Source organism: Scomber japonicus, chromosome 5 (assembly GCF_027409825.1).
Source record: "Scomber japonicus isolate fScoJap1 chromosome 5, fScoJap1.pri, whole genome shotgun sequence".
NCBI lineage: Eukaryota > Metazoa > Chordata > Actinopteri > Scombriformes > Scombridae > Scomber > Scomber japonicus.
The window spans coordinates 12484028-12717679 of NC_070582.1; the positions used below are offsets into that span (position 1 = coordinate 12484028).

General features: G+C 40.8%; 6 protein-coding genes across 6 annotated transcripts; 2 read left to right on the plus strand and 4 right to left on the minus strand.

The window, feature by feature from the left end:
* Positions 1 to 13735: 13735 nt before the first annotated feature.
* si:dkey-29p10.4 (tripartite motif-containing protein 14) lies at positions 13736 to 19342 on the minus strand. The gene is made up of 7 exons (XM_053319089.1): positions 19080 to 19342; positions 16772 to 17730; positions 16559 to 16654; positions 15697 to 15945; positions 15576 to 15598; positions 15310 to 15464; positions 13736 to 15144 (listed from the first exon to the last, which is right to left on the minus strand). Exons 1-7 carry the CDS (start codon positions 19336 to 19338, stop codon positions 14600 to 14602), a joined length of 2286 nt encoding a protein of 761 aa, XP_053175064.1. The 5' UTR covers positions 19339 to 19342; the 3' UTR covers positions 13736 to 14599.
* A 4333-nt stretch (positions 19343 to 23675) lies between these two features.
* On the minus strand, positions 23676 to 52713 carry LOC128359372 (LHFPL tetraspan subfamily member 3 protein-like). Its single transcript, XM_053319865.1, has 5 exons — positions 52287 to 52713; positions 27127 to 27371; positions 25078 to 25106; positions 23942 to 24018; positions 23676 to 23839 (listed from the first exon to the last, which is right to left on the minus strand). Exons 1-5 carry the CDS (start codon positions 52711 to 52713, stop codon positions 23676 to 23678), a joined length of 942 nt encoding a protein of 313 aa, XP_053175840.1.
* Positions 52714 to 81365: 28652 nt separating this feature from the next.
* On the plus strand, positions 81366 to 177547 carry reln (reelin). Its single transcript, XM_053319240.1, has 64 exons — positions 81366 to 81870; positions 101035 to 101142; positions 118634 to 118772; positions 131365 to 131435; positions 138772 to 138804; positions 138926 to 139004; positions 139156 to 139252; positions 140851 to 140902; positions 142105 to 142213; positions 142539 to 142779; positions 142917 to 143062; positions 145168 to 145319; positions 145488 to 145603; positions 146196 to 146404; positions 147846 to 147974; positions 148076 to 148185; positions 148368 to 148434; positions 148706 to 148939; positions 150186 to 150347; positions 151097 to 151333; positions 152307 to 152499; positions 153299 to 153411; positions 155370 to 155507; positions 155656 to 155842; positions 156637 to 156842; positions 156968 to 157139; positions 157404 to 157610; positions 157737 to 157972; positions 158137 to 158294; positions 158401 to 158608; positions 158714 to 158790; positions 159335 to 159493; positions 159580 to 159774; positions 160775 to 161048; positions 161164 to 161304; positions 161419 to 161596; positions 161709 to 161793; positions 161905 to 162087; positions 162347 to 162515; positions 162669 to 162774; positions 163201 to 163427; positions 163559 to 163782; positions 164067 to 164217; positions 164344 to 164602; positions 164852 to 165101; positions 165418 to 165586; positions 165793 to 165933; positions 166247 to 166424; positions 167238 to 167431; positions 167600 to 167850; positions 167984 to 168138; positions 168313 to 168527; positions 168740 to 168917; positions 169036 to 169211; positions 169291 to 169397; positions 169477 to 169719; positions 169833 to 170008; positions 170099 to 170172; positions 170408 to 170569; positions 170851 to 171008; positions 171294 to 171513; positions 171681 to 171878; positions 172294 to 172392; positions 176182 to 177547. The coding sequence occupies exons 1-64, from the start codon at positions 81618 to 81620 to the stop codon at positions 176276 to 176278; spliced, it is 10431 nt and encodes a 3476-aa protein (XP_053175215.1). The 5' UTR covers positions 81366 to 81617; the 3' UTR covers positions 176279 to 177547.
* A 1727-nt stretch (positions 177548 to 179274) lies between these two features.
* On the minus strand, positions 179275 to 179649 carry bncr (bouncer). The gene has a single exon (XM_053319866.1). It carries the CDS (start codon positions 179647 to 179649, stop codon positions 179275 to 179277), a length of 375 nt encoding a protein of 124 aa, XP_053175841.1.
* A 4300-nt stretch (positions 179650 to 183949) lies between these two features.
* Positions 183950 to 195372, plus strand: pik3c2g (phosphatidylinositol-4-phosphate 3-kinase catalytic subunit type 2 gamma). The gene is made up of 32 exons (XM_053319867.1): positions 183950 to 184078; positions 184203 to 184282; positions 184616 to 184773; positions 184940 to 185054; positions 185182 to 185293; positions 185695 to 185765; positions 185886 to 185949; positions 186124 to 186249; positions 186518 to 186548; positions 186969 to 187152; positions 187292 to 187414; positions 187740 to 187868; positions 188571 to 188685; positions 188780 to 188913; positions 189043 to 189231; positions 189329 to 189422; positions 189854 to 189948; positions 190221 to 190401; positions 190511 to 190618; positions 190709 to 190805; positions 190998 to 191123; positions 191240 to 191376; positions 191464 to 191633; positions 191804 to 191960; positions 192067 to 192176; positions 192316 to 192484; positions 193326 to 193444; positions 193574 to 193670; positions 193783 to 193846; positions 194055 to 194134; positions 194265 to 194390; positions 195220 to 195372. The coding sequence occupies exons 1-32, from the start codon at positions 183950 to 183952 to the stop codon at positions 195370 to 195372; spliced, it is 3843 nt and encodes a 1280-aa protein (XP_053175842.1).
* Positions 195373 to 196896: 1524 nt separating this feature from the next.
* LOC128358690 (1-phosphatidylinositol 4,5-bisphosphate phosphodiesterase zeta-1-like) lies at positions 196897 to 213563 on the minus strand. Its single transcript, XM_053319044.1, has 11 exons — positions 213374 to 213563; positions 211652 to 211853; positions 208953 to 209097; positions 208485 to 208637; positions 206585 to 206755; positions 205020 to 205152; positions 203720 to 203836; positions 202020 to 202189; positions 199536 to 199662; positions 197230 to 197379; positions 196897 to 196979 (listed from the first exon to the last, which is right to left on the minus strand). Exons 1-11 carry the CDS (start codon positions 213561 to 213563, stop codon positions 196897 to 196899), a joined length of 1641 nt encoding a protein of 546 aa, XP_053175019.1.
* Positions 213564 to 233652: the final 20089 nt, after the last annotated feature.

The following is a 233652-nucleotide window of genomic DNA, read 5'->3' on the forward strand; positions in this document are numbered from 1 at the left end:
AAAGTCTGAGTAGAATAGAAAGAAAATGAATTTTAAAGAAATCTATCTCGTATTATGGTAATCATGTGGTCTAAAAAAACAGTCCAAAAATCTTATCCTCTTAATCCTTCCTTGTTGCAAAAGCACAGGATTTGCTGTTATAAGCGCAAGATTGTGATATTTGTTTAATTTCAAGAAATTGATTATTTAGGCCTGTTGCCAGCAGGCTCAGGAAAACTGAGACCAGTAGTCACATCACAACAGGAAGACTGTTGGAAATCAATGAGGACAGCAACTTCCTGGAAAAGGGCAAGAACCTGCCGATACTGTCAACAGCCAATAATGCCAGATAAGAAGGATGTGTTGAAGCAAACACTGTAAAACAGGAAGAGGGGAGGTGATTTCTGAGGAGGGATGAACTTGTTTGAATAAATGTATGAAATATACTGAAAAACATTGGCCAAAATGGCTGTTATCCATAATGTTTACTGTGTCAAGACATGAGTATAAATGTCTTGGTGGCCGCAATCACTGTCACATATTGACATAAAGTTGGGGGTTGGAGATGAGCATGACAGCTGTGTCTGTGGTTTGGCTGTTTATTTATCACTTTGAATCGCTACAGCTCAACAGTTGCTCAAAAGTGGAAAGAGGCAAAGGTCAAGTATTGGTTAAATGCAGCCTGGAGCTGTCGTTGCTCTCCCCACTGCAGTCTATCTGCATGCAGACCAATTGACCAGGCCTCCACCAGAATGAACAAATGCACAGTTAATCATTTCCATGGCTCATCCTTTACTTTGTGTTTAATAATTATTTTCTCTATGCGATCCTGGAGAGAATCAGCGAAGCCACTGATCCAATAAAAATCGGGACACAAAATGAATTACCTTTCCAGTGAATGGCCTTGTTAGTGACCAAGCAGTGAGGTTATGAGGAGACAGGAATGTAGATTAGGAATAAGGTTTTATTTACCCCAAAAAATTCCAAACTCTTACAAAACCAAGACAAACTTAATAACTAGGCCTAGGCCTGACCCAACATAATGACATAAGGTAACACATATATACTGGCTTGGCCAAACCATATGACACACAAGGGATAAACAAAATGGGTGCCAGCTACAACTAAGGAAAACTAACTAACCCGCCCCCTCCCCCCCCCCCCCCACCCGCCTTTTGCTTGACCAGGAAGAGTCCTACCCCAACCACGCTAACTGAAAGGCAAAGAAATTATTAATATAACAACATTGTGCAGAAACCTACATTGTTCAAATGTGTGCACTCCACTCAAACAATGTAAGGCTCAAAGTAAATCAATCAAACAAACTGTGTAGTATCAAACTGTGTAATGTTAATTGTTTGATATGGTTGCCTGCAAATTAAACTGACCTGTGTAGATGATCAAACTAAGGTGGAGAGTGAGTTGGGTGGATATTATCCTGTGTGGCTATGGCTATCACAAACCTCCACAAAAAGTTAATAATAAGAGACAAGATAATAGAGTTAAAGTGAAATCTTCACCCTACATTAACACAGAGATTGAATAATGTTCCAAAAAATAATTAACCAAATAGAAATGGTCTCAACTCGTGCTTTGGTACATTGTGCTGCTACGTGGGATTAAACTAAATATTTAGCACCTATAAGCTGCTCTTCTAATGAGAACAATGGCTTTCCTTCTTTCAAATATAATTAAATTTCCTCTTTGCTCCAGCCAAGAGCTATTTTGAGAACCTGCCTCTTATTTGTTCCTAGCAGGAGAAAATGATTAACCCAAACATAAGCTGGATTCAGATATGAAGGCATTTTTCCTCCCATACTTTATAAGTTGATGTATGACACATACTGTAAATGTTTCACCTGCTGAACGATGTCCCAGGGATGTTAGAGATGAAATTTAAAAAAACATATAGACAGATATAAGCATTAATATAAGTTTCCAAGAGGTCATATGCAGAAGAAATGCTAATAGCTTCATTAAAAACTGATGAATTCTAATTATTCTACTTTCAAATTAAATGAGGTGCTGACTGTGTCATCAGCTGACTGGAAGCACAAACAAGACCACCCTGTTGTATTTGAACCTTTAAAACCAATTAATGCAAGAGTAATTGATCAAAACCGTTATTGTAACACACACATCTAGCCTGGCGTATACCACAGATGATAAAAAATTCAGGACGGTACAATATTTCCCTCAGGATCAACACTCACTTGACCCTCATGATGTGATACTATCAGAATATTTTCCTTGACAGTATCACTAAACAATATCAATATCAAAAAAGGCAATACTTTTTTAAACCTATACTCTTATTTACTTAAAATATGATGAAAAGATCAGTTTTTCAGCTATAAGACAAAAATGTGTACACCAAAACACAGAGACTCTGATGTCTTTTCTTTCTTCTAACCACACTAGCATAATAATCATGAGCATAATCATAATAAAAATAATGCCCAAAAGGACAAATCCAGTCCCCATTTTAATAAATAGCAAATCACTTTGATCATTGACTAAATTAATTTTAATGACACCATTAAGTAAACAAATTAATTTTTTCAACCGTAGTTTATATTTAGTGCCAAATTAACACCCGTTACCATGACATGCTGCACCACAATGGATATTGGCCTTTTTTTTGGTGAGCACACACAGTATGAATTTAATATCAGACAGCTATTAAATATCCAAAAAATAAAAAAGCACAAAGACAAAATGTGTGCAGGAAGGGAGGAAAATACTGTGATACTGAGTGTTAGGATGGCTGTGTAGAGATAGGACTTTAAAAGCAGGACACTTGAGGCAGACCAACCAGGTGTTTATTTCACCCACACTAAACACATTCAACAATTCTACATATAAAATACTGTGGAAACCAGGCAGCATGCGGTCCTGAAAGCAGCAGTGTTCGATGGAAACTGGCAGCCTTATATAGCCTGCCACAGGAAACGACTTCAATCCCTACCAGTGTACACAACAAATACATAAAAATATATTTATACTGAACTACTGCCAAATATTCTGCATTATCTTAATATATGTTACACATTACATAGAACCATAGAAAATCTGAACAGCAGATTAAAGTAACACCCCCAAACTGATTACAATATGGAGTCTCTCAAAACCTTCAAATTGGTGCTCAGATATCCGGGTACCCTTTTTTGCCCTAACACCCTGGAGAGAAGACGCAACAGCTGTGTCCCAATTCAGGGTCCACATCTTTCAAAGACTGCATTGGAAACCTAATGTGCCACAGCAGTGAGACAGAGACTGTCTCATTTCCAAGGCTCATCCAAAAGTGGCCGAGAAATGTGACCTTCTTATCTTGAATTTGGAGGATCCTGGGTATGGATCCTTCATGGCCCAACCTATCCCAGAATGCATTTTGGAAGATGGCAGAGGTTTTGAGCCAGGCTAGGCTGTTGTAATTTTCACTGTAGGACTCTTTATGTCTCTTTATGAAGTTTTAATATTTTTCAGGTGACCATTTTTTTTCTTTGTGAGATGTGAGGAGCTGCTGGCCAGGAAAGAGTTTGTTATCTCCACTGCTAACAGCTTAGCCTGAAATACTGTATATGATCTGATGAACTGATCTGTGCAGCTCTTTGGTGATTTATCACTGGATTTAATGTCTCTGCAGCATTTTGACATGCGATATAATTCCTTTTAAGATAAATATTGGTCTCAGGTTAAATCCAACAATTGCAGCTGCTATATTAGTTACACATTAGGAATGTAAAGCATGGCTTCTTATTTTTACTGGACAGAACAACAGTCCTGTCTGTGGTACTGAATAAGTACAGATATTGCCACATTTCACTAAATATTAATATATTAAAATGAACAGATCAGTCCATATTAAATGTTGTTTTATTTTATTAAACTATGCAACAGCTTGACATTTTATTATAGCTTCATTACAGACTGAATAACATAATGTACTGCATTTCTTGTCATCAAGGTTTTTTTGTGAGGAAACCTATTAGTGGAGCTTTAAATTGAGATTATTTTATTAGTTTTGCTGAAGATGAGTCGGTACTGTCAGCAGGAACGCTGCTGTTCCAGTTGCAGAATAATCGTACTGCATCCTCTTGTCCTCAGAAGCAATTTAAGAGAAAAAGAGAGAGGTTGAGCTTCTTCAGCTCATGAAGGAAAACACAGGGCTGCAGAGAGGCAGAGCAGAACACAGGAGAGCAGAGAGAGAATAGACAAGCTCCTCTCTCTACTCAAGAGATAAGCTGAACAATGAAAAATATTGAATGAAGGAATTAAAATAATTGTTAAATACATTTATTATTTCAATTATTTTTAACAATTTACAACATAAATAAAGTACATATTTTCAGAAAGAGACAAGAATAAGTACAGACAAAACACTACTTCAAAATGTTATTTTGACAAAAAGAAATCTCACAACAAAAAATTCTAGGGCATTTTTTTTCCTACAAAACATTTTAAACAAATGGGAATCATAGCTGTACAATTGTTTTACTTATTAAAAACAGTCATGGTCATGGTGTACTGCTACCTCCTCCAGGGCAGGTTATCAACTGCAGCTGTCAAGGTTGCTAGGCAACAGGAGCAGCGCTTCGTGACCTGAGGGTAAGGGCGGGAACAGCTGGTGATCGAAGGCTGTCAGAAGTCAATAGTACTGAGTCAGTATTCCCGACTTCCAATCAAAATATATCCCAATACGCCTGCTCGGGAAAACGACTACAGCAGCTGATTTAACAGATTAGCACACTTTAAAATAGATGGGAGGAGCAGGCTAGGACCACATGCTCACAAAGACAAGTCAACTGAATATAAATGGAATCTACAAAGTAGCACGTTTCACAACACAAACATTATATGAAGTAAAATTTGATTTAAAAAAAAAAGGTTCTTCTTACTGTGTGTACTACCATATGTGCTGTGATGTCAGGTGTGTTTCTGTTGGCGAACTCAGGCTAGATGAAACGTTTTTTAACCTGGAAGTCTGACTTTAATGACGATTCCATTGCACTTCTCCATGACGGAGGTATTTGTTTCTGAGTACAGTGGATTGTAGAACCATGCTCGGCTTGGCCTTCTTCGAAAGATGTGGCACCTGAATTAGGACACAGCGGATGAGTGACCTAATCACACGCATTTTACGTTATATTTTTGCACAATTAAGTTACAACAGTTAACCATGCATTCATTTCATCATCATTTTGGCAAAGGTCAAACAAAATTAGCACATTGAGGTAATCAAACTTGCCAAACTGAGTGTGTTTCTTTCCTTCACAGGGTTTGCCACCATTCAGTCAGTCCCAGCTGAGAGGCAGTCCCAGCTGAGAGGCATCTACAATGTCTACAAAACACACATCGTTAATACAGCAAAAAGTTTCAATAAAAAAAGACTTGAAGTTTGTGCCTCATTTCATTTACTAATTATGTATACAAATGCATAGTACAAATCTATGAAATGCTCTACAAGATACGAATAATGAAAGGGACCTTCATTTCACTTAGTAATGTGAAAGTATTTCAATTGCAAACTGGTATTGTGTTAATTTGTCACACTCCTAGATATCAGAGACAATCACTTTGATGCTGGATAATAATTCTACACTGATTCATCTATTGAGAAACTGCTTGAACTGCTTGAACTAAGTATGCAGTAAAATGTGAAAAATATATTAGAAAGTCCCGCCTGCTGCCAATGATAAAAGAGTTGGATTTAAAGTTCTTGGGCTAAATCTCTGGCAAGCTGAGAGATTAGAGGCAAGGCTGTGAGTGGGTCAACAGGGATGTCTTTGTCAGAGTTCACACCTCAGCAAACACAACACAGCCTGCAGGCCCAGGAAAAAGTGGAGGAAGGAAAATGAATCAAAGAAGCAATTTTCTTTGCACCACGTATACATAGGAACTATTTATCTCAAGTTTAACAAATATATGACAATGGACCTGCAGAACAGCTTTTTGATTCTGTGCTAGAAAAGATTGCTCCCTCCATAAATGACTTGAGTAAAAGTTTGTATTGCTTCAGCTCAAAAAGTAAATAAACTCAAATTCCAGCTCATAAAGAGCAGGTGAGGCAGAAGATCCTTTAAGTCTGCATCAGGTTGTTTCGTGCCCCGATATCTAGTGAAGAGGGGCTTAGACAACCTCTGCTCATCAAAGAGGTTCTCACATAAAGGCACACATTGATTTGTCCCACATCCTGCTGACAGAGCGACTGATGCACTGATGAGAAGAGAGAGGACTCAGAGTACTCTATCTTACTTTCCCCTCCAAGAGGAGCTTGGTAAAATGAGACCCAGCTGACACTTTTGAAGTCTGTGTCCTGTGTGGTGAAAATATGACAGCTCTCCAGGGATAAGGAAGGACAGCCGACTTCTCTTACACTTCACTGTGCTCCCTCCAGCCCTTTATCAGTGGATCAGGAGGTGTTCTCCTTTCAAGCCACTAAAAGCTGAAGGCAAAGTCAGTGTGATCAGGTCCTACAAAGTGTCACTGCAGTTATTTCAGGCCAGTGCTGAAATCAACGTCACTTGTCCAAACTATATTTGGGAAAAGAAATCTTAGATCGTTCCCCAGTTTTCAAGGAAAATTATACAAAAAGAAAATACTTTACAGTATTTTAGCCATGCTGACAACACAACACAGCTATAAGGATAACAATTTGATGGTTGTTTAGTTGGTCCAACAACAAACTGATCTATTTGATGGACTGCCATGAAATTTAGCACAAACATTCATGCCCCCCTCAGGATCAGTTGTACAACTTCTGATGATCTCTCAACAAGATCCGGCGCCATCATCAGGTCATAATTTTATGAATTTTTGGTTCATAGTGATTACATTCCCATAAACCTCAGCTGGACTTAGTGTTTAGGGCTAAATACCAAATTAAGATTTTATATATTACCTTGAGCCGGAAAAAAGGTTATTCTTATTGGACCAGTCTTTTATCCAGCTCTTATAATACACCCATGTGCTGTACTATGTAACAAAAAGTCCATAGGCTATGGTAAGTTGCACTAATTTTTTCTGTTTAATTGGGAGTTTGTATTTCATTGTCAGACACCAGACATTTGGGTGTACAGTATGAAGCAAATTTCCAGCACCTATACTGGGAGATAGAAGACTATTCTGTATTACATCCCCACATTATGAGTTAGGTTGTTAAGGTGAGCGTTTAGTTTGATAAGTGCACTGTGAAGTACATTATTTTTACATAAAATCCCCTATCTAATGCATTGTTCAGGTACTCATGGCATTTCAATGGACCAAACTTTGTGGCAAACTCCGCCTACAGATCCATCTAACCTGGCTGGGGAGAAAAACTACTCGATATGTCTGCAAAACTAGAATGACTGAAATCCAGGAGTATCATTGGTGTAGAGTTTGATGTAGCTACACTAGTCAGGGCATACTTATACTTTGGAGAGCATCCAGTGGAGTGATTTTTAGTCATGCTCAAGTGAAATAAGGAGGCAAATGATAGACAGCAATGAAGGGAAATATGCTCTCAGTGTATTCAGGTGTGACCAGCCAGCTGCCCCTGGGAGACATGAACGTTATTCACATTTCACCATGAGACTGAATTTGAGCCGTGAATAAATCGCTCAAGTCAGCAAAGGCTCTGAGGAAATAAATGACAGTGTGAGAGTAAGAGAGAGAACGACAGAACTGCGGGAATTCATAATGGGCAAAAAGAGAGTTCGAGTAAAAGGGAGAGAAATCATGAGGGCAGTGAATATATTATTTTAATGAGAAGCTTTCATTTCACAGATTTGGGGCACATCAAAAAAGAGCACAGAATATATTTTAAGATTTTTCTCATACAATAAAAATGTATGATGCCAAAAAGTGGCCTGCTCATTACACAGACAGCGAAAACACCCCATACAATAATAATTTACAGCTTTTGAGACAGTTGGACCAAAGATGCACGACTGCAAAATGTACATTTATATTATTTGTGTTCATAAAAACAGCAATAACATCATGAATTATACCAAATATTTCCATCCAGGACCTCAAACAGCAAAATACCAATTACCCTGAAAACCATGAAGCCCCCCATCTCTATCTGCGGTACAAAACGTTTCAGACAGCTGAAAACAGGCCCAGGAGGGTGGCAGGGGGGAAATGAGAATGGTGGATGATTATGCTGAGGATGCAACACTTTTTCAACTAAAAAAGCCTGATTGCATTGGGCAGGGCTGATGGGTTGTTACATTTCCCAGTCAACATGGTGCTGTGTGGAAATGCCAAGTGTTTTCTCATTGACAATAGTTAAGCGTCCGTGTATGTGCTTGGGGGCAAGAACTCTCCTGGCTGACATTTGGATGGCTTAAGGGGAAAGCAAATGTGATGACACATCCCTCATAGTCCCTTTTAAGAGTTAGAAGTGTTCATGTTGTAGATGCATGTTAATTGCCTTGATATTTCATTCATCACCAACAGTGTAATTGCCTGCACAGTGACGCAGATACTTGCACTGATCCTGCTAAATGGATCATAACTCTTTATGTTCTTCCTCTTGGCACTCCTAAAAAATTATTAAACCAAAGAAATGCAAAATAACCTGCACATACCAGACTGTGGTTATAAGTATCTGTAATGTCTATTGAATGCCAGTTATTTCTCTTTGGAAACGATAGCTTGTTGTCTCTCACAGGAGATGCATCTTGTCACATTAGCCAGTAGTTTGATTTTCACTCATTAATGCTTTATGATTTTTTGTAAAATGGGGCTTTTTGCCTTAAAGGATGTGCTTTTTTCCCTCTCTGTTGTGACACCTATTCAAGGTCAAAATTAAACTTTTTTTCTAATACAGAAAATGTCCTTCCATGATCTAAATATACAGTACAGTATATATGTGGTTTGTGTGCAGGCATACTATATAATGAGGGTTACAGGGGTGCACAGAAATACTTGACTCTAGCATTTTAACAGTCATGTGATCAGTAGTCAATACTGAACTAGTAAGACAGGGGAGGTACACTGTTAACACTCACAGACATGATTAAGCTTACACAATTTATGCACACACAGCAACACTGTGTCCTTGGCTGTCACATTAATGGCTTATCAATAGTTCTTCAGCAGGGACACATTTGTTTGCACATCCACAAGTATCTGTGGTCAGCTGTGGTCTTAGCCTGAATATCAGCACAATGGAAAAAAGACAAAACATTCAACCATCACTGCAATGCATTGAAGTTTAAAGATTCAAAACCCAAGAAAGCTCTGGTTTCTCTTGTGATTGCTGGATGAGCAACCTGCAACCTGAACAAGATATAATGTAAGAGGTGGAAAGCAAAGAGATCAAGATGTCCCAGATGTCTGGAAAATTATGATGCAGGATGATTATAGTTGAGAACTGGGTGCAGTTAATCTCTGGAAATACTGTTTGATTGAATCCGACAAAGAGAAGGAGCCAAAAAGTTTAGAAATAGGAACAGTTGGTTTGAAATTAAATCTAGGATTCTAAGACTTACTGGCTACTTAATTAACTGTATCTCATTTTCCCTCATGAAATAAACCCAACACATTTGACACTCAAATCAAAAGTGCAAATACTAGTTGTTGTATATCTTCTTAGCATAACATAGAGGTTTAAAACACAGGCAGTTATTAAGGGGAGGAACATAAGAGATGATAGAGAGAAACCACAAGGAAGTAAAACTAGATTTTGTTACTGTACTCATACATGTAAACCTATGACTGGAACAGTAAAAGGGCATCATGTAAGCATGAAAAGCATCTTAGACATAGTACAGAACATTTCATTTTTGATGCCAAAATTATTATAATAGGTCAACTGCAGATTGACTTTGAAAAGAGGTGGAAGATTTGAGTAGACTGTGTTTTAAAGAATGAGTTTGAAAATGAGACTGATAGGGTGCAGAATTTGCTGCTTTATTGTAAAATGGAAATGCAACATTTTACTTAGTTTAATTTTAATAGACTTGCATTGAAGCTTACACTGGTGCATGCTCTGTAAGTTAGAAATTATCCCACTACAGGCAGCAGGTCTGAATAACTGAAGCATTGAATCTCAGCCACCTCTTGAGGCTCTGTCTGCCACTGACCCTGCAGTCTGACCTTCCTGTTGAGGGACCAAGTGAAAATAGCAGTAGGACAGACAAATAAATAAGTAATGCTGAACACACTGCAGACATTCTGAAAGATGACAGATAAGTGGGTACAGTATGTGGGATAAAGGAGGAGGAGGAGGAGGAGGAGGCAGAGACAGACAGGCACCATCGCTTACAGCAGAGAGTGATGAAATAGACGCTGCAGCTATTTTCTACTAAACTTAGTGCTGACATGTTAATGGTTGAAAGGCAACACCATATAATAACAAGTCTGGATAGGCACAAACAGGTATGAGAGGTATAATTATCATTCTACTGTGAATGATGCAGTAGAGATGCTTCATTTTCTACAGAATACATACTTTGTGCAAGCTTTTATAAATTGTACATTTCCACAGTAAACTGTAATTACATGAGAGTGGACAGCCACACAGACAAATGTGATGCTTGGTTTTCATCAAACTAAATTTCATCAATTCAGCCCCTGTATGAGGGACATAGAGAGATAGACTTGCTCATGAAAGTCATGAGGCGTTTTTCTTTAGAACAGCCAAGAGTAAATTGATTTGCCCGGGGAAAGGTGAAGGAAAAGAATAGGCCTGTCACTCAACAATAGGCCCATCACTTATTCTGTGTCAGATTTCAGCGGACCGTGCCAAGCCTGGCAGGTGACTGGGTCACACACATGAGACTCCCCCCTCACCTGAGCTCACCAGCTGTTGCCATGTCAACAGAGGATATGGCCACAAGGCATGACAGGTGTGTGTGTATGTATAGATTGTGCCAACTGCTGGTAACACTGGTGCTGCGTTGATCCTATGTTGTTCCACAGAATAATATTTCACTATTAAAAAAACACAAGAGGAATTTAAATTCCTGTGAATCAACTGAACACAATCTGTGAAAACAATGAAAATGTAAATCTATGATTTTAGCACCTGTCCTTGTGGGCTTAAAAGGCAAAATACACTATTTAAACTGTGTTTATTGAAGAAATATGCCACCCATATACAACATTATGAATCTTTTAGGTGTTTTTAATCATGTTTGGAAAACAATTATAGGTATATGAGTATACGCTATATCAAGCTTTGGTTAAACAGACAGTACTTATTAGATTGATGCAATCAGTTTGCACAGGACTTGTTGAGCATAAAAAAGGATAAAATAACAGCAGACTTATTCTTTGATAGAATATTGCTTTTGTAAGAACAAAGTTTCATGTGCAAATTTTAGGACATCATTACCAAACTGTTTAGAGAAAAAGCCTAGCAACTGCATATAAAAGATGATAGTAGCAGTAAAAATGTGTGTTATGCATGAGCAGATACATCCACAGTACGCTCCCAGTTGTCCTCTCTGGAGGAAGATGCTTTCCTGTTATACGCCTTCTAATGAGTACAAGCCCAAATTAGCATATACCCAATTACGTCATAGCTCAGGTTCCAGGTGCCATTCATCAGCTAGTACAGTACATTGTGGGGTCAGTTGAAATAATTTATAGAATGTAGAGATATAGAAAATATATAGAAAGTAAATACTTGGAATGAACATGCTGTTGGGGTTGATACTAATACGTCTATTTCTATGTTAGCTGAAATCTCTATACTATAAATGTAACATTTTACACCCTGAGTGGTCTTATCGTGACTATTCGGCTGGTTTCACTGATCTCGATCCAGAAGGTAAAGGTTGACCCCGGGCAGATTTTCCCATGGAAGAATGCAAATTGGATTGGCTGCTGTTCCCAGCCCAGGAGCAACAGCAGTCTGTGATGTGTAGTCACTCTTTAATCTCACAAAAGACTGAGATAGCTTTTATGTTCAGGGGCCTACAGTACATCAAATAGCAACATACTGTATATTGAAAAAGGAAAGTGAGCTTGAAATTTCTTGACCTCTGAACCCAAGCTCAACAGCAAATCAAGAAAAGCAAGAACAGAAGATGAGTGACATTTTTCGGCATTAAGGAGACAGTTAAAAAGGAAGGCTTGCTGCCTACCATCTGTTTGAAAATCTCTGACCTTGGTAATTTCATGCCAACACACTTTCTTTCTTGACAATGATGATGAGAGGTAAAAGCATGTTATCAAAGGAAGAGCACTGGCTGGGAAAGCTTTGCAAATGAGAGGCACTTTGACCCACTTACTGTACTGCTTCACTGTCAATCGACTGGAGAAGAAAGTAATTTCCTTCCAGAACAACATGAGATGAACATGAGACTGCTCTCCATAGTTGAATAAATCTAGACTCCTTTTAATAACGCATTATTTGTAAAAGTATATAGCACCCTCCTTTTCCTGCCTTATTCCTAATCCCTAATCCCTACTTGACGTCATGTTATTTGCCTTTGAGAATACCCGAAATGTACTATCACTGTAATTCAGGTAGCTTTTCGGCTACAAGGAAAGGCCACATACTTTGGGTAATTTATCACTGTACACTGCCATACCACTGACATGGCAATTTAGGGGATTTCATTCTCTATATATCCCTCTGAGACACAAATACCAGAGTGCATTTAACCACAGCTGCCAGAAGTGGCAAGGAATACCTCGTTATGTAAGGACATTTTGACACTTTGGCGGTTATCTTCAGGATAGAGGGGACTCATGGGATCACTAATGAAGACCTTGCCTCTTGATTTAGCGATGCCCCATTAGTAGCCAATAAAACTGTCTAGTTTTCCATATGTCATCGGATACATTTTTATTCCTTAATAACTATCTTAGCATATTGTCCCCTGCCAACATACTATACACCCTCAGCTCATTTAATTTAACAGTTACATGTCTGGAAAAGCTTGTAAGAGCTGGGCTGATTTTGAGAGACCACTAAGATGGACAGGGAGAAGAGAATTTAATCATCCTTACTGTTAAAGCTCCTCCTCTTTATGTCTGTCTTGCATGCTGCCTTCAGGTGTCAGCTGGGGGAGAGAGCAGAAGAAAGCAAAACCCAAAGAGGCTCTATTGGATCACGTGGCTGCAAGTGTGAAATTGTTGCCATGGTTCAGTGGCGCACCTGCAAGGATTCAAGTTACTTATGTGTTTGAAACTGGGCCAAATGAAAGTCAGTCAGAAGAGGAAATAGACATTTTGGAGACAAATTGGTTATTAAACTAGGGGGAAAAAATATTGCAGGTGGTGATTAGACGTAGCTCCTTACAAAGCTCTATTCCCCTGAGCTCTCTTCAACAAGCTTTCATCCAGTCCTTTCAATTATTGTACACTCACCACTGTAGATGCTGAGGATTTTAAGCTAGCCAATTAGCCAACAAGTTTGGATCAACCTAGATCCATGGCCAGCTGTCCCCGAGCCACTGGCATGCTACTACTACTCTACCAATCATCCAGAAGGAGTTTATGTAAACACCACTTTGATCCCCATCGATGACGTCAAGCGCACAGACCCTTCAAGTCAAACTAAATGAGCCTCAGAGTTTGCAAAGAGGGCAACTTGGTAACAGTGGTGATCTGTACCTATTAAGGGGTTGATGGCATTTGTTGTCAGTCATGCTCACATGCAGTAGGGGTGGGAGTTCAAAGTTAGCACACAAATTGTCACGTGCTGAGGGGGAAAACACACTACCCACCCACTCACACACATCTGTCTCTGTGGAAATGAAAATGGGATGTATTAAGGAAAACAGTAATGCAACTCTTTCCATATTTCTTTTGAAAGTTTGGTATTTTATTGCTATAGAAAGACAATGGCTCAACACAGCAAGAATGAGATGTCAAAGATGATATGGAGTAAATCTTAAACATTTTTATAACATTAAAAATTACAGTATTTCCTAAACCAATGTTTTATTGATCAACAGTGCTAACTTACCTCCTATGTGAAAACCTGCTCATTTGACTAAATCTAAAATTAAAAGCATACAGAGTAGGGCTGGGCGATTAATTGAATTTTAATCGCGATATCAATTTTGGCCTTCCACGGTTATAAAAACGTAATAATCGACATAAAGCGATTATTGTTCCGCGCGGCGCACCTGTGACATAAATCCAACGCCCCCGTCTTTCCCAGCAAGTTCTGTGTCCCGCCCCTTATGTTAGACCCGCTGGAGGAACGGTGTGTTTCTGCGCGGATCTGGGAGATTTAAAGTGACAGAAAGGCCTTTGGTTGACAAGAAGAAAGGTAGGTGCTCTCAAGTTTCATGAAAAGTTTGGCGTGAGATCACACAGCTATCAGGATTTTTGCCATAATCGTCCAGCCCTAATACAGAGGTTAAAATTCTTATATAAAACAGCTGAGAGAAATGTGGAGTGTTCAATGCACAGTGAACAGCATTTAGGCATGGTACAAGTCCAGTGCTATAAAATGATATAAAATCACATTTAAGGTTTGTTGCAAAATTAAAGCTTTATACTGTAAATAGCACATCACAGAACTGTAATCCCCGAGAATTTTTCAAACTGACACATTTTAGATGAAGGAATGATTTTCACATATTTAAAAAAGGCACAGCGCTTTAGTATTCTTATTTTTAGTATTATATATTTTCAGCGACACTTATATTCACTATTCTGTGGATTACAACTGGAACAGATCACAGATGGCCAGCTGTGTTTTAGACACTGACAAGGCTGGGTAAAGCGGCTCAGTAAACCTGTGCTTGTAGGAATGCATCAAAGCTAGAGTGCCCTCTGGTGTCACACTAAAGAATGATAAAACACCCTCCTCGAAGTCGAGGAGCATTCCGACCCTTTGCAGCCTGTCTGCATCCACGGCAACCGCCACCTTGTTATGTAGAGCCTCCACCTTCCGTCTGTCACAGGTCAGGCACCAGGAGTACGAGTTGAAGCCCAGGCGAGAGTTGTCCTTTTGGCCCTTCCTCTCTATCTGACCCTCACACAGCCCCACTTTCCAGCGGCCCTCATCCACAGACACGCTCGCCTCCCAATACCAGCGACCCCCCTCTAGGGCACGGGAGGCTAGGACCTGTGGAAAGGAGCTGAATCGAGCCTCCTGCTCTGTGTAGGTCTGCTGGGCCTCGCTGTAGGTCACCCTCCTGTTGTTTTCAGACAGCTGCAGCTTGGGATGGGCTGTATCTGCATCCAAGACGGGGATGGTACCATCTGTGCAAATGAAATTTTGAAAAGAATTTAAATAGGAAGATTAAGACTAATTGAATATGCCACCTTTGGGCCTTCAGATTGCATTTACTTATTCTGTATAATTAGCTGTGATTAATGAGTGAGTAGAAAATAAACAGGTGTTGCTATGAAAACTGTTTGCCTTACAGAGCAGCCTGTAGAGGTCTCTGTCTTTACTCGTCGAAGTGATGACGACTGTGTCCAGCCGTTTCTCGGTCCACATCTGCAGAAATTTCAGCCGGGCTTGATCCACTTCCTCTGGCGCTTCCAACTGATCCAAACAACTTCCCATGTCCCCAGCCCTGAAGAACAGGAGCAGAGTGAGAGGAGAGCAGAAGGCATATATGTGTGTGTGTGTTCAGTAAATCAACACTTTCCATACAACTAGGTACAATTTTAAAAGGATCACTTACAGTTGGGCTACCTTGCTGTATTCCTGTCATGTGAGAAGGAGAAAAAAAGCAAAAATGTTGTGTTAGCTTTCATAAGGCAACCATATGTATTATACTTTACCAACCAATCATCCATCCTCACCATAATGAAGGCCTGGTCTTGGATGTGTTTTTCACCCTTGGCATCAGCCAGCCCCTCCAGGGTGTGCAGGCCTTGCTGGATGGATTGCAAGGAGCTCTGGAGTTGGCGGAGTTTCTCCTCCAGCCCTCCTAAAACCTTGCTCTCCTCCTTTGTCACACACTGAAGAGCTGTTTGCTCCTCCTGCTCCAGGGCCTCCCTGATAGCTCCATACTGCTGCTGCACCCCTGCTCGAGCCTCGCTTAAAGCCACCTGGTGATGGAGGAGGGATTTGTACACACAGACACAATGTCAATTAATATCATGTAATGTGATGCTTGTGATTCTTAAAAAGATGTTCTCATTGATGAGAGAAGACTCTGATGTCCAATCACTGCTCTACCACACAAGTAAGAGAATAAATTAAAACATCTGAGTTTTTATATTGTGTTTCTCAAGCTATATTAACGTCAACAGTGCTTGTACATTTTATCAATCTGCAATCTGTGTAAACAATGCATGTGTAACCATATCTTCAGCTCAAAATAAAATTCAATCAACACAGCTGATATTGGGCTTTAAAAAAAAAATGTATTTAACTTGTCTCAAATTTCAGAATTACTTGAAAGGGAAGACAAGTCTTCCTCCTGCATCAAACAGTGTGAATGATACACATAACTGCGGAAAGGTTTAATCACTTGTAGTTGATTTGTATACCAACAAAACTGAAATCTCAATGCAATGCTGCAGCTCCATGTATTCTCTAACTTTTTTGGTCAAAATATCCAGAATCTGCACATCTGTCACATATAACACATCTTGTGATCCTAAGCAATAAACTCAAACATATATGATTTAGTGAGAATTACATTTTTAAGATTCTTACTGTGGAAGTCTCTTTTTGCTGAGTGAGTTCAGTCATCGTTGTCTTAACTTGCAGTTCAGTCTCCTGCAGTTGTTTGATTTCCTCCTTCAGATTACCCTAAGAAAATATGTACACATTTAAAAAAAAAAAAAAAAAAAAAGCACATATATCTAAAGTTAAACCAACATTACTGTGTGTCTACAACATGTATGGTGCTGTAGAGTCAATGTTTACCCTGAGCTCTCTCTCTGCCTCTCTGATGCTGATGCAGACATGGTTGCGATGGGAACCTATGACTGTACACACAGTGCACACACACAGTGCACACTGCCTGCAGTAGATACGGTTCATCTCATGGTGCTCCTGGCATTTCCAGAGAGAAATGTCCTCCATGGGAGGAACCAGGGTGTGACTCTGAAACACAGGGGAGTCCAAGTGGGGACGCAGATGCTCTGCACACATGGAGGCCCCGCACACCAGACAGGTCTTCACAGCAGACTGATATACTGTTTTAGGGCAATAATGGCAGGGCACAGGCCTGGGTTTTTTGCTTTCTAGCTTTGCAAAGATGCCAATATGGCTTGGAGATCCTGAAGCAGCTCCAGGTTGTTTGGTTAGAGGTGACTTGCTGACATGGGGCGCAGGGGACTTATCTTTTCCTGGAGTTGAGACCCCTGGAAATGAATCAGAGTTGGTGGGTGAGGCAGGTTTTTGTGGCGATGCACGAATTCCTGTCATTTGTATGTCTTTCTTGGGTGTTGCAAGAAGAGGCGCATCACATATATCTACTTCATCAGAGCTATCAGAGTTATCCAGTGTGACGACTTCTACTGATGTATGCGGGCTCTGCTGGGTTGACATTTCTTGTGGCACATCACTTGCAGGTACTGCATTGCTCTCGGAGTTGTCACTGGAGGACGGGCCGTCACCACTTTCAGACTGTGTAGATTTTCGGGTCACTTCTGTCTTAGCTGCCTCCACACCACTCCACTGCATAGGTTCCTGTGACAAGGAAGTGGTGGGAGTCTCAGCATCACTTGGCCTCTCCGAAGCAGATACCTTACTTGACCGTTTTGTGTCAGGTTCTTCTGGTACAGGTGTGCTGGCCTTCCTCTTCCCGAGTAGTCGGCTGGTGAGTGAGGGCCTCCTCAGTGTCGAGTCAGATCTGTTCTGTTCATTGTTACTGGATGTGCCTAAAATTAAAAGAATACAAACAAAGCAAATTGGCCAAAGGCAAAGAAGACATAGCAAATTTTCCAGCAATACTTCAAATAAACATCTGCAAACTGGCTTTGAACCAGCACACCTTCACTCAACTTGAAGGAGATCCACTTTCAGCAATTATTCAGTTAAGATCAATAAAGAACACTGTCATTGCTCTACTACAGCAGGCACATACTTGATGGGGATAGGGATGCGCCCTACAATGTTTTGTCTCCCCAAACCAATACCTCAACACATCAACCAATAACAAATACATTTTTAAGTAAGGTAACATGAGTAACACTGTAGGTTCTTCTACATGCTTGGAGACGGGAGGGGGATGGTGAGGGATAGCTATTTAGTTCCTCACCAGTAAATCCAACAAACTGGCCATTTAAAGTCGCTGCTTGCATTGCTGGTAAGCCTTTTACAGACAGTGTTTTATTGTGAACAATAGCCCACAACCCAAAAATATTCAGATTACTATCAGAGAAGAGTTAAGAAACAAAAAAACACTCTGGAATAGTGGAAACTAAGAAACTGGAACAAGAGAATTTGACTCCAAATATGAATTGGCTATCAAAATAGATGGCGAATGATTTTCTGTCGATGACCAATCAACTAATCATAGCAGCAGCTCTAAAGTTGTGAGATGAGCCTTCAAATAAAATGCATTATTATTATTATTGTAAGTTAGACCTTTAACCTCACTGCCAAAGAAAAAGAGAAGACAGACTTTGGCCTCAAGAATGACACATTGACCCCTGACACTATAGTATAAAGACGGTTCAATAACATGATAAAAATAATGAAACATGTGATTTCAATTCCTGTTGGGTGAACACTTAAGAGAAGTTAGTTTGTTAGTGTCTGGATTAGCAAACGTTACTAATTTAGTTACCAACCAACGTTACTAAGGTTACGTAAGTAGCTGCAACTACCGTAATAACGCTGTACACAAATTAAGTGCAAGTCCGTTTTTTTAAATTTAGTACTCATTATCACATGTGTTACGGGCACCATTAGCCTTCATTAGCTAAAATTCACTCGTGTATTTGAGTTCGTCACAAAGTTGCACGTTGACGTCTCCACTGTTATGTCGAAATTTGTTCCCCCCCGTATTAAAAGTGTGTTTATCAATAGCAACCTACAGTCTATGATAGCAACACATCCACGGTTGGAGTTAGGGTTATGGTTACGGTTAAACTGGTTGGGGTTAAGGTAAGCATTGGTTAAGGTTAAGCACCTCAGAAGAAGACTGGTTGGGGTTATGGAGAGAAGGGGGGACACATATCTCAACATAACACCGGTGACTACACACCGAAGGTTGGCCTTTTACCGTCAACTGCAGCGCTGCGAGGCTGAGCCCGTCGACTGGGGGTTGGCGGCGGCCGTATCAAACTGCGATCAAACGGAAGTGTCTGGTACACTGTTTTACACCTCCACTCCGGACACTTGTACGGCCCGTTTGGAGTAATGCTCCACAGGTCTCCGATGCATCGTTGGCAGAACCGGTGTTTACACTTAAGGACGACGGGGTCCCGGGTCAGCTCGTTGCACAACGGGCAGTTCGTCGGAGTGTCCAGCACTGCACCCATCTTGTTTTGGTGGATGTTTTGGGCGAGTGTGTTTCGTTTCGTGTTTCCGCAATGACAGTAGCAGAGGCGGAGCTAAATGTTTGAATCCCGCTCGTCCTTCTTCCTCTTCTTTTGTTTAATTGGTGGATTACAAACCAATGTTAGAACTGCATGCCGCCACCTATTGTATCGGATAATATAACATCATGACTTTGAATAACAAAAACTAAAAAAAACAGGAGCGTTACTAGCGTTACTAGCAGGTTACTAGAGATTTATGGAGAACACGGAAGTGGACGTCGGGGTACACAAAAGCACTCATGTTCCACTTAACTGGAGGATTATCATGTCAGACAGAGATTTTGTGTAATTGTGTAACACATAACTAATTAACGTTTAACTCAACACATATATCTTATTACTATATAATTAACCCTGTTACATTAGTAAGGGGTTTAATATGACTTAAATATTCATCCACTTACACAAACTTTTTTTCATTTATTCTTAATGAGGATAAGGAAATGACATTTTTACAAATATGAAAGAAATCAAAATCCAGTCCCCAGTCAGACAATAGTCAAAAATGTGCATAAAATGGCAGTATACATGGCAGTTTACATGCTGGGTTGTCCTTCAATTTTCAACTTGCTGACTTCACTTCACAGTGTAGCATGGATTAGATTGGCCCAGTTAGTAGATTTCTATGGTGGAAAGAAAAGTTATCATGAAAGGCTGATGTTGATGTGTGAACCGCCTAAACTAAATAATTAAGGATAGATTATGCAAAAGATGAGTAGTAGGCCTGTGCCATAAAATTCAGTATTCATTTTAACTGAAAGCTTAACTCATATCTACAGGATGAGGAATTGAGGAATATGAAATTACATTATGATTAACACATTATGACCTTTACGCTGACATTAAATGAATGCATATGAGCTATATTTTCTATTAATTCACATTGATATTAATAAGAAACTTCCTGTTTCCACTCAAAAATTTCACATCATGCTGACAGTACACCACCTCAGGGTGTCACTAAGAAAATGTCAGGAAATTTTGATGCATAATTCCCAAAATGAAAGTCCTCTAAAATTTATATATATATGTTATATTTTCTATTAAATCATATTGATATGAATAGGAAACTTACATTTCCCACTCAACAATTTCCCTTCAAATTGACTATTTTGAAATAGTTGTCACAGTTGTGTGTTTTTTAAAATTACATACTATTTTCTGTCTTCAGCCACATTATTGTTAAATGTGGTTGAAAAGACAGAAAATAGTTTTTGGCTTAAGAAGTAAAATTATTCTTTTGTCAGACCTTTGATGCTCCAATTCCCTTCCTGTATCTTCCACCCTGAGGTCTTCCTCATTCTACAAACTCCCTACAAATATCAGCACACTGATGTGAATAGTAAGATGTAGGTGGATTTGAGTCCAAACTTTTGACTTGTACTGCACAGTTTTGACCCAAACATAAGAAAAAAAAAATCAGTTCAACTTTAAATGATCAACATTATGCTGGGTGGTCCCTTCTAGGGTTTTATATAATTATACATTACATCAGTGGATAATTATTATTTATGTGTTAAAAATGTAAGCAGCAATTTCATGTGGCTGGTTGAGGTGGAGCTAATTTGAACTATTTTTAAGACCCTGTGCACATGATCCGCCCCCACGGGTGTTTTTTAGCCTGATTAGACTCTTTTTCTCAGGACTATGTAGATATCTGCATACTGGGGTTTCTTTACATTTCTCTAACTCTATTACAGAATGGCACTGTCTACTACAACTACTATCAAATTAATCTTTTTTGATTTTCAGTTTCGAACATGTTAGTAAAGCAGAATCTCCCAATTCAACTTCTTCCTAAAATATTCTACATCACTCATCACTCTATTATGGATTTGCACTACTATACATTTACTAATACTGATTTTAAAGAGAATAGCACAAATGTCGCTACCATTAATAGTCGATAACCAACAATTCATTTAATAATGCATTCTCAATTGAAAAAACTGCAGTCATTTTATGTACTTACTCACTGTGTTGCAATGAAATGTTGAAACTGAAATCAAGTTATTCCTAAACTCATCCCCTGGATACCTAAAATGACTCCCATAGAAAGAAAGAACCACACACATCAAATCAACCACAAACCAGTCTTGGAGAGTATCATGTGCTGATGTGAAAGTCTGAGTGCTTAGAGTGCCGTGAGTCAAAATGATGACTTTGAAACAACATCCTTTTTTATGTAGCCAACCTCAGCTGCAAAGAAATTGGTTGTTTTTTGGCTTTTTTAAGTATCAGAAGGGGTCAATGTGAGCTGGAAGTGGTATTTTCTTATTTTCCTTCATTTTTCTCCTCTACATTCTTTTTGGTAGTCTAGACATGTGACTTGGATAACAAGGCTATTGTTACTTGTGAGTGAGAGGTTAATCTCTCCTAATCTTGTAGACATTTTGTCTCTCAAAGAAACTGTATTGTATTGCCTATAGTGACATAGGCTATGTATAGCTATATAGTGAATTATACAACTCTTGTATACTACTAACTAGTCTTCCTCACAAGGCCCATCATTGTAAATTCAGTAAAAAAAACTTTAAGATTGTGGAAACATCTGGTATGTAGCAGTGTGTTATGCCTCTCTCTCTCTCTCCCCCTTTGTGTCTTTCTCTCTGATTGGGTTTCATTTATTTGATTTCATTTGCATTTATGATTTACACCCTAACTCTTAATTTAAAAAAAAAAATAATACAAATTTTGAGTGCTTGACTGTATCATCCAGCTGTGTTTCCATACAAGAAAACAGGTTTTCTTGTGTGTTTCTTTCTGTGGTTTTACATTAAGATTGCTTGCATCCAAAATTACATCCTTTCACTCAAACTTCAACTCTTTACTCCAACTGGAGAAGTCAGACATCACCAAATGATAGATACTGTATTCTATCCTCAAATATCTGCACCTAACTTAAAATGTACTCATCATTAAGGTAAACAGACTTTGCATATTGTACTTGAGTATATACTATCTCTGAATTACTCTCATTGAATTGGACATATAATGACAAATTCATTGTTGGAGACAGTGATAAGGTTTTTTTTGACATTTGATTCTTGAAAATGACCTTTAAATGAACAAAAAACACAGTAAAACAGTATTTTACAGTGAAAACCTTTATTAAGTGTTCATATATTTTTAAATGAATCTCTTAAATTGCTGTAAGTTAACCCCTTTTCTCCATATTCGCTAATTGTTTGGTATCTATATAATATCTATTTACACAAGAACATATCCACAGGTGAGGCTGGGACAGGCCTTAAATTGATTTCCTCTCGTCACTTTTCATGATACACCAATCCTTCATCATGTTACCCTGTACATCCCAACAAAAGAAGAAGGGAGAGAGAGAAAGGGAGTCAAAGATAAAGAGAAACAGAAATATAGTAGAGAGCTGGAGACAAAGACAGAAACAGACAGATTTAGATACACAACAGGACAATTGTGTGTGTGTGTGTGTGTGTGAGAGGCTGGCATGTCGGTTTACTAGCCCAACAAACTATTGCACACGGACACATTCATACATGCATGCGCTCACACTCACTCATGTATACTTACAGACCTCCCTACACGCACATACAGAAGCACACTCACACAGCAGCTACAAGTCCTGCAGCACACAGTCCTTTAATAGCCCCCATCACAGTGTAGATACCACAGACTATAAAATCTTAGAATCCCTCTGAAACTGAAGCGCTGTGCAAAGTTAGCTAGCAGGGCATTGAATGGATTTAGTTAAAATTCCTAGAACATCTTTAATATTCACTGTACATACTTTGTAATACAAGTTCTTTTGTTTTGGATGATAATATTATTATAAAACAGTCTTAAATATCTTTTTCTAGTAAATTAGGAGGAACAAAGGGGCATATGAGCAGAAGAAGAAACTTAAACTTTCATTTCATTGTCAAACCATACGTACATATGAAACACAACAGATTTACATCAACCTGATATTATTTGAAAATGAGAATTTTTTTCTTCTTTTCACAAATAAAACATGACACACATTCTGACGGTGGTACACACAGCTAAGTGTTAACATAGTTTAATACTTTTAATTACAGAATTTGTTGGTATATGCATGTTTATGTTTGTTTTACAGAGAAATGTATGAGCTGGTGTGTGTGTGTATGTATGTATGTATGTATGTATGTGTGTGTGTGTGTGTGTGTGTGTGTGTGTGTGTATTTGTTATGTATTTGTTATGTATGTGAGTTTGTCTGTGTGTGTTTATGTAAGAGTGAGTGTATTTTTGTCTGTGCTCGTACTGCAGGTGTAAATTTTCAACCCTGTGCCTTCTCAGATAGGTAGTGGGGTAGTCCATACTTCTCATATAGATAACAGTCTCTGCCCCTGCCATGGTCTATGCAATGCTGTGCTAGGGTTAGCTCTGGGATGAATGTGCAGTGGGCTCCGTCTAGTGTTGGGGTAGGGTGACGTATAGGAACTGCAAGCAGATTGGATGGCATCAAACGTAGTTACAATGGGTTTTTGGCAGGTAGATGTAAAAGGCAGGCTGGCTGATTCCACAGTATTCTCCTCCACAGACCTGGACTGCCTCCCTCCTTTAAGCTGATGTTGAGGGACTGGTACTTTATGACAACGGACATATGGAAACTCAGGAACCTGAGAGAGAGAAAAAGAAAGAGATGGTATGTTTGTGTAACACAGTAAGACCAAGACCATGATCCTTCCCTCCCCTAAATGTACACTTGCTGAAGGCAGTGGTGGAAAGTAACTAAGTTCATCTACTCAAGTACAATTTTAAGGTAGGCCACTTTTATTTCCATTTCATGCTACCTTACAATATTGTACTTATTACTCAGAAACATACACTTCACAGCTATAATTGTTAATTACATTTCTGAACAAAATATGTTATAAATAAACAAAAACAAACCATGAGCTTACCTTTGTGTAAGCCCAAAGAGGTTTCATCTCACAGATGAGTCTTTGTAGGGGACTGACCCTAAACTTGACCAGTAAAATCCTAATTATACACTGTTGCATCTGTATGAACACTTAATTTATATGATATTTAATAATATATCACCCACAGGGGCCATTTTTATGCAGATTTTTACTTTTTATGATTAAAGAACATTTTGCTGATAATACTGCTGTACTTTTGCTTAATAAGGAATTTGAATGCAAGATTTTTACTTCTTATTTTGTTGTATTGGTATGTTTTATACTGCATTATAGAGTAAAATATTGTAGGCTATTTTTTCCTCCAATTCATATACTTGACAGCTATTTACTATACACAGAACCTGTAATAATCTATTTTAAAAATGACATTGTTATGTTTTAATACTTTAAATTAATTTTATCGCTAACACTTTTTTTCCATTAAGAAGGATTTTAAATACAAGACTGTCACTTGTAATAGTATTTCAACATTGTATAGTACTACTAGTTTTACTTAAGATGATTTAAATAATTCTTCCACTGCTGACTGAAGGGAGGAATAGTCTAAATTGTTTATGTTATGAAAATGTATAACCAGAGGATATTACCACTGTCGTATAATGCCAGTGGAGACAAATGACATTTCATGGCTTTCAAATATTAAAGACCAATCACATTGTGCTTATGTAATGAGAGGTGGCTCTTTGTCATATGTTGAGCCACATCTGCAGCATATGCATGTTTTATAACATGTAAGCATTTGACCTTACTTACCTATAAATTTGGTTAGGCGTTGCCTCCCTCTGAAAAACAGAAACACAGAGAAAAACATTAAAAAATGATACGACACAGCTCTCAAGGTCATGCTATTAATAGACCCCCATGTTCACACATTGCCAAATACATGCACCCCTCACATTGACTGCTTGTATTACACAAAAGCACCAGTAGATGGCACCAGGGATGAGCTAATTGATAAAAGGCTATAGAGCTGCAATACATTATGCAGACATGATAGATTCTACACAGCCATGTAAGTAATGGTACATCATCGAGCTGCACAGTAAGGCTGTTTATTGACTGTTAATCCCACTGCTACTGATAATCCCATTCAAGTTTTCTCCTCTATGACATTGTCTTTAGATCTTTCATCCCTTCTCTTTCTCTTGTCTTTTGAAGGTCGCCGGGGTTTGGGATTGTAAAATAAAAACAGCCTGCATCTTATCTGAGAGTTGTATCTCAGTAACTCTGTAAAGGATATTACCAGCTACTTCCACAGATAATTAAACATGGCATCATCATGATAACATAGGTTATGTGTATTTAGATGACAGCAAACTAAGGTAGACGTTAGATGTTGTTTGTAAATCTCTCTCTTTCCCTGTCATTGCTTTTCCCTCTTCTCTTTACAGGACTGTTGGTTGTGCATGCCTGTCTGGTTTCATTACAGCTAACACTACATGAACATGCTAATCCCATTTCCCACTGGGAGACATACCTGGACCCAGGCCTTGTCATAGTGTCTCACAATGTAGACCTGCGATAGTGAATTTTAGAGTGTGGCCCATTTCCATGATTAAATAATGACATCCACTGTGTGTATGGCATCAGGTCTGAAGGCAGTAGTTAGTCTGTTGGTTTTTTCACCAGGTTTGGTTTGGGTTAATTTGGTTCAGTATCACTTGGACTCATTTTGACTTTGTTATGTAGTAAATTCATAACGATTCCCTTCCAGATGAGACCATGATCATGGATGTAATCAAAAGGGTCAGTTTGAGGCTTGTGGACTTGCACTATTATGTTTGCTGGTGTTTTAGCACATTCAGCCCATTATCCACTAACAGCTCTACGCAGGTCCATTGGCTATGTTCAAGGTCCATTGTCCTAAATTTAGTTTTTATAGAGGGAGCATCAAAAGCTTGTTACATTAAAATGTTGGCTTTTATTTGTTATAAATACAAGTAAGTGTACTGAGCGTGATAATTTTATGCATTCAGCACCAATTACACTATGGGCCTGATTTACTAAAGGTTTGCATGTGTAAACGTGTGCAAAGTTGACATCACTCGCAAAAGATGTGCAAGCTGATCTACTAACGCAGCGCACTGAGACTTGTTTTTGTTATAAGTCAATATATTTGTTTACCTCTTCCACCAGAACCTTATCACATTTCATTTTGCTCTTGCGGGCTGTCTACTCGTCCAAACTCTCCATTCAGACACACAAAACCCTCATTTAAATACTGCTGTCACCCTGTTGCACCTTTTTTCATTTACAGTCATTCTTAGTAGATCACCCGCAAAACGCACGCAAACGAAACGCACAATCTATTGCGCAATTTAGTACCCATTATTTGGGATCTTAGTAAATCAGGCCCTATGTGTTTGCAAGATCAGTGTATGCTTTATCACCACCGTAATGATTTTCTATTTTAAGTCTATTCTTTAAGTATTCCCATTTAGTTTTAGTGTATGTTTCTGCCAGCCCAACTATAGCAGAAATTGCGCACTTTTACCGTTAGCTAAACGGAAAAGCTGACCAATTCTACATCAATAACTTAACTTTATAATAATTTATAACAATACATTTATAACAATACATTTATAACGATAGAAAATTTACATGGAACATGGAAACCCAAATTTGGTGGTAGATTAAAGAAGCTCCTGTTTTCTTAAGTGAGACATTACATCCCAACATGGTCCTGCAGTGCTACTTTGAAGCTGACTCTGACTTCCAGCATGATTTGCAGGCGAAGAGCAGATTTCTCAAAGGAGATCAATAAAATATCACATCTTTATTCGATTAGATAATACATCTCACACTCTCACCCTTGCTCTCAGCCAGGAGCTCTTCTGTCATAAGCCCGTCCTGCCGGTTGCCCAGGACGAAGGCCAAGAAGGAGAGGATGAGTGCATCCAGGATGCCCATAATAGCCAAGATGTAGGCCCAGCGCATGGAACAGGCCCCAAGGCTGTATTTGTCCGTTTTCTCACCGCACATCCGCCGGACCTCATCGCTGTCCCAGCCATCAGGATAGATCATACAACCCAGCACCAAACAGACACCTGGTGGGAGGCAGAGAGGAGTAGAACGAGTGAAAGAAGAAAGTAAAGGACAAAAGAGGTGGCAACATCATTGTGGAGGATCAATGAAGAGAGGAGATGAAGGAGGAGAGGAGAAGAGAAGGTAACGGAGGGAAAGGAGTCAAAAAGCATGAGCAGAACAAAAATGAGTTTGGGGGAACAGTGCCGTGTAATAAATGAGGTCATAGATAATGAGACGAGATGATGATATGATTTTGTGAAGAAATGAAAGATAAAGAAAAGGAAACACAGGTTTCAAGTGCTTTTAAAAGTCTACACCTTTCTTATTCTCTTCTATAGAGATTTAGTGTGTTTTCTTTTGCATTTACCACATGGATTTTCATTCGATCCCTTAGGCGGCAAATAAGTGTCTAGACACAATGTGTGCCAGGGGAAGTGCAGTAAAACTGTCAGTAAACAACCACAGCAGGGTAACAGAACGAGTGTAGAGTGTATATACTATGGTGATAATATGAAATGTCATCCAGGATTTCCTTACAATCACATAGTTTAACTTGTTTTGATACACATAAGCTTCCTCGTCTTCTTTCCCTCTTGGATTTTAAGTAGTGGTAATATTAGATTTTTACTTGCAGCTTCTCACTCTCAGATTTCGCCCAGAAGATAAAATCTCTCCTATCTTCGATTTAGATCTCTCTCATCTTCACTTTGAAAGAGAATATTCACTGAGGTGTTGCTGCAGCAGAACAGCACACGAAAAGTGAGAGACTTGTGCACAGTGTTGCAGCCTTTTCTCCCTCTTTAGAATTTAACTAACCACTCCTCATTCTCAGTCTTTGCCCACGGGGATAAAATCTCTCTCATCTACAATTTGGATGAGGCTCTCCTTTGAGTTGATGCTGCAGCAGAGCAGCAGGAGACCTGGAAAAAGAAGCTGACTGCACAATTATCCAGAGTGCATTGCACATTAATAATAAAACATATTCTCCACTTCTTTATACCCAAAACACTTGCTCACAATGTTTCCTCCCCCAGTGTTTGTTTATTTGTGTATTGGGGTTTATGGATGAATGAGGCTGCTGCTGCTTTGGAACATTACTGTAGCTTGTTAAATGTGATGTGCGTTTTTTAAAGACTTGTTTGTTGCTTTTATTGATACACCTTTTAAACAGAAATACATTTACATTATCTATATTATCATAAATTAACATTTGTTCTTAATTTGTAGCTCCTCTCCCTTCTCAACTGTTTTACAATACAGTATGCTCTCTTCTCATGTGCATACACAAGCTACCCACATGTGTACACACACACACACACACACACACACACACACACACACACACACACACACACACACACACTGCAGTGTGTTACAGTAATGCTGCAGTCTTTAATAGTACTGAAAGACATCAGGGGGTGTTAAAAGATGTTTCAGTGAGAGAAATTAAGTGTGAGGGAAATTACAGAGCAATATACTGTATGCTGCAGACAAACTGCATGTCTAACTGCAGATCATCAACTAGACTCCTCCTCTACCTTGCCCCTATGGCTCTAACTGTCATAACAAATTCATATGCACACAGCGGTTCAGAGAGCAAAGACTCAGGTACTTGCTCTGATTCAGGTGGACAGCTGGCAGAACTGCAGCCTCACCAAGATGCATTAACATGCCATTTTTTCAGCACAGAATGAAGTCCTTTATATATCTTAATAGGTATGTAAAGCAACTAAAGGTGATTAAAACAACAAGCAGTCACCAGTGTTACACAGTGAACTGTACCCACTGCTGTACTACACCCCTGTTTTACGAACAAAACATGAAGTTTGTGCCTTTTACTGAATCCAGATAGCATAACTGCATCAGGTGACGAGCTCTTTTCATTTCAGTGAGATTCAATACGATCTTCACAGGCTGTGATAGGGCCTCCATAAGACCTGTGTCACTCAGCCCATCCAGATAATACCTACTGTACAGCATCACAGCGGGCCAGACATCCTCTAGACTCTAGTACATGATTTGTCTCCTGAGTGTGTGTCACAGAGGCCTTCATGTGTATTGTGACCAGTGTGAAAATACACTGTTATGAATGAAAAAGCACAACAGACTGTGGGTTGTATCTGGTAAAAGACCACTGTCACCTGCATTACATGAAACCTAACGTCCACAATGTGTAGACAAAAACTGCCAATCCACCGAGATAACAAATCTCCACTGAGCCTTTCACTCATACGCTGTAAAAGAAGCAGTGGCTGCAGAGCAGATCCTGACATTACAATAGAGATACACAAATATTGAAGTAAATCATGATCATGACACCTTTTAATCTTTTCTGCAAAGTTATTCAGGGCAAACCAAACTGTCTTTTTTTGGCTTCAGTGCATAAAAAAGACAGTCCTCATGGTTCCCAGAGTATCTAGCGACTTTTTTCTGTTATGTTCAGCAATAAAAGCTGTTTGACAAACAGTTAAAATGCATCCACTTGACCGCAGATAACAACAATGCAGAGGAAAAGCTGCCTCTACACCAAAGCTATCTTAAAAATATAGCTGCCAATTGTCTATATTTTTCTTATTGTCAACACATCTCATATGCAGAGTCAAATCAGTAATGAAGTGATCTCACTTAAAAATATTGTGTGTTTATCCAAAGCCTCAAATATCTGCTGCTGTTGTTCAAAATATACAGTATACACTATATTTAAATATAGCTAGTCATATCCTTTAAATGTGAGGCTCTTCTGCTCAAATAGTGTTTGAAGACCACAATATCTGCAAGCAATAGCAAAAATAATAGCTAGCTAGCTCAGTAAGGATAAAGGCTTGCTTTCTCAGCAGTAAGGATCCTGCTGTGCTTCAGCATGAGCATGTAGTCTAATTGGGTGAAAATGACTTATTGAGCTGTTTATTGGTCCAGTCTGGAGAAAGCATAGACAGAACAAACAGAAATGTGAAAGGAGATGTCTATCCTGAGATGGTGATCTTTGGCTGTTTGGGGAAGTTTGGTGAATTGGTGTGTATATACTGTATCTTTTTCTCCTTGGAACAACAATAACTTGCTAACAACTGTGTTTCTCTTCACAGCATAAATATATATTGTGGGGGTTTATGTAACAGTATTCACTAAACAGAGGGATTGTCAAGGAAGACCAAATAATATTTGGTATACTGTGAATCAATGCACATTACTATTCTCTCTCCCTCTTACTACAAAGGTAACATAAGCTTTTTCAGATCCTCCTGGGTGTCTGCTGCATACCTTTGGCTTGATTCAGTGCCATTGTGACTTTTACGTTGAGGCTCAGGAGGAGAGGGAAGAGGCACACAGAGCTCTGGTGCAAGTGAAGGAGTAAAAAACTAATGGTGCAGGAAGAAGATGAATAAAGACTATGCTGATAGCATCATGGGAGAGAGACCAAAGGAGAACAAGAGCTAAAATTTCTGTCACAGTCACAACTAAATGCTATCTACATCACTATCCAACGCCTGCGTCTGCAGAGGAACATCTCCGAGGGACGCACTGGCCAGGCTTATACCAACAGAGGGTGTCACATATGTCACTCCTGTTTCCAGAAACAGCATGTGGAAAGAAGAGAAGCACATGTCCCTTTCATAAAGTATAACAGTAAGCCCGAAGTCAACGACTCCATAAGCAGACAGCACAGCCCAGAAGCCCTATTCCTGCAAAGCACTGCATCTGCTTACATAATGAGGAGCTTAATCAAAATTCACAGAGGAAAAAAACCCAAAAACTATAGCACCAAAACAGTCCATATCAGTAATACCAGAGGAAGAAAAAAAAGGGTTTATTTGAGTTTGTTCCACTTTCAGAAGAATTAAAAAAAAACAACTTTAATATCATATTGTGTGAACTGAGTGGCATGTGTATCTAAGCTTTAAACACGTATATATGGAGATTTTAAATACTTGAATATTACGTTAAATTATATGAGAAATATGATATATACATTTCATTAGGGACATACTCTAGATCTAGAGCAACAACTGACATGCACACAGATGCAAAATGTACTACAAGATTTTGAGGAAAAAATTTGTTGCTGTTTTGCCACAGATAACTTGCCAAACAGGACAATGAGTCCTCATATAAAGATATTTTCAGCAAAGCTACAATTCAATTTAATATCAAAAGATATCTAAGAAAAATCTAATTTTTATGTCAAACTTCCAGAGTTTGAGCTTCTTTTTACAAAAAAATCATTATTACTACGTTATTCAAAAGAGTCTTAAGTAAATGTCAACATCGTCAGTAGCGTATAATCAATGCAAACAAACACCTCTAAGTTGTTGTCTGAAAATTGTTACACATAATTTTGGAAAATGTTGGAAATCAGGAGCTGAAATTGAAGTAGAAGAAGTAAGTTGAGTGGAAAGTGAACACAACAAAAGGGTATATCACAAAACCAGACAATAACTGAACAAATTCTTCATTTTCATAGTGAGGACTTGAATTTGGTTGCATATGTCTGTGCATGTCTTCTATAACTACGTATTATAGTATTAAAAAAATCTCTCGGTATCTTCTGGCTTCAGCCCTTACATTGCCCTGAAAGAGAAATTCATGCTGCAGTAGTAAATGGCGTGCTCAATATCCCTGCCACAGAAATAGCAGCACACCTGACAGAATGCAGCTGTCAGTCGGAGTGGAGATATGAACTGACGGCATTATCCCACCCTTTTAGCTTTGCCCTTCTCTCCATCTCTTTACTGCTCTGTGGAGCAGCAGACAGGTGCAGAGGGAGGAGAGACAGATGATGAGGCAGGGCGACCCAGGGACACACACAGAAAGAGAGGGAGAGAGAGACAGAGCGAGAGAGCGAGAGAGAGATGGTGAGAGACAGAGTCCATGTAGGGTGCCGTGCTCCAGCCCTGTGTGTGGCCGCCAGCAAGCACCAAGCACCGTACTAACGTCATGAGCACTGGCTACCATATGCTGGAGCCCCTTGGCGGAGCTATTCTCAGCATTTCCTTGTTTCTGCCTTTTCCACACACACACATACACACCTTTCTGTTTGTCTGTGTCTCACCCTGGGAACGCTGGCATCATACGATAGGAAAACTGGACTGAGAAATTCTTGTTGGCAAACAGCGGCTTATGTAAGAGGCTGTAGGTAGGGCAGATTAAGTTCAAACAGCGCTACAGGAGAGTCTGAGGGCCGACTGGCAGATGGCACAGAACGGTATGATGGCAGAAGATTTGTTAGGAGCACATTGGCTCATTTTCCAGAAGTGACTAGTAAATCCCAGCGACGCTGATAGAGTCCCACTGACTCTTATTAACTCTGCGTGTCATTTGCAAATAGCGTAGGTGACTGGAGGTCGACTGTGACCTCCAAGGCAGCAGCTAGATTAGATTTGGTGAGATTCCATGTATTTGGTTTGCAGACACAGAAAAGTATTTGAAAAACTATGGAAATTAAAGTACCTCCATGTAGTGTTTGGCTCATGTTTTAACATTGCCAATGCTGTTTGTATGTCTAAGTGTGTTTTTAGTGTTTCACCATGTCATTGATTGCACTGGGTGGCAGATGGTAATACACGGTTGTGTGTGTTTCATGCTCTTTCCGTCACTTAAACATCTGCAGCACATCCAAGCAGCCATGAAAAAAGGGATTCACATTTTTTCAGCTCCCACAGTCCTTTGTGCATCCCATTTTCTCCAGCTATCTGTTTAAATGGCTGTGACAAACTGAATTATGCATGCACGCATCCTAAACTGTTGTATCTCGTACTGCATATGGATCCAGGTCTATTACACACGCACAAGCACACACACACACACACACACACACACACACACACACATACACACACAGACATATATACTTGTAAACCCATTTGTGTACTATTGTCACAGTGGATTATGTGCAAAACATCATTTGTCACCTCTAATAGTGACACATCTTGGTGCTGATAAATAAAAGGTAGTGTTTACTAAACTGACAGCCTGTCTGGTGAACGAGCCCGTGGCTGGCAAAGTGGCATTTTTGGTGAAAAACTAAAAATCATCTCAAAAAAGGAAACCAGCACACACGTTCAGGGAACAGCTTTTAGTGTTTATCCCAGTGGGGCTTCCTATGAATATGCATAGGTAGGCTTGCTTTAACAGCTAATGTTACACTCCCACAGGTAAAACAGTGACCTGAATGTGGGCAAAATCATACCACTTCAGTTCAAAGTGTTATGATCATTTCTCCTCATAGAGTGTTTGTAGTCTTTCTTATAGAAAGCAACTGATGGGAAACCCACTTAACACAAAAAATGAGATAGAAAAAGACAGTAACATTATTACTCACATCCAAACAGATCATATTAACTGGTGATTGTTCTTCATTGGCTTGTAATGTGATCTACTACCCCTTAAGACATGGTTCATTCCTGATGCTTGTTGTCTACGTTGCTGTTCTCAGCATAAGCTCCAGGCAGAGTGAGACTCCTGCCGGTGCTGAGACACTTGTGTGACAGTGAGTCTGGGTGATTCACGTTGCTGAGACCAGAGACAAGCAGCCCGAGGCTGAACACCACATTGTGAGAGGGAGGTGTGAGTGGTAGCAACAGCCTAAAGTTTAAACAGCCACTCAGGTGGTTTTTGGTGTATTTTTATGGTTTATACAGGATAGGTTCACAATAATTCAAGTCTGTCTTAAAACAACAGTCAGATGCCCATATGAATATTGAAGCATTTTGCTCACTTTAGTCAGTCCTTCTGTTCATAACAACTATTAGAAGATCCCTTCCTAATGAGCTTACAATGTAAATGATGGGGTGACAAAATCCACAGTCTTCCTTTTGAGAAACAATGTATTCAAAAGTCTTAAAAAAATATGAGGCTTAAGCCATTTGAGTAAGTCAAATAAAGTGGATATTTTCCACAATTCTATTCTTCATACTTAAAAATTCACTCTTTTTTGTCTCAGCGGACAGTGTTTTCCTGTTCAACTGCAGTGGAAGGATTTAAAAAAAAAAAAAGTGGACTGCTGATCCATCATATTAACTTCAGATACATTTTTGCATAGAAGGAGGCATGTGATTTTGTCCCCCATAACTTACATTTAAAGTTCATAATAAGGGTCTCTTAACAGTCAGTATGAACATGGGGGAATGATTGGCAAGAAAAACACCAATGTTGTATGACAGACTTAAAAAATGTTAATCTATCCTTCAACAACAAACTACATATATTTTACATTTCCATTTTCCAAAGCATACTGAATATTAAAGACATATCATACTGGTATTCATTTATAGCATTTGTTGGGTGGAGAGTTTAGTCCAAAGTGGGCTATCTTATGACTGATAGGTATTGCTATGAACACCTCTATTTCATCTGTTTCAAGTACACAGGACATCCTTTTTGTTCACAGTGTACACAGCTACTGTTGAGGACTCCTTGAACAAGTCCTTTCAACTACTCCTGCAGAAGTGCTCAGTATTTTTTCCCTACTCATCTGCTCTCACAAGCTACAGGCCTGGTTAAAGGCACAATCAGTGTTTCAGAGGTTTATTCAAATATACAAGTTTCACACACTGGTAGAAAATCTGCATTGTGTGCTTCCTGAATGATCTGAATTGCACACATATGGATTTGTTTTTGTTTAGCAACATAAATTATATAAAAGATTAGTTTTTGTCTGCAAATAGTTGATGTATTAAATGTCGATCAATTTAAGAGTGAATACAGGTTCCTCTGGTCTGAAGTTTGGTGATGGAGCTGTGTCCATTTTGTTAACACTTAGATCCCTGATTGTAACTTTGAGTAAGGGTTAGTTGGTAGTAGTTAAATGGCCAATTATCCATTTAGGAAAAGACATATTCAAAACATATTTAATATAGTCGGTGAGGAATAGCTTGGAAATAGTTTCCATTGCAACATTTTGTTAGAATTGACTGAATATTAATTGAGTAGTAAAAGGTAAATGGACATTTTATACACATTGATGTAGCTGACATGCACAGTGCTGACCTCGCCATTATGAACAATTTGCTTCAAGACACTTTGACAAGTGGACAGCCGAAGCTGGGGATTGAACCACAGACCATAATTAACAGATGACCTGCACTACCTCTGGTGTGTTTGTCGCCCCTGAATAGCCTTTCAGAAAACACTGACCTGTAGCCTTCACATTAGATGTGACACACAGTGGTATACTTTTTCTGCGATTCAATGAGATTATCTTCCACCATCCAAAAGGATTTCAGTTCATAATTTCAGCCAGGGAAAATCTGACTTCTTTCATCTTTACTCTGCCTCCAAGGGAGCCTGTCATCAACGCGCTTCGCTCTCTCTTCTCATCTTCCATTTTGCATTTTGCAGCAGGACTCCACAAGTCCACAAGTCCAGACTGCATTTTTGCACCTCTCAGAAGATGCTATTAGAAATCTATGTTGGTTTCCATAATCAAGTAATCTGGATAGCCTGGTCTGTGATTGGCGAACCTCATGTAATTCTTATAACTCCATACTAAAGAAAACAATGGTTTCCGCTTCACCTACAGAGCAATTTCTGAGAAATGTATGTGGTTAAATCAGGGCTAGATTGAGACTGATTAATCCAATCTTTCCCATGGCTAGTCCAGACTCTAATGAAGTGTGGGCAGCATAAACCCCCTCTTCACACTTGACAATTAAGACTTTTATCTGGCTCCAAAGATCAGTGAATGAGGAGCAAGAAAAGTGGCCTAAGACTATGGCAATGATATGCCATAATTGCATCCAGATAAATGGTGCAATTAAGAGTGCATGATCTATATAGTGTGACTAAGTGGAGCGTGAAAAGGTCACCACTGCTTCAAGGTTTATGGAGTGGAAAAAGAAGAAAGAAATAAGGTTATAAATATGGTGAGAGTGCTGTTATAGAAAACATTTACTGTGTTACTTAATAATGGGAAATACACAGGATTTAGAGTTTCATAGTTCAACACAGTAAGGCAGGAGATGAAAATACTTTTAGACAGCTGGTTGGACACAAATCTAACGCAGTTCTTTGAAAAAAAAGTGTCAAGGATTGAGTGGAAAGTGGAGCATGAGAAAACTTTTAAAACTGACTCCAACTATCTCCCCTGGAAGACGAGGAACATGCTTCTCGAGATGAGCTGTCTAAAGTCCAAATCTATTTCTGCTTCAGTTGCTGGCAAAACTTGTGGTTGCTAGAGGGGAGCAAGGAGCTTCCAGGCATCTTCTGTATCCCGCTCTGTCAACATCTTAAGCAATTTTCTGCAAAACGAGCACAGAAGACCCACAGCCTACCTATCAATTCCATTCAAAGGATTAGAAGGAGCAAATGGTTTATTTCATCAACTCGTCTCTGTTCTGTGCCAGGACAAGTCTTGCAAAAACTTTTTAACCATCTTGCAATCCTGCAGATTATCTTCCCACAAGAGTGCATTGAATATTATAGTGCACCTCTAGGCAGCAGGAAGCACTCTGACTTATACAACAGGGAATAAAACTCAAGTAGAATTAAATCTTTAGAAATAAAATTGCAACTGGAGCTTCCAAACGAGGCTGATGTGTGAATCCATCAGCCTGATAAGGAGACATCTCTACCTAAAAAGGAGAGGATGAAAAGGAAAGGCTACACAGAATAACTGCGAAATGTCTCCAGCACCACCCACACACTAATATCCATAATCATTCAATGAACCAGTCAATTAATTAAACAAGCAAGTGATATATTAATAACTATTAAATAACTATACATTCATTCATTTAATTAACCAATCAAATTATTATGTGTCTATATTTGCCAGTGAGGACAACTGAGATACATTAAACATGCTTAAACTTATTTGTTAAATATAAAATATTTATCTATCTATCTGGGGACACACTGACATTCACTCATCGTCTCCTTAGAGTAAATGTTCAGTAACTTGTCATCTTTTTTTATTTTTTTACCATTATTCTTTCTACTTTGGCCAAATGCTGTATAGTCAGATATTCAGAGTGTGTGCTCTGACTCTTAATGTCCACATAGACCATCTTGTGCATCTCATTAATACACACTGTCTGAATTTGGTATTAAAAGGGAGAGCGGGCTGTGGATGCCTACAGGTGAAGCAGGGACATATAGAAGGACACAATGTGCCCTGTAATTATCAAGTAGCTACACTCAAGTGATATAAGGTTGAAAGAAGTAAGCTGTGTGCCTCTATAATAGATGTAGCACTTCAGGTTACAGCAGAGTTGGGGATGCGGACGTGGGTGGAGGGAGGGAGGGGGAGAAGGATCGAGGGAGGAGCGCAGCGTAAACCGCAGTGAGCAGAGCAGGAGGGAGTTCAGGCTGGGGTGGAGGGCTTATGTAACAGGTCCAGATGCGGGCTGTACCTCCACAGAGGATAAAGATTGGCAAGGGCAATGGGGGATCAAAAGAGACCTTTGAATTCTCCTGGAAATAACTGACAGGACCAGCAGTCCAGGGACGACAGAGGCAAACAGCCATGGCTTAACTGTTGACTGTGTTCTCTCAGTCGATAGTTAACAGTGGGAGGATTCACCCAGGACAGACCGAGGAGCTGCAGCAGAGCACCGACCTAAACAAATATTATACTAATTTAAAAATGCAAAATGTCATAATCTCTGCCTCCAGCCACTAATTTCTAAATGAATAGTGCTTAAAGGCAAACCCTAACTTCAGCTACTGCAGCTGACTGAAATCATTTGTATAATTTAAATTATGTGTGTCGCAAATGCAGTAGTTGAAGAAGTACTCAAATGATATATAAAATAGTCCTGCGTTGAAAATGGTAATTTTAACTTTATTAACATATTAGCAACTAAAAGTACTAACTTTTACTTGACAAAAGTAAAAGTTATATTAGTATTATATTGCTGTAATTTAAAAATGTATTGATTTTTTGTGTTTTGTGTTTATAAATGTGTAGATAATGTTAAGCACTTTCTAAACAATGTTTTTAATAAGTGCTATATAAATAAAGATATGATTATTATGATGGTTATTATTATTACATATTATATGATACATTTGGTCAAGATGTAGCTAATTTGAACTACTCAATACAGTATATGGTCAGGTAGTCTAATCTACAGCAATGCATTTATAATTTATATGTATAGTATGTAAAATCTTAATATGAACTATTCCTGTTACAGAAATGCAGTGGAATAAATAGTAAATTGCCCTCAATTGAAATATAGTGGTATATTAGTAGCATAAAATGAAAATAAAGTATAAGTACCTTACTAAGGGGCAGTTTCCAGAAGCTGGCCAATCAGAACAGAGGGGGATCATGAAGAGACACAAGCTAAAACAGCCAGTTTCAGACAGAGGCTGAACTGAGGGGCAGCTTGAAGGGTCAGTTGAAGATAAATAAGGACGTATATTTATTTAACTGTAAATCATTAAGATATAGAATCACAGATTATAAATACAGACTTGGAAATGTGCATTATATGTCCCCTTTAAAATTGTACTCAACATCATACACAAACATGTGTACTCCTCAGATCACTGTCACTACAGCCTGAAAAGTTTTTCCAAGGGTCACAGTGTCCTTGTTGTCCCACCTCATCCCTCTGTGGAATAAATCAGCAGCCTCCCCCGCCCGAGCCCTGGTCTGAGCCTGGCCGCTTCTGAGATCACAAGGATTAACTCTGACAAATCTATAGTCCACATCCTGCAGGGCCATAGTGACACTAAACACAGGGGAGCCATGATGATGACTTGGCTGGCATTTAGAGTGTCTATTCTACTGCACGACACCCAAACTCACAAAGAGCGGGCTAATTAATCAGCATTGATCTGTTCAGTTTGGACTGGTGTCCAAAAACATGACTTCAGGGGTCGCAAATGAAAGCAGCTGCTCTGCATTCAGATAAGCACTAAATCAAGTGAAAGGTGTTACAAAACTACCACACGACCATGGCTATAGCATGCAATTACAGAAAAAAATGTGTACAGTACATTAATGTAAATTAGTACAGAGGATGTATAAATATCCTCCAGTCCACCATCATCAGGACCGTGAGCAGCATATATGATGAATCCCCAATGCCTTTCGCTGCATATAATGAGGTGGTTCAACTGGCTGTGTGTGTGTGTGTGTGTGTGTGTGTGTGTGTGTTTCTTAATTATAAAAATGCAGGAGAGAGAATGCAGAGGTGATTTGAAAGCACATTACCTGTTTGGACATGAGGAAAATGGGTAAGAAAGCTAGATGAATTGCTTCTTGGTGTGTGATTGCGTATGAAATAAGGTATGATGGCAGGGGCAGGTTAAAAGACGCAAATCGAAAAGGAGTGACAGGAGAGTCACAGTGATGAGTTTCTACTTTCGAGATCTTCCCCGTCTCACCTTTTGAATGTTGAGCTGTGTGCTGTGAAGGCGGCATGCATCCAGTTGATTTGATTGAAAAAGGTTGTGGGTCAGCACATTCAGTTTCATTGCTCCTCTAAAAAGACCCAGTGAGAATACAGATGTGCGATGCAATTATCCCAAACCACTTGCCATCACCTCTCTTTACCACCTGACTGTCACATTCAAATACCCAAGACAGCCAGTGTGGCTCTCAGTCAGACTCTGAACCTATTTAGGATTTGTGAAGAACTCTGTAGGGGACATATCCTCATCTTTGTCTGTTTTGTTACTTAACCACACAATAGCCCAGTCTCTTATTCTTTCATAGACATACACACATAAGCACACTCATTGGTGTTTAATCATTAAAAGGGCTAATGTACCTGCCTGTAATATACATACATTACAGAGATCTGACCCAGTAGATTTCTGACTTGGTGTGCTGTAAAAAGACATTACTCCTTGCTCTCTATGTAGCTGCACCAGCACAACTGACTGGATATGTCAAACTGTTTCTAATGTGATGATAATAAGTTGCAGCCCCCAAACTGTCACAGGCTGCTTTAAAATAACAAAAAGGCCCAAGGTAACATTGTCCTCCTGTCATAGGCTGTGGTTTCAACGTGCCGGTGTCGGACTTGTGAAGGTTTAAGGTTATTCTACTGCACACTCATGCAACTGGACCAGTTCAGGCAGCACGGACTATGCAGAGATGAGGTGCATACTCATAAATGTTATTTGACTGGATGAGCCTCAAGCTATTTAGTCATCAGATTGGTGGCAAAATTTGAAGGTTGGTAAGGCTCAAGAGTAAAAATTCCTTTATTACTTTTACATCTAGTGACAAATAGAAACTTCCAAAAGACACTCTCAATCAGTCACTGGTTTATTTTACATTATTCCCCTTGCCTTCCTAAATTATAAGTGAACTCTGTATATGTTCTAGAAAGCCAAGTATTAAAAGGTATTAAAAGCCTCAAATTATTCAAATTACTTGATGATAAGCAGCTCTTCAGAATGATTAACATGCTAAAATGACACATGAAGGACAATTATTGAAACTAACACTCAGAGAGCAAAACCTCAACTCAAATCTCCAAAACTCTGCTCTAAATAACTCTAATATTTTCTGCTTTGCACCCAATTTGCAATTCAACATGGCACTTTTTGCAACACACAGTTCTCTACATAAAGAAAATCTGACATAAAGTCACTTGTTTGCCATTTCAAAACACTGCCATTCAAAATACTGCACCAATGGACCAACTGACCAATGCACGTGCCAAACACCTACAGTAACCATTTAGTTGTTGATTGCTCAATCAGGATGTAAGCACCATAAAAAGACCACAGGCTTAGGGACCACCATATTGTTGTTTTGCTGTAAAACAACAGTAAAAGCTAAGACAGCAGGGAGAGGAAGACGTAAAGGGAGGATGAGAGAGAGAGGGGGAGGAAGAGTGAGAGGTAGGAGGAGAGCTGGAGGGGGAAGATGAGGATGAGAACAAGAAAAAGATGGGGAGGAAAACAACTTTCTGATGAAATCCGGGTAGCATTAGTTGATCATGTTATCAACCATAGACAGAAAGTCCAGCCCAACTTGAGCCGATTTAATGTTGCCTCTGTCATACGGACATTTAGACTTGAGCACAGGTACCACATTTTCATTCACTCTACATAATTAAGGGCTCCCTGAATCATACTATATGTACACATCAATTCTTTTGTGATCCCTATTAACTTCATGAATGGTTGCCATATCATACACTCTATAGCTGTTCAAGAATCCTTACTGTGGAGAAAACAAAATCCTTCTTTAGACTACACTGACCAATTACTATATATTTGTTTTTTATAAAGGACTAAGAGACAATGACGTAATGGTGGACGGGTTTGAATGTTCAATGAGGCACAGGAAGCAGCTGTAATCAACTTGCTTTAGGCAAATAATGCAATTACTGTATATTCCAAGAGATTTAAAAGAGATATAAAGCCGCCACATCATAAAGGAGGACACCATTTTTAACATTTGGCAAGTCAGCCTGTGCACATTGGCCCATATTCTCCATTGAAACCAAGTGCCCAAGAAGCAGCTTTACAGGGTGCCTTTTGAGAGAAATTCTGAAAGAATAAAAGATCTGAGACATGAATATGTGCATGTAAGTACAAGATTGACTACAGTATACTACATACAGTACAGCATTTATTCCCAGGGTGCTGGACTACACCAAACTGATTTTTTTCCTTTGGTTTTCAGACACCACTGGGAATGGATGCTGAAGTAATCCCACATGAGTTTATTTTTATTGTAGGTGTTCCTGGACGATGTGGCAGCAACATCATGCTGTGTGCCGCCATCACACATAATGATGTTCTTCAATGCCATGCCAACCTTGGTACATACAACACTGCCCACATACTCACATACACTGCCTGGCCAAAAAAAAAAGTCGCCACCTAAAAAAAAGGTCACACACTAATATTTCATTGGACCGCCTTTAGCTTTTATTACGGCACGCATTCGCTGTGGCATTGTTTCAATAAGCTTCTGCAATGTCGCAAGATTTATTTCTGTCCAGTGTTGCATTCATTTTTCACCAAGATCTTGTATTGCTGAAGGGAGAGTTGAACTGCACAAAGCCTTCTCCAGCACATCCCAAAGATTCTCAATGGAGTGAAGGTCTGGACCCTGTGGTGGCCAATCCATGTGTGAAAATGATGTCTCATGCTCCCTGAACCACTCTTTCGCCCGATGAATCCTGGCATTGTCATCTTGGAATATGCCCATGCATGCCCGTATTAAACATAGCCCTGAGTTCCACTGTTGTTTTTCTACAATTTAAATTTCACCAAAAGTTTCACCAAAATTAAAGGTTTGGTGAAATCAAATCATAGAAAAACAACAGTAGAACTCAGGGCTATGTTTAATAGTGAAAGTGAGAGCATTTCCACACGCACAATGCAAAGGGAACTCAAGCGATTGGGACTGAACAGCTGTGTAGCCTTAAGAAAACCACTCATCAGTGAGGCTAACCAGAAAAAAAGGCTTCAATTTGCTAGGGAGCATAAAGATTGGACTCTGGAGCAATGGAAGAAGGTCATGTGGTCTGATGAGTCCAGATTTACGCTGTTCCAGAGTGATGGGTGCATCAGGGTAAGAAGAGAGGCAGATGAATTGATGCACCCATCATGCCTAGTACCTACTGTACAAGCCTGTGGGGGCAGTGCTATGATCTGGGGTTGCTGCAGTTGGTCAGGTCTAGGTTCAGCAACATTATGTGCCCAAAGAATGAGGTCAGCTGACTACCTGAATATACTGAATGACCAGGTTATTCCATCAATGGATTTTTTCTGCCCTGATGGCACAGGCATATTCCAAGATGACAATGCCATGATTCATCGGCTCAAATTGTGAAAGAGTGGTTAAGGGAGCATGAGACATCATTTTCACACATGGCTTGTCCACCACAGAGTCCAGACCTTAACCCCATTGAGAGTCTTTGGGATGTGCTGGAGAAGGATTTGCGCAGGGGTCCGACTCTCCCTTCAGCAATACAAGGTCTTGGTGAAAAATGAATGCAACACTGGACGGAAATAAATCTTGTGACATTGCAGAAGCTCATCGAAACAATGCCACAGCGAATGCGTGCCGTAATCAAAGCTAAAGGCGGTCCAACGAAATATTAGAGTGTGTGACCTTTTTTTTTTAAGGTGGTGACTTTTTTTTTGGCCAGGCAGTGTACTTTAGACAGACTGTACAACATTTTGATACCTGCGGACCATATGGATGACGCAGAGCAGCACAGATATAGTATAGGACAATGTCAGCTTCCATTGTGCAGCCCTGTTCCAAAACTGGTTTGTTGACCACCCACAATTTCTTATTCAATACCTTCCACCGATCTCTCCATTTCTCAATCCAATTGAAGAGTTCTTTTCAGCATGGTGGGGGAAGGTGTGTGACCATCATCCCTTTGTTCGCATGCCTCCTCTGCAGGCAATGGAAGAGGCATGTGATGGTATTGATGTGGGTGCTCTCCAGGGCAGGATACAACACTTACGGCGCTTCTTCTCTTGATGTTTAGTCAGGGAAGATATTGCCTGTGATGTTGATGAGATGCTGTGGCCAGACCCAGCCAGGTGGCGAGATACAGTATTGTATTCTGTGTTTTTTTGTTTATTTTTCTTCTTCAAAATGTATTTTCTGTTTACTGTATTTGATAAAAAGCACATTTTTTATTCAACTCCAATGTATACTGTATGTGCTGTGCATATGTTGCACTGATTTGTTGTGGAGAAACATAAAAAGATTTTGTTTCAACGGTATATGTGTTCCTGCAAATATTTCTATAGACTATAACAATCTCTCTGCAAAATTATCTACAGTACATATAGAACTAATATGACAAAGCTCACAAAAGATGAAAGTGCTTTTGATTGAGCACTGCTTCATTTTGCAGAACTGTGAATTGGCTTTGTAAATTGTGTTGTGAAGTATTTTGAGAAAATGAGCCCCGTTTTAAAAAATGTCTATTAGCGATTGTCTGTACGCAAATTAGCTAACCTGACTCTAGCTCTTTTTTTGGTCACTTGGGGGCAGCATCACAAGATGTAAGTGCAACACTGACATATTCTCACCTTATGAATTTAATATTGTAAAGTTATTATCAAACAGTTGTAGAGCTGCAAGTGATGATTATTTTCATTATTGATTAATCGGTCAATCATTTTCTCAATTAATCATCTAGTCTATAAAATGTCAGATCATTGAAAAATTACCACCAACAGTCTGAACCACAAAGATATTTGACTTAAAACAGCAAATCTTTGAAACTCAAATATCTTTGATCTCACTCTGAGCAAAAAAAATTCACTCTCATTTTAGCTTTGTTTTTGGTGTGAATGCATTCCTGAGGGAGATATCTCACTCTTTCACTTCTAAATACTCCAATATATTTACGTCTATCTGTCTGCATGCTGTTTAGTGCTGAACAGGTAGCGCACAGTGTTTTTTATCAGGGTTTATGGACTGTACACGGTTTCCTGCTATGACTGGAAATTACGTTAATGAGATGCTGTAATGTTCTCGAGAGCTAAGAGGACCTGCAGCATTGGGTGATATAAATCAGTGGGTTCGACATTTTAACATTATACAAAGTCAGTGGATCCATTGTTGATATACAAATATTGATTTGAGCAGCTGTAAGTAATAATTCTGAAGCATTCTGTCAAAACTCAATCACACAAGAAGTCTTTCAAAGCACTTCCACAAAGTCAAAGCAAATTGAAATGAACTGAACTATGGAACATTGCCCTGGCGTTGGCGGAGCAGTGCAACGTTAACTTAAATCTTCTGGGTAAACACAGTGTAGGTACAGCTATAATGTTTTAAAAAACAGGTTCACTCAGCTGAACTGTATGCTACATGGAGTTAAGATGTAGGAGGTCATTCAAGGATGAATTCCAATAAAAAGTCAGTTGAAGATAAAAAAACAACCTTTCAGTCTGCTGAAGGTTAATATATACTGAGTTTGTTTTTGTGTGCGGTCAAATAGTTTTTTGTTTACTACTTTGGGATCAAGGCAATTACAGCACTTCATCAAACTGAGGTCAATCGTTTTGTGCGTTTTTCTTTTTTTTTAAAAGATTTTTTCTGGCATAGACGCCCTTATTTAGCAGCAGACAGACAGAAAACATGGGGGAGAGACGGGGGTGTGACATGCAGCAAAGGACCTCCGGCCAGGATTCAAACTGGGGGCTCTACAACCACTCGACCACCTGCGCGCTGTTTTGTGCATTTTAATAAAAATGTTGTTAATTTATATGCTAATTCTTACAACAATATAATGTTGTTGGCATTGGCAACTTAAAGAAGTTGTTGGTCAACAAATAAACAAGTTTATCTACTCCTGGGTTCACAAAGAATGTGCATCTATTATATCTACCAAATACACACACACACACACACACACACACACACACACACACACAAACAAACAAACAACAGAATCAGCCTAGAGTTGAGCATGGATCAGCTTTAAAAGCCTGATATGTATACAGACAAAAGTGTTCATTTGCAGCATTAACTCTGAAGAGCTGAAGCACACAGGTCTGGTCCTACTACAGAGAAAAGTGCAGATCTATGACAGCTGCTCTCATGCTGAGCTCGACCCCTTTCCACCTCTGCATTCAACTAGGCTTTAATGCTCCTTTCGAAACAAGCTTCTCAATAGAACTAATGGACTATGGGAGATTGAGCCAGTCAGAAGGATGCAGATAATCATACATAAAGAGAAAGAGAGGTGACCTAAAGTAGCTCTGTTATCTGATTAGTTTTCTATCTTCCTCTCTACTTTCTACCTTCAGACCTTGTGCTGCTTCCTCGCACGTTATCCCCAAGTCATTTTTTTTTCTCTTCACTGTCATCTCTGTTTCTCCTTTGTCTTCTCACTCTCCTTTCTCACCTCTTCCAGACAATAAAGGTTGAACGTTTTGATGTGCTGATCCCTCTTTCTGGAAGGGTATGTCTGATCTTTATCCATCTTTATCTAAGTTGTTTTGTTTTCTTGAAGGCTCTATCAGCTGTGGAGGCATACTAGTACACAGACAGACAGACAGACAGAGACACACAGACACAGACACAGACACAGACACACACACGTTCAATAAAAAGAATGTAGCAGTGACAACAGAAATAAAAAGATCTGGCTAACTATATAATTCCCAAAAAAGTGAAACTATCTGAATGTATGATGAAATAAAGCATCAAATCTTCATACCATTGACAAATCATGCAAGCATATCTATGTTACAACATACTGACAACTCAGGAAGGGTTTACGATATCTGAGTTGGTCATCTGTGTTTACAAATACTATGCATTACTACATATCTACTTATTTTTTCAGGCTACTTCCTTTATTTGATTGTTTAGAGACAGGAAATGTAGGGAGAGACAGAGGGATATGACATGCAACGCAGGTCCTCAGCTTGCAGTCAAACCATGGACTTTGCAGTTATGTGATATGCATTTTAACTGTGAGACCATTATTACCTTGTGAGGCAGCTGGATTTGTGAGATCACACGGATCCAGTCAGCAATGTGAATCCAGCTGCCTCGTGAGGTAAGATAGTGATAGACGGTGATGGACAGATGGTTCATCCAATCACCTGCCAATTATTCTTTTTAAAGTGCCTGCCCTTTTCCAAACAGTTTCCATGGATGACTGCTCAAATGGTTCTGTGTAACAAACCATCTGGCATGTCAGGTTAAGGCCATCAGGGTGCACCATTAAATTAATTTTTAAAAATTGCTTTTAATGTAATGACTGATGTGACGAGTGTATATTTTTTGTATCACCTAGTCGGATACATCAGAGCTTTCAGAAAAATCCCAGCTTCTCAGTTATAATTAAGACTTGAATGATGACGTGAATGTTATTTACAAGCCAGAAACTCATAATTACATTCTCAATTCTCCAAAACTCCAATATGACATGAATGCAGCATAAGTACAGAAATGACAGTCAAGAATAGCTTATTAAGAGAAATGTTCAATTTGTTTGAATTTGCTTCAGTTTGTCATCAAAAGAAGACACACAAATGCTACAGAAAGTAAAGACTTGTGTCTAAAACGTTATTTTGCACATCAAAGCAGAAACAGAGGCTGTTCCCCAATGCTATTTTGTCATTTTGCTTGAATTCTTAAGAAAATCATTTTGCATTCAGGAAAATCTAAATCCAGACAACCAAGCCCACTCTGACATAACTGGCCATATAATAAAATAAACAAAAAAGAGGGGAAAATAGAAATCTGACGCTGAGTAAATACAGCTCTTTGAAAACTGTCATGTCAGTGTTTCCAAATAGGCCACCTTCTATCTGTGCAATTGTTATGCTGACTTTAAAAAGCTTACGTCTTGCTTATTCACAGGTGACTCATGACTCACTTCTGTTTTTGAGGAGAAACAATCACATGAAATATGAAAAAAGGCAGACAGCTGACATAAGTACGCAGAGCAGGTATAAAACTGTGAAGTAATTATCACTGACCTCACAGTCGTTTTAGTTAATTAGTTACAGACCCTTGAAGAACTGCTGTGATAAGACTGAGAGAGGGTGTAAAGTTGTGACGGAGGAAGAAGGGAAGAAAAGAAGGGAGAAAGAAATGAACAGCACATACTGTACTTAAGGTTGTGGACAGAAAAGAGAGGGGGAAAGTAAGGTCAGAATGAGCAAGGGAAATGAGTTGAGATGCACAGATGGGTGAAATTGTGTGAAGGTAACAGAAAGAGATAAGTTAGGGGGGGCTTGTGCAGTATCTATCTGGCTGTGTTCAGCTCAGTAAGGGGGAAAAAAACACACTTACAGTACTACAGTAAATCTGCATGGCATGGACTTGAGCAGATGCACAGACAGAAATAGCTCCAGTGAGGAAAGCAAAAGAAGGATACGAGTCCATCTAGGCCAGGATGGATGCAGGAGCACTCAACTTAGTTTGGCTCTGGTGGACATTTTAAGAGCTCTGATGTTTCCTGGTGGTTTGCTTTCTCATTACACACTCAACGTTTTTTTACCTGGACTTCAAAGAACACTCTCTTCCTGGAGATGGCTAGAGATATGTGTTTGTGCTATCACTTGCGAACCGATTCACTGGAGAGCAGCTCTGTCGAACAGTGCGAATTTGTTATATGCTGCAAATGCACACAACCTTCTGACCTTAGCCCAATGGGATTTGTGAAAGCTGCTGCAACAGTGGCGTTCAGTATATCACTTAAATTACACATTCTTAGCCAACACTGTATGACCTTCATATTGATTTAGTGCATCTAAATTACCATTTTACTCAATGATGTATGGTACAGTACTGTTTTAGGCAGTTTTTTTTCATACCTATCATACTGTGTAGCATCCAGTTGAAATACAAAAGTCAAGAAAAAACTGAAAAATGTGGCCTCACATAGAAAATAACGAGGCCCGTAATAATGATTTCTAAAGCAGAGAGAAAGATCAGTGCCACGGAGCAGAGAGCAGTGCTGTGAATACTGACTGTGTCCTTGGATCAGGCATGGGCGACAACAAGCTATGACTGAGCCGATATGTAAATTTCAATTTCAGTTTGATTCATTGGCATGAGATGTGAGTAGAGCAGAGAAATTTCTATCATCCCCCCACTGGACCAATTAATTCAGCAGCTAACAGTTAAAGAACATAAAGAATATTAAGATTAAGTACTAAAACATACAGCTAAAGGATCATAAAAAACATTTAGATTAAGTCTTATAACATATACAGCTAAAGGAACATACAGTTTCAGTAGCTAGTATCAGACATAACAGTAACAAACACAATATCATGGTTAATCCATCCTACTCCACACACCCTCCAATTACAAATTCAAACTTCAGATAGCCTCTGTGACAAAAGAGCGACCACATCTATTCCTGCTGCATCTAAGCATCCTATACCCACACCCAGAGGGAAGGAGGGGAAACTCAGAATAAAGGGGGTGTTGAGGACCCTGAAGAATATCCTGAGCTTTCCTATGACCCTTTTCTAATAAACAAGACAGAGGTCATTCAGATCACAGCCGTTGATTTTAGAGCTCAGGTTTAGCTTTGCGAACCAGCAAATAAAGGTAAAAGGTAATACAAGATGAGAAATAAAAGAAGTGATTTGTCCAAATTAAAACTGGTAAGCAAATACTGGTGACCTTTGTTTAAGATTCATGTTAAGCTCAAAGCTGAGTTTGTCATCCACATCCAATTTAGAAAGGAATTGTCCCTCCACTATAAGAACTTGTTAACAATTAAAAAACAAGCAAGTTTCATCGTCTTTGAGAAGACTCACCATTACAGGGTCATCTTCAAACAATAGGAGTGAGGGTACGTAGCCTTGTGGAGAACCAGCAGAAGACTTAAGAATACCAGAGAGAGCCCCATTTACTTTCACCCTATAGAACGGTCATGTAAAAAGCTCATAAGCCAGCCCACAGTATTAAAATTCATAACAAAGTTACTCATAAGTCTATGTGCAAGAATGTCGGGCTGAACGTAATTGAAGGCAGAAGAAAAGTCAATAAAAAGCAAACAAGTATAGTTTTGACTGCCTTCGAGGTGTTTCTCAATTAAGTTAAGGAGGGTAATGATGGCATCCTCTATCCCCCTTAACATTTATCTTTGGTCATACTGGACCTTGTTTCTTACAATCATCTGAAAAGCCTTTATAGACAGAGAAGTAAAGGACACAAGATGATTATCATTCAGTGATTTGGGAGTCGTAACCTTGGCCACTGGCACTATAATAGAGTCTGTCTGAAGAAATGAACACTGTCATGGTTTTTGAGTAGCCTGTCCCCAATGCCATCGGAGTCAGGACATAGTTTGCATGAGAGATTTCAGCATTTTCTCTTCATTGATGATAATACTGTTCTGAGGGGGCTCTAGTATCATCCCTAAAAGCCTAATGTCCATTTTTAAAATCATGCTCATCAAAACGTAAGTAAAAAGGATTCAGTTCATCGGCCAGCACTCCATCAGGTTTGTCAGATGAAACAGCTTTCCTCTCCATCCCCACCACTTGATCCCCTCCCATGCAAAACGGGAGTTACCCTTGCCAAGTTCCTTCTCTATTTTGTCTTTATATATTTCAGCTTAGCTTTACTTATTTCCTTTTCCACATTTTTTTTCTGCCTCTGCTCTTTGGGTGACATACCTCTTACAAAAAGGAGATCTTTTTTGATTCGAAACAGATCTGACAGATTTATTATCCAAAGCCCGTTGTTAGGTAACACTACACAATTTAAGAGGGAAAGCATTTTCTTCACAGAAGGTCATATAAGCAGTAACAGTCTCAGTCAATTTATCTAGGTGACTGCAGAGTAGGGGGAAAAAAACATTTTCATTGCCAAGCATTTGGATGCAGGGAACAAGAAACAAAGAGCTTCTCACTCCCTTTCTCTTTCTCTTGAACGCACATTCTGGTCTGCCATATATTACAATAATATAAATGATTTGTTCCTCCCAATCAAAACATCAGCTGACAGTAAGGGGCCCACTACAGATGCCAGTGGGCCACCTGTCCTCCACAGGGCTGGTAAATGAAGGCAGCGTGAGTTTAACCTTCAGCTAAGAGTAATGAAGTTTGACAGTGCTAAGCAGCCACACTTGCTCATTAGGCATCCCTTTGCCAGCTTGTCGTGGTCAGGGTCTCTCCTCTTGGCTTTCTCTTTCATCTCTTAGATGCAGAAGCACAAAGCCCAGCGGTCTCCTCATTAGAAAGGCTTATTGCGTTAATTCAGCCCAACATAACACACTGTGCTGGACTTGTTCCAAATAATCCCCCTCACTTGTGTTTGTTGCAAACAGGAAGCTGCCTGCTTCGACCACTGTTACAGCTGCGCAGACCAATGTTTGGCAATGTTTAGACCCCTTTCGGATGATGGAGGCCTCCACTCACACTGGGTGACAGTAGCCCACAGTTACAGTGACAAAATGCTGCCAGCATCTGAACCATTGACCTCTACGACATTTTAACACCCTCAACAACCCCAACTCTGGCACACACGCACGCAATCGCACACACACACATACCTGTTGGCTGATCACACAGTTACTAATTTGCGTGAACAAGAATCAATCAATACAATGCTATAATACCGGGGTATACATGTTATTAAGTGAATATTTTATGTGGTCACTCAGCATGATAAAAATCAAATTAAACTTCTAAATTCAACATCTGTTACCATTTTTAAATCAATTTTAAAGTATTAAACAAAAATCCCGCTTTGTGTTATCTAAATGTCACTGTACCTTCATTTTGACCATTAATAAAAACAGTCATGCGCTTTTCAGAGGTGTGAGCTGCATACATGTGCATGTGATGTGTATGTAATTTATTCGGAAAAGATCTATCATCGTAGAAAAGGAAGCATAGCTGGGTCAGCTTTAATTAGCATAACTCAAGAGTCCAAATTTATACAAAAAACATCTAAAACACATCTAAAATACAGAATTGGAGATTTTGCTATTAAATTGATTGACAGGTATTTTGATACACATGAACACAAGACAAAATCTCATCAAGGTGTCTTCAGTCGCCAAAGGTGTGTTCACATCAGTCATTTTTTTGTGAATATTACAGGATCATAGCTCATTTTTGAAAAATGATAAGCTGTCAAACTGCACCTGTAACTTGCAGTCAGAAAGTAACTGATTGGGCCTGAAGTCATGCATGCCATTGCAACACTTCAGCTCCATGGACAGCACTGTCGGTTTAGCAGTGTTGGCTGACAGCTCCTGGGGAGATTCTGGATGCTGTCTGCTTATCTGCCTCTTGGCAGCTCACACTGACAACTAATTCATTTAATCAAAAGATCAATCAAATTCAAATCCATCTCAGTGTTTTGGAGTTCAAAGGTGTACAAACTTATCATGTCAAGGGCACCAAACAGCCCCATATCATTTCTGATTTAGAAAATAATAGTGTGCACTCTCTTCTACTCATTTTGTGAACGAAGTAGCAATAAACTATCCTTAATGTTGCATTCTTCCAAGGCCCCCCTCCAGCCCCTGCACCCCACTTTGACAAGCACTCACCTGACAACGCTTGCATCCAGCCACAGATCTTGTACACGGTGGAGGTGCTGAGGAGAAAGAAGAGACTGAAGCAGCCGATGCAGGTGACAACCAGCATCATGGACATCCCAACGAAGAAGGAGGCGGCCTTGAATGCAGTGGAGGGGATAGCGGCGAACTCGGTAAAGCTACCCTGGCAGGCCAGCTCTCTGGCGATCCCGTCTCCGACGCAAAAGTGGAAAAGGCCGAAGTAGCCGGCCTGCGGCGTATCCACGCCATCGCCAATCCAATAGGGCTGTGAGAAGATGGTCACGTTAACAATGCCGAACAGGATAGTGAAGATGGCCCATAAAAGTCCGATAACACGGGAGTTGCGGACGTAATTGGTCTGGTACAATTTCGCAGCTTCTGCAGATGGTAGCATTGATGCGGCAGTTCCAGGTATCATTGTATGCAATACCGAAGACTAAATGAATGTTGCGATCTATCCGAGCACAAAGCGAGGACTAAACATCTAGCACATAAACGGTAGCCTATATTTCCTCACAAAATCTTCCATCAACAAAAAACGTGAAACAGGCGGAACGGAGAGTCTATGCCTGTGCAGCTGCAACACAGCAACATCTGTCAGGCGCGATCAACTCATGACGTCGCATCCTAAAGCCAGGCGGTGAACCAAGTGAGGAGCTAAAGCAAAGAGTGTCTGAACCCTGGATGTGAACGACAACTCTGGGAACACTCAACGATTAACAGCAGGAGAAACAGGCTGCCTCCCCACTTGCTCCGTCTATCCGTCAGCTGTGCACATCGCTGCCTCACTGTGTCGTTCACCGATGCCCTTGGAGATCCGCGGGAAAAAAAAAAAACCCAACAACCTCGGACTGAAAATATGTATTATTCACACTGTACCCAGCTACACAGCATGTGACGCGCAGTGATCCGTAGCAGCCAAAATACAGAGAGCCTATAACAAACAGGCTGTGTTGTGTATTTGAAGGGGTTGCATCCAATAGCGTGTTACAGGCCTGTACTTACGAATTAATGCAGCCTACCATAAGAGCCATTCAGAAAATATGACAGCACCCCTCAGGATCGTTTAAACGGGGATTTATTCTCCGGTTTATGACAGCATCGCCGGTCAGCCGGTGATGCTGGGAGTCAGGGAGAGGGAGGGGCGCAGACGGGAGACGCAGAGGCAGCCTGTGATGTGCGTGTATCCGTGCAAACAGTGACACACACACTTCTGGCTAACGCTGCGTCAACATCCACTGGACCGACCATCCAGTGCGATTTTACATAATCTAAATAAAAGGGTTATTATTATTTTTTAAATGGCCTATCCGCATAAATCTGGTGCGAGTCCTGCATGTCACTGTTACCTTCCCTGTTAAAGACACAGCCAGCCCTGCTCGGCTTCATGAAGTGAGCTGCTTTGCTGCCAGGTTATGTAACACTTCATGAAACTGCACGACGCCCCGAAGAAGCGTATAAATACACAGCAAGCACTATAAGCACTGAACATTGTCTAAGGCATGAAATGTCATATGGTTTCAGGGAGTCATTACTCTCTTTTTTTTCTCAAGGGAAATAAATCATCTTATGATGCAAATGATGCAGTTTCTGCTACATTTTGCAATTGTGTATTTTTGACATGCACTTACAAGAACCCAGCCCACACACCAAAATGGAGAAAAGGCACTTGTCAGAAAAGAACATAACTTCTTCTGTAAAGCATTGCAAACGGAAAATTGCTTTCCCATGCTCAACAAAAACAATCTTATACAAAAATACCTGAAGTCAAATAAAGGAAATCAGCAGAGATTAGGGCATTGTATTAAACAATATTGCCCTTTAAATCATCATCATAATAGGCAATGAACATAATCTTGACTGTATCTTTGGGATCAACTGAATCACACTACAAACAAAGCTTATTCTAAAACTACCCATTTCTATAGCTTATGTTACCTGAGCATAACTGTAAACGTAGAGACTGCTCCTCTTGTAACAACCCAAAACCTTGAAGATTTTTTGTTTATGACTTATTGTGACTTTAGAGGAATTGCATTTTTTCACACTACATTACCAGAGAGTAATGATGACAATTTCCTGCCTTTTAAATCATCATGCAGGCCCTTTCCTGTGTCAGCTGCTTTGTCTGAATGTTTTATCAGTGATGGTTACTCTGCATAATGTCGATTTGTCATGGATTAGTGTTTTGAGGATTTATTTTAAGAGTTCAGTGATGACTTTTGAAGAAACAGATTGATTAGAGTCTGTAAAGAAGATGCAGTAGTCTGGTAGTATCTGTGAAATCAGTTTCCTATATTTGTTTTAAAAATTATTAAAAAAGAAAAAAAAAGAAAAGCAAAACTATGTACAACAATCTGGTGTGGTGCATATTATTCAACAACTCTGAAGACATATTTTGGGGGGAAAACAATCTGAACAGTTGATACATATTGTCACATTACATATAAACACAAATTTATGAAGATCAACCTTCATGCAACAGATGTATGACTGTAATCCAGACCTCTGAGTGGATGCCACAGTCATTTAATATCAATTCATCATACTGATTGAGGAATATTTTGGTTAATATCAGATGAAAAAGTAATCTATGAAAGTAGTTCATAGTTTAAAAAAAATCAGTTTTAATAAGAAGTTGGTATAAAACTGCATTAATATATGAGATAACAGACAGGAAGAAGAGGCTTTGACCTGTCAGTTTGAAAATGAGTTTTCTTTCTTTTTTAAGACATAATGACAGATTACACCATCAGTGTTTTAATTACACCTGTGCAATCTGCAATCTGATATGACAACTATGTAATCTTGTGTTGCAGCTGGACACACAGTGATGCAACCTGGGTTCACTGGGTGTTTTGGTATCTTTCAACAACCAGACACTTTCACTCAGGCGACTGAGCTGGGGTTGATCAAGCCCAGGCTTTTTTCCAGGTAGCACTACCCCATCCACAGCCCTCCTTTCCTGATTAACAGCCCTGATGCAACTTCTTCTGCCTCTGTGGCCAAGTTGATGGCCCATCGCCGTAGGCCCTGCTTGCCACCTGTTGCTTTGGCAATCGTCCACTAGATCAATATACTTTGCCCTCTTCCTCTCGTTAGCCTCCTCAATGTAGTCCTCCTTGGGAACAGTGAGCTCCGCACAATGTCTGGCTTTAGTATTGTTGTGGCAAAAGTTTCTGGGAACTTCATTTGCTAATTAAACTTGGTGCAAGTTATGTTCAGTTTTGTTGACCCAATTAGTGACTGCATTATATTTAGAAGTGTTTCTAATAGTGTAGCCTACTGTATGTAAATAGGGTTGGACAATACATTGGATGAATGTTTAAACAATTCTTCTTTCTCTTTCTTTGCACAGGAATGGCTCTGATTATGTCTAGATTTATCCAGTGGGGGTTAGGACTGGATAGGGCTGGGTATCGTTTAAAAATTACTATAACGGTATCAATCCAAGTCCCCTTACAGTGATACTGATACCAACTGAGTACTTCATTTGATACCCATCATGTGACTAGAGGCATTACAATGCATAAAAGGCCACCACTCCTCCACATCTAAATGATTTGATTTTCACATAAACTTTTTAAACAAATTTTGAACGTCTTCAAATTATTAATATGTATTAATCAAAGAAACTTGTGTTGATTGGCTGTGAGCAAGTTCATACAAATAGTCATATTTTCTAGCTTTGGGTACAAAAAGGATCGATTGAAGGTATTGTTTCACGGGAGATGAGACTACTTCGTATCGATTCATTTCAGTCGAAACCATAAAAGGTGTTGAGTACCGATACCCAGCCCTAGGACTGGAGGGTCCAAATAATGTGTTATGGGCTCTTACCCACTGTGGTGTGAAGGGCACCCTCTACTGTACATGACAGAGCTTCAAGTTCAGACCTTAACAAAGTCCTCAAGAAGGCTACAGGCAATACAGCACAACCTCTATTCAAGGATCTATACTGTATGTCACAATTATTAAACAATTCACAATAAATAATCAGTTTTTATTGCCAATTAGTGAACGGGTTGTAATAGAACTTTAAAAAAGTAACAATGCAACAGCCTGCAGCCCAGGGCCAGAGGGGGTTACAGCCCCTATTCTATTTTTTAAAAGAAAATTCTGGTTGAAGTCGCATTTTCAACCAGCTGCAGACTGAAACTGAATGAGTTTATAATAATTGTGATTAAGAGTGTGTTTCAGTTGACATTTCAGTGGAGTCAGTGTTACTGAGTGAAAGTAATGAACAATTAATGTAATATTTTTTGTTTTATTTTTGATTTGATGTCTTATTGTTATTTATTCATGTCTAAGTGCATTCTTTTTGGAACATGGTTAATACGGACCAAATAAATCACTGCTACTACTACTACTGTTTGCAGTAATCATACAATGCAATACAATTAAATTCTGCACCTTAACCATCCAAACATAATTGACCCTTACTTTGGGTGCTCTGGCCTTGGCACCGGATGTTGTCAACTCCTAGATTGCCCCTGCTGTGGTCCATGCATCCAATACTGTGGACAGAGATCTGTGCAGGATATTTCGTGAGCGCAAACCCTCTCTCCTGACAGCATCCACCACAACAAATACCTGTTACTCAAAGAGGGAAACACCTGCAAATATTAGCTCTCCAGCTAATGAGACAACTAGCTAACTCTGTCAACCATCTATCATTTCACAACAAAACACCTGCAAGGACAAGTCGCGCACTCCCGGGCACACACACACACAGCTAAAGCAACATTTCCCAACAAAGTAGCAAAAAACAAGCCCCAGAGTGATGGCATAACACAGTTTACCTCTTTTGTTTTTTCTTTTGGTAGTCCAAAGTTGGTAATGAGCACATGTTTCACTACAGCACAGTAGCTGCTCTGCTGGGGCAGTAGTGAGCTGACTGGCTGGAGAGGGAGACAGGGTTACAGGTGAAGCGCAGGTGTGGAAACATCCGGGTTATTTCACCTGCTCTGTTTTGGATTTAAATAACTTAAAATTGGGAGAAAGAAACCAAAATGTGTATTTTTCAGTACAAAACAGTCGCTGCTTGCGCTGAGATATTAGCATTGAGCTATTAATTTAGCACTGCTAAATAGTAAAACCGCAGCTCCAACTTGGTTGAAGAGTCAAATCAGAGGTAAGTGTTAAAAGTATGTTTTAAAGTTTTAGCTATTGGTTAGTACCCTGGCTTAAATGTCTTCACCAACAGGTCTCAAATGTCATGTCATATAACTGTTTCATTATTGTTAAAAAGGTTTTTATTTAAGTTAAAAAGAGAAAAAAAGGCTATATACATAAATGATTGCATTGTGGGTTAGCAAATATTCACCACAGACATTTAAACTTGTTACAGGTGGTAATTTATAACATTAGTATTATTATTGTACAATATGTAATTTTGTCCAAATAACACTGTACACCTCCAAGTACAATGTAGGTAGTTTGCTATTAACACCACAAACTAGTGCCTCAAACATGACCAGAGTTGAAAACTAACTTCACTGACAGCTAAGACCTCTCAAAGGTAGCCTATTACCAAGCATTGTCTTATGTCTATGGATTTTGATTTGAAGTGTTCATGACTGTTATTTTTCTCTAAGTTGAGCCCCATAAAAACAGAAAGACAGTAGATATTTTTATTTAACCTCGTAAAGCTTTTTTGTTTTTAGCTTGGAAGTGACTTAGTTTTAGAAAGGGGGGGGGGGGGTTGTAGGACTAGAAAAGTTATACTTCATCCTACATCCTTTCGAACATTGGATTGTTAAAAGCCAATTCAGCAACAGTCTAGTATCCAGTGAGGCATTACAAGGAGCGTACCTGAAGCTGGATACTTCGACCTGCAGGCATTTGATGCTTTGCTCTTTACCTGTTTCCTCAAGCTCATCTTTCCTTCTCCCAGCAGAGTTAATTATAGTGTATGTTTTCTAATAAAAATAATAACGATAATTTGCTTAATATGGAAATCTATTATTATTTCTGTGGCAACACCAAGTGGACAAGCTCCTTTGTTTCTGCTTGAAGATGCTGTTTTAATACTGATGTGACATTAAATAAGAAGCAGAAGTAATCAAATGTTTCCATCCTATCCACAGCCTTAAAAACAACCTACTGTACATCACATTTACTAAGGGTACAGTTATGATTTTGGGGTACTTTTCATTTTTATCTTAATACTTAAAAGACCGGTTTTAAGCAATACTTTTTTTTACACAGAATTTTCTTGTAAACACAATTTGAAAGTCTTTCATATCTTGCACAGTAAAACCTCTTTGGCTTACAGAAGTTGTAATACTTCATCTGACCAGCAAGGATCAGTATAGGCTAACATTAGACTGTGCTACAGGCAGGCAAGTGAAGAGGGTCTAAAGATGACTCACACTTGCATCAGAGCTTTCAAATCATATTCATTGCTGCTGTAAATGTTCAGTTGTGTCATATTATGTGATAGTTTTTAAGTCTAGCTTGCTGTTGTACAAAAAATGCTTTGGAAGATGATTTATGATGTCACTAATCTCTGGTAATCTATCGCCTGATGCCTCTGAGTGTTGTGGCCTAGATACAAAGGCCGTGCCTCTCATGCTCTGTACCCTCTGGACCAAACCCCTCACTAAGCCTGCTGCTGTGTGGAAAGATATCAGAACATAAGGAAAAACAGAATAAAGAAACTATTTGGGAGCCAGCTTTCAGTCCTCTTCTGCATGATGAGGACCAGCAGCGCTGTGCAGTTAATAATAGCATAACCAAATTAAGTTATTACTATGAAGTCACTATTTGTTTGTCGTGCCACAGGATGTCCACTGAGTCAGTCTCACCTGCTGTTTGGCTGATGAGAAAAGTATTTGTTCAGTTGAATTAGATTATTTCAGGACGGGGATAAGAAAAGACACAAATGGCAGTGGACTGCGACAAGCCAGAGAGACAAGAAAGGATGCAGAGTGAGTTATGACAATGAGTTGGTCAGTGTTTGCCAGAAAAAAAAAAGGGAGGGGGGGCGGATTTTAGAGGCTATGCTGGGACAGACGAGGAAACAGTGCCTGTGAGAGTTGAAGGGAAAGAATGGTTGGTAGAGGATGAGAGAGATTTGCCTCCATGAATTTTGGGATGAAAGATAGGCCTGTGAGTGGGTGAATGCCAAAGAGAGAAAGCCTGGGTGTGCTGAGATAAGCGCGGGTTGTTGGGAGGTTGTTGTTTTTTTCATGGCACACTGTGTGTATGTGTCCGGGTGTGTGTATGTGTGCTTCTGTTAATGGTTGTCTTTGTATGTGCACATAATGATTGTGACCAGTTGTTGAGTAGTGGATTGGGACTGCACACAGTCCTTTTTGAAATGTTGACCCTTGATGGCGCCACTCTCGATAAGTGTCTCCCTCCCCTCTCTCCCTTAGTCTGCTGCTCTGTCTGTTTCCCAGATGCATCTCTTCAATCAGAATTGAGCAACTTTTAAAGTTTTCCTACTGTTGTTTACTTTTTACTTTCTTTAAAAAAAGAATTTTGCCTCTTATCATCTTTGTGCTGGGAATAGTGCCCATTTATGATATCTTGCTACCGTGTTGCAATCACCACTGAAATGCCCACTCCGCCGCAGAAACACAGTGCTAAGACTAACTTTGTGCTCTGTGTTGGTTGATAGCAGAACTGTGTGGGTTTGACCATCTGTTGATTTGTATTTGATTCATTTGGACGAGATAAAATCATCTTCGCTGTGCTGTACAGGCATTTACAACTGAACCAAATTTGTTGAACTACTGACCTCAGTGATTAAAACTGCAACAATTAGTTTAATAATCAATTGCCAACAATTTTTCTAATCAATTAAGTATTTGGAGTATTTTTTTAAATATAAGAATGCCAAAATCTTCTGGTCGCTGCTTCTTAAATATGAATATTTTCTAGTTTCTTTAGTCTTTTATGATAGTAAACTGAATATTTTTGGGTTGTGGACTTTTATCAGGACAAAACAAGACATTTGAGGCCACACATCTTGGGCCTTTTCTGTCCCTTGATTAATCTATTATCCACCTATTTATTTCAACTCTATTTCAGCTACCAGAAGTGTTGCTGACTGTCTAATTGGTTACATGTAGAGCTAAATCAATCAGCTGACTTTCTGGTCCAAACCATTTAACTGGTCATACTGTATTTTTATCAGTAATTCAAACACAAACTGTTATCTCTGCGTTTCTTGTTGTGAAGATAAATGTGAAAATGTATCTACATAAAGAATTTGATCAAATCAACACACCACTTCAAATCAAATTTACAATCAAATGTCATTATTATTATTATTATTATTATTATTATTATTTGTAACTCAGAGATCTGAAGACAATAACTGGTGAAATCTGGCAAATATACAAAGTGGTGATGGGTTTTTTCTCATTTATTTGAGCCTTTTAGTAATTAAAACATCTCTATGACTAAAACCATTCATTGAAATTCTTTGGCAAATCGTTGCCCTCTGTGCTTTGTTTTTCTTTTTTTTTATCCCCTCAACATCAAAATTGTCTTGTGGTGTTGTTGAAGTTAAGTCACCAACAGCCTGCTGAGTGCCGACTCATGGCCTCAGCGCCTGAAAGGGCTGGTTGGACTGCGAGGAAGTTTCCGGACTTTTTATACCCCAGTTGAAACTCAGACTCGTCTATTGTAGAGGTGACCCCCACTGTGTCGCACAAACACTCCCTCGCAGACTGTTTACCATCACAATGCTGACACTGGCACTTTCCCTCGCTGTCAGGAGGGCTCATATTTATGTATTTTCATTGTAATTACATGGCAGTGTTTTTATATTTCCAAAATGCCCTTGTTTTCCCCCACTGGCGCTTTTCATCCACAACCGCAGATCAAACTGAGCTACTGCCAACACTTTGCTTCCCTAGAGCCTCTGAGAATAAAACCCACCAGTAAACAAAAGATAAAACACCCAAATGAAAGCTGGAGAGGGAGCAAAATCAACACAATGAGAGGGGTTGTTGAATAGTGGCAAGAGTACTGTGTTGTCTGATGCTGGCTGGTGTTGGAATTTGTTGATTGTAGAGGGGGAATGTGTATGGAGATATGTCTCTTAGTGTTTGTGAGTGTTTAGGCCAACTTTAGGAGAATTATCTGCAATGTTTTGAAAGCCTGAACTGACAAATAGTATAGTTAGCATCTCTTTGACAGTGAAAAAAAGTTTCTAGTAAACACTTGGCATTTGTTGTCGAAGTTAGAAATCCAACTCAGAACATATAGAACAAGTATTTTGTAAATTAACTCTCATTTTGGTGCACTCATTAGTGAGATTAACGATATTAGCAAGATGTAGAGTAAATGTTGATGTTGGTTTGTTCATATCATATCATGACATGTACCAGTGTAGAGCGTGTTGACGGCTCTATAATCTTCACCACAGCCTTCTGGGATTTTTTTGGCAGGATGGGAAGTCCGGTCTGTCTCTGCTTTCCCTTTTCTGACGCTCTACTGTCTCCCTCTGATTGACATGTTTACATCACTCTCATTAGACTGATAACACCCTGCGCCATACTAATGAGCCTTGTAACGTTGTGTGTGTGTGTGTGTGTGTGTGTGTGTGTGTGTGTGTGTGTGTGTGTGTGTGTGTGTGTGTGTGTGTGTGTGTGTGTGTCAGTGAGCATTTTGGATGTGGTGAACATGGGAATATTAAATGCTAGTCTGAAGACCCCTGTTATGAAAAAAGGACTAGTGAACAATGGTGTTGAGGTGAAGTTAATCACTTCTTTACTGGTCCTGGCTAATCAGTGTAAAGTCAGGACACATCTTTTATGAAACATATGCAATTCACACTGACCTGTTTTTTTTAAATTGCTTTCCCCTCAGGACTTGACGTCATAATGATGGGGTGAGAGCTTTCAAGTGGCACAGAAATTCAGCATCATGTGACAAATGATGTTCTCTATGGAGATATTTTCTACAGTTTTCTTTAAATCCAAACCTAAAATTTTTTTTAGTAAGCCTTTTTTAATGTCTGAGAAAGTGAAATGATATTTTAGGGAGTCACCCATTTCCTTCAAAACCATGTGCATTTCTCATGATATACCACTAGATGGCATCCTGAGAGAGGCTTTGGTCACCCCAGCGGCACTATTTTCTTGGCATTGTATAAGAGGGATGTTATTAAATTATGCTTATTTCCTCATAAATACATTTTATATATTGCTAAAGCATCCTTATATGTTTGATGCACTTGAGGCCTTTTTTTGATAGTTTAATGTATAAGTCTAATATTGTTTCGCCTCCTGCGGAGCATTTTTTCTTTTTCTTTAAATGTACAAAAAAACTGAGAGCTGTTAGTCTGCCGCTCATGCAACCATGTTGATGTCTTGAGATGTTTTACATATTTGAGTTGTTCAGATGTCTGGCTCTTAATCCCACTGGCATATTTACCTTCTGAAAGATAAGACAATTGGAGGCAGTACTCAATATTGTTTTCTTCCTTGTAAATTAAATTATGGGAAACAACTTTTAGGGTTTATCAGTTCTCTATTCATCATCTTGCATGCTGTAGTTAAGTATCTCTGTCCTTCACTTGTTAATACTGTCCAACAAGGCTCTCACAATAGCTGTATTCAGTCTACAGGAATGTTAAAAATGGGGGATTTTTTGACTAGTTTAACATTTTTCTGTGACAAACAGGCTCTTGAGCAATGAATGTTCTTTTATAGTGACAAATATATGACCTGTGACAATAAGGTGATGAGAGTCCTGTTTGTGTGTGTGTGTGTGTGTGTGTGTGTGTGTGTGTATGTGTATGTGTGTGTGTTTGTGTGTGAGAGAGAGAGAGTGTGTGTGCGCGTGTGTGCGTGCGTGCATGCGTATTGAATGTTTGGAGTTGTGACTGAGACGGGCCAGGCAGCGTTTGCTGTGCGTGACTGAGTAAGAGCAGAGCACCAGAAGCTGCCAGCTGTGTATACCCATGGACAAAGGCTGCAAGTGGAAGAGAACTGTTTTACCACACTAGGTCAGATCACCTTCTACATACTTCGACACTCCTTCTTCCTCTCCCTGCCTATCAAAACCACTGTTCAGCAACTCTTTTGTCACTCCATCTGTCTCCATCCATTGTGCTCTGTCCATCCATACATCATCCACTCCATCCTCCTTCTCACTCCGTCTCTCTCTCACCCCTCAGCTCAATCGCACCACAGTGGCTCTCTTTTCTTAGCAAACCTTTCTCTCATCCATTATTGAGACTTGTTTTTTTTCCTTGAGTCTCAGAATAAAGAAGGGGAACGGATCTTTTGAATTTTTAATGCCCCACATGAAAAATGTATCATCAGTCATTTCTCAACGATACGAACTGGTAAACTTTTAGCAGGACACAACACGCCAAGTCACGAGATGATGCGAGACAGAAACAGGAAAGGGGGACAAAAGCCTTGTGGGAGGACAAAAATGAGAGTCAAAGGTGACAAAGAGATGTGAACACAACAGTGACCTCAACCATACACACATCCACACCTCAGACAAAACCAGAAAATATGGAAGATAGTAAAATTTTAGGGCAGAATGAGAATCAGGTTGATACAGAGGTTTACTGGAGAGAACACAGTTTTATCTCAAGCATGAGGAGATGTTCACATTCAGAATAGCTGGATTTTTTTAATTCCAAAGGTTTTGGTGGACACTTTTGTATTGTCTGTAAGGAGTTTGTAAAGCAAAAACATTAGAACTCAGTGCTCTATCTCCCCTCCAGTCATCTAAGCCACCACCCATTTCACCTGAGCCATAGAGCGTGCTCCCCAGCTCTTCACAAAGCTTCCATGTCAAGGTCAACACAGTGAAATGGTAACAACCTATGCCAAGAAACATGAAGTCTCGTCCACATATTCCTGTCTATGATGGGATTTATCACGGCTTCAGCAACCGGCAACACATCTACTGAGACAGGAGACAGACAAAAGCAGGTGGAGAGTGGGAGTGCGCATGCCATGAGTAGGAAAGAGAAGTGAAAGTAAAGGGTGTGTATGTTTGTATGTTGCAGGCTTTCATGTGTCTCTCTTTTTTGCACTCTTTGATGTTTCATACAAGCAGCTATAGAAGATGATTTATGGCCTGAAAGGAGGCAGAAAATTATGGAACATATTTCCACAATGACTGCTTGCCATGCATCAGCTCAGCTGCTACTGTGTGTAAGACAAGAGACGAGTTACATGAGGCAAGGAAAGTAGAATTCAGCTAATGCATTTTATGGCTACAGTGCAACAAGCTTTCTGCAGAATATACCATACCACTGTGTATGCGACAGGCTGATCTGCCCTCATCTAGGTATCCACATCGTAAATCTGAATCTGAAAAAGCCTCAGTACCTTCCCCCTTCATCTCCTTCCATACATACATCTCAGAGCACAAGGTGGGGGAAGAGGCTGAAAAGGACCAGTAGCCCGAGGGGGTCGTATATTCATGCCATAAGCCTGGAGCATGTCATCTATATTTATACACTCATTTAGTTGTTTGTGTCTGCAGATTGGCCACAGCTTGTAGTAGCTCATAAATACTTCTTGAGCAAATTGATGTAATGTATGGTGCCCCAATGTCTCTCCTTTAAGACCTTGCACAATCTCAAATGGGAGGTTAATGCCTACATATTTAAATTAATTAATGTATGGATCAATGTATGACTGAATTAATGTGTGTTCAGTCACTACTTCAGTAGTCATGTGTAGCACATTAATACAGTTGAAGTCCCTCTTAGGGAATTGTCTAGATAGCCTAGATGATGAAATTGTGCTACTTTTCATATCTGTATTTTTGTTGATATCAAGGTATATTCATGGCAGTTGATAGGGAGCTGTTGTTAGTTAGCTCTATAACATTGGTTGTTGTTATCTCGCTTGCAGTTTCTAGTACCCTTGGCTAGCTTATCACTGACTGCCATCCGTCAGTGGGAGCGAGGTAGTCTAGAGGACAGGGACAGGGAGGGGCCCACTGCTCCAGTTTCATGAGTCAAATTGACGGCAGGAGGATGTTTCTGCCACAGGCCTTGGCTGGTTATGACAGTCAGAAGGATCCATTAAGGGACCTGCCCTCATCTGTATCACTGCTTCTATGTTAACCCCATTTAGCCAGAGGTAGTGTTCTCACAAACATCCGCAGCAGTGAAGGACATCAGGAATGTGGTTTACACGATGGTTTACAAGGCACCTGAGTGGACCAACAATGATCAATCAAGACAGCAAAGTGGCAAAGCAATCACTGGTGTCTTTGAGCTACACCAGCAGGTTACTTTACCCTCTCAATAATTCACCAGGCTTTTGAAGTGATTTCTTCTCTACATAGCCAAGAAACTGCATAGTAAATTTCTGTGGAAAAAAGTAATTCTTGCTGAATGTAATATTTTACAGTGTGTGTAGAAAGCAGGTGTTTCATATGTGGGTTTCATCTGTACATGCACAATATGCAAAATGTTTAGCCCACGGCAATGGACAGAAATAGAACCAACAGCCTGGCAATGAACTGTCAAGAGACAAGGAGCAAGAGGTTCAAATGAGGAGGAGGAACAGTATAGGCCCAGCTAATGAAAGAGGGACTGAACCACTGAAATTCCTCCATAACAACAGGAGGGAAACCAGAGAGAGTCCATAATCATATCTGACAAAGGTGAATGTCTTCTGTCTTCATTTATACGCTATTCATTTCTTCTCTGATGGCAATGAAGTTCTAATAAGGGATTGATTTTTTTTAGGGAGAGGGCAGTTATAAGGGTGACCCTCTGACCCCATTGCTCATTTTAGGTATGGCAGGAGATGGTCCTCATCCCTGAGAATCGATGTAGCACACCTTATAACCACCCTAGGCTGATTTCAGAGGCCCAAATGTGTCATCAATGTGTCAACAAGCATACGTCTTCGCCAGAGGCGACAGGACGTCCCCCACCCCTTGGATGAGAGGGCGGAGAGTGGCATTTCCCCCAATTCTGTGAAATGGTGCAGAAAACAGGAGAAAGAGGGACACGCCCCACAGTGTCTATCAATCCTGAGTCTGCAGCACTGACCTCCTGTGAAACTTCATCTAGCTGCCCTCATCTATCTGTCAGTGAATAGGAAAGGAGGTAAAAGAGGAGGGGGTGGTATTGGAGCCAGCAGCCAATCTCCCCTCCCTTCTCAGATGCATAATTCAGTGTTTCTCTCACAACAGCCTGCGCTTCGAAGGGCTGAGCTCCCCCAGCCATGCGGCCGGCAGTCTGCTTATATGAAAGAAGCTCAGAACCCGCTCTGTTGTTCCTTCAGGCTTTCTGGCTCTACACACTCTCAGTCATACTTGTATGATTTATTCAGCTTGTTCATCCATGGCGTGAGACTCGGACCCCAATGGACGAGTTGGGAAACATTTTTGTCCTTGTCAGGATCACGCCGCAAAACTTGGCACAGGAAGTGTGTCGGCATCACTGTGGGTTGTCAGAGTGACACTGGAGTAGCTTAACCTCCCACTGGTGGTTAGTTTTACTGTTCCTTCTGAGAGGCCCACCACTGTGCCAGTGTACAGCAACCCTGCCTTGGCCTCAATAAGCAACCAAGGAAAGAAGAGGACAAGAGCACAGGGTGACTCTTCCTGTGCCTCCAAATATAGTCCAATGGCATCAGTCATTTGATTTGATTGAAAATAATGTACCTACACTTGTTTATATTTCATTGTTTCTTCTGTGTGTAACAGCCTGCACCTCATCCAAATATCTAGTCATGATAAGTTGGAATTGATGTCATCATTCATATTCCCACAAAAAAATGTCCCCCCATATGAGGGAGTTTGAGAGTTTAGTGGTTTGTCGTAGGGGGAAAAAGGCAAGCTGTTTAGTTAGACCTCCAGCAGAGGTATAGCATTGGCTGAGACCCAAAACTCCACATAGAGAGCCTCCTCACAGAGCCACTGGACTACTTTTTTAACTCCCTCAAGGAGTATATTATTGAAACCTGGCACCACAGTAAATACTGTTGTCTGGTACCAGAATACAGCGACTATAAGTAGAAAAGTTGCAAAATGCCACTGTGATTTTCTCGGACAAGGTTCAAGAGTTGCTGTATATTTGTTTCTTTTAGCACTGTACACACATTTACAGGTGAAGCAGAAAGGCAGGTCCATTAAATGATGTAATTTCTATTAGATTTCTAAAACATGAAAGTTTTGATGTGACTAAATTGAAAATGGGCTAAATAATCTGGGTGGAAGACCAGATTTTATCTGCTTCCGTAATTTGCCAATCCCTCTTCTAGTGTCTTTATTGACCTTTGGCATCTCATTATATATTGGTTCCCCTTGTGTATATGAGGTTTTATTTCTAGTTCTGCAGGGTCTTGCTGATTAATATATGAGCATAATATTTCACTCTCTTATCTCTCCTAAAACAAAATGCTCTCTCCACTTGACTGCTTCTATAATCTGTTTATGTTTTGCCTCAGAGGCAGAAGATGATGGTGATTTTTTAATTGCTGCTGGGCTCTCCCCGACCTCACTGCCAATGTGTTGCTCCAGGTCAAACATCCTACTGTGACGTCAAATGTAATGAGATGGCATAATGGCTTGTTAAATAGCTTGGCGGAAATGATGGCGAGCAGAGGGGTGGTGGTGGTGGTGGTGGTGGTGGGCGGGGGTTGAGCCTAGCCTGGCCCTGTGACAGCCCTGCTCAGGCTCATGACCATAATCCATCAGCTTCTACTGCTGATGAGATCCCCTTTTCTAATTCATGATTGGAATTGCCATTTAACTACATGAAAAGTTTTCACACAGGCCCAAGTGAATGCATTTGATCTCACACATTGTTGTGTGAACATTTCATATCCCACCCTTATCTCTCTGTCTGTGGTGCTCTCTTGATCTTCTCTCTAATAGAGAAGAGCGTAGCCTCGGGAGCAGGTTAATTATAGAGGAGCTCATTACTCATGTTTAATTATTGCAACTAGATTTTTAGCTGATCAAAATGTTTCCTCCACTCCTCTTTTTGTGGCGCAGAATTACTCCCATTGTCTGTTTTACCTATTCAGTGTTTGATTTTACTTTAGCTGAATATTATTAATCCCCAAAGATTTGTTGGGCCCTACAAAGCATGTCAAGTAAATGTTTTATTCAGATTATTATGGATAAGGTCTTGGTTCAAATGGACATTTAAAAATCCTGACAATTTACAAATGTACCTGGAGAAATTGCAGGTTATTCAAAAGTTTTTGCTCTGTATACACTGTCACTGAGCTGCCAGTGTAGGACTTGGTCATTAGCTGGCAGTCATTAGCAACTTGTTTAATTGAACTCATTTACAGGCTGTGCTAATCTTCTGAGGTGACCTTGATTTTGCGTCTGGGTAATGTTTATGCCAGTGCAGCAGAGTGTGTCTCTCTCTGTATGCCATTATGAGCACAAAATGCAGTTAGGCCCATGTTTGGCCATAAAAGTCTGCACTTCATTAGTCATAATTACCTTTGCTGTTGCCCAGAGAGGTGATGAGTTTCTGCGCTCTTACTAGACTGATGCCAGGAGAGCAAAACTCATCAGCAGAGGTGCTGAAGGAGTGCAGTGCTAAAATCTCAATTCTCATCTCTTCTTCTTTTTCATTCCTCTCTTTTTTCTTTTTAATTGCTCACTGTATATCAGCCGACCCTCTGCCGGTGCGGAGAGAGGTTGTAAATCTGGGGCACTCGTGCAGGACAAGTAGAAAATGCTTGTTGGAGGAGAGGAGTGAGGGTGGGGGGTGTGAGGGGTGTTTGTGTGTGTGTGTGTGTGTGTGTGTGTGTGTCGGGGGGGGGCTTGTTGGAGTGATAGATTAATGAGGCATGGCCTTGTCTGTGTGGGGAGTGTGGTTGTCTATATGGGGGGTATATCTATGTATGTGCATGTATCATTGTGTATCATATGGCACCCATGCTTTCCCTCCTCCTCCTGTCTGTGGTCTCTAACTGTTATTTGGATGGTTGCCTCTGACTTTGACAGTATCTTCTCTTCATTTTAATTGACTGTTTTATATACATTAGAGCAGATATAGTGAGCTTGAGTCTACCATCATAAACATGTTTAATGAATGACCAACAAAAACCTGAGTGAAGATGAGTAATTTCATCATGCTCTACACTACAAAGCCAGCCATATATTGACACAGTGACCGCCACACATGGGATGGACTTTTTTGTTTAGTTACTAGAAACAAACATAGTACAGTGACACAGAGGGAGGAATACATTTTTCTTCTCTCCAGGTCCAGTGAGTTGAAAGGGAGCACTTCCCTCAGGGCATGAGCTAGAGACTAACCATGTGATGGGAGAAGAGAAGAAGAAACGGATAAAGGAGAGAGTAGGAGAGAGACAGAGTGAGTAACAGTGGATGAGCGTAGGAGAGAAAGCTTGGAGAGGGCGATGATTGAGAAAAGGGCAACCACAGAGAAAATAGATTAGTCGAGAAACTGCAGCAACAACACTTGCAGTAGTATGGAATGCCAGAGGAGGAAAGCAAATTTATGGAAAGCAGTTTTAGATTCAAAAAAAGATAAGACACTGCTCCCTCTGTGTTACACGAGTAGAAGAAGATTGTTTCTCTTAGATGTAGGGTTGGTCCGAGCAGGGTGGTGAACATACAAAGAGCATAAGCCTGTGATTGGCAGACACATTTGTGATGGAGACAGACAAAGACCGAAAGCTCCATGAGCACAGTCAATAGCCATTTAGAGGAGACGAAGTGAGAGATGACAGCTGAGCAGAAGGGTGTGAAGAGAGGAGGATGAATGAATGAGGGAAATGCTGGGAGGATGGGGAAAAGTGAGTGGGGGAGGTCCTATTGTATATTGTGGTAGGATGGGACCGTCTTGTGACCTTTGACCTGTAATTGGATCAATGAGTGTGTGGAGCACTGTGCTGAAGGACCTACAGTGAAGGATTCAGTGGGCCATTTTATTTTGTGTGAAGGTGTGGCTGTGTGTCCACATACATTCATGATAATGTGTATCTGCACCTCACTGTTAATTACAGTCTCCAGCCATCATGATGACGGTGGAGCAGGTGTGCATGAGGCTCTCTTCTCTTTGTCATTGGTACACTATAGTGAAAAAGCCATTGTCCTTGGTTTTTATGATTGACCGTGCAAGTGCACAGTGTCCTTTTTTTATTGAAAGCTAGTCAGGAACCAAATTCCACTGAAAATGTTCCTCTCTCTCTGCCATCATCTGTTTTTCCTGTTCAGTTTTTTTTCTCCTGAGTGGTAAAATCATTATAAATTCACCACTGTGATGATAGAAATGCATGCATGCATACAATGTGTGTGTGTGTGTGTGTGTGTGTGTGTGTGTGTGTGTGTGTGTGTGTGTGTGTGTGTGTGTGTGTGTGTGTGTGCATGTGTGTTGTATTTGCATTTTCTAGGTTTCACTATATTATCCCTTAAAATCAACTGGCTGTCTGTGTGTGTGTATTTGTGTCTGTGCATTTGTTTGACTTGTTGAGCCCCTCCACGTGACACCACCAGCCCCTGGTCCACTGACCCATATAATTAAGGCCAAATGAAGGCCACATTATCATCTGTATCATCTGTCTCTGTTGGTCCCCAGTAAGGTTTCCCCTACTTGTCCGCACTGCTTTTCTGTCTGTCATTGGTGATTTTGTTTAAGAGATATTGTGATATGTTTGACCAAATCCGTTCCAGCCCAGGGCAGGATGTTCATCCATCTGTGTGTGGTTTTCATGCCAAAGCAGCCACGATCCGTTGTCTCACCAGCATCCACAGCCACAGAATCCACATGCCCACAGCCACTACTAATCTCTGACTGTTTACACAGCGCAGCACAATATGGATTCTGCCACAACTCGGCTTAAATGAAGTGGTGGGTGCCTCGCTGTGGTCTTTGGTCTGGAATTCTTAAACTCCCATGATATCCATACCTTTCTCTAATTGGCATCATCTTTCCAGCCTCAAAGTCCAGCATAATGAACTGTGGAAAATAATATGGAGCCAGTTGAATTTGTTATAGGAGATTCACAGAAACACATACAGTGGTCTGACAATCCTGCTCTCTCTGCAGGTTGACTGTCAGGTGTCTGATGTGGTTTGGTACAGCCAGAATTCATGCAGGGAATAAAGAGCGCAGAAAACACAGTCAGTGCATTGCTCCTGGTCCATGTCTCTGGAGGCCAACAATAGGTGGGATTGAAGGAGCTGAAGAGATAGATGCTGGGCAGCCAGTCTTTGTGCTTTTCCAGAATGAAACCTTGATCAGGGATATGGGGAGGAGGAGAAGGAGGAGAAGGAGGAGAGCAGGGAGGAGGAGGAGGAGGAATGGGCTCCAAGAGGGGGTGTGAAGCTACTGGTTTAAAATGAGATTTTCACTTATTTATTTATTTTGCTGAACTCATAGCTCAAGGCTGTCTGCTTGCTTTTTGTTGTATGTTCTGTGGCCTCAGTGCCCCCTTCCCCTCCTCCCTCCTTCCTCTGTGTTTTTAATGTGAGTGTATCTGAAAGTGCAAATATATATGTGTGTGTGTGTGTGTGTGTGTGTGTGTGTGTGTGTGTGTGTGTGTGTGTGTGTGTGTGTGTGTGTGTGTGTGTGTGTGTGTGCATTTGCATGTGCATGTGCATGTGTATGTGCATGTATGGACATTTATACCTCTGTTACCACTGCCTGTGTTTTTTTGTGTATGTGTGTGTGTTATGACTGTGCGAGTGACTTTGTGTGTATTTCAACAATGTGTAAGAGTGTGTGTGAGCATTTTGTCGCTGCTATCACTGCATGTGTGCACCCTCAGTCTGGTATGAAGTGAGAGTCTGAGCTGGTGTCGAGGGATGAATGGTATCTTTTGGGATAGATCTGTTTTTATTATGTGTGTGCCAGACATGCTGTGCATCTATTGCACACACAAGACAAGCAACCTCTCCCTGGCTGTTGCTGAGCACAATGCCTGAAAACAGCTCAGATTATGCAGGATGCAGCGGAGGGAGAACAAGAGCTGTTTTTTCGTACTTTTTTTTTTTTTTTTTTTTTTACAAGTTCACGGATATTTGCACCAACCACACTAAAATCAATATTGTATCTATTAGGCTATAAGACTTTATATGTGGGGGAGAAAGGTTTTTGTGAGTGTGCGTGTTGGATTTCAGATGTTAGAACATTTAGCTATCATTTATCTCATTGATTTTAAGCCACACTCATAGCTTCTCTTCTCCTTTATGCAGAAAGAGTAACAGAAGGGATTTGGAGCTAGAATGCTGAAAAGTTCATGTCAGTAGATCAGCTCATTGATCGCTTTCACGCAGGAAATTAGTCCTGTGTGAGTTGAGAAAATAAAAATACATGGATGCACCTCTGAACAATAAGATGTTTTCAGTAATTATTTCTGCTCGCTCTGCTCTTAATACCACCCAGATACTGCTTTTCCTGTTTTTCTTGACTCTGCTGTGTCCCACATAACTTCTGCCTCCTGTCCCTCCTAATTGCTTGCATGCTGGATGTTAGGGTGGGGAAATGGCTGTCTGTGGTGTCAAACCATTCAGCACTCACTCCGTCTATCTCTGTCACAATGTGGCCATGTGTCTGTCATCTCCCATGTCTCATATTCCTCAGCTTGTTCTTTCACAGCTCCGTTACCATGACTGCAGGATGAGAAAGAGAGGGGGGGTGCCGCAATGACAGTGAACTGGGAGCTGAACTGAAAACGTAGAGTTTAGAGAACAGATTTTGTGTCTAGCAAATGCAAAGAAGTACGAGGCCACCCGTCTGTGGATGCAGGCAGCCCTGGGCGACGCACTTTGCCATGCTCAGAACTCAGAGAGAACTGTGACTCACAGCTATTGAAAAATGTATCACACTTAAATTGTGCCAGGCCATGTGCTTCACCATTGAAACGCACAGACGCATACAGACACACATCTGCTGTTGCTGCAGACAATGATGCTTGCTCAAGCTCCAGTATTTGACTGCTTTTTAAAGGAAAATTCATAGGTTCACCAACGTGGAATAAAGTGTAGCTCAAAAGGCAGACAGAGGCAAGAACAGCCATCAGGACAGCGAGGTGCACCTGCACTCTTTTAACCTCTACTTATTCCTGTGTGTGTAGTCAGTGGAACAGAGTCCCTGGTATAAATGTTAAAAAAGCACTTATTTCTGTCTGGGAAGGAAGACAGCCTGGGAGGAATATATCTATTTGATATGCATCAATGGATGTTAATAAAAGTCTGATTTGCTACTGCTATTTTCAAATTTTGAAATTTGCTCTCAGAGGATATGGAAATGAATGAGTCCTAAAACTTGCCTTATGAACAATGCCTTATGCCTTATGAAACAAAACTGTTGTTGAATTTTGATTGGTCACAACAGGTGCTACCCCAATTTTTTTGAGGGATAAAAGGCTCATGTCCTGCTTAGTGGCAAGCTAGCTTGAGTTGGTATCTGACTCAACAAATGATCTGAACACTCTGCTGGACTCAGATCATTGTGAGCCCCCTCTCTCAAAGTAAAAGTTGTATTCAGTGCCATTAGGATCTCTGTTTTGTTTTACTTTTTATTTGTTAGGTAAATTGTCAGGAACATTGCACAGGTTTTCTAGCTTATAAACTAGCTAAACAGTACAACTCCACAATGCATTTAATCAACGGACATACACGTTATAAATATAACATGTTTTCTCAGTTCTTTGGTGACATTGTTGCTATATTAGGGATTGAAATAACATCTGCATTTTTTGAGGGGGGGTGTCTGTGTCAGGGTTTTACGTAGTTAGTTTACATTTAGATAAGATCTATAGCTTTTAAATAATGGCCGGCTGCTAAATGTGACCTTAAACTGGGAAGCAAAAACAACACACCCTCTCTTTTATGCACATTAGCTCTGTTCTTTTGAATTCTCAGACACTCCTACACTGTCATTATTTAATTTTGTCTGTAAGGTTTTCCAAAAGCAGAGATTTCACTAAGACAAGCTTTTACTCATCAAGTTTGCACTCAGACAGTTTATACTAGGTTGTCCAAACAACAGATTTGAGTCTGGTAGTCAGTCGTTAATGTGAGGGAGCATGAGGGCAGTATGTTGGAAATGTTGATCCTACTGTTTTCAAAGGATGATACTCCATTTGGTCAACATGACAGCTTTATTGGTCAAGGTGTCAGTATAGCCTCTTCCAGAGACTCACAGCCTAATCCTGGAGGTATGGGAGAAAGGACAGAGGCATCTCATCACCCAGAGGGGCTCATGCTTAGCAGCTCTGGATTACAAGTGGCAAGAAGGTGAAAAATGTGTGTATAAAAACATCTGATGCCTAAATTTGAAAGCTGAAGAATGACCTGGTTATTTGAAAAGAACAGCGTAGTAATGTTCTATAAACCAATCACTTTGTCATGTGAATGTTTTTAGGAACTGTTAAGTGTAATTAGGCCACTTGTTCAAACTGCAATCATAAATCACTCACCCAATTACTGCAGAATTATATTACAACTCATAATTAACTATAATCATTGTTCCACCAGTTGCACCAAACAAGTTTGAATACATTGGAAAATTAAGTTTAATTTTTACAAAACATCAGGTGGTTCTTCACAGGTTGACAAATTGCACCTGTGCTACGGATCCAGTATTTTTCTTACCATAAATCAATATGGATCCATTTGTAGAAGAAATGAGTAGAAATACACTCATTAACATATATTATAAATTGATAACCGGTGCCATTCACCAAGTAAAAATTACCATTTTGTTTCTGTATTTCTGGAGACAAAAGATATTTATTTCTTGGCGTGGTGGCAATTATTTTCTTCTGCGTCACAAGTGCACATGGAAAAAGATCCTCCCATGTGTTTTGTTTCAAACCGAGGCAAGGTTACACCATGTGTGGACATCTGTGTTGGTGTGTGTTTACCAGCACAGATGTCTACACATGGTGTAACCTTGCAAACAATAACTTTAAACTACATCTCACTTTTCTTGGGTTCTGTTGTGTGAAGTCAAACCTTATATTTACAGTTAGAAAGTCTCAAAAACAACTGTTGGGTCATTTTTGCTGTAAAAAGAAGTATGTCAAGTGACTGTAACTAATCCAACACATACAGTAAAAACTATGTCTGTGTCATTTATGGTCATAGACTCATTGTTTGAGTGTCTCTGTGTGCCCTCTGTTGTTCCTCCTTATGTGCTGGCTCAGCAAAAGTCACAATGTGTGCGACTGCAGCCCTCCCTCTGTGACAGGGCATTGAGTTTTTGGGGTGATCCTGGCTGGTTTTATTTACACGCTGAGCAATGCACCCCTCCTTTTACGTCTTTCAAGGGGGGGACAAGCCTTTCATGGGACTAATTGGAGTGTGCAAGCCATCACAGCTGAAGTGCTCCCGCAGGGCCTCTCTTTCTCTTTTCTCTCTTTCCTTGCCTTCTCCCCTCCTCCAACACCCAGGCTTTTATTATCATTTGCCATATCGAGTAAACAACCTGTTAGTGTAAATTAGGGTCCAGTGAGTGATGAAGCGACACATCCAACCCCTCCTGCCTCTTCTGCCTCTGCTTAGCCTTCTCTAACTTGCCGTCAGACTCTTTCCATCCCTTTGAGCTCTTTCCTCTTTTGTGCCCCCACCCTCTGTTCTGCCTTGTTGAGCACGCAGCCTTTTCAAAGACAGTGGTAGTGATGGTGGTGATGGTGTGTGTGTGTGGATGCAGGGGGTCTGAAATGAAGATTGAAGCAGACAAAAAAGCCCTGGCGCAACCTTGAGGTGGAAATTAATAATGATAAAAATAATTACTGCCCCACTCCCCTCGCCCACTCCTCCCCGACCTAGTTTCCATAATGGAGAACGATAGCCCCCAGTCGAACACTATGTGTGTGTGTGTTTAAGTAAGTATTGGTGTGTGTGTGTGTGTGTGTGAGTGTGAGTGCACGTAGGGGAAGGGGCTGCAGAACGGCCATGGTGTAATAGGGATGGATGTAGGACAGGACCTACATGAAGAAAACACAGTGGCCATCAGGAACAGGAATGTGAGTTGCTGTTAATAAAGACGGCTACAGGTAGAACAGATGGCTATCCTGGCACGCTCTACCTGCTTCTCATCTGTGCATCAGAAACACTTTTGCCGGTGCTCATTCTATGTTAGAGCACTGGGATGTTGCTCGTGAAGTCAAGGTTCCTCATTTTGTGTGTGTGTGTGTGTGTGTTTGAGCAGCGTGACTGTGTGTATTCAGCAGGGAAGTGTGGAACAGACGGTGAACACTGTGCTGTGACCGATCTCTGCTAGCAGCTCCGGTCAGAGAAGGCTGCAGAAGGTCACACACACGTGCTCATGCACATATGTGCACACATTTTGAAATCATGAACTATGACACAATTCCCTCCTTTGGTGACCTATAGACAGCACATTTTTCCAATTATATGATTATGGTTGTTGGCAAGTGACACAGACTTCCATTCATTCTAATCTAATGCCACAGTATGTCCCTGTTCAGATGCAGGCTTTTAGTTTGAGGGCAGTAACATTAAATGCTATTTGTAAACCTGACACTAACAGACTGAGGCCATGTTCAAATAGAAAATACTGTTGCCATGGGTAAAAAAACAACTATGGGCTACAGCGTATTCTAACTGACAGATGATGGTCAACTGCACCATGGCAAAAGTTGATCCAGGATCAGATCTTTTTCCTCTGCAAAGCTGGTGAATGACGAGGCTTTGGCACAGGGCTTTTTTTGGGCTTAAGGCGGTCTGCATAAGTGGGGCTGATTAAAAATAATGAGCTGCGTGGGTTGTCTGTGTACCAGTCATGTAAACTATTGATATAATTTACTCTATCTACTGTATCGCACCTTTAAATAACAGATCACCCAGTGTTATCTGGAGACCCAGCGGTCTCATTAATTGGGCAAACAGCTTTTGGACAATAGTCTGAGTCAGGGCCGGCCCAAGCCTCCATGGAGCCCTAAGCATAATTTGATTTTGGGGCCCTCTATTACTGCCAATAATAATGGTTATTGATCATTCACACACCTACTATAAACGTATTCTACTTATTCTACTCTGTCATTACAAATACACTTGTAAAACTAAATGTGAGAACTTTTTGTTGTAGTTAGATTGTAATCCACAGTGATTAATGCCATGGAAGCAGACACCAGATTTGCAAATTTACAGAAAAATCTTTCAATTAATATTTGGCTCTGAGGGGAAATACTGGCTCCAATATAATTATAAAAATAACATAATAAAAGAGCGAAATGTCTGCCTTTCACTATTATAGTGAATAATTTATTGTATTTTATTTTTAATATTACATATGCAGCAGAAATTATAATTAAGCATGAACCTTGTTTCTTTTCTATTTCTATATTATGAAAGCAGCTTAACACATATTCTGTTAAACAACAGACTGCATTTAAAGATAAACGTTTGCTCACTTTTAGTATCCTGTTGAATGAAATGACCACTCACTTCATTATTTGGGTTATTAACCAGCCAGGATAATAAAAAAATAAATAATTAAAGAGGCCACATTTGATTACCTTTGGAGGAAAACATTATACGGAGCAGATGTTATTAAAAATATTGTTAGACATTGAGCCCGTCCAAAAGTTCTTCTCCTTGACCTCCTCTGGCCTATATTCATGCTTTTTTTGTTTTTTTGCAGCCACTGAAACAAGTCCCTCTGGTTGAATCAGCTTCATACATATCTGCTGATTCATTGGATCACTGTACTTTCCAGGCCTCCTCCTTGATGGCTTCGTCCATTGCTGTTGTTCACCAGCAGGTTCTTCTATTGCCACTGTACAAGGCAGCAAATGCCTTTTGGCCACAGCTCTAAGCAACCCCCTCAGCAACAGAGCCGTACACACGGTCCTTTTAGATTCCATATTCCCAGTTTACCTCTAAGGAAATTTCCCAGATTAGCTTGAAGGCAGTACTCTCAGTCTCTGGGCCAAACTCCAGCATAGTGGTGTTCAGCTTGGTGCTGAAGCTGAGGTGTCAATATCAGTGAAGAACTGCTGAAATCAAATCAGGATATTATTGGACAGGGGAAGGAATACTTAAAGAAACTCCTTAATGTGGCTGACTCGCCCATGTTGAGGACACAGAGGTGAAGGATGGTGGGAAAACTTTGTCCATAGCAAAGGTCACTGAGGTTGTTCAAAAGCACTGCAGTGTCAAGGGGGCATTATGAGTGTGCTGCTGCAGCCCCACACTCACACACATAAATTTAAATTTGCTACCCCAAAGTTAATGTCCCATTTGACTGCATCAAAGATGTGTCTCAGGTGAGCACTTGTGATTGGATTTTACCTCCCCATTCACATTTGATTTGTCCACTTATTTCTCACATGTTAAAGTAAATAGGTGCAGTATATTTTTCAGTATAGGCTCCAGGCTGTAGCTACAGCATAGCAACATTTATAGAGTGAATGCTATCGAAGCTACACATAAAGACTTTCCACCTTAAGCTCTTTAAAAAAGTCTTACCAGTGAAATAGTTCAGTAAGATTAATTAAAAATGCTTAATTAAGCCAATGAGGAGCTGGAGGATGGCTGTGAGCTGGTTGTGAGAAACAGCAGAAGAAGACTGAGATAACCCCTGACCCCCCCCTCTCCAGTCTCAGCAGACTGGTCCACCTGGCTGAACCCGCAGAACAACAGAGAGGACACACACTGCTTCTGAAAAGTTACTGCCTTTAGTGAGACCATACGCTGTTTCTGACTGTAATTTCATTTTTATCAGTGTTCTCACAGTGCTTTAGTGTCCACGCTTAACATGGTTTTAAATTGGCATACTGAGACAAACACATTAAATCACAACACACCTGTTCCTCGTGACCTCATGACTTTATTTAGCCTTCTGATGTTGTGGTGTCCCATGGGCAACAGAAGCAGCTGGGCTCTGGTCACAGTTTTACCATGAGAAAAAGAATCGCTTTCTTTTTGAGCAACTGCAATGACATAGCTCGTTTTTTTTAAGGCTTTGGGAGAATGTTGTTCATTACTGTGTCCGTGACTGAAAACACACCCTGTATTTGTGAAGTAAAAAAACAAAACAGATTCGAACACATGATCTCATCAGGCATAAATTATACTCTATGGAGAATGAATTGTGAAAGAGTAAAGATGACAAAGAAAGTATTGAGTATGAGTTTATGTAAGAAAGGAGTATCTTTCAGACCAGACAGAGTAGAGTGTGAAGGTCAATTCTGCTTTAAAACTTTGACCATTATTCTTCTAAATCAGTCTAGAAGTGACTGTATGTGGGGCTTTAAGCATCTAACTCTTGGCTCTATGACTTTGCCTTTATCATGTGGCCTGTCTGCAAGTAAAATCTGAAAATATTTGGCTGACCATAATAGAGACCCCAAAGTGAGTGAAATTTCCCAAAGTTGCAAAACATTTGCAATCTTTCATTGATCATCTTTCTTTGATGTCTTGACTGCAGTGTGACTAAACATGCTCACTGGAGCTTGTCTGGGAGCAGCAGCTGAACTGGCAGGTGAATTACTCCACATGAGCCAAAAAACCTTTCTTGATACCGAACTGAAAAGAACAAAAAATGGACAAAGCTACAGTTTATGGTTTGTCTGTGTGTGTTTACTTTTAAGTATGATTTCACATACATTTTTGCCTCTGTGTGTGTGTGTGTGTGTGTGCGTCTGTGTGTGTGTGTGTGTGTGTGTGTGTGTGTGTGTGTGTGCGTGTGTGCGTGTGTGTGTGTGTGTGTGTGTGTGTGTGTGTGATCCAGGGTTTAGACTGTGAAAGCATCTGGCCATAGCGGCCTGGCTGTGTGCTCCTGCTGTGGGTCAGTCAGGCTATTTGGACATGAAACGGCTGTGAGTGTGTATGCAGCTTTCTGGCTTGGGAGTGTTTATGTCTGTAATAGGCACTTAACCACACAAACCCAGCAGGCAGCTAAAGAGAAACGCTGGAGGAGACGCTCAGTGGTGTTAACAGCAAGTTCTTTAAGTAACCCCTTTACCGTGATAATTTATTTAATGTGGTTTTTCTCTTTGGCCTTGTACCATACAGTGGATTGTATAGCCACTGGGAGCATTTGTATGTTTGTGATGCACTTGGAAAATTAATCTTTTTGTATCCACAAGGTCTGCTGAGAGTTGGAGAGGAGGGAGAGAGCATGGTGTATCACTTACACAGAGAGCAAGTGATAGATGAGCAGGGAAAAAGACAAATAAAGGGTGTGTGTGGTGCAAATTTATGTTTTTGTGTTTATTCCAGGATGAAAAAGAGGAAAGAGCGATGGGTGTACACGTGTATGGGGTGTTAGAGAAATACTTATCCATCATTTGGTGAGCTGGAGCAGATACTAGCGGGGGAGAAAAAGAGGCATTATGGCTGGTGTCAGGGCTGTAGTGGTGGGTTAATCTAGAGCAGGGAGGCGGCGCACACTGCTCTGACAGGGGGAAAAAAGTTGGAGAATCCTGTGGAAAAGGAGATTCTGATGGAAAACCCATGAAAAAAGCAACAGAAGGGAAAAAGAAAAACAAATCCGAGCGCTGCTAAAGAAGGGAGTAGAGTGAGAGAGGTACAGGGTTGGAAAAAGAGGGAGAGGGAGATCGAAAGAGGGGAGGGGGACTAAGTGGGAGAAGGGAAGGAGAGGGAGGTGAAGAGAGCGGAAGAGGGAGGGAGAAAGGAGGTGTGATAATGGGTGGGAAAGGAGGAGACAGTCTGGTGGATGGGCAAAAAGACAAAGGAAAGAGAGAGGAGAGTGAAAGGGATCTGTCAGAGGGCTGGTTAGGGATGAAGAAACTAACAAATGCATAGAGATAAAACAGCCAAGGTCTCAAGGGAGGGATACAAGAGTGCAATGTGGAGTAATACAGTGGTTTAGTGAGAGGTAAAGAGAAGGAGAGAAGACAGGGGGGAGGAAGAGATTAAGGAAAAAGGCAGAGTGATAGACTGACAGAGAAGAGGGAGGAGAGAAGAGCTGGATGAGAGAGAGGAGGGAGGCCGTCTCATAGAGCGCTTACAGCACGCGTGGAGCTGGTGTTAGAGCGAAAGAGAGACAGAGAGAGGGAGGGAGGGAGGGAGGGTGGGAGGAGAGAGGGAAACAGAGGGAGGGGGTGAGGTATTTAAACGCCGGAGCAGGACAGCACAAGCGAAGCTCTGAACTCCCCGGGAGTGAAGGTAGGACAGGGAGAGGAAGCAGATGAACAGAGCTCTACAGTTTTCCTGACGACCAAGCCCCACACACTCACACAGCATATTGCACAATACAACAACACACACAGACACACACTCTCACGCACACGCACTTTTGGACTTTCGACTCATCTGTGGACTCCAAAAGTGGTCCTCTGGAACTCTACCTGTGCCCCTCTTCGCTCCCACTCATCACTCTCCTCACCTCTTCACCCACCTCCACTCCCTCAGTCCCTCGCTTGGTGAGGGCAGATGGCCATGGCGCGGGCCTCTCTCGGGGGTGCCTTAGGCTGTGCCCTGCTGGCCCTAGTCTTGGGGAGCAGCAGCGTGGATTTCGGGGCGCCCCCTGCGAGCTTCTACCCCCGTTTCAATCCCTTCTTCTTCCTGTGCACCCACCACGGGGAGCTGGAGGGAACCGGGGTAACAGAAGGTGGGGGAGAGGTGCTACTCACCCTCCAAATTATGGGCAACCCCACCGCCTACACCCCTGGACAGGAGTACCAAGGTGAGCACACCTTCCATGGTGTCCACTTTTTCTTTTCTTTTTTTTGCTGCATGTTGAAGAGAGTGTCACCTATTGTTTCAGCTGTCTTCTGTTAATGTCTGTACTGAATCATATAAAAAGGAATGTTTTCAATTGATCTGATTGTGAATTTCACTGGCTGCAAAAACATAATGCATTTTGTATTATTTAAAAATAGTTTTTAAAATTTGAAGTCAAAGTTAATGAACTTCACTTTGATGAATATGCATTGCCCAATTGTGTTAAAATTCTGCTATGCATAAGATACATTACACATTAAAGATATTTTAAAACTGCTAAACCAACAATAAGATCAAGAATGATACGCGCAGTGTGTACATTTTCTTGCAGGTGTTTTTACACATGTATTGCTGTGGCGTGTGTGCATATGGGAGTGTGCAGTTTGTGTGGGGTGACTGTTGTTGGAAACCAGCATTTATGTAACTGTAATAAGTAGTGTTGCTGAGTGGGACTCCTGTTCAGTGCAATGAGCAGCTTTGGTGTTTTACTGAGCTGTGATCCTGATGCTCCATGTGTAGGTGGCTTCTCTACAGGACTAACAGTGAGACCCTTCCAAATGAATGACAGAGAGTGCAAAAACTGCAAGTGGGAATGGACAAATGGAGCAACACAAAAAGAGAAGCTCTGACTTATAGAAATAAAGGTTCACAAATCAATAAAGCGTGCTTAGAGTGTGAGAGGAGACAGTTCATGTCCGCTTTCCCACACTGTTGCGTTGGCACCTGGTTCTGGAAAAATGATTCCCTTCGACCGCACAAACTGTATCATCATTGCTCAGTCACTCACTCTCACCACTTACTTAACACCGGGGACAGTGACCCGCACAGGCCAGCGCAGACCGTCTAAGGTCACATTCCCATGCAACTATCCTCTAATCAAAAAGTTGGATGGACACATATGTTATGTACATTACTGATGGTATCTCACTTCCCAACTATATACACATTTTGTTTATATTGGCTATATCTTTTTTTATATCTGGTTTGTGTTGTATTTCACCTAATTTGATATGACAAACAGTGGATTTATTAAACTGTTCTTGTGCTGTTAACAACTGCATTCCATTATCACGGCAAATAAACATCTTTAATTCAAAGGGGATCTGTTCAGCGGAGTTTGTGTATAGGAAGAACAGGATATGAGAAGGCCAGAAAAACAGAGCAGGAAAGGAGAGGAGTCTGGAAGAAGCAGTATTATCCTCGGTCTGAAAATAACAGCCCGGATCAACCATTCAGTCAACCACCTTTTAACTGGGGCCGGGCTTGTAGGGAGAGAGCGGGTGGGGAGAGATTTGAATAACTAGCTGGTGGATGGGAGGGATAGAGCGCACGGAGAGGTTTAAATAATTAGCATTAGAAATGTGGTGGACTGGGAGGAGGGAGAGATTTAAATAGGGCCATGGCTAGGATCGGATGGAGTAGGGGAAGATTTAAATGACGATGAGAGGATTTAGCAGATAAGATACCAGCAGCAGGGCTTGCACGGAAAAATGACCGGGTTCCAAGCTGCTCACTTTTTTTTTCCGTCCCATGTTTTGGCACATGATGGCAGCTCATTGTTAAATTTCTGGGGTTTTGACTGAGTGTGCAGGGGGATGGAAGGATAAATGGCAAGTGAACAAGTGAAACGTGGCTGGCTGTATGCTTAGTTGTGCAATCAGGAGCAATCCCTGTCTCTGTTTCTCTTTTCCCCCCTGTCTCTCTCTCATCCTCTCAAACCTTGATGGTTACATCTATCCTTACATGTTACTACAGGCTACATGCTGCGTACAGGTGTTAGATTGAAGCTGGACTTGTATCTGCAGGCTCTGATGAAAACACAATAAGAGAAAAAGATAGAAAAGGAAAAAACAGGAAATTGAATCTATTGATGATGTGGTGGAAATGGTAAAGGAAGTGCCTTTTTTAAAATTCCTGGGAAGGAGCTTTTGTATTTTAGCATGCTTCATTTATTTGGTTGGTTCTGAATTGTTTTCGCTCATTGTTTTATGCATTCTCTGGGCCTTAGTTTTGGATTACATTTGGTTTAATCTTCTAAAAGCAACGTGTGATCTAACCACTGAAAGAGCTGCATGTGGAAATGGTGGGCGGAAGGCATTAGAGATGCTGGCTGTGTGGTTGTTGAAGGGCTGTAGAAAAGAGAACTGAAGAAAGAGCGCAAAGGAGAGAGGTTGTTAATAGAGGGAGGGAAAATTTGAAAAGGAAAACAGGGAGATGACCTCTTCTAAAAGAGACAGTAAGCAAGTCTCTCAAAGAAACACCGTAGCATTTGGTGTCAATCAAGAGGAACATGTCTCTGTGTTTGTCGTACAGTAATTGGGTTTCTGACCTGACCTCACTTGCTTCTCTGTTGCTTTTGAGTGATAAGACCATGCGTGGGCAGTGTACTCTATGAGTGTGTGTGTATGTATGCTGTAGACAAGATTACTGTGTTTAGCTATCAGAATGAAATGACCAAGAGAGGTTACGTTGCTCTGCGTGTGAAATGTTTGAGAGGGTGGGTGTATTGGCAGGGTCGCAGTGGACAAAATGGAAACAGAAATACTGTAGAGACATTCTGAACTGCTAGGAAACAGGAAAAAAGATAAATGAAAAGGGGTTTTTTTTAGATTTGTGTCCTTGCATTCAGACTTTAGGGTCAATCCTTGTATCAGACAGATGGAAACCAAGTGTCACTCACACACACACTCACTTACTGCCCACATACAGTCTTATCTTTCAAAAGAGCGAGAGAGAAAGAGGTAAAAATGAAGTAAGGTCATACTGGGATTTGAGCCTTGTCCTCCAAATAATCAAAATACCCTTTTGAAACACTTTTGCCACACTCTTTTTTATTTTGTCTCTGACCTCTTTTAACACTGCTGTGAGAGTATGACATGTTCTCCATACAGCAACCACATGTTTACAAGAAGCAACATCATAATACAAAACCCAGAACCCTATTTCTAAACCTGCCGTTTTTCATTCCTGTTGTCTCTTGTCCCTCTGCTTTTTGAAATGTTACATGTTCGTTTTTACAGATGAATTGGTAACATGGCACTGAGAGAACAGGAAGAGGTGAAATTCCTCAAAACTATATATTGGATAACTTATATTGGAAAACTTACCCACAAATCATGAGTAGCGGCATCGTTGTACTGTGTCATGCAGTACGATTAGAAGTCACTATTGAAAAGATTGCATTGGGAACTTTATAGCAGTTCGGTGTCCTCTGCAAGTCAGTAGAGAATAGCCATAAAAATGAAAGTGCTTGAGCAGAAATGGGGCCAGTGAGATTGATTGAGTTCCTTTTTGTATGTCAAGGAATTTGGGCTATTTTTTTCTTCTGTCGATTGCATCCAGATTTGTAATGATGTGTGTACACATCTAATGAAAGCTACGGTTGTGTTTATAATGTCAGCAGTTTCAAAATCAGGGCATGTCTATTTGTATAGAACACAGTGGCGTGTTAATTAGTCTGTCAATTTTATGTTTATGCTGTTTCAAAAATCTGGAGTAAGTGGTTTTACTCACCAGTGTGTGTATTTGCATATAATGCACAGTGTTTGTGCATCTTTTTATATGCAAGGTTATTTGTGTCTGTAAGGCCCTGACTGTGAGGCATTGACATGAGGCATCCAGGTAGGCAGCGTGGCTCTCACTCTCACCATAGTCATTGTTTCTATACACTATAACAGTATTCAGTGGGATCAGCAGTGTCTCTCTCTACCACAGGACCACAAAAGACAAAGAGGAGAAAAACAGCGGTGCAAGTGAAAGCAACAGAGTAAAACAAGAGAGCTCTTCAGACAACTAGTTGACTGTACAGGCTGAAATGCCCACTGCAAATCTGTCAATGCCCGCTACAGCAGTCGCTCTTTCTATGGACCTTTTCATGTGCAAATGATTGAAGAGGCCCAAGAAACAATCAACATTTCAAGGAGATTTGGATGTTGCCACTAAATGACATTCTTAATGGGAACTTGGAGATAAATTCATCCCCACAAAATGCCATCAGCTCTTCCCATGATAACCTATCAGATTAGATATTGTGAATTACTTCAGCAGCTCTCCTACCAACCACCAGAAACAACTCAGCGTGCTTTGCAATGGGAAAGAGGCCATTATCTATCTGCAAAGTTGATTACTTGTCGTGGTTGGGGGAGTTCTTCAGGGAGTGTGCTGTTGAATGATGTCTCTAGAACAACAAGCCAGTCATGTTGAAGTGAAGGTCACGGATATAAGGCTTCGGTAAGGCTGTGGAAAAGCAGTTATTATCTTACCGTACACCAGGTCATATCAGTAGAGCAACAGGGAGACGTCATGGAAACACCCATGTTTAAGTCTTCACCAGGAGGCGCTGACAGTTGTCTTTGTCTTTAGATTGAATGCCAAAATGGCATCAATCTGCTGTGACATCAGCAGCCCGTCGGATATCATCATCACCCTCTGCAGCACTTAACCTCTGAGGGGACTTGTTAAAGGTCTGCTTTCTGACCTCTGACCACTTCTTGTCAGTGCTGCATTTCTTGGAGCTCTGTTCCTGCGGATTGATTAGATTTGGCTGGTGTCCCCACTCTTCCCCACCGCCAGTCTAGTGCTCCTTACATCTCTGTTCAGCTTAACTGTAGCATTTTATATATCTATTCAAGAGATCAGGAAAACTCTTAGTATTTATTGCGGTACAGCAAGAATTGGTCAGTGAACCAAAAAAAGACTGGCCTAGTTTTCATGTAGACATCCAGTTTAGGGGAACAGGGACCCTGGAAAGGAGGTAAGAGGGAGGAAAGAGCAGAGGGGATAGGGGCTAATGGTTTAATAGGGCTCTCCTGTGAGCAAAGGAAAAACAACATGCGGATAGCACTAGCGCTTTCAAGTGGACCAAACCCGTGCATTCATTAGCTTCGCAGCTCTTCAGCCATTCTGCCTCCTGCTGCTTTGTCTGAATAGGTCACTTCACTGAGTAGAGAGAAGTGTGTCAAGTGTATTACTGTTTGTATGAGCTTGCTGGGTGTGTTTGGGTGTTCTGTCTTTGTGGACATTGAATGATGAACCATTTAAAGAGCATTGTACTCACTGAGATATGCCAGTTTCCTTTATATGATCGAGCAGATGGGCGAGAAATGAGAATGGATATTCATTGGGAATCTTCCCTTTGTCACACATGCATGCTTGGCCATGCACACAGCACTCAGCTCTTAGTGGGTGATCCATCATGACATAGAGACAGGTCAGATGTTCCACTGGCTAAACACAAATGTCCTGATCATCAGGCTATTACAATTCTTTGTGTCAATGTTACAACAGGATATGACATAATAGCATGAATATGAGTATTTTCCTCCTGTCTAGGTGCTAAATGGCTGTGTCAAGTTGTTTTCACAGGAACATGCTCTAGCTATTATAACATACTGTTCAAACCTGCAACAATGAAATGATGCTGCACCTAACTGGTAATGACAGACATACTTTCTCTGTATCTACCTTCATATTTGCTCATAAAGAGGCAGTGAGTTGCATCAGCTCTGGAGTATTTGAAGCCGTGATAGTTGAGGTGGCTCAGATGGCACCTATATGCCACATTTCAGGAAAATTGATTTACTTGACCAGAGCACGGAGAATCACCTCAGATAACAATGACATTGTTAGCCTTTGCCAGGCTGGTGCCAAAATGATTCCAGCCTGATGCCAGGTGTGGTGGAAAGAGCGTAAATGAAGGTATTGAGTAGATCCCTGCCAGGCATAGGCGTGTGCCTGCACCAGTCTCATCGAGACAAACAGCACAGAGCTTTTATATTTTTTATTTTCAATTTCCTCAACGGATTCATTTTCCAGCCAAAACAAGAAAGCTCTTAACAGGCAAATCTGAGTTGTGTTTTCAGTAACTTTCACGAGTGGGCAGATGAGTGTGTGTGAGTATTTTCAGGATGTTGGAGTGTGTACTGGCCTGTTGGGGGTTTGCCTGATTTGGAGTGCCTCTCTGTTGATAATACAAGCTGGGATATGCAGATGCTAGGCTCCTGCTGTCCTAGTATGTACTTGCATGCTGTGTTTCCCTTGTGTCCCTTTCTGGTGTCTGGAGGTTTAAGTTTTAGACAGCATAAGCACCAATATAAATTCCACTCCTGGCGCAACTTAAGCAACACATAAACCACCCGAAATATGGTGACATTATGAGTTTTTCCATGCCCAAAGCACAAATGACTTGGTAGAATTCTTGCTGGTTACGTTCTCATTTTTCTGTTGTTGCAAAAGATTAAGTTTCATGAGAAATTCTGTGTTTCGGACACTGTGTATACAGTATATATGTCTGTATGGTAAACCCTAGTGAGAAACAGAGCACCAGCTCACAGAGCCCACACAACATCTTCTAGACCCTGAGGGTGTTAGATGAATCTCAACCACACTATTTACTGCCTAGATTTTCCAAAAGAAAACACAGGGGACGCACCCTCCACCAGTCTATTTAATTATTTTTTACTGGCACATTACAGCTCCCCCTTTTCTCCTTTCCTTTGCTTCTTTGATGTCTACTTCCAACTGACAAACAGGTTGTAAACATAATTACAAAGTTTTTTTCTTCCCAAATACCCAATGCTCAAATGCCAGGTCTGCATATGTCATTAAGCACTCCATGTGTCTATGCAAACTCATGCTAATGTCCCCATCCCAATCTACCTCATAACAATGGGCCAGTGTTCATTCTCCTTAAGGAGTACCAAGTGGCTCTAAGCCGGATTTTGAAAAGTGATGGATCCTTCTTAAATCTTTCCTCCCTCCTCCCCATCCTTCGTGCTGGACGTGTTGTTCTCATGGGGTGGTTTCCCAGCCGCTGTTGATTGGCGTGTCGGCTTTGCCGATGGCCTCTTCCTTGTAGAGAATGGAGCTCCTGTTGGGGGATTGTGTACCTCCTCCTCCTTCTTCTCCTCCTCTTGCTCTGGATCCTCCTCCTGGCGCCTTCATTGAGAGAGCTGTAATCCCTGCTTGGGGGGCAGTGTGTCGTCTGTGCTGATAGCATTCAGCGGACCTTGTAGCGCTCCAGTGGACCCACTACAGAGGAGGCGGCATGGTGCAACTGGCTGGGTGCTGGGCACACGGCGCGTGGCACAGGCGGATTAGCCACAGCCCTACCCCCCATCCAGCGACAGCCTCCTTCAAACAGCCAGGCCACTCTGCCTAAGAGAGACATGGCAGGCTGGCAGAGGCAGATTACACAGCCCCTGCCCATACACAGGCCCACACATATTTCTGCCGAAAATTACAGCATGGGTGAGGGGGTTGGTGTTTACAATGCCCCTGAAAATACCTCATTCCCCTAATGCTCTGTTGTGAAATCCCACTTATCAAATGATATACCTCCAGCTCCCACAGATCTGTGTCATCAGTTAGCTCTGAATCAGGATCAGAACATCCACAGAGATTGTCCCAGTAGACTACGATGAAGATAAGTGTATTCATCTTGCTTTTAGGGTTTCACTTCTGAAAGCCAAGCTTACCTTTGCTTGTAAGTAACCCAAGATCATCATCACTCTTTGTTAAATTCAGTCAATGGTCATATAAAAAACATTTTAAAAAACATGATTCCCTTTTGAAATGGGATATCAATGAAATAATGACATATTTTTTAAAGATAAAATAAATGTCTGCTTCTACCGAAGAGCACCCAGTGGAACAGCATGTCTTATACCTCAGTGAATCAGGTGTTTGATTGTACCTTTCTTGTCAGCTAGTCTGTGTGACTTGCAACTAAAATTCAGAATGAGAGGTCTAGCCTGTAGAATAAGTGAGATATCACCTTCCAGCTCAACTGTACTCTAAGGAGACTGTCTCCATGCAATGTAAAGCACAGTGTGCCACTCTGTGTCCTTGGCTGTACTTTCAATACACTTTCTGTCACTTTAGTGATCTTTTTCATAGGGACTAAGCTCTTGATCACATATCAGCATTTACCTCTGCTCCCTCTTGTAATGACATTCATGTTTATGTATTCCAATCTTTGTCATATATCAGTGATATCGCTAAGATACATTGTTTTAAGATGAGAGACACGTATAAAAACACTAAATATTAGCCGTATATCTGTATACTCAACCTTTTTTTAGAAGCATCCGTGCCAGTTGAAAGAGCTTTAGAGTCACAATATGAGCAGATATGATTTACAAGGAACAAAAGGCCATTAACACTAATTAGAGTATTTTAGAAAAATTGCAGTATAGTATAGTATAGTATAGTATAGTATAGTATAGTATAGTATAGTATAGTATAGTAAAGTATCTGTCAAAGTGCAGGGAATTATGTTGGCAGTTGCAGGTGACTGCAAAATTTGAAAATATAGTGATGGATATGTTTACACTGCAATGATCAAATTTAAATTTAAAATTAGTTCTTAGTCACAAATAGGTAGAGGTTAAGACAGAAAAGAGGTAGAGATGTAAAATGGGAGATGGAGGGGGCATGACAGTGTTAATTACAGCAATGAGTGCATTCTTAGCAAGCTGAGTTGGTGTGATTAAGACTAGATGTCAAGGGAAACGCTCCCCATGATCCACTGCCTGTAGAGACCATCTAGTCTTTCATTACTGCAACCAGCTTGTTAATTAGAAATCAATCTTTCCCCTCTGCTCTATGCAGCCCCCCTCCACACCACCCTGCCACTCTCCCCTCACCCAAACATTCATTCCCAAAAGCTATGGAGGCACATTGGACTTTGACTAATGTCAGTACTTTTTCACTTAGCTGGCTATGATCTGTAATTTTCACGCCAAGAAAAAGCAGGGAGCGGAGAGAAAAATAGTGAGGCACAATATCCTCACTTCCTTTCCAGCTCCCAGGACGTCTTGAGTTCTTTAAAGATTTTGCCAAACTCTAGGATTGTTTGAAGAATGAGAACTGAATTAAAATGTACTAGCTGTACAAAACTTACCATGTTATGTTTCAGCTACATCTGTGTGCAGTTGTGTATTTTTAAGATCAGTGAGAGACCTGAAGATATTTACTGTGGAAAAGTGAATTAGAGCAAATGTCTCGGCCCATGGTGCATTTATTTTAAGTTCACCCATTTACATATGTTCAATTGTTTTGATTTCATTATATAATAATACGGACAAGATGGTTTATTAACCCATGTTTTATAATGACGTAATGTATGTAATGTTCAAATCTTCTGAATGCAAAAAAAGTAAAAAAATCAGTTGAAAAAAAACTTTTTCTAGATAAAAACAAGTACCAAGTACTCCAATGGGAAAAAAATCTGTTTAGCAAGAGAAAGAGGGGAAAGAAGGTGTGAAAGAGATACTGAGGAAATGTAAAGTGAACCTATGTGTGATGTGGCAGTTCCATTAATCATAATAGAGATAATGTATCTGTGATAGTGGCGACTTAGTTGAGACTGTTGTCAGATTGGAGTGTGGAGGCAGCTGTGATCTTGCAAAAGCATGATGTGTCCAGATGTTTCAGGGCAGAAGTCATTCAAAACCGGGTACAGATGTTACTTTGTTACAGGCACAGGTGGATGGGCTCATTGTGACCTGATTTTGTGGATCAGCTTTTGTGTGCTCATCTCCAGTTTTTTGGTGATTACTGACTATAATAAAATGATCAATTTTACAGTACTAACACTAATAACAATTGATGTCCAACATTCAGTGAGCAGCATCTCTTACATTTACAAAGCTCAGTTGATACTCTGATAAAAACTGCAGTTTGAAATGTCAGCCCGTGAGGATGACTAAAAGACTAAGACCTGATGCTAACTTATTACTTATTCTCTTTCATCTTATAAGCCTTAGCGGGCCTGGAATATGCAGTGTTAGAAATACAGGCAAGGAATTCAGCAAAAAGCAGCATCAGGGATGTGTTGTGGAAATATTGTTTTAAAAAAAAAAGTAGTTTATGTAAATAAAGGATTTACCCTTTTGTCTTTCTTGGAAATAATTCAGTAGAGGCACTATGAGCTATTTAAATAAAACATGATATAAGTGACTCCAAGACATTTATTAAGTTTGAACTATTCACCTCCTTGTATGTGATGAGAAGTATTGCAAAAATCGCCTGGCTGCTTCTACTAGAATAATGGTGGACCAGTGCAGGTGGGCAGGGTTTCAAGATTTGTTCTCCTGCAGACGTCAATATTAATCAGTGGTTTTGGCCACTTGACTCTGTGTTAAATAACCAATAAGCATTATATTAAAACCAATAAAACATGAAACAGTTCTAAAGATGGACAATTAGATCATTTTAGAAGAGTGGTATTGATGTCTAAACTGAGAGAAGGAATGCACTTTTATTGCATCTTTGTGAGACTCACAATGCACCTTGTGTTTACAGAGGCAGTGAGCAAAGTTGTTTCAGTTTTCATTTGTAATGGACTTCAGTAGGCAGAACATCTTTCTTTTACAAAATTCTTCACACAGCCACAACATTTTTTGCATCTGAAAATGTGCAACACCATGAATGCCTTTGAGGAAAAAACTGTCTGAAAGTTGTGTGCCATTATGACAGCCTGCTTTCCACCCTGTCCTCCAGAGTGACAGTTACAAACAGCAATAAACACTTTTTCCCTATGACTGCACTTTGAGTATATGCCAGCTTTAACTCAAAGTCAAATATTGGCCAGATTTCCGCCCCAAATGACTTCTTAGCATTACCAATAGGCTGCAAGCCTGTAGTGCTTCTGTTACTGTAGCACTAGAATTCCGTACTTGAGAGATGTGTAACTAAATAATTGTTCTGCTGTGACTGATCTGTAGTGTTACATTAAAAACCTGCTTTCTTCAATTCACAATGATGTGGGTATTAAATAGTTGTTAATATGACCTTATTCATTATACTGTAGGTGGGTCTGAAAGGAAAGATTACCCCTTCTGTTGACATTAGCCTCTGTCCTCCTCTTCCTTGTCAAAAAGCTCAAGGCCTTGCTTTGACAGATGCCTTCCGGTCATGGTTCACTCAGCTGTGAGGCAGTATCAGCTGGGGGTGATGGAGGTGCTTAGAGGTGGGGGACAGACCAGCTGTGGGGAAGGATGGGGGTCAATTGGGCTATGTTGCATGATGTCCCTGAGAGGGACATAGCAGGCCAGACCCTCAGGGTGGAGAGAGGAGCACTGAGGTTATTATAGGCTGTGTTTGACAGCTTGGCCCTCATTACCTCCTTCCTGTTTCCTATCAGGGCAGCTCCCGATGGACTAGGTGAGATGGAAAGGGAGTTATGCAACTGTGATGGTCTGTGTCCAGTGTCTGCATTCTGTCTGTGTACTTTCACAGCTGGCTTAAAAGTTGGTTCTGTCTATGTTTATGTTTATTTTTGAGTGTGTGTTTGTATGTTTCTGTGCAAATTGGTTACGATGTGATGATGAGGTGTCCTTTTTACACAATATATAGATGGTTGTGTGTAGTGTCATTGAGCTTGCCAAAGATTCTTTCCTTTAAATATTTTGGGTTATAGTGTGTGTTCGTGGCTGTGTGTTTCTGACGTGTGTACAGAGTTGTGGTTTGAGTCTTACCCCAGTTTTGTAGGCTGACTGAGCTGACTTAATGTTTTCATGCATTCCTCACATATTCTCTCGGGAAAGAAAAGCTGTACGCAGTGGCAACCTTCCTCTGCAACCTGCACAAGTTTACATGAAGATAGTTTTTTTTTTTTATTGGTTCATTGCTCTCATGTTTAACACCTTGGCTTTTGGTAGTGTTTTATCTGGTAAGTGATGGAAGATGCTATGCTTGTCAGGGCTGGGTGGCTAAAGCCTTTTTTCTGTCTGCAGAACACATGGTGTTGATCATAAGGACAGCTCACTCTCCAATCCTGGCAGTCACCATGCGACAGAGGGAAAGAATCATGGTGTTTCTGAACCCTATTATGATATAACCCTTTACAGCAACCGCTAATGATGCATCGTTTGCTTAATAATATTGCCTTTAATGTTTTGTAAAATCAAATGCTTTTAGGTTGCTTTTCATTAGTAATTGTGTAGGATAGTGTTGCTTACTGCTTCAGGTCTCAGAGGTTTTGTTATCTAGTTGTCATTTGGTCTCACATCTATAATTCTTTCTTACTATTTCTTCTCTCATCCTATAAAGATTTCATTAACATTGATGAAGACAAAGTCCAGATAACAGAACTGTAGCTTATCAAAACCCATTTGGAGTCTCACAGCATAGATCAGTACTTAGATGGGATCTGGGGGTGTTTGATTCCTCTGTACAATGAACCAATGAATAATGTTGAAAGCCCAGTGAGATGATTTGCTATCATAGCCAATCTCAGGTTAAGAGAATGGCCTTTGAGTTGTCACAGTGTGATGTGCTTCCTCTGAACATGCAATGTTCACTTAGAAACAATGAAAAAAAAAATTCTGTCATGGCTGATTTTGTCTTGTTGATTAGTGGATATGCCTTCTCAGTGGGGTTATAGCTTCCTTGTGAGTCTAATGTCTTTTGGCTCTTAAGAATTAAAAATGTGTATAGTATGTAGTATATTTTATACAAATTAATATGATTTGCAGAATAATTGCACATTTTTGTAAATTACGCTCTCCCAGAAATGCTCTGGAGCTCTTTATACAGAATAACATACACACCTTTGCTTGCTCGTGTTCAAGCATGTGACACACAGACTCATATGAATGTAAACAGACATACACACACATATATTGCACTGTATGAGGGCAGCACAATGAAGTGTGATTTTGTGGCAGATTATGTGTGAGGAACAGGATGCTTGCGACAGAACTGCCTCTTCACTCCTGTTTTTCTCCACGGCTGTTGCAGGGGTGAAGCCAAGTTATAGGGAGGCAGGAAAGCTTTAACTCTCCTCCTTAAATAGAGTAGAACCTCAACCGAGGGAATGGCCTGCAAAGGCAGATTATAATCCCCGGCAGCAATCATAGAACAACCTGTGAATTGGGTTTTATGGGATAAATTGCTTTCCCTCATCCCAGTGCAGAAAATGTTGGAGATGTTGTGGTTAAGCAGACCTGTAGAAGCTCAGTGGCTGATGGGTTGTCTGTGATCTAGTGTTTCACAGCAGCAGATGGCAGTGCCAGCAGGCCAGGATGGTGCCAGAAGGTTACGCAATGGAATGATGCCTCTTAGACCTGACTGGAACACCGCATGACACATATATGTGCAGAAACACACTTCCCACACAATCTTCTGAAGCTGTAGAGAAACATACTTACACAATTTAATTGATCTGCATCTTCATGAACTTTAAAGAACTAGCTGTTCCCTCTCCTTATCAGAAGAAATTGAAGCCGTTTCCTTTGTGGTGCCACGCACAGGTGACTGACAGTTCAAGCCATTTCAGGAAGCTCTGGGTGAAAGTGGCACCCCAACATTGGCATGGCCATGGAAGCAGATGGAATTATAGCTTCCCCATGGTCTGGTCTCCATTTCCTGATCCTCTCTGGGGCATGCGTGTGTCTGCCAGTGGGATATGGGTCAGATGGTTAGCTATCTTTATCCAGATTGCTGCCAGGATAACCTCCATTCATTTGGAAACTAAAAGGCCATCCTCTTGGTTCACTTGGGGGGGGGGTCTCTTTTACAGTATCTCCTTTGTTGTGTCATTGGTTTTATATGAATTGTGTTTCTATGTGGCTTGTACTACCTGATGATTTGATAATGCGGCAATACAGACTATAATATTTTCTGTCTATGGTATCAGTGAATGCTACTAAATCAGATCCTGTCAGAACCACCTTGTGTAGCCATGTCTTTTCAGCCTTGAATGCTCTCAAGGCTAGTGTGGTGAAGACTGGGGAGTGTATTTGTACACAAAGAGCAGAAAGGTGCTGTTCAGGCCACGCGGGCTAGGTTGGGACATAAATCAGGTCTTCTTTCAGAGCTCCCAGACTTCCTGTCCAGCTCCAGTCTAATTTCTCTCTATGATGTTTTCTAAGAATGAGCTCATGTCACCAAGCCTTGCCAACCACAGTCCTGCACATGCTTTGCTACACCAAAAGGAGACATTATTATTGCTTTTAGGATGCCACTGGGCCCAGTTTTTCAGTTCCTATAATGATTGCTGACCCAGCAAACAAAGTGCCATTCACAGTATAGAATTTCCAACACTTTGGTCTCTTTTTCATCATTTATTAGACCTTTTTTTTTTTTGAGAAAGTCGGAAAATGATCGAGAAATAACAACTTCTCCCTCAATGCCTGTACTATAAAAAAACCACCAGAAAAGCTAGATTTTCTGTCTGCTGTTAGTACATTCATTCAACTAAATAGCACACTTCTTTGGGATGAGTGTAAATCTCTATCCATATATCTTACATAATTTGAAACATTTATTTGCTGTCTTCCTCTAGTACTCTGTCCATTGTTTAGGTTGTTTTTGCAGCACTCAGGATATGGTGATGCTCTCAGGTAATATCAGTAACTAGTGCAAACCTGTTGCTCTTGATTCCCTGGTACACAGAAGAAGTCTGGGACAATTCTTGCTGAAATATTAATCAAGAAAATTCAACCCAAGACTAAACACAACCGTGTTGTGCACATGGATAAGCTTAGATGGAAAATTGGCGTTGCACTTTACAAGAAATTATTTATGATCTCATTTTTACTAATTAGTCATCTTTGTGTGTGTGTGTGTATGTGTGTATGTGTGTTTGTGTGTGCGCTTGCTTGCCTGGGCTTGTGTGGAGATCTGTGTGCTATGTGTGTCCGTGTGGGCTCTGAGAGACCTGTCAACATACAGTATTGAGTTTGTGAATGTGTATTTTGTTGGATTGTGTTGTGTGCTGGTACTTTGTGCCTTAACATTACTCCTGGCGGATCCAGAGAAGGGAAGGAAGCCCCAGGCCCATCAATAGTTGAGCAGGAGCACGGTTGTGTGTCTGTAATGAGGCATACCACATCGCATCATCAATATTACATGCTGGCTTAGGGCCAAGGGATGTGCTCTGTGGTGTGTTAAGTATAAAGTAATGTGTGTGTGTGTGTTTGTGTTTGTGTTTGTGTGTGTGTGTGTGTGTGTGTGTGTGCGTTATGCATACAGTGTAATGAGTGTTTTGTAAGACTTAAGTGCACTTGCAGCTGTAGACTTGTCCAAGAGCATGTAAAGATCCTGATGAGGAGGTGAAGCAGGATGAAGGGATCAACAGCATGGTGCTTCTTCGTCAGGAGCCAAACCACACCTGACTGCTAGTGAGACCTCTGGCTCCATAACATATTGTGAACAGCTGCAACCTTCACATTGTTACCCACTCTAACCCCCGCAACCCTAACCTGCCAATCTGAATTGACATTACAAACATACAGTACTGTAATATTCTTCTACAGAATAACTGGAATTTGAACTGGAAAGTATGCGTATGCTCTGAATTTGTGAACCAGAGATAAACCAGAGAAACCTGCGTCATACCAGAGCACTTCAATTCAGAGACATTTAAAGTGCTTTTTATTGGGATCAAAAGCTTCTCGTCATTTGGAAATGGCCTGTAATGCAGTTTTATGTAGCTTTATCTAAAAATTATTTTCACCTTTTCACCTTTCACCACATTTTGTAGTAAAGCAATTAAGGCTTGTCTTTCATTTCACATGTGTTTAGTGGAACAGGCACACTCCTGTTTTAGTCAATTCAGCTATGCAGTGGTTGGTGTTTCACAACCTAACCTGCCGCATTTTTACAAGCTTGAAGTCTTTTTTCTTTCATTATATGCACGTAACTACAGTGATTGTGTACTGAGCTCTGAGTGCTGCCAAACTGCAAGTGACCCATGCTCAACACCATGCTTGAATACATCCTGTATACACTGATGGAGGACTAAAGCTGCAGCCGTTGCTTTAATGTGCTGCTATCGCTATTCAGCCAATGTAGACATTGTAGTTGTTTTTAGGCCTTATGGCATAGAAACCTTAACATTCAGTACAGATGTTTGGATGAACTGAGATAACCTAACACCTGGTCTGTTTATACATAAAGAAATTACACACATGCTCATACACACAGAACATGCTAATGTTTTGGATGAGAATGTTGGTAATAGTTCACCCCCATTCCCGCCTCATGGCTTTTCATCCCCTTGGCCAAGTGAACAGTACTCAGAAATGAAGTATGGACAAGAATGTTAAAGGCTACCATCAAAGGCCGCCAGCCTACTCCTTTAGATCTGTGTGTGTGTGTGTGTGTGTGTGTGTGTGTGTGTGTGTATATAAAGTACCCCCACAGGTGATTGGATCTGATCTTATCTCATCTCATCTGATTGGCTCATCCGTCTGGTGCGTTCCACAAGCAAGTGAGAGAGGAATGTTAGAGGCCTGTCTAAATAATTTAGATCTTGCATTTGTATTGATCAGGTAGCGCTGCTCTCCGCGGGCCATCTCTCCATCCCTCTTCGCCCCACGTTCTTGTTTTTTTTTTCTTCGATTGTAACCTTGTGCCCCTAGCTTTGCTTCCCCTCCGCTCTTTCTCCCCCTCACCTCTACATCAAACAGAGTGCAGGTACTGCTGCCAGGGAGCAGAAAATTCATGAGAAGGGAGTAGATGGGGAAAGTGCAAGAGAGAGAGAGCTCTTTTTTTAACTATGATTCCTCAAATGGGAGTGAGGCTGAGGGAGAGAGGGTGGAAGAAAGGTGTAAGCAGTGGATAAAGAGAGAAATAGCACGTTGGAGGCATAAAAAATCTTTTGTGTGTGGGTGTGTGTGTGTGTGTATGTGTGTGTATGTGTGTAGCACATATGCAAGTGTCTGTGGAGAGTAATGGAGTGTGTGTAACCTTGGTGATGCAGGTCAGTGGAAATGTAGAAATGAGCGTATTGTGTGTACGGAGGCTGGTGAAGCCCGGTCCAACTTGCATTAAAGCCAGTCCATTACTCCATTAAATACTTCAGCATGCTACGGCCTTGGATCAATACAACATAATGTAAACACTGATAACGTGTCTCACCACACTGTGGAATGGATTTGTTGAATAGGTAATGTATTCTGGGAAGCAAAAATAGCACAAAAAGATGAGCACATGTATGCACAGTATGAACATAATAATTGCTTGTTTGAATGAGAAGGCCTTTTCCTTGTATTCTGTGGGTATTGTGGTGTTAGAGGTGCACCGAGCAACATGGATTGAATATGATAATGCTTCTGTTACCAAGCAAAATATCTGTCTTCCTCACAATATGGCTTCTCGTACACACTGTACGTATTGGTAGAATTTAGCAGTGCTTAAGGCTGACAAAGTGACAGGAAAGAGAATAAACAGTATTTAGTTTTACCTTTCACACCATTGTTAGAGCATACAAAAGAAAATGATTCATATTTTTTTATTTTATATAACTGGGTCCTGTAGTAGAAAATGTTATATAGTCCAAATAGAGAGTTTTTGACCATATAAATGGGGCTCTGTTTTTTTGAAAAAAATGTAAGTTACAAAAGTTAAGCATATAGTTTTAGTTGATGCATGTTTTCATCAACTAAAGCCTCTTTACCCTGTTACCATGTTTAATTACTCAGCAAACGGCTGAAGCAATGAAACGAAACTACCGAGTTTTATTGAAGCAGTTCAGCCTTAAGTGGGCATTTAAAAAAAAAAGAAGAAATAGACCAAGCAACATTAACTAGTATAAACATGCAGAAGATATAGTCATTTACTAGGAATGTTCATTTGTTATTGTGTCATACTGTTGAGTGCAGGGCCTGTGAAATGCAGCGTTAGTAATTTAGCTGGATTCTTAAGAAAACCCACAACAGGAGAAGAGAGGAGGAAATGTCTGGATATAATAAGAGAGAGTTGTGGGATGAATTATTGAGGCTTTGATATGGAGCAGAGCAGAGGGGAGGGGAGAGATGTGCTGGACTATGCTCTTAAGACAGGGTGTAGCACATGCAGTGTACACATACACACACACACATTAAGACAGGCACACAAATGCGGGGCGCCTAGTGTAAATACGTGTTAATGGAGTCACACAGACAGACAGACAGACAGACAGACAGGCAGGCAGGGAGATTGGGCCACACAGGAGTCTGCTCTGCCCAGGATTCCCACATCGAAACAGACCAAGCCCAGAAGAATAAACGCTCCAAGACCAAATTGACAGGTTGCTATTGTTACTAAAAACACACCAACATCTCCTTTTCCCCTGCAGTTTCTCCCAAAAGCAGGAGGATTCCAGGGTCAGGAAATAACAATGCCTCCATCTTTCCCCACTGCAAAGATTTTTATTCCTCCGTGTGCAAAAAAGTGTAGTTTTTGGGAGTTTGTTCTCCTTTGAGCCGCAGACTCTTCCCCTGTGCTCTGATCTGTCTGGCTGGAAGCAGTCCAGTGGCTGAGCTATTTTTTCCAGTGATGCAGCCGGCTCTGTGGTCCCGTCACTCAGGGCCTTTGTTTACCGGGTGGATCAATAGTTAACTTGCTGCTGGATAAGCTGTAGATCTGTACAGCAGGATAATAGACCTCTGGCAGTTATCTGCTCCCTGCTGTTTGTGATGACCTGTAATGAATCGAGGGTTAGCGAGGCTATCAGGGATACAGCCAATTTACTCATCAGTCTTTTCTAATATGCTTGTCAATAGGGACAGGCTTTGATTAAAGCACTGTTGATTTGTTTGGGATGAGAAAGACAGTGAGGTGATGCTTCTCTTTTCTTGTCCGATTACTGTAGAAGTGACTCAAGCCCGTGGGGCATGCAGGATCTTTAATTGTGCTTGTGTGTGTACAGTACGTGTGTGTGTGTGTGTGTGCATGTGTGTGTGTTGCTTTGCTTTTGCTTTAACACCTGCTTGCACATCTGCATGCTCTCCTCTCTTCCTGCAGGGCATTTGGTCTCATTGGCGTCCCAGTTAATGGTCACTTTACATCTACACTTGTTAACACCTGAGCTCTGTGCTCATTAGTAGCAGGAACTCGAGTGTGGTGTCTACACACATGTACATCACACCAGCTAATTATCTTTGTACCCTGCAAAAGAAGTGAGAGTTAGCTGCGGTAAGCTCTGACACCTAATCAAGTGATAAATTGCAGTTTATGTTCCAGTCTTTTTGTAAGTTATCAATAAACTAATAAGGCTCAGTAAAGGGAAGAGAGAAAGCATCTTATTTGTTTTAATTATTTTGTTTTGGTTGGGTGCTTTGTGACTTGAACACCTGGATAAGGAAATGCAGTAACAAATTGAGAGTAACACATTTTCTTTTTCCTCTCTCTTCAGTAACCATCTCTACGAGTGTATCCTTTGATGGTCTACTTGTGACTGGCCTCTACACCTCTACACCAGTCCAGTCTGCTCCAATCCCTGCTCCAGCTGCCTTTGGCTTTGGTAAGTCCTCAAGAGATACTACTTAAGGCGGTTTAGTGTGGCCTGCTCAGTCATGCTCCCAGTGCCAATATAAGCTCTTCAAATGCTCAACTTAGCTTTGCCTTTTAGCACAAACAAACCCTCAGATACTTTCAATCGTATCTTAGCGCTGGGACTATGGAATTTCAGAGTGTGCACGGCCCAGTTCACTGATCCACATCCGTTCCCAGAATGAGTACAAGACCACTTCCCCACTCCTGTTGTGACAGGCCATGATGGATGAGGAGTGGGGATGATGTGAACATGGATTTTGTCCATATGGATTTTAATTGATGTTTGAGAGAAGAAAAACACAAGACTGAATATGAGATGAAGAATGGACAAAGCAGAAGTGTGTGATGAAAAGTGTGTGAGTCCTTTGAAAACAAAACTAAATTATAAAGGAAAACATATCAATGATCATCAGGATAATGAGGGGTTAGGTTGAATTACATCTTGCATTTGGGTTTCCCCTAAAGTTCAACAGTCATGTTATCTTGTTTAATAATTGGTTTCGAAAACTTGTTTGCAAGCTGGGGACTACTATTCTTTATTGTTGTTTGTAATTTCCTAAATATTACCTAAAGTCAGTTAATTTACAGTGTTCATTTACAGTGTACTCATCTTACATACATCTTACAATCTTTTTTTTTTAATTTCATATACTGCATACATATGAAGTATATATTTGAATTTGGTTTAAAAATGTTTAGACTAGTGTAGACTAATTACAGTCAAGAGGCAACGGAATTAAAGTTAAGTGTGACCCATTTATGGGCACACAATGAGGATTTTTAGACTCAGATGAAGTGTGTGCGGATGGAGTCCCTGTGTGCAAGGGTGGGGGCTCTCTAGGGGCAATGGACCAGCCATAAAGAACTCCTTAGAGAACAGGGCTACTGGCCCAGAACTATTGCCCAGTGGGCTCACTTATCCTGACTAACTCCACTGTTCTTGAGATGCTGACTTCACCCCAGCCAGGGCAGCGCTTCACTCTTGGCAGCACTGTTTACTGGGGAGGCATCCAAGCACGGATTGCGTCACCTTTGCTTCACTCTCATTAATTTGAAAAGTTTTAAGAGAAGGGCTACACAGGCTGATAGGCAGCAGCTTGTTGAACTGTGAGTTTCGGCATGGTGTGTTTGAATAAGTCTGTAAATCCTTCCGTTACAGTATGTGTAATGTGCTAAGCAGTGAAGTCAAAATGTTATGAGTATAACTTCTGTTTCCTGAAGGGGAGGAACGAGGGCACAACACATACAGTATGAGATATCATGCCCCTGAGTGGTGTGAAGTATGACCAGGTGGTTGACGCTTCACCAACTGGTAGCCCAAACTTGTGGGTAGTAGTATCGCAGCAGTATTGCAGTCTTGCGAGCGCTAACTGTCTGCAAAAGTTTCACGTCACATCTGGGGATGATGCTGTGCAGAGCTTCTTTCTGCCTCTTCCTCAACTTTGCCTGAATAGCATTGAGCGACTGCCTAAACAAGCCTACAGCAGACCCTGGCTTGTCCAAATAAACAGCCCTATCCCTGTAACATCTCTGCGCCACCACTGTAGATACCATCCATCTGCCCATGGAGAGCAGTGCACAGTGGGACACCTGGAGAATATAATCCATGGTAATTCAGGCTTGGTTGAGAAAAGGTGCCATCAGACTGTTGAGGACATCTGTGTCCCAAGCTCTGCTAGACACGGGGACATACATGGTGACAGAGCGCAGCACACCAGCAGTGCCTGCCCATGCTCAGTAAATCTTCTCCAGCTGAGATGGGCAGAACCTGCAGTGCTCGGATGGGAAGGCTGTGGGGCCGCCCACACCACGGTTGTGGGATGGGGCCAGATGAACTGCCAGGGATGGCTGCATAGGCAGAGGGTTGACAAAAGTAGCTTTTCCAGGTTCCATCCAGATCCAAATACTGTCCATAGCAAGGTGCCATGACGCAAGTATTTCTGAGCCAGTTTCTCAGCTGCACAGTGGTACAGTGAGAACGATGTCATCCTGGCCGACTAATGCAGCGTACTGGCCTGATGATAAAGCCTCCTGTTCATTCTCTGACAAACCTTGTATATGCAAGTCAATATCCAGCACGTCATCGTCATCATGGCAAGCAGCTAGCTTGGGCTGCAGCTAGCTAGCACTCTCAGCTCAAATTCTGCTAACCCCTCAACATACTCCATGTGGTCAGCCCAGTTAGGGGCGGGACATGCCTACTGCTGGTCTTTTTTCGTGCAAAGACAACCGTACCCATGAGGACACGGGTGGACAGAAGACTTTTTCGCTACTGGGACATCAAGCACATAGATAAAACGCACACAGGACTAGCGCTCTGTGGGTAGCCCAGTGACTAACAGCAACAGGGGCTTTTAAGCTAATTTCAAGATGCCAATAGCCCACTGAAGACACAGAGCTAACTGGCTGTAGCTAGCTAGGTTCTTAGTGGGGTGAATAACAGGATTTGAAGGACGTCATCACACTGTGTACTGATGTCATCACACTGTGTACTGATGTCATCACACTGTGTACTGTTGTCACACAGGCATCCACTTTCACAACAGATGAGCTGCTTCTTGAGTCAGGCCATGCTGGGCTGTGATATCCCATACTATGTGTCGTAGCAAGTGAATCGACTGAAAGGGAACATACAGGTTTCAGAGTGCTACTAACCTACTCAGTCAGTCCTCAACTAAAGAGGTCTCTGCACTTTGTCTCTCTGTTCTGATTCTCCTGCATCCTCTGCCAATGAGGGTTTTCAGAAATCATTAAACCATACACAGAATCAATGTAAAAAGCAAAACAGAAGGATGATTTATCACAGTCACTGTAGTCTTCCTTATAGTGCTCATGGTGTGACAGCTGTCTAATTCAGAATTATATTTTTCCTTTACTTCAATCATCTGCACAATTATTAAGAAGATGGGAATTTCATGTGACACCTTGTGGCAGCAGCCTGACTGGTCTGCAGATTACAGCCCACGGCAGGTTGTCACCTCTGGAAAGAGAACGTTCTTTAGCCTTGGGGTGACCTGAAGAGGGATGCTTCCAGCAAGAGAGAGCTTCATCAATGAGCTCATAGAAACCTGGTGACACCACGGTGCACAACAGAGTCAGTGTTTGAACAAAACGCTTTGAAGATAATGCAGTGGAACAATAATAGAATGAGATACTGCTTGATGTGTATTGTTGTTGTGACAAATATAAAGGGATCTGAGAGGACAAGAAGGTCATACAACTCCGCAAGGGAGCTTTACGAGCCTTGTGGTTTTTAGTTTAGAGCGTCTGAGAAAGGGTGTGGCTCTAATCCCCCTCAATGAAGGCATGTAGGGGACACTGATACACACAGATGGCAACATGCACACATTCACACACACATATAGAATGCAATAAAGAAAATACCTACCCATTCTCATTCAAATGCACATACACATACTCCAGCTGTGTACAGCTGTTAGAGCGGTGGCTGGTTGGGGGAACATGTGGTTGACAGATGTATCAGTGCAGGAACCAACATCAACTCCAGGAAAAGTGAAACCTCATGGCACCGCCACCACCGGGGATATTTTTTAAGATTTAAAATCACCAGATTAAGTTAATTACTATTTAAGACTGTTCTATTTGTAGGTGTTTTATTTTTGCTGGGTCAATTTTAGGAGAGAAAAAAAGACAAATATAGCCAAATGGCCATATAAGGAGCATGGATGATTTGAAACAGAGAAGAATGGAGGAGGAATAGATAAACAGATAAAGGAAGGGAGCTGTGGAGACAGAGAGGTTTTAGTGTTTGTATACTCTGTTTGGGGATGTCTCGTGGTTGGTGTGGTCAGAGCAGTGGCGGCGAGCACAAAAGAGAGAATTCCCCTCCGCTATTTGTGTCACCCATCACTGCTTTTTACAGAAAACTAATAAAAACCAGTGCATGTACATGTGCATGACCACACTGCATGCAAATACACTCGTTCTATCACTGGTCTTCTTCTTTCTCTGTCTACTGTCTAAACTATAATTTAGAGACCCTCACACACAAACACCACAACGTGTAGACAGAAAAGTGAGCATTTTATTGGCCACTCCCTCTGAATAACAATGCTCTTCACACTACATTTGTAATAAAAGTGTGAAGCTTTGAGGGACTGGCTTTTTATTGCGTCGTCAGAACTGAACACCCACTCATTGTCGAATTAGCTGAAGTGTGATGGAGCAATTGGTGTGACAATCAGGGTCTGGAGAACGCCATATTTTCAGTTTGTAGCCTGAGCTATGACTCCAGTTGCCCATGGCTCGTTCTACCACTGCCTAAAGGCAGGACATCCTCCACTAGCCGCCGGGTGGCAAACCACAGACCTTTATGATGCTGTAATTGCTTTGCTATGGCTAGTGCAGAATCAGACAAACTGGAGCTAAAAACAATGTTATGTTTGGGAGCTAGGCCCACTTGAAAGGGGGAGAACACAGTGTAAAGTGAATTTGGTTTTCATGAATGTGCCCATAAGGGGCCAGATAAACTAGTCCGACTGTGGCGCAGTGGCCGCAATTATTCCGTTTCAAGGTGCCAGAGACTGGCAGGAGACTCAACATGTCATTGTGGGCTTCATATAGTCACAACATATAGCTTATGGATTAGGTAGAGTGTGTAAAATGATTCATTTCAGCGTATTGTGTCGAAGAGTTTGACAGCCTAAGTGCTCAGTAGAGACCTTTGTTAGAGAACATCTTTTAGAGAGTAACTTTTACACTGTGTGTGTGTGCGTGAATGCGTGTGTGTGTGCGTGTGCAGCATGCTCAGAGCAGAGGGGATGTCTACACATACTGCCAGAAAAGCTACATGAGTCTGGACTGACTCAGCTGCTGGAGAATTCCAACTGCTCCGTGTTTTTCCCTCCTTTGACTTTTATTCCATTAAGGTCTCTTTCTTTCCATTCCAGCCTCTTGGCTTTCTGAAAGGAACTCACGCAGTTTTCAAACTAGCTTCTACAAAGATTGTATGATGAAAACATTGACTTTTGTACATTGTCATAATTTTAATTTATCGTCATGTATCACACAGTGATGATGAGGTTAAATATTGGACCCCATAGACCAGGGCTTTGATGGAAAGAAATGTCATGTGGTCTGATTTGTATTGCTTCTCTAATGGCAAAATGTTTCCCATCACACAATTATCCATTCAAACATGAAGACAGAACAAGTATTCATTCTAAATGGCTCCCCCTAACTTATAATTACAATCATGAACAAAAGGCACTTGAAGGGAGGAGAGCGCCTAGAAAAAAGACAGGAGGGAAATGGATAGGCAAAAATGCCAACATGGGGCTGACAAAATGTTTGAGATTAAGGGAAAGAGAGTGAGTGCAGAGTGAGAGAGGAAAATTTGAGAAAGTGTGCATGAAAAATGGCAAATGGGACCAATGAAAGGGAGACAGTATGTGAATGATATAAGGAGGGGGGAGGAGAGGAGACTGAGGATGAGAGGATGGCGTTCCATCACTCCCTCTGACGGAGTGGCTGATTGGTGTTGCTGTGCCAATGCTGAGCTGCTGAGAAACTGGTCATTGATGGATGGCTCGTTTGCAGGGTGATGTTTATTTTGTCGTTAATTTGCATATTTGTATGTATTTGCAGGGCGGTTGGCTTCTGCTAGCAAGGATCAGTCCCCATCTCAATATGATGGATCTGGCTGTCTGACAAAATGGACAGCTTAGTGACAGGGACATCCAGCCGACACTCTGTCCCCATGACGGATGGGCTCATGCTAACACACAGCCCGATTAGAGATGAAATTCTGCTGCACCTTGACCTGTGGAGGAGGGGCCAAAGAGCATTTGCAGCCAAAAGTATAATCATGCTGCACACGCATTCTTTAGGACTCATGCAGAAATAGAAACATATAGAAATATACAATCGTGAATGGTGTGATTATGCACAATTATGCATTCAAATCTTGATTTACACACACTCATCTATCTCAAGGCTGAAGGTCAGCTGCTGCTTGCGCCCTCTTGCCACCAAGCCAGATTGAATGTCAGACAGAATGTCAGACTATGAGAGATGGCAGCTCATCATGTCAGTACATTATTTACAGATACACACTCACAGGTGTGTTTCCTATTGAACAAAGCCTTGTTTTGGAACCTCTGTGCTTTTTCAAACACATCACTAACAGTCCCAGGAGAGCACAAGTGTGCTTCCACACATCCCATCCACCACCCCTCCTTCAGTGGGATGAGGAGGAAAACTGAGAAGGAGATACTGTGTAGGGAGAGATGGAGGATAAAGAGGAATGATATTGAGAAAGGATGGTGCAGGGTGGAGAGAAGGGGTGAGGGAAGGGGTTCCCATGGGGAGAGAAGCTGTCAGTCCCTAGGAGACTTCAAACGCACTGCATCCCTGTGATCAGCCTGCTCCCTGGCTCTCTGCTGACAGCTCCCTGACTGCGCCGCTTAGACTCCTTCATACACGCACACACTACACTACACGCACACACTACACTACACACACACACACATACATACACGTTGTTGCTATCGTAGGAGCTCTCACACTCACTGACTTATCCACTCATACCACAACACATTCAAATTCCATTGACATAGACACACTCATGCTGATTCTTACACTTAGGATGTGCATCTGTGACACATTTACTCTGACATCCGTCGTTGTAATAACCTTGAACAATGCCAAAGTTCCCCATTTGCAACTCTGTCAAGGACACCGTGCAGTCTCAAATTGTTGCTTCTGAACTATGGGCTGAACAGAGGGAAGGTGGTGCTGGCAGCAGTGGCGGCGATGTTGATGTTGATAATGATGATGATGACTTATCTAAGCCATTACTCCTTCCCTGCTCAGGGCTGAGGCACCCAAAGGCAGATACCTCCTGATGATGAATTCATTAGTGCAGAAGATGAAATGAGTTGTCAGGGGCAGGGTTATGTATGGGAGCTGATTTGTGTTCTCTGCAGCATAGTGTTAGATCAGACTTTAGGGTGGCTGGGTCTGCTTGCTGTAAATCTCCCTGCTTTGCTGGCACAGGACATTTCCACCTTTCATGCCCAGACTGAGCTTCTCTTCCGTCCCTCCCGCCACCTGGCACGTCTTCCCCCACCACTCTCACAATACTGAGAGGCTGCTAACAGGTGGCTAAACATTTCGGTGCTCTCAGAGTCCCGAGGAATGCTTTGGCTAATGATGTATCACAAGTCATGTAGTGTTTCAATGCTCGAAACCTCCCTGGAAGTGAAAAGCAAGCTCACTTTCTAAGAATTCAAACAGAATAGAACATCATCCATTAATAATTTTCGAATCATCCACAGCAGAGTTGGGACCAGTGCATTAGTGTTGGCCATACATCCCAGCAGCAAAGGTCTTGCCTCTCAGGTGTGATGGTGGACCTGCTGGAGCACTACTGCTGGGAATTTACTGGTTCACTTAGTGTACACTAGCTGTCTTGGAAAACACGAGCCTTTCTTTGAACTCCCACAGCTTCACTAAGCAGACTTACATCTTTATGTATGTGTGTCTGCGTTCATGCACATGTGCATGTATGTGTGTGAGTAAGTAAAGGTGTGCATACGTGTGTGTTGCTTTTTGTGAGAGCAAACATGTATTTCTACACATCCGCTGAGCATTTCAGTGCTTTTTATTTTCTTCACTATATTTTCTGCATCCATATGTATGGTAAAAAGGTCCAGGGTGACCGGGAGAGCAGAAAAAGGGGAAAGCTGGAGCTGGACTGACTGTGATAGAGATTTCAAAGTGGTGTGTGAGATGTTGGCCAGGTTTTTTATTTTTATTTTTATTTTTTTTCTATCCTGCAGGAGAGAGCAGCAGGCGTAGGCTGTTTCTCCCATGTGTGGTCTCTCTTGAGCAGAGCAATGTTATTTTCTGCCATGCAGAGAGGTTGGTTACTTGCCAGAGAGAATGAGAAGGGAGGGAGAAATAAAGATAGAATAAAGACAGAGAAAGCTTTGACTCAAAGACTGCTCAGTTTGACACATTTCTGTGAACACTAGTGGGTTTGCATCATTTCAACACAGAGGCAAGCTGACTTTGAAATGTGTCTTTGTTGTGTTGTGATATAAAACATCTCATATTCTATACCTCCAGATGCACCTTGCATGTGTGTGGGCATCTGTGGGTTTGGTGTGCAAACTGAGGAAAAGTGATTTTACAAAGTCTCCTCCACCAAGTGCACGCCATCCGGGCTGCACTCTGAGGTCTATTCATTTTTAAAGTTCCCTTGCACAGAGCAGTACAAACAGTGGAAGTGCTCTCTCTGACTCTCTGTGAGATGAGGAAGCTTAGTGGTTCTGGTTTCTCCCTGTAGGGCCCTGACTGGATCTGGCCCTTCCACCCTCTAAAAGCCTCAGAGAAGAACAGGAGTGCTCCACTGCCGGCCCTTTTTTTTTTTACATTATATGCAAGTTGCAACTCACCCAGATCCAATCTGACCCATATGTTGGCAGCGAAAATAGTTGGTGACCTTCTCTATGTTTCGCCCTCCTTACGAGAGCCAGGCTGTTGCCGTGATTAGTTCACTGCCTCCCAGCACTCCTCTGTCAGACCAGGCTCAGCTCCAGCCTCCTCCATAAACACATTTAAATACACACACATACTGTACATATACACATGCATGCAAATGCAAGACAGGCACCATGACTTTCCCCAGGCTTTCCACTGGCTTCTCACCTGTCGCCTCAGGTCTCTATCTCTCATTCTCAACATGTGTGTCAGGACAGAGCCTGCGAGACAACGGCCCCACCAGTTTGTTTATTTGCTGCACTGACATGTGGAGAGCAGGGACGTGGGTGCAAGAAATTAGCACAAGTCAAATCAGATTAATTAATCCCCAGCTCAAACTATTAGCCGAGGAGTCGTGTTGAATTAAAAATCAAATTAGCCCTGGCGCCTGCCGGTAAAGCTGTGGTGTGTGCCTGCCAAGCTACAATGACACACACCCACAGAAGGCAGCCGCTCACGGGCTTCACTGATGGATGGACGGAGGATGGATGGATGGACGGATGAATGGATGGATGGATGGAGAGATGGAGGGATGGAAGATGGAATGGATGCTCAAGTACTGGAAGGGTGGGGGAAGGAGAGTTTAGTGACTTTGCCACCCAGTGTGGTAAATTTCTCCTGGGGCACAGAGCTGGCTGTCCTCAACTGGATGCTGCTCCACAGGCCTCACTCAACCAGCACTATGCAAACTCCAATCAGCCTTTCAGCAACACTTCACCCTGATGGTTTATGTAACACACACACACACACAGACACACACACATCTTGAGCCTGGGACTGACCCGAGTTTTAAACAGGCCCCTGTGTCTCAGCTGAACTCTATTAAAAAATCAGACAGAGGAGGGAAAGGAAAAATCCGATTTTATTCAACTTTAATACAAAATGAGTAATATTAACATTGTGCTCACCAAGTTAATTATTGTGGTATGAACATGATGCAACATTGCTAAAAAAGAGTCCAACCTGGCAAGCAGCATTTAAAGTCAGATGATAATTTTGAAACAAAGTAGAAAAAACAAAGATGAGGGTGAAGCTATTACTTAAACTGTCAGCTGTGAACTGTCTGGTTCAACTTTGACCAACCATACTTATTCTTTTAAGGAGTACAGGATCTCAGGTCTTTTTTGGACCCTTAAAATAAATTGGTTTAGATAATATGGCTAAACTGTTGGCTTCTTTACAACATGTCTGATTGTCAGACTGAGTTTCGCATTATGTAATTTCAGCTTTCAGTTTCTTTGACATCACTGAGAAACAAGTCCCAAAAATAATAATAATGATAACACCAAAGTTGTAATAATCTGGAATTTTCTTTCTAACAGTTGCTATGTATTTATCATTGGCTTGCATGCATGCTTTTGAAAATACTACGTGTGTGGGAGTATGTGATTGTGCCTTTGAGATGGATTACAGGGCTGCACAGAGATCTCATCTATCATACAGGGTGGGGCTCCAAAACAACACACAACACTTGTTTGATTCAGAACAACATTCATTTCAATTATGACACATTAGTTCAGGGGGGTATATTATGCTGCAGTAGTGTTCCTGTACTCCATTTATCATTCATGCTTGTATGACTTGTAGCTCTTGATCATTGAAAGGAAGCAGTATGCAGCCGCAAGCAATAAACCAAATCTTTATTTCCTTTATACTATTAGTTTTCAGTTATTGGTCCTGATGGGTGCAACATGTATGTGAAATTTTACAGAAGAAACTGCATTTATTGAATTAGTTAAAGTTATGTTTTAAATGTATTGTTCATGTATGTTGTCCTCTACAGTACTTTGTCTCTTTCAGCTGGTTAGAGCCACATTGGCAGCTCCTACAATAAGCCCCTAGCTTTCGTGTGTGTGTGTGTGTGTGTGTGTGTGTGTGTGTGTGTGTGTGGGTGTGGGTGTGTGGCCTTGCCTTCAGCAGTTTATGGATGATGGATGATGGATGCTGTGAGATACAATGGAAGCCTAAATGAAAGAGCAATTGTTCTGTGAATGTAAGCATATGGGTAAATCTGGTCAGGTGCTTAGAGCCAGGGTATGAATGTAAACATTTTATCTACACACAAATGGCTTCTTTCACAGAACATTTAGTTGAACACACTGTGCACACATGGAAAAACACAATAATATATAAATATAAACATGCGCACAGTAAGTTTCTCATGCAAACTTCTGTACATGCTCACCTACACACAAATGAAGCTCAGCAGACCACCAGGTGTCCTGTACTGCCTACTAAACTTACTTGCATTCATGTGCCCCCCCCCCCCCCCCCCCCTTACATTTTCCCACAGAGTATCTTACCCCCTTTCCCCTTGGCCACTGGCATCTTTCACCACCCATATTAACACACAGCTTCCTCCTGGCAATGTTGTGCCGGACCCCTGCCATCACCACTATGCTGCCAACCCGTTTCTATGGCAGTATGATTGGCAGATGTTAAGATAGATGCCCGTTTCAGCCAATGGTAGACCAGAGTCAGGTTGTCATGCTCGATGAGGCCCTGGAGTGGTCCGGCTGCCCAGCTGAGGATGGTGTTGGGAAGAAGGGGTGAATGCAATGCAACCGGCGCACACAAACGCACATAAACATAGCATGGGATCATTCAGCAGCACAAAGCGTATGGGGTCCCTACTCAGGCTGTCAGTACTGTTGTGATATATCATTTATGTTGCCATTGTGTGGCCTTCTCTTGAAACATGCTGACAGAAGCATTATTCTGGTTTTTGACAGATTCCCATACATTCACAGGCTTTTAATAACATATGTTAATGCTCCACTAGGTCTATGACAGGTTTTAAGAATTACCACGTGAAATATGAGTCTTTAATGGGCCTGCTCGCCAAATTATCTGGAATGGTGTACATTGAATTTCTAAGTTTGAGTGGGAAGTGGGAGAATGATTGCTGGTTATATGGCTATTATCTGTCTGTATATGAGCACACACACATACACGTGCACACACACACATCAGACAGAAACACACATGAAGCAGGCCTGGAGGACAAAAGATGTGCATCATAAGCATTAATCTGTGCTTTTTAAATTATACCCCCTTCTCTGTTTTTAATCAAAATGTATATAGTGAGTGGTGATAAATATGAATTCCCAAGACAAAAATCAAATAACCTAATCTCCTTACAGCACATTAGTCTATTGCATCGGGCTTTCATTAATGCTCTGAGCTAAACTGCTATTCATACACATGCATTTTATTATTCTGTTTGTGGTTGAGTTTGTATGTGTATGTGCTCATGTATGGGGCCATGAAAGTGAGCATGTGTTTATGGTTATGTGTGTGTGCTCTGTATTAATGTGTACATAAATTAATTAACAGTAAAGGGAAAGCTGGACCAGCTCACCAGATTTACAGTGTATACTGTAGTAGATACAATGTAAGCAACAAGCACCCACATTCCTCTTACCTCCTGATCACCTGATAAACAATGTGTGCATTTCTGACTCCCTTCATGTCAACATTTTCTATGCAAAAGAGAAAAGGAAGAACTCAAGCAGGAAAAACTACCTTGAACACATTTATTGGGAATGGATACAGTTAAATCAAATACAGACAAATCACTCAAGCGAATAGTTTCCTCTTGTTCCCCAAGCCAGACATTGCCGAAGGGCAGTTGCACGATAAGTGCAAAATGTAGTATTTTTTTTGTTACTGACCAGATGTCAAATGGTGTGTATAAATTCCAAATAATTCTGGTAAATGTGCACATCAATTTGAATGGTGCCTCTCATATCCTCGCAACTCTGCCACAAAGCCTAACTATCAATTCCAATGCCATTGAGACCGGATCCTGCTGGTCCTATAGTGTGAAGTCGCTGCCAGGCTGAGCCACCAATTGCCCATCTGCTCCATTGGGGAGAATTCTCACTCCATCTATTTGCAAAGTGAGATATAAAGACAGATAAAAATGCTGCATCCAAAAAGAGAGAGGGAGGACATTAAAGAGGAAACGGACAGATGTAAATTGAAGTGTTTATATAATTAAAAGGAACAGGACCAGATATAAGACAAACAAAACAAAAATGGTGAAGTCTTTGTTATTGGGGACATAGATGTAGACTGAATATGTATGAAAAAGAGGCGGTAAACTTCCCACTTCCTATTTGTCGGGCACCTTAAAAATGGACTACATTTACCAGCAGAGATTGATGTTGGGGTGACATGGGGTGAGTCTTACAACCAACATATGACCCTTAAAATCCTGACACACCCCTTTCCTGTGTTTCTATGTATCTGAGGGATTTGTGTGTGGGCATGCCCGAGTGTATAGATAGGCTTTTTTGTATGTGTGTGTGTGTGTGTGTGCGTGTGTGTGCGTGTGTGTGCGTGTGTGTGTGTGTGCGAGCGTGTGTGTGTGTGTGTGTGTGTGTGTGTGTGTGTAGGTTTATATTTATGAAACATGTTCTGCCCAGTCATACCGTGGGAGTTAGCAGGTCATCTTCCCTTGCCATTAATCATTGCTGACAGCTCATAAGTGCCCAATCTGCATGCGAAAAAAGTCTGCGTGTTTGTGTGCGTGCACGTATTTCCATGTGTGCGTTTGACTGTGGATTTGTGGTTGCAAAAGTCCTCCGAGATCCCCCTGTGGCTGCTTATTGAATCAGAAGCGGACTCTGCTGATATTCATCAAACATGCAGCATGAATGCATCACCAGTGGCATTTGCACTGCAGCTACAACTTCTGCCATTGTCAGCTCATTAGGAGACTTTTGTATGCTGCTGATTGTGTGATAACGAGTCCAGACGTGGAGAACAGGCATGTGTGTCAATGAAGCTTAAATGTGTTCACTAAAAACTAAGGGCTCAAAAGACATTTTCTCAAAAGAGTCTAAATCCCAAACTGACAATATAGACAAGTTCTTCCTCTTAGTAAATCAATCAAAAATTGTATATTAATAAACACAGTTGCAGTGTACAAGAAGAAATCTGGAGGTTTTTTTTTTTAAAACAGGAACTAAGCACAAAATATTAACAAACAGAAGAACTCAGAGGTCAAGCGAGCAATGAGTAAGTGGATGAACTGTTTTTGGAGTTGGTTACCCCATAAGGACACAGATAGGACTTTGTTATATATTTGCATTTAACAATGATGAAACAGTCTGGATCTCTTTCTCTGTTCATCTCCCTGGACAGAACCAGGAATGTCAGAGCTTTCATTTTTACGCTCTCTATGTTCACTACAGCTTGTTGCTTAACTGAAACATTTGGGATTTGGAACTCATTGAATAGTAGTCATTTTTTTCCCTTTCTCTCTCTCCACACCCGCACATGAAAGGGACTAGTTTCGTTATTTGCATTTTTACGCCTGAGTGTATTTTTCAAGTGGGAATAGAAATTCTGTGAGCGTTGTTGAGTCCCACTTCTGCTGTGTCCTGGAGTGCCTCAGTCTGCCTTTTCATCTTCACCCTAGCCTAACTGCTCTCTGCTTTTCTGTAGCCGCACCATCAGTTCCTCTGTCTCTCTACCTGTCTCTCTCTGTGTTGCCTCCTCTCCCTATTACTGTATTTTCCTAATTTTCTCATAGTGTTATGTTCAATATTTATTTCAAACACTGAATTTTATGTTTGTTTCCACTTCATCCAATATTTGCTCATATTTCTATTTGACTTACAGTAGCTGGTGGTAAATTAGTTGAGGTTGTATTACAGAGGTTTGTCATCACTGTATGAAAAACAACCCTGTCTTACAGTCTTGAGTTGTTGTTGGCACCCACCTTTTTCTTTTTCTCAGTGATGGGCAAAACTAACTCAGCAGCCAGACCTTAATCCTAAGAAGCTGTGGCATTTATTAACTGACACATGGTAGCCTGTACTGTACATTTAATGCCAGATTGACAACTTACTGCTAACCTTTTCCTCTGATTTATCGTATTTTCTGCCACTCACTCAACACAGAGGTTGACTTACGTTTTGGAACAGCGCTGCACAGAAGCTCCCAAATGCTATTAATTTACAAATGAAATGGATATTTGGCATTGTTCTTTGTCATTTAAAGTGATTTTTTAGGACTGGCGGGGGTTTTTGTTGGCCTGGCAGCCCGCCAGGCTTGCACAATTATAAGGGAAACACTAGAGTGACATCACTGTATATACAAATATTCCTTTGAAGGAGTGTTTTGAATGAGTGATTCATTGTGTCTGTTCTGTTTGGACACAGCATTTTACTGTCTCCTTCTGTTATCTCTACTGCTTAGTCTGCTGCTCAACTCCAACTCAGTGTTTCTCTCTTTCTGTTCTTAGCATTCCAGATAGTGTTTCCATTGCCATGAGAGCTAAGCTTGAATTATGCACATCTGCAGAGATTCTCAAATTGCACCATGACAATGTGCTGAGAAAGACTTTCAGCAGCACTTCTTCTCTTCTTCTGCTACAAAATGGGACAATTAAGAGCCAAAAGTGTTGTTTTGACTGCCTTGGTTACAGTAGTAATTGCGTGGCACACAACAGCAATGGAATTGTTCTGGAAATAGCACTCTTTTGTGTCAGAAGGGGTTAAAAAGAGATAAAGATGCATGGGTATGTCAATATATGCCTCCCTGAGAGCAGCGTAGAAACAGTATCTGCTGTTCTGTATGTCGACAATAAAGATAGGGTGCTGAGGAGATCTTTGCACAGGCAAACAACATTGCAATAACCCTAGACAGTAATGTGTGTTTATGTGTGTTTTTCTGTGTGAGTGTGTGTCTGTTTGTTTTGGAGTAAATCGTGGCCATTACATGGAGAGGTTGTAGCCGAGGTGATTGGAGAACAGCAGTACTATTAGTGGGTGATTACATCTCAGTCTGTTATTACACACCAGCAGCTCTTTAGCATGGTAAAAGGCTGCTTCGCTCGACACCTCGTAAATCTGACACACAAGGCCCACACACTGCATGCACTCACACATAATGACAAAATATATTGTCATGTGAAAGCATGGTAAATCATGTTGCTTTGATGATTATCCAGTTTGAACCTCAGTTAAATGTTTTTCTATGGGAAGACAAAAATGTACAGAAAATGTACAACTCTTCATTTACAGAAACTTCACAGGATAAACAAATACGTGCATAGTCCTCAAAGTCATAACAAGTCTGTTTTTCTTAGTTTTCTCATCGGACAGCAATGATAACTTGCTTTGTTTGTGCCGTTGCACACACATACGCATAAACAAAGATTTCATGCAGTGATACACACTAAGGCCCACACACACACACACACACACACATACACACACACACACACACAGCTTGCCGAGTCAGAAACATTTATGGTGCTGTCAACACTGTGTATATTTATGGATGCAATCTGTGAGGTTAAAGTTATTAGAGGCAGCAATGGGCTGAATTATTTCTATTTAAATGATTAGTTTTGAACCACACAAACACACACACACACAATCTTTGCATAATGATTTGCACATTGATTCAGGGAATATTAAAGCCCTGATGTTATTAATCATTGCTGATTATGTTCTCAGTGATTTGAGTTATGATTGAGGATAAGAGAGAAGAGGAGAAGATCTTCATAGACAGATGGGACATCACATACATTTTTAAAGTGGCTGAATGTGTTTGCTCTGTGTGCACTGGACCACACTGTGTTGACTCAGTGTTGTAGAATAATGACAAACTTCCAGGGTTATCTTATGTCTGGGAGAAGCACATTTGTCTTTGCAAATATTCGCATTTTCAACACAGCTCTTCACCCACACTATGAAGCCATTTACTTACAGTAAATAATTAAACTGTTCTGAATGTCTGCACAGTGATTGATGAATCCAGCACCATCCTGCCCTTGCCCTCTGTGATACGAACCAAAGATTGTGTGACATGATGTCATTCTATCGGTGCAATCATAGCCGGACACAGACCCTCATTAATAAGAGCATTGTTATGTCTTGTCAGCTCACAAGGAGGGACAAAAGAAGGAGGAGGCTGAGAAATGAATGAATGAACGATGAAAGGACAGACGTGAAGAAGAGATGATGAATGAGCAGTGAGAGTGAGGCAGGAAGTAATGAAAGACGAAGACGAAAACTGTAGTAGCAATGAATGTAAAAAGTATACTGCAGTGTACCAAGGACTGGTAGATGTTATTCTCACTTGTTTTCACTATCCATGATCTCTTATATCACACAGGCTATTTTGGCTCTCTGTTATTATATCTGGTTAAATTAATTGGTCTTATGCATTACTTGCTGACTCATTCTGACTTGTTTGTAAGCAGTATTACAATATAATGTCTTGCTCATTGCCCTTTTAGTTCACTTTCTTATGCTAATTTCAAATGCAGAAACAGGTTGATAGGTTTGACTTTCCTGCAAACCATCTTTCACAGCACGCCATTATTTATTATAATGTGTTTTCCTACTGTTTTTCATTTTAGTCATATAAAAATCAACCCAAGCCTACTTGCTTGAGATACAGTTGGTGATTCATCACAGAGAACATCAGTTTTCGTTTTCTTTTTTTTCTTTTTTTATGGAAAAGTGACAGGGTAATGTAGTCGAGTGCAGTGAGAAAAAAAGCAGGGTTTTTTAATGCAAGAGGCCATAAATTAAATACAATCCTTTACACCATGTCTATGTGCCAGTGAGTGTTTGTCTTTGGGTGTGGTTTTCTGACAGTGTAGTTTATGATGGCAATGTTGTTTGGGAGGACCACGAATGCACACTGCAGGCAGACTCTAAAATCACTACGTTATAAATGGGCTTACCACACAATGATAATATAACTTTACATGACACTTACTGCAATAAATTACTCTTACATACTGTACATCAACCAAATTATATGTCTATGTAAGTTGATTTTAATACTGTAAAACTACAGTAGGCTTTAGTAATAGTTTTGGTGGCATAAAGGCGATAACAGGATAACTTTCTCCTTGTTTTGTTTTTTTGTCTTTCTCAATTATCCTTCTTAGTGTTTCACTTCTCTTCTCCTCTCTCTTCCAGGTGTGATGCCAGAGCGTCAGTTTGGAGGAACCCAGTTTGTTTGCAGTGTCGTCGCCTCTCATGTCAGCCACCAGCCATCCACCAGTTTCAGCTTTGTCTGGATTGCACCACCACCTGGCACTGGCTGTGTGAACTTCCTGTAAGTCATGAATTCCTATGTGTGTACTGGGAGTTGAAGAAAGGATCTAAGAGTGAATAAGACAAATATTGCAGATTAATATCTTTGTGGTCCAGAACTTAAGACTTTTACAGCTGCCACACGTCTAAACCAGACATGGAAGTCGTAAACTGTGACAATCATATCCGTTAATGTTGTGTGACCCCATATTGAACCAGTAACCTGAGAGAGGCTTATCAGCTGACATCATGGGTGGTGTTTTCTCTGTTTGAGCCACAGAAAGGATGTTAAAAAGGCCATCCTGTCAGAGAAAGCATAGATGATGACTGGAAAGAGGTTAAGCTGGGGTCAGAGTTAGTATGTGTGTGTGGTTATTTCCTCGTTACCTTGCTCAATATGGCCTGTACAGTGGCAGGTGTGAAATTGTGTGTATGTGAGCTTATCCTGTGGAGAATTAACGGAAATATCCCCATCCTCTCATTCAGTAGGTGTGGTTCTCATTGGAAAATGTGCGAGTGTGAGTGGTTTACCAGATACACACACACACACACACATTTTTTGTGAAAAGCTTCCACCACTTCCTCTCATAACATTACATGCATGATCTTACATGTTATCCACTCTCGCTGTTGTAGAAGCATGGTGTTAGAGGGATTTATTGTGATTGCTCAACCCAATCTCCAGAATGAAACATTGATGATCTCTGCAAACTACAGATACATCATTTCTCTACGGTTTAATCTCTAATCTCTAATACCACACCAAGTGGTCCTTATCAGTTGAATAATTATGCTTTATGTTGTGATAGCACTGTTGTTAAGGTCTGGTTAGGTAACGGCACAAAATCCTCTAGGTTAGGGTTAGGAAAAGATGATGGTTTGGGTTGGAACATTTAGTTTTCTCTAAATAAAAATGGCTCCAAATGTCTCACTAAAAATACCAGGCTTTGTTGGTTGAAATGTATCGAGCAGTCATCTTGAACAGCGGTCTCTGCTGCTTTGATGCTTTTGCAACTTTCTGTCATGCCATAACTTTCTAGCCACCCACCCAACCCGCCTCCGCCTCTTTTTAACATGGAAGTGAGCTCATATATAATGTCATCTGAAATACGTCACTTTCCCTATGATACATACTGTAGAAATGTTGATGCTTTGTGTATTAAATGTATCCATTGCAAAAGCGTACAATGCCAAGGTTTTATTCTGGGGACTGGGCTGGATTGTTTTCTGTTACAACATAGTCCAACACTATTTACACATAACAGTAGGTAGTTGCTTAGGGATACTGAGCAGGTGACTTTCATATTTGAGTTTTTTTTTTCTTTTCTTTTCTTTTTTTTTCTTTCTCAAGCTTACATGTTAATTGGTAATCTCAGTCTCTCCCTTTTCCCATTTTCATCCCTCCTTTCTCTGTCCAGTGTTACTCTACATCATTTTCTCCATCCCTCTCTGTTGGTAACACCCTCCAACTTCCCTTTAGTTCTCTTGCCTGGTGATTTACAGCCTCATGCTGATAATCAGTCAAAATGCAATTAGCAACTGTTGCTGGAGAAGCATAGAGGAAAGGGGAGGTTTCCAATAACTCTGCCCCATGCAAAGTCACAGCAGCACAGCACTAAGTTACTATAATCTTTAAGAAATTCACAGACATATACGGCAATATATAATCTGCCCAGAGTAATTCTTTTACATTGAGAACAGCCCGGTGTGTGTCTAAAAGGGAATTAAAAACTAAAAAGTGAAACATATATATATCATGTGATAACATTATCATCATATAGGCTCAAATCTTGGATAGTCAAATCAAACTGTACACAAATCCCTGCTTGTCGTCAGTTTTTATTAGCAGTCATCCTCTTTTAAGACTTGAAAGACGTTGCAAATTGCACACCAGTGTTCCACAAAAACCACAACTAAATTAAACATTTTGGCAGTGCTGGCAAAAATCCCTCAATGAATTCCTGGAGGGACACGATAGACTATCAGACAGAGACTTTTATGGACAGACTGACAGAAAAGGATTCAGCTGGGGAATTTGCTGAAGTGGAGCTGCCATTTAGACAATATCCACGGAGCCAAACAGATTTACCGGCTTTTTTGTCTGCCAGCAAACACATTTACTTTTGAGCGCGTGTCAGCTTACGAGGATTGTGTGTTTTCTCAGTATTTCTGTGCATGTCTATGTTTTTTGCTGTGTGTTTGCATGAGTGTAAACCACAGAGCAGCAGTGTGCCAGTGCTGATGACAGAGGGGCTGGCAGGGGTCCACCACTGTATGACAATAGGGGCCCCTGCGGCTGACCTTATCAAAGTCAGCCAGTCACACTCCAGCTGGCTAGAGACGGCTTCTCACACAAACACACAGACACTTACTGCACCCTGTTCCAGTTCACAGCTCCCATCTTCACCAGTATATCCTCGTCTCGTGAGCTGCCTCCCCGACGTTCAGTGACGTGACTAGGGGGAAATTCAACAGGCACGGCCCTTGTGACCAAAGCCAGGGCCACCTTGTATGCCATGTCATATAAACCAGCACTGAACTGCCAGTATTGTTTCTCTTGAGGTCAAGATTTCAGAAAATGAGGCGCCCCTGTGGCTGAAGGATTAAGGAACTCACCACATACTCACAACAGGACGTTCAGTTTTGGCAGGAAATCTTTGTTTCATGTCAATTCTCTCTTTCTCTCCCCTTGTTTCCTGTCTGCTTCTATATCCCCAACTGTCCAACAAAAGCAAAAAAGACATGACCAAAATAATTGTTAGAACATTTTGGCTTTCTTTGTTTGTTAAGTTATGTTTCTGTTTATATGAATGGATTTTCCCCAAGAAAAGCGAATAACAAATCCTCCCATCATTTTCAAGTTAAACAAGGATATAAAAATATGGTGTTATGACATTAGACTTAATAATGTAATGTCCTGCCCTTGCCTGTAATACTACTGCTCTGATTGATACTAGGGCCATTTTCTTCACGAGGTGTCCATGAGTGTTTAAATTACAGCCACAGACATCCTATGTCCTTCACAGGGCCGGAGCTGGTCTGCTACTGCATTAATATGGGCCCAGTGAGCAGTTTTATGGGCAATATTGTGGGAGTGTTCCTTGTAACAGATCACTAGCAAGAGTTTGATAGAGTGCAGTGACGTGGGCATCCAGAAGAACTCATTTCCTGGGCGGCTGTAAATTGCCACTTAAAGAGAAGGGGAGGCCTTGGAAGAGAGGAATAGAGGAGGAGAGAGGAGGCAGAGGAGGTGGAGGAAAAGAGAGTGCACACACACCAATACTTAGAGATCCATGAAAACACACTGATCAAACTATTTAAATTTAAAGTAGTCAATTAACAGAAAACTAACATTTTTTTTGACAACTCATTGATCATTCCAGTCATTCATCAAACTAAAATGCCAAACATATGCTGGTTGTAGCCCCTTAAATATGTCAATTTTCCTTTTTGTTTTATGTTTGAAAATATGTTTGGATTTCAGACTTGGTCAGTAGACTTAACAATTCATGGATTAAGATGTAATCAGTCAGAAATATATATATATATTATACTTGCAGCCACCACAGTGCAGCTTTACTGTAGGCCATTCTTTCTTTCAACCCTTTCTTAAACTTAAATGTAAACCAACCAATGCTTTCATGGTTGCACAAAACACAGTTGTGTCCCACTTTTTATTCTTCTTGCTCAGACATGACAGTCCACACCACTACATAATGTATACTGGATTCTCTGCTGCACTTAGCAGAGGTGAGAATGGTTAATAGCTTCCTCTGGTGAATGCAAAGAGGTACTGGTGTGTCTCTTCTTTTCTTTGCCTTTATTCTGCTTCACTTACAGCCTTAAGGCAATCAGTACTGTGTGTGTGTGTGTGTGTGTGTGTGTGTGTGTGTGTGTGTGTGTGTGTGTGTGTGTGTGTGTGTGTGTGTGTGTGTGTGTGTGTGTGTGTGTGTGTGTGTGTGTGTGTGTGTGTGTGTGTGTGTGTGTGTGCACATGGGAGTCTATATGTAGCTTAACAGCTTCCTTTAAAGACAAATATTTAAACAAGCATAGAACTGTGTGTAACTTTTCCATTAGCATGGCTGCTGTATATGGGTGCATTTCTGTGCTACATGCAAATATGCATCGCTATGTGAATGTATCCTGGTGTGTGTGTGTGGTGTGTTTTTGAGCTGCAGTGTTTTGTACCGTATCCCTGTGGGACTCAGACAGCTGGAGATTGCTTTAATTACTGCATGTGTGGCCCCCTCTCAAAGCGTTCCCCTGAGGAGATGGATGTCTGTGGATCTAATGGCACACTGTTCTCTGTTCTCACTGTTTCTCTGTGTCATGGCAGGATGTGTATGTCTGTATCTATAGATAGTACCAGTGAAATGTTTGGGCTCACTTTCTCATTCAAATTAATGGGAAGGTGTGTACAACTTTTGGTGGTATTTGTCTACACACACTTGTATGTCTGATCTTTTTGCACATCAGTACTACCTGTGGTCCTGGACCTAGGCTGACTGAAGCCACTTGTAAAAGCGATTAGGAGGTGAAACAGCCCAAACTCTCTCTTGTCTTGTTAACTGTGATTGAAAAGGCATGGTTCCTATGGCGTTTAATTCATCTCAAAACCTTCCTACATAAAAACCAGATAAATGCACATGATATGAGCACACAGAACAGTATCTGCAAGCGGAAAAGCATCCTCGCAAGGGTGCCGCTCTGCTCTGCCTGAGCTAATGCAGTCCCTCAAGCATGGGGCTGTGACAAGCTCGACCCTCCTTACGCTCGACACTCGCTCACTCATCAAGTTGACTTTGGAGACTTTGGAGGCGGGAATGGAATAGCCAGACAGACTGCTCCTTTAATTGCTTTGAATAATGACATTGACTCTCGTCTCTCAGCCTATCCTGTACAGATGAAGATCCTGTCTTGCTTGAAACCCATGCATTCTGATCTTCTTATTATCATTAGTCATACTTCTATTACTATTATCATTGAGGTTGGGCCTCTCTTTGAGCGTCTCCCTCTCTCAATCTCTCTCTTTCTCTCCTTCCCTCTCTCTCTCTCAACCCAACTAGTCAAGGCAGATGGTCTTGATGATCCAGAAAGAGAGCTAACTCATATACCATGGTAACTCACTGGCAGGTTTTCTTCATCAAACCCTGAGTGTCTGCCTGTCTCCTACTGCAGAGCCAGATGCACTTGTTCATTCCATTGGTTTAGTCCATATCAAAGCGAGTATCAAAGTGCATTAATTAGACGTTTATTGTACAGTATGTCAGAATCAAAATCCTGGTTGGATATTAGTTTGTTACTCAAGGACTTTCTAAAGTTTCGGCTTTTATGCACTCAGTCTTTTCTTTGAACTTGTTTTTGTCCTCACATTCAAAGATTACACAACGTGAATTCAGATTAAAACGATATGACCTTCTTTTTGCAAATGGAAAGTTTTTTTAATAACACTGTGACTGTGCACCAAGACAGCTGTCAGTTTGTTAGAGCAACTCCTGCACTGACTTTTTTATTACACATAATATGCAATCTCAGTACAAATTTAAAAAATCCATATGAAGCTTTAGACACATAAGATCAATGAATAACTATCTGTCACTCATGGTGTGATTAGTCACACTGATGGAACATCATTCCTACAGTATAACATTGGACATTATATGTTAATATTTTGGAGTGAGCAGGATCGCAGAATGTTGTTGAACCAAGATACAAACAGATGTCTAGAATTTTAAAATCTGACTTTTCAAGTGCAAATCACGAAACATATTATTATTGAGAACTTACAGTCACGTCTCTATGTCTTTGATCTATGTTTTTTTTTTAAATCTTTAATTATATTTTCATCTTCAGTTTCTGCCTCCTGTGTTTTGGTCCCATGAGATTAAAGCTAAACAAATATATTTAAAATGTAATGTAAGCTATATATTAGATTCTACTACTGTACTTTATCATCATGAAGGAAATGCATCACAATAAAGCTTAATTTTGTTTACTTATTAACACTTTTCCCCATGACTCTGGCTCTTACGATAAATGTGCACCATTAATATCTCTACATCCACTGGATTAAAATTGAGGCTCTGACTTTTATTTACCTGTTGGGTTAGAGTTAGGGGCTCTTTGTTCTATTGTATTTGGGAAAAGTTTTTTAAGAAAGAGGCTTCACTTATCTGAAAGTGGGTGTTAAGGCCTTTCTACCTTGTCTAATATGTTAAGTGTAAGTGGCAAATCAACCACTAAATGTCTTTGTTTTCTCAGGAAATTGCCTGTCCTCGGCTCTGCTAGTGATTAAACCAAACAACCAATCAAGGGTCATGCTCAGTATTTAAAGTGTGACCAGTCAAAGGAGTGGACTGTTTATTTCTTCCTTGCCTCCAAAGTCAACTTCTCAAGCAAACAAGTGCTGAGCAGTTTCAAGCACGTAGAGAGGGTCGAGTTCATACTAGTCACAGACCCATGTTTGTGGGACCGCATTTGCAGGCAAAGCAGAAATGCTCCCTCACAAGACTGCTCTTCCACTCATGCATATTGTTCTGTGTGCTTGTATCAAGTGCACACGCCTGGTTGTTATGCGCACAGGTTTTGAGACTAATTAGATGTCATAGGTTCCTGTGCTGTAACTGTGCCGGGTGTTGCTGTGTTGTTGGTGCCATCTGTTAGAAGGAGGCAGGTCTTTGTGACGTTTGTGAATCACACATTATTATTTACTGTATAGTACGTGGTTGGCTACATTCCTGCTGTCTGTGAACATATCCTGGGTTTGCTGTTTTTGCAGAAAGGGACTAGCTGGCAAGCAACTTAACTCCTTCGTGTGCATAAATGATAATAACTAGCAGGTAGCGATGAATGTGAGTAAATATTTAGACCCCCACAAAAGCTTACTGGACACATGGCCTCTCTATCACACAATCAAGTGATCAATTATTTTTTGCGGTTGACCTTTCCATTTAATGACAATAATGTGTCCTTAAGCTCATCCAGTCCACCAGGATGACAGCTTATTATAATAATCAGAGGTCAAAGGTCAGAGTTCAGACATCAGGCTGACAGGTGACCTATTTCACCCAACACCTTATTCCTCCTGGTAGAAGCCTTTTCTATTGATTTCCTACTTTTCAAGTCAATCTTTCAGTCTATTTTAACATAAAATGACTGCTTAATGAGCTCCCGTCATTATTAATGCTCCACACTGGCCTGTGGCTGTGTGACTGACTCATTGTGGACATTGCGCCAGGGAACATGAATGATTGGTTCAAGGTAATCGCATTTTGGCATCGTAGATATAGAAATATGAGGGAGAAATGTGAAAGATGATAGCACATAAATCCGATCCACTTTCTGTCCCACCACAAACTCACCAGAGCTGCAAATCTGACACAGTCTGCACGTATAATTCCAATTTTCATTTATCACACAGTCACATATAAGACAGCAACTCTTATATCTCTCATACTTAAAATGTTTAACCTTTCTTCAACTTTTAAAACATGTGCGTTTTTTTCAGAATTTAGCTGTAAATCATCACTCTTACAGGCAACCCTATTCCTGTGTTTCTCAACAGATCAGAACTCCTGTTGCTGTTTACCCCAAAGGTCTCTGCATCTATGATGTTGTCTTATTTCCCAAGGGACAATCCATGACCCCTGTGATTATATACATACACCTGTGTACACAGAGACACACATGTGCACACACAGATACATGAATAGTACACATCAGTGCTCTGATCAATACTGGCGCAAATTGTCCACATCACGTCTGTGCTGCCCCAGCATCACATAGACTCATCAGGGGGTCACTGTCCCACCTGCTGGGGCTTATAAATTGTAGATGAAATAGAGCATGGAGATTGAAAAAAAAGAAAAGAGGTTGATTTTAAATGCAGCAAAATGAACCATACTCAGGGGAGAAGGGGGGTGCGCTCCAGATGTATTTGGTGTGAAATGATTGGTGCACATTCTGCGCTGTCTGTTCCTGCAAATGTGCTCCGTTCTGACTGACAAGATAAATAACAGACATGACTTGTTGCGGGGATTCATATCTCTGTTGTTGACTCTGGGTAAATAGCGTAGAATCTCAAGACTCTTCTCCCCCATTGTCCTAATTCAACTTGTGAGAAAAGGAAAGAAATGAGGAAAGACGGAAAGGTTTTTCAGAGGTTGATTAGCTTTTTTTTTTTTTTTTACAGTAGCTGTAATTTGATAGCCACAAAGAAATTATTATCAGCGTATGTATTTGACTGAGCTAGACAATCAACTGCTTTTTAAGACTTACAGACTTACCTCTATTTTTTCTTCCTCACATATTTATCCTAAGTACGGTTGTTTTCCTAATTCCCCTAATTATTACTTGCTAACAGTAGTCAAGGTCAATTGCTCTTCTTCTGGCTGTATGCTAGGCAATAACTGCTTCTTCTGGCTGTATTCAGAGCTGTAACTCTCTATGACCCTGTGTTAACAAGCAGGTAATTTGCCAAACAACTCCCAAATCCCTCCTCTGTGGAGCTTCATTAAATTTGCATGTTCTCCAAGAGCTTTTTTCAATTAATTAATTTAGGGGCGGAAGGAAGGAGGGGGGCCAAGGGAGGTAATGTGATTCCACGATGCCAGTCACACCTTCTAATGCCCCAAAGGGTATGAAAACATCATGGCTTGGTTTGAATCAAGAAGCCCGACTTCACATTTCATCAAACAAGTGATTTCCTAGAAATAACAGAAGTGGTACATTTTCACTTTTCCTCTCAATCCGCCTCACTCATTGTCCTGTCTTTCTCTTCCTTCCTGCCTCTCCGATCTTTTTCCCGTTGTTGCTGATTGCAGTGCCATAACCACAGCTGGTCCTCAACATGGAAGATAAATCAACCAATTAGGGTGTATTATTTTAAGGGCTTGGTCCAAATGCACCAAATCAGCGCTGGCGACTAGAGCTGCACCCCACTGAAACTCCTCATATTAATCATGATTACCAACAGGCCTAGTGAGCTGGGAGAGAAAATGAGCTTTTAATTGGGATTTTAGGAGGATGGGATGGGAGAGTCGTCTAATGAGGGAAGAGGAGTGAAGCAATGTGTGTGTTCTCTACTGTATAACCTCAGATGTAATAGTTTGATTTGAGAGAGAAAATATTTTTTTTAACAGCAAGGACTGTTACAAGAGTTAGTTTGTGTGGTCAGTATTAATTGTATGTACCTGTTTTTAAGTAGCAGTAGTCATATTTAACTGCATGTATATGGCTTTAGGGTATGTCAGCTATCAGCGGGCCCCATGCTGTGTGTGTGTGTGTGTGTGTGTGTGTGTGTGTGTGTGTGTGTGTGTGTGTGTGTGTGTGTGCGTGTGCGTGTGTGTGGTTAGCAGGGAGCTGTCAAACTGGCTCCTGGGGGATACTTATGGCCGACAGCAACATGTAATCTAACATGGAAGACATGCTTGGTAATTACCCACTCCAGGCCCTTTTGGGAGCTCTTTGAGTGACAGCCTGTCCATCTGCATACATGTTAAAGCTCATATATGGCTTGGAGTGTGTGTGTGTGAGTGTGTGGACTGGATCCCTGTTTTTACTTGCATGCCTCGAAGATTGCGGGCTTCGAAAAGAAAAGGCCATGTAACCTCTATCTCTATTTCCTCAAATCCCAACCCTCCTCTTCTCCCTTCCCCCTCCATTTATCAATTTCTCTCTCAATCCTTCCGGTGGCCCTTCCCTTTTTCTTTATATTTCTTGTTCCCTCTTTCTTCCCATCCCTCAGATTTGCTCCTCCAGTCTAATGAGAGGGGAGAGGATGACACTTATTATCATAAGATGAATGATCCCCTGTTTGAGGGAGAAGAGAAGAAAAAAGAAAAAACACCAACACATTTAGGCCCTTAAAATTCGAATTAACATTTAGATGTTCAATTAATGTTTTGTGTGTATCTGAGCAGTTGTGTGCGTGTGTGTTCATTTGGATGTGTGTGTGTGTGTGTGTGTGTGTGTATGTGTATCTGTATCTGTGTGTGTGTGCGTGGCTCACAAAGTGGTGACGGTAATGAGAGACACACGCTGAGGAGCCGCTGGAGTGTGACGGCAGGACAGACGCTGGCGTCGCGCTGCGCAGATCACACACTCTTCGGCTCAGACTAAATGCCCTCTCTTGGCTACCATTTTAATGACATACACGTTATTAAGTCACACATAGTCAGACCACTGCACACAACACACACACACACACACACACACACACATACACACACACGATCAAAGAGAAAGGACTCTTCACTGAATATATATTTTCTGCCGTTTGTTGAGCAGATGCTTTTTTTTATTGGAAGGAAAGAAAACAACATCATTAAGAAAGACATGGGCTTTTGGCATTTTCAAATAGTCTTCTGCATAAATACATTTGAAAAAGCGTTCCCTGTCTTTCTGCTTTCAGTTTGCAGTTTACTTTGTAGGTTTTTTTTTATCCTACCTGGCTTGGTGTGTTTAAAGATGTGTGTGAGGTCAAATGTGCCTTTTGACAGTCCCCTGTTCCCTGGTACTTAACAGAATCTGTTTAGTGAACTGAGCAGAGACTGTGTTTAGTAAATATTTAAGGGCCTTGTTCCTACATCCCCACCCGCTGTTCGTTACGCATCATCTTTTATTCATAAATACCAAACTGAAATTAGTTTTCACCCAATTCTGAAATATGAGTGTAATTAAGTGTGTTTTCTCCCCAGCTCTGCACAGCCACAAGAGCTCTTTACTAATGAATGAGGGGTCTATTCATTATTCATGAGCCAAGATGAACGTGTAAATGCCTTGGCACCCATAAAAGGCGTGAGTCTGCATGATGGTGGCGGGACCAGGGTGGGGTAGAGTTTGGGTTGTGTGAGGTAAAATCCACATGGGATCACAGAGAGGGGCAGAGGACTGAAGAAGCAGAAAAGTCAGAGAGTCTATAAAATGAATGTCAGCTTCATTGACTCAGGCACTCACCATATTGTGTACACCTCATCAAATTTTGCTTATTTTAAATCCTCTCCTCACTGCTGACCGGGTGCAGCACAGCTCACAGAAAATTGTCTGGATAGCTCTTGTAGAAATGGACATATATCGAATTTGAAATCATGGTGAGGTCACTCACAGCTCTATTTTCCTGGTTTCATGTAGATAATAGAAATGTTGTGTCATGTCTCTGGATCCTGGGAATACCCTGAGCACTGAAACAACAATGTGAAAATCGCATGTGTGTCCTTACTTTCTCATTGTATGTGGGTATCACACGTAGCTATGTTTCAGTGTGTGTTTAATTGTGAGGTTGCTGAGATTTACAAGCCACAGATGATGTTCATTATTAATACCAAAGCCAATGTTGATGTTAAAGTGCGGTCTTAGGTTTAGACAAGACTCTTAACTGCGTTAGTCTTCTTCATTGTCAAACAGTGAATCTGCAAGCAGTTAGTGAAGAAACACACCATGGCTGTGATCTTTATCCTCTTTTATTTCTTTGATTCCACTCAAGTTATTTTCCCCCTGTGTACTGTTAGCTTTTTATTAGCCATTTTAAGTGTAGTGTTGTCTTTTCTTGCACAGAACTTTTCTTCATGGGGCCTCACACAGCCCATTTTACTGTTGCCACTGATTAGAAAGAGTTCTAAAAAGAAAGAAAGGGCTCTAAAATGTTACATGTTTTTTCCAATAACAAATGTCAAGGACTCTCTTTCAGCTTCTTTCAATCCCAGGAATCTTTCTAATCTGAGTCTGAGTTATTAGCATTTATGTGTCTATCCTATACTATTGATTCGACCAAAAAACATTAAAATAACTGCTGTGTTTTCATCATTATTGGGAGGGATGACCAAAACAGGTCATTTGGACAGTGAAGGACATGCTGTATATCACTACATACTATAAGAGCATCATCTTTATCCTTTAATCTTCTGATAGTGCAAATGAGACTGAATCTCTTTCTACTTGGCTACAGTGCAGTAGAGCACGTCTCAGTGTCTGTGTAAAAGATCCCACTGCACTCTGAGCCATTTCCCCCTTGCAGATTTTGAAAGATCTCTCCATTTTCAAATGAATAATGCATTTCATGTCCACTGCAAGAAGTAACATATTACATTCCATACATGCAGCACGCAACACACTGTCAGACTTACACTACTATGCAAGAACGTAGTATGATGGTGTAGAGATATTTAATCTCTTACAGTCAATTTTAAAGTATATTATTTTATAATATTATAATGCACTGGTTTTGGATAATAACATTTAAGAATAGTACTAGTGAGATAATGCAATCAAAATAACAAGACCTCTCTGATCACCAGTTACTGACATATACCCTTTGAGATGAAAGTGATAAGGCCAGGCATATGTAGTTGGCCTAGTCCATGTTCTTTTGTGTGATTTTTGTCATTTACTGGGTAAAATTGTTTTTCTTTTTTTATGTTCTTTTATGTTGGTATTTCTTATTGTTTTTACCCCAAATTAATATAAAATGATGATATGTAGTGTGTTTGCGCATATTTTGGCTTAGTGGGAACTGATGCCACCTGTGCATGATTTCTTTCCGTGGTACTTTTTGTGTCAACACCCTTAAATGTATTCTCTCTCGCTCTCTCTCTCTTCATACTCTCTCTATCTCTCAGAGCCACAGCAACACATCGAGGACAGATCATTTTCAAAGATGCTCTGGCCCAGCAGCTCTGTGAGCAAGGAGGTGAGTAGCAGCAATAACACATAACCCATCTTCCCCACATATGACACCTGCATAATGCAGGCATATACTGCACTTGCATACAGATATAGTCATACATTCGCACATATATGTGTGAAAATACATATACATACTGTGCCCTCTTCTCACGTCCTTACTATTACTGTCCATCATATTCATACATCATTAGAATATGGATGATACCATATGGTTGATATGCTTGCTTCTTCATGACAGTGGCATTGCAGCACTCCCTGGCTCTCTGTCTGCCTAATGATGCAGCTAGAGCCAGAGATATTTGGATGTCCTATATTGCCAGCTTAATTTCAGCTTATGCTAAACTCAGCTTTTTTTTAACCGACTCTCTCTGCTGGAGATTTACTCTTTATGGCCGACACTTCTTACATCCACTTTCTGTGACAGCTTTAAGTAGCTATTGACAGACAGTGCAGTCCCACTCTGCATGCTGAGTGTGTATAATTGCTTGTTTACAGGAAAGAAGCCTCCCTCTCACTTAAAAACTCCTCCTTGTAGATCAAATTTGACTTTAATGCTAAAAGTGGAGAAGTACACTAACTGCTGCTGGTGTCTTTCTGCTAACAGTTTCAGGTGGATAACAACAGAATTTAATCCGTGAAATATATACTCATAACTTGGCCAGTATAAGAAAAACAGGGGTCAGTCATTGAGGACTCCTCAGTGCAAGTGTGTGCCTCAGCAGGTCATTGGGAGACACTACCAACGATTGTAGCGTGCTTAACTTCATGGCTCCATGCCACTTGGAAAAGATGGAGCACAGAGCCCTCAGTCAGGCCTGGAAGAGTGACAGAGAGAGAGCGACAAGGCTCCTCTCTTCTGTCTCCTTGCCCGAGAGATCATCCTCTCACCACCAGTGACACACTGCCCCAGTCTTCTCCCTCTGCAAATGAACTATCTGCAGCCAACAACAGTCACTTAGTTGTTTATTGCCAAGGCCCCGCAGTCCCAGTATCACACTAATACACAACTACTCTCGGCAGACAAGCTGGAAAGCAGAGATTTAGACCTAACAAGGCCTTGGAGCAGACAAGTTGTGAAGGAGAGCAGACAGGAAAACTAGCAGCAAGGTGATATAAAAAATGTAATCTGCAGAGAACATGTACAGGTATGAGGGGTATGGAGGGAGGTGAGGTGGGATAGACAGTGGTGACACTGATAAGATACATAGGATAGACAGCTGAGGAATGTAGGGCTATAAATTACTGGTATCTGTAATGACAGTTTCTGACTCAATGGTGAAGGAGAGATGGGAGGATAGAAGAAGGGATGGATGAATGATTGAGGGATGAAGAGATAGTGTTAATGAAAAAATTGAAGGTCATAAATTGCATGTGATTTGAGTGTTGCACATAGATAGCAGGGTGATTAAGCATCATTTTAAAAATAGAAAAGTGGCAAAAAAGAAATTAGATGTGAGCCAGTGGCCGACCTTGTTGTAGGCTAATTCCTTTGACGGCCATTAACGCATTCACTCTTTCTGTTGCCAAACTACACCAGGAAATCTGAATCACAAATGAGAAATGAACTTGCCGTGGGCAACAGAAGGTGAAAGAAGACTGAGGAGATGAGATGAGAGAAAGGAGGGAATACAAAGCGAAATGGGTCTGATTATTTCCAGTCTCTCGTGGGTTGTCCAAACATGAGACATGCATCGTTCTCTCTGTTTAACTCTAACTCACCATGGTCAGTTCCTTTTCCTCTTTCCAAACCAAGACTTACAACCTCATAAGAGTTGTTCAGATTTGGAAAACGTCATAAAACTGGAATATGCAAGGCTCTTGATATATAAAATGAAACTCAAGAACAACTTTGCCATTAAACAAAATGTGCTATAAAGCAGCCAAAACTGTATTACTTTGTAAAGAAGTGTGATAATGCAGAAAAAAACTATGGAAGTTGGAAAAAATGTACACAAATCATGCTTATTGTCTTAGTTCCTTCAACAAAGTCAGACTTACCAGCGGGTGAGGCAGAGGCCTGTAGACTATTCCCCTCCGGCAGGATCAAATAGGCTACCATCCCAAATTCAGCTGCAGAGTGGCAAACAGAGTGCAGGCTGCTCCGAGCAAAGTTACTTCAAATCTAGGCATTAGCATTCAAAGTAGAATAAAAGATACGAGGCCGGCTCAAGCCACTTCAGAAGTTCATATGCTTAAGACTCAAGCTTTGAAGAGCTGCAGAAATGAAAGCTATCTAAAGCAGGGTTATGATCCATGGAGGAGAGAGGGAGGGAAGAAGGAGGAAAAGAGAAAAGAAGGGATGGAGGGAGGGAGAGAAACAGAGGGCTGGCTGTTAAAATAAGAAGGCAATCAGGGGTGATCAGCTACAGTAAGGACTTTAAGAACAAATGGGCAGATTATTCAGGGAGTTAGAAAAAGATGGTAACATTGGAGTGTGAAGTTGAGCTTAAAATTATAAAGAAATGGTGAGAGACGTAGATAATTCAAATTAATTCTAATGTAAATAAGAGATTTAAGGATAAAGAGGGAAGAGGAGAGAGAGGTATAAGCCTTTAACTCGCTGTGGAGCACCTGACACGCAGCACTTTGCTTCTCAGTAAAAGGAAGCCTCATTAGAACTTCATGGAGACAGGTGTTTATTTTATTGTTTCCATTCTGGTGCCCCTGAAGCTTGCTGAGGCATAAGCAGAGGCTTGATTTGTGTGTATACATGTGTGTAAAATAGTCCGTCTAGCAGGGTTGGGGGATGCCTGGGGATGCCCCCATCTCTTCATTATACCTCCACATTATCCCTCCAACCTCCTGTCCATTTTGCTTTGATCTACACCCAGTATGCTCCCATAACCTTAGCCAACAGCCAGCTTAGAAAGATATCCATATTTTGTTGTTATTTGTGGATTCAGAAAATAAAACTAATGGGGGTCTGACAAGTACTGCTGGAACCAAATGAAAAACACATCAGAACGGGGTAGTTTATGGCACCAATAAGCACACTGCCAAATTATCTGGACTGACTCCTAGAGATGCTTTAAAGCATGATGCAGCAAAAGGGAAATTATCACCACAGTTTTAAATGAATATAAGTATAAGAACAGACAGGCAAGAGTATGAAACAGAAGTAAATTTCCTCACCTACTGAGTGACCACTAAAAGACTTATTAAGGCCAGATGAGAAGAGCTATAGCGGGGGAAGAGGTGGGCCAGCCAGGGGTTCTCTGTGCTAAAGGGTGGAGTGGTTGTGGGTGTTGAACAGTGCTGCAGGCCGTCCATCAGCTCTATCTCCTGACAGCAGGGCCAGCAGTCCCTGCTTTCTGCCCAGCATCATCAGGTCCTCTCATTTCCAGCGAGGAAATAAATCAGCTCTTTATGGGCCTGGCTGAGTGCACTGCACCCCAGATGGATTATTAAAGGGACATATAACTCAAATAGGCCACTGCTCCCTGAGGGACGTCTGATCACAGTGCGACAGAGGAGGGACGGGTGGCCTCCCCCTCTCCCACCTCCTCGCCACCCACCCAGTCTGCCAACAAGCCTGCATGCCTGGCTGAACGCCGGCTTGCTTGCCATTGCTCATCACTCACCAGAAAGAAACCTTGAAACCTCACCCGTCTAGTATCTTCAATGTCTCCTCCACTCCTCTTTTTTCCGTTCTTTCTCCCCAGTCTTCTTTTCTTTTCTTCTATTATATGGATTTTTGCTCTTTTACCATTTGGCCTGTGCAATTTTTTTAGTTGGAATTACCTTAAATACATGACTTTTGCAAGCAATGACTAACATCAATGTAGAATTAATAGAAGATGAATATGTTGTGTTGCCCCCCATCTCTAACACAAAGGCCAGGAAATGTTTGCCAAAGAGATGAATAAATACAGCCTAAAATTGCATAATAAATAAACTTATGTATATATTTGAGGCTAGACACCTTAATTGTTATTATTGTGAAGAAAATTATGTCTCATCTTTACGGTGGATTCCACCTATACTGTATCTAAAAGCATGGCAAGAAAAGGTAACACGGAAAATAGTAACAAGTTTTACTTCCTTGTTGGCCTCCTTTCCACTCACCTATGATTATTATAATGATGCCAATTGAAGACCACACAAAGGCCCTGCTTTTTGCTGAGTGAAGTGAAGTGGCTCCAATCTGACCTTGGAGAACCATCTCTTTTCATTCATCATGGAAGAAAAAACAACAGCATCCTGTGTCCTGGTGAGTCAGTAACTGCAACCCGCCAGTTAGAGCAGCCCGACTTCAAACGCAGTTCATGTCGTCAAGGATGTGAGTCAGACGGAGGGAAAAAGAGCAAACGAGAGGAAAACAAGGGAGATTGGAAGAGTGGGTGCAGTTTACAGAGTGGGTAGAAAAAGAGGAGAGAGAGAGGAGATTAGAGCTGGAAGAGGGGGAGAAGATTTAACATGACTTGTGCCCTGCTCTCTTTGTGCCAAGATGTCTGAGTCTGCCAAAGCTTATGCTCATTTAGTTCCCCCTCGTATCACCCCAACCCGGCTCATCAGCACCCATCCGATTTGAGTCCTGGTGTAGTTTATTGAGAAGCCCCTCTTTTTTGTTGCTACTGTTTATATATGTGTGTATATGTGTATTTGCGCATAGCATTGAGAAATAGCAGCAAGGGTTGGGTCAGTTGTGGAAAGCAAAGCTGTCTGTGTGTATGTGCATGATTGTGTGTGCGTGTGTGTGTATGTGTGTGTCCCTATGCATGCGTGCGAGTATAAGCCCTGGCCAGGGAGATACAGGCATTAGCAGAGATGAGCCGCTAATAGAGGAGGCAGTAATTGAAGTCTTTAAGAAAGTGAGAGGGGATTAATCCAAGTGAAATGAGCACCACTGTCTGCTCCCAATGTGCAAAGGGTTAGGCAGAGAGAAACAGAATGGGTGAGGATGGAGGGGTGGGCATGAGGGAAAGATTGTGATAGAAGGAAAGTGAGAGAGACAGCAGGAGAGCGTGATGAAGCATGAAGAAAGAAAACTGTAAATGAGGCCTTTTTGGAAGATTGAAGGGATTATCCACCCAAAAAAAAAAAAATCTTCTGGGCCTTTCTCCAGCCAAATGGCCTCACTAGAAAGACCAAAAGCGATTTAGCCGGGTTTGTTTAAGAGAAAGAGACAGGAAAAGACTGTAGAGAACAGAATATCAACCAAGCATTTATTACTGTGTGTCAATTTTAGAGGGTGGATTACCAGGAATCAAGTTTTAATACATGCTCTTTTCAGGTTAAAAATGTAAACTGAGCAGACGACTATATATTGAATTTTTATTAGAATTTAATAAGGGTCTTAATAAGGTACACGAAACAGGAGAGAGTTGCACATCCTTGGATTGAACCCCTTTAAACATGTTTTGAATCAGCAGACATTGTAGGATTAGAGGGGGAGGAAGGGGAGAAATGTGGAGAAGGAGGCAGAAGGCCCTTTGATCTGCTTTTAATGGGCTTCATCGTTGAGCCCGAGCTCCAGCCACGGAGCTGAGCGTCAGGGCCCACCAGAGCAGTAGCAACAGTCACAGCCACTGAACCGCCCAGCTCTGTTTGACACGGCACTAAGACCCCAACTTTTACAGTCAGCATGAAACTTTACCACCGCTGTGAATAGTAAATCCATTTCTAAGAGCCCAGCATGTGGATGCAATGGAGAGAAATTAGGGCAGCTAACGAAAGTAAAGCTTGAGCTGAAAATTAAGACTTTTGCAGAGCCATTACGTTAGTAAGGAACCTTTTTTTGATAATCCCCCTTTCTTGATTCAGGTTCTGTTGTTTATGATGAGTTTTAGGTGGGCTTTCTAAAATGTAAGCCCCTCTCTCTGAGGACATTTTAGAATTGCTGTCAGGTTTGAAAGAGAGTCTTAAGTAGCAGAGTTAAACTTTTGAATGAGTCCTCACTGTGTTATCTTAGTATGTCTTATCAGGTGGGCTGGCTCATCCTGGATGGAGAATAAGGTGGCAGATTATCCTTCTCTTCTGTCTGGAGTAAGGCTGCCTTAAAACACCCCACCTACCAGTGCAGAGTAAAGAGGCTCAAAGGGATTGAAGGGTGACATGTTCACTGAGGTCAAAGCCACTGTGCCACTCAACAGGGACTGATCATGAAATAAGGTTGAACTTAAATTCAGTAACATGGGTGTGCCCCAGTAGTCTACTGGTTAAGATGTACGCCACATAACAGTTCCAGCTGCACAACTTTGTTGCATGTTGTTCCCCATATGTCTTTCTCTCCCCTGGTTTCATGTTATTTTTGTTTTGTAAAATATATTTCTATGCACACAATATAAACTTTGGAAATTTGCATACCAATGTAGGAAAAAATGACAAACTCATTTTACTTAATGTTCTCAGTGTCTGACTTTGAAATATACCGCAGGGTAGTTCTGAGTTTAGTACACAGAATCAGTCAAATGCTGTAATTCGTCACACCTTTCCTGTCACATTTTCCCCTGTGCAACAGCTAATAAAGTGTAGTTTCTTCCAAAGTAATCTATCAAGAATTCAGCAGTTTGATTTATTAAGTCTTAAAGCCTTGTATGTACATTCCTACCACCTACATCTTTTCTAGCACAAAGGTTACATCTATACTGCATCTTGCTGAAATGACTGTATTCTACCAAGTATAAGAGGCAGGACAGTGTTTTTATTACTTTTTTTGTCCTGTTTTTTTAACCCAAGTTTGATTCATTAAGTTTAAAGACTCTCCTCGCCCCTCCCCTCAGAGCTGTGTACCTCCTGGGAGAGATTGATGGTTGAGTGTTGTAGCTGGGCAGTGGCCACAGATTACAGCACACAGGCGCCTCTGGGGAGGATGGTGGTTAATTGGCATTGAACCGTTAATCATGGTCGCCTAGCTTTTCATTACTGGACGGAATTAACATCAGCAGCCAGGAGACTGCAGCCATGGCCGGCTAGGACACAGAGAAAGTTTGTTTCACTTGCAGATGATTTAAGAATGGGCCCATATCCCTGCAGTTACAGACTAATATAAACTTCAGAATGCCATTCACAATGCAAACCTGCACGCACCTTTTGTCCACATAATAGCATTAAGGTTCATTCATACATTTCAACTCATGAAAATAACTACCTGCCTGTAATTATGATCATAACTTTTTATAGATACATCAGCATTGATGTGCAGCCTTAATGCTCGAGTCAAACAATATTTACATAAATCTTTATGTGTCTGTTTCAACCTGCTCATAGTACACAATGGATGAAAATGAGGATGGATGGATTTTTAAATAACTTGCCCACTGTTTGGTACAGACTAAATGATTGTTTGAGATTTTGTAAGTGCTTTACTCATGATATTTATTCTTTCTTGTCTGTTTCAGCTCCAACTGAGTCCCCACTGAGACCTAGTCTTGGTGAGTACTGACATGCTGTTTCCTATTTTATAATCACTCTGGTAATTACAGCATGAAAGAGACCAGGTATTGTACACATTCTGTCTAACTGTGAGCAAATGGTGTGTTTGTTTGTGTGTAGTGGAGCTCCATGGTAAACATGCTGTGCTACGCGACGACTTTGATTCCAATCTGCAAGGAGAGCTCGACCCCAGCGTCTGGTAGGTGAAAAGGTTATGAATCCTCTGGTAATATTGAGGTGCAACCACTGTGCATAACTTCAATGCTCTCTCATGACATTTTTGTCTGTATGAAACTTCTCTCCTCTCTCCTTTCTCCTCTTTCCGCTCTCTCTCTCTTTTATCCTCTCAGGTCTGAGTGCAGTAACTGTGAAGTGGGAGAGCAGTGTGGTGTACTGATACATGGCAGAGCGGTCACTTTCTGTGAGCCCTTTGGAGAGCGAGTACTGGTAACTGTCATGTTTGACCACACTGTAACCGCTGTACATTTTACGGCCCATTGACTATACATCCAAACCAACCACTAAGTAACCACAACTGTTTCTACAGTAAATCACAGCGCAGTTGCTGTAACCACAGTTGAATCCCATTTTAACATCTGTCTGCTTATAGTCTCTACACAAACCATTGTACTACTGTACTATGCTAGTCTAACACTGATATCTGATTATAATTGAAAATCAATTTATAGTGTCTAGTATTTTAAAAAATCCAAAGCATCTTTGCATGTTTAGTTAGCTAAAGTAAGCTCAGATAAGTCAGTGTTAAAAAAATCACACATGCATTTGTGTTTTTGCATGGGTATAGCTTAGCATAACTAAATATGACTAAATATAACTGAACCAGTAGTAATATACCAAAAGCAAATGATTATTATTTCACCCATGTTTGTGGTATAAAAAACATACAAAAAAGCATGCTGACTATTCTCCAGTTTCAGAAATGGGGAAATAGAATAATTGGTAGCTTTTTGCACAAGTAATTTTATGTGACTCATGGTTTGTTTGCTCCATGGTTACAACATCCCTTTAAGCTTCTACACAGTGTAGTTTATGGACAGTGTGCAAAATAAAACAGGAAGGAGCACACAGGACTTAGAACATGATCATTATAAAGTAAAGTACTATAATATTGGGACACTGCCTGACTGTGATGGATGAATACAGGTACAGTCACACACACACAGCATGCAGGCACTCACATGTTCATAATTGCTTATCAAATCTTTACATGCCTTGTTTCTATCTTACTAAAGTTGATTTCAAACCGCTTACTCTGTAGAAGATGAAAGCCAGTCAGTGGCAGAAACGTGTTTAGTGCCTCGTGATTGTATTTACTTCTCTGATAAGCATTTGCTTTGTCTGTCACTGTTCCAAATGTTTGATGCAGCTGCCTGGCAGCTTTTCTTTCAAGCGCAACAAGCGTGCACATCCAGAAACACAGAAACATTTACACACGGATAGTCACAAATACAACAGCACCAAAAAAAGACAACACACATATTTATGCACACACAGGCATCTATACTTCTGTCACTCTGTCACACGCACACACACGCACACACACGCACACACACACACACACACACGCACACACACACACACACACACACGCACACACATTAAAACATAACCCCAAGCCCATTTATGTGCGTAAAATATATATTATTCTACTGATAATATGAAGTAGAACTGTCCCACCAACTTGCCTTTTACAGAGTAACTTTACACCAGGTGAAAACATTGTTCAATTCACTCCTATTCGTTGAAATTGGCACCCTGCTGTGTTGATGTAGGGATCGATTCAGGTGTGCACACCTTGCCCAAAAGTGCAAATACTGTGGCATTACTGATGGATTAGTTACAGCTGCAGACTGAAACCAAAAAGAAAACCTCAGTAAAACAATCCTTCTTTGATACTTTTTGTTACTTCAGTTTTACATTTTGAAGCTACTTTTTTTTTCTCAGTTATCAGAGGATATAATTTGAAACTAAATTTGATCATTCACTTATCATGTCTTTAACTGTCCTGTCTCTGTTTACCCCAGACCACCGTAGCTCTCAACACCAGCACAGCTTCAGTCCTCCAGTTTGCTTTGGGTGAGTATTGAATCTCAGCACACATTAAAAACTACATTAAGACACATTTAGTATAACAAGATTATGTGTGAGACCTTTTTAACCTAGTTTAAATATTACAGAACCTGTGTCAACCAGGACAATAGTACATCTTGTCTGTCTTCAGGAAACAGACTTATTTTGGCTTGTTAGATGTCAGACAAGCCGACTGGTACACAGTATATCTTCGTGTGTCTTTCTTTATCTCAGTCACTCTCTCTCTCTACTCTGCCTCTCCTATCACAGTAATGAATCTTTTACAGTATTCTGGAAAGACACCCAGAAGGCCATGGCAGAGTTTTTAGAGGTTTTGTATTTTTCATGTCCATTACATGCATCCGCCAGTTCTCATGGGAGAACGTCTGGGAGGAAACATACTGTAGTAACAACTCCTCACCCCCACCCCCAACTCAAAGTATTTCTATTTCTCTCTTTTCCCCCCTCTCTTGTTCTGTTTGGTTCATTAATATGAGTTTGTGTTTAAGAAATGTTGTGTATGGAGCAGTTTACTAGAGCAGTGCAGTGAAGTGGTGGCAGGTTAGTGCTTGTATTCAGTGGGGACATGCCGGGACAGTGGTAAGACTGACAAGGCGTGGACACTGCACACTCTCAGGTGGTGAGGGATCAGGGGAGGGGAGAGGAAAGGTTGGACATACAGTAGGGGTTAGTCTGCTTCCTCCATTAGCAACCTTTGACCCCATCAGTTCCCATTACACCCAGACAAACTCACATTTTAAAGCCACACCAAGTTAGATTACACACAAATACACAATAAAATTGGAACGCATATACACACATATGCACTAATGCTAGCTGTACTGTAGCTGGTCTCAGAGCCTTTGTCATATGTCAGCACTTCTCTTGTCACCCCTACTCAATGCCTCCCTGCAGCTTCCTGACTTCTCTCAGCTCTGTTAAGCTGCTGATCACTTAGTTCCACCATGACACCATTTAGACATAATTTTCCACTTGGCTAAATGGGGGAATGTGGAGCAATCAGTCATAAGAAGCCACCATACTACGCCTGGCTGCGCCTCGGGGCAAGCAGAAGGATCATTGCCCATTTAATGGAATTCAATTGATGAAAAAGGGAAACTCCATTACGCTTTCTTTAACTGTTACCAAACTGGCTTGTGTAAAACTGACATATATGTTTTTCCTCTGTGTATGTTTAAATTCCTCAGGCTCAGGCTCCTGTCGGTTCAGTTACTCAGACCCCAGCATCATTGTGTCATACAGCCTAAGTGGTAATGCCAACGCCTCAGAGGACTGGATCACACTGGAGAAGATCAGGTTTCTCTCCTTCTTCACTTCTTCCTTCTTCCTTATCCATCCCACAGCTATGAACACCTGCCCCCTCCACCAATTTGTCATCCCTCTATCTCTCTGTTGTTTTGTCAGCTTTCTTAATACTGTCTTATAATGAAAATGAATAGTAACTTCATGTTAAGCTTTTGTATAAACCACAGAATTCAACTCATCAATCAACTATTACATGACTTGGACTCATCTCATTCATAAACTTGCTATTATAACAGCATGCAAAATCAGGGCAATTACATGAATATAACCACTACACAAATTAACCAAAGTCCTCATTTTGTATGTTCTCCTCTAGAGCCCCTACCAACAGCAGCACCGTGGTCCACATGCTTCCCATGCCACAGCTCTCCAGGGCTGACAGCGTTCGGCTCCGCTGGTCTCAGGAGGCTCCCCAAGGCCCTGAGGGGTATGAGTCCTGCTGGGGGCTGGACAATGTCCTGCTGGTCAATGCTGCCCACAGAGCTCCCCTCATGGAGGATAACTTGGACCCTCCAGACACTGGAAACTGGCTTTTCTTCCCTGGAGCTACTGTAAAGGTACATTTACATGGACTCCATACACATGGCTTCCATTAACAAAAGGTCAAAGCTGTACGGCTGAGATTTTTTTCAATCACTGCTTTGGAGAAGTGTTACTGGTTGCATGTATTAACACTTGTCTATTAATTGTTCAGCATGCCTGTCAATCTGAGGGCAATGCCCTGTATTTCCATGGTGGTGAGGGAGTTGGCCACAGCTTTGCCTCTTCTAGAGACATCGACCTGCACCGGGAGGAGGGAAGAAGCTACTGGGAAGAGGACTTTGAGAGCCCACCCTCCAAGTAAGTCAATACTCTGGTCTCATTTAATCTCTCACCTCCTTAGTGCATTATTTTATCTATATTTATCTCAAGTAACAAGTGCTTAACCAGCGCACATATAAACACAGTACCATAAAATACATAAAAAACAGTTGCAGGAAAAGAAGTACAACAGTATTAAAATGTCAATCTATATAGATTTACAACTCTTTTAAAAGCTTTTTAAAATGTCGCTCTGACTCTGATACTTAGGAGTAGTTTGTTCCACAGTGATGAAACTAAAATAGTAAAAGCTTGATGCCTCTTTTTCTGGAACCTGCATAGGGAAAAGAGAATTTGGTTGCCAGACTTGTGGCAATGGTCTTTTGTGTGCTAAAATATATAACAGTGCAAAATCATGGAGGCTTTAAAAGTAATCAGAAGGATTGTGGGAACTAGTAGCTGAATATTTGAGGCACATACTATATAATTACATCATCCCTGTTGTGATTCCAGACGGGGACCGTTATTGCATGTCATAACCTTTTGCCTCGCCCCTCATTTTCCTGAAATAAAAGATAAAATTATTTTAAAATAAGAATCACTTATAACCCCAGACAACATTATCACTTATGACTGTAGCATCAGTGAGGGGCCACATGATAGCTGGGAAAGAAAGAGTTTTTGGTACGATATCAGTGTTCTGGTGCTGTTTTGTGTGTGCATTCATGCACTTGCTTTGACACCTGTCACTTGTCATATGTCAAGTGATGCGACATGCAGCGTGTTGCACAAGTTCAAGTCAAGCTTGGGGGCTGAAGCAGGTGAATGCCATGCCTCTGACTGCTACAAAGACAGCAGTCCATCTGTTCAGAATGAGACAAATATACATACACACAAACACACCCACACTGGACAGCAGTAAGCGAGGAAACACTGTCAGAAGCACTGAAGGAGGTAGAGAGATAAAAGGAGAAAAATGATAGATGGTGTTACTATCAGGTAGTAATTGACAGGCCTCATGCACCAGGTCTGTCAGTATGGCTATCCATCAATGAGAAGGACCTGAAACAGGAAGTGTTATTTCTCCGGCCGCCCCGCACCCTCACACCTCCCTGCTGCACCACATGCTAGATCTCACCCATCAGGCATTATGGGCTGACACATGTGTTGAGGTAGACAGGGTGAATTTTTGTGGTAATGGTACACTTCATTAAGTGTCATACAATATAACCCAACACTAGCTGTGACAGAAACACCAGCCTACACACCTCATGACAGAAAACAGAGAGAAAAAGGGGAAAGAGAAGGGGAGACAACGGGAAAGAGGGGAGGGGTAAAGAAACACAGGAGGGCTGACACACTGAGTTAACTTCTGTCAGTGCTAATGAGGATCCTCTCTCCACTGTGCAGAAATATGCGCTGCATGTGTGTGTCTCTTCTATGTATATGTCCTCTTCCAGGTGATTTATGCTGTATTCCTGGCATTGTGTTTGTTTACCAGCAAGGTGTAAATTACAGCAACTGTTTCCTGGTTTCAGTAATACTCTGGGACATGCTTTGCAAAAGAGGCAATCTATAAACATTTATATATATGTTCTTTGTGTGCCTGTATGCTGTGACATCAGTGAAGTGCTGATTTGGGTTTAGTATTTATCTTATATGACTTGCTACTTCCAACTACCAAATAGAGTATAGAGAAGTAACTCTTGTATTGTCTTTACTATTTGATTGATAAAGCAAATACTTTACTTTTCCATTTTTACTTTACTTTGCTAAACTTTCTCTCAAGAATGAATTGTTTTTGTAAGCTGTTTTCAGGCATAAACCAACTAATTATAAAAATATGATTTAAGTACATTTTAAAATGCATCATCTGGAATGCATCATCTCGAATGGTGCATTTTAATGTCTCTATTTTAACAACATTCATAACTTTAGAGTCTAAAGTTATGAATGTTGTTAAAATACAAAACTATTATTACTATTATTATATTATTATTACTACTATTACATCACACATGTCAGGTATTGCCTTGTTTCCAATATGAAAATAGGGCATTTTTAATTAAGTACATTTTTGTGTTTTGATGTCGTTCTTTATTTACTAAACCAGCTCACCCTGTCTGTGACTTTTTTTTATTCAGCTGGGACATAGAAGGAGCTGTCTATGGGACCCAGTGTGGAGAGATTGAGTCGGGCTCAGCATTAGTGTTTGAGAGGGAGGGCCGAAGGAGAGTGTGCACACCCTACCTCGACACCACATCTTATGGAAACCTCCGTTTCTACTTTATTATGGGTATGGAAATACTCCAACTTTGATTTTTATTCAGGTTAACCAATAGGTTAACAATATGTTAATGTAGAGCATTGCTTTGTATAGCGCATGAACTTGTAACTTGAACTTTTTAGATTTTGATTATATTTTTGTATATTTCATGATAATGGGAAGTGTGTTTTTGTGTAGGTGGTGGTGAATGTGATCCAGGAGAGTCCCATGAGAATGATGTGGTTCTGTACGGAAGGTCTGAAGGCAGACGGGAGCGTGTCGTACTGGATACTCTTCCATATTCTTCTTACAGGGTGAGATACAGTACAGCAACATGTCTATACAAACAGAAAAGATGGTTTTATTGTACTTTAGTAGTTGTAATCTACAGAAGTCAATCCACATATATTTGACTATTCACAATTATTTATTTTTTATTTGTGTTGTATAAAGTCATATCCACACAAAAAAACAGAACAATTTGCAAACATGCATTAATTATTCTGTGAACATTTACGCATTTTTGGATCCAGTTGCTTTGCACATTTATGGGTTGCTTCCTGTCAGTTTGTGGGCATATTTGTGATTCCTTCCTATTTGTTTCTGGATGTTTGACCACATTGCACAGCAGCTGATCTGTATGTTCTGCATCTGTTTTTTGAGTGTTGAGCCCTGTGTCTTTTTACTATATAGACCACAACCACAGGGTAATTCATATGACTAAATTTTTAAAAGTATTATTTAAATAGTTTTTGATCACATGTAAAGCATTTCTAAACACTTTTGAACATTCTCTGCCATTGTGCTGAACTGTCTTTTCTTTGTCACCCAGGCTTGATTGTTGTATTGCTTTATTCTTTCTGCCCTGCTCAATTTACTCCTCCTCCTCCATCTCTCCTCTCTCAGACTCCCGCAGTGGTATCAGTGGCACTGCCCACTGAGCTACAAACACCTGTCACCCAATTCTGCCTGGAACAGCGGTCACATGGGGGTGCCAACCGTCACGTATGGGCAGTAGACTTCATGCAGCTGCTTCCTGTACTCCCCAGCACCCACACACATGTTGCTCAGTTCTCCATCAACCTAGGCTGTGGCTCCTACCAGCCTGCCAACAGGTGTGACACATTTTAAAACTAGGTTAGACAGTGCTTTTATGTGAAAATATGGTCACTTTTTTTAGTTGACTTCATGAGATAGGGCTGGAACAAGGTAGACCTTCACACCCCAAGTGAGACACCCTAGATTCACTGGTGCACACAGGAATTGGCCAATCTAAGAATAAGGGCACAATCACAGACACCAGAATAGGGGGGAAAGAAACCTTGTGTCCCCTCACTTTCAGGTGTTGTGGATATAATGTGGTAACATCTAAGCCTTCTCTAACATGTTGGACCTTAAATCCTATAATAATCACAATACATATGGCCATGAATATTATGGCTGCCAGTTCAGACTAGTTTAAATAATTGGAGCACCAAATACAACTTTGGATTCTTTTTTTGTGACGGTGCATCAGCCAGCACAAGCAGCACATGGACAGTTTGGTAATTTCCTAACCTTGAAATTTGCTTTGCCCATCTGTGGTATTGTGGTGCCCAGCACTGCATGACGGTGAACTGCCGGGAAGAGTCACATCTCAGAACCGCATCTGTTTCTGGAGCAAAGTCACTCCAGTGCCACTTTGGTGATTTTGTTAACAAAAGTAAACTAAATACTTCATAATACTTTATATGTGCTGCAATAAACGATTAATGCTGGACATATAAATAAGTTATTTCTACTAAACCCTCTCCAACCAAACTCTGCACAGAAAATAAGTTTAATATAGTTAAAGCACATGTTTTGGTCTGTAAATTAATGTGGATGATTTTTACAGTACATTTTGTTGACAGCTGTTTTATACTGTAATAGCTTCTTTAGTTAATTAAATCTCTGCAGCATCGAAAGCTAGCAGGACTTCAGCCCTCTGCAGAAAAACCACACGCACTTGTACACACATCAGACTATTCTGCCTGTTTAGACGTTGGGTTGGCTTCTTTTCCAACTTTCTTTTCAGCAAAAGTAGCGTAGACACATTGCCGTGCAGATGCTGTTGTGTAACATTAATCACTAAACTATGAAACCATTTACGAGGTGAGATACATTAGAGTTAGGGTTGAAATAGCGTCAGTCTGATCATGACCATTACTTCATCCAAAGCTGGATGTTCCCTCACTTCAAACCTCATTCTGGCCTTGCTAGGCACAATGCTGTAATTCTCCTACACAGGAACATCTAGAAGAAGCTGGACTAATTTTTCTTCTAAGAAAAAGACTTCAAGGAGTGTTTTAAGATCATGTAACATTATTTCTATATGAATTTGCAGAGATCAGTTTTAATAACTTGTATGGGGGGGAGGGGGGCGGGTAAAGGGACAGAGTCTCAGAAGACACCATTTTCTCTTTTTTTACCTAATAGGTTCACAGCAGTTCAGTGACTTCACACTTCTTGTAGTTAAAAATCAAATTATGCTGCTGAGATGTTGAGATAAGATGTTCCCTGTTCTTTTTTCATTAGCGTCAGTCTGGAGTTTTCCACTAACCATGGCCGCACCTGGTCTCTGCTCCACACTGAGTGTCTGCCAGAGCTCTGTGCAGGACCCCACCTACCTCACAGCACAGTCTACTCCTCTGACAACTACAGCGGGTAAGAGTGACTCTGCACATCTACATACCGTATGTGTGACTGTATATATAAATCATTGTGAATGGAAGTTTGCATTAACAAACTGTGTTGCGTCTCTCCAGGTGGACGAGAATCTCTATCCCTCTGCCCAATGCTGCCTTGACAGACACCACGCGGTTCCGCTGGAAACAGTCCGGCACTGGATCGAACAACATGTGGGCCATAGACAACGGTTAGAACTATAAATACAGGTCACATCGTACACTCTCATGAAATGTTTTCCTTGTCCTGTTGAAACCACCAGAAATAGCTCTAAACCTATTTTCTACAATATTTTTACTGTACTGTCTAAAAAGAAAATATAAGATAAATATTTTTATAAACACTCATTTCCATGCATGTGTCTTTCTTCAGTGTATATTGGTCCAGCCTGTCTTCGTTTCTGCTCTGGAAGAGGACATTGTTCTCGCACAGGCTGCAAGTAAGGACTTGCTTTTATTAAACCAAATAAATCCAATGTCTCTCCTTCAAAATGAGTCTGCTCATTTTTCACCTAATGCCTCGCAGCACCAATCACCATTCAAAATTAATCAAATTGTATTATACTTATGATTTATTAATGGATTTTCATTATCTCTGTCTACTTTTTCTCATTTATATCCTTTACTCTTTTGTTATGCCTCTCCTCTCTCCTCTCCTCTCCTCTCCTCTCCTCTCCTCTCCTCTCCTCTCCTCTCCTCTCCATCTCACAGATGTGACCCAGGCTTCAGTGGTCCAGCCTGTGAGCTTGCCTCCCAGACCTTCCCAGCTTTCCTGTCAGAAGGTTTCTCTAGTCCACGCCTCTCCTCGTACCACAGCTTCTCCTCACTTCGTGGGGCTGAGGTCAGCTTCGGCTGTGGTGTGCTGGCCAGCGGCAAGGCCCTGGTCTTCAACAGGGACAGCAGGAGACACTTGGTAACAGCTCCGCTGGACAGTTCCCAGGCCAGGTAATGGGAGAACTGATAAAGAACTAAATCAGATATTTCAGCTCCAAAGGAAATTTCAGGAGGTTGAATGGATGTCATCACAGGACTTCAGCTCCTCTACTTGCAGTTTAGCTCATTATTACTTGTTTGATATACAAGACACAAATACAGACATAAGCAGAGACATAAGGGACTGCATATGTATACAGTATATATAAATATATACAGCACCAGTCAAAATGTTCACATTCCCTTAAATGAGAAAGTTTGTCCAAACTTCTGACTGGTACTGTGCATTCCCCTGTTCTGCTGATTTTGCTATCTGTATATTTCTATGTTAGACTTTGGCTTGTCTTCTTCAGGTGTCTTTACTTCTGATTGATACTGCAAATGTTCCAGTCAGTCAGCTATCCACTCTCCTCTCCTCCTGTCAATCGCCCTTTTCCTCATACTCTGTGTTCCTGTGCTGAGAGATGGATTGTGATCATGGGGAGGACTGTAGATGAGAGGAGAGATGAAAGCAGAGGATAAAAATGTGAGAGGGAAAGATAGAGAGGGAGCGATGAAGTTAGATATGGCATCTGTGTTAGATTGATTATGCCTGTTGCGGCTCTCAGTGTGCCACCTGATGGCCATATTTAATGCCAGTTTCCTGGCTGATTGAGTGAACAGCTGCCTAAAAGTGGAAACTGCACTGCTAATGAAAGCATAGCTCAGCCAAGGACAGAGAGGGCTGGGGGTGGGGGGTGGGCAGACTGAGACAGATGATGGAAATTATAATAAATATTACGTTAGTATAGATAATAATATGTGTGCCCAAATGTTGATGAGTCCATGAAAAAATGGAAAGTCATGCTACATGACTGTTTACAGTAAACATGGATTCAACAATATGAACTCTGACTGCCATTCACTCTTTCTCTCTTACTCTTTTTTGCATCCACCTCTTCTCATCTAATTTTGTCCTCATTCATTTAATCATCTCATCCATCATTCTGCCACATCCCTCCCACCTCGCTGCTCCGCATGACTGTCTGTTTATCTACCCTCTTATGCCTTTCTCTCTCACCTCTCCTTTCTCAACATACTTGATCACCTTACTTTTCCTTCTTATCATTTATCAACCTCCTCCATCCTTTTTCTATGTTTCTGTGTGTGTGTTCCTTTTCTTACACTTGATCCACCTGCTGCTCTCCTTCTTTCTACAACTGACCATACTCTTTCTTGCTTTCAATTTCTTTCATATTGTTACTTTTACTCCCTCCAGGTACCTGCAGTTTACTCTTCGGTTGGGCAGCCGTAGCACCCTGAGCTCATGTCCTGCCCCAGACCAGCCAGGAGAGGGCGTCCTGCTGCATTACTCTTCAGACAATGGCATCACCTGGACCTTGCTACAACACTATGCTTACCAAGGCTTCCACGAGCCAAGGTACATCCTGTGTTTAGCGCGTGTGTGTGCACACGCTTGCATGCTTGTGATTCCATGACTCCACAGAGACACTAAGACTGCATTAACACACACATTTGCACCACTAATGGTCTGCTGGAGGTTTAAGCTACTGGGACCCATTGAGTCAATTAGTGTCATCTATGTGTGTAATGAAGACAAAGTGGGCTGGAGTCCTACTGCACAGGCCCAGTCTCAGAGCTCTTCATCAGCACTAGGAAGGTCAGCAAGATGCAGTGAGTCAGGGACATGGTCTACACAACTATCTAGTGCAAAGGAGCAAGTGCAGGTTGTCACTACATCAACATGTCTGTTAAAATAATGTACGAATCAGCATTAGTGTCGACATAAAAAGTATTTTTGGCTAACATAGGCTATATGAAACAAAAATGTGATGTGATATTGTAGTTATACATCCTAGTAATACTGACCATCCACACTGTGTAAGAATCTATTTAAGATCATCCAAGTGTATATTATATACAAACAGCAGACTGTGATCATGTGAGGTTTAGATCCAAGTCAGAGCCTTAGTCAGAGAGTCGCAGTTCACTTAGCCTATGTGATTAATTCCAGATGAACACTTTGGCATTATGGAGTCTTTTCCAAACTACATCTCACTATACTTACATTTGTGCAATTGTGACCACAACACATGCTCTGCTTACATCAAGCAAACTTAACATCTTGCATCAGTAAAGTTCATTTGAATCGTTTATTCCTCTGAATAGGATTGTGTCAGTGGAACTACCATCCGGTGCTCGCAAGTTTGGCGTGCAGTTCCGCTGGTGGCAGCCTTACCATTCGGGCCGCGGCCATGATGTGTGGGCCCTGGATGAGATCAGCATGACCTCTGTGTTGTTCAACACCATAAGTCTGGACTTCAGCAATGTGCTGGACGTCACCCAGAGTCTAGGTTTTTATCTTGGCCATGTCCAGCCATACTGCCAGCATGACTGGACCCTCAGGTAGGATGTCTAATGCTCTAATACAGATAATGAACTGGTCATAATGGAGTGGTGGTATTTATATGATTGCAGTTACATTGCTCATACACAGTAACAAATTACAAGAGACACAAGTCAACCTTGTCACAACATATTAAAGACATAGAGTTGTAACACTTAGACACAAACTAACACATATCCCAAGAGGTCATTTGTGTTTCACAAGAACCCACCCAGCCATTAAATAAAAAAATGTGTTCAATAAAATTGGCCAATTATATAAAAGGCTAATCAGAAGTAAGGCGCCGGAAAATTGGCCCAATAAAACAAATCCCAATATGTCAATACATAAGAAATGAAACCTTAGAAACAATTCTAAAATGATACATGTGCAATTAATCAGTACACATTATGTCAAAAAACACAATTTATATCTCAGTCAGCAGGAAAGTATCAGATGTTGTTTAAAAGTTTCACAGCTCTAAGCACAAACATTTCCGAAATTGTTCTGTTGAGCATCGTTCCTTTAACTGGTCATTGAGCACACTTGTTCGAGTGCTAAAAACAGGGGATAACCTTCAAACTGAGGTGTGATTTGAACTCTCCTTCTAGTTCTTTTCACAAAAACCTTATATGATGAATCAGAAGTCAAACCAATCACAGACATTTTTATATAATAGCAGTGATCTTGTTTCTATAAGTGGCATCAATGCTGTTACCCCAATATGCTTTTGTTTTTTCTGAAATTATGTCCACTGTGGCAGTTAGAAGTGCATGCTGGAACCTGGGGAGCTGAATGAGATAAAAACAACACTTAGACTCAGCATTTACTGTTATTATCTCTTTACTCAAGAACTTTTAAATTTATAATTTAAAATAATGATTTGACAGACACTATAATCCCGTAAAAAAATGTCTTTACAGAGTCACTATAAGATCATGTGCTGCAGCATCTAATGCATGACATCCTCTCTTCCTTTATGTTGTTCTTCAGTTTCTCTGGTGAGCCCAGCCCTGGCTCCAGTATTCGTTATGTGGAGACCCAGTCAATGCAGATTGGAGCCTCCTACAGTCTGCAGTTCTCACTGGTCATGGGCTGTGGTCGTGAACCCTCCCCTCACATTGACACACAGGTCCGCCTGGAATTCTCCACCAATCACGGCCTCACCTGGCACCTGGTCAAAGAGGTAAGGAGCATGAAACATATTCACCCTTGCTTCTACATATTAAGTGATTGTTTACAGCCTTTTCACAGCCTTGTACACACCTTGTTTATGACTTAGGGTTAAAACTTGTAGAAGTCATCCTGGAGAGAAACAAGGAAATATATGATTTATTCATGATCATGAATATTAATTTACCCATTACAGCCTCAGTAATAATTTGTAAATAATGAGAGTCCTTAAATGTGGCACTTTGTTTCAGATGAGAAATTATCACAATTACTTTTTATCATCCTACTTTTAGCAAATACATCGCAATACTTGAATCAGCAAGCAGATTATCTTCCCATGATTCAACAAAGATTCTCTGTAATCACAACTGGCTCATAAATATTCATAAAGCACCAAAGTATCTGCCAAGGTTTTTATTGCCTTTGGAATTGAATAGGGCGTAATGAGTCTTCCATCAGTGAATTTTCTTTAATTCTCTCATGTGCATGAAAATGCAGTCATCTGGCAAGTGCAGACTGTAACTCACTGAATGTCCTGTACTGTTAATCCTTGCTTGCCTTCCAAGTGTTCAAGGTCAGGGATACTTAATCCTGCATTAGCCTTTTATGTGCATATATTGTTGGGATGATGAATCCTCGGGTGTGTCTGCAGTACATTATGCTGGTTTTGAGGAATTTATTGCAACACAAAGTCCACAATAATTAATAAAATGGCTTGTTTTATGGATTCTGAATAATCAACATTAAGCAATGCTTTTCACCCTCAAAATACAGTGTATCATATGTTATAAACCCTCTTTTCCTTCATCTAGGCCTGTCTGCCTGGCATGCCAAGCTGCTCTGAGTTTACAGCTCCCAGTGTCTACCACCCATCAGAGTTCAAAGACTGGAGACGCATTACTCTGTCTCTTCCTCAGAAGACATGGTAACACATATCTGTACATCTGAAACAGAAGAAAAGATTCACAAAGTGCCTTCCGGGATAATATGTTCTCAGATCTTAGTGTTATTCTGTTTTTTGCAGTTAATGACCACAATGTGCAGGAGATACTGTCAAATGTAACATAAAGCTGAATAGGATAACCCTAGAGAGCATCCAAAGACATCCTTCACACACTTCCACACAAAGCTACAGACAAGTGCACAATCTATTAGATGTCCATCCCTGTTTAAAAAAGTAGACAGTGAAAGAAAGACATTCCACAACATTACTGTATTTCAGCAACAAAACTTTTCAGAGGGAAATTTCTTCCTGCAGGTCTATGATGCAAAATGCTCAAATTCACTCCTTCTCTTTATCTCTCACACGTGCACACACACACACACACACACACACACACACACACACACACACACACACACACACACACACACATACATCCTCTCAAACATTTAAAACAGTTTAAGGATGTAGTTTTGGTGCAGATGTCCAAACAAGAGATGATATTTCTAAAAATGTATTTCTAAAAATGTCAATAAAATTAAACGCTTCACAGGCCATTGACATCTTCTAAGTAATGTAAAAGAAAACAAATGGCATTTGTCTGTATTGTTTCAACGTAATTGCAAAACTATTCAAATGAAAGAAAAACTACAGCAGGAATCCAGCACTTTGTGTTTTCCATCAGAATGTATGGTGATGTAACCACAGCCATAAACCAAGTTACGGATAGGTCTGTCTGTGCTTCAATCTGACACACTATCTGTTCACTACTCATTGTCAGGTGCCAAATGTTGCTATAATTATCTGGAACAAGATAGTTTTCCCAAGTAAAATGGAGTGCTCCTTCAGATCTGCCCTCTGGATTACACTTGTGATACCAGTGATCTGAGCTGCTGTGTGAGCTCAGCTTCTGGTTTAGCTGTCAACTACTGACACACTGCCAAAGCTTTCCAAGGAGTATTCTGCATTTGCCAAAACGTAGATTCTACTTACAATGTATTAGTCAAAAAAGACAGTAACTACAATATTTAGTTTTGCATGGGGTATCGAACCAGGTCACACACTGAACCAGTCATTCTGTACTGAATATTTCATGAGGATTATATATACCATTACAGCCATAGCTTGTACATATATCAACTCAAATAATCACATAAACCTTCTACACATGGCACTATGACCTCCACCTCCATTTCATTTTGCTTGCCACCTCCTAAATAATGGTGGTCTAATCTCCTACGGTGTGTGATGAGAGGTCACAGGGTCATGGACGTAAATGATAATAAAACAGTCGTTGCCTGCTCTGTATGATCAGGAGGTGGTCAGAGTTGATATGGGTCACTGAAGCAGTGAACCAAGAAGCCTCACTGCTATATAACACCCAACATACCTGACTATCTATGCTTCCAATGCCATTTGTCATTCCTGTACATGCAGCGAACAGCAAGCATGGAAAGCCACTCACATGCACATGCAACCATGCACACACACTCTGCACACATATCCACAGCCTTCAAACCTCTAAGATGATGTGATGATGTTATTGCCCTCTCTCCGACATTCATTTCACTGCAGGACACACACACACGCGCACACACACACACACAGGAAAACACACATGTGATAAGGTTAATCTGTACCTGCCTGAACACTAAATCCACAAATCTCTATTCCCATAAGAGAAGTAGATTAGAATATAACATCACTATGTGGTTTAAATGCAGGCAATCACTGTCGGTCAGTTGATATCTGGGATCATGTTATGTACTTTTACCATTAAATTACTTTTTACTATGATTGAGCAGTCAGTTCATAGATGAAGATAATGAAATTTTTTCTTCAATCTGTGTCCATTATAGTCAGCCTAGACAGCATGAATCTGATTTAAAACTAAAACTATATCATATCTGAGAGTTAACCGATGTCTGTGCTGTGTTCAGGTCCAGTGCAACGCGGTTCCGTTGGATCCAGAACTACTATGGAGAGCAGGATGAGTGGGCCCTGGATGACATCTACATCGGCCAGCAGTGTCCTAACATGTGCCATGGACATGGATGGTGTGATCATGGACACTGCAGGTGTGCCACCACATACAGATACATACAAATTACATTTCTTCTTCATAATAAAGCTTACATAGGCCACAAGTGAAAATGAACACATTCGACCTCTGACTATAAAAGCATTTTACCATGATAACATACCATGAGCTGTCTTCTATTGCAGGTGTGACGATGGTTTTACTGGAACAGATTGCCAGCCCTCCTCCCCTCTCTCCTCCAGTGTACTCTCAGATTTTGAGTCCCAGGATGCACTACTGGCCACATGGCAGGAGGTGATCGGTGGAGAGGTGGTCACCCCTGACATGGGTTGCGGAGTAGTCTCATCTGGTTCGTCCCTGTACTTCAGCAAGGTAGAACAAATAACTTCCAAACATTACAATTACTTTCCTGAAGGAGGTTATTTTTTCAGCCCCTTCTGTTTTTGTCTTAGTTAGCAAAACAACAATTATTTTTCATGGAAAGTTTCGTGATTAGTTTGTGGTGCAGATCCAGCAATTTCTTAACATTTTCATATTTTTTATACAGTACTGCAATTACTTGAAAGAATGAAATTTGGCACATGAACTCTATGCTTTTCCCAGTGTGTATTTTGATGCAAATCCAGATCCAGATTAAAAATGTAAAAATATTTTATATGAGTATTAGATGACTGTGATGCCTTTTGGAGGTATGCTAATTACTTTCTATTTTTTACTGCCAAACATTTCTGACCTTCAATCTCTAAATTACTAACCCTAACCCTCAGAGAAGATATAGGTTTCATTTGATCACATACTTGATTCTGATTGGATGGAGTGTGTGTATAATTTTTAGACAGCTGCACATCTCTGATGTATTGTAATAGCCTCATCACTTTTCTTAATTAGTACACAAAGCTGGAACGCTACTTCTTGCAGTTGTTACAAGGAAGCATCTTCTCTTATTTCTTGTAGTAATAAACATTTGACAAATATGTCAGCACGGACCTTCCATTTAAAGAGTGTCTTGCTCCAAAATACAAACATATAAAATACAAAATATTTAGTTGACAGGAAAAGGGAATTATTAAGTATATGTGTGACAACAAGTCTGCTTATAAAAAAGAATGCAATTAATGTTGTGCTACTCACCATCTTAATATGTGCATGTGTTTGTGTGATTTCAGGCTGGACTGAGACAGTTAGTGAGTTGGGACCTGGACACTGAATGGGCAGAGTTTGTGCAGTTTTACCTGCGTGTGGGCGGAGACTGGGCGGAGTGTAACCAGGCAGACAGCAGGGAGGAGGGAGTACTGCTGCAGTACAGTAATGACGGAGGCATCACCTGGGGCCTCATTGCTGAGATGTACTTCACTGACTTCACCAAACCTCGGTGAGAAAGATCTGCTTTCACAGTTGCTCGTACTCTGTTTAGTAAAATCATTACTTATGTGGTGATTGCTTTTGTTGTTAGAAAAACCTCCATTAACAAGACACTCTTCATCTCCTCTTCCCCAGTTTTGTCCACTATGAGCTTCCCTTGGCCTCTAAGACACCCTCCACACGGTTTCGCTGGTGGCAGCCTCTTCACTCTGGGGAGGGCTATGACCAGTGGGCAATTGATGATGTCATAATTTTGTCTGAGCGGGAGAAGCACATCATCCCTATGGCCAATCCTACTCTGCCACAGGTCTGGAAACAAACAGTTGGAGGAATTTTTTGCTAGTGTGTGATTTGTGTTCTGACCTCGTGCAGCAGCTTCAGTGTCATCTTGAGATATTACTTCTTTTTATTGTAATGGAAAGTGTCAGCCAAGCTGAGATAGAAGAGCTATAAAATCTTGTATCTCTCCAAAACTGTATCATTTGTCTTATGAGAAATAGGTGTTGCTGCAGACGCTGGTACCTGTAACACAAAACACTACACTAAACTCAGCTGTCTTCTGTCTCTACAGAACTTCTATGAGAAGCCAGCATTCGACTACCCTCTAAACCAGATGAGCGTGTGGCTGATGTTGGGTAATGAAGGCATGGAGAGGGAAAGCAACAACAGCTTCTGTGCCCCGACACCCTCTGCAATGGTCTTTGGGCGTTCCGATGGGGACAGGGTGGCTGTCACCAGGGACCTGGCCCTGCGCCATGGCTACACCCTTCAGTTTAAGGTACTCTCGTGCAAAGTAGAGAAACACATCATGCTGAGTAACACAACTCAACTTTATTTTGTCTTTATCAGATTTTAATAGTTCCTGAATTTTATGGTGCGTCTACTCCACTGTTTCCCTTACTAGTTGAACATAGGTTGTGAATCAGAGTTCAGTGCTTCCGCCCCAGTCCTGCTGCAGTACTCCCATGATGCCGGTCGTACCTGGGCCTTGGTGAGGGAGGGCTGTTACCCAGGAACCCCAGGGGCAGGGAACTGTGAGGGCAGCGGCCGTGAGCTTAGAGAGCCCAGTGTGTACAACACTGGAGATTATGAACAGTGGACCAGGGTCACTGTGGTCGTACCACGCAATGTTGCAGCCAGGTAACTATGGTAATAGACATGCAATTGGATCTGCTAGGTAGAATAAGTGATTTTATGCATTTCTTTTACATGAAATATTTTTGCTTAACCGTTGAGTAGCACAGTTTAAACAACCACTGTATGTTTTTCATTCCCTCTTCCTCACTCTTCCCTCCTTTCCCCAGTAAAACCAGGTTCCGCTGGTTCCAGGAGAGCAGCATGTACAGGGACGCCCCTCCTTTTGCCTTGGATGGAGTCTACATCTCTGAGCCCTGTCCAAACCACTGTGGGGGGCATGGAGATTGCATCTCAGGAGTTTGCTTCTGTGATATGGGATACACAGGTAGAATGACAGATAGGGAAGGAAAAAATACCAATATTAATCAAAGAAAAATGTCATATGTGTATCATTATATAATATACATTATGATTCCCTTTTCTCTCCATAGTGGAACAGGATAGTTGTGTCCCAGCTGTAGCCAGTCCCACAGAGCTGACTGAGGGATTTGAGGGGAAGCTTAGCCCACTCTGGCAGAGCCTAAGTGGAGGACAAATTGGAGGGGGCTGTGGCATAATTGGTGAGGGCAAGGCCCTTTACTTCAGTAGCCCTGGTAGGAGAGAAGCACGCACAGTGCCTTTAGACACCACCAACACACGGTGAGTATAATTCACTCTTTAAAATTGTCGTTTTAAGCACTGGAGACCAGTTAAATTTGCAGCTTGTTTAGAGTGAAATTTAGTTATATTACTGTTTACACACAGGTTGGTCCAATTCTACATTCGAATTGGGAGCAAGAGTTTGGGACCCACTTGCACCAGACCCCGCTCCCGCAATGAAGGTAATTATCAAACTACATTGGTAGTATGCCAGCACTCTCCTTACTGTGTATTGAAGTCCCCTGCTGCATTCATGTGGCTGCTTGTTAACAGTACAGTAGTTAGCAGCTCCACATCTGATCTGATCAGTCCACCACTGGCTTGCCTCTCCACCTGTTTCTCCTCACTTTGTATCTTTGATCAGCCTTGTTATCCAGTGAAAGCTGTGTATCTGCAGATCTTGTCTTCATTGTCAGTGTTTTTTTGTTTTTAATAGAGAATCAAAGTCTAGCGTTGTCAGTTCTATTCTGTTCACCAGTCAGCAGATTGTGGAGTCGCACCCTGCAGCATTGCTGAAGGCTCTGTCTGATAATTGTTTCACTGTCAGATAAAACTCTGCCAATATCCTAAACAGCTTGTCTATAATAACCAGGGCTTCTGTACTATTGTTCATTTCTATTGAGTTCTAGTCTTTCCTGTCTTTTCACTCTCTTTAATCTACGCATGTTGTATCTGTAAAATCTTCTCCTCTGTCTAAAAGTGTTTTCCACTTTTCTGTTGTTCAAGGTGTACTTGTGCAGTTTTCAACCAATAATGGAGTCCAGTGGCAGTTCCTGAGGGAGCTAGACTTCAGCTCCTTTCTGGAGCCCCAAGTGGTGACCATCGAGCTGCCACCTGCAGCCAAATCCCCCTACACAGTATTTCGGTGGTGGCAGCCACAGCAAGGTTAGTACATAATTTGGGTGTACAGTACCACAGAAAAATACAATACAATACAATTATTTCTAACTTCTTCCTCTCTATCCCTGTAGGGAAACACTCTGCCCAGTGGGCTCTGGATGATGTCCTGATTGGTATGAACGACAGCTCCAGAACAGGTTTCCATGACAAGTTTGACGGCACAACACCTCTGAGACACAACTGGTACCGCATTCAGGGCGGGGAGGTGACTGTGGACTGTTTGTCACTGGACACGGCACTTACCTTCAACTCTGAGGCCATTGATAGTGAGTTACACAAACACAATGCTGCATATACTAAAAGAAGAGGGCTTATGACTGGAGGGTTGTCAGTTATAATCGCTAGACCAGCTCGGAAAATGAAGGAGTAACTCTCTGCTCCCTCAACAATCATTGTCAAGTGGCCCCTGAGTAAGACACTTAACAGCTAACAGTGTCAGTGAAGCTGCAGTGTTTGTAGTGAACAGCCCCTTATGAATGTGTTAAAAGTGAATGAAGGCAAAGTAGGCGCAAAACTGCTCATTTGACTTAGCATGAAAAAGTGTGGGGGGGGGGGGGGATAAAAATTATGCATACATGTTCATGGCTAAACACATCCAGTATATCACAGACACATATTCACACACATATACTCGAGCAAACCACATAAATGGCCGAACAGCGACATCACAGTATCACACGCACAATAGGCTGAAATTGAATCACCCATTTACTGTGGTGCCATGGGTCCTGCATTATTAATGACAGCAAACCTGATTGAACATCCTGCCTGTTATTTATGCTAGCATCAAGCTGTGAGCAGATTTACTTTGCGCAAATATTACATTATAACTGGGCCCATTCATTAAGAGTGCACAGCAAGAGCAATTTGGCAACACATTTATAAACATAAAGCTCCCGTGTGCCAGTGTGATCATATAAAGCACCGATTGTCAAACTCGATGACTGCGTTCATATCCGCTGAAATGTCCTTAGTTATACATATTATTACCAGAGCTTTATTTGCATTTGCATTCGGACTTGTAATAGCTTTGTTTTTTAGGTGAACACTTTTCATTTAATACTTTATTTTAGATGTTGTTATAAATATTAAAATTACTGAAATGATTATTCAGTTATTAAAATGGTAGACTATTTTTTCTGTCACTCAACTTATATAATATAATTCCCTAATCATTGCAGTTTTAGTTTACATTGTAACCTGGCATAGACACTAGAGTCAATAAATGCCAAAAAATGTAATGTTGCTTTTACACTGTGCTTGCAGAGAAGCCAAGGTATGCAGAGAGCTGGGACTTTGAGGTCTCAGGTTCATCCTTCCTGCAGTTTGAGCTGAGTATGGGCTGCAGTAAGTCCACTTCATTTTCCCACGGTGTACGGTTGGAGTACTCCACAGACTGTGGTCGTCACTGGTCCCTCATCACCCCAGAGTGTGTTCCCCCAGCTATCGGCTGTGCCGGTTACACTCAGAGTTCCATCTATACCTCAACCCAGTACAAACACTGGAGGAGGATCACTGTCTACCTGCCCAGTGCTGCTAAGTATGTCTTTTTTACTGTTTTGCCCCAAATTAGTAAAGAAATATTGGTATATTTGCTGAAACTGCATTTACACCAGAAGTACCACTTCTCTGAAACTTGCTGATGAATCCTCCAGCTCCCCCAGAACTCGTTTCCGTTGGATCCAAACCCATTTCACCCCTGGGGCTGAGGGTTGGGCTCTGGATAATGTATTACTTGCGCCTGGTTGCCCATGGATGTGCTCAGGACATGGTCTGTGTGACAACGGACGCTGTGTGTAAGTAAAACTAGATTGTACAGACAGCTGATGAATTTTAATCTTTGCCTATTTTTATGCTTATTTTTGCCTATATGTAAGTTTTCCCTGACTTTTTCTTTGATACTAACACAGGTGTGATAAGGGTTATGGAGGGGCACATTGTGTGCCCTTAGTCCCCCTGCCATCTGTACTGAGAGAGGACTTTAATGAGAACCTGCAGCAGGAGACCTGGCCTGAGGTGTACGGAGCAGAGAGGGGAACTCTGAGTGGAGAGCCTCTGAAATCTGGCACTGCCCTTATTTTTAAAGGGGTACGGGTCTTAAAAATCTTGCAGAAACCATTCAGTGTTAGAATACAACTATATCACAGAGCCATAGTTTTAAAAAGATCACTAACCGGTCCGAACTGAACTTTGTTTGCAGGATGGTCTGCGTATGATAGTGTCACAGGATCTGGATTGCACAAACACTCTCTACATCCAATTCTCATTCAAATTCATCACTAAAGGTACCAAATACCTAACTGTTTGGTTTGGTTTAGTTAAAATGTATTTTTGTTAAACATGAATTAAACATTTTTCATTGTTTTTGTAATTGTTCACCTTGTGGCCTTTTCTAGGTGTCCCAGAGCGCTCCCACTCAGTGCTGCTGCAGTACTCGGTAAACGGAGGAATCAGCTGGCTGCTGTTGGATGAGTTTTATTTCCCAGCTTCCACTGACACTCTGTTCCTCCACTTGCCGCTGCCAGCCAGCGCTCAGACCAATGCCACCCGCTTCAGACTTTGGCAGCCTTACAACAGCGGTGAGTGGACTTCATCATTAACCAAAACCTACTCAAATAACTGGTATAATTATCCTTTTCACTTCTCTCTTATCTGTTTATTTTTTCATTCATTACTGCACTTTTTCCATCTTCCTCTTACTTTCCTCTCTCCTTTACTCTTTCCTACTATCTTGTAACAGTAATGTGATCACATTTACAATTTCCCAATTACACAGCCATCCCCAAGCCATATTCCCAGAGTGAATATGTAATCATCTCCACATTTTTATGTCTTCAGGTAAGAAGGAGGAGGTGTGGGTGATAGATGATCTCATCATTGATGGCAGCTCCTTACACAACCCACCAGTAGTTATAGACAGCTTTGAGGAAGGCCCCAATGAGTCCAACTGGCTGTTCTTTCCTGGGGGAAACACAGGCCTCTACTGCCCTTACCAGAAAACGGGCCTGTAAGGAATAAAGCACTTAACTTTGAATTTTTGCAATGACAATGTCTTGTTTTGCATATTATGTTTTTATATAATGTCTGAGCCCAATGGTGATAAAATCTGCAAAAAGATGTTTTTATCCTTGAGTAATCCTTGTGTTTGTGTGTGTTGCAGGGAGGAGGATGAGTCAGCCATGGTGTTTGTCTCCAGCGAGCTTGGAGAGCACTCCATTACCACCAGGGACATAGACGTAAATGAGAACACTATCATCCAGTTTGAGGTACACAAACGCAGCCTTGATGAGTTTCTTTTTCTTTATTTTCTGAAAACAATTCTAACACTCATTCAAGACATAAATCAGTGCTCGTCAGCCGCTCCCTCCACTGTTGGTTTGTGGAAAGATGTGGCCATAAAAACGTACTGCAGAGCAATGACTAATCCTGTTTTTATTTGTTGCTTGACCCATCATTATATTTTGCATAGATCAAATCCTGTACTTTCTCTTTTATGTCCCATACAGGGGAAGTGATGGAGGGTGAGAGGGGTGGGGAATGGGAGGGTGTTAGGTGTTCCTGAGCAATGTGAATTGTTTTATGTTGAATGACTGACTGCCCAAAAAATCAATGAACACTGAATTAAAAAAAATAAATAAATCAGTGCTTGTCACCTTACTGATGTCGTGTATATATATTTTATGTGTCTCCAGATTAATGTGGGTTGCACAAGTGAGAGCTCCTCTGCCCACCCAGTACGTCTCGAGTTCTCACGGGACTTTGGTGCCACGTGGCACCTTCTGGTGCCCCTGTGTGCCGGTGGGCCCCAACCCTCCTCACTATGCTCCACTGAGCTCCACCCTGCCAGTATCTATTTCCCCGGTACAACTCAGGGCTGGAGAAGAGAGGTCATCCACTTTGGCAAGCTGCGTCTCTGCGGGTAAACTTGATTCACCATTGATTCATACAGAAAAAAGAAAATGAAACAGGGAAACTTTTTAAAATTCAATTCAGATACTACTTTTAATATGCTTATAAGATGATATCTGTTTCTCCCTTGTGTCCCTACAGTTCAGTGAGGTTCCGTTGGTATCAGGGTTTCTTTTCAACCGGTTCTGCTCCTCCGACATGGGCACTAGACAATGTCTATATAGGTCCGCAGTGTCAGGACATGTGCAATGGCCATGGAACCTGTGTGGGTGGCACCCACTGTATGTGTGACCCTAGCTACTCTGGACCTGACTGCTCTGTGCCTGACACCCCCAACCCTGACTTCCTCAAGGAGGACTTTGAAGGTAAACCAACATCATACCAAAAGCTCACAGGAAGTGTATTGTTAATATATATGTGAATGAAGGACAGTAGTTGATTTATGTATCTGCAGAGTAGTGTTTTGATAAGTCAACTAATCCAACTATGATTTTTTACTAAAGTTGATTATGTGGTCATTACACTGTTACAGTAGCTTGAAGTAGTAGTAGTTTTGCCTGAAACAGAATATTATGTGTGCTGTTTAAGTTTAAATGTTACATGTAATATTGTCTTTGTGTGTGTTTGTGAACATTCGTATTCACTTCAGGGGGAGCTGTGGATGCTGAGCGTTTCAGATTACTGAGTGGTGGTAAACCATCCAGGAAATGTGGAATCATGTCCAGTGGGAACCACCTGTTCTTCAGCGAGGACGGCCTACGCATGTTGGTCACCAACGACATGGACCTGTCCAATGCCAGGTATAGTCACATCTAAGCACTGCAATTTCACACAATGTCTCATTATATTTCACACAAGTACACCTTTAAATTGATGAGGTACTGTTGTCTGTAATAACCTCATGTGTTCATGGCTGGTATCGGCAGGTTTGTTCAGTTCTTCCTGCGTCTTGGTTGTGGTAAGGCGGCTCCAGATCCTCGCTCTCAACCTGTTTTACTTCAGTTTTCTGTGGATGGAGGGCTGACTTGGGGCCTCCTCCAAGAATTTCTCTTCAGCAACAGCAGTAATCAGGCTCGCCTGGTGGCTCTGGAAATCCCACTGCGTGCCCGCACCCCTTCCACCCGCCTCCGCTGGTGGCAGCCCACTGAGAATGGACACTTTTTCAGCCCGTGGGTCATTGATCAGGTAAATTGAGCGAGGACAGGAACCACCCATTGCAATCCATCCATCAATCCATCCATCCATATATCAGTCTTTAAGTAATTCCCACTCAAGCATGGGATCATCATAGCTGTTATCCACCTAACTTTCATTCATTCTTTCATCCTTCCCCTCTGATGGATTCCCTTTTGAATGTACAGTCTTTTCTTCTTTCTCCTCCTCTGTCGATTAGACATAAGCAAACAATCGTATCATTCAATTATCTTTCTCCAGGTGGTGGTAGGTGGCAGCGCCAGTGGCTGGGGGCCTCTGGAAGATGATTTCTCTTCAATCGATGGACGCTCATGGCTCCTTCACCCTGGAGGAACCCGGATGCCTGTTTGTGGCTCGGATGGACCTGCTTTCGCATTCATTGAGAAGTCCAACACTCGCTATGCTGTAACCACTGACATCAGTTTGGGTCAAGATGCTTTCATCCAGTTTGACTTCTCTGCCTCCTGCTCTGTCACCAACTCCTGCTACTGTAAGTATAAAAAGTGTGAATAAGGCATGATTATTGTCTGTATGGAAGAGTAATGAGAGAGAATAGTAGTATGTTCAGTGCATATTATATTGAAGTATTTTTCATTAGTTCTCAGATCTGATCATCTGATCACAAGTAAATCAGCCATCTGTAAGAGTGTTAAACAGAACAGAGAGTTAAACAAAGATGTTAACATGAAATAAGGCTGCACATTCTACAGTTTAGACTTTCAGCAGTTTGTGTATTTGCATTTTCATGAATATGCAGGATGCTGATAATTGAGTCCTAATTAGTAATTCTCATTTTTTCTCTGCAGCCGTAGAGCTGGAATACTCTCTGGATCTAGGCCTGACCTGGCAGCCGGTGGTCAGAGACTGTCTGCCGACAAGCCCTGACTGTTCTTCTTACACTCTGCAGCGGCTGCTGGTTTCTGATACGTACAACAAGTGGGGCCGTATTACCCTTCCAATCCCATCATACGCAAGGTCAGCACCGCCCTGGACTTGACTCAGACACATGGAAAAACTTTTATTGCATATAACAACAGTGGCTGTGGTGTAGCTGCCCCTATGCAAACAGTTATACATTCTGATACAAATCAGTAATACAATGTCAGAATTTACTGATGCTATGTAAAGTATTTTTAACTTAATCTATGCTATATATCCATGACTTAAATTTATGTCTTTAGGTCTCCAGCCACAAGGTTCCGCTGGTTCCAACAGGCTCCCTTTGACAAGCAGCAGACCTGGGCTCTTGATAACCTCTACATTGGAGATGGCTGCCCAGATATGTGTTCTGGACATGGACGCTGCCAGCAGAGCTCCTGTGTGTAAGTTGCAGAAGTCTTTTTCATGCACACACTAATGTTTTATTAGAAATACCTTGAAGTATCCATTGGAGTGTCAACTGCTATGAATGAGCAATAATGTGTGAAACTGAAATAGAGAGTTTTACAACTAAATGCCCTGTTTTGTTAAGCTTTGTGTAGAAAGTTACTTCAATGTATGTATTTGTATTGTTTTTATATTTTGTGTATTGTTATTTATTTAAGTTTTAAGTTATTTAACTAACTACAGTATAACTTGATGTCCAGCTTGTGTTTGAATCTGAATATTTGTATCTGTCTTCACCTTTCTCTCCAGGTGTGACCCAGAGTGGGGTGGAGAGTACTGTGACGAGCCTGTGGTTCCTTTGCCCTCCCAGCTGAAAGACAGCTTCAGTCGAGCTCCGTCGCTCAGCCATTGGCACGTACTCACTGGTGGGAAACTCAGCACCGTGTGTGGCGCTGTGGCCTCTGGAGCTGCTCTGCACTTCAGTGGAGTAAGTATCGACTGTCATTTGTCTTTGTTTCTCTTCTTCCCACATTGTTTTTTACTTTCTTACAATATTTTGTATTATGAAACTTGTCACATCCAATGATGTAATGGAGGATGAATGCAATTACATGCAAGATAGAATTTTGCATTCACAACCATGCTCTGCACTGTACTGGTTTACATATGTTAAAATGCACAACACATTTTCTCTCATGCTTTCTCTTTTTTTAAATGATCTTGATATTTGTGTATTAACTTGACTTCCACTCATGCTATATAAAGCTAGCAAACAAATTGGTCGAATCTGATTAAATTTAGGAAAAACAGACATAGATAGTTTGACAAGATGTAGACATCCAAAAGTATATGAAAGGTGCTGCTTCAAATATCAATAAAAGACAAAAAAGTAGCTGTCAGCCCTTTTGTACGTTTAAGTTTCCCCAAGGCACTTTGGGCAGTGCTGTAAATGGATGATTAACTTGGATTTATTGACAGGCTGATCTTAATGTAGATGGACGCCCTGCCAGAGAAACCTTTTAAGAGCAGTTTTTCAAAGACGATAATTTATCTGTATCAAGACTGCTGTGGTTAGAGCTGACACTTCCTCTCACATATTTAAACATAAGTCAGTTTTATTATTCTGTTTATGTTCCAGGAACATGCTGTAATAACAAGCAACATAGCAGATCATGTTTTAAACTTGTCATTTGTTTCTGGAAGGATGAAACATAGATAAACAGAGAATGGCAGATAGACAGACATCCATCCATCACAGCTCAGACTACGCTACGCTACATTTCTCCATGTGTCTGTGCAGAGTTGCAGCCGTCAGCTGGTGACAGTGGACCTGAACCTGACCAACGCTGAGTTCATCCAGTTCTACTTCATGTACGGCTGCATGATCCCGCCTAGCAACCGTAACCAGGGTGTGCTTCTGGAGTACAGCTTGAATGGAGGAATCAACTGGCATCTACTGACAGAGATCTTCTATGATCTGTACACAAAGCCTGGGTGAGCTCCTATTATATTAACAATGGCCTGCATATGCATGTTGTCACGGCGAAGAGTTTTTTCAGATTTGAACTGAGCTGACCAACTGGTGCATTGTGGTAAAACTGAATATTAGCAGAGTGAAGCAGCATATCTGTAACTTTCTGTATGTTTTTTGCCTGTGTTTAGGTTTGTGAATGTGCTACTGCCCCCTGCTGCCCGTCAGGAAGGAGTGCGTGTGCGCTGGTGGCAGCCACAGCATGAAGGGGCAGACCACAGTGATTGGGCTCTGGATAATGTCCTCATCGCAGGCTCAGACCCACGGGCGCAGATCTCTGACACATTTGGCGGGGTGGCACTGCCCAACCATGAGAGAGCTCCTGCTGATGAGACCTCAGGAAGGATCGGTCAGCTGGGCGAGCAGGAGGAAACACCCATAGGTACAGGAGAATTGGACTAGGGATTTGAATCAGTGCCTCCATTAAACAATAATAAAATAATAATAATAATAAATGCACATTTTCTTTACTTATAAACACAACCTCTTGTCTTTTATCATGTTTTTGTTCTTAGTGAGCGATCATTGGTTGTTCTCAGAGGATTGCTCAGTGCAGCGTTTCTGCAGCTCCCCTGATGGGGTGATGGTGTGCGGCAGTGCAGATGGGCGAGAGGTCTATGCTGTCACACATGATATTATTCCTGACAAGGGCTGGGTCATGCAGTTCAAGGTAACTAATGAGTCTAAAATGACACATAGATCATAACAATTTGTTTCTGTTGTGCGATGTCCTGTAGTGTAATAAATGAATTGTAACATACTGTGTTTACATATGAATTTAAGTAGGAAGACATATTCTTTCTGATGATGGAATCACAATGTTAAGTCATGTGTGTTTATTTAGATCGCGGTAGGCTGCAGTGTGCCTGAGCGCCATGCAGACAGGCAGGTTCATGTTCAGTATTCAGTGGACTTTGGGGTGACCTGGAAGTACCTGGTGCCCCAGTGCCTCCCTGCTGACCCCCGCTGTGGAGGTCAGGTCTCTCAGCCGTCAGTCTTCTTCCCTGCTGAAGGCTGGAAGAGGGCCGTCTATCCCCTGCCTGACAGCCTGGCTGACATGTAAGTCAGCCATATGCTTTGGACTGCACATACAGTAGTCATTCGTATTTAATGCTTCATCACAGCATGCATGAATTAAATTATTGAAAAGTTAGATTATTGTTGCTATATCAATTATTAAAATCATATAAATCATGGAAATGGTATACATGTATTTTGACTAACCTCTGTACATCACCAACAACATTTAGCCTTATTTTCCCGTCCCTTAGTGCAGTGCGGTTCAGGTTTTACCAGCAGCACTCAGACATTCAGTGGGGTGTGGAGAACTTTTACATTGGACCAGCATGTGACAGCCACTGTGGGGGACATGGAGACTGTTTGGATCAGCGCTGTCTCTGTGACCCAGGATTCACTGGACCAAACTGTTATGCCAGCACTGCTCTAAAGGTAGAGTCTGGCTCTCACTCAGTTTAAAAAAAAGTGAATAACAGATTAGAAAGTATTTGATGTGTTGAACTTGTTTGATATACTCCATTATTCAGGTATGTGTGTCTTTTTTCTGTAGGCATCTCTGAAGGAACGATTTGACTGGGAAGGGACAGCAGGGCCACAGTGGCAGGTGCTGGAGGGTGGTAGACCCTGTACAGACTGTGGTGTGTTGGTAGAGGGAACAGCCCTGTACTTTGGAGGGGCTGATGCCCGACAAGCTGTCACTGCTGATCTGGACCTCCGCGGAGCCAAGTCAGTATTTAACTTCTTCTAACTATCTTTAAATATTGTACTACTTAAAGTGAATTATGAACTCCTTTTTTGTGGATAGGTTTGTGGAGTACTGGGCCAGGATTGGAAGTGAAGATAACATGACCATGTGCCATCGTCCAACTTGTCGTAAAGAGGGAGTGCTGCTGGATTACTCTACCGATGGAGGTGCATTAACAACATGCATGTAATGCATTGTGTATTTTTTCTTTTTTTTCCTTTTCTCAATTCCATATCTGTTCCTCAGGTGTGTCCTGGACGCTGCTGCATGAGATGGACTACTTGAAGTATGTGTCAGTGAGGAGAGATTACATTGTCCTCCCAGAGGGTGCGCTGACCAATGCTACTCGCCTGCGCTGGTGGCAGCCATTTACTATTTCCTCTGGCCTGGCTACCCCAAGCCTGGAAAGAGCCCAGTGGGCTATTGACAACATTTTGGTGGGAGGTTCAGACATCAATCCATCCACACTGCTGGACACCTTTGATGATGGTGAGTTTGTTAAAGTAATCAGAAGATGAAAAATGTGATGTCAAGACAACTAAATGATCAGTAACAAGTCAATTGAAACTCCCTCCTCTTTTTGTTTCTTTGCCATTCACTAGAGGGTGTTTCTCACGAGGAAAGCTGGAGTTTCTACCCTAACGCTGTGCGTACAGCTGGCTTCTGTGGGAACCCCTCATTCCATCTGTACTGGCCAAACAAGAACCAAGACAGGACACACAACATTCTGGCCACTCGGGAACTCATAGTACAACCTGGATATATTTTACAGTTCAAGGTACAATGCTAGCCAAATAGCTAAAAACACAGCTGTCGTTCATCTTGCACATGACAACTTAAGTCCTTTCCATCTCTCTTACTGCTGCAGATTGTTGTTGGTTGTGAGGCAGACACCTGTGAAGACCACCATTCTGTCCTGCTGCAGTACAGGAAGGATGCAAGGTAAAGAAAACAAAACAAGGAGAGACCCCCATTGTTTAAAGGAACACAATTTCACTGTTATGATCCAACTACGTGCAATGTACCTTGCTTGTCTGAGCTCAGAGCTTTTATTTATGGTGGAAAAGAACGAATAATTGTTAAATTCCAGGTCTTACAGTAGATATAAGACTGTGCCTTATTAACCTTTTAAATATAATTTGGAAATGTTTTGTTTGCTCCCACTCTCTCCTTTCAGGTCTGACTCTTGGCAGCTGGTACAGTCTGAGTGCCTCCCCTCCTCAGTCAACAATGTGGGCTGTTCTCCCTTCCAGTTCCATGAATCTACAATCTATAGTCCAGTAAACAGCTCAACATGGACCAGGGTCACTGTCCAACTGCCTGACCATGTCTCCTCAGGGTAAGAGGCAATTGATTTACAGTGGAACATAGCATGACTTCACACTGGTTCCTTTTTTTCTACAACTGTTGCAACTGTGTAAATGGCCTGCATTTATGAAGCGCGTTTGTGTTCTTCTGGTCACTTAACTAAGTGCTTTTACACTAAATGCCACATTCACCTATTCACACACATGAGGACAGAGGCTCCCATGAAAAGTGCCCGCTCATCAGGTGGAGTTTCTAATTATTTACACACACTCTCACACTACCTACCTTTTGTAAATTGTTGTATATTTCCAGGGCTACACAGTTCCGCTGGATTCAGATGGACGGGACAGGAGAGCGGCAGAGCTGGGGAGTGGACCATGTTTACATTGGGGAGGCTTGCCCAAGACTCTGCAGCGGCCATGGCTACTGTACAAATGGAGTGGTCTGCATCTGTGATGAGGGACACCATGGTGGGCCATGGACAGCATATCATATTCAAACTAATTCAATTCTTTAGCATTTATACTATTCAGCAGAGATGTATTAGGTGGAGTTATGTTATGTTTGGGCTAATATGCAGGTGAACAAAGTGAAAAGATTAAAATGGAGACATCGTTCCCATGTAATTGAGACAGTCAATGACTTTTTAATCTTTATTCTTCATTTTAGGTCAATAACAACCCACCATGAACTATTCTATTCTATTCTCTCCCTCTGCTTCCTCCTCTCTTTTTCTTCTCATTACACGTTAACAGGTGATGACTGCTCCCTCTCCAGCAGTGACCTACCCAGTTCCATCAAGGACAACTTTGAGTCCGGCAGTGTGTCTCAGGAGAGTTGGCAGCTGATCCAGGGTGGCGGAGTGGGTAGCGGCTGTGGGCAGTTGTCACCGCACGCCCACGGAGACTCACTCTACTTCAATGGCTGTAAGATGAGGCAGGCTGTTACCAAACCGCTGGACCTCACTAGAGCCAGGTACAGGTATTATCATAGTATACTCAAACTAATCATGCACACATACACCTACTTACCTCATAATTGTAGCAGTTAAGTTTCCTCCACTTTAGGCACATTTTGTTTAATCTGTAATATTTTCATTTCTAACTTTCTGCCTTTACCATCCCTTCTCTTTCTCCCTACAGTAAGATCATGTTTGTACTGCAGATCGGCAGTGTGGCACAGACAGACAGCTGTAACATAGCTCTGGACCAGGCTGACACAGTAGATCGAGCTGTGCTGCTGCAATACAGCGTCAACAATGGAGTCAGCTGGCATGTAATCGCCCAGCACCAGCCTAAAGACTTCATAAAGGCTCAGAGAGTCTCCTACAACATTCCACTGTGAGTGATACATAGAGACATACAGAAACATGAAGATAGACCTGCCATTTAAAACTGTATCAATTTTTTATTAGGTATCATTTATAAAGGGTTTAACTACCCTAACTAAATTCTTCACAAATGCTTTATTAATGTAAAGAATAATGAGTGTTTCATTTTCTGATAAGCCATCAAATAACTTTATTAAATCAACTGCAACTACTTTGATAAGTTGTTCATGGATAATAAAATAGATGATTTATTAACAATTAATAAAGCCATCACTTCCAACTTATAAACCCTTCAAAAAGGGAGCCTTATTAGAAACTCTTTAACCAATGTACTAAACACCACTTGGCTGGCATGAAGCTACTGATATACTTGTTGACCCTCACAATTTGACCCTCACCTCACAATGTTTCCATGGTCTCTCCAGAGAGGCGAGGGTTAAAGGGGTGATGCTGCGATGGTGGCAGCCACGTCACGACGGTGTGGGACACGACCAGTGGGCGTTGGACCATGTGGAAGTAGTTCTGTGAGTACCCAATTCCCAGCCAGCCCCGGCACCCCAGACTGGCCCCCAACAGAGCCCCAATCTGCCCCTGCCTCTACCTCTGCCTCAGCATCACCTGTAGAAATGGTCCCATCTACTCCACACAAACACAGGAATACAGTTTACACTTAGACAAAAGCACATCTACATGTGCACATCTAGTGCCTACCTACCACCTACAATGAACTACTCAGCAGTCAGTTGTTTATCTTCTCATGGTGTCAGACAAGCAGGGTAGAAAAATGACTGCAGTGTGCTTTGCTTCGAAGAGTTTTGTCTGTGGATGGCTGTTCTGTGTACGACAGATTAATCCTGCTCATCATATTTTCAGTGTCTTGTAGAAGCCATGAATCTACCAGATAACAATTTTCCACTGAAAAGTCTGCAGTTCTATCAAATATATTTATGTCTTCTTGAGTAATATAATACTTTAAGCTTTAAATAAAAAAAATAAAGTCATAAGTTTAAAAGTCTTCAGAATGTTGTTTTTGTAAAGAAGCACACATTAGATGTGAAGCACTCATTCACTTATTTACTGTCTGCCTCCTTAAAGATTATGGCAGAGAGCACTTAAACAAGATCATTCTCCTCTGTACAATACTGTAAACTGTGAAGGTAGCTTCACATCTATGACATTGTGTTTGTCCTGCTGTGACGTCGTAATGTTGTTTTCATGTCATATCAAAAATGGTCTAACATTCTTCTTTTACTGAGAGAAACAATGTTCTTACAAATTCTTAAATTTGATTCGACAGAAATTGCCCTGCACTGGTTCACTGATTGTCTTTCTTTCTTTCCATTTTCCATTTTACTATTTTATTAGCATTTCAGTTTGTCACCCGGATCATTAAACATTTTTTTCCATGTGGAAGACAATTCCAGTTCCAAATAGAGCTTAAAAATGGCAGAACTAAAAATTCTGCAGGGCACTGAAGATATCATGTACATGGCCTCTACTCAGCTAGCATATTCTTAACATAACAATACCATAAAGCATTTTGGATGCATTTTCTGCATGTCGCTGTGGGTATCGGAGCAATGTTCCATCTGATGTGGGTGTTTGTTCATTCAGATGTACCCAATGCATTTCAAATGCTGCATACAACAGTCATATATGGCCTATCATGTACAGTTGGTACACAAACTGCACACATACACACTAACCTGAGCTGTCCCCTGGTCTATGTGGCCGTGACCTGTCCTACTCCCTCCCCTGCACCCGCACAGTTTTCAACAGTGTCTGCTGAAAAGAGTGATCGTAATCCTCACACTTTGCTCTGTTGTTTATTTCTCTCTGTTCACCACTCCTCCACTCCTTCACACATTCTTCCTCTCACTCCTACTCCTGCTCAATCTTTTCTTTTGCTCCACACGCCTTTCCTCCCTGCTGCTTTATGTCAATGACGTGTTTGATCCATGTGGTCATGTTCCCTCCTCTGCTTGTGCTGCATCCTATCCTACCTTACTCCATCCTCCTCACCCTCCTTTTTCCTAACTTTCTTCCTTTTGTTCAATCTTTCCTTGCTCCAAACTCCCTCTTTTCCTCTTTCTCTTTTTCTTCTCCAATTCTGGCATTATACAACGGATGGATTACTGCTGTATATCTTGCTCTGTCTTCACCTCTACCTGTGGTTTTCTCTCACTGTCCCTTCATCTGTGATACATTTCTCTGCTGTCTCTCACTTAATCTCCACCAAATCGACTTCTCTGCTTCTCTCATCATCTTTCTTCTTCATTCTGTCTGTCTTCCCGCTCACTCTCACTTCTTCTTTGAACTTCTGACTATTTTTCTGCCTCTCCTTTCTCCTCCCTTCTCCCCACTTTGGGCCCCTGCCTCCCCAGGCCGGGGCTCCTACCCCCCCAGACCTTTCTGCGAGACAGCAGCCCTCTCCTCCTGCCTCTCCCCTCTCGCGCTCTAACCTCTGCTCTCTTCTGTATTCTGCTCCCTCTGGCATGGCTGTAGTGTCAGGTAAGTTCTCCGCCTCTTCCTGAATGCAGCCCCCTCCCTCACCTCCCCTCCCAACCCTTCTTCTCCTTATTACACTGCGCACACCCTCCCTCAGTTTCACTCAACACCCAGCACTCCTCATCATCACAGTCATCTCCATGCTCTCGCTTCAACACGAGCCCCAGGCAGGTCAAAAAAGCAGGCCAGCTGCTCACAGTGTCCAGGTGGATGCTCGCTGACAAAATGATGTAACACACAGATCTGAAGACATAGCTCTCAGCACAGGAAGAAAAACAATACTCATTATAACACTGTGGATGGAGTGATAAACAGAGCAATAAAATCTTGAGGTGGTGGAAAAATTTGTATTTCACACTTTCAAAACATGTTCCCTAAAACAGTTCAACATGAACATCAAGAACATCAACAGATGAGAAAGAAACCATGTTAAATGGCTTTGATTTTGAATGTCCACTTTACATACTCCTTCAGACATTTTTGGTGTAATAACTTACACAAATGTCAGTGGTATTGTGTTTGTGTGTATATGTGTGATGTAATCCATCACTAAACCTTTGTTTGTTTTGTTCTTGCTACCTCCTCTACTACTACAAGGCTTTCTAGTGTTTTTGACCTGGCTGCCAATTTACAAGCTGACACACTAAAATTCAGTGGTCCCACTTTAAAAATAGCGTACTGTTTGTAGGTCCAGCATGTATCTCACTCAAGTCCAAGCACTGAAAGACTTTTTTTTCATTCATACATCAACATCAGCTCTAATGCAGGGCATCTTGCACGCTTAAATCCAAATGAAGAAACATTTGGGTGGAGAGTTTCATCCGACTAACGTGCTCCATCCAGTTCCTTGCATGGCTTTACGGATCGACTGTTGCAACAGATCTTCATCCCTTTGCCACTCATGGCTGTCTGTCTTTGAACAACAACATGACCCTGAGCCAAGAACTCCCTCCTCATTGCCCCCTGGTTTCTGTCCAAAAATCTGAGACATATAAGCGTGCACACACACACACTTTGCCTCACATTCACCTTTACGCTGCCACCTTCACTGCATCAACCATCACACACACACACACACACACACACATCATCTCCAACCCTCCCCTACCCCTCCTGATCCCCTACCCCCCACCCCACCCGCTTCGCAGAGGCCCTGCCTGCCCTGGCTGCACTCCTGGCTCACTGGCACCGCCCTGCTGGATGGAAGAGGCAATGAACAGGCTAAACAAGAGCGATCTTCCAAAGCTTTTCTCTGTGTCTTCTAGTTTCAAAACCACCTCCTTCTCTGCTCAACATCATGCACTTTTATGACTTTGTTTTAGTCCTTTTCCTTTTCTCCCAGTGATGGCTGTTAACTCTGACCTCAAACACTCAGTGTCAGAGTTTCCCTCTAGTATGTGGTAGTATGTTCGTAGACTCTGTGTCCCATGTCTTGTCCTGTGATATTTGGTCTGCCATTGGATACATGTAGCTAGTTCTACCACCGTGTTCACTGTCTAGCTGCCTCTCATTTGTACAGAGCATAAACTAATCCAGTTTTGTAGAGTAGCGCCACCCATTTTCCGAGCCATGAGACCCATACAGCTGTTGAGTGTTTGAGGTTATGGCTGAAACATGGTTGAAAAAGCCAGCATGAACCAGGATGTGAGAGAGTATAGAAGCTGCATTTGACCCATCAGTGTGTTTGCATGCATGGATGAGAGTGTGTGCATGGGAATGTGTGGATTTTCAGTGCCCTTTTCTCAGGTCACTAACGTTCACACCTCTCTTTCCCTCCCTCTTTCACTCTCTTTGTATCCCTGCAGCACTCGTAAACAAAACTACATGATGAACTTTGCCAGACAGACCGGCGTGCGCCACTACTACAGCCGCAAGCGGCGGGCACTGCGACAGCATGCCTGAACACACCGAGAAGGGATTCGCCCTTTGACCTGCCAATCACACATCGACTCGCCACACACATCCTTTTTCTCCTGACGACATATCGCCCTGTCGAGTCCCATCCACCAGTGGATTCCAGTCAGCCTTAGACTACCCTTACCCCTCTCCCACTACCCTCTGCCAGAAACACGGGCCATCCAATCAGTTTACGCTTCAGCCAATCAAGGCCTTCCCAACCACATGAGTCGGCGGGAAAGAAAGGAGTGAAGCGGCCATTTTGTTTACTTTTCTCCATGGACGGTCGGGGTTTCTAGTTGTTTTCTAAATGTTGCTGTGGTTCCTCTGATATCCCTCCATCTGGCTTACTCCCCTCCCGTCACTCCGCCTTCCTCTCCTCACCCTCCTTTTCCTACCACACTGTGAAATTGAGAGATAATATATCACTGCTGAACTGACCAGCCGATTGGAGTTTCCTCCCAGTTACAACTGAGCCGCCAGGGGGAGGACCGCTCCACTGCCGCCAACCAGTACGCAAGGAGAGAAAGACCACGATGATTATACTGACCATTAAGAGGAAAAACGGTGACAAAGAAGCTGAAAAAAAAAGAAAAAGGAAAAAAAAGAAAACTGTGTTCTTGCTGTTCTGTGTGTCTGTGGGTTCTTTTTGTGATGAGTTGACTGTGGTGTTCTGTTCATTTGTTTGTTCGTTTTCTACTAATTCATATGCTTTTAAGGGGGGAGGGGAGGGGGGTGCTGGGTTCTGTTTCCTTTTTCTCGTTTATCTGGAACGGATGTGGGAAGGGCGGGAAAAGCCCTCCACTGTAAAAAGGAACAAAAGAACGATTTGCACGATGGGGAAAGGAGAAAATAAGAAAAAATTAAAGACTGAACAATGATTTTTGTTTTTTTTATCATTTTTTATATATGTTGGTTCCCGAAAATACAGATATTTATGGTAAATGGTTCTTCACGTAACCTATTTAAGATGCACTGTGCGTGAAATGTATGTTATTTTCTAGTGTTAAGTTATTAGGCAGTCGAGTCAGGCTCTCAGACTGCATCATCTCCCCTCTTCCTTCTCTTCCCTCTTCTCTTGTGCTGTTTCCCCATCCCCCCGTCCCCCTTCTATCTCTCTCTGCTGATTTCTGATACCTGGAGGTGAGGCTCTATTAGTGTTGTTTTTTGAAGTCTGTGTAATATGGACCCTCTGCCCTCAGTGTAACTCCAGTATAGCAATCTCCTGTATATATATGTATATCCACTATGGGGAGACCCAGCAGCCTTATAAAAGGGAAATAAAGAACTGTCCAAACCTCATATTGTACACATTGCTTGAGCTGCTCTTTTTCATACTTAGGATGAGAAGAAGGATAAGACTGGCATTAATCTATACTTTCTATAACTTATTCACCCTGTTTATGATATTCAGCTCTAAGCACACTTGTTCCAGTTGAAGACATACAACAAGCAGCAACCACACACCACTGATGAATAGAAATTGGTGACCATATATATTCCGATGACAGTCAGTTAATTTTATCTCCACATTACATTATGTAGCTTGTGTTTGAATTAATTTGAACAAATTACTTGTTAGTTTGAATTCATTCAGACTTGACTTTTTTGAAGCCCTTCTCAGCAGTATGTGACATCATCAGGCACAAGGGAAAGCAAATATTTTTAGATCAGATTTCGCTCCCAGGATGTTTCACTCCCACTGTTTTTCCTCTACAAGTACACATCAGACCTCAAACAAGCCTCCTCTCTCTCAAAATGTAAACATATTTCCCATAGGAGTTACAGTGTTTGAGATCTAAACCTTAATTGATAGGGAAAGCACTGTATCGCTCTCATTAACTGCAATACAAACTGCAGGTGGTCCCTCCTGTTTCTTTACAGATATTTTACTGTATATGCTCGTTCTCAGTTAATCCTGCTGCCACTAATGATGTACACATTTCTGGGCTACAACTTTAGTTTTAGGCAAATCAGTTTCTGCTCAACAGAGTTTTTTCTTAATATGTCAGGGTTAGTTTTCCAGCTCAGTGGTTTAAGCACTGTTCTCATGTTCAGCTTCCCTATGAGATTACAAGGTTGAGGATTTGATCTCCGCTACTGGCAAGACTTTATAAAGAAATGCAGACAGAGAGACCAGCTGGTTTCAAGTACAGTACAAGTGCATTCAAACCTTCGGTGGCCTCAAGTTTCATTCACAATTCGAAATCGTTCCAGTCTCTTTTGCTGAAATCAATTGATGGATATAGGCTATTTACATATGTGCCCATAAAATGTTTGTCATTTCACATTTTTTGGAAAATGCAGTTTGTGCTTCTTATTGTGCATATTTTTTCTATTTTCACCAAACCCTGAAGACCCTGAACAAAACTTTTCTACTGTTTCTCTTTAAATTTGTTACTATCTTTGTTGATGTGCTCTAATAAACATAAACCATTATATCTCTTAATTGCATCATTAGGTAGCAACTAAGTTTGGTAATGCAGAACAGTCAGGTATGCTCAAAAGTCTGTAAAATTTGATATAATTTCATCTGTAGGTGAAGCTACAAGATATAAAAAAATGCTGCTGGAGCAGGAGCTTGCAGTCTAATCAGCTGGCAGCAATCATACACATTTTCTTTGGGAAACACATTTTAGATGAACTTCTTCATGAGGTTTATTCACAATAAGAAAAATATAAGATACTGCCAGGCTAAATGTGTCAGGTGTATGCATGTGTGCTGGTGAGAGAATATTACAATACAATATTATTTCTTTAAAAAATGTTTTATTTTATGGACACTCAGATATTCTAAAAACAGATTGTTGCTAAGACACAAGACATAAAATAAACTGCAGTTACCTTGATGCACACCTCAGTGTCCTCAGACTGGGTATTTCATTCTGCAGACCTTCAGCATTACTCCATGCTGAGGCTACTTTTTGTTGACCCACATTAGCATCTTCATCTAACATAAACCACTAATGGTGCTCATAATATTCTGCATCAGGTGTCTTAAGTCACAAGCCTGCTATCACAGCTACAGTCACAAGTGTTACAGTGATGCAGAGTTTGGCTGTGATACTCGAGCATGAGTTACAGTACGGCGAATCACAGCAGGTGTAGCTCATGTTGTAGGTGGTCCCTCTGACCTGGAGACTGTCCACCTGGCTGCAGTTCTTCTCCGCCATGCAGCCCCGGAACGACAGGGCACTATGGTTGCCGTAGTGACCATGTCCCTTAAAGCACACCTCATCAGGAGGGCACTCTGTCTCGATTAGCTCAAATTTCCACTTGTTCTCCATGATGGGGCTGTAGTAGCAGGGCAGGTTGTAACAGAGCAGCGACGGGAGAAGGTAGAACCACAACACAGAAACATGCAGGAGCTGCAACATGTTCAGCCTGCAAGGACAAGAGAGGCCTGGTGTTTTACTGATTTGACCTAACATTGTGGTTATAAACTCATAGAAGAGTTCCACAGCAAGTTAATATTATACACACTTCCATAAACTTGGGGAACAGTCCAAATCAATGCAGCAGAGGCTGATATATCTAAACTTTTAACTTGAAAAACACCAGTTTCTACTATTCACATTACCAACTTAATAGCATCTTTCATTAGACCCTGCCTTATATATGATTAAACCTTTCCACCAGTCACTTATTAACGTAATCATCTTTATCAGATGTTCGGCATGAGGACACAAGCTCCTGCCATCATTGAGCAAAATGCTGAGCCTCCTGTCTTCACATAGTCAGTTAAGTGACATCTCTTAGCTATGCAACACAGGTGTTAATGATTTCTACTGATTCTCACATTTAAAATGTTGAAAAGGTGTCAAGACTCACATTCTACAGATTTTTAACTCCAGTCAAACAGGTAAACCTTTTCAGAGCTTCATCTGGTGAATCTCACCGCTGACTCCAGATCTTCCTGCACAGGCCACACCCTCCAACACACCTGCTTATTAAATCTACACAGACCTACTACACCAAGTGGGAGGTTAAATATGGCGCTTTTTATTTTGCTGCATTCATTAATAACCACACACATGATAATCATCTGATTATAGTCATTGAAATATACCAGGAGGAGGGCTGACAAGTCCACCTTTTTCTCTCTGGAGCAAAACCTTACAATAAACAGCAAAAATACTAATCACAGTGTAAACATGATGAAATCAGACTCTGGTAAGTGCCTATGGCTAACAGGCCTCTCCATAGTCTTCAGTATTATTAGGTCAACTATGATACAGAGGTGCTTAATGATGTGTAATTTGCACATGAATCCCAAAGTTTCTCCCCAAGAGGATGAGTGTTGTTGGTGTTATCGGTTTTGCCTTTGATCATCCCCAGTAGCTTTTTCAGACTGATGTCAGGCTTTGGCGCTTCATTACATTCGTCTTTGCAGCAGCAGGTGTGGCTGACATTGAACTTGACTCCTTGATGAGAGACGATTTCAGTAGAATTACAGAGCTCACTGTCCACACAGGCCTGAGCGGACAGGATGTGTACGGAGCCGAAGTGGCCCCTGGAACTGGAACAGCGCTGATTGGGCAGACATTGGCTGGTGATGTTGGGGCAAGACTTGCCTTTGTCCTGCAAAGGACAGTAGAGACATAGCAGGCCATCCAGGGTGAAGGCTGGGAGAACCAGAGCTGCTGCCAACAAGATGGAGGCCAAGAAGCAGTGTGGACCCAGCAGATGAACGTTTGGACTAATGTAAATCCACACACACAAAGTTAAACACAGATTGTAAACATCAGTAAATCAGATAGTATAGATGTGTTCACCTCTGGTTTCTTTGTGACGCCATCTGCTTGAATGTAAAAACCTCCATGAACACATGAAGTTTCAACCTGAGGAGTCCCCAAAATGAGCAAAACCACTGATTACCAAGCAGAAACAGGTGTGTCTTTGAGCTTGATTCACAAGTAGTATGAAAAGCACACACACAAACACACAACAAACTGCTTTTTGAAATAGAATTTTGCTTTCTGTTTATTGTCCAAAAATAACATATTTACCTCATCTTAAAATTGCTTTTTGCAGCCTTACAAACATTTCTCAATTGAGGCAACAAAAACAAAACAAAAACAGGGTTGCAGTGCCATCTGCTGTCTGTTGCACTGCACACAGTCATGAAGGCAGTGCTAATAACTGTTGAATCATCCAGTTGTGGTTTGTAAACTTCACAAAGCTATGGGACATAAAAAAGGAGTAACTATTTTCCCCAGTTGGACCTGTTCTTCTTTTTTTCTTGATCTCGTTTTCATATTCCATAGCCAGAAGTAAAAGAGAGCTTTCCCTCCTTGTACAAAGGTTCCTGTAAAGAAAAACAAATTCTTGATCACACTGAATTGTCATTACCATCCAAAATGGAGGTATATCATTTATAATTAGTATAGTTTTAATGGTTTGCATACAGTCAGCTCCTCTTCATCCTCCCCAACAGTGTCCCTCCACTCATCTTCTTCTTCTTCTGTGGGGTCGTAGCTGTACTGTGGAATGAGCCTATGGCGGAGCTCATCTAATCTGAGTATGCAATAAAGTATGCAAATAATTTCAAATTATGACAATTCATAAAAAGACACCAAACTGATCTGAAAGTGCTGTGAATGAATGACAGCCACAAGCTTACCTTGATCTCCTCTTCATATAAACAACCTGAAGAAAAGCACAACAACAACAATTTAAAGATAACCCTATGATGCACATGTATTACCAGTGAAAGCAGATTAACAATCTTACCACTGCCACTAAACTTCCAATCAGTGTGAGTAGAAAAGGGATGAGAAGGTAGTAACCAGGAAATCCAGTTGCAGGGATTGTGGGTGAAATGTGTCGAGTTGTGTGGTTGAAATGCATTTCTTTCAGCTCACTCTCTTCCTCCATACTGTCTGTACCCCCTCTGCTCTGTGCACCTCAGTTGACACCTTTGTGACACATTCAGTGGACTGCCGCTGCTGTCATTTCCACGTTGAGCTTTCTCAAGCCAGAGAAGACTCATAATTATTACTATTAAAAGTCAAATCAGACAGATTGCTATTCTAATCTAAGAATGAGCATCCAGGTTTTGTACAGTAATCTCTCAAATGATCTAACAGGAAAATTGCTCATGCTCGTCTAAAGTTTCCAAGACATTCCCCAACCAAAAATCCCCTGAGTAACTAAATCTTACCTGATGTGTCATATGTGGAGTAGGCTATATGAATACACATTTCCTTCTTGCTTCTTTCACTTCCGTGCAGTTTACCGACAAAAGCACAGTTCTTACATAGGTCAACCTGCTCATTGACATTCCTCAGGAAGGAGCGGATGCAATGTAGACAGTGTAGTTCAACCGGATAGATGTGTTTATTTCCAGCCAAAAATAATTCCTGCATAGTATGTCTCTGAAGCCTGGAAAAAGCGTGAGGACGGTCTATATGTTTAGTTGCTCTAATGCCCGTTATCTCGTTATCTGGTTTTCATTTGTTATTCTTTTTTTCTTTTTTTCTTATTTGCATGACACGTCAATAAAAAATCAATCAATCAATCAATCAATCAATCAATCAGTATATTGTTATAATAGCTTTCATGAGTGCTTAATTGTTTGCTTTTAAACTGACTTTAAAACCAGTGCAGACACACATGTAGTACTTGTTTTCTTCCAGCAGAGGGGGTGTCAGCAGCACAGAGAGGGAGCAGCGGAAGGAGGAGGAGTGGGAGGGCTAAGGAAACATTATGGGAATGTTTCCAATTCTACTGGTCTAACTTGCTAAGCGTGGCCTGAGTCAACTCTCATCTCGTCGAAACAACATGGGACACCAGTTACCAGAGTTTTCATGGTAAGTTTCCAACCAAAAAACTATCTCTGTATTTTGAAATGAGATTATTTATGGACTTCTGAGCTAAATGAAACACGTACACAATGAATATCCAAGGCTCATTGTTTATTCATGTTGGTGAAAGTTTCAACTGAATACGTCAAGCAAAATTGCAGCTTCAAGGCATATTGTAATGATAATAACGTTTTTGGACGATGTCTGCCATGCTTCACTTTACTTGAAGTGTGTCAAAGTATTCCTGAGAAAGACAGAGTGGCGCGCAGCAGTAGATTTCCTATTAAGATTTGAAAGCTTGTTAATTATTAGACTAACGTAAAGGCTCAGGTTCAGTTAGGCTCCAGTCATAAAACTGCTCACTTGTCCTGCCTGAAATAAGTCTCATTCACCCATTTAATGAATTCACTGTTCAGATGTTCATGTTTTTTTGTTGTTATTCTACCACATAGTTCTGCATTGTGCCAAGCTATGAAGTAAGAACGTGCTGAGTGTGAAACTGTACCATCCAGGAGGACTTCAGCAACTTTTTGCTCCCTACAATGTAATGGATCCCCCTGAGAGGCGAAAAGAACCAATCAAGAGACAAGATGCAAACTTCACTGACCTCCCAAAGCCTCTCAGAGAGGATCTATATGGAGCACATTTTTACGATTACCTTGAAACCTTTCCTGAGAGTGATGAAGCATTTTTGTATCAGAGCACCATGGCTGAGCTCTTGCCTCCAACTAAGCCCCAGTCCAAGCCCCCAGACCATGGGGAAGGAGGCCACGGGGAGGTGATGAATGACCATCAGGGTGCAAATAGGCCTTCCAAAATCCACGCTCCTCCCATTCCACTCAGAACCAGACTTCCTAGTGCATGTCTTCCAATGGGACCCCAAGTGCCCCCTCCTCTACCTCCCAGGACAGGAATACACACCGTCAAAAAGCAGGTTTCCTGTGACCCAGATGTGCATGCTCATAAACTGAATCGTTCCAGGACAGAAATAGATAATCATGTGAGTATCATTCTCCCGCAGCAGCCACAAAAGGCTCCTTTATGATTCAGTAAAATGACCCAAATTAAAAGCAACATTAGAGAAAAAGCCTAAAGTTTGCATTTTGTCTTTTTTTTAATATCAGGACCCATGGACCATCAAACTAATAGAGACTCCACAAGGCAGCACCAAGAGGCTGAATTCTTTCTGTGCAGCAACTTCCAAGTAAGATCATAATTAGTTTGTATTGCCCATATTTGGTAGTTCATTTTTTAAATATTACATCATTATCTTTTTGGCTTGACAGTCTATTCTATTTGAAGTTTTGTTTAAAAATATCCACCCGTATGATGACTCTTAAAATGACATCAGTATAACTTTTTACTGCTGGAGCCTCTACAGTTGTAGTTGCTTAAGAATAATCCACACATAACAATATTATCCTAGATGTTGTCTATAAGTAATGTACTGTATGGCAACAGTTGAACTAAGTTTCTGCTTCTGTCCTTCCAACTTAACTGTATTTTACTGAGCGGAAATGAATAATTTTGCTTATAGGCTGATGTCACGCTACAAACATACCGACAGCGTCCACAACTCAGGAGTGGTGTGGGGTCGACTGTTAGACGTCCACCCCGCCCTGCTGCAGCAGGTGGAGGTGACTGTAACTGTGTCCAAAGATTACGATAATCACCAGCTGCCCGTCCCCACCACAGGTATAATTCACCAACCTTGCATCACAACTACAATAACTGAGCTGTTTGTTTGTTGTATTTGCATCCATGGTTGTCATGAACTACCATATCTCAGGACACAGCTCATGCTTTAGTCACTGTGGGTGTTGGCAGATGTGTGGACTCTGAACTTTAATCTTCTTTCCAGTGAACAGGACAGTGCAGAGTCTCATTGATGAAATCTTCCAGCTGCTAGACCTCACTCCCAGTACGAGTGGGCATTATGTTCTAAAATTGTGTGACTCTGAGGAGTATCTACATAAGTAAGTCTGTCACTGATTCAGACGTTAAGGTTAATGTAGCCATTCGCTTTGACAATCTATTCAAACATGCCATGTTTCCTCATTCATTGTTTAATTTGGTGCACCTTCTGCAATGTCCCATTAATAGTGAAGAACTCCTGGGGAAACATGAGACTATCCAAATCTGCTGCAAGTTTAATCTGGAGGTTTCCCTTCGGCTGCTCCACACCAACAACCTCAGACATCTCATGGCCAGGGATGTAAGTCAGTTGAAACTCCTTCTCTGCTCCCACCTACAGTATAGATCATTTACCAAGAGGGGTGGCCTGTCTTGAAAAGCTGCTTTGACAGACACCGGTGCCTGGCCCTTGGCCAAGATGTTATTGTAGCTGTGGAAAACTCCACCCTAAGTTTCTTGACTTTGTTGTGTTTACTTATCACGTCATGGCTATTTGTACTTAGCAGCAAGACAGAAATAGAACAAAGGTCAACATTTTGTTTACTTATATTAGTCATAAGAAAGCAAAATTAAACAATCTCTGCTACTTAATTACATTTTTCATAATTTACATGCTTCATACAAATCCTATGGGATCATATTTATTTAATTGCTCCAATCCTGTTCAGCAATAAGTATTTAAACTTGTGTTTTCTCTGTGAGGGGGAGGACGACAGAACCTCATGCCAACTCTACCACGTCCTGCGTCCTATCTCTGTCTTCAACACCTGCAAGTACGATAAGACACATTCCTGCATCCCACATTACTTTTGCAAAATTGTTTATGTGTCAAACAATGTGTGTTTGTAGGAAACAAAGGTGACGTAGCCTTGTTTCTCTTGCTCCTCTCTCAGGTTGAGCCTGCAGGATGTGCTCAAAAACTACAACAAAGACGCCACAGAGCTAATGAGAAGTAAGGTCAGTAAGGAAAAGATCACCAGCTGTGCATTTATTTTTCAAAAGATAAGATAATATCATGTGTTGTAGTTCACATTTACCTTTTTCTTTTTTTTTAATGTACAAACTTGTGCTACCTCAGGAATATTAGGATATATAAGTGAATTATCCTGTGTGATCTTTTCCTGTCTGCAGTCGGGCATCAACGTTAATGTTATTGTGGGCCATGTTCGTACCATCAGCAGTCTTCTGTTTGGGCTCTCATGTGAGGAGTTAGAGGATGCCATCGGCAGGCTCAGCAGAATCAGTCGCACCCTACTGGTAGGGTATCATGTACAATTGACACACTTAGGGACATAGAGCTCCATATAGGATTTTCATGGATTATCATCACGTTTTAGATACTTTTTACTGTGTGATGAATTGTAATTACAGCTGCTTTTTACAGAATGCTGTGTTATTACTGTGTATTTCTCTTTACATTGCCTATGTTGTCAGCATAGCACACCACAGAACTTGTACTGTAAAAGAATATGATACTTCCTCATTGTCAACAATACAACGCTGTGTTTCTTTATCTTTATTACAGACTCATGATGAGATGGTTGAGTGTGAGAAAGGTGAGTTGCTGTTTCGTATTTTTTTATTCACGCCATGTAAAGATGTGAATTATAATGACATCTTGTTCACTGATGTTCAGAAAAATGTTTGCAACATTGAGAGAATCAGCTGACCATGCTCACGATTGGTCACAGCAGTTTTAGACTTTATTTGTTAAGGGATCTCTGGTGAATTTGTTAATACATTTAAATCATATACCATATTGCTTCTGAAAAGGAGCAGTCTCCTTGATTTCAGCACATAATATCTGTGGAGTAGGAAATGAAGCAGTATGCAAAGTGTGACACAGACAGAAGAAGACTTTGGATTTCATATAAAAACTATGCCTGACTCAGCTTGTCCAAGGTTTTCTCCAAAAGTACTGACATACTTCATATTACCATTTTAATTGTCTAAACTGTTCATTCTTTGCATTGTAGCCATGATCATGCTCAACAAGGCACTGCTAAAAGTGCTGCAGATCTATTTTGACAACTTCCAGTCAGACTTCAGAGGTCAGGAGGTGATCAGCAACCCACAAATCTCTGATGTCGTGTTCAACAATGAAATCTTGCAGTTCAACATTGCCACTCTCTACAAGCTACAATCCACCTGGATGACCACGTACGTCTGCATGTAGTCATATACAAGCATGTGCACATTTTTATGTGTTCCTGTACAAAACACATGACCACAAAAACACATTTTAACCACATTTCTGATAAAGAAGTTTTTGTTGTTTTCTCTTTCCACTCATTTTTAGGTATGAGTGCTTCTCTATTTCCTGTGAGCTGACATACGAAGGAACGGAGATTTGCCCGACTGGCATATCTGAAAATATCAGCACTGCTTTATCATTGGGGAACAAGATACGGTGTAATCGCATGTAAGCACAAGACTCTGTAGAGCCTCATAAATACCATTCACCTTCCCTTTCCCTGTAAGTAATGAATTGACTTTGATACGGAAGTGAAAGTGACCTTGCTACTTTGTGTTGTCATCTGAACCAGGCTGTCTTCGTTTTGTTTGTTGTGCCCTCATGTGTGTATGTGTGTGAAGGATAATCTATGTCAATGAACTCAAATGCACTAAATAGTTCAAAGTTGAATATTTAAATGAATTTAAACAAGAAATGTATATATTCAAATATGTAGAATTGAGAAGAAAAATGTTAATACCTACTGGTGTGGTTTTTGTTTTGTTTTTTATAGGATGGTGTTCCCTGTTCCAGTAAATCAGCTGCCATATGAGTGCATATTAACATTTCGCCTCATGGGATCGAAGCGTGGAAAGAGTCCTGAGCTGTTGGGTTGGGCTGTGCTACCTCTTTACAGCAATGAGTAAGACTCAAAAGTGTTTACACCTCTCTACCATAAATGTCTATGCTTAACATGGTCACTGTTTCAAACTGGAGGTTAACATATACAGAACTGCTCCCTGCAAATAAAAAGCACAGGCTTTATCTGCCCTGAACACTTCTTGTTTGTTTGCAACAGGGTTTTATTTTTTTACCTTGCAGACAAGTTGACGTTGGCTCATCATATATGCCTGTAAATGGCCCTCCATTCTGGAGCCTTGATTGCTAAAGTTTTTTAATGCGTTTGCCCACTCTCATATTTCAGATCAGATTCCAACTTGAACATGTACAGATGTAAGAAAACGCAGTGATATTCTATGACTTTAGATTGTTTCATGGTTTGTTGATGTTCTGTTGATGTCTTCCAAGCAGCAGGAAGTTGGCCGTAATGCAGGTTTGGAAGCTAACCAATCAGAAGAGGGAGGCCTTAAAGAGACAGGACCTAAAATGGCCTGTTTCAAACTGGCTGAACTGAGGGGCTGCATAAACATAGCCATTATAAGATAAATAGGACATTTTTGAACTGTAAATCATTCAAAGATTTTCTAGTAGAGTCCCAGATTTAAAAATATAGACCTGAAAATGTGTGTACTATGTCCCCTTTAAGGTTGTTGTGTTTTCCATCATATTATTTTTGTATAAAAACAGTAATTATTAACATATAGTATGTATACTCTGTGTCCAGGACTCTGATAACAGGAACCATCCTGCTCAGTATGTCCACTCTGGCTGAGCCACCTGCTCCTCCTTCCCCTGCCTTGTTTGACAGCCACAGACAAGCTGTTGGGGTCATACTGCAGGTCAGTAGCACCAGACAACTCTGCCCCCTGTTGAACAAAGCTGAAATGACACCACATTACTTGCTTAATCATTCCTTCTCCCATCTTTGCCCAGGTTGAGTTTCCAGATCAGTTTGAATGGAAGTACTGCAGGCCTGTTGCGCTCCCAGGGTCTGCCATATTCTCTAAACCTTGTGAGGAATTGCAAAAGAAAATGTTAGGTGTCTCGAAGAAGAACTGCCTCTGCTTGTAAGTATAAGAAAGTCACAATTAACCATGTTGCCTTCATTCATAGTTTTTTTTTGTTTTTTTTAAATTTTGAATAAAATAAAATAATGCGATGAGTCATGGTGCCTTTTCATTTTTCTTCTTTGCCAGTCTATCAGAAAATGAGAAGACTTTCCTCTGGAGTAAACGTTACTCTTGTGACAAAGGAAGTACTTACCTCCACCTGCTGCTGGGTGGAGCCCTCCAGTGGCCCATTGAAGACTTGACAGAAATCTACACTGTTTTAGAAAACTGGCCTATTCATCAGCCCGAGGAGGCTCTCTTCTTACTCAGTGACAGGTACAGTAGGTTTACATCTGTGATCACAATCATGAGTCACGTGTCCACAGTGTCTGGTGTGATTGATTGATCTTGTTTGGTGACTTGTCTCATCCAGTTTTCATGATCAGACTGTGAGGAAGACTGCAGTTCACTACTTTGAACAGATACCAGATGGAGAGTTGGAGCAATTTCTGCCACAGTTGGTCCAGGTAAACACATGAATACCCATCACTAAGTATTACACACTCTGAAGCACAAAATACCTCTACACTCCATGTTATCCATATCTTTTTAAGTTCATATTTCAGCACAAGACCAAACTTATTTTTATGGTAAATGGATTTATGTTGCACTTTCTGCTGCTCATTCAACCATTCACACACATATTAATGCCGGTAAGTTACCATGCAAGGTGCTGCCACAACCATTGGGAGAAAATTAAGGTTCAGTATCTTGCCCAAGGACACTTCAACATGCCGATAGGATCAAACCATCAACCTTCTGATTAGTAGATGGCTCATTCTACTTCCTGAGCCACAGACATTTGTTTGGTTCAACTCATATTTTTAATATGAGAGTAGTTGTCACATTCTGTATTTCTTTCAGTGCAGTTTGTATGATCAGTCATCCTGTCTTGCAGGCTCTGAAGAACGAGTGGGAGCTAGATGGACCTCTGGTGATGCTGCTGTTAGATAGATCACTCAAGAACATACGGATCGCCCAGCAACTCTACTGGTGAGAAGCAGTCGCACGTCAAACAAAAACTAGATCTTTATTAACATAATGATTGCTTACATGAAAGTAAATGAAAGTACTGCATCTGTGATTATAAGTTCTAAACTAGATATTGTAAATGACTAAATCAATACTGAGGAATGAATAAGGTAACAATGTTTTCGGCAAACTGTAGACATATTAAAATTATTTTTTGTGTTTAATTGTTCAGTATTTTTCACTACTCTATGTAAGATTTAATCATTTATTGATGTTTTATATGTTTCTTTCAGGCTGCTGGAAGATGTTCACAATGACCCCCACTACCAGAGCTGGTTCAGTAAGGTTCAGGCTGCCTTGCGGCAGTGCTGTGGCCAGGCATTAAGACAGGAGCTGGATAATGAAGCCCGCCTGGTGCAGTTGCTTACACAGGTGGCTGAGAAGGTTCGAGCTGCTGATAAGACTCGACGGAAGGTCAGTCTTCATTTTCTAGCCACACATTTATTTATTAACTCACTCACTGGCTCATAATCCTCCATTATTTGTCTTTGTTAGTTCTTTAATTTTATGCATTTGTCTGCAGCATGTTGTGAACCAAGAAAGGTGGAAGATTGATGACTTCTTCAAAGATGGGAACAGCTGTTGTCTACCTCTGGATCCTGCAGTCCGTGTAAAAGGGGTGGATTTGAATGTAAGAATGTTACATTACACCTACATATCATTAATCTCCTGTAATAAACACACAATACTATACAATTGTAACATATTTATTTACTTCTAGGCCTGTAAGTTCTACAACTCCAATGCTGCTCCTCTGGGGGTCTCATTTATCTGTACAGACCCTCTGGCCAAGAACATCAGTGTCATCTGCAAGGTTGGTAATAAAATGGTACTTTATCGATCCACAATGTACTTGTTCCAGTCTAGAGGAAATCAAAGCTCTTGGCAGAAAACATCCTGCTAGACACAGATAGGCAATTTTGACTTTGTTTGGGCTCATCTGCAATATAAAACATAACCATTTTTGGTAAATTGTTTTCTTCACTCAGTCCATTGTGTTGTTCAGACAGGAGATAACTTGCGTCAAGACATGGTGGTACTTCAGATAGTCCGTATGATGGACAGGGTGTGGCTCCAGGAAGGACTGGACTTGCGAATGGTCACGTACAGGTGTCTTCCTACGGGCAAAGCTCAGGGTCAGTTTAATTTATTTGTGTTTTTGAATGCAGCATTATAATTGTCTTGTTTTATATATGTAGCTATTGATTTATGTGTTTCTTATACTTATGCTTGTGTTTTCTGTGGTTTTCAGGACTAGTAGAAGTGGTTCGAGGGGCAGTGACGCTGGGGAAGATTCAGCAGGAGTGGGGTCTCGGCGGGACCCTTCGAGAAGACACACTGGAGAAATGGTTCCACATGTGGAACAAAACTAAGGAGGACTATGAGAAGGTTAATATTTACAAAATCCCTGATATCTTAAACATTATGACCGACCGTACATTAATAATCATGTTTGCTATTCCATATTTTTTTCAGGCTGTAATGAACTTCATCCACTCATGTGCAGGTTGGTGTGTAGCGACCTTCATTCTTGGAATCTGTGACCGCCACAATGACAATATCATGTTGAAGCACAGTGGACACATGTTCCACATCGATTTCAGCAAGATTATGGGCAATGCACAGAAGTTTGGAAACTTTAAAAGGCAAGTCAATACAAAGCTCAGAATATGAGAGCGAAACGGAGGAGAGGGTTAGGTGGTATTTATAGGGATGCCGGAAGTGGCGCAGTTGAGGAGTGATCCTGCTCCTGAAACTGTGCTAAATAACCTTCAATTAACAAGAAACTTCTCTTGCTGTTTCTTTGCAATGGTAGGGACCGATCACCATTCATCTTTACATCTGAGATGCAGCATTTCATCACAGGCGGAGGGCAGAAGCCTCAGCGTTTGCATCGCTTTGTGGAGCTCTGCTGCGAAGCTTACAACATTATCAGACGTCGTTCTACACTGATACTCAGCCTGCTGGAGCTGGTAAGCACCAACAAGTGCTGAATAACGCCACCAACATAAGCTATATCTGCAACTAGAAAATATTATATAAAAACCTTGTCATTCATGGGGCGTATGTGATTTACAGATGCTTCATGCAGGAATGCCAGAACTGAAAGATACTAATGATCTGCAGTACGTCCAAAACAACCTCAGACCTAAAGACACAGACCTGGAGGCCACATCCTACTTTACAAAGTAATAAATGCACACCACCCAAACAAACACAATCTGTTTGTCTAACTGAATAAATTCTTCAGAATATATCTGATGCTCTGTAATGTTGTTCTCTGTTTCATTATGTGATACAGTAACCGCTTGTGTCTGTGTTTTGTAGGAAGATCAAGGAGAGCATGGGCTGTGTGGCAGTCAAGTTAAACTTTCTGACACACAGCATGGTTCAAGGGAAGAAACAACAAACACCAACCCGGGATGGCATCCCCGCTCCCAACAACAACATTCAAAAAGCCGTCATCCAGGGATACACAGCCAAGGGAAAAGATGTGGTAAGGCTGCATGTTGCTCTTTTTACTGCGGTAGTTCAGTCAGAAAATGCTGTGTTCTGATGCATCAGAGAGTTGTATTGAAACCTAATAGCCAGAGGAGCTGATGAAACATCTGAAAAAGATGGGAGGTTCACACATAATTGTTCTGAGAGGAATAACCCCTGGCAGTCGTGTGTGTGTGTGTGTGTGTGTCTGTGTGTGCTGTCACTTAGGACCTCCTATGCAGCAGTACTGTATTCAGGAAGTTCTTCACTCACTCTCAAGAGTTACTGCTAGTTGGCATTTCACTGCTCTTTGATCAGAAAAGGCTTTAGTTTGTCAGGTTAAAGCATTGTGAAGGCAGAATGGAGCTCCTTGTCTGTCAACGCAGAAGAACACATTTTTGTCCAGTTATGCAGAGTCAGCCTTGAGCAGAACCTGTGGCAAAGTAAAATATATAAAAGTTTTCCTTGTAGATGAGTTTATGGTTATGTTGTTTATTGCTTCTAAACACACAAATCCACTATTTAGATTTAAATCTTTTTCAGAGTGCAAACATAAAACAGAGGGAAACTAAACAGGGAAGCAGTCATAGATATTACTTTGAGATTAATTTCCACGATAGAAAGCTCTGTAAAAAGTTGTGGTTTTGGCAATTAAACCCCTTAATACCTGAGTCCCGAGTCTGGAAAATCAGAACATTTGGGGAGATTGAATAAACAAATGAGTAAAATGATATGAAGTTAACCAGCTGTTAAAGAACACGGACCATATTTGCAGTGATACCTGCCGGGGAAGCTTATCCATTGTGTTGTAACAACCATCTCTCCTTGTTCATTCACCCTTATTCTTTAATTTACAGATCTATGACCTGAAAATAGATATTGATGACGGCTTTTTGAACAGTAAGATGACGTTTGGGCAGTTTGAGCTGATCCATAAGCAGCTGCAGAAGCACTTCATAGAGTCTGCTCTACCTCAGTGAGTGAGAAAACAAACTCAAACATCCAGCTGATGTCAAATGGCTATTTTATTCTCAAGTACTGCAAGAAACACTGCCTCCTTCTTTTGTGATAACTGCATAATTTGATCCGTATCATCCATATACAGGTTCCCTAGCTGGTACCAGATGTCATTCACCCCAAAGAGGAAGATGTCTCAGCTGAATAAATACCTACAGCAGCTTTTTGAAGGACCTTGCAATGGAGTACGTTTCCAGTTGTCACGCTTTCCATCATTGATTGATCTTTCCTCAGTGATCTCCTGATATAACTGGTTATGGTATGACTTACAAACCTGCCATGCTCTGTCCCCTGCAGAATGAATTTGTGTGCAGCTTGTTCCTGGACGGCCCCAAGGTAGTCCAAGAAAGTGTGGCGAAAGGTAATTTTCTGCTCTTAAATAATAAGTGGGTGTATAAAAAAAGATTATCAAAGTTTTAAAGGAAAAAATGGCACACTAAAGGCACTGTTTTTGAATGTGAAGATTGATTCTGTGCAATGTCTTGTGGAAACTGATCATGTGTCTTCACGGCTAATATGAGATACATTATGCTGTTTTTTACTGGCACTGATGCACTGATCTATTGCAGAAGCCCGATCTCAGATCCAGCTCTACATGTCCTACTCTGACTGTAAGCTCTCAGTCCTGGTGAAACATCTGAACAACGTAGTGAGTTTCCTTTATTCCTATTATTGTGTTTGTAGCTATTAAAACTGAAGAAATACAAAATAAATGTGACGTCTCTTAAAAATATTTTGTGGTGTGTACTCAAGGGCCTTTTTTTACTTCTTGTTAACAGAAGCAGGCAAACGGTTCTAACCCCGATGCCTATGTGGTCACACGTCTGAGACCGGACCCCCAGCAGCGAACGAAGAAAAAGACAAAAGTAGTCCGCAACAATGACAACCCCACTTTCAATGAACTGGTGAGACTTTCTTCCCTCCTACTCTCTATGCATGAAAACACACAAAGAAAAACAAAATGAAGTGCTCTGGATGACAGTGTTTCCTTTGTTCAGTTACCATCATGTACACATAGACTTGCTACTAGTAACAGCATCCTTTGATTGACCATTACTGAGCAGGTTTGTTAAAGTAGTTAATGTAATGCTGTCATTAGTAGTTAATACTAAGTCCATATATTCTACAGGTGATAAAGCTATATCTTTAAGCAGATACATTTCTGTAGAAGTAGAAATAATAACACATAAGTACATACAGTATATGTTTAAATATGGTACACTAACCGTGAGAAGTAAATTTAAATAATAGGTTGTTTTAGAATAGATGCTTTCTCAGCTCACTTTATATGCACAGTCCCACCTTTCTGTTCAAGTGGACCAACATAACTTAAGCTAGCTTTTCTTTTATGATAAGAATGTGGATTTTTCACTTTGTTTTCCTCATAAAAACTAGAGAGATGATGTGCTGTCACTCAGATTTCACACATTCACTGTAACCTTGTGTAAAATATTCATTTTAAATGTGTGATCTGCCGGCGGGCTCTCCTCACTGTCAAAGTCCGACGTGATCTTTGAGTGTTAAACCCAGCGGCCTCTGACCAGTCACTTCTCACATACTTGACAGCTTCTTACTACTTTTTATGTAGCAAAGTGAATCCTTAACAGAGCCAAATGGAAGGAAATCTCAAACAGGAATTTGAGATAAAAAGCTGCACAGCAGAAATATACTGAAATAACTGCATGATCTGAATCCAGGGCTGTTTGATGTCTAAAGCATACTTTCTTTTCACAGCTGGAGTACATTGATGTCCCTCAATTGAATGGTATGGTGCTGGAAGTGACAGTGAAGAGCAAGAAGACCTTTGTGGCAGCAACAAACATAAAACTGGAGGATCATTTGCTTGATAAGGAGACCTGGTTCCCTCTCGGGAACTGTGCAATTTGAGCTCAGGGATCTGCACTTGCAGGTCTTCTGCCAGCAGGGGACGCCACAACACTGGAGGAAAGACTTCATTCTGAGATATAAGGGAGATACATTCACCTCAGCAGAGAAACTGTGCACTCCTACTTATTCATATGCATCAAATGCAACTTAACCTCACTCCAGAGCTAAATTCAGTGGCAGTGGACCAAAGGTTTGGATGAAGTTACAAAGCTGAGTAAAAGACTCAGCAAAGGAGATTTTGTTTACTGTGAATGTCATGATTCATATGAAGTATGAACTTTACATGTTCAATTTTAAATGTTTATCAAATGAAGGACATTTTTATTATTTTTATCAATTCAATTTTAATTAATTCATTTTTAGCCTTGGTGATGGATGCAGGAAGAAAAGTATTACTCTTACCAGCCTACTTGCACTTTTGTTTTGTTTATAACTTTGTATAAGCTGTGTGTGGTTGAGACTGTTGATGTGACAGATTAAGGAGGAGGCAGTGCAATATATTTTACCTGCACAGACGGAGTGTGCTTGTCCCTTTGGGCCGTGTCAACTGGATGTCCTTGACCAGTGGATTTGGTGGCGGGAGGTGGAGACAGGCGGGGGGAGAAGTGTGTGAGCAGGATGACAACTCTGCTTCTCTGGCCTGAGGGGCTGAGTTAACACTCTCCTCCTCACTCCATCCTTTGTCTTATCCATCAGCGGCATTCAAAGCAGTTACGCACATGCATGCACAAACACGCAAAGGCAGACAATCACATTCCCACACATATAGCCCCGAAAAACACCTACACAAACACACACACTCTCAGTCACTCTTTCTAGGCTAAGATAGGTCTCCCTGTTATCTTAATACCATCCTCCTCCTGACAGGCCTGCTGACCCGTACTCCCCTCTGTCTCATTCACAGGATTTAGTGATGTACGAGGATAGAAATAGACTTCCCTGCACTGGATTTGGTTAAATAATGTATACCTCTGTGAATGCTATTTATATTATTCCCTGCTGGGTTTCTCACAGGGAGGGAAACAAATGCTGGCTGCTACTCTTTCATAGTAGTGTTCATGGAGTATTTATGTGTTCTAGCATCATGGATCTGTTTCTGCTCCAATATAAGAAAAAGACTTACTGATAATTAAACCAAAAACAGTTTTTTGTGGATGGGTAAGACCTTCTCATGAGAATAAAATCTGCCACAATAATTGAACTTGCATCAATTATTAATTCTGCAATAAGAAATCGTACTCCAGGGATTCCTCCACTAGAGTTGAAACAGTGAGCAGAGAGTGATTCTGTGTTAGGGTCTTTTAACCCTGCTGGAACCTTCTTTTCCTTTCCAGCACATGGTGCAGCCAGTAAAAATGTGGCTATATCTATTTTCTGACAATAAAACTGGTAATTATATCTGAAGAAATGGTGCTTTTGATTTATTTGTATATATATTTTATGTTGTTGCTGCATCAGCCACGCTTTTCTGTCTATTGGCATGGTGTGCGTGTGTGTGCGTGAGTCTGATATGGAGAGCTGTTTTTAGGAATACCACACAAAGACAAAGAGGGAGGCTGGATCCAGGCTACATCCATCTCTAGACCGGAGTGGCACCCAGCGGTAGCCTGGAGGTAGAGAAGGAAGGGAGTGTGAAAAAAAATGTATGTATTGCTGCTTAAATACATGAGCATCATATAATAAATAGTAGCACGTCCATAAAAAGACGCGCAGAGCAGAGACCGACCTTCAGTAGTGCTGACGAGGTGAATGAAGGGAAATACAGTAATGGTCACACAATGTCACCGGATGTAACTTATCTCTCAATCTGACTCCCAATCAGGGCCCAACCTCACTCCCTGTTGCTCTGTGGCTCACCTTTCTTCAGGCTGCTGAAGGGCAGCATGTACTGGCCCACAAACTCACTGCTGAGCAGGCCGGTCTGATCTCGGACACAGAAGCGGATAAGGCAAAGCTCGGGGACGCTGATGTTGAAGTTCATGTCAGAATCCCAGTGAGGACTCAGAGCTGTAACGATAATCAGTTCATTAGAATCAGTAAGCATCAGTGAGTTTAGTTAAAGTGACTTAGTGAGTTAATTTTTACAGAGGGTCACATAACTACTTTTATGTAAAAGATTCACTCGTAGAGATGAACACACAGGGAATTCTTCAAATCTCTATGGTGGTTTAAAGCATCTTTTAACTCATTGTTTTTGTTCCCAACCCACAACTTTACTTTTTTGATTCACTCTTATCAGCCTTATTTTGGCCGCAGTAAGCAGCTGTTATCAGTGGTAAAAAAAGCCAAATTCCAAACAGATTTTTTTTTTCGGTAGAGACAAAAACCAGAACTACAAGGATACAAGGAGTGAATGTTGGACATTCCTCTAGTGGCCAGAAGAATCTGCTTGATGTGTAAATCAGCACCTGTTTACTATCATGGCATCATATCAAAGTATATGGTGATGATAAGTCAATGTTGTGTTCACTGTTAGTTCCTGTTGTTCCCAAGGAGTTAAAAAAAACAGTTATCACAGACATAAGATAATACATACAGCCGAAACTGCAGACACACTTTCTGCAAAACCAGCAGATTTGAGAAGTGATACTGGAGACGACCCTGATGAGGCTGTCATGACTAAACTATCACAGGCTAAGCTTGTCTTTAGTTACAGTCCTCAGAAGTCAAGGGGAGCTTCACAGCAGAGGACATAACGCAAAGAGCAGAGTTACCATCACCAGAGTGAGAGTAAGGTACCCATAGGGAGGGTCTGCTGGGGAAAATGTAATCATTAATGTATTCAGTTTCATCTTATTGTTAAAAAATAATTATCAGACCTACAATAGGATCATTATCATGATGAGAATGAATTAATGAGTAATGTCTGCTTCAATTCCACATTCGAATTATGATTCAAAATATTTACTCAAGTTCCTCTGTTACATGCAAATCTTCTTTTAAATTCTAATTCATTTGTATTCACTTGTGACCTTATCTGTTTCAAAGTGTGAAATGATTTATGATTTATGCCCATGGCTCTGTGACCTCATACCCCCTCTCCCGCCTTCTCTCACTCTTTATCTCAACCGAACAGCAGCAATGCAGAGTATCCCATCGATGTCATCTTTTGGTCTTTAGTTTATTTTTATATGGAAAATCCAACTCAGTCAAAGGCAGCCTACTGAGTGTTCTGGGGTGAACACCAGCTGAAATATGAAAAGTTTGTCAAAAACCTCGACAGCAGAGAGATTAACTTCCACACTTGAAAGTCTGATGACAGTTCCAGGAAGAAGAATTAAGACTAAAACAGTCATTTTCATATGTATCATTCCCAGCAATAAAAATAAGTCTTTTTGATCATCAGTGTAGGTGAAATGGTAATGGGACTCTTCTGAATATACCGAATCTATGTATGTATAATGATCCATGTGATGCATTATGCCAGTGCAACACTTCATCTAGTGAGCAGGGACTGTCAGCGTTGTACTGTATTTCCAGTCGTAGCAACAGTGCGTGACTAACGACTCTTCTATGGAAATCCACATCTACATTCTGAGGAACCACCACCCAACACTGGCTAACACATACATTTATAAAGAAGTTTCTTGAACCCACAAAATACTTTTATCATTATAGGGAGGAAGTTCCCTTATCTTCAATTCACTGTACAATAGGTTTTTTCCATGTTACTGTGTGAATTTGTTCCTTTTTATTATGTTTTTAAAATGCTAGCCTCATAATCAGACAGAATTGCATTTTGTTTCACTTAATTTAAATCGCTGTATGAATCAGAGATGTGGGCGACAATTTAGAGGTCTGGAACCAGGCTGTGTGTTAATCTCTAACCCCTTCATTGCATTATTTATGCATTTAAGTCATTATCTCACTACATTTGGCTGTTGAACAGCAGCATTCTAATGTTAAATTACTATGTCCAAATTCAGAAGGCGCAACTGGTGGACAAACTTATCCAAGCCTTAGATAAGTTATTAGAAATTAATTAAATTTGAAAACTGTTTCAGCTAATTTTTGGATTTTTTAGCTAAACCTGACAAAGAATAGTAATAAAAGAGAGATTGAGTCAACACTGACTAAGTAGATTTAAGTCAGTCAAGCTATGTTTTCCGACATCCTAACAAGGCTATCCATACTGTACTGACAGTTTGTGTTAAAATACTTACAGTTATTTTTGACAGTATGGGTGCTTTTTCTGCGGGTGTCAGATGCAATCCCATGAATTTCCACTCTCACAAAGGGGTCCAGACCTTTGCCACCCCTGGGGACAGGCAGGTTGGATCCACTGATCACCTGTACAGGCACACACAGAAATGAGCTATACACAGAGGGTGTATAAGGATGTAATCTATACCATGGGTAAACAGTAAACATTAGTAGAATGAGAAAAGAAAAGAAGAAGAGAGGAGAAGAGAAGAAGGGCTGTAATTATACTAGTCTGGGGAGAGACAGGCTTATCTGCAGTCCTCTCACACTGAGCCTTCCCTTCCCCGGCTCTGATCAAAGACAAACCTGCATGTACTTATCACGACATGCCCCGGTTGGCACTGATGGAGCTTTACAGTGTCCGGCCCAAAATTACAGTCCCTTCCCTCCTTTCCTCGACTGAAGTCATGCTAAATTCACACTGCTGCTCAATAGTGGTGAATGCACACTGTAGATAGCACTTTGGAGTTATCATTTCATGAAGATTTTTCTATTGAAAAACAGACCATTACTTATAGTTGATGGTTTTATGCTAAACAGACTCAAGAAAGCTCAGGGGGAAATATTCTAGTTTCAGAGCAGATGAAAAATGTACTGTTCAAAGTTTGAAAACTCGACCCTGAATGCTACTCGTGACTATTAATTCCCACAGAGTTGAACGTTGAGTCAAGATTGCCGGAGTTTCCCTGAAGAGATCAAATAATAGAGTGATGATGTAAATAAATAAAGGTGAGGCTTTTTCCCTGGGTGTACAAAAACACACACCACATTTATATTTTATGCACTGTGCTGTGTGTGTGCATATTCCATTAATAGACCATTTCTGTAGTGCTTTTAACTTGTGAGCATCCATCCTGTACACCCCTGGAAACTTCTTGTCTTATCAAGAATGATTTCAGTGGAGAGAAAAATTGTAGCAGAGTTACTGAATGAGAGTAACAGATATCATGATATGCATTCGCCAACTACTTAGCTTCAATACAGAGAGCAAGATCAAATGAGGAAATGTCCAACATCCATGACTGAATCAGACTGAAGAATATAAAGACACAGCCTGGCTTGAAATTAGTTCAAAATTCAGTTTACCAAAATTGAGTTTTCTGCTGCCACCCCAATACAATGAAATTTGAATGAATGTAATTTGTGATGATCATTCATATCGAAAAAATTACATACAACAAATTCAACAGCAACACATCTTTATATGGACACTAGACTTATCACTCTCGATAGTTTATAGTGCAGACTTTGCCGTAAAAAAAATCTCATAGGGACTATTTCTTCAGTGGAAAGAAGTTCCAGTAAATAACATGTTCTGAGGACTTTAAGTGTTTCTGCAAGGAGATTATATTGTTACATTTTTTTAAATGTAATATTTAGTGTCATTGCCACCTTCATGTCATATCGGAGTTACTGTAATTGCAACTTTTGACTTATAAATAGGGTTCACATCATCTGCTTAATAATACAGAAGTGCCTGAAAAACAAATAAATATGGACGCCTCACAGCAGCCAAAGACCAATGTTAAAGGTAATTAAACCCAAATTTAATGGGTACAATGTGCCTTGGTCAATTCATGGTATTTTAAATGCACAACAAACTAAGTCATCATATAAGCAGTCAGATGACATAAACACTCACATCCATCCAACACAGCGTGAACATGTGAGCAACACAAAAAGCAGAGACCACTAGAGGTAAAGTTTGTCTTAGTAATTTTGGTGAACTGACTATTTAAAAAGGGTTTTCATTATGATTCATAGCAGTTCATAAAAATGATTTCAGTAGAGTAACTATCATGTTCTGTCACCTACCTCCTCTACAGAGAGTGACAGGATTCCCATGTGATCCCAGGTAACACCACATATTGTCTTTGCTGCACAAAGCCCCTGATATCTCTTAGTCCCACCACTACATTTAACGCGACAGCAAATTGTTCTATCTCTGTAATTTGGCTGTTAACGTGTCACTGTAGTCCTTGTGGGCACACAAAAGAGACTTGATGTATTAACATGTTCTCTACAGCTTCACAACCTTGTCATGTGGTTTATGGCACATGCTTTACATTATAAGTGTTGCAATAACTGTCCCCTAAGATAGTTTAAAAAATTCCAAAAAAGGATGATTTATTAATTGGTCTTCAGGTCTAATTGTATTAGTTTACCCCGCCTCTCTCTCCTTTCCTTTTTCTTTACTGAGGAAGATAACCTAATTAAACAATGAGATGCTCTTAAGGAGTTTTACGTCATTGTTTGTTCACAGGAAAGCATTTATCTGGAGGGGAAGAGTTAAGATGAGCTCTACTACACAATGCCCTACATTTGAAGGCACTGACACACACATAGATGCAAGCAAAGCACACTAACTGTTCTGTACCATTACACCTTAATCCATAAATCCACCCATAGTGAATTATTTAGCGTTCAGTACTCCCTAGCTGTACCTTGAGCAGCAGGTGTTTTGGTTTGACATGCTGGCTGGAGCCGGGATCAAAGCTCCTCTGACTGGACATGAGCACTGCCGGCTTCAGGACATATCCACAACCCCCGTTGTCCTGGAAACGGCCATCATTTAGGTCCATAGCCAAGCCCAGGGACTGGAAATTGAGTGCCACTGCAAAACACCACGCCACAGAGCAGTGCCAAAGAAACTTATAAGAACAAAATTGAAAATGCCTAAAGCCTGTTAAAATAAAATGAGCAGCATGAAATGATCTCACTGCACACCTGCACACCGTTTTCTAAGGCTTTTCATTCATTCTGCAGGAGTGAGCAGTATTAGACTTGAAATGTTTCTGCAACAATAGTGTACATTGCATCAAGGAAGCATTCAAAATCACTGACTGTGCAATGAGTGTAACTGTAGAGTTTTTTTCTGCAGTTCAAAGCTGTATGTTTGCATTTCTGCTGTACTGTGTCAATAGTATCATCAGTAAACATTCACATTCAAACAGATTGTTACATAAAGAAAGGAGCATATGTAATCCTGCTGCCAGGTTTAAATACTGTTATAACTTCCTCTGTGTGTCTCACAGTGGCACAGTGATTATTCTACTGTGATTGATCCATCCAGGCTGCTTTGTATGGCAGTCTCCTGCAACTGTGAAAAGTGCCGATCACCATCTGCACAGCTGCCAACAAAACACATAGACAGTCTGCTCAGTGAACAGCAGGGCTTCATGTCAGAATCAGCAGCTGGCTGACTGTGAGATGGAGACAGAGGAGGACAAGTGGAGTGACAGGCACACTGGCCAAAACAGTACCAGGAAGATCAGGGTTTGGACTTTAAGCTCATGGGTAATCATGTATTGCCAAATGACATGAGAAAAAGTTTATATATGATTGCTTGAAGCATAGCTGAGATTTCTCTCAGATTTCTTTGCAGCTGCTTATACAGTGGCTGTTACTCTGAGGCGTGTGTATGTTATATAGAATGAAGCCTGATGCTCATACTTGACTAGTGATAACTGCACAGAAAAAAAGGCTCACATAGGGGGGTGAAGGAGGGCTATAAATCGATTTAGAAAAAGTGTGATAAGGTCCGGGAGAGGTTTTGCTCTGGGGAAAACACAGATGCGGTGGTCAGGCTGTGGACTGGAATGAAATGTTCCTTTCACTGATAATCAACAGTACATTTGGCCAGGTTGTTCGCTTTGAAGTTTGACAATTCAAGTTTTGGGACTGCATTTCCCTCAGTCTCAAAAGTTTGTAATGGACTGCAGTTGTTCTGCATGTGTCGAGAACCTGTTAACCCTGTTAAAACGTCTGACTCAAAGGGCTCTTCAAGCAATTGAATTGAAGGTTTTAGTCTTGACCAAAATAGAAACACAGTTGAGTAACTATAGAATAATTTAAATAGCACTATTGGCTGTATGTACAAATCATATTAATTGGCATTCAACTTCCAATTTTTGAAACTCTGTACAGGTTCTATCCAAGATGTGGAAATTAATACTGTGTACTTAGATAATTGACACATTTCAGGTTCACAGGCCTACAGTAGATGCATGTACATGCATGTGGGCATGTGTATGACATTTCACTTAATATCTTATGTGTTTACACAGACTTTGTCAGGGGGGCTTTGTCTTATTTTGGACAGGTGTATACCTCTGCTACTGATTGATCTGCTACTTTGACTCACCGAGCTGCGAGCCAATGTTCCAAAACTCCTGAGGGTTGTAGTTGGATGACGACGTCCTCGATCCTGCTGGATAAATCCTGGAGAGGAACTTCTGGTTGTGTTTAACAAAATCTGGACCTGAGAGTGAGAGAGAGAGAGAAAGAGAGAGAGGGAGAGAGAGAGAGAGAGAGAGGGGGGGGGGGGGGGGGAGAGAGAGAGAGAGAGAGAGAGAGAGAGAGAGAGAGAGAGAGAGAGAGAGAGGACACAAAGGTCAAATGTGTCTCATCTGACACACACTCATTAATGAGAAAAAACTGTGATACAGACTGCAGAGTCTTAATATCTGAATAAGCTCGGAGGCTGCAGCTAGGTAGTGATTCAGTAACAGCATCAAGGATGTGGTCACGTTCTAGTTATATATATTTTCCAATTATTATTAGTATAATATATGCTAACAAATGATTTCAATCATTTGCTTTTATTCCAAAATTTTACTTGAAATAGGATCATGTTAATAAGATAAACAAATACAAGCACAAATTGTAATTTCAGCTTAATATGAAATGGTAGGGTTTTTTAGAAAATACCTAAAATGAGTTGGACAGGTGGAAGCTACAGATTGTGCATCAGGTTTTGGTGTTTGTAAAATTATCTTCATCCTGAATAAACCAAAAACTGTCTCACTGCTTCAGTCTGTGTGTGATCATAACATAGCTGCATCATTTTCCCTGCAGGCCTTAATGATGGCAAGAGACAACACATTTTTTTTTAAACCTCCAGCATATCTGAGACTATTTGTGGTCTCTGCCAACCAAGCCGACCAGCTCATAATATAGCTGTGTCTGGAGAGTGTCATTCCTCCTTGGCAGGAACAGATTTCATTTCTCTACATCATTCAGTGTCTCTAATATACTGCCACACGGCAGCACAATGACAGTTAAACTGATTATCAGTTGATTTGAAACTCGGTGGGCTCTTTTCACTTCTCCCAGCAGTGAGAGTATGAGGCACACTTCTGGGCTTGTGCTGTTAGGTTTTACTCCCTAAAAAGTATGACAGTTATGTCATGTTCAATATGCTTTCACTATTAAGAAGGTTTATGGTTCTAGATATAATTGCATTTTTAGACCAAAGATGACCAGCAGCAACTTTTCCTGTGAGCTGAATGTGATTATAAAACACATGATCTGCTGGGCTCAAGATTATATTTTTTAATATTTGCAAATAGTTATACACATTCTCCTCTGACATTCTTTATTACTTCAAAATCAGTCCTCCCTTCCCTCTTTCAATAAATTCACTTCTATAAATGTCATTTTACCTGAGACTTTGACTAGCTTGCGAGCTTTCTTCTCTGCCATAGATGTGTTTTCATAGGAGTTCTGATTGTCTTTGGAATAACTGAAGCTGATGAACTTAACCGATGTGGTGTATATAACCAGGTTGGACAGAGCCTCAGCCACCACCACCTTCTTCTTCTACTCATGATGTTGGGGGGAGAGAGAAAAAAGACAAATGAAAAAGCAGCATTCTCCAAACCTCAACAAAATTCCAAGTCTTCACCTTTTTTTTGACTCGAATTATTGGTTAAGGGGTATTGGTGGGCAACTGACTATGTTTCTATTGTCAACAAATTCAACATGTGCAGAGCCAAACTAACAATGAAATGATCCCTCTTACAAGTATTGTGTGTTTCAATAATTTCAATCATTTGAACACAAGGATTAATATTTGAACTGTAACAACCTGTTTAAATTCAGAATGTGTTGTCTATAAGTGACATAGACCATTAAAACAAAAATGGAGGACGGTAATGAGCAAAGCTGTGTTGATTGAATAATTATGACACCAAAGCATCTGGAAGTCTTTGGGGAGTTACACCATAGACGTCAAAATTGCCAATTTACCAACTTTTTAAAACAGCAGCAGCCTTATTGTCGACTAATGACAATAAATCTGAGGACTCATCAGCTAGCTTGCCACACAAGTGAGGCAGCGGAAGGCATCAAATGAGCGGAGCAACATTAACTCTGCAGCATGTCTGACTGAGACACAGTGCGATCTCAAGACACATGGTGCAGTCCTGTGTTTTTGTCTTTGCGACAGATGACAGTCACGGCAAAGTGTATCTGGGGCACAACAGTATATGGGTTTAGTTTGATTTAGTTTGAATTTGAAAATTACTTTTTGAAAAAGTGACAGTCCATATATTCAAAGTCTGATTTGTCATATTCCTCTGTGCTGTAGGCCTCCATTGTTCTCCAAAAACTATTAAAAAACACATTAGTGAGTGTCACAGCTGCACTGGGTGATTCCTTCACGCCAAAGATTATAGTCAGAGTAGTTTGTTTAGAAATGACCAAATGTGTAAAGGCCACATTTTAACCATAAAATACAAGGTTGAGAGGTTGTCATATTTAGCACAAAAAACTAGAAAGGCTCTGTAAAGAGAACTGCGTTCTTGTGCACATTCAGGCGCATCTGTCTTATATGGAACTACTCTCCAGACCAAAAACATGATTGCTGTTATTGGTCGTTGTAGCCATTTCTAAGCAAACTACCCTGATCATAATCTTTGTGGTAAAGGAACATTTCACCCAGTGCAACAGTGTGGCTCACTGATGTGTTTTAATAGTTTCTCGACAACAATGGAGGTCTACAGCACAGAGGAATATGATGTAGCAGAACTTGGTACGACTCAACACTTGTAAGAGGGATGTGTTCATCATTTGTTTGACTCTGTACGTGAGATTTATCAACAATAAGAAAAATCACCAGTTAAAGTTCACAATTCATTTATGTCGTAGTTTCCTTGTACAATCAGCAGGCTATATCTGTTTGACATCTGTTCTTCAAACTCTGTCTAATCTGTTCTGACTGACTTACTTTCTTCTTTGACCCTGCCTTTCTGGGAGACCAGAACTTTGCTTTGGTCTGCTGATCCTCGTCCTCCTCATCTTCCTCCTCATCCTCACTCTCCTCAAGCCCTGTTGTGTCCTCTGTCTTAATCTGAGGCCTTAGTTTTTTATTCTTGATGAGAATCTTATACTTCAGGTCCTGGCATCCCCACAAATACACAATCATAGACATGTACATTTATACCACTCATAAAAATGTCACAGAGTTGAATCAGTCAAACACACTCTGAATTGTCCCTCTCCTTCCATCCTCAGACTCAAACGCATCAAAACCTTTGCTTTGCACAAACCACCGCCTGTCTGATTTGAAGGTGTGCTAAATCTGTGACTCATAACAGTCATACAGTCTGCTGCTACATTTCAACGTCCTGGCTCAAAATGTGTTTTATTACTCTATAGGACTCGCTGTCTATGCAGATGAGCCACAGTATGCTTAAAGTAAAAAAAATAAACAAAAAAAACATTATGGTCTGGACTTAAATGCAGCTCTGTGGAAAGTCACCCTGCCAGTGTCACATAGAGTATACACAAGTAAAATACACAAAATAATTATAGTTCTGCCAACATTAACAACCTACAAGAGTCCATATAGTATGAAAATTATAATGATCAGAGCTTCTTTTGGCACTGTACTCATTCATTTTTTACACAAAATGATATAGTCTGGAGAGCCAGAATAGATGCTTTGCTCATGTTGATATAATTTACGCCACCATATGAGGTTCTTCAAGAGACTTTTGGTCCATGTTGATAGTAAAAATAGAATAAAGTAGAGTAATAACTTGTTAATGAACTATAATCCAACAATAATACTTCATAATGGAAAAATGGAGACAAGCCTCTGGTTTTGAAGACTTTGTAAACAGATTCAAAATCTTTGACTGGTCTGAGCAGAGTAAAAAGTAATGAACAATTCTGAGAATCGCATATTGGCTCCACGTTCATTTTGGAGGTTAAGTTGGGTGTAAAGCTGCATGAATGTGACAAGATTCAATGTTCAAGTTGCTGGGGTTGAAGACTCAAGATAAAGCCATTTAGCACTGAGGATCCCTTGTAAGCCCTCCCTCTCTGAGTCATACAGATAAACATGACTAGGTCAAAATTGAGTACACGCTAGAGAGATTTTCATTTAAAACAATGGACACAGGAAGTGGCAACACGTTAAAACATCGGTTGACCAATGGTGTAACTTCATCACTCAGTCAGGGACAGACAATCACGTTTTAGGGCTGTTCCCTGTGATCCAACCAAAACCAATACGGGGAAGAAAACCTTAAATGCACACATAAAACACAATTCAATTTTTGGCAGTAAATTCCAAAAGCAGCAAAGAAACTCCAATGAGACGGAACACATTCATCTACACTCATAAAGAGAAGCCCTTCATCCTCCTCGTCATATTCAATAGACTGGAGTGACGGCGTCTGCATCTGTCAGGCCAGTCTCTCAGTCAGGCAAATGCTTTCACTGGAGAAGTCAGAACTCAAACAGGGGGATCTAAATGAACAATCAGCTCAAGTGCCTCAGCACACTTAAAATGATGGACACTTCTCAGGATCAACCACATCCATTTGAATATGTGAACGTCTGTGAGATTAAAGACGCTTGCAAATGCAGGAGCCCATCTACCCCTGTGTCCCACAGGAAGGGAGAGGCACAGAAAGCCTCAGAAGGAGACTAATGAGGCCCTCTGTGACGACAAAAAGGTCTTATTTTCTTCTTGTTTTGCTCTGCTATGACAGACGCTACGGATTTATACATACATACACCATCATCACTCTGCCTTCACCAGCACCTCTATCATTCAACATGGATCCTGCTTCTTATTCAAAACGTATAATATGAGCTTTCACATTTCTGAGTCTTACATTTGGGCTTGGGAGGTCTCCAGTGGTTGGGTGATCCAAGGGAGTTCTCAGCAGTTTGTCCCCCAGGATAGAGATGAGATACTGGGCCATGACCTCCTGCTGCTCCTGGGAGCAATGGTTTTCCAATGACAAGATCACTGGGTAAGCAGACACCTGCCAAAAAATAATTGCGGCAGAAAAAAAAATCATGATGTAACCCTTATTTCCAACGATTAGTATCAAGCTGAATACAGTATACGTTTCAGCTGCCTTTACAGGGCCTAAAATTTCCAGATACATCACAGAGAATGGCCTGAACAGTTTGAATCAAACACTTGCATGTAAAGCATTGATATCTATGCTATTAATGAGAGAAAATTCAGCGCAGTAGGGACTCCTACAACTTACAGAGGCAAAATTGCGCACACTGAGTTAGATGCCTTGGACACCACTCCAGGAAGACACATGTCATGTAACATTCAGTGTTACCTCGAAGGCATGTTGCTCCACAGTGGTGATGACATCCTTAAAGAGTATCTTGGTGGTCAGGGTGTAGCCATGGTAGACCACAGGCTCCATATCTGGCCCATCCCAGCAGTCAATCTCCAGACAGCGACAGCCTTTCCTTAAAGCGCTGTGCCACACAAAGACACAAACACATGCATACATACAGACATACTCTGAGCTGTGGCAAAGCTGTGATAAGCCCCTATGATGTACTGTGAGAAATTGGAAGATGTAAGTGGGCAAAAAGTTGAGGCAAAAACTTTTCCTTTCTCACAAATTCTTACAAGTCAAGCCATCATATCACCTTCCATACATATAACAGCTATTATATCAATACATGTGAATAATTAATAGCAAATATTTCAATTCAATAATTAATCTCACTTGTGCCTTATACCTCTGTTGAGTTTGCATTTCTTTATACAAAAATATAGTCAGATTTATCCAGTATAGTATAAATAAGGTGTCATGAGAGTGATATAATATCACTTTTACAGTATGATGGGAGAAAATAACTAATATGACCATATGCTGCAATGCACTGATTTGAAGTTTCATCCTTCATTTACTTCAGAGATTTTAACTCTCAAACTGTTCTACTCTCTGGGAATTCAGCCTTTTTCCTACCACTAGACTGCTGTTTTACATTTCAATGATGATGCATTTGCATGCTGCTGCTATTACGCAGCTGGTGCCAATGCATGCTGTCACACATTATGCCATCTCAGTAGTCACAGAACTATCATGATGATTGCCTTGTTTTAAGTTATTCACTGCAGAGTTGATCCCTCACTTTTATGAAGAGTAAATATAGTTGTGGTTATATTGTGAGTGTTTAGTATTTAGATAATATGTTGTATTGTTTAATTATGACTATTATCTCTTATTTTAATGTATGATTACTTCTTGGGTTTGATTGAACAGCTTCTGCATGGAAAAAGATATCTACAGGGATGTGATGTAATAGAAAAGTCAGATTTATAATCATTACAAGCTACTGAAAGGGCTTAAAGAAATTCAAGTTCAACATTCAACATGGAAATTGTTTTTTGTTTGTTTTGGGAGGGGGGGTTGTGTAAGAGTTGTAGTCTACAAGTAGATCAACACCATTCTCATGTAATCAACGAAGACAACAAATAATTAAGCCAATCAGAGGCCGAGTAGGGTAGCATAGCTTAGCATAAAGCCAAAATTCATAAATATGCCTACTAGTACCTCTAAAGCTCACTCATTAATGTGCATCTTGTTTGTGTAATTAACACTCAACTACAATAAAAATGAAAATGTGTTGTTTCATTTCTTGATACCAAAGACAGTCACTGAGACTTGCCATTACATCAAAGTTGTTAGCTATGGTACCTCAGACACAAACCAATGTTCACCAGCAGTGTGCCAGAGCAGATCGATAAACTGTTTGTTAAGAAACTGAGTGAAAAAATGTTTTAAAAAAAGACAATGAAGGTAAATAACAGAGAGAACTGCAGTTTCTGGTGAACTCTGAATCTCAGCAGTCAGTTCATACATTGCTAGCTAGCTAACATTACAGTAGGTACATTATTTGGGGTAAATAAACACAAACTACACAAACTGTCCTTTGCGTGAATAACCTGCCTAGGTTCTCGGCAAGGCAATCTATTGCCAGTTGAAAAACTTAGAAATTGCACTGGTTAGTGCCCCTGGTAGACCATATACTTCTTCGTGCTGACATTGAAGGATCAAAAAGCGACACTGTTTTGTCGCCACAGGCCAGTTTTCCCCTAATCTTTTCTGACACCTCCTGCTTAAAACCCAAAAAGATATATTACATCATAAGTATAGTAGGCTATATTTTAAATTATTTTATTGTTGTTTATTTAATTGTATTCCATACAATGGAACAATTGACATAGTTAAGATCTCCAGTCACTGTTTCTCATTTTTACAAATGTAAAATGTTAAAATGTATTGTTAGGATATCCATTTTTAAAGCTGAATTTTTGGTTGAAGTTTCAGTGATTTATCAGTTATTGCATCCTTAAATTTCAACATATTTTGCCAATTCTATCTTTTACAAGACTATAGACTGCTGGTAACCCTGCGTTTATTTCTCAAGCAAAGCAAATGGTTTCCTTTTTTTCCTCTCCCAGTTGTAAACTAGAGGGATTTCTGAAAATAAAAAATAAAATGTTTCACTCTCTTCTCTAGATGATTCTTTAATTATCTAAGTAAACCAGATCTTCCAGGCCACTGGGTTGGAGGGTTTCTTTCTACCAGCCTGCCAGGGCCATCAGCACTTTCAGGGGGGCCATAAATACAGCACTTCTGCTGCCATCAGCCCCTTTTGTAATCACCTCCATTGTCATATAAAGGGACCACAGCAATTTCACTGTCTGCCTCAGCACATGAGTGGGTCAATGAAATGAAAGGAGAGCATCCAGATAACACGCAGTTCTGGAGGAGACTTAAGAGAGAGGACACTACTGCACTGAGGGGCATTTTAGACCTGTATCAGAGAAATATAGTGCTTAAATGGGCTCTATCAAATGGTGGTTTGATCTCAATGATATATCAAATTAATTAAATATACAGGTGCTGTATAGTATTCGTTGATTTCTTTTCTGAGATTGGAGCAAATTTCTTTGGCATTGTATCATGATCACCAGAAGGACACAAGATGTACTATATAAACTCTACTTCCCTACCAAACATAGGCATCCAGATGGCTTTTGCCTACTAGCTGATCTCCTGTCAGGTAGGTGTTGTGCGATGAGGAGATGAAGTAACTGGTGAGAGGCTGGTCCATGTTTTGGTACACAGATGTGTGGGCCTGGTTGAACACACAGCAGTCTTTGGACTCCATGTACCTGAAGAAGCCTTCGAATGTCATGCACCTGCTTTCTCTGGCTGGAAGAAGAAGTTAAGTCACAGTCAGAATGAGAATAAAATCTTGACTAAGAGCAAGGATGTTTAAAAAGAGTACTACCAGTTCAAGCAGAGGTGACTATAGTCTTGCCTGATTAAAACAAATCAAATTGATGGATGATGAAAAATTTATATGAATGATGATTTCATCTATAGTGAAGGATAACTTCAGTAAGTCATTTTTAATCAAAGTGAAAGTGACATTATAGTGACAGTTATAAATTTTTGGAAATATGCTTCTTTGACTTTTTGCTTAGACTTAAATCAATACCTCTCTCATGTCTGTGTGTCAGTCATGGAGCTAGAGCTGGGAGGAGGTTAGCTCCCGGCTCTAGCCAAACTTCCCCCTTAAACATGGATGTATAAGTGGAACTGGATACTGGACTTAAAGATGGTGCCTATTCACTCAAATGTATCTTGCTCACATGAATCATAAGCCACATCAAATTTGTAGCTTCCCAGTTTGCTTCTGCTGTGGTGTTTCTCCTGCTGGCCACATCTGTTCATTCTCAGCCTGTAGACTTTAACTTGAGGTGATAAAATCACTTTTTCTAGGCTCAGAAAGTATTATAACGATAACCTTCATGGATTAAAAAAAAAACATAAAACAAAGAGTGACCTTGTTTGTAGTTTGTTGCTTTTCGAGCCACAGGAGATTTGTTGCTGCAATACCATGAGTGACCACTGTGGAAAATTTGGCAGCAAGGGAGAGTGATGGCACTATATCCAGCTGCTCTTAATACATCCATGCTCATAAGAGGATGCCTGGACAGGCTAGTTATATTATGCTAAGCTAAACTAATGGCCTTGTGGCTTGCTCCCTGCTTATGTTTATCATTAGTCTTTAATGTGCATTGAACCACAAAGCTGAATAATCAGTAAAAACACTATATTTCTTTTATAATGAAAAGTCAAAAGTGAAAAATTGTGTACAAAAAACCACCATAAAGGATAGACTTTGCCTGACTTCCAAATAACTTTATGATACCAAACATCTAATCACTGAACTAAAAATATTGTTGTTGTGCTGCTAACGGCAGGCTGGATCTCAAGAGCTGCTTTTACATTCAACATTTTGGTTTCACTTTCAGATTCTGGGTCAAATCTCCCTAATCTCTGTGCTGAGCTTGGAGAGGACGTCAGAGCCTCAACACCAAATATCAACACTGAACTTTCTCTGTATTCACTTTCCTTGTTTTGTTGTTTGTGATGGTGTGACTTAGCTGGAAGTACACTGGGCTCTAGGCAACATATGAACTACTTGTCCAGTGATGTGTCTGACTCTTCCATTTTCATTTTATCATTTTAATCACACGCCTCTGGGCTTGAAGCAAATTACTTTGTCAGTGAGGCACAAGGAAGTGAGGCCTTGACTTCTGTTATAACTAAATTAGCATCATTACTTGACAGAGCAGAGTTTCACAGAGACCTTAAAAAATAGTAATTTTTTGTACCTATCATAATGAGCATCAAGCAGTTGAAACAGCGCTCTCTTTACTCACCTGTCTCCTCAATCTCATATCTGTCAATCAAACTCTCTGCCGTCTCTTCATTTGTTCTGATTTCCATCTGCTCCTTGTGGAGGAACCTGAGGAGGGCACAGACAGGCAAAGTCGTCTTGCCCGAGGCGTAGCATTGGAAGATTTTCTGGATTTCTTCTCTCCTGGAGGAGGGGGCCTTGCTTTTCCTCATTTTGTCCTGCAGACAATCATTTCAAGCCTGTTAATCCCTTGTAGTTGATCTTGGAAAGTTATTCTGCATTTTAAGAACCCTCAGACTTGTATGAAATTAACATATGAGGCTAATAGTCATTTAATAAAGCAGCATGACTTATATGTTGAATGTAGGTCAAGTCTATTCTTTACATTTGGCATCTTCTAGATATTTTAAACACAGTGTTTCAAAGCCTCAGCTCATCAGTGGCTCTCTAAAAATATACAGGAAATGGTGAATAGACATGTCAACTCAGAGATGTAGCTCAGCATTTACACAAGCTCATGGTTAAAATGCTGCCTTTTTTACACTCCGCATCTGAGAAAATAAAAGAGAAGTCGGGGTGTTCACTCGGCACAAAGTTATCCCATCCTCTCTTCCACCCTCTCCCTGCCTCCCCTCTCTATATCTCTTACATCCATCAAATACTAAGGCAATGTCTGTGTGACTTTCTCATTTTTAGTCCCTCTCCTCTCCATGTCATTCCTCAGTCGGTGAGACAAAAGTGTCTGTGACTTTCTCTGGCTTTGTGTGTCTCTCTCGCTCTATGCCTTTCATCTCTCTGTTCTTGCAGCCCTCCACAGTTCAGACATATGCCTAAGCCAGTGCTGTCACCGGGTACCCCTGCAGTGGGCCGGCCTCCTCCTGCTGCATCCATCGCCTCGGTGTGAGCATCACAAAGCAACCAGCTCTGCTACTATCATCTTCATTAAGCTTTTATGCTTGCTGCAGTAACCGTAGCTAAACCCAGAGATCCATGTGAAATGCTGTGTGAGGTTTAAAATAGATCACAGCAGGTCACTAGTCCAGTTTTTGCAGGTAGCGCTCAATTTAGACATTCTGATGCGACAGGCTCAGATGATGGGTGGGGTTTTATTTTGTTAACAGACCCTTTAATATGCAGTGACACGTGCTTCACCTTGGTAACATAATTAGTCGCTTTTCAATCTCTTGTCACGCTGATGACACACACTTGTATCTTTCCTTTAATCCCGATAACTAACTCTATGAAGACAGACAAAAACTAAAGAATGGATGTTTCAAAATGTATTACAACTTAACTGTGACGAAACACTCAAATGCAAATCGCCTGCTTGCTCAAAAATATTAAGTAAAAAACCTTTTGGGATTACAATCTAAATGTTGAGCTCCTTGTGAAATAACTTACATTTTCCATCTACACACACTGCAAAAATCAGACCTGTCTTTTAACCTAAAGATTTGGAAAATATAATTCATACTTTTATTACGTCTCAACTGCTCTACTGTAACACCTTGCCTACATTTCTTTTATAATTTGACTCCAGCTCCTCTCAAACACTGCCACGAGGCTTTGAACAACAACATAAACGTACATCACGCAGTACTTCCCATTATTTTACTCTTGACATACACAACACATAACATAGTCAGTCCCCTCTGTACTTAAAGGATTTGTGCTGTCTGAAATTTAGAGCAGGGACTTCTGGCTCTAAAGGCTGAAAGCCAAAGCTGATGATACTTTTGCTGTTGTTGCTTTTCGACTCGGTAACAGTCTCAGTAAAGCCAAATCAATGCACATCTTTAGAAAGCACCTTTAAACCCATTTGTTTTCTATGGCTTTCTCTTGATGCACACCTCGTATTTTTGTTGTAGATACACTTCATTCTGCTTGTTTTTATATATTGTCTTCTCTGTCTCTAGCAGCTCCCTATTTCCTCTTTTATTCTGCCTGTAAAGACGTTGTACTTTATAACTGGTGTTGGGGAGTAACTAGTTACGTGTAATAGCATTACGTAATTTAATTACAAAATAAATGTAACTGCAATCAGTTACAGTTACTGAATAATAATGTGTAGTTACATTACAGTTACTTATGAAAATGTTGATGATTACAAAGAGGGTTACATCTGTAGTCAGACCTTTAAGATTTTGCTCAGGAGGATTTTTTGTGTTGTGTTATTGGACATATATTATTACATATATTGCTGTATTTAATTATTTGAAATCAATATTTTTTTAATATTTTGTAAATAAATCATGACGTGCCAGACTTTTTAATTTTTTCATAAATTATATACATTTTATATTCAAAAACTACATGAACTAATTAATATATTATTAAATGAGAGATAAATCTTGCTTCATAAGAAATGATCACCCTTATAAATGAAAAACACCTGAACTTCAGGTGAAAAAAAAGTAATCAAAAAGTGACCAAATGTAATAAGTTACAGTTCTTTTTGATTAAGTAATTGAAATAGTTACATTACTTATTACATTTTAAATAGGGTAACTAGTAATCTGTAACCTATTACATTTCAAGAGCAACCTCCCCAACCCTGGTTTTCATATATCTTCTTCTCTCTCTTGTAGCTCTCTTTCCTCTTTTACACTGCCTGTAAAGAACTTGTACTTTATAATTTATGTTTTGTATAAATATAAATATATAAATTAAGTTTTCTTACTTGCAATAACCACATAAAACTAATGTTTTGTGGCCAAATTGTGGCCATTTTTTTCTACACCACAAATCTTTCTCACAACTAGTTAAGCTAGCAGGCCAACTAACATTTAGAAAGCAGTCAGACAAACAGACAAGTTCTCTCTAGTGGGATTGAATTTACACCCACTGAATACTGAAAATACTTTTAACAACAGCCTACCTCAGATATTGTTTGTGTCTTAGCCCTTCGTAGTGCTGATATTTAGGAAGTAAACAGGAAACCAACAGAGGGGAAAATAAAAAACACTCAAAATAATCCAGCAGGTTTCTGGGGAGGTACACGTTGCCATGGTGACCAAACATTCCAACTCTATGGAGGCTTGTTGTGTGAATTAACACTGTAAACGTCGTAATTGAATTGAATGAAGCTTTCTCTGAAAATAATACTGTTTCTGTCTACCTTCATCTTTTAGACATGAGCTGTGAACTTGGTGCCTACAGACAGAATAGAATATCTAAAGAAAGAACTGTTGCCTTCATGTTCCTGCCTTAAAGAAACCTGGGTGAGTGTACTGCGTTGCCATTTCTCTCCTTAAAAGTTTTCATAAACATATTTCATTGTACTGTTAAGCTGTAATATGAGTAGTGTGATGCCATGTTGACAAGTAACCACCAGCCAGTGAGTTTAGTAGTAATTGCATTGAATCTTGGTGGAGGCAATGTCAAACTGAAGATGTAAGTACAAGTTGAAGAGTCTGTTTGATATCAGAAAATTTGTTTTCAGTAGATATAGGCTATAGGCAAAAGAACTACTGATTAATTTTTAGTGTGTACAGCACCACCCCATATTGGCTCATAATTCCTGAACAGCAAAGCGAACAAATACAAACAGCAGTCTTCCATTACAGTAAATCTTCAGCAAATTTGGTACACAAAATATTCTGATGACCCCAGAAAAATCTTTACTTTCAGCCACATAAGAGTTGGGACTCTTAGGATGGGAATGTCACTCATAAGGTCAGTTTGCTGTTTTAGTCCATGGTGAGTATCTTGCCTAAAGGAATTTGAAATGGATGTGAAAGGCTGTCTGTCATGGTTGCCATCAGTTGGTGTCAGTGATGAAAGTGCAGCTGGACAGACATGAACAAATAAATATAAAAACATATCTATGTATGTCCATTGTATTTCACTTGAAGCACCCTGTAAGTTCATGCAGGACATGGAAGGTGTAATCAGCTGACAGCGGCTGATTGAATGAGCATACCTTATCAGTCATACACCAATCACAGCCATTCTCACAACAATGTGGTTCCTTTAAATATGACTCTCTTCTGATCTACACCAACACACCAACACTGTCACGCATGCTGCTGGCAAAGCTTGGTTCAAGGCATTAAAGCTAAAAACCTCTACAGCGTTATTTACCATCTCTGCACTAGTCATGTCACTTCTTGAGCTGGATGATGGATCTGTTATGGATGAAGATGTGTCTTTGAAATCCAAAGATGAGAAGGATCAGAAGAAAGGGCAGAAGACAACATGGCAAAAAAACCCAAAACCCTCCTTTGATTGCAAACTGGCGGTGATTAAGATTCCCCAATCTCTGCTGCAATGTCTCTGCTCCTTTAGGGGCCAGCCATGAAGAGCTTTTTGAATTTTCGTGGCAATCCTCCATGACCAGGACCAGTCTGTTAGTGGGCCTGTTCGAAACCGCATACTTTCCTACTACTCGTACTAACTCTCACGTCATTTGAAGTATGTTGTGTGTTTCAACTGCGTAGTATGTGATTTAGAGTCAGAGTATGTGAGAAATTCCCGGGTGGTTTACTAGATTCGTCAGAAACGCGGAGTATGCATCAAGAGCTAACTACTCACACTCAAATTACCCAAGATGCAACGTAACTTCTAAAAAAAAAACCAACCCAAAATATAAATGTCACAGATCACCTCCTCGGTTTCAAGTTAGCTACAGCGAGGGTATGTTCGCTTCCTGTTTTCAAAATAAAAGCACCAATTCTATCGTTATGGTTTTCTTAATAATAACAGGCAACGGGTGTTTTATTTTATGAAAACGACCGGAAGTGCGTTACTCGCTACAGCTAACTCCGAATTCGCAGGAACAAAACTTTAAACAGGTGTTATTTGGACAAATTAGCGTCACATTGTGGATCTAAAGGGATACTTCCTCGCCTAAAAAGGTTAGAAATGTCAATAAAGTGGTATATTTACAGAGTTAGACCTAAAATGAAATCAGCTCGGGTAGGAACGAAATGCATTGTGGGTTATCGTGTAGTTTACTACAGTGTAAACGGTCTGCTTACTATCTGGTCGTTTAGTGTGTAGTGTTGTAGGATGGAAGTATGTAGTGTAGAAGAATGTAGTATGCGGTTTCGAACACAGCCAGTGCCTCCACTCCTGTTAGCGTTAGCACCCCGGCTAAAAGGGCGAGACCCCGACCACAGGCTTCCTCCAACTTCAAAAATCCCGCTGCAGCTGTCTTCTCCAAACTTCAACTTCAGCGCCACCACTGGCCCCTGCTGCATTCAGCGTGCTCCCGGCTGACATCACGCCACACAGAACCCTGGGAATTGTAGTCCTGGTCCCCTCGTCTACTCTCCACCTGCTGCTGCAGTCTCTCTTCAGTAGGAGAAGTAAATCCTCACAGGTAACGACATTAACTTGGTTAAATGTATTTATTTTATTTAATTTTATTGCTTTTATCTTTCTATTGTGTACTTCATCTTTTTTTATTGTGTTTCTATTGTGTTTTTATCTATTAGACGCCTTGTTGATTGTGGAGAGGTTATCTTAAAATAAATCATCCCAGAGTGTCAAACTCTGTCTGGTTGTGTTTAATGTTGTCTATTCAGATCGCAGATTTGAACTGGACTTGTATTTAGTATTATCTCAGACCTTTGTGACCTGGCTATGTCTGATGAGTACATACATCTTTCTCTGCAAAAACAGCAATGTACTCTAAAATAACTCAATCAATCAATCAATCAATCAAGTCCTCTCTTGTGTAGCGTGGATATTTTTCACACACAGTGAACCTACATGATTGGGCCTATGATAATACTCCATTCTCATGTTTCTCATAACTTCTATTGGCATTGCAACTCACAAATATTCTGGGAAAAGTGTCTAATAATAGACCTGTCGGCCTATGATGTGCTTAAAGAATAAACAAACATCTCACGTAATTTTCTCTTTTCATGCTTCTGTTGATAATGCAATTCAGTTCATTAAGCATGCCGGTAAAAGTGCATGGTTAGGTAAAGCAGATATTGATATAGGCCTAATGTCCATCCGTCGCAGGGGCATCTTTTGATGTTAAATAGTGTAATAATGTACTTTTTGTCAGTCTAACTTTCGGCTGTAGTAGTAACCCCTGCACATTCAAAACTCTTTCAGAAGCGTTTTGTTGGATTCTGCGGATTAACTAAAAGGTGCCATTTGTTTTGCACCTCTTAGTTTTCCTAGTGGTAGATCACTCCCAACGAGATCAATGCATTAGAGCACTTTTGAGCTACTGGGTGCGTCTCTCACTGCAGAGAAAACCCTGGGCCCTCGTATGAGGCTTGAATTTTTAGGCATCACATTGGACAGCTACTTCATGCATCTTTGCCCTCAAAACTGGCCTGTATATACGGGAAGCCATACAGGCATGTTAGACGTAGTGCCTATTACTAAATGCAACTTGCAGTCTTAACTTCGCTGTGAGAATGATTCCCAGTGTAGATCATTCATATGTAGATTGCTGGACCTGTCTAAGACTGTGGATAAACTTCATGATGATGTTGCTTTAGACGAAGGATCTGATCTACAATTTTGGTTATTGCTGTGCGACATTTGGAATGGCATATTTTTTCATAGCACCATGTAGAAATGTCACTCTTTCACAGATGCAACTCCTTACATTGGGCGGCTGTAGCTCAGAAGGTAGAGCGGTCCTCAAATTGGAAAATTGGCGGTTCGATTCCCGGCTCTTCCAGTCCACATGTCGATGTGTCCTTGGGCAAGACACTTAACCCCAAATTGCTCCCGTTGCTGCGTCAACGGTGTATGAATGAACTTCCTCCTGATGTGCAGGTTGGCAACCTGTGTGGTAGCCCCTGCCATCGGTGTATGAATGTGTGTGAATGGGTGAATGAGATGTAATGTAAAGCGCTTTGAGTGGTCGTAAAGACTAGAAAGGCGCTATAAGTACAGTCCATTTACCATTTACCATTGGTTTTGGGAGATTCTACAATAATCTATGGTTTGCTGATGTTTGGCCTGTGATTTGTGCTTTTAATGTTCTCTGCTTTAAATTCTGTAAAACACAACCCTCTTCGATCAAAGCATTGTAGCAGGTCTTCAGTTTCATTTAAGATATGCAGATCCTTCAGCACATAGTTTGCTTGGAAATCCTTCCATCCGCCTCCTCTTCAGTGGCCTAAACTGGCACAAACTGGTGTCTCACTTAAAGCAGGGGTGTTGTGGTTTTTATGTAGATGTATTATTGGAGCTCAACAGGAGTGCAAAGACTTGTGGACTCTGTCATCATTTGTGATCAGAAATACTGCATTTAAAGTTGTTGGCTGGGGTTCATTGCTAATATATGTAGTAATATATGTGGGTTGCATGCTTGCATCCCTCTCAGAAGCAGTTCATATAGCTGAAGTCTGCAGCATGCTTACTGCTATACATTGATAGTTCATAGTTCACATAACAGTAGTCTGGCTGATGCTCAGCTTACTAATAAGCATTGCTGTATGTTAACATGCTAATATGCTTAACAATAAGGTTGACCATGGTGATACCTGCTAAACATTAGCATGTTATCATTGTCCCTGTGAGCAACTTAGCAAGTTAAAGACTGTTCATATATCATGTTCATGAACTGATTGCCAGGTGTAGTCAGTTTGACACAAACCACTATTACCTTAAATACACTGTGATTGAAGAAACATGATGAATAAAATGCACACTCAGTGGTCATGAGTCTGATGCACCTGGAATTTTGCATATAACATCTTTGGCTAAAGCTCTAATATTTCTGAATAGGATGTAGTCCTATAATGTTTTTCTACTGTGCAAATATCACACCAAGAACCAATCAGCATGAGTATTTTGATGAAAATCCAGCTTCACATGCAGATTAATTTTTTATAGATATTTTCTATTATTGAAATAACCAATTTAGACAATCGTGTGGCCTTGGCAGATGTATGAAATCTCTGCCTCACCATGTGATATTGACTTCTTTCTCACGATTTCTTACAACAGCTTGATATATTGAAGCACTGGCATCTGTAATGTATGCTACAAAGCTACAGGGTGTACTGAGCTGCTGTCTAAATACATCATAGACTATTGGCATGTATTTGCATGGAGTACCATGAGAATGAGTTCAGTGGTATAAATGTTGTGAAATAAAATCCACATTCACAAAAATGTCAAAGCCACAGTGGATGAAAGTGTAAATCATATAAACCTGTCTATCCAAAAGTTAGTGAAGCTTTGACAATGGATCCAATGGATCTGCATTAGTTGTTATAGCATGTTTGACAAGAACTTCCTGCCTGGTTGTCTATGTAAATCTGAATGTTATTGGTGTGGTGTGAATCACTGGTGCACAACAATAGTCATTGCCTAGTCATAGTCCAGCAGTCCTGTCTACACCAGGCTGTAATGGCTCAGCCTTGGGCCTGTCAGAACCATTGGGCATACAAGTTTGATGTGATAATTCCCAGGCAGTGAACATGAAGGCCTGTATGTGGCCCCTGTCTCCGCATCACTGCACCTCCCTCTCCACAGTTGGTTAGTTGGACTAATTTGGGAGCAAAGTGTGCTTGTGTAAGTAGCTGTCAGTTTTTGCTTTTTTGCTCATGTGCATCTGTGCATATTTGAAAGTTGATGCTGAATAAAAGCTCAGCATCATATGTGTGTTTGTATGTGTGTGGAAATGCAGCATAACACATGTGGAACTCAGATGCACTAGCACATTTCTGCTCAATGTGGGAAAATCACTTCATTTCATGTCACATTGTAATCTGCAGGATAGAGACCACAGCTTTATCTCAACCCAGGGCTCAGGTTAAAGACAGAAACAAAACCACACCTGTTCAGATTATTAAGATGAGAAAAGCTGAGACTTGTACTGTACACCTTTTTGAAATGTGACTCTGTTCTTGAATGTGGGGGCGGGGGGGAAGATCATGTTTCCTTTTAACAATGTATTCCCAGCTGGATTTCCCCCGGTTCATTTGGTATTCATTGGCCCGTTGGAGCTTTGAGTCAAACAGCAGAATGGCAGAGGTAATGCCTGATGCCAGGGGATAACTAGAGAGGTGAGGAGCTGTGAGTGTGTGAAACAAGCAAAGCTCTGGTATACAATATGTGCATGTATAGTTTATGTGCTTGTATTATATCATCCGGAAACCATGTGTCACATAAAATACACTTATGTGCTAGTAATTGGGTTTACCAAATATGTGATATAAGAAATGTACTTGTACCAAAGAAAAGTCAAAAGAGAGAAGTCAGTTTGGTTGGTTGGACACTGCAGACAAAGATTCACACCCTGTATCCAGTGTGTTTCTAGGGTTTAAACCATCAAAAGACTTAGTTAAGTGAAATGAAAGATTGTGGGTTTGGTAAATATTGAAAAAGTCAACATATCCTGTCTCTGAGTTAGGCTCACTTTTTCAATATTTAACCAAATCCACTATCCTTCCCTAACCTGCCTAAATATATGAATAAACCCTCAGTTATATAGTTGCCTTGAGCCGATAGATGATGATGATGATTACAGCAAAAACTAGCAACACACCTTGATACTCAACATGGAGGTTTGCAGGTACACAATATTTCCCTGTTGATGGGAAAAAAATAATGTAATCTAGTCAGCATCATGTTTTTACTTACGAGTTAGTTGCATTTGAATTGAAATGTTCGAGGACAGGGTTGCAACCGGCATGCTACATGCTGTCAGAATTTACTGGCTGTGTAAGATAATAATGATGGGCTCATTATTATAAACAATTGCTTTATTTACTAGATCTCTCCACTCCACTTCACTTTTCCTAAGGGTTGTAGCTCAACTTTATTTGCATGAAATCCCAAACTTGCCTTACTTTAGGGAACCCGCTGAAAACACAACAAACAAAAGGGGTAAAATGTATTTCTAACTATAAACAAATACTTTTTTTTCAAATATAAAATCTGGGCAAGGAATTAAAGGCCTGTGGATTCTGCAGTTAAGAGAAAATAAATCAAAATTCATGGCTGCTTAATATTCTTGCTATTTCGTTCCAGAGATATTGCTATAGCCTTGAGCAAATGGCCATCTGTTGGAGAAAATCACCAACCAGCAGCATGCATTTTGTTGAGGCATCAGAGTCATCTTTTTCTGACAGGACTGGTGTGTTGAGAGAGAGAGAGAGGTAGGCAGTTGGTTATTAGGAGAAACCCCAGCCAAGGGAAATCAGTGAGTCAAAGCGGCAGGCAGAGATGTTGATTTGTTATTCAACTTAGGATGGAGACAATGATACAGATCTGGATCCGTCCCGAGGAACGTGCAACACTGAGGATACATGCATACAGTATTCCAGAGCCTACCTGTTGTGACAGGTCCTTCATATCCTGCTCATGTCTCCAAAGACAAATATTCCAGTTACACAATCAGTTTGACATAAACAATACGAATTCTGACTTCAGTAGATACAATGCCGACAGACTGCATAGCATTACTACTGCAGTTCTCAAATAACGGTACCAATCTCCCTTTTTATGCTTGCTCTTATCACTTTAAAACATTTAGTGAGGAGACATGACAAAATGTTTAAAAGCTGACTATACCTAACTTTCTGATGAGCTATCAGGATTTTTTCTCATTATGTTACTCTGTAGTTTGTCAAAAGGCTGCAAAGCCACTTAAATTGAGCTATATATAATGAATTGGCCAACACATTGTATGGCTTAAGCAGAAGAGTATACTGTAGCTATAATTAGAAAGAGTGCTAATTTAATTACTGCTGTTACAAATTATAGCTTAATTTTCAAACTTTTGCTGACTGCTGTTTTAATTAAGTCTGGTTCCAGCCAATGTGTAGTGATCCCCTGCAAATGACATATCCTCTCTCTGTCTCAGTGTACTTTGCCCATCCATTTTCTGTGCCATCCTGCCCCATAACAGCCACAGGAGATTAATTGGTGTCTTCTGGCCTCACTGACTGCCAAGAGTCATGTGAGTGAAGTTCGTCCACCAGACAAGGAAAGTTGGACCATTTAGCTTTCTACCATGGTTCACGTAGCTTCTCGATCCTCCCCAACTAATTCATGCACCCATATTAACCTAAATGGAATTACGTATCAAAATGTGACTTCCACCTTCTATTAGACAGCTTGGACTTCACTGCATGGAAGAACTGATAATGTCTGGAGTAAGTCAATTAAGCATCTGTCTGTGTGTGTTTGTTTATATTTGTGTGTGGTCGGCTGCTGTGTGGACACGAGCCATCTCTAGCAAACAAAATTGGCTTAGGGATGCATATATTTTAATTATCAAACAAGGGTGGCTCAGCCAAACATCATTATATTCTAAAAAGATGGAGAGCTTTCTTAACCACTCACAATGGAAATAAACTGCTACATTTCAGATACATATTAGATCCTGATGTTATGAAAAAACCTCAATAGTGATACTAAGAGGCTCAAAGGGATAGCAATGCTACTCAGTTGCTATGGATAAGTGTAAGGTATTGAACAGGACTTTATGGTCATAGGCCCTATTTTTGTATGGGAAACTACCAGACATGATTTTCGGAGGCTGTCAGTCCATCATGTAGCAGTTCCTGGGTTGTATCCATCAGTTCAGTTGCACACTGCAATTTCTGTGTCCATTATCAGGATTCGGTGTCCACTGTCATCTTTTTTGACCAAGGTAACATGATACATGGTAATGTTTTACTGTGTTTTTGTGTGCTAATAGTGTGGTTATCTTACCTCAAATGATCTCACCCATATTATCTGTTATCTTTGAATTAAAATGAAAATCTTAGGTTTGAACACACTCAACTCACATCACTCAAGCTTTCACTTACATGCTCATTAAACCTATTTAAAAGTTATTTTAATTATTTATGAAGACAATTTAAAAAAAATCCTATCTCTGTTAACAAAAAAAACATTGTCTTTAATCTATGAGCAGTGCTACAGTGAGAGAGGGCAAGGTATCAACAATATAAAAGGAAGATCGTGTATGTATGCATGATGCAGCTCAACCCTAATATGAAAATCAAGGTAGCAGTGACTTTGTGTATCAATATTTAATGTGTTTGGTGTACAGCTGCGTCATATCTGAAATGCAACCACAATGAGGACATCTTCAAGTCAACAGCTGATGTCAAGGGGCTAATTAGAGGACATAACTGAGTGTCTGCAACCTTCCCATGGCATTATTTTAAAATGTAAAAGTAAATATAGTTTACAATCAACCCAAACGTGGTAATTTTTCTTAACATGCCATCTGTTTGTAGTAAAAGCTTTGTGATGTCATCAAGACCCCCTTAGATATGAAATATAATTTGCTTGTCTCTTAAATTAATAGCTAGTGGACTGCGCATCCACTGGGACTAAAATGAGCTCTCCAATTCTGGCCCCACTGCTGCACACTCTGTCGTCAATTCTGCTAATTAATCAGTTGCTTGGCAACATCTGGCAAGGACATGATTTATGGCAAAGAGTATAAACACCTGTTATGCTGAGACATGAATGGGTGGAAGCTGAATCATTGTGAAGCTCATCAGGCCCTCTCAATATCTGGCAGCTAAGTAGAGTTTGACTGGTACATTTACATATTTCCCCTGCTGCGGGTTTGAGCAGCTGATTGAGTTTTAATTCTAAATGAACACAATGGCTTCAAAGATGTTTTAACTCAAGTGTTATTTAAAATTTTCTCCAGCATCACTTCATCATTGTAGTTAAATCAAAAGCATGTAAGACATTTATGCTAGTACAGCTAGGATAAATAGAGGCTTTGTGGTTTCCCTCGCATCCTCATTAATCCCTCGCATCATATTCAAACAAAGCTTAACTACAAAGCAGAGATTTCCAGAGAGTACCTCCAGTTATTACCAAGCCACGTTCTGTTTTCCTCCCAAATCCTCGAGTAGCTTGCTTGTACCTGCAGGGACATGGCAGCCATCCAGGGAATTGTGTTGTCTCGCATTTTTCCAATGCTTCTGCTGTCATTTGTCTGTTGGTAAAAAGAACGATAGTCTGTGCCCTCTCCATGGCACCTTGTGACTTGTTCCAGACAATTAGCTTTTCACCTACTTTTCTGCTATTCATATCACCTCATGGACACCTCAGAGTGACGTGAATCTGTCCGGTGATTTCTGGCCTTTTCTCTATCTTAAACTTGGTGTATGCTACAAATGAATTTAGGACATTTTATACTTTTACATTACATCTAAATTCTCAATTCTTTAGGATTGAGTGTTACACACTGCAGTCTCAGTGAGCTCAGAGGAACTCGTTCATCACAGCTTACTAAATAAATCAGGAATCCATTAATTGCATTTCACAGCAGTCATGATCTGCAAATTAGGAATCAAGCAGCTCATTTTGTATATGCTACTGTAATTGCATGGTAGTCACAAATGCAATTATTTCCATCCTTTCTGCTCTCAGTCTTTGTCATTTTTTCTGTGCTTAATGCTCTGTCATTTCCGAAGGTGTATTTTTTTGTGGTACTGTCCACAAATAAGCACAAAATGCTTGAGACTCATAAATTCACTGAAGGTTCAGTGTAAGAAATGTAGGTTAACATTGTGTCTGCACTCATTAAGCAGTTACTGAGAATAGTTTTCTGCTTCTATTTCTTCTCATCAGAGGCTGCGCACTCCAGATATTACACCTCATGACGTGCTTGATTAAGCAGGCTTGAAATCCATCCTGTTTAGGTAGTAACATATAGAACATAAATCTGCCTCCAACCATGCTTTAGAAGTGGTGTCAATGGATTTTATTGTTCTTACAGTCTCCCAGTCAAGCTAAGACAAGGGAAATTAATTTTATTTATAATCTGTACATAATGGAGATCCTTTTTCCATGGTATGCAGTAGACTTAATGTGTACACAATTGACCAAAATAGTGAAGGCTCTACATATTATAGTGCTTAGGATCCTGTCATCAGCAGGTGACCTTATAGAGAAACTGCCTCAAGTATGTCTGTTCTTTACTTATCAAGACAAATTCACAGTCATTTGTGAAACTAGTACTGGCATATGGTGGTCAGTTTTGATGTCTGATGATGAGGTGAGCTTTATTACAATGGATGAAATCAAAATCTCACAAATTAACTGAAATGCAGAATTTTTTCACCCCCTGTGGTTTTATTCATTGGAACCATAAGAATGGAGCCCTACTGTTTATAGCTGGCATTTCTGTGCAGTTGCTATACAACTCTCAATATAGTAAGGATTAGACAGAGAAATAAAAGATGTCCTCAGTCTAAGGAAGCACATTGCAGTGCAGTGTGTACTGTAAATGCAAGAGCAGAGAGAGTTGTATGTCATAACTGTACAACCCCACTATGTGTACCAATCACTATATACTGTAAACTCTATGATCTCTAGGCTACAGAAACTTACACATTTTCATGCTTCTGAGTATGCTCACGCACCTACTGTGGCTTTATTGTCGTTTATTAAATAGGTTCATTATACTTTCTGCATTATTGCTGTTCTACCTACAGCAGCTATAGCTATGTGACATTGTGACATTAACCTTTTCTATCATCTGTTCATAGAAAGTCGGTCTGATGATCAATAAGAAACAGTATGTTGTCACCAAAGCATAGCAGTCATAGCAGTCTATCCATATGTCTGTCCATCCATGTGGCTGTCCATTTGGATGGTTTGCTCACACTTTATTTATTCTACCTTTCTGCTGAGCACAGCAACTGCAGTGACTATGAGCCATTCAGCCGACAAAGCACTGATTAATTGTCTGCCTGCAATGAGAGCATGAGAGAGGCAGGGGGAAGAGGTTTAGAGATGGACAGGGATGAGGATAGTAGGGAGATAACTGTCCATGCGAGCTTTGACAAGTCCAACCTGAAAAGGGAGTTACTTCTCTGGCTGAGTCATTGTGTACCTCCAATTCTTTATATTTACAGTTACAGTCTGTCTGCATGCCTGTCTTTGTGTGTATCTGTCTTCCTATCTGTCAGGCTCTGCCCATATGCTTACTCCACATCATGGATATGCTTTCTTTTCTTGCCTGTGTATGAATAACGCTGCGTCTTTGTTACACAATTAACTGACACCCCTCCCCCGCTGCTCCCTCACGGCAGGAAGGCAGATGTGTGACATCTTATCAGCAAGTTTGTATTTGAGATAAGTGAAGAATCAATACTTATTGATTAGTGGAGCTGCCACAAGAAACTCCTCCCTTTTCCCTGCATGTTTTGCCTCAGCGTCCCAGTATAGAAGGCAGATGGTCCTGCATACCCAGTGGTGCCTAGCACACGGGACATGTTCAGTGGCCCAGACACAATCTCTCCACAGGACTCAGCTGTGTCCTACTGCCTCTCCAACAGACTGACAAATTTAGATTCTTGCGCACAGACATGCATACTGTGAAAGAGACGTCAAGGAAATACAGATCTAATATTGTGCAATGCAATGTACTTGTAGAACGATTAGAATATTACTTTGTGTTGTTTTGTATTTATACTATATTCACTTTTTAGAGAAGATTTTTCATTATGGTGAGTGAGTGTAAACCATTCTTTACATCACTGTGTGATGTGCAGTAAATGCCTGAATGTTGATGTACAACCATTATATTTACTGGACCTTGACAAGGGAGAACATTTCCGCTATACCATCACTCCCACTCATCGATTCAGATCCAGTTTACTGCCCCAGCCCTTTCACATTTCTGACACTGGTCATCTCGCCACATGAGTCAAATATATGTATTTATATTTCTTTAACTGTGTTTGGTGTAGTTGTGAGTTCTCGATTGAATATGATAAACTCATTAATCCTGAACAGGTGTGGAGTGAGAGGCAAAAGCCAAAAGTTACTGACTCAGCAGTATAAGCAATCAGCCACATACTGTAAGCAGAATACATGAACTACCAGTTGTCTACCAAGAAAAAGCTTTTTATTCATTGATTTTCAGTTAATCTATCATTTTAAAGGTGGCCTGACATGAGATCCAGAAAGCCTGTGGTGTTGTGGCATATGGTTTTCTTGTGTGAGTGAACCTGATATCCTGTTTATTTTTGTATTTCAGTAAATTAACTCATTGTGTAGGAGTTACTGATGCAGAATGAGTGAAGTTCTTGTTTTGCTTGGGTTATTTCATGAACAAGCTGTGTACTGCCAGCCTTATGAGGTCTCTGAGGAGAGATCATTTGTGGTTAAACATTAAATGCTTGTGCACAACATCTACATAGCATGATGGGTTGTATAAACCTTTGTGGCTCCTAACGGTATCCTTTTTGGAAATTATTAAAATGTGGAGTCATTTTATAAACAAATAAATTAGGTCTCCCATTCAAATCGTTTTCTATTTTAGATAGGATCTCAGTGTCAAAGTAAGTGGATCTGGTTTTGAACAAAAAATAATGACAGACAAACTTCTGCTTTTACATGTACTAACTCACTCCCTTTTATTTTGTGATTATGTACACCCCCCACACACACACACACACACACACACACACACACAAAGAGCATGATTACACAGATGCATTCACTCTGGAGCTATTTATGCAGACTAGCAGAGTGACTTATTTTCTGTGGAAATCCAGGATTTCACAACAACTTCCTGTCTGTGTTGTAGGACTTAAGAAGAATTCCAATAGAGAAAATTTCCCTGACAGGCAAAAGGGCACAACTAAACATGTAACATTTCATGTAATTCAAACAAGGAACTGATTGAAGCAATAATGCTACTTTGATCATTAATAGTGTTGTGCAGATTGTGCAGTTTTCATCATGACCTTGAATTTGAAAACCTCCATGCCCAAAATAACCCCCAAGCAGACCAGATGTTCATACATAAATAAGTGTGCTGTGATGTCAAATACTAGGTCATATGTTTCCTTTCTCTGCTGGAATATCTAATTCAGACTTTTTTTTAAATCATAATTAATTACATTGGAGGTTACTCCATCTCAGTGCTGTTAATGGGATTACAGCATGCTTTATTTTATGTACATTTTCTGTTGATGCAGAAGTGAAGGTTGTCTTGAACATAAAATATTTGTTCATTTTGGAGATTCGGCATGAAAAACTTAATTCTTAGAGACTTTTTCTTCTGTGCTGGTTGAGATCAGAAACACTGGAGCTCATCAGAATCAAACTTTTCATTCATCAAGAAGTATGACTCATGTTTTAGACAGGATTCTTGGAATTTGTTAACAGTTGCTGAACAGAGTGGGAGAGATAATCAGCAAAACAGAAAGTTAACTTTATGGTCCCAAACTCCAGGATCATTTGGGAATATCAGTGTTGTCCATGAGGGCTTCCTGACATCTGCCTTAAAGAATTATTCCTGGTCCAGAGCCGTTCTTAAAGTCGCTCACATGACCCCCGCGGCCCTGAGAAGATGCTCATGACCTGTTTGTCACACTGCTCTTCTTTCCCATCAGACACAGGATATGTGTGTCAACAGGGTAGGAGTGCATGCTGAGACATCCTGAATACGGCAAACCCAAACAGATGCTGTGGTTGTGCTGCTATACAGTGTATGTCATGAGCTTAAAAAAAATTTCTACCCATATTGAATGTATTTAGTCATGGTTGGTTTCATATCCAAACCTCAATGAACATTTATAACCTCTGAAATATCTGCTTTGGAATATGGTCCTGTCCAGTCTTATAGCACTAGATTACCATACCTTTTGAAACATCACTTTCATGTAGCACTCAACCTGAAGTAGTCCTCTGAGAACTGATCTATAATCTGCTACTTAAGCAAAGATACACTACAGAGAGAAGGCACAGGCTTGCACTCATGAAAATGAAACCAGGAGACGCTGTGCATCAGGATTTGTGATGTCAGCACATGTGATGAAGTTTAATGACCACTGCATATTGGAGAATCACACCCATGTACGGTTATTTATGCATTATACCCAAGTGTATTTTAAGACCCTGATCAATGTTAAGTAGTCTTTCATCTTAATTAATAATCTACTCCATTACTTAAATGCGATAGGGATCTTTTTGTGTAATGATGGCAGGCACAATCAATAGGGAACCCGCTCATGTGTGGATGATTTTAAGTGTGGTGCATTTACAGTAGCCTTTTGTAATGCTTACTAAGTACAGATAGTGATTAAAGTTTATGATGCAGAGAGGACTGGAAAGGGGCATGTTAATTTCATTATGTATGCATAAAGGTCCTTTTTATAAGCCAATAATGCCTAAAGACAACATGTACATAATATTATGATAATTATATTAGTTTTCACTTCATGCCTATTTCTGTGGAATGGCTGGCAGTCCTAAACTCAGTCGGGGACTCTGAGGAAAGAACCACAGTCAACCTTGTCTGTGCCCAAACAACAATGTATGACACTGAACACAAGTTCAGCTCTTTGTTTACTTTACATAGTAAAATGAAACCTGACGCGGTAGGTCTGGAAAAAACAACTTAAAAAACCCTTTGCTTGAATTTTTCTTTGCCACAGCCGAGCTGCAATGCATTTCCTCTCACAATCACTTCAGTTACGACTCAACTCAGACCACTTACAGCATCCTCTAATTACAAAATAGAGTACCCACTCATTCAGTCTTAATGACACATATCACTTGTGGAAATCTCATAAAACATGGAAAGAAAAACATTTGGACTGCACCCAAAGAGGCTTTAGATTCAGTGAGGTCATCATTGTGGTGAACAGAGACCCGTTTGTGGGTTGGGTACTTGTCAGGCTGTGACTAACAGTGATTCAGGGATGTGTGTTTAATGATTCAGAGGTGAGTTGTGAGAACTACAACTCCTTTGACAGTGTCTCACATTTTTTCTATAAACTCCCAAAACCTAGTAACCCATATTTCTATCACCCGTATTACTACCACTGCATACTTCTGCTGCTGCTACTACTAAGAGTTTTTTTCTGTGTGTTGCTTATTATTCTCGCCTGCTGACTTGACAAGCCCTAATAGCTTTGCTGGTTTGTGGGTTGTGAATGCCAGCTAAACGATACAATAAGTTATATGGCAATACAATAAAAGTACCCTCATTCACAATACTTATTTCAAAGCACTATGTCCAGGCTGGAAGAACTCTTTTGATACCACGGGTATCAAAAGAGTGGGAGAGGTCTGCATGGACGCCAAGTGGCTCCAGTCTAAAGAAGAGAAGTCCTCCCTCTTACCTAGCACAGACAAGCACAAGGCTGCTGCTGGGCTGGCATCCGAACAAAGCTCTCCAACAGCTGCTTGATAATGTGCAACCATTAATTACATTCTGATGCCTCAAGTCTGGCCTGTGTCGCTGAGCAGAGAACCCTCGCCTTGCTGAGCACGGAGCAATTATGTAAGAATGCATTGCACAATGTTAACAGCAACACAATATGCATTTTAAGATGATTCTGCCTTGCTCTTTTTCTAATTCACCCTGGGTCATTTAATAATATCTTCTGATTTGAATCAAGTGTTTGAATGGTTGATTGTATTGTGCTATTCAGATAATCATTTCTTTTATTCTAATAATGCTAAACAAGGGTGTAATGTTGCCTTGTATTTGCATGAGAAAACGGCATTAGCAGATTTCAGTTCCGTCAAAGAATATGCTGAGTCAATTTTGTATTGCATGACATTATGACAAAAGTTAAGTATAATGTGACATTTAGTGGATCCCAGAGAAATAAGTGCCTGACAAAATGAATAAACGGCTGGAACAAATCTGCCGGGGTCGAGGGCTTAATGGCTTCAGCCCTGCTTTAGCTCTCTCTTTGACTAGTTTATTTCCATTTTCTGTTTCTCAACAAGATGCTACTGAGAAAGGTTTTCAAGCAGCCCTGCATGCATATCCAGCTCCAGCTCTACCCTTCCACTTTGTCACTTTCATTTAAGCTGCCGCTTAACCTAAAGTGTATTGGGTTGCTTGAGTGCTGAGGATAAGATGATAGGTATAGTGAGGCATATATCTTTCACCTTGGCTGCTGTGGGCTGCAGTTGGGAAATGCCTGCTCCTAGCAAAAGAAAAATTACATGAACCGACCCACGGTGCTGGACTTGACTGTTATGTCAATACTGTCAGACCTTGGAAATAGAATTCCATGCAAACTTTCATATTGATAAGGGCATCTGTGAAGTTCTCAATAAACCCTGAAACTCAGGATCCTGTCAAAAAACTGGTTCAAGGGAAACTTAATTGAATTAGTTTATTTTATTTTATTGAAAACTCTATTAATCCAAAACCTTGTAAGTGATATTTAAAGTTAGTTTATAATTTCAAGAGTCAGGAATATGAAATGCTGCTTGTACGTACACTGTTATTTTCCAAATGTTCTGAATGGCAAGAAATGGCTCAGTGCGAATGAATGCGTGTTGGAAAACTGAGAAGCAGGGACTTTGGCTTCCAAACACTACCTCACTTTCAGATCCCACGGGTATACCAGC

Excerpts from the sequence above, each read along its gene's own strand:
- si:dkey-29p10.4 (XM_053319089.1), bottom strand. The coding sequence starts at position 19,338 with ATGGGTGCAGTGCTGGACACTCCGACGAACTGCCCGTTGTGCAACGAG. Across the intron at positions 17,731-19,079 it reads TCGCAGCGCTGCAGTTGACG|GCACATCCAGTAACAATGAA; the intron begins GTAAAAGGCCAA and ends TTTTAATTTTAG. Across the intron at positions 16,655-16,771 it reads AGGCAGAGAGAGAGCTCAGG|GGTAATCTGAAGGAGGAAAT; the intron begins GTAAACATTGAC and ends ATATTTTCTTAG.
- LOC128359372 (XM_053319865.1), bottom strand. The coding sequence starts at position 52,713 with ATGATACCTGGAACTGCCGCATCAATGCTACCATCTGCAGAAGCTGCG. Across the intron at positions 27,372-52,286 it reads CTGGATGCAAGCGTTGTCAG|GTGTCTGTTTGGTGCTGGGT; the intron begins GTGAGTGCTTGT and ends GCCTCCCACCAG. Across the intron at positions 25,107-27,126 it reads CTGAGAGCAAGGGTGAGAGT|AGGGAGGCAACGCCTAACCA; the intron begins GTGAGATGTATT and ends TCTGTTTTTCAG.
- reln (XM_053319240.1), top strand. The coding sequence starts at position 81,618 with ATGGCCATGGCGCGGGCCTCTCTCGGGGGTGCCTTAGGCTGTGCCCTG. Across the intron at positions 148,435-148,705 it reads TGTTCTCGCACAGGCTGCAA|ATGTGACCCAGGCTTCAGTG; the intron begins GTAAGGACTTGC and ends TCCATCTCACAG. Across the intron at positions 168,139-168,312 it reads GCTGGGTCATGCAGTTCAAG|ATCGCGGTAGGCTGCAGTGT; the intron begins GTAACTAATGAG and ends GTGTTTATTTAG.
- bncr (XM_053319866.1), bottom strand. The coding sequence starts at position 179,649 with ATGTTGCAGCTCCTGCATGTTTCTGTGTTGTGGTTCTACCTTCTCCCG.
- pik3c2g (XM_053319867.1), top strand. The coding sequence starts at position 183,950 with ATGGGACCCCAAGTGCCCCCTCCTCTACCTCCCAGGACAGGAATACAC. Across the intron at positions 188,686-188,779 it reads CTGTTGGGGTCATACTGCAG|GTTGAGTTTCCAGATCAGTT; the intron begins GTCAGTAGCACC and ends ATCTTTGCCCAG. Across the intron at positions 190,402-190,510 it reads CTGATAAGACTCGACGGAAG|CATGTTGTGAACCAAGAAAG; the intron begins GTCAGTCTTCAT and ends ATTTGTCTGCAG.
- LOC128358690 (XM_053319044.1), bottom strand. The coding sequence starts at position 213,563 with ATGAGGAAAAGCAAGGCCCCCTCCTCCAGGAGAGAAGAAATCCAGAAA. Across the intron at positions 203,837-205,019 it reads CAAGCTAGTCAAAGTCTCAG|GTCCAGATTTTGTTAAACAC; the intron begins GTAAAATGACAT and ends TCTCACTCTCAG. Across the intron at positions 196,980-197,229 it reads CTTCAGCAGCCTGAAGAAAG|GCTACCGCTGGGTGCCACTC; the intron begins GTGAGCCACAGA and ends CTCTACCTCCAG.